This window comes from Cryptomeria japonica, chromosome 10 (genome assembly GCF_030272615.1).
Source record: "Cryptomeria japonica chromosome 10, Sugi_1.0, whole genome shotgun sequence".
NCBI lineage: Eukaryota > Viridiplantae > Streptophyta > Pinopsida > Cupressales > Cupressaceae > Cryptomeria > Cryptomeria japonica.
The window spans coordinates 619595003-619883360 of NC_081414.1; the positions used below are offsets into that span (position 1 = coordinate 619595003).

The 288358-nt window shown below is 38.5% G+C and overlaps 2 protein-coding genes across 3 annotated transcripts; both read right to left on the minus strand.

Moving 5' to 3' along the window:
• Positions 1 to 20438: 20438 nt before the first annotated feature.
• LOC131029981 (cysteine synthase, chloroplastic/chromoplastic) lies at positions 20439 to 240233 on the minus strand. Of its 2 annotated transcripts, XM_057960665.2 has the most exons (10): positions 239838 to 240233; positions 235815 to 235924; positions 235657 to 235714; positions 235156 to 235419; positions 234896 to 235033; positions 182453 to 182498; positions 182281 to 182330; positions 169645 to 169704; positions 103679 to 103759; positions 20439 to 20834 (listed from the first exon to the last, which is right to left on the minus strand). In XM_057960665.2, exons 1-10 carry the CDS (start codon positions 240111 to 240113, stop codon positions 20817 to 20819), a joined length of 1101 nt encoding a protein of 366 aa, XP_057816648.1. In that variant the 5' UTR covers positions 240114 to 240233; the 3' UTR covers positions 20439 to 20816. The 2 variants fall into 2 exon arrangements, with proteins under 2 accessions (XP_057816648.1, XP_059069303.1); XM_059213320.1 differs by lacking the exon at positions 235815 to 235924 and having other exon boundaries at positions 239838 to 240187.
• Positions 240234 to 281894: 41661 nt separating this feature from the next.
• Positions 281895 to 286787, minus strand: LOC131029969 (NADH--cytochrome b5 reductase 1). Its single transcript, XM_057960653.2, has 9 exons — positions 286493 to 286787; positions 284021 to 284162; positions 283806 to 283896; positions 283638 to 283715; positions 283279 to 283359; positions 282921 to 283010; positions 282585 to 282650; positions 282400 to 282486; positions 281895 to 282300 (listed from the first exon to the last, which is right to left on the minus strand). Exons 1-9 carry the CDS (start codon positions 286608 to 286610, stop codon positions 282208 to 282210), a joined length of 846 nt encoding a protein of 281 aa, XP_057816636.1. The 5' UTR covers positions 286611 to 286787; the 3' UTR covers positions 281895 to 282207.
• Positions 286788 to 288358: the final 1571 nt, after the last annotated feature.

The following is a 288358-nucleotide window of genomic DNA, read 5'->3' on the forward strand; positions in this document are numbered from 1 at the left end:
CTAATTTTCTCGACCTTAGGTCGACCAGGAAACATTATTTTCCAATTTGCAAACTTAAAGACCTGAAGCCCCAAAAGAGACCGGGCCCAAAATAGGGCCAGGGACCAGGGCGCTGGGCGCCACGGTCCTGATGGACCAGGGCGCTGGGCCCCATGGTTCCACCTCTAGGGGCAGTAGGGTGCAAGGAGGATCAGGCCAGGGTGCTGAAAAATGCAGTTTTTGGTGTCATAAACAAGTTTCGGGGTCTCCATTCAGGTTCTGTGTTGCATCGCCATCGTGAAGACCAAAATGCAGTCGAAATTGCAAGTGTCGTAATTTTAGGACGCTACAGTATGTATGTTGTAGAATAGTGGAAGATAGGTATGTATGTATGAAGATGAAGAACCTTGTTAATATGTCAGGTTGCAAATGTGTTATAGTTGTTGTAGAGATGTTGCAAATGTGTCTTTTGAAAGGGTGATGCTCTAGAAATGTGTGTTGTCTATACGTGGATATATTTTTCATGTTGACCAAGTTTTGAATTTGGTTATGGCAATTTATTTGGTGCTCCTGAAGTTATGCTCTAGAAGTGTATTTAGTGATGATGGTGTTTAGCAGTGTTTGCAGTGCTCCGTATTCCTCCCATTTTTTGTTTCTAATGATGATCTTTTGGTAGTACATTGTTCATTATCTTAATTTATTTATGTCAAGTTGGATCATGTTTTTGTGCTTTAGAAACATGCTTACGGAAGTTCAAGGATATGATCATTCTGGGTCTAGCCGACCTTATATGTTTTTCCATTTTTTCTTTGGTGCTCGTAGTGTGTGATCTGACTGTTGGAATATTCTTGAAAGAAAACATGTAGAAGACTTATTAAGAAGTATTCTTGAAGAATGCATTATTGAGGCTGACTTGGTGCATATACTGGTATTACATATGTGTGTGTGTGTTATGATTTGACAGTATGGCATGTAAGTGGAAGTATAAGTGTATGAAAGCGCAAGTATCAATGAGAGTGTTTGTGTGTTGAAGCAGAAAGGCAGAATTGGTGCAATAGTGGATTAGAGAAGGCAAATTATGGTAAAATTGTAGAGATTCTTGAACGGATCTATTGCAAGCAGTTGTTTAGATATCTGAGCTTATCAAGAACTAATCCCATGCATATGTAGATGAGATTTTCTTAGTTCATTTTTGTCTCTACTCCTCTAGTAGTGAGCCTTCCAACAATAAGTTGTTGTAATCCGGGTAGTGAGCCCTTCAACAATGAGCCTTGTAATCTCACATAACTAGTTATATTATTTTGAGAGTTAACCCTCTTCGCCATTTTTCCCATTTGTGTTTTCCATGTATAAAAATCTAGTGTTTCTCTTATGGTTTTGTATCTCTTACATTTTATTTATGTTGCATGCATTTCTTTTGGGCTGAGGTTAATTGATAATAAGCTAAATTTCAGAAGTTAAATTTTTAATTATAAAACGGGAATATTGATTCAGCCCCCCTCTCAATATTTTAGTTTGTTCAACAATTGGTATTAGAGATTGGTCCCTTATTGCTAGCTTAACTGCTTGAGGTAGGTCTTGGTTATTTGAACAAATGGCATCTATGGACATCGCAACATAATACTATTTCGATGAAGAGTTGAAGACAACACTTGAAGATCTTGAGAGTGTGGAATCTAGGAATGAGGAATTGAATGAGAATGTGAAGGTAGAAAATGAATGTGTCAAGAAAATGAAATATCAAATTTAAAATTTCAAAGCAAGGCATAGAGAATTTGACAAAGAGTTGAAAGAAGCAAATGTGATGCAATAGCACCAATCTAGTTCTTACCAGTTGGGCAGTTTTCAGTGGAATTGCTTGAGAGCGTGGCATTTCTTTTGGTTTGAGTGTTTAGCATTGTGGTTTTGGGTTTATTCCTTTTTGTTTGTAATCTTTGTCGTGTTCGAGTTTCATATCATTTGGCTTTGTTTCTGGTGAGATGTGGATTCCGGTTTTGGCCCAGCTGATATGTTCTTACCGACTAGTCTGGCAGTGTGTTGAGCGAAGTTGGATTGGGTTGTGGTTGATCTATGTGACTTGCAGATCATTGGAGATGTTTCTTTGGGCCTTGGACAACATTCCCGGAGGTCCACACATCATTTTATGTTTTGTGTTTGTTCCTAGTGATTTGAACCGACATGTTATCGTTGCATGTTTCATGAACCGGTTGATCTTTGGGCCGACTTGATTGAGTTGTAATTATTTGCGGACAGTATAAATGGAAGTTGGTGAATCATTTGAGAAGGAAGAAATCAGAAGATATAAAGACAGAGTTATGAGATTGAATGAAGATGTAGATCCAGTGGGATTCTAATCCGTTTGGACTGAGATAAGAAGGTTGAGGTCCAGATTAGGGTAGAACCGACAGACTGTTCCTGGAAGACAATATGATATGTGGATGATCTACAGATCTTGTAATTGTGTTGTAAACATTATGTGTATCCTGGACTGTGATCCAACATGTGGCATGTATAATTATTCAAATTGTAATAAGAATTGTTCACATTGTTTACCGGTTATGTATTATGTCTCCTTACCAACTATTCTTTCTACTGTTTTTGGCATCTTGTTACCGATTACCAACATATTTTGCATGATTTATGTGTTTAGATGCAAGGTTGGGTTGTCCTTCATTGGATCTCCCTTCCTTGACTGCGTCAAATGGTATCAGAGTTGGTTTGTGAACCTGTTGTTGGACAGAGTGTTGTTTGTGCACTACTTGGTTTGAGAGAAAATTGAGGCAACTTGTGGACTTATTCAGATCGTCGAATGCGAGGCTAAGCAAGATTTGCAGGTAGAGTGTCGATCCTAGAGCTTGATCATGAGGCACTTCGTGGGTGGAGACTTGAACAGATCATCATGGAGAGGCAACTCGAAGTTGTAGTCAGATTGTCGAACCCCCCTTAGGTAGTTGCAAGTACCTACTAATAGATCATCGAACCAGATCAAGTGATGGGACTCACTTTTCAATTAACCCTGAGAGTTTGATGCAGGAGCACCAGTCTAGTTCTTACCGATTGGGAATTTTTCAGTGGAATTTATTGAGAGCGTGGCATTTCTTTTGGTTTGAGTGTTTAGCATTGTGGTTTTTGGTTATTCCCTTCTATTCGTGATCTTTTTTCATGTTTGAGTTTCATAGCATTTGGATTTGTTTCCGATGAGATGTGGATTCTAGTTTTAGCCCAGTTGATATGTTCTTACCAGTTAGTCTGGCAGTGTGTTGAGCGAAGTTGGATCGGGTTGCGGTTGATCTCCGTGACTTGTGAATCATTGGAGATGCTTCTTTGGGCCTTGGTCGGTATTCCTTGAGGTACATGCATAGTTTTATGTTTTGTGTTTGTTCTTACTAATTTGAGTCAACATGTTACCGTTGCACATTTCATGAACCGGTTGGTCTTTGGTCTGACTTGATTGAGTTGTAATTATTTGTAGATGGTATAAATGGAGGCTGGTGAATCATTTTAGAAGGGAGAAATCAGAAGATAGAAAGACAGAGTTATGAGATCAAGCAAAGATGTAGATTCGGCGGGATTCTCATCCGGTTGGACTAAGGCCGGAAGGCTAAGGTCCGGATTAGGGTAGAACTGGTAGACTATTCCCGAAAGCTGATATGATATGTGGATGATCTGCGAATCTTTTTAATTGTGTTGTAATCATTATTTGTATCTTGGATTGCGATCCAACATGTGGCATGTGTAATTCTTCAAATTGTAATAAGAATTGTTCATATTGTTTACCGGTTATGTATTATGTCTCGTTACCGGTTGTTCTTTCTACTATTTTTGGCATCTTGTTACCGGTTACCGATATGTTTTGCATGATTCATGTGTTAAGATGCAAGGTTGGGATGTCCTTCATTGGATCTCCCTGCCTTGACTGCATCAAATGGTATCAGAGCTGGTTTGTGAACCTATTGTTGGACAGAGTGTTGTTTGTGCACCGGTTGGTTGGAGAGAAAATTGAGGCAACTTGTGGACTTATTCAGATCATTGAATGTGAGGCAGAGCAGGGTTTGTAGGTAGACCCTTGATCCTAGAGCTTGATCTTGAGGAAAATAGTGGGTGGAGACTTGAACAGATCCCTGATTGAGGCAGGTTGTAGTTTGGATCAGTAGATCATCGTGGAGAGGCAACTGGAAGTTGTAGTCAAATCGTCGAACCCCTTTGAGGCAGTTGCAAGTACCTATTGACAGATCGCCGAACCATATCAAGTGATGGGACTCACTTTTCAATTAACCCCGAGAGTCTGATGCAGGATCACCAATCTAGTTCTTACCAGTTTGGTAGTTTTCAGTGGAATTGCTTGAGAGCGTGTCATTTCTTCTGGTTTGAGTGTTTAGCATTGTGGTTTTGGGATTATTCCCTTGTGTTCGTAATATTTTTTTTCTTCGAGTTTCATAGCATTTGGCTTTGTTTCCGATGAGATGTGGATTCCAGTTTTGGCCCAGTTGATATGTTCTTACCAGTTAGTCTGGTAGTGTGTTGAGAGAAGTTGGATTGGGTTGGCGTTGATCTCTATGACTTGTGGATCATTGGAGATGTTTCTTTGGGCCTTGGTCGCTATTCTCATAGGTTTGCGCATCATTTTGTGTTTGTTCTTAGTGATTTGAGCCGACATGTTATCGCTACACGTTTCATGAACCGGTTGGTCTTTGGGCCGACTTTATTGAGTTGTAATTATTTGCAGATGGTATAAATAGAAGCTAGTGAATCATTTGAGAAGGGAGAAATCAGAAGATAGAAAGATAGAGTTATGAGATCGAGTGAAGATGTAGATCCGACGGGATTCTAATCCGGTTGGACTGAGGCCGGAAGGCTGAGGTTCGGATTAGGGTAGAACTGGTAGACTATTCTCGGAAGCTGATATGATATGTGGATGATCTGTGGATCTTGTAATTATGTTGTAAGCGTTATTTGTATCTTGGACTGTGATCCTGCATGTGGCATGTGTAATTCTTCTTATTGTAATAAGAATTGTTCATATTGTTTACCGCTTATGTATTTTGTCTTGTTAACAGTTGTTCTTTCTACTATTTTTGGCATCTTGTTACTTGTTACCGACATGTTTTGCATGATTATGTGTTAAGATGCAACGTTGGGTTGTCCTTCATCGGATCCCTCTGCCTTGACTGCTTCAAATGGTATCAGAGATGGTTTGTGAACCTTTTGTTGGACAAAGTGTTGTTTGTGCACCTGTTGGTTGGAGAGAAAATTGAGGCAACTTGTGAACTTGTTCTGATCGCCGAACGTGAGGCAAAGCAAGGTTTGAAGGTAGACTGTCGATCCTAGAGCTTGAGCTTGAGGAAGTTAGTGCATGGAGACCTAAACAAATCATCGATTGAGTAGGCCACGGTTTGTACCGGTAGATCGCCATGGAGAGGCAACCAGAAGTTGTAGTCATATCGTCGAACCCCCCTGAGGCAATTGCAAGTACTTATTGACAGAGCACGAAACCAGATCAAGTGATGGGACTCACTTTTCAATTAACCCCGAGTGTCTGATGCAGGAGCACCGGTCTAGTTCTTACTGGTTGGGCAGTTTTTAGTGGAATTGCTTGAGAGCGTGGCATTTCTTCTGGTTTGAGTGTTTAGCGTTGTGGTTTTGGGTTTATTCCCTTGCGTTCGTGATTTTTTTTGTGTTCGAGTTTCATAGCATTTGGCTTTGTTTTCAGTGATATGTGGATTCCAGTTTTGGCCCGGTTTATATGTTCGTACCGGTTAGTCTAACAGTGTGTTCAGCGAAGTTGGATCTGTTTGCGGTTGATCTTCATGACTTGCAAATCATTGGAGATGTTGCTTGGGATTTGGCCGGTATTCTCGGAGGTCTGTGCATCATTTTATGTTTTGTGTTTGTTCTTAGTGATTTGAGTCGACATGTTACCGTTGCACGTTTCATGAACCGGTTGGTCTTTGGGCCAACTTGATTGAGTTGTAATTATTTGTGGATGATATAAATGGAAGTTGGTGAATCATTTGAGAAGAGAGAAATCAAAAGATAGAAAGACAAAGTTATGAGATCGAGTGAAGATGTAGATTCGGCAGGATTCTGATCCGGTTGGATTGAGAAGATGGAGGTCCGGATTAGGGTAGAACCGGAAGCTGATATGATATGTGGATGATCTACGGATCTTGTAATTGTGTTGAAGCATTATTTGTATCCTGGACTGCGATCTAGCATGTGGCATGTGTAATTCTTCGGATTGTAATAAGATTTGTTCATATTGTTTACCGATTATGTATTATGTCTCGTTATCGGTTGTTCTTTCTACTATTTTCTGGCATCTTGTTACCAATTACCGACATGTTTTGCATGATTTATGTGTTAAGCTGCAAGGTTGGGTTGTCCTTCATTGGATCTCCCTACCTTGAATGCTTCAAAATGAGACCATTCTGAGTCTGAAGCTGCAAATTAAAGAGAGAAAGAAGGTGGAAGAAATTCGAAAGGATACAATCAATCAAAAGACAAAAGAATGTGGAAAGTTGGAAAAAGAAATTATGAAGCTGAAATTAGGAGAAAAAGTCATTGAAAGCAGTGCAATATTGGATAAACTATTGGCCATGCATAAATCTCATAAAGACAAAGAAGGATTAGGTTTTCAATCCAACGAATGCTTAAATAAAAATGACAAAGGCAAAATCAAAGAAGAGAAGGTGGAAGCTAAAAAGAAATTTGAAGATACAAACAAGGTTCAAAATCAAGTACCTACACCAAATAGACCACTGATCTGTCAACCAAATGCTCAAAGGTACCCATCATTCAATGGTTATCATTTTCATTGCAAATTTTTTGGACATAAGGCTATAGAATGCATGCATAAAGTAAATCAAAATACTCAATGCTTTAATTGAAATAGTTTTGGACACAAGGCTAATAACTACAGTAATCAAAGTATGACTAGAAGCTATAGACTTCTTGTGAATAAAATGAACATGATGAATAAGTCCTTTCATAGGTATTGTCATATATGTTATGGTTTTGGTCATAAAGCTAATCAATATAGATCTAGAACAACTTCAGTAAATTCAAGACAAAGGAATATCAAGAGTCACAATTGCAACAAGTTTGGACATTTTTGCTAATAAATGCAGGAATGTGATTGCTCTAGAAAAATCAAATGAATATAAGAAGAAGATTGTTATGGTATGGAGAAAGAAGGAAGAAAATGTATCTATTGTACCTGAGTCCGGTACTGATGCTTCATCCTCCAAAAATTGATTTGGTAGCTTTGTCGTAGGGGGAGTCTCAAAAAATATTTTTGCCCCTGTTTGAGAAGAGTTGCATGTTGTGGCATTGGCATTGGTGTTCATATTGAGTTTATTGTGTTTTTTGGTAGGTTGTGTATGAAGAGTGTAGTTGATGGCGTCATTGTGATAAGACAACTTTTAGCGAGAGAACCCTATGCATATGAAGTAAGTTTAATATCAAAATTTGTGATCATTTTGGCATTATGTATTGAAAAAACTGAAGAGGAAAAGAAGTTGAAGCGTGGAAGAAGAATCAAAGAAGAGTTAGCACAAAAAGAGGTATTTCTTTTACCCCTTCCTATGGAATCCAAAATGATAGCGACGAGAGAATATAGAAATGGAGATATTTGGAAGTTGGCAAAGGTACAATTAGATGAATTTGATCATAAGAGAAATCAGGAAGATGAAATTTATTTCACAGATGAAGAATCTTAAAGAATCGAAGAATTAGGGCTTAAAGGTTTGAATATTTGGAGTGAATTTTTCATGGTTTATTGATGAGGATTTAATCAAGTTTATTTTGAGTTGTGTTCAGGATGGTTTCATGATGTTGGAAAAATCCTATCAGATTTCAAAGGAAGATATATCAATGATTTTTGGTCTTTGTGGTGTTGGAACTATTCCGGTGAAGAGATCAATCAAGAATAAAGAAGTCGAAACCCTAACTAGCATTACAGGAGATCAAAGGGCATTGATAATTGATATAAGCAGTGACTCAGTGGTAAGGTATGTTTCTTATGGTATTTCTTACAATATTTATTTCCGAAACAAAGAAGGATATACTTCTTCTATAGTTGTGTATATTGCACATCAGATGGTGAGGGAAGTCAATGATTTCAATTTGTGTGAGTTATTATTGATGCAATTAATGAAGAATATCACTATGACAAAAGAGGATGGATATCCTTTCCATTTTGGTTCCTTAATCATGTGTTGAAGCAGAAAAGTGTGTGCAAAATCCTTCTATACTTGATTCCTTATCTAATGTTATTAATTTTTTAGTGGAGAATAACAGTTTGTGTGTAAACCTCAAAATGGTTGTGAACTCCTAGAAGACCTCTCTTCCATAACTTGAGATTGTATAAGAGAATTTTACAAGTGAAGTGCAATTGATTTTTTTTTTCTTTTTCAGAAATATAGTTTTGTGGTAACTTTTTGTTGTTACCCTTTGTCCTTGATGTCAAAGGGGGAGAAATAGAGACATTTTTCTAAGGGGGGAGATATGGAACATATGTGTAGATAATGCAGAAAATGGAGAATATATTTCTAAAGGGGAAAAAAGTGGTTATACGTGTTTTTTCATCAATGACAAAGGGGGAGATTGTTAGAAATATATGTTTGGTCGTCATTGATGTCAAACCAAGTGATCTGGATTGGTCTAGATATAGTAAGTTAGTGTACAAAGTAAAGATGTTGCAGAGTAGTGGCATGTATGTATGTTGCAGAGCAGTGATATATATCTATGTAGGTTGTAGAACAATGGAAGATAGGTATGTATGTATGAAGATGAAGAACCTTGGTGGTATGTCGAGTTGCAGATGTGTTAAAGTTGTTCTAGAGATGTTGCAAACGTGTTTTCTAGAAGGGTCTTGCTCCAAAAAATGTGTGTTGTTTGTACATGGATTATTTTTTAACATATTTACCAAGTTTCGAATTCGGTTGTGGCGATTGATTTGGTGCTCTGGGCATTTAGTGATGATGGTGTTCAATAGTGTTTGCAGTGCTCCGCATCCCTCCGCTTTTTTGTTTTTGATGATGTTCTTTTGGAAATATGTTGTTCATGATCTGAATTTCTTTATGTCAAGTTCGATCGTGTTTTCGTGCTTGCAAAAGTTCGAGGATATGATCATTCTAGGTCTAGCCAACCTTGAATGTCTTTCTATTTTTTCTTTGGTGCTTGGAGCGTGTGATCTTGTCATTGGAATATTCTTGAAATAAATCATGTAAAAGACTGATGAAGAAGTATTCTTGGGGAAAGTGTTATTGAGGTCAACTTGGTGCATATATCAGTAACTATATATATGTTATGATTTGATTGGTATGGTGTGTAAGTGGAAGTATGAGTGTGTGAAAGCGCAATTATGAGTGAGAATTTTTGTGTGTTGAAGGAGAATGGAAGAATTGGTGCAATAGTGGATTAGAGCAGGCAGATTATCATAGAGTTGCAGAGATTCTTGACTGGATCTGCTGCAAGAAGTTGTTTGGATATATGAGCTCATTAGGAACTAATCACATGCATATGTAGATGCAATTTTATAAGTTCATTTTTGTCTCTACCTCTTGGATTTGAGCCTTCTGGCAATAAGCTGTTGTAATGTGGGCAGTGAGCCCTCCAAGAAGTGAGCCTTGTAATCTCATATAACTAGTTATATTATCTTGAGAGTTAACCATCTTCATGGTTTTCCCCATTTGGGTTTTCCATGTATAAAAATATGGTTTCTCTCTTATGGTTGTGTATCTCTTACATTTCAATTATGTTGCATGCATTTCTTTTGGGCTGAGGTTAATTGATAATAAGCTAAATTTCAGAAGTTTGGTTTTTAATTATAAAGGGGGAATACTAATTCACCCCCTCTCAGTATTTTGATCTATTCAACAAAAGAAACATGCAATATTAAGATCTAAACAAAAAATGCAATGCAAGAAGGTCGGGTTCACCAAAAAAATTTGAGGTGAAAATGGAATTGGGTAGTATTAGGACCTAATCCCACTTTCATTCAAACATTGGAATACAAAAGCACCTAGAGGAATTGTCCTCTTTGACTAACTCTTGTTAAAGAGAGCCCAGGGATACTCCTATTGTTTATATTCCTTCGCTGTTATGAAAGGAAATATGTGAGATATGGGATGAGGTAAAACTATCACGGAGAATGCAAGAAAAAATGAATATAATAGTAAGAACAGCAAGCTGATTGATAAAAATACTAAGACAATAAGTAGAAATATGAGAATAAAGTTTTGTTGTGCACCTATGATAAAAAAAATAAGCTTGAATTGATAGGACCAAGATGAGCTATAAACAAGAAGTCCAATCCCTAAGACTATTTGAGCACTTACCTAGAAATATGGAGAAAAACAAGGAGGGTTTGGGCATGGAGCAACCTAGTCCTGGAGGACAAGGGAGTGGGGTGCCCTGGTCCTTGAAAACTAGGCCCTAATTCTAACAGAAGATTTGTACCTGTTTGCTGAGATCTTCTAGAAAATGTCTGCTCCAACAGAAACCTATAATTGTACCTACAATTTGAAAATTGGTAGCATTATGGCTATATAGGGGTTTGCCTTAGTCAACCCCCTTGTTCTGGTGAATTCCATCTCCACAAACAGTTGATATTGTAACTGAAAATATGTATGTGCTCTTGAATCTTATGTGTTTGTAAGATTGTTATGAGCTAAATGCAAACTAGAGTTGTACCCTATGTGTTTGAGAAAACCCTAAATTCTTGTAATGAGAATGCCTTAAATCACAATTGTAATGCAAATCTAAAGCAATAATGTAAACATGAAAACTAATGTGATGTAAATATGAAGCTCAATATAGAGACATGAAAACAACATGAAATCATACCAAATCCTAAGGAAGAGGTACAAGCTAATCAACAATTGGTGATTCCCTTATTATTCTTCAATATCTCCTAAAGCTTACATAATTGATGAAGATGTTTGAATGAAGACTTGATTGATGAATGAATTTGTAGATCTGAAACTTCACACAAAGCAATACTTTCAATTCACAAGAATCTCATTCCAAACTGCTAGATTAAGGATCCTCAAATGAGGGAAAGAATCACCATATATATGAAACCCTAACATTAAATTTGATAAAAGGCCAACTCAGAATTGATAAATTTTGACACCCACCAATATTTGAATAGGGTAAGACCACCTTCATGTTCTCCCAAAATTCGAGGAAAAAAGTGCGAGACTAGGTAGTACCTAGTCCCATCAACTTTTTTCTAATTTTCTAGGGATGCAAGATAGCATGATTCTAAAGCTAAATCCAGCTCAGTGGATCAAACTAAGATGTGTAGATATTTGAAATATATCTTGAAGATTGAAATTAGGGTAAGATTAAGATTAAATTACGATTAAATAAAAAGGGGTGCACATAGGATCAAGGGCCCAATTTTATGATATGTAAATTTATGAGAGAGGACTTAGGTTTAATTAAATTAATAATTAATGCCTAAAGATATACCTATAATGTATAATGCAATGGGACGCACTAAGGTGGGTACTAACCTAAGCGTGGAATTGGACAACCTAATTAAGGGTGTACTATTTACGACGCTACAGTAGTGTACCCCACTATTAAAAAATCTAGAAAATTTCCAAAAACTGAAAAGGAAAAGAAAATTAACAAAAAAAAAGTAAAGAAAAAATTCATCCAGTGGCGAAAATTTTGTAAACAGGTGCCTTGGACAAGTACATGTGGTGAAAACATGGTAAACAAATGCCATGTAGGAGGACCTTGTCATTATCTTTCAGGTCCTTGTTTCCCTTTCATCTCCATCGCCTCACATACATACCATTTGCATTTGCTTGCTCCATTGCTCCATTTCATCCACTATCCCATTGCACCATTTGCATCCATCCTTTCCCCATCCTACCATGATCATTATCTAGGTGTTTCATCATCGCAATGCATCATAACATCATCCTTCTATCCTAATTCCTAAGCTTTGTATATTCAATTGTACATGTTAGTCAATTCATTGGTCTTGTACATGACCTTAGTCATGCGTCCTCCTCTAGGCTCATTTGTACATATGTGTCCTTAGGTCCCATCCTTCTCCATTAAAACTATGTCCTTATCCAACTAGTGCTTCAACAATCATGTTTGGTCCCTTAGCAGTTCAAGTGTATCACATGTCTCTTGTCATAGGAATCCTAGTTTAGAATCTATTATCGATCTTCGTAGGATGTATCCTTCTTCATATCAGACCAATCATTCCCATCCATCAATCCTCTCTATAGAAAAAGGTACTCGAGATACTTGTTATATATTTGGTGTTTTTTGGATCTTTGTTTATCTTTATCTTAAGCGCCCTAACTTTAGCTCCTTATGGTCACCATGATTCTTTATATAATTGTGTCCTATGAATGGTGAAACTAGAGGCATGGTCTCTCCTTTTTGTTCATGTGTGTTTTCTTGATGTGTCCCATGTTGTTCCCTCAGGAGATCTCAATTGTCTCATGTTACATTGGGGCATATCTTCCTCTTGTGGTTCTTCTAGCATCATTTTCCTCAAAGTTCCTTTTAACTTTGTGAGATGTTAGACTAACTTTTTTGTTTGTTGTCTCAATCCTATGCATTGGCTATGAAATCATCTTGGTTCCTCATAACCTGGTGCCTCATATACAATACTAAATTAAAATAAGTGCTCACTACATGGCAACTCCTTTTTATGGTGCTCTTGCTCAAACTTCAAACCTCATCCCATTTGTGCCTCATCCCCCTTTTCGCGTCCTACTTGGCTTCTCCACGTCTCTAATCCTTGTGGTTAGGAATGTGCACATTTGTCTGATTCCTACCTCTACCCTAGTCTGGGTCATGTTGTCGGTGACTTGTCAAGTTAATTGCATTTCATTTTCATTTAGTCTTGCATTTAGTGTGAATTCATTTTATTCATTATCATTAATGTGCCTTGTATTTAAGTGTATTTCATTTCATTGCATTTAGGTTGCCTTTTCTTTCATTGTCATTAATGTACCTTTTATTTAGATGCATTTTATTTCATTTTCATTTAGTCTTGCATTTACTGTGCATTCATTTCATTTATTATCATTAATGTGCCTTTTATTTAGGTGTATTTCATTTCATTGCATTTAATCTTGCATTTAGGTTGCATTCATTACCATTAATGTGCCCTTTTGTTTAGGCGCATTTCATTCATTATTAGTAATGTTCCTTCTATTAGGTTCATTTATTATGCCTGATAAGTTTTGTTAATCTCATGCAATTATATTTAGGTACATTATCAACATAAAGCATCAACATATCTATATGCCATGCATAATCCATCATATCCATAAATCATCATGAGACATCATGTCATGCATAGTGCATAGCTTAATATCATAATTATCATACATATCAAAACATCACAAATACATATAATAAATCATCTCATCCTACACCACACGCACCTATAACATCATCATCGCATCGCATAATATAGACTCATATACCACATACATGTCATGAATCACCACATCCTACATCACAAAGCGTCAGCATAATAATGATATCATTATCACATATACCTATAAGCATCCATAATTGTAACATAAATCATATCACATCATGTAGGCCATCATCAGTGTCTATCATATATATAAATGTCTAGAAAATATACATTGTCCATGTGTCAAATACACCATGAGTACAATAAATAAATCATCATGCATGTACATAATGAGCTCAAAAAGTCACTAATTGTATGATCTTGTCTAGGGACTCTCCCTTGATCTCTCCTCTGCTCCCAACGGTACCTGTACTCTTAAGGCATACTCTACCTGTGTACCTGCCTATGGTGGTGCTTGTGTTGTCAAGGGATCATCTCCCTATATCATGTCTCCCCGTGTATCTCCTATATCTTGTCTTGTCCCCCTTCCTTGTGCCTCTTCCCATCCCACACAGGAACCCCCTCCAATCCTGCCAACCCAACAGACACTCCTCGCCGTGTATCAAACCTACTCTTTGTCAACACTTGGGGAGGCCTCATCACCAACTCAACCCTTCTATGAGAAGAGTTTCTCCTGTCTGATTGCATGTGTCCACTGTGGCTATATATGCCTTGAGGATCCATTGCTACTTTGTTGAGAGGAAGCCTCACTCCTCAAAGAGCTCCCACTTTGTGTCAACGACCCACTTCGTGATGTAGATTGTGATGAGGTACTAACGGTCCTCAGAGGTACATATGTATACCTTCTATATGTTGGTACTGCTGCCTCATATGCTATCCTGTAAAAAATGCCCTCCCTTATCATCCCTATGACCTGTTGTTGTAGTTGTTGGATTTGTGTGGCTTGTTGTTGTACCACAACTGCTAAGGCCGCCTCTCCCACTCCCCCTCCTCTCCTCACCTCGTCCATCTCCTAGTGAGACTCATCCCTCTCCCATCACAATTTCTTGATCATCTCGTAGCCCCTCTACTAGCAACCTCTAAAGCATTTGTTGCTGCCTATGTTGCCTCCCACTCCCTCTTGAGCCCATATCTCTCTATCATGGCCTAATCCAACTAAGACAAGAAGTTATCCCCCTCTATAGTCACTCAGGCTATCTCCCTCTTGGCACTATGCCTCTACTCAATCGCCAAGTCCCTCTCCACCACCATGCAATCATACAATCCTTGCATCTTGGTCAAGGTGGCATCTAACTCTTACTCCCTCGTCCTCTAGCTAAACCCTTGTGTTGAGCTCTCCACTTGCCTATGCGCTCTATGAAGCTGCTATGTCAACTACTCTATATGTCTCTATTAATTCTCAATGTCATGCGTGTGGCCCTCCACTTGCTCATCCACATCCACCCCCTGTCTCCTCCTCCATTGTCTCGATAGCACTACTACCAGCGTTACCACTACCTTCCCTCACCTCCATAGTCTCATCCACCTCCATCGCCTCTCCCTTAACCTCTTCCATCACTCCATCCCTCTCCTCCTCCTCCTCCTCTCCCTCCTCATCTCTCATCTCCACCTCCTCCTCGATGGCCTCTATCATCTCTCCTCTTCCCGCAACAATGGCTAATTTGTAAATTGTACACATTAATAAATAAGACAATATCTTAGAGATAATTAAAGAAAATTATAAATTTGTATATAATATAATTTCATTTCATTTTATTCAAGCTACTTGATAAGTTTGAATTCCAAAAGTACAATATCGTAAGACAGGTACCTATCTAGTTCACAAACAAATTTGCATTAAAAACTACACAATTTCTTAATAATATATCCATAAATTATTTGTATATTTTCATAGATATATTCATTAAGTTATAGTTCATATTTCATATATACATTCAATCTATAGATCTAGATTAGGAGTTAGTTATTCTAGACATGATTAAATTTTAAGATTATAAAATATCAACATATTTAACTTATATCTAGTTCGTAGGCATATCCAATGTATATAAATAAACTCATATATTTACCTCAAGAACCATTTCAATCAAACATAAACGTGTCCACAATCTAAGACACTATTTCTATAATCCAACATCATATTAAATTAGAATAAGTATATAGATGTGTACAAACTATACATAAATGTCTGAAAGCATGTGTGAACTTCCTAGGACATGTACAATAAACATAAATATGCATACATGTAGCACTATCTAAACATGTACATGATTTAAATCAAAACTCGCATGTCCATTGACACAAGTAGCATCAAGTCAATCATGCTTGTGTACATGCTCCATCCTCAAACTAGGAGTAAAATGAGCTAACTCTATCTACAATATATATAGATTTTATAAATGTACTTTAGGACTACAAATTTGTCATGTATATAACTTTTCTAAATTAGAAATTAATTTAACTTTATATCATGTGCATGCACATACATACATACCTATGTATCAAATGGTCCAGGATCCACTACAACGATGGTATCTGCAAATGCATTTGTATCTATCTCCCTAATTAGCTGCAATAATGATAAGTGCATGGACTATGCAAATGAGATGGTATCGACGATGAGTTTGAATGTAGAAGCATATCAACATAACCCAACATTCCTGTCATTTCCTCAAATGAATCTAGGCCCTAGGATGTATGATGTTCAACACTTCTAGAAGGATCGGTAGGTGGAGCCACTTGTGCAACAACCAAAAGATTTGTAGGTGAATTAGGTAGTGCAGTGTTGCCAAGGTGACGAGAATGTTGTCAAGGTCTTGCAGCCTATCTGGACCCTAAATCTAAACAAGTGCTACCCACATATGCACTAACCTCACGTAAAGGGATCCCACACTTTGATGCAGTGAAAGTGTATGCCTCCAAGAGGTCTTCAAACAAATAAGTCATTGTAGTCCAAAGCAGACCCTCTCTTGTAATACTATCTCTATCAACAGGTGAAGGGATCCTCATGGCAACATAGGGATCAATAAGTGTTGATAATTTAGATACATCAAATATCAACCCACACAATTCATAGATATCCTAGATGCCTTAACTGCAATATCAACACTATCAATTGCTTCCCTTTGGGAATCAATGACAACCTAGTCTGCAATAGGGTCCAAGACTAGGGGGATAGTAGGCGACCTCTCCCCAACCAAGGCCCTATAAGTTGGAGGCTCTCAATTTACTCAACTAAGACTCCCTATCAGAAACTTTACCACACCCCTAACCAAAATATGGTTGTAGATCATAGTATTTAACCTTGAGGCCTAAATGTACCTCTACATATAACCATTGTGCAAAATAAGATCCCTTAAAAATTTATGTGGATCTTACACCAAATAAGCCATGGATGTTCCTTTCAAAACAAGTCTTCCCAAAAGAAGGGAAAGATTATAAACCTAGCATGAGAGGCTAAAATATCCATATCTTTGGTAGTGAGAGCACACCACAAAGGCAGACTCAAGGTGAATATTCAAACATCCAACTTGCATTGTAATTTAATAGTGTTTGTTAAAAGCTTACCAATCTCAATAGAAACACAAAATTTGACAAAATTCAAATGTTTGACATCTTTCATGACCCTATCTATGGCTACGAAAAAACAAAGAGCATTAGAAATACCTCTAAATATTTCATGTCAGTATTCTAGAGAGCAAATTGGGAACCTTACCCATATAGGGACCCAATTGGATTTTTCCTTGGAAGTATCAAATCCAATAGTCCACTTTTTCCTAAAAGAGAGTAGATTTTCCAAAGAACCAAGGGCCACTAAGAAAAAAAACCAACTCCTCAAGAGAATGAAAGGAGGAAAAAGAAAAAGAAATCGTTAAACATAGAAGCCACCTAAAATTGACCAACAACATCCCATCTTTTTTAAGCCCACTATGAATAGAGTCTATATTCAAATAGAAGCCTAAGAACCTCCCAATGAGGGTGTTTTCCATAGAAGCAATAGCTTGGTCGACAAGAGCATTTGCAATCCAAACCAAGAGGCAAGAGCTAGCAGAAGCAATACCACCTTGATAAAAACAAACTCCAATTACACCAAGCAAGGACTCCACAAGAAGTAAGAAAAAACCATTTGTCTCAAGTTCAATCAAAGAAACCTTGCACAACCCATCTAATCATGATAAGGCTACCTCATCTTGTAGAAATGATTGGATAGAAGGGAAGTCGAGGGACATAATAGAAGACATCACGATCAAGGTGAAACCACCCCATTAGCAAGAAATGAAGCTTCCTCGCAAAGCGACCCAATAGAAATAAGGCCCCTAGCACACACAACCTCATTGCTCGTGAAGTCAATTTCTCCAAAAGTATGGATTGGATGATTTAGAACCTAAGAAAGAAAACCCTTTTAGAAGCCTAGCTCTAAAGTTTCCTTCTAGACACAGCATGAAACGGGGTCAAAACTCGTCAAATAATCAAGCTTCCAATAAAATGTCCGAAAGAAGCCCGTCCTCATTGATTCCTTGCCACCGTCAAAATATCCACGATCATCATTGTTGTCGTCTTTAGAACAGTTCTCGTTGGCAAAAGTTTCAAAGTCCACCTACTCCTGCTCACCATTAATCACGAACAAACAACAAGTGACAATCCTGCGATGAGCAATGACGCAACGACGAAGGATGAAACAACATTCAATGAAACAACAATGAGTGACATGCGAGCGATGAGTTAGGCACCAATGACAAGTGACGAACCTACGACAAGCGACAAACCAATGACTAATGGCGAACCTCTAACCAAACATGTCCCACAACTATCAAGTTTATATATTTTTTTGTCACTTTAAATAATATAATTAGACATCAATAAAAACCCCTTTATGATCATGAAGTGTCATTAGCACACTTCTTGATTCCATATCTAAGTTAAGGTATAGCAATCAAGGAAACTTCAGAAATATCAAAGGATCTAACTACAGTCAATTATCTTCTAAAGTTTAGATCATTGGGTAATTCCTTAAAGCCTAGTAACTTTTAAGTGTGCTGTTAGAACCTTCTAAATTATCACATAGTTATGCTATAGCAAGTGCTTAAGTCCTATCAAACATTAGTTCAAAGTAACTCTCAAAGAATCACAATTTAATGGCACACTCTTATCCACCATTAAGAGTTCACTTTTAGCTCATTACATTCAAAATATAATTCTTCAGCTTCATACCCCTTGGAATGAACACTAATTTTATCCTTAAAATTGTTCATATTTGCTTTCTACAATTTCGATAGACCAATTGAATGTCATTATCTATTGTAATTTATAAGTCTCCTAGATGGTGTCTCTAATTCTCTTTCCACTTCTTCTCTCTTTACCTTTACTTTGTTATCACAAATCCTTAAGATTTGTGTTCTATTAGCCTCTCATGTTGCCCCTCACAACTCTTCAATCAAAGTAGAAATGAGCAATTAATTTTGGGAGGCCAACACATTTTTCACAACCACCCCACACAAAAATGTAAACCACATCCATAGTTGAAAAACTCGAACATGGCAATAACTTGATAGGTTCAAAAAATTTGAAAACTCAGAACTTGACAAAAATCAAAAAAACTTGACAATTTTATCAAACATTTTTTATACATAAATGTTTAAACATATTCTCTAAAAACACACATTACTAAATTTGTTGAGCAAATTACTAATTTAATAACATATGTAAATCAAAATAAAAATTTAATACATACCATAAACCAAAAAATTAGTTCAACTCTAAATGTTATAAAGCCACATTCACTAGTAACGCCATACATAGAAATTGCCTATGGCAAGTTGTACAATATAATAACATCTAAGTAGGCTAGAAAACTGCTCCCTAAGAAGAGCCAAGCGAAAAAGAAACAACTTTCTGCATGTGGAGGAGTTTTTTGTCGATGTTGTGTAGTTAAGGGTTGGATAAGCCTAGTTAAGACTTTTGCTTATATTTTGTTGTTTATGGCCCTACGTGGCATATGAATTATACTCTGACTAGTAGTACTTTATCGCTGTTAAACTCTCGCAGTATGGTTTTTGTTTTTGATAGAGGTAAAAGGCTGTTTCTTTGCTGATTTTATGCAGACAATGGTTCTACCACTATTCTCTTAATTGTACCTATGGGTCAGCCCCCTCGTTTTTGGCTGCTTTTATTATCAAAAGCATCTAAGTAGGCACACTCAAGAGATATATCCCAATTCTCTATCAACTCCTCATTGTAATCAAGTTTTTTATTTGACAAATTTCAATAACTAATAGGAATTTGGGAGTAGAGACCTCAATGAGGTTGAGTTGTAGGGGGTTTGGGGGCAATGCCCCAAGGAGCAATGCACCTTATGGGAGTTTGGGGGCAATGCCCCAATAGGGTTGAGAGGCAACAATGAAAAATACATTTTTTTAATTGCAAGCAATGAAAAAACATAAATTATAAGAATTTGGACAAGTTTTTAATACAAAACTCAAGATTTTTTACATTTACTCGTGAGTTTTATAGGAAAAAATCACTGCAAGTTTTTCAAAACTTGTAGGTGAGTTTGTAGGCGTGTAACTGGCTTGACATTTTGACTTGGGAGAACTCGCAATTCATACAAATACTTGTCGAGTTTTTCATCTATGACCACATCTATGAGAGGAGCTTGTGTTTACATACTCCTCTTAACTAGTCCACTACGGCCGCTTCATAAACTAGACTCATAACATTTAATTGGCTTTACTTGTGTTAAACTCTCATCCCATTGTTTTTTACTTTGTATTTTTTATTTTTTATTTTTTACTTTTACATGTCACAAAAATTCAAGATAGTTGAAAAATCAAGCAATGGCACCAAGAATATAGCAGGAAATTCTTTATATGCACACATGATCATCCATATAACTGTTGAGATAGATATGTAGTGTAACAATTCAAATGTAACAAAGAAAAAGTGATCATAGCAGAACACACTACACAAATAAGCTACAAAGATCATCATTATATTGATTACCCTTAACGGTCTGTCTTATATCTTTCTATCATATGTAAAATAAAAACTACAAGACGTAAAAGTGTATTACTCCTCTTCATGACATGCCATACAACCATAAATAATTTCTATTAATCATCAAGACTATATGCAACCTTAGGAGTCCATACTACATTTCAAAAATGTAGACAAATGGGAACGGAGGAGGACGAATACTTATTGATTATATCGTCTCAACAAAATTGCCCATGAAAATGGAAATATACAATGACACGATCTACATGTTATAATTTCATGAGAAATCACCAAAAATTTGGTGCTTGATATATACTCTATTTTACATGGCCGACGTTTTATCTTTGGTCCTCTCTAACTATACCCGTACTTGGCTTTTTTAAGGGTACTCACAGTAAACAAAATTTTATGCAAAAAATGGAAGCGGATTTTCTGTGATTTCTGCCCAATAGAAAGAAAGTTTTGAAAAGTTTTCTCAATATGGAAACACAACCTGCAATAGCAAATCCACATAAGAAAATTAGTTTTCTACGAACAAAAAAAAATCTCATGCGCATACACAATCTTCCATATCGTCAAACAATCAATTTATTCCTACGCATTTGCCATTTTTGTCTCCATCTACAGTTCCTTTACTATTGAAAACAAACAAGATCGACAACATCAAGAAAAATTTGATATCCACAATGGTCAAGTAAAGCACAAATAACCAGTTAATTAGGAAAATAATAGAACTCAACCATTCATAATGGAAATATAACTTTGCTGTAACAAAAGTGTCTTGAAAGTTTACACCAGAATCGGAAGCCACAAGTGATACTGGTTGCTGAAAACATACAGCACAAAAAGAAACCTTTTTGCTTTTTGCACCAAGGAAAAAAATTAAAAAGTTTCTGCAACTGTGTTACAATCCAAGTTGGTCTGATTAGTCTATCAATTGTATACAGGTTTGTTCCTTGCTAGAGATGGTTGCTTCAAAGTTTAAGATTTAAGAGTATTGTATGACTTTACATTTGGTGCGCTGTGTGAAGATCAGTTATTAGAATTCTATCACAACTTCAAATTATCATGACACAGTTTTGAATTTCCTAGAGTTTGTCAGAAAATAATTTTACATTTTGTAATAAAGTCGCTTCACTGATTTAGTGATGTCAGCAACTAAAATGTTTAGTTAGTGTTGTGTTATGTTGTCAAAATGATTTGTGTAGTGTTTTGAGAAGACTTTTGAAAAGCCATATTATGATATATGAGTAATCATTTCCAATAAATTTATCATTATTATTTAATATTATTAGCTCTGCTATTATAGATTAATATCTTTCAACTTTTTATTCTTCTATTTTTCAACATGCTATCAAAGGAGGTAAAGGTAATGAAAGGAGAATGAACAAAATTTTGCTCCAAGATATTGTAATTGCTAATGCATGTGACTCCCTGTTTCAGATTGATATTTGATTTTGATCAAGAAGGTAGTGAATTGTGTCTACGTTAATTAATATTATAGTGCAGATCAAATAAGGATTATTTGCTGAAATACTCTCTAGTTCAGCTAGACATTGCAAACAGTCAAAACTAAGAACACTTCCACTGCAGCAAGCAATGAAGTGTACAGGATGTATCATCTATGGCAAATCATGTTAATGCATGCAGCTAGGTGTTTGAGGTGTCACGTCATCAAATTCAAATCTATTCATGCTATGAAATGATAAATAGTATTTGCTGCATAAAAGACAATCTCCTGCTTTTTTATTGTTGCTTTACTGCAAGTAACTTCGAACTTTCCATTCACTCATGCACGTGGGCAACATGATTGGACCCATGGTTGAAGAAAAATGTCAGGCTGTTAGCATTGGAGAACAATCCAACTAGAATCGGAGAATAGGAAACATTATAAAGAAATGAAGTTTTCACGCTTTATAAAGGGCTTGCAGGGTACTCGGGAAAAACCTTGCACAAGGGCATGAGAAACTTGGCCCAAAAAACTCAACAAATTTACTTTAAAAAAACGTAGAATAGGAAAAAAATAGTGAGTACTTAGCAACTCACGAAGTTTGCAAACCATGTTAATACATGCCTCTCCATCACTGCATACCTTAACTAATGACTAAACCTCCTGGTCCTGTTTTCTATGTCAAATTGCAAAACTTGGGGATTAAATATATGATTTAGTGTGTACGTTTATAGAAACATAATAAGTTGCATGTGTTGCGGTGTGCATTGTCCTTCCTTTATTTCTTTCTTCATTCTTGATCCATTACCAATTTTATAATATGTTGAGTCAATTTTAGCATGCTAAGTACTTTACAATGCTTTTTTTAGCGTTTAGGTGTAACCAGGCAGGAATCAAGAAACGATATTAAACACAAGACTAGGTTCATATGAGTTGCTCATACATCCTTTTGGTCTGAGTTACTGGGTCCAACATTTTCAGCCTATGTATTTGATAGGTTGAGTTCAAATTCAAATATGAGTTCAGGATGGCCCTATGATTGAGCCTAGGCACCCTAAGTCCCCTATGGGTGAAGAGCAAGGCAATGGTTATGGAAATGGTGCAGGTGAAGATGACAGCTACAGTACAGCATCAATGGCTACAGTAAAGGCACTAAATACACTATAGAAAACACCATCAACAGTGCAGGCTATGATGGACAATGTTTGGGCAATGGCAATGATTATGGCTAAAGTGACTGATACAATTTGAACAAAGGCCATGGCTATGGATAGGGTGCAAAATTTGCTTGTTGGAAATGTTGTCCTCATTGATGTCAAAGGGGAATTAATATCAAAGCGAATTGTCATTGATTTCAAAGATGTTGTAAAAAGTGGATCAATCTAGAAGTTTTATGCAAAGAAGAATTAAATAAAAATGGGATATATTTATTGTATGTAAAGTCAAAATTTTATCCTTACTAGGGCCGACAGATATTGCATCTTTTTAGCACCCAACTTATGGCATTCAAATTGGGTAATTCATCAAACTTTTATGTGGGCCGACCTTGCATGGAAGATCGCACTCCTTGGGTGAAATAAAATAAACTATCTCACATTTGGCCGACCTCTTTGGGAGTCACCTATTTTGCGCGGAGGGGGTATATTGGAAGGTATATATGCAAGATAAGCTCATGGCATAAGATGCATGCAATTAACAAAATAACTTTCAGATTTAGAGCATAAGTATATTCTCCATCAGCAGATTATAGCAGGCCTTTCAAGAAATTTCATACCAGACTTTTAGAGGTGATTTATAGCAGATTTGGAGCAAAGCTAAGAACAAATTTGGAGAAGACCTAAGAGCAGATTTGTAGCAGATTTATCGCAGATTTAATGAAGTAGAGTCTCATGCTTTGAAGAAGCAATATCAAGAAGACAAAAGCTTTGTTGTTTTAGAGGTTGGTGCCTCAATAAAAAAGAGTGGTGTCTCTTGTTGGGTTGGTGCTCGGAAGTTGGGATTGGTGTCTCCAATGGGTTGGTGCCTCCAAAGTTTGTAAGAGAATTTTATATAAGCAATTTTTTGCTGTGGTTTTCTCCCAAAAGGGTTTCCACGTAAAGATTGTGTTCTTAATTGTTGATGTTGTGTGATTGATATTATTGTGATTATTATTTGGAAAAGTTAAAGATTACCTTAGAAATTTTTGAGAAGTAAAATATTACCTTACACTGATTCAACCACCCATCCCCCCCCCGCTTCCCCCCCAACCTTAGTATAAGAGTGTGCTCATCAATTGGTATCAAAGCTGGTTACTCAAGTATAGCCTAATCGCTAAAAGATAGATCTCAAAGAGCACACATGGGCAGTCAAGAAGGATTCTCCTCAAACAAGGCTACATAGTTAGATGGAACAAACTATACCTTCTAGAGCATAAGGATGCACACTTACCTAATGGCTCTTGGATTTGAGATTTAGAAATCAATAGTGGATGGTTATATTGCTCTGAATCCTCCACCAAGGGATCAAGCTGGAAAGAGGGCTAGTGAAAATAATGCAAAAGCTATGAATGCAATTTTGTGTGGTCTATCAAAATCGCAATTTGTCGAAGTAATGCATTGTAACTCGGCCAAGGAAATTTGAGATAAACTAAAGTACATCTATGAAGGAGACAATAACGTGAAGAAAGCTAAGATTCAAACACATGGAAGACAATTTGAGAGTTTGAAAATGAAGGACGAAGAAATTATTGCTACCTATCTGCTTCACATGGATGAAATTGGTGAGACAGTTGAAGACAGAATGATTATGCAAAAAGTATTGATGTCTCTTCTTTAAGATTTGATGCTAAAGTTTCTACTATTGAAGAGATAAAGATTGACTCATTTTGTGAGGATGCTAAAGAAAGGATCTGGCAAGTATAAAGGTAAGTTGCCTTTTAAATGTTTTAATCGTAGAAAACTACGACATTTTGCTGCAAAATGTTCATATGAAAATAAAAGTAGTGATGATGAGGAAAAGCATAACATGAAAGATAGAAAACATCATAAGAATAAAAAACTACAAAAGGGGCAAAAATGAGAAAAAAAAGAGTTCTCACAAATACAAAAAAGCCTCTATTCAAAAGAGGAAAGTAGTTCATCCATAGAGAGTTTCTCAACTAGCAATAGAGAAGAGACTCTATTCATGAAAATAGAAACAAAAGATATCTTGAAAAATGAAGATGGAACTCATTAAGGGATGCAACGTCAAGATTCGTTCACATGAAGAGAGAAGACTTCAGAAGAATGCATAAGGAGTCACAATGAAGAGCATCATGGCACCAAGTTTATCAAACATGAAAAATGAACATCAGGACTTCAAGGCTAGGAGGGAGCTAGCATACGCACTACACTCTTCAAACATTGTAATACAAAGGGGAGACAAGTTCAAAGATCTTTAAGATGAGAGTTCAAAGAGGAAAAACATAAGACAATCTTAAATTCCCCCCAGAAACCCAAGAATCAAGGCTAGTACAACAATGTAGATACTTCCTACGTCATACACACGGATGATCAAGCATGAACAACATGGAGGACTTCAAGTCAAGAGTAGGAGAGTCAAAAGAAAGCATCATCAGGATGAAGTGCATCTCAAGGGGAAAATTCCCAAGTTATGAAAAGATTGAAATGTGAATGTGATCAAGATGAATGATAGTTTCAGAAGAGTTAATCAAAGTTAGAAAACTTGATCATATACAAATGATGCAATTTGGGAATATGCCCCAGAACCTTCATCACATTGAGCAACTAGATAATGTTGAGTATCAAGAGATATTGCTCAACCACAAACATTTCTTCAATATGATCTACAATGCAAGATGAGTTGGTGCCTAGTCATAATCAATTATTCAAGTAGTGCCACATCAAGACGTCCAAGTTCGTTGAACCTGATTCATCCAAGGAGGGAGCAAGTGACACATGGCACTACATCAGAAATTGTTTCATGTACCTAGCCTCAATTACTATTGGTGCACGCTTAAGGATGGACATGTGTCCAATTTATTGTAATTTTATCATTGGTTGAAGCAAGTTAATTAACTAACCCTAATTAGGGCTTTTTTGTGTAATCTCGACCGTTGATCTTGAATCAAACTGAACCATTCAAATGTAATGAGACCTCTATTTAAGGCTCAAATCTCTCATTAGTAAAGGTTAATAGGCAATAGTTAGTAGTTGATCAATAGATGATAGTTAGTAATTAGTAGCAGTATAGAAGGAAGAAACGAGATTGTTGCCAAAGCTTGTTGTAATAAACATACTTTCATCATTGAAGTTATGGTGGATTTTGCGTGCTATTCCAACATGTTGCATTGTCTCTACTTCTCATAGTTTAGATGTGTTAGATTAATCGATGTAATGTCCCCTCTAGGATTATTAGTCTTTATGACACAATTGCTCCAAATTCTTAAACTTGCTAAAGATTATAATATCAAATTATAGCATGAATTATATAATCAATAGTATGAATCAATGAATGTCACTTGCTTTTTCTATTATAATCAATATAATGAATGCTAAGTGAATAATATGTCTATAAACTTTCCCTTTCACCTATATTGATAAGGGATGCAGAATGAATGTCCAATATGGCAATATAACTATGCAATGAGATATAATGGTATTGCTTATAGCAATACGAATTGTTGTCTCCGGTATAACTCTTATCACATGCAATGTTTGATCCTTAATTATCGCTTATAGCGATATGGTTGCTGTTTCTAATGCAATCTTTCAATCCATGCAATCAATTTTTGCTTATTGCTTATAGCAATAATTGTTGTGACTGATATGCTGATATATATATATATATGCAATTCTGAAATGCTGCCATGTTTGATATGAATTTTTAAGCTTCTTATGTTTCCAAACTCTCATTTTCAAGCTTTAAAAATGAGGGTTTGGAAACACAAGCTTAAAAATGAGATTTTGGAGACACAATATACATGAAAATCTATTTTTTAGTCTTGTGTTTCCAAATTCTAATTTTTAAGCTTGTTATGTTTCCAAACTCTAATTTTTTAGATTTAAAAATGAGGATTTGGAAACACAAGCTTAAAAATGAGATTTTCGAAATACAATAAGCTTAAAAATCTCATTTTTTATGCTTACAACATAGGAGTTGTCTCCTGATATGAAACGATTTATCTGTGCTCCCGATAATGTGCCTACGGCATTAACTCTTTAAGAGCGATCCAAACTGGATTATAAACAAAATATAAAATTCCACTACACCTTTAATATGTGATGGAAGGTTGAGACGGTGAGGAGTTGTGCCCCAATGTCTGGAGATAATTTTTTTCCTAATTGTGTCCTCTTATAAATATCTAATCACATTCTTAGTAGTGATTGTTACCAAAATAATTGGGTTCCTTAATGGATTGCATGGTAAGGTATTATTCTCTGATGATAAGTGGTTGTCATCGTGTTTCATCTACTAAGCATGGTCACAGCAATCTTAGTTGTTAATGACTAGATACGAATCACAGGCAGATTATTATTTGTTTGTCACTGATCAAGGTGCTAAAGTTCTTCCGGATCTGACCATCATCCTAAGGATGTTGGTTTGAAGATCTCTTAATGACATACTGATGTGTATATACTATGCCGACAGACTTGTGATCTTGCATACATAGACCAGATGTACATAATTTTGGATTCATCTCTGATGCACATTTGTTACCACTGATAACATTTAATTGTTTTCTGGATCTGCTCAGCTACTTCATGGACAGCTATATGTTTACCTTCTAATGATGTGCATCATAGTTGTCTTGGTGATGGTTTTGGGGTAACTCCTTGCATGCATGGAATTATGCATCTATCATTGGTTAAGTTGATCATATGTGATCAAGGTAATCAATGGTAGGGTCACAGCCTCACATGGTGAGAGAATTGATAGTGAGATCATTATCACAAGAACCTAGGTGCTTGCAAGTCTTTATTCCTTGATGGTTGGATAATACGTTGAACTCTTATTTGTCTTTATCCCTTATTGAAACAAGATGATCTTTTTAATGTTTGCTTGATGATGAAGATGTAACCATAAGTTTTCTTGAAGATGATCATCATTTGGAATCAATCTCTTATTCCTCCTAAGGTAACTAGGAAACCATCTTATTTATAAAACCTCACTGTTTCCTAACATCTTATGCTTTCAGTCATGTATTCTAACTATTAATCTACTATATGACTACTCTTGCTAACTTCTAACTAATGGAAGTTACTATCAAGGCTGCCACCCTTAATCATTTTATTGTTACTATGACTAGGTTGTTGATCGGTACATCACAATGGAAGATATTATTGTTGATGAATGGTGAAACCTAATGTTCATACCATTTGGAGTTTGTTGATTGCAAATTGCAGTGTGTGGTTAGACTAAACTTGATTAAAAGCTTAGCTTCAATTGCTATATGCTCATTGTTCGTAATGTTGGTGTGTATAGGTGATATGATTCGCTTATCCCTAGGAGATTATACCATCTTTGTGTAGTTGTTTCCTCATGGCAAAGCAAAACTTGGTTTGGTTACACCAATTCAACAATCATTTCTTACATGGTTAGGAGTAGCATAGACTTTCTAAACCCTTACCTCCTTTTATCTTTATTTTCCAATTCAATTAAGTTAGTATAGAGTCCATGTTCCAGTGGTGTTCATAAACATAAGTCCCCTTGTGATTCCAGCAATATCACATCATACATCACTGAGTCTATCCCAAGCATTAAGTTGATTGTTTGCATTGTAACCCTTGGAGTTGCCTTATTTGATCACATCGTCTTAGCATATGAGCTTTCTTTGTTCAAGAGAGGATAGAATACTTAGTATTTTATTCTATGTTTGAGGTGTCCTAAAAAACACATCAACAGATACCATGGCAAAACAGAGGAAAATACAAAAGTATGGAAAAAGAAGCAGGATGTATTGTCCCACCCAGTTCTGCACTAAATTTTTTGCACTCTCTTTTGACATTTCTAAGTTCAGTTTTCAGACATGTTGTCAAACAATATGCATTCCATTGATATGTAACATTAACTAGTTGGACTGAAATCCCAGCTTGCTGTTAATTTGTTTGATTGTTTGTATATTTTATTTTACAACATGATATGATGCTCATGGAATTAAAGAACATAAAATTGCATAGGAATTACCACCAAGGAAAGCACCATAAATCATCAAAGAGAAAATTACAAGTAGATGATTTTCTAACCTCATATATTCAGCTGAAGATGAACAGTCAGAAACATTATACAACTGAGATCCTTCATTTGCTGATGCAAAATAATCATTTAATTGAACACAATGAATTACCAGTCAGACATATAGCATCATAATCTTGGCCCCAAACTCTCATCGTTCACATATCCAAAATCTGCAATATCTGCTCCAAACTTGAACAGCAAAGCAACCAGTACTGAAGCTAGATCAGACTTAGATATAAGCCCTCTGATCACCTCCATGATTTACACTAAACTTAATCACTGCTCTCGAGGTGAACGGCAATGCTGCAATATTCATTGCCACTTAATAGATGATATTCCTGCCCAAGGATGACACAGCTTGCACATATATTAGTTGGCATTTCAAATGCCAATCTTTAGTTCATAAGCTTTAGCTAATATCTCCACATCGCCTTGTTTCCTTCTGCAATTTGTCCTCTAACGTCTTTATCTCCAGTCAGTCAAGTGTACATGAAAAGATGATGCAGCTAGTTCAAATAAACCCAGTTTTGTATGCCAATAACATTCCCTTATTCTCCCAACTGCAACATTTTTCCAGCTCCACATATTGGTCTATTTTAGCATTCACCCAGCTGAAGAATTAAATGAAGTTCACACCCAACCAACAAATGGAAACTTCAAAAATTGATTACATGAGTATATTTAAAATTCCACAAATCTCCCCTTTATTTAAAAAGACCAACACACACCACCAACCTCCTAAATTGATTACATAGTATTTCAGTAATCTTCTTCTCAAGGTTTCATCCTTCATCCTCTTTGTCCCGTTCAAACTACCAACTGGTTACTCTTTGCAGATCCGGCTTCAAAGTTTTCTTTGTCCTTCTCATCCGATACTTACTGTACGGACTAGTTGTTTGCTTGGTCAGCAAGGTCTTCATTTACTTCATTGGGGAGTGGTAGTTGTCTAGCAATCTCCTCCCACTCACTCCATGACAACATGTTGTGCGTTCTTCACCAGATTCTTTTTGTCTCTCCCCACTATGACTTCTACTGACACTTCTACTTTTACTTCTTGCTCGACTTTGCGATTCCTCGACGATTCTCCACAACCACCGTTGTCATTCACTTTTCTCTTTAAGCTAGAGAAATCTTCTCACCAATCCCTCTCCCTTTTCTCGACTGCTTGCAGTACGTACTTTGTCCTTGTTTCGCCACAAGGCCATTAATTGTCGGAGGTACGACGTCTACCTATGTCGCGTTCTTCTTCCTCCCTGGCAGTTTTGTTGTTACCGTTATAGCAAATTTTGTGAAAAGATTACAATAGTTTGATGAAAAGAATGAGGGGTCGGTGCCTCTAGTGATTTGGTGCTCACGAATACAATGAGGGTTTGGCACCTCTAATGGGAAAGTTCTCATGAATTGAATGAGGGGTTGGTGCCTCTAGTAGGTTGAGCCTACAAACTTTATAGAAGAAGGTTTTATATAAAAACATTAATTTGTTGTGGTTTTCTCCCATTAGGGTTTCCATGTATATCTTGTGTTCTATGATAGTTAGATCTCACGTGAATGTTAATATGCTTTGACATTAAGTTATATGCTTATGATATTAAGTTGAAAAAGTAAAAGTCTGTCCCTTTACTAATTTAACAAAGTATTAGAGTATGGTTTGTCAGAATTAATAGAAGTATATTTTAAAGAAACATCCCCTCAAGAGATGCGATTTACAAATATATTCAAGGGATGCGATTTGTTAAACATTGCATAAGTCACAGGGTATCATTGGTGAAAACATAAGTGTCCCTAGGGAATCAACTCTCTTGGGAAAGATATATAAGAGAGGTTATTTTACTAGACAATGACTATATAGAGAGTGAAGTCTAGTCGACATAAAATGCCTATTAATTAATTGTATTGGGTTGTCACTCTCGAGTAGTTAGGTGTCGATTGGTTGACGGCAGTGTACCTCTCGGCAACTGTCGGGTCCTTTAAATATATTGTATATCGCCAAAGAAGAGAGTACGGTATAGTCAAGTCAATTGTAATCCTTGGCCTACCATCTCTAGTCTTCTTCTCTGTAATAATTGCATGTGCAAATAAAGATACATTTTACTAGCATGTTTCGTATGCATTGTCATGTACATTACTATTTCCTATATTTAATTTATCAGTTGTACCAGTAAACATTTTGGCGTCGTTGCCTTAAAAGAAATAGGGTCAGCCTTGAGTGATTCATGTCGTAGACCCCATTAAAGGTGAGAAGAGGCCATACGGTGGTCAAGACCAAGCGATTAGGTGATCCACCGACCCTCAATCGGAGGGAGCACAAGGACAAGTCAGAGCTTGGAAGTACCTGGAGTGTTGGGATGCTGGAGGTGGACGTGTAGAGGACGCGTGTGTGTCTGAGAGTGCAAGGAAATCACCAGAAGGTGGTGGTCGGAATAGTCCACCCAGGTCCAACACCCCTAGAAGTACTCGGAGTGTTGGGAACACTGAAGGTGGATGTGTAGATGATGTTGGCGTGGCCAAGAGTGCAAGGAAAGCATCGGAATGTAGCGGTCGAAATAGTCCACCTAGGTCCGACACACAAGGCGAATACATACGGTACCTTCCGAGTGAAAACAATGATGAACACTCAAGGGAAGCAGAAACTCCCGAAGTTCACAGGGGATGGATCAAAGGACCCCGGACGCCATTGCAAGACATGTATAACGATATGGGAGGAAAACGGCCAAGATGACAAGCAATACTGGCTAAAGGAATTTCCCACCACCCTTTGGGGGATTGCCATTGATTGGTACACAGACCTCGATGCTAAGAACAAGGCAAGATGGACTAATCTAAAGAAGGCGTTGGAGGAGTAGTTCAAACTATTGAGAGATGACAACGAGATTGTAGCAGAAATCTATAATACCAAGCAGGGCATAAATGAGAGTGTATGCACTTAAAATCGTAGGCTCGAAGAACTGTTGAACAAGATGGAGAACCAGCCAGCTGATAGGTTGAAGAAGAGGTGGTTCACCGAGGGATTGATTCCTTCGCTGCACAAGAAGATGAAAGTAGTGCCTCTGTCCTCGTACGTCGATGCCTACAATTGAGAAATGGACATCGAGAGTGAAAACGAAACATCCTCCCAAGGAAAGAGGAAGATCGATGACAAGAGCACCAAAGGTAGCAGTGATGAGGAATCCAAAACCGTACAGGCCCTTCGACGGGATATGTTGAGAATGATGAAAGAATTAAAGGCCGAGAAAGGAACCAGTAAAGAAAGTAATGAATTATGGTGTATGGAGTGTAAAATTGAGGGGCACACAAAAGGTAATTGTCCTAAAAAAGATGTTTTGTGAGATTTGTTAGGTGATGGGTCATTCAATAAAGGAGTGTCCATATAATTTGAAGACTAGAAATATGTAGGTACTCTTAAGACAAGGGGAGTCTAGCCCATCGAAACCACAAAATGTATCGCCAGGTGGTTATGGATATCAACAAGGGCGAAATCAAATAAAATACGACTCTAAAGGACGTCCTATCATACAGTGTCGGCAATGTAGTGAATGGGGAAACTTTGCGAGAGACTGCCAGAACAAGAAAGACAAAGTACAACTATTGTGCAAATGGTGTAGACCCGTGAATCATGAAGACATCAAGTGCCCAAAGCAGAAGGGTATTAATATGCTAGATGTGGCCGAACAAGGGGAGGCAATGCTAGCAATCACGAGAGCACAGACAAAGGGGATGTATTCGAACTCTTGTATGAAAGAAGAACGATTTTGAGAAGGTAGAGCCAAAGTAGAACAAGTGCTGGCAAAGGAACGAGTAACCTCCAATGGAACTGCAGGTACATCATTGCGAGAGTCAGAGAAGAACAAAGTCCGACAGATACTACAGACAACCATACCCATCAAGGTGGTAGACCATCTTTAAACTGTGCAGCAACTGAGAATGGCAATTGCCAACACAGTCAATACGACACAGCCATCCAGAAACAATGTAAGCCACACGAGGAACTGATGGGAAAACCACCACCCAAAGGGAATGAGTCCAAGGATCCAATGTTGCTGACAGTGAGCATAGGGAGGAAGTCGACAGTCGTCAAGATGGAAATAATGGGGAAGAAGTTAACAAACACCATTGTCGATGCAGGCTCGAGAGTAAACGTATTGCCAGAAGACACTTGGAAATGTCTGGGGAAGTCGACACTCTGGTCGCGAACCTTCCACTTGGTAGGTGCCGACCAGCATGGCATCGAACCGTTGGGAACATTGATGGCACGAAAAAGTAATGATTGGGACACAACAATTTTCCTTGGACTTTGTAGTCATGCGGTTACAGAAGAAGGCGTACAATGCACTCCTCGGGAGGGGATGGTTGATTACTACCAAGGCGAATCATAACTAGAAGCAGAACACACTCTCGATTGAGAGTGATGGGAGTAAGTATGTCATCGAACTAAGGAATCAGGCGGTGAGTAAAGAACTGGCATCCTCCGACTCAAAGTCTAAGGGTGGAGAGTTAGGTATGGTCGAAGGGAGGAAAGGCATGAAACCTAACGATGAAGGGGTGCTCAAACTAGAAGACTTCTCTGAAGATGAGACGAGTTCCCTAAATGGATTATTTCACTGGCAGATGGAGGACTACGAAGTCTTCCACCCCGAGTGCAACATGCTACAGATTGGCCAAATAAAGAAAGTGCAAAATCCGTACATGGGCCCTCATATGGGCTAAAGTAGTATTGGGGAACCCTACAGGGTTGAGGAAAGACCACACACGAGCTATGTACAAGAACTGTACAAAGGGGGGAAGTAAATTCGAAGGAACCGTACGAGTTGAATTGGAACGCCAAGACATCCAGACAGTAAGTTTGAACACACAAGACAAACTGCCTGGAGAGAGAAAGTGCCTACATGGAGAATGGCCAAAAGGTGGAAGTCTATATGATCAAGAGGTGGAAGTCTGTATGGACAACAATGTAGGAATTCGTACGACGTACGGAAGAAAGTCGAAGGGGTTGGAAATTCGTAGTGTAACCAAAATCCATACGGTGAACACAGTGAAGGGAGTCTGCAAAATTCGTACGGTGAAGGGAATCTCGAGCCGTACGAATCACGTCCGTACTCACGTCACAGGCCATACACCGTATGACAAAGGAGCATGAAGCAAGGCAAACCATATGGGTGAAAATCGTACGAGTGAATTAGCATACCGTACGGCGGGAGAAGCAAGTCGTATGATTTCTCACCCACATAGAGACCTGTTGACGTGTATTTTGTACACAATCATACACAGAATAAAATACCATTAGGCATCTTATCCTCTCTTGAGAAAATAGTCTCTAACTGCTGAAGATCTGCAAAAAGGATCAGTTAGGTGGACTCCAAGGTTCTTTTAGTGGGGTCTCCACGTGTGGACAAGCTTTTTTAGTGGTATGATGTGATTTGCTGTTTCCTTCAAGGCTTCTTACGGATTCAATAGTTCGAAGGTTTTACTAATCTAAAAGGAACTTTCAAAAAAAAAAAAAAAAAAGGAAAAAAGGACAGGGTTTGAGTAAATCTAATCTAGTCTAATCCTATGAACGACTTAGCATGAATGAGATTTGGCAAGACTCAACCAATTTCAATTTTGCCATAAGATAACAACTCAACTGAAATTAGTGCGATCTTCTAAGGTAATAATGGTGTTCAATGCATCAAAGACCAAGGACACTACTACGAAGGTACATATCCTAGATGCGAAAATGCTTGAAGATTAAGGACTCAAAACGTTTTCCAGTCGACCACGCAAGGCGTTCCTACAATCAGCAAGAAGCTAGTGGTTTGGATAGCGAATCCTACCAAATATCAAACCTCACACTTAGCCTTTCAAATTAACAAACTACTTTGATTGAGCGTGATTCAAGTACATCCAACAACCATGAAGATAACTCAAGAAACTTGCAACAAAACACCATAACTTCAATATTTTATTGATTTCCAAGTCATCATATACAACAATTGCTTGAACTTCTCTCTTCAAGACTCAATCTTGCTATAAAATAAAAATTGCTTACAACTCTAAATCTCTCAACTCTATTCTCTATTTTCTATTGACTATTCTATTTCTTCTCTGAACTTGTCCTTCAATGCCTCAAATGTGTCGGTGGCATCATCTAAAGTCTGCTCTGCTGTGGATGGTCCTAACTCAATAGTCTGTATATGATAGTCCTCCGCTAGGATTTCACCCTCATATTTGTCTGCTGCCGGGGTAGCTATCTGCAGTTTTCTAGATCCAGTCTCATCTCGAATCATCTTGGACATCTTTGTAGCCTTCTTCTTCTCTGTTGTCATATGTGAACGTCCAACAAGGCTCTCTAGATCGATTTCACTGTCCTCGTCCTCAATTACGATCACCTTAGTCAATCTTTCCTTCAACCAATCTGGGATATTTGATCTTGTCTCTTGAACTTGAATTTCTTTGTGTACTACTTCTTCTTGTCTGGGAGGAGATGTTACTTCATTATCATTATCTAAATCATAGTCTTGGAGAGATCCATCGGATGAAACATGCTGTGCCTGTTCTTCCCCCTGCCTGTCATTCTGTACCATCGATTCCATGGATTCTTCCACTCGAACTGTTCTATCTTCTGACCTGGAAGAAGTACCTGGTGTTTGATCTTTGTTAGCACCTTGCTTTTTCTTGGAAGGCTCTTTCTTTTCTGATCTTTCCTTTCTCTTTGAACCTCTCGAATGGAGATTGCCCTCACTGGCACATCGAAGGTTACCTTCACCTGAATTCCTAGGATTAGGATTGCCTTCACTAACACTGGCTCCACCTTCGGCTGGCTTTTCTTCCAAAGTAAAAGACATGGCTATGCCTTGTTCTCTCAACTTCTGATGTTGAATGTCTACCCATCTGCGAGTACAAGACAAGACTGGTGCCATCAATTCATCTAAATCCACGGCTTCGGGCTCATTCCAATTCAAACTTATTGTTTTGCTCTCTCTATCATATGAAGATTGGATGTGCCTGCCATTGTCCTGAGCTTGGTCGGCTACTCTGTAAATCTTACATTTCCTGATGAAATCCAAAGGCAATCTAGAATGTATCTTACGTTTCACTTCGAGATCATCTAGGAGATTCATCATAAAATCTTCAATCTGGTACTCATGTCTAAACCTTCTACCGACTGTCTCCTCTAAATGTCCATGAGGATCAAAACTATTCCTCCAAGCAAAAGATGAAAAAGGATACAAGGCTAACTCCCTCTCTGCATCATCCATGGCTGAGACATTGGGACATATCTCAACTGAATTACCCAAAATAATAGGTACCTGAACTCCATTCTGATGTCTGTGTCTGAATGCCTTCACATATGCTGCCAACTGCCTTGTTACTTCAAGTAACACAATCCTGTCTGTCGGGTATCTCGGCAACATGTATGGAGGTAAAGGACATCCATACACTCTAATGTAAGTGAACTTAGGAAACTGAATGAACCAAGCACCGTACCTCTTGATTAACTCCTGGGCATCTTGAGATAATCTGTTGTGAATCCCTCCTTGCAACGTCCTTGTGATGTTCATCGTGAAAGTATCATTGATCAACTTGTAATCCTTCCCTGGTGGATGATGCAAGTAGGTATAGGATTCACAAACTCTGACCTCGCCGGGTCCTCTTCCAATCACTCCTCTGTGAGGTAGTCCTGCGTACTCAACGCTCCTGATTAAGGCATAGATGACATATGAACTCATGTGGAAGGACTTAGTAGCCCTGAGTCTTCTCAACTGTACGTCTAAGCAATGGCTAATTATCCTAGCCCAATGTATTGTACCCTTCCCTTGAACAATCACCTGGATGAAATAAAACATCCATTTCTCAAAATAGAAGGCATGAGGTGCTCCTGTAACTCTGTTGAGCATGGTAATCAAATCTCTGTACTCCTCTTGGATATCGATCCGGTGTGGTGTGTTCGGTACTTTGCTCAGACGGGGACGACTCTTGAGTAGCCAGTTCTTGTTGATTATGCTTAGACAAGCATCTGGATCATCATCGTACACTGATCTGGCTCCTTCAATGCTCTTGTATATCATGTCCCTGTGCTCTGGAAGATGGAAGGCTTCACTTATGGCCTCCTCTGAAAGGTACGCCAAAATGTTTCCCTCATTGGACACAATTGTCCTGGACTGTGGATTGTAATGACGGGCACACTCGATCATCAACTCGTGACACTGAATGGCTGGAGGAAAACCGGCCGCCTTAATGATGCCACTTTCTATTATTCTCCGGGCGACAGGTGATGGCTTGCCGATGTAAGGGACCTCTCGGAACTTCTTCGTGCTAAAGTTCCCCAAGTTTGTATCTCCAATGTTGCTCCACTTGGACACGATCTTGGTCTCCACTTCCTCGGTCTTCTGATCTTCTTTCATGAGGGCCGAGCGGCTGGTGGATGCTCCCGCCTTTGGGGTTGCCATACCTACACAACATTTCATTATAAGAAATAGATTTTGCAATAAATAACGTAGATAAGAGAGATAGATTTTAGGAAACCTGATGATAAGTCCCTAGAGTTATCATTTCCTAAAATACAACGATTGAGCTAAGAGATTTAAAATCAAAATTTCAAAATTTGAAATACGACGATGAATGAATAAAGCAATAAAAATTAAATCGCCATACCTCGATAGAGAGCTAACTCTAGAATGCAAAAACAAAATTTGCCTAGGCAAAATTGAGGTATAAAGATAATCTTCAATATGATCCCCTCAAATTTGATTTCGCCACCTCTGGAGAGAATGTGATCTTCAATTTCGCATTAATAAATCACCAAGTCCTTAGCAAATTCGCCTTAGGCGTGGTCTTGGATGGATCTCCAAATTCGCTCTTGGTGTGGTCTTCAAATTCGCACCACCTTTGATCTTCAATGCAATTCGCACCTCTTTAAACACACCTCGCACGCCTCACACCACCTTGGGAATGTCTTCGCCACCTTTGGTTTGAAGTCACACCACCTTTGGAATGTCTAAGCGCGCCACCCTTGGTCTTCAATGCAATTCGCACTATATTCGCCTCTTGTCAACTCGCACAAAGGAAGGTAAAATAATGGTGTAGAAAATGACAATTCTACCCCCCTTATATAGCGCTTGCATCCTTTACCCCTTAGGCCGACTTAATAAAAATAAAACCTTTTTTAAATGATTTGCAATGACATAACAAGGCCGACCCCCATATATGAGCGCTCAAATCGATTTTTTTTTATTAATTAATTAATTAACTATTAATGCCTTGCGTTTTTAAATGAGAATTTTGATTTTTAATAAAGGCAAAAAAAATAATTAATAAAAGAGAACGCCGTATTAAATGCTAAATAAAAATGGATTTTCAATTTTTTAATCGATTTAGCATTTAAGGAAAATTTGAATTGTTTAATTTGGCGCCAAAACTGGAAAACAAAGGGACGTACCTCATCGCTCTGGTCCCTTGGAGAGGGACAGGAGCGATCCATTATTTTGTCTTGGTTTTGCATTTTTTCACGATCAACTTCTTCATCTCCACGTTAAAAATCGATCATCTTGATAGGTTCTTCGCATTTGATCCTCTTGCATGTGTGTTTAAGTGCCTTTTGAGTGTACATCGCCCTGGTCCTTGTCCAAAGGACAGGAGCGATCTTCTTGTTTCCATGTCCATCTTGCATCTTTTAACTTCGATCTTTTATTGTGGGCGAATAACATCCTTTGTTCGTGTCTTTTGCGCTTATTCCATTTGCTCGCATGAAGTTTTGAGCGTATTAAAGGGATCATCGCCCTTGTCCCTTGGAGAGGGACAGGAGCGATCCATGTCCTTTCCTTGACCTTGTCAACTTTGCACTTCGATCTTCATTGTAATGTCCTTCAAACGTCGTCCTTCACCTTACCTAACCTTGCTTCGCTTTGATCTTGAAGGAACGTGCGTGCTTTTGATGATATCGCCTTGGTCCTTGTCCAAAGGACAGGAGCGATGTGAGGCTTTTACATTATTTGGCGATGTTTGGACGTTCAAAACCCTTGCGAATTATCTTCAAACGATGCCTTGGACCATATGCTATCTTAAGACGTTTTGACTTAGCCTGATCTTGAAGCAAAACAAGGAATCCAAAGCAAATCGCCCTGGTCCCTTGGAAAGGGACAGGAGCGATCTAGTCTCCATGCTCAAAATAATGATCATTTCACGTTCAAAACTCTCATTTATCATCTTTTACCATACCATGGACCCTCTAAAACATTGCAATGTCTTGTCCTTACGTAAATTTTGCATGAAATGGCCAATGCATCTAACATCGCCCTGGTCCCTTCCTGAGGGACAGGAGCGATCTATGTTATAGGGTGTCAATTTCTTCATTTTAACGTCCTTTAAGTGTTTGCGCATGATGAAAGCGCCTTGAAATGTCCTCGCCACCTTTTGTCCTGGCTTGAATCGGCCTTGAACCTTGGAGGGACGACCTTGAACTTGAGAGGGACGTATCTTCACCATTGTATCGCCCTGGTCCCTTGGAGAGGGACAGGAGCGATCCTTCCCTTGTGGCCACTACCTCACTTTGCCAGGTTCCAAGTTTATATTCAATGGATTCGTCCCTCTTCACTCCATTCGTCCATGCCTCGACATCATCTGTAACCTTGCAAGAAAAGCAATTATATCAAAAATCGCTCTGGTCCCTTCCTAAGGGACAGGAGCGAACTAGGCATTTAGCATTGGTATGGACGTCCCAAAAATCTTCAATTTATATTCAATGCATTCATCTCATGTTCTCCTTCGTTTTTGAACGTAAACTTGCCTTGACCCTTGTCTGGATTTTGCAAAATGGAGGAAATCGCTCTGGTCCCTGGGAGAGGGACGAGAGCTACAAGGTACCTCGCCCTGGTCCCTTGGAGAGGGACAGGAGCGATTTAGTCAATATAGGTCATTTTCCTTCATTTTTTGCATCTCAAATTATATTCATTTGGCAAAGCATCTTCCCTTGGACGTCCTCAAATTGCTAAACTTTTCAAAATCTTGCAAGGACATGGCGAAATTTGAATTGTAGCTCCGGTCCTTCATTGAGGGACAGAGGCGATTTTCCTCCTGGAGGCATTTCTGTGATCATGAAAATCTTCAATTTATATTCAAATGAAAGATCTTGTCGTTCTCCATCACTTCAAACGTAAACTTTGTCTGGACTCTGCAAGGACAATAAGATATTTGAAATTGAGCTCCCGTCCTTCACTGAGGGACAGGAGCGATTTTGCTCCTACAGGCCAAAATAACAAGATTTTTCACATTTTAACACTTCACGAGGCGAAAACAAATCAATTCCAATGCCCAGGATCAAACTTCAAAAAAGTCAAAATTTGGTCAAAATATTCAATCAGACAAAAATTCACATTGACGGTCATCATTTAGACAAGTTTAAACTCTGCATGAACATTCCAATTGAAAATTAGACCATTTTGGCGAATTCATTGCATTTAAAATTTGCATTCTAGAAAAGAAGCTCAAAAAGCTCTCAAAAGTGACTGGATTTTGGCTTGAAAAGGCAATATTTAAAACCCTAAGGCTTGGCCCTAAATCCAGACAACTAACTAACTAACAAAACCCTAAAAACGAAAGCGAAAACGAGCAAAAAAAAAAAAAGACAAAAAGAGGGGGTCCCCATTTGCGATGGGGCGATGTGTGAAATGGTCACAACAAGACCCATATGAGGCACAAGGGAATCCGTAAGTGGTGAAGATTTGGCTGTATCTGGAAGCAGTAGGTTTGTACAGGTTGCACTCAGGTTCGTGCATGGTGAAGACTCAACACAGTGAAATGCATGAAGAGAAGTTTGCTAGGATACCATACGGGGAAGAGAGGAAGACACCATGCGAGCCTCACCATCCATATGTTGTAGGACCAAGAGAGGAAGCAAATCCGTACGCCCAAGAGGTTGCCAAGCCGTACGGAAATATACCGTACAAACAAAAACACCATATGAAAAAACAAGTTGAAGAGTTTGTACGCTCGAGGAGTCTAGTCGTACGACCTTTATTGTACGTGAGAAAGTGTTACATGTCATATATGGAGGTGCCACCAAGGCCATACGGGATAGACCCACCAAACAACACATGGTACCAATTTTTGGGTCGTACATTGTACATTCGTCACAATGCCATCCTTTCATTCGTCTTCAACATGTAGTGGACCGATGTGTCATCTTGGAATCTTATTGGAGTACAACTTGAGAATAATTTTGCTATGAAATGGCTATTTTTTGGCTTCATCAACAATGTTTTTGGCGTCTTAAAAAATCACGAAAATCATGTGCGCCATGGAGTTTCATGTGGTTTTTAAGGTTGTAATTTGCTGCCTTGGGACCCCGCGAGGGGTGCTGGTCCCAAACCCCCACTGTTGCCCCTTGACCCCATTGGGAGCATTGCCCCCAAACCCCCCATTTGATTTGGCAGGTACACTACAAGTCGGGGTTGTCTACCACAAGTCATTACCTACACTCTTATCATTAGTCTTTCTAGATATTACTTGATGTTTACTTGTCGTCTGGAAGATGACTTTTTTCTTGGGGGGGGAATGATGTAGTCGGCATAAAATGCCTACGGTTATAATATTTGTTATCTGACAATGTATTAATTAATTGTATTAAGTGGGTTGTCACTCTTGGGTAGTTAGGTGTCAATTGGTTGACAATTGTGTACCTCTTGGCAACCATTGGGTCCTTTAAATATATTGTGTATCGCCAAGAAAGGTAGTACGGTATAGTCAGGTCAATTATAATCCTTGGCCGACCATCTCTAATTTTCTTCTCTGTAATAATTGAATGTGCGAATAAAGATATATTTTACTATCGTGGCTGGTATGCATTGTCATGTACATTACTATTTCCTGTATTTAATTTATCAGTTGTACCAGTAAACATGAAGGCAGTGACTTGTGAGTGATAATGTTCCGAAGCATGATATCCTGTGAAAAGGTAGAAGCAATGGAGCATTAAGCAGATCATGAAGAATCAGATTTTATGACAAAAGGTGAAGAGTATTGTGAAGAAGAGCAAAGTTTAAAGAAGATCATTTGCTGATGTGATTGTTAGGAATTAAGACAGATTTGTTAAAGACATGACCATTCAAATTGGTGTATTCTTATGAAGAGTTATATATTTTCATGAAGGTATAAAGATATAAAAGAAAGTAAGATCTGTAGAAGAGAGAGTTGTGAATAAGGAAGAGAATCAAGCATACACAAGGTTGATGAGGAGCAATTAGTAAAAATAATTTCCAGATTTATAATCGGATTTATGAAAACTCCCTAAGCCCAATTGTAAAGACTTGGAAGAGGGTTTCATGCAAAAGTAAAGATAACTTAAGGACAAAGCTTAATTCGGATTGAAGCAAATACTATATACATACATACATATATATATATATATATATATGTGTATATATAATCATTATTAAATTGACATGATTCAAAGAATAATAAAGCGGGATAATCCTGATACTTATCGGGGTTGTTAGCAAGCCGAAACATTAACAAAACGGTGATCATTGGAAGGAAGGGTCATGTCCCCGTAGGGACATGACTCTACGTGGCGGGATAATCCTGATACTTATCGGGGTTGTTAGCAAGCCGAAACATTAACAAAATGGTGATCATTGGAAGGAAGGGTCATGTCCTCGTAGGGACATGACTCTACGTGGCATAAGCCACGTAGAAGTCATGCCCCTACGTGGACATTACTCTCCGTCAGTCTACATATATGACCATCGACACTTACTGGGAAAGAACCAATAACCGTGGCAGTTCAAAGACCAGCAACACTGTCAATATCACATTGAAGGTTAATTATTATATTTATATGCTCATCAGAATTAACACATATTCACTGCAGTAATTGTATTAAAGTCTGTCCTCACTGCATACTACCAGACTACTGTATTCTCTATCTATGATTTAAATTCCTTAACATGGTATCAGAGCCAAGTTGGTAGAGAAATAATAAAATAAAATAAAAAACAATAAAAGACAACTCTTTTCTGACTCGCATTCAGAATCAAAGGAAAGCAATCATGGTGAACAGCGTTAGAGTGGAGGATAGACTTGAAGGCGCATCCAACTTTGTCTCTTGGAGAATTCGAATAACAGCAATTCTTCAAGAACTCAAATTAGATGCATACATAGAAGAAGACACTAAGATGCCTGAAGACGAGCCAGAGAAAACAAACTGGAAAAGACACAACAACAAGGCTAAGAAAATCATAATTGATGTTGTTAAAGATCACATTCTTCCCACCATCTCAAAACTTACTACAACTTATGATATGTTCAAGACCATTTCAAACTCATTTGAAATAAATAATGCAAGCAGGTTGCTCACCTTAAAGCAGCAATTAATGCATATCTACATGAACAAAGAAGAATCAATTACATCCTATTTCATGAGGATTTCAAAGTCAAAAGATCAATTATCAACTATTGGAAATAATGTAGATGACTTGGAGCTATCTTTTATTCAAGGCATTGGTGCTTGTCCGACACTACCAAAATTCGATCAACTCAAGAATGATTGCACTCAAGAAGAATCTCGGCTAATCACAAGAGGATTGGGTCCAAACAAAGAGGGAGAAATTCAAGCACTACATGCTAACACAAGCAACAAAGGGAAGAAAAGGAAGTTCAAACGGAAGAGAGGAAATAACCACAAAAGCAGAGACTTCTCCAAGATTCAATGCTACAAGTGTGATAAATTTGGACACACTCACAGATTCTATCCAGAAAGAAAGAAAGCTCAAGCAACCATAGCTGAAGTCAAGGAAGTAGAGAATCCTCTATTTTTCCTAGCCTTATCAAGTGAACTAAACTCAAACAAGCATATGTGGATAATTGGCAGTGGAGCCTCTCAACACATAACCGGATTTCGAGATCAATTCGAAACCTTTGAAGGCCACTCAACTGAAGAAGTTACAATAGGAGACAATTCTACCTATCCAGTGAAAGGAATTGGGACTTGCTCCATTCAATTAAGAACAGGAGTTACCCTACAATTGAAAGATGTTCTTTTTGTACCAGGTATCAAAAGGAATTTGGTCTTCATTTCAGGACTAGCTGATCAAGGATATCGTATTACCTTCCATGAAGATAAAGTCCTACTCTGGCCTAAAAATTCTAATATAAACAATGCTATTCCTATAGGATCTAGAGATGGTAGTTTATACAAATTATGTAATATTAAAAAACAAGCACTAAATCTTGAAGTATCAAACTCTAATAAAATTTGGCATAGAAGATTAGTACATCTTCGATTTAGTGCCCTACCTTCTATAGGAAAGATTACCACAAGATTACCAAATCTAAAATCTGATCATGTTGGAACTTGTAAAGGATGTGCTCTAGGGAAGAACTCAAAAGCGTCATTTTCCTCAAGTGAGCACAAATCAAAAGTTGTACTAGAACTTGTCCACACTGATTTGTGTGGTCCAATGTCATTACCATCACTAGGGGGTTTCTTGTATTACGTGATATTTGTTGATGACAACTCTAGAAAAACTTGGATCTATTTCATAAAACTCAAGGAATCAAATGAAGTATTATCAAAATTCAAAGAATTTAAAGCCTTAGTGGAAAATTAAACTAGGAAGAAAATAAAGACTCTAAGATCAGATAATGGGGGTGAATACATCTCTGAAAATTTTAAGAAATTATGCATTTATGTTGGGATTAAGGGGGAGTGTACTGTACCTTATAATCCTCAACAGAATGGAGTCGCAGAAAGAAAAAACAGAACCATCATCAAAGCCACTGAAGCAATGATGCATGATCAAAATCTGCATATCTCATTTTGGGCAAAAGCCTCAAATATTGCTGTATATATTCAAAACAGATGCCCTCATTCAATCCTAGAGAATATAACACCTGAAGAAGCCTTTACAGGAAATAAACCAGATTTAAGCCATCTAAGAATCTTTGGTTGTCACTTGTATAATCACATTCCTAAAGAAAAGAGAACCAAACTAGAACCCCTTGGGAAGAAAGGCATATTTGTTGGCTATAGTGAAACCACTAAAGGATACAAAGTTTATATTCCGGGACAAAGATCTATTGAAATCAGTAGGGATGTCAAATTTGAAGATGCTGCTTATAAACTATCTGTAAGTGCAGAAGATGATCTAATCGCAGAATCAGATGAAAATTCTACAATTGAAAATCAAAGGGAGAATAGCATAGAAAATCATGAACTTCCAATCACCTAATTTTGAGAATGCTGGAAATCCTAACAACAAGAAAAGACCACTATGGGCAAGGAAGATGATTGAAGAAAATATTGTGGAACCCGATGAAATCTTCAAAGAGAATAAGAAAACAAGAAGTCAATCATGCTATGTTGCACTCATGACTGAACTCACAAAATCTGAACCATCAAATGTTGAAGAAGCCTTGACCTGTCAAGCTTGGAAAGATGCAATGATTGAAGAATACCAATCTATCTTAAAAATTGATGTCTAGGACATTGTACCTAGACTAAGAGACAAATCAGTTGTCTCATCAAGGTGGTTATTCAAAATCAAATATACACCAGATGGTAGTATTGAAAAACACAAAGCCAGATTCGTTGCCAAGGGGTTCTCTCAAAAAGATGGAATTGATTACGAAGAGACTTTTGCTCCAGTTGCCCGATATACTTCTGTAAGAACCATCATTGCCATTGCAGCTTCCAAAGGGTGGAAGATACACCAAATGGACGTGAAGACCGCTTTTTTAAATGGAGTTCTTGAGGAAGAAGTTCATATAGAACAACCTGAAGGCTTTGCTACACATGATAGAAATCTCTATATGTGTAGACTAGAAAAGGCTCTCTACGGCCTTAAGCAAGCTCCCAGGGCATGGTACGGAAAGATAGATAGTTATCTATCCAAACTAGGATATTCCAAAAATGAAGTAGACTCCAACATATACTTCAAAATATCGGATGGTGACATGTTAATACTTGTTCTTTATGTTGATGACTTATTGATAACAGGAGAAGATCACCTCATTGCAAAATGCAAACAAGATCTTGTGGCTGAATTCGATATGAAGGATCTAGGTCTACTACACTATTTTTTGGGCCTAGAAGTATGGCACAAAGAGAACTACATTTTCCTAAATCAAGGAAAATACACCACTGATATTCTGACAAGATTTGGTATGATAGATTGTAAGCCTCTATCTATCCCAATGGAAACAAATCTTCATAAGCTCAAAAGTGAAGCACTAGACTCAGAACCTACAGATCCTACATACTATAGGCAAATTATTGGATCTCTTATGTACTCAGTAAATACTCGCCCTGATATTTGTGACGCTACCAATGCGTTGAGTCAATTCATGTGTGAACCTAAGAAAATTCACCTAATGGCTGCTAAACATATTCTGAGATACTTGCGTGGCACTATTGGACTTGGCCTGAAGTATAAAAATGTTGAGCTACAACTCCAAGGGTATTCTGATTCCGACTGGGCAGGAAGTTCCATTGATCGTAAAAGTACAACAGGGTCTTGCTTTAGTCTTGGATCAGCTATGATATCCCGGTTTAGCCAAAAATAGTCAACAGTTGCTCAGAGTTCCACTGAAGTCGAATATATAGCTGCCTCCATGGGAGCACATGAGGCAGTATGGTTAAGGAAATTACTAGTTGGACTATTTGGGAAGCCCCTAAAACCCACTGTGATTCACTGTGATAATCAAAGTTGCATCAAACTTTCTGTAAATCCAGTTTTTCACAATCGATCAAAGCATATAGAAATCTCATATCATTACGTAAGAGATATGGTAGACAGAGATGTCATCAAATTGACCTACATCAACACTAAAGAGCAAAGTGTCGACATATTCACCAAACCTCTCGCAAAGTTGAAAGTAGAGTACTTTAGAGGTAAACTTCATATGACTAAATTATAATGGAAATTTCTAAAATTAATTTTAAATCATATGTAATTGATATATTCATGAATATCTTGAATGCAATATTGCATGTATGTGTTATGGAAGGTGACGATCTTCCATGTGATGTAAAGATCACTATTGTATGGTGACGACTTTCACAATAGCCCGATCTGTTATCAAGATTGACTACATTAAATTGCTGTCCCGGAATGTGCCGGAAATCTTGATACTAAATTTGTTCTGATGAGTTATTGAATTGTTATCATTAAATGATTATTTTGAAATATGTCATAAATTATGATAACATGATATTGAAATTATTTCACCTGTGATTTATGACAAATGTTACAATTGTCAATAGAATCAAGGTTGTAATCTAATAAGACTTCAAGTAGTTGTTGTCCCAGTGTGCTGGATATCAGATATCCCATATCTACTTGAGATATGAAGCATTTCACTAGTAAGTGTTACTAAGTGAATGATCATGTCAAACGAATATGTATATCTAGAAATTTTTGCTACATATACATATATATATAATCATTATTAAATTGACATGATTCAAAGAATAATAAAGCGGGATAATCCCGATACTTATCGGGGTTGTTAGCAAGCCGAAACATCATCATTGTTAACAAAACGGTGATCATTGGAACGAAGGGTCATGTCCCTGTATATGACCATCGACACTTGCTAGGAAAGAACCAATAACCGCAGCAGTTCAAAGACCAGCAACACTGTCGATATCACATTGAAGGTTAATTATTATATTTATATGCTCATCAGAATTAACACATATTCACTGCAGTAAATGTATTAAAGTTTGTTCTCATTGCATACTACTAGACTACTGTATTCTCTATCTATGATATAAATTCCTTAACAGTATTGTGACGTTTTCACACATCACCCCATTGCAAATGGGAACCCCCTACATTTTAGGTCCTCTTGGTCTTTGGGTTTTGTTTTTTTGGGTCCTTTCACAGCAGTCTCTTCGGTCTCCTCGGTTTGCAAGTGTTTTGGGTGACATTTGATCGTCTGCAAGTCGTTTGAGTAAATTTGGCTAAGTCTAAAACTCATTTAGTCCAGTTTAGGGTTTTTCCCTTCACACTTGGGTTTGAGGTCATTTCCTTAGGGTTTTGAAAGAACTAAACATTGCATTGGAATCAGGACCCTTCAAGGAAACTACCAATGAAATTTGAGCAAATTCTGAGCAACTTTCTATTTTTAGAAAGTTCCTATTTTTTAGGGAATTTCACTACCTCCCGAATTGTCTTTATTTTGCCAAAAATCAAACTTACTAATTTTTAGCAGTTTCTATTTTTAGTAAGTTTCTATTTTAAGTGTCGTCTCATCCTGATTTGCCCTAATTTTGACATTTTGAAGTACTTACTATTTTTAGTAAGTCTATTTTGACAGGTTCAACATAAGCAGGGTTCCCGACACTGAAGATTGAGTATTGTCTAAATCTGGAAAGTTTGAAAAGGTAGACAATTGATCAAGAAAGGGCTAAATGTGCAATTCATTCTATAAGTGGAAAGGCATCGAAAAATCTCAAAGGCATGAAAATCCACTTCAATCCAAAATGGCATCCCAATCTGGAAAGTTCAAAGAAATGGCTAAGTTTGGAGAAAAGGTCAAGTAGGAATCAATGCATCGAAAAATGCATATCAAAAGTGGTTGGGCACTAGATTGAGGTCATGGAGGAATTCTCCTCCATAACCAAAATTCCTTCACCGTGTCTTTTTCACGCCCAAGCATAGTATGGAGCGCTAGATTCAACTCATGGAGGAATTTTCCTCCATTACCAAAATTCATCAAGCACATGGAAATAGCGCCCAATCAAGAGATGGAGTGTTGGAAAGGGGTGATGAAGGATTCTTCCTTCCAACAACAAATTCCTGCAAAGGGTGGATTCAACGCCCATGTCAAGGTTGTTAAATTCTGTGCGAAGCAAGAATCAAGCCAAGATCTGATGTCGGTCATAGATCACATGCAACTCCAAGCAACGGATGATCAAAGATCAAAATAGCTGAATGAAGATAAATCTGATATGAGAGAATAATAGAGATAAAGAAGAGAATTTAGAGAAGACTCTCACCGAGCTATCACTTAACTTGTGAATGTGAGAGTATATTGCTTATTATATAGAAAAATAATAGCATATACAACCAAGAGGTGCATTAACTCCCACCTCCATAAAAAGTGGGAGGTTTTACCTACTACCCCATAAAAGGTGGGAGGTTTTTACCTACTTGGTAAATGTCAAAACATGTGGCATAACCTCCTTACATGAAAACAAAAAAGGAGTTATAAGAGGTGGCACATAAGGCCAAAAGAGGGTGAGAAACCCAACTACACCATAACCCACTTAGGAAATGACAAAATAGTGGTTATAAGAGGTGGCACAACAAGCCAAAAGAGGGTGTGTAACTCAACTACCCATGTGAGGTGGAGAGTTACACATGTAGCTAATGTATTCCGCCACGTGTCCTCATATTAACCACACCTAATAACCTAAGCAAGCTTAATAATATATGTGTAGGAAAAATAAATACCCCCTAACATAAGGAAAATAAAAAAACCTACACTAACACCCCTCCTTAAGCGTAGCTTAGGTGGGTGAAAAGATGGGTCCTGGCAAATGAGGCCATGTTAGGTACCCATGTACATAAATATCCCCCCCAAAAGAAGAAGCCCCCCCATAAGAGGAATAGACCCCCCTAAATAGAGAGAGAAAGAATGAAGGACTAAGAAGCCCCTCCTGAAGTAGACACCTTTTGCATCCCAAGCAAAGATTGCAAATGAAGGAACTTGCTTTCAGTGAAAGGTTTGGTGAAGATGTCCGCAGTTTGCTCCGATGTAGAACAATACTTAAGATCAATGATGCCTTCCTGAATGAGCTCCCAAATATAGTGCATATGTATCTCAATGTGTTTCGTCCTCTGATGATGAACTGGATTTCTTGAGATCTGTATAGCACTCTGATTATCACAAAAGATGATGGTAGGCTTTCTAACTGGAATACCGAACTCAGTAAGAATATTTTGAAGCCAAATACCCTCAGTGGTGGCATTGACTGCCCCTCGATACTCGGCCTCTGTCGATGAAAGAGCAATTGCAGACTGTTTCTTGCTCGACCAACAAACTGGACCAGAACCAAGTGAGAAGCAATACCCAGAAGTAGACTTGCGATCCTGAGAATCACCTGCCCAATCTGAATCCGTATATCCTACCAAGTCAATATCCACACGTGCTACATACTGAATTCCATAATTGTGAGTACCCTGAATGTAGTGGAGGATCCGCTTAGCTGCTTTCCAATGCAACTCATGTGGCTCCTGCATGAATCTAGAGACCATGCCCACAGCATAAGAAATGTCGGGTCTCGTATGAGTCAAATAAATGAGGCTTCCAACAAGCTGTCGATATAAAGTGCCATCAACCAAGGGTGAAGAGCACTTAGCCTCAAGTTTGACTCCTAACAAAAATGGAGTAGGTGCAGGCTTACAATCAGCCATGTGAAATCTGGAGAGCATATCAAGTGCATACTTGGGTTGTCCAAGGAAGATTCCTGAAGATGATTGAGTGATCTCAATTCCCAAGAAGTAATGCAGAAGACTCAAGTCTGACATCAAAAATCTATCATGTAGAGCAATTTTCACTGCTTTGATGGTGGATGAGTGACTCCCTGTGAGTAACAAGTCATCAACATAGAGAACTAGAAATGTGAGAGTTTCATCCTGTTGCAGAATGTATACGTTCGGATCAGAATGGCACCGAGTGAAACCAACTGTCAGAAGGAATGAGTCCATCTTGGCATACCAAGCTCGAGGAGCCTGTTTGAGGCCATAGACAGACTTTCGAAGTCGACACACAAGTGAAGGATCCTGAACAAACCCCTGTGGTTGCTCCATGTAGATTTCCTCCTGAAGGTCACCATGAAGAAATGCACTCTTCACATCCATCTGATGAACTTCCCAACGATGGGCTGCAGCTATAGCAAGAACAAGTCGGATGGAATTCATCTTAGCAACTGGAGCAAAAGTCTCAGAGTAATCAACCCCTGGAACTTGGGAAAAACCTTTTGCTACCAAGCGAGCCTTATACTTATCAACCGACCCATCCGCTGCAAATTTTGTTCGATAGATCCACTTGCATCGAACAAGTTTCCTTCCCTTAGGAAGAGGAACTAAATCCCATGTGTGATTCCTTTCCAAGGAATTGAACTCTTCTTGCATTGCAGCATCCCACTCAGGAACACCTGAAGTTTCTCGAAAGGACTGTGGATCAGAAGCTGAAGCAATGAAGAGATGTGGAGCTTGCTGAAATTGTGACCTTGTTCTTCTAGTATCTAATGGATCGCCAAGCCAATCTCCTGCTGACTCAAAAGTTTGTCGAGCCCAAAGAGGCATTGAGGCTGGAGAGTCTGGAGGAGAATCATCAGCCTCTGAATGATGACTATGAGAGGAATGTGAATCCTCATCATCACTGTCACCATCTGAAGTAGAGGAAGAAGACTCCTCATCAAGATTAGGAGGATTAAGACCCTCTGAAGAACTGTCATCATAATGCAATTTCTCCAATGTGATAGTCGATGGAGAGGTGGTATGAGAAGAACTAGAAGAACTCTCCTCAAAACGAACACTCCTCTCAATGAACAACTCATGAGTAGTGGGATGGAGAAGCCTATACCCTTTGACATCATCTAGATATCCAACAAATATGCAAGGCTTACTCTGCGGATCCATAGCCTTGCGTTTTTCAGCTGGAATGTGGGCCCATGCAAGAGAACCAAACACTCTAAAGTGTTTAACTGTGGGTTTTCGACCAGTCCAAGCTTGAAAGGGAGTTACCCTCTTCACAACTTTATGAGGAACTCGGTTCTGGATGTAACACGCACAGTTGATGGCCTCTGCCCAATACTGAGGTGCCAAAGACTTGGAGTGAATCATACAATTAGCCATCTCCTTTAATTTCCTTCCAAATGCAATAAAATCCTTCCCAAGGTCAAAATTCCGCCCAATCCAAGAGAGGAACACCAAATGGAGGTCAAGAAAGTAAAGTCAACAAAAGTCAAATTCCTCCATGACAATGAATTAGTGCCCAGTCAAATAATGGGGTGCCAAATGAAGGTAAGGAATTTTCCTTTCAAGAAGAAATTCCACCACCACATGAAATTAGCGCCCAAGTTGGAGATGAAGTGTTGGACAGGGGTAAGGAAGAAATTTCTTTCCGGATGAAGAATTCCTCCACAACATGAAATTGAAATTGGAAGAGAAGCATGGAAATCCCAGTCAAGGAAGAAATTTCAAAATTCTTTCTCAGAGAAGAAAAGTTTGCCCAAGATGAAGAAATTTCAAGTCACAGAAAAAATCGATCAAAGAGAGAATTTTCTCTCCTGGATTTCGGAGCTCAGAAATGAAAAAGTTCCTAAAAAATAGGAAAACTGACAAATTGATCAAAAACCTCCTTCAAGACAGGAAAATATTCCAAAATGTCTTTTGTGAGCCTGGAATAGAAAGATTCTTGCAAACGACAAGTTGGCAACATAGAAAGAGAATATTCCGTATTAATGTACTACTTGAAAATTATTGAAGCTCCTATAACGGCGGGGTCCACTTGCATGGCAAGAATCTATTGAATGCATGGCAACATGGTGGTGCAATCATTGCTAAAATGTTTCACCAAGTGGCGGCTGAGTCAATACATGGCAAGATAATGGAGTATTTATTGCATATGGCTGATTTTGGAGATGGTGGAGCATTCGGAGCATTATGGACAATTTATTGCATGATGGAGCATTTATTACACATTGGGTGAATTTGAAAGGGGTGATGCATTTAATGCATAATGGACACCATTTTGGCAGAAATGTAATTAATTGATAATGGACATGATGGGTTATTAATGTTTATTCCCACCTTGTTGCATCATGTGTGTGGAATCTTTTGGGTCAAACCCTAATTAGGGTTTGCATGTAATCAAGGTTGGAGGTCTATATAAGGGGGTGACCCCTTCATTTGTAAAGCAAGAAGATTTGTATGAAACTGTTGCAATAAGTTATTGAGATAATAACAGTGAAACATTGTTCTCTGATGGTGTCCACTGAAGTTACTTTTTCAAAACTTGCATGGTTTCACCTTCCTCACTTAGTGTAGAAGTAGAGTAGTTCTTTGATTTCAATGGAGAATGTAATGGTGTTTGATGAATTTCCATGATTCATACTTTTTATATCTTGTTGATTATAAGTTGTAGTGTAAAGTTAGCCTGAGCCACCAAATTTGTTCTAAATTCAATTGTGGATAGTCGTTTGCATTGCATCGTTTTGGGTATTCAAATGCACTTTCTTGATGTGAAAATCCTTTAACATCCTTGGAAGATTGCACCAGTTCTTGTCGAGTTGTAGTTAATCTTGGTGAAGAAGAACTTGCTTTATTTGGAATTCGTCCATTAGAGCACTATCCATTGATATCATTGTCCTTAAGAGTAGATTTAGATCCTTCTAACCTTTTCCCATTTAATTTCAGTTCATTCCAATTCAGTTCATTCGAAGCAGAAGCATCAAAGGAATTGCCAATTCTAATGATGAAGTCCCAGACACAAAAAAGAAGTGAAAGAATGATTCAACTGTAAGTCCCCTCGGAAAACCAGCATATCACATCAAACCAACTGAGTCACATCCATTGTATAAACGGAACCTTGAAGTCAATTGTTTGAACTTATTGCAATCTTAACATACAATTGAATTTTGATAAAGAGAGAGTAAAGTGACCATTGGAAAACTTTATTCTTTGTTGGTGTGGTCACAAAACGCACGTCAACAAGTAGTATTGTGTGAATTTTTTATGGCAGTTTTATAAGAAGATAGTCATTAGTTTTGAACTTTTTTGGTAGTTTTCTTGTTGCCATTATTGCAGTTTTTCTGAAAAGATTATAACAGTTTGAAGAAAAGAATGAGGAGTTGGTGCCTCTAGTAGGAAAGTGCTCACGAATTGAACGAGGGGTTGGTGCCTCTAGTAGGTTGAACCTACAAGCTTTTTAAAAGGTCTTATATAAAAGCATTAATTTGCCGTGGTTTTCTCCGATTAGGGTTTCCACATATATCTTGTAATCTATGATAGTTAGATCTCACATGAATGTTAATATGCTTTGAGATTAAGTTATAGGCTTATGATATTTAGTTGAAAAAGTAAAAGCTTGTCGTTATACTAATTTAACAAAGCATTAGAGTATGGTATGTATTTAGAACTATCTATCTATCTATATACATACATGTATATATATGGATGGATAGATAGATATCGACACATACATATCTATCTATCTAGCTATCTAGTAGGCATGCATCTATCTAAATATATCAATCAACACACAATTAGACTAGACCATCCCTTAGTGCAAAACATAAGATGATGAAATATCCATATGCAGTTGCAAAGCAGTTTTGACATATGGCAATGATGGTAGAATAAGAATTCGAAATGCTTTATAGGACCTGAACTAAATTGAAGTCTCCACCATCAGTTGCTTCAATGGCTCTAATTTGAAAACTTGTGTGTTGTGACGTTTTCACACATCGCCCCATTGCAAATGGGGACCACCACTTTTTTCGTCTTTCTAGATTAGTTGTCTTTGCTTAGTCATCTAGTGGTGTCTTTAGCCATTAATTTTTTACTTGTAAGAGGTGGGATGCCCAAGCTTGTCAGGAAGTAATCAAGTCATGTCTCTCTCTTTAAGTGAAATTGAGTTGGTTAGCTCTCAAAGCTCAGGGAATGAACGATGTGTAATGATCATATGATCATCATCAACATACGCCTTCACGGTTAGAGATGAAGAGTTAAGTCTAAGAAGTGGAGAACTGTTAGTCAAAGTGGAATGCTTGATAGGGTAGTCGAGGCATTAGAAATGATGTAGAGCCCTATAGAGTGGATGAAGTGAGTGCTGCAATTAAAATTGAACAAGTGAGCTTACTATCAGTGACCCCCATAAATCCCCACCTTGCTTCATCCTTACTGTCAGTGACCCTTGGAAACTCCGACCAGCTTACAAGCATTTCCACTTGGTGCTGAAATCTCCAACCAACTCACAAGTACTTTGAGTTGCTTGTCATTAGTCTGATGAGATTGAATAGGTCCTTATTTTTGTGAGGTTGGATGTTGATTGAGGTCAATGCTTATGGTATTGAAGTTGTTGTCTTATACTAGGCGGAGTTGCTAAGGGTGAGTGGAAAACACATTGAAATGATGTTGGAAGCTCACTTTCACTTGGAACTCAAAAGTCCGCCCTTATGGAAGGCATTTCCAGTTGGAGACTAAATCCACGCCCACTTCCAGTTCGAGGCCAAAACCATGACCTTCTTGCTTCCACTTCTAGTTCAAGGAAAAATCCCCAACCACTGTCAATGGGTGTTCAAAACCCCGACCAGGCTAGTGCACTTCCAGGTGACCTTGAAAAGTCTGGCCTAATGTGTAAAGAGAGAGAGAACAATTTTGAGGGTTGATCGAATGAATGATCAAGGATGAGGGACCAAAGAAGAAGATGGATGCAGATGACAGAGGATAGAAATTCTCACTTCCACATGAGGGTCAAAACCACAAACAAGCACTTTCAATGCCCCCTCAAAACCCCAACCCGCCTTTGCTTACACTTCCAGTGAGTGCCTAAAACTCCGACATGTCTTGGACCACTAACCCTTAACCATCAAGGCTAGAAAAGAATAATCACGACCTTCATTTTTGTGGAGATTAATGCTTGATGAAGTGGAAAACTTATTGTTTTGAATGAGGAAGAAGCTACTTCCACTTGCCACTGAAATCCAAAACAAGCTCATGATGACTTCCAATGAGAGGTCAAATCCATGACCTACCTGGGAGTCACTACCATTTGGTGTCCAAAAGTCCGACCTAAGGAATGAAGATCAATGATGAACGAAAGTATAACCGTCTCAATGCCTCAAGGGAGATAAGGTCGCCTTGATGAAAAAGGCATGAATGATTTAAAAGTCTAATCAAGCAAAGGACGAATGTGATGAAGAGATCAAAAGGTGATTGTAAAGTCCCGTTCTCATTAGTGCGCAGACATTCGTGGAGTTTGGCCTATTATTTGACCCCCGTAGGCCAACGAGTTGATGAAGGGGTCGTCTTTGCAATTACTTGTGGCTTCACATATTATTTTGCATGGTTTTATGGTGAGATAATGTGATGTCACGTGTGCACTTTATATTAAAGAAATATTTTAATATTTACTAAAGTGCAATTAAAAGATTATTTTAAGGGAGTCATTAAATATTATTTTATTAAAATGGAATCTTCTAGAAGGAGGTTGATTCATGTGTGGGAAAAGGATAAAAAGGTGATGAGCCTCATGGTTTGAGCATCGAATATTGGACATCTTGTGTTATGAACTTGTGGAACCAGGGGTTTCTACAGATCATTTAGTCATCAACAACCAAAACTCTCTTTGACTGGCATAACTGAGGTCGTGAAAGATCCTCAGAAAGGGTGCAATTGTGAGTGAAGGATACTTCAATCGTTCATACCTGAGTTTATTGTGGTTTGGCATTAGCATTCATGCTAGTCGATGTGGGAGAATACTTCAACTCATTAGTGAATTGACAACCATGCTTGCATCTATATATTGAGAAAGGAGAGGTGATTCCTTAGGGCATATTGGAGGTGAATTTTGAGGAGGTATCAGTCACATATCAGGTCTAAAACAAAGTTCAACCAGACCTACCAGTCCCCACGATTTTGCTCGTAACTCCATTTTAGTGCATTGATTTCATTCCTTGATTGGAGCGCCCAATTTGGAAGAGATCATCGTTCATATCTGATGCTTGGAAGGAGGTGTATAAGTAGATATTTATTTATTATTGTCCTTCATATCAGAACAGGGGCGATTTTGAAGAAGGGGTCGATTGGGCATAAGGAAAGCATAAGGAGATCGATATTGCTTGCTTCTTCATCCTCACACCTAGGCGTTTCATCCAAGTTCTTTTTGGCATTATTTTCATTGAGATTTCAGTCATGTATGCATCAATTAGTGGCTGCCACTAGTACTCAGAAAATTCTGAATAATATTTGCGTAAGCCAGGACTCTTGGCCATTTCTTAAGTATTTTGTAATCAGGACTGCATTGAATAAATAAGTCAGTTGTGAGTTCTATATGTGCTGTGATAAATTTGGTTTCCAATCGGAGGTTGCATGCTATATGTTTGACAAAATGTCAACTAGATAAAAATGATGTTTGTATGCATTATTAGTTGATAAATCTACTCTTAGATTCATTTCATTGCATTCATATGTTCCTACAAGCATAACTCGCAGAATTATACAAGCTGTCCAGTATCAATAACACACAGGGTTATTCAGTCTGAAAACTAGAACAGCAGATTGAAAGTTACCAAATAATTGGTTGTCAATATTCCGTTCACATTTCAGTCTTATAACAGCAAGGAATATTACAATGGTATCAAAGCTATCATCCTACCATCCAGTGTTTATGAGTGCAAGAGATATCAAGTATTATAACAAGGAACAAAAAAGACAGCAGTATCAAAATCCACAAGTGTCAGATGTAGACACATTTTCAGAAGCTTTAAGGGAAAGGGACACCAGCAAAACAGTTCAGACTATGGCTGAGGAAGACAAAGATGCAAGAATTGAAAAGAAATTTGACACCATGCTTGACATGATGTCGTGCTTATTAGGAAAGATGGAATAGAAAACAAATAATAATCTCCATCAACATCACACAGCTGAACATAGTGGGAATAATGGAAACTTTGAAGAGGAAAGAACTGTACACCGAACTGCTAATACTAGAGGATCAGTCTCTAGACACATCTTCCCTAAATTCACACCAAGAGAAGAACAACCACATGTTGCTGCAGCTGCTTCCTTCGATGACGAGGCAAGGCAGGCTTGCCTGGAATATAGCACTTTACCTCACGATTTGAGAGAGCAATGGTCTTTTGATCAATTCCTGAATCAAAGGAATAGGAGGAATGGTGGAAGGAATGATCATTATGCTCCACCAAGGATAGATTATCAGCAAGCTCTTGGTAAGATTACAATGTCATATTTTGATGGGAGTAATAAGTGTACAGCCAAGGCATGGGTGCAAAAACTTGATAACTATTTGTCATTGCAACCAATGCCTCAAGAGGACGCCATAATGTTAGCTACACTACATTTAGAGGGGACTGCTCATGAGTGGTGGTATCGCGGTTTGATTACTCTTGGTCACAATCTCATTACCACATATGATGAATTTACTAATAGGTTGATTGAAAGATTTGATGTCAAGGACCCTGAAGTAAGCTTCCATGAGTTGGTACAATTGAAGCAACACGGATCTCTTGAAGCATATGGTGCTGATTTTCAGCAATTATCAGTTATGGTTCCTAATATTACTGAAAGGAGATTGGTAGTGCTATTCATTGAAGGATTAATGGAACCATTGAAGGGCTGCTTGAAGGCCTTTAATCCACCATCACCACAGAAGGCAATGAAAAAAGCGCGGAGCATGGAGATTGCAACACCTTCCAGCAAATTCAAATCCAAAGGATCATCTTCCTTTCGTGACAACAAGAAATTTCCCAAAAAGGAGGATTAGACAAAAGGGAAATCATCTTTTCCGTTAGATCGTGAGATACTTAATGACTTAAGGAAAAAGAAATTGTCCTTCTATTGCAAAGGGCCTTATGATGCAAATCATGATTGTCCTATGAGACCTAAGGGGAAATCTAATCATGCAATGTGGGCTCTTTATGAAGATTCGAAATCTGATCAACAGACAAAAAATGATGATTTCGAGTCAAAAAAATCTGAGCATGATGAGGAAATAGAGGAGGAAGTAACGCTTAAGCAAGCACGTCTCACTAGCATTCAACGTGAAGCTTCTTTCAGGATGTGTGGGATCCTTGCTGGTCAAAAAATCATCAGTCTACTATGTATAGGTGCAACACATAATTTTATCAATGCTAGACTTGTTGAGAGATGTGGCATATGCACTGAGGACTTTGAGGGAATTCAGGTAAAGGTTGTTGATGTGTTTTTTATGCACAGGCGAACACAGAATAAAATACCCAAGAGTATCTTATCCTCTCTTGAACAAAATCTCGTAAATGTTGAAGATTAGCTTAAGGATCACTTGAGAAGACTTCAAGGTTCATGAATATAGGGTCACTACGTGTAGATAAGGCTAAGCTCGTTGGTTTGATGTGATTATGTTGGAATCACAAGGGTACTTAAGTTTGAATGCCTGAATGCTTGATTTGTTGGAACCTAGATCATCTGATGTTGCAATATGGTGATGCTTTTTGTCCTACACTAGCTTGATTTTGAAAAAATGGGCAAAAGGTAAAGGGTTGAGAAGGCCTATTCTAAGGCAAAGAATGTAAGAACATGGATGAATGACTATATGGAACCCTACCGAGCGAGGTTGTTGTCGGCATAAATTGCGTATTGCTATGTTTGATAATATTTGTTATCCGACAAGGTATTAATTAAATGTATTGAGTGGGTTGTCAGTCTTGGGTGGTTATGTCTTGGTTGGTTGACGGTTGTGTACCTCTCGGCAACTGTTGGGTCCTTTAAATATGTCGTGTACTGTCAAGGAAGTGGCATGGTATTGTCGGATCTATTGTAATCCTTGGCCGACCATCTTCGATGTCTTCTCTGTAATAATTGAATGTGCGAATAAAGATATATTTTACTGTCGTGTCTGGTATGCATTGTCATGTACATTATTATTTCCTGTATTTAATTTACCAGTTGTACCAGCAAACATTTTGGTGTGTTGCCTTATAAGAAATTGGGTCATCCTTGAGTGATTCATGTTCGTAGACCCCATCAAAGGTGAGAAGAGGCCATAGGGTGGTCAAGACCCAGCGATTAGGTAATCTGTCGACCCTCAGTCGAAGGGAGCATAGAGAAGAGTCGAAGCCTGGAAGTACTTGGAGTGTTGGGATGCTAGAGGTGGACGTTTAGAGGACGCGCGTGTCTGAGAGTGCAAGGAAAGCACCGGAACATGGCAGTCGGAACAGTTCACTCAAATTCGACACACGTGGAAGTACTCGAAGTGTTGGGGATGCTGAAGGTGGACATGTAGAGGACGCATGCGTGGCCGAGAGTGCAGGGAAAGCATAGGAACGTAGCGGTCGAAACAGTCCACCCAGGTCTGGCACACAAGGCGAATACACACGTACCTTCTGAGTGAAAACAATGTTGAACACCCAGGAGAAGCAGAAACTGCCAAAGTTCGCGAGAGACGGGTCGGAGGACCCAGCACGGCATTGCAAAACATGCATAACCATTTGTGAGGCAAATGGCCAAGATAACAGGGACTACTGGCTGAAGGCATTTACCGCCACCCTTCGGGGGATCGCCATTGACTGGTATACAAACCTCGACGCCCAGCACAAGACGAAATGGAGTGACCTGAAGAGGGCGTTCCACGAGGAATTCAAACTCTTGAGGGATGATAATGAGATCGTGGCCGAAATCTATAATACTAAGCAAGGGAAAAATGAGAGTGTACGCGCTTACAACCGTAGGCTCAAAGAACTGTTGAACAAGATGGAAAACTAGCCAGCCGACGGGTTGAAGAAGAGGAAGACCGATGATGATGAGAGCACCAAAGGTAGCAGTGACGAAGAATCCAAAACCGTACGAGCCCTTTGACGGGATATCTTGAGAATGATGAAAGAATTGAAGGTTGAGAAAGGAACCAGCAATGAAGGTAGTGAACTATGGTGTATTGAGTGCAAAAGGGAGGGGCACACGAAAGGTAATTGTCCTAGAAATATGTTTTGTGAAATTTGCCAAGTGCTGGGGCATTCAATCAAGGAGTGCTTGTACAATTTGAAGATGAGAAGTACACATGTACTCTTCACACACGGAGAGTCCAGCCCATCGAAATCACAGAATGTATCGCCAAGTGGTTATGGAAATCAACGAGGGTGAAATCAAATACAATACGACTCCAGAGGACGTCCTATCATACAGTGCCAGCAATGTAGTGAATGTGGACACTTTGCGAGAGACTGCCATAACAAGAAAGACAACATACAATTATTGTGCAAATGGTGTGGACCAAATGACCATGAAGACACCAACTGCCCGGATCAGAAGGGTATTAATATGTTGGACATGGAGGAACAAGAGGACATAGTTTTGGCAATCACAAGAGCACAAACAAAGAAGGCAATGTATTCAAACTTTGGTACGGAAAAGGAAGAAGTCGACGTAGAACAAGTGTTGGCGAAGGAACAAGTAACTTCCAATGGAACTGCAAGTATGTCATTGCGGCAGTCAGAGAAGAACATAGTCCGGCAGGTGCTACAAACAACCGTACCCATCAAGGTGGCAAACCTTCTTCAAACTATGCCACAACTGAGAATGGCAATTGCCAACACAGTTAGTGACGACACAGTCTTCTAGAAACAATGTAAGCCACACAAGGAGGAATTGACAGGAAAACCATCAGCTGAAGGGAATGAGTCTAGTGATCCAATGTTGTTGACAGTGCGCATCGGGAGGAAGCTGGTGGCCATTGAGATGGAAATAATGGGGAAGAAGTTGACAAACACCATTGTTGATGGAGGCTCGGGAGTAAATGTACTGCCAAAAGACACATGGAAATGTCTGGGGAAGCCGAAGCTTTGGCCGCCAACCTTTCACTTGGTAGGTGTCGACCAGCACGACATCCAGCCGTTGGGAACATTGATGGCACAAAAAGTAATGATTGGGACACAACAATTTTTCTTGGACTTTGTAGTTATCCGGTTATAGAAGAAGGCGTACGATGCACTCCTCAGGAGAGGATGGTTGGTTACTACCAAGGCGAATCATAACTGGAAGCGAAACACACTCTCGATCGACAGTGACGAGAGGAAGCACGTCGTTGACTTGAGGAACTAGGCGGTGAGTGAAAAACTGGCACCCTCGGACTCTGAATCTGAGGGTGGAGAGTTAGGTATGGACGAGGGGAGGAAAGGCATGAAACCCAACGATGAAGGGGTGCTCGAACTAGAAGATTGCTTTGAGGATGATACGAGTTCTCTTAATGGATTATTTCACTGGCAGATGGAGGATTATGAAGTCTTCCACCCCGACTGTAACATGCTACAAATTGGCCAAATTGAGGAAGTACAAAATCCGTCGTACGATATTCATTTGTACACATTCGGCGTTGGTGTGTCTGGGTTGTAGGAACTGTTGCCAAGTGAGCTTGTACCGTATGAACAAAGGCCGCCGAGTGGGAATGGGGAAGTATCTAAGGTGTACGAAGAAGATTCACAGGGCGTGGATCTGAAATTGGATGTTGTAGAGCCTGGTGGAGATGCCCCGAAGAAGTTAATACTATACGCTAAACGGTTCACATTAGCCAAAAGTAATTCAGCCGTCTGGTTCAAATCAGCCAAGAGCAAGTTGACCATACAACCCATAAGAGCCAAGAGTACATGGAGCGTATGGTCCACAGGATCCAAGAGTGAAGTTGTCGAAGGATTGTTACTGTACACCAAGAGTAAAGTTTTTGAAGAATTGTCATCATACGAGGAGAGTAAAGTTGCCAAACGATTGACTAAGTCCATACCGTACGTCGTACGGTTCAAAGCAGACAAGGGCAAGTTGGCTCTTGAGAGTCCAGGTTGCGTCGAGGTGATGAGGTTACCACACGAAGCTAAGAGCCCCACCTACACCGTACAAACTAGACAAGCCGAGTGCTGGAGATCCATACGGTCAAGGGAGAGCCAGGGAAGCAGACTTGACAGCAAGACAAAATCGAGAGAGGGAATCCAGCCACAGGAGAAGTCGAATCCGTATGGTGCAGGTGAAGAAGCAGAAATACCATACATTGTACGGTCAACATGTACGGTCAGCACACGGGCACAAAGCAAGGCGAGGAGTCGGTACGGTGTAGCTCACCCACCCATTCCGTACGGCGTAGTCCATTCATTCGACCCGTATGGCATATGACATAGACTACATAGAGAATAGGGTACAGTGAAACCGTACGGCAGATATCGCACAAGAGGCATCATACAACATATAGGGAAGCCGTAGGGATATCATACAGGAGGCATCGTACGGTATACAGGGAAGCAATCAAGGAGAGGTCGTTCGACCATGCTACAGGTACGACAACCAAGAGAAATCTGTACGGACTACAGGAGCAATATCGTACGGTCAAGGAAGCAGTATATAAAAAACTCGAAGGCATCAACCTTCAGTTGGATGAAGGGAGTCTCAAGCCACACGCGTATGTATCGTACAACCAAGAGAGAAGCACAAGCCTGTACGAACGAACAAGTCTATACGCAAGGAGGATAAGCCCATATGGAAGGAGAACAAGTCAGAAAACACGATACCCATATGGGAGAATGCACCTTCATCAGAATTTTGACTTCATTGGCCTCATTCCTGACGTCTTAAAAAAACAGAAAAAATTGATGCACGCCATGGACCCTACGAGGGGCCCTGCCTCTCGACCCTACAAGGGGCTCTGCCCCTTGACCCCGTTGGGGGCACTGCCCCCAGACCCCTGCAATGGGCGCTACCCTTTGACCCCATTGGGGGCGTTGCCCCAAACCACCATTTGATTTGGCAGGTACACTACAAGTTGGGGTTGTCCAATCGAAGTCATTGTTTGTCGTTAGTCTTCCCGAATATTACTTGATGTTTTCTTGTCGTCTAGAAGACGACTTTTTCTTTTGGGGGGGATGATGTTGTCGACATAAATTGCCTATTGTTATGTTTGATAATATTTGTTATCCGACAAGGTATTAATTAATTGTATTGAGTGGGTTGTCAGTCTCGGGTGGTTATGTGTGTTGGTTGACAGTTGTCTACCTCTCGGCAACCGTCGGGTCCTTTAAATATGTCGTGTACTGTCAAGGAAGTGGCATGGTATTGTCGGATCTATTGTAATCCTTGGCCGACCATCTTTGGTCTCTTCTCTATAATAATTGAATGTGCGAATAAAAATATATTTTATTGTCGTGTCTGGTATGCATTGTCATGTACATTATTATTTCTTGTATTTAATTTACCAGTTGTACCAGCAAACAGTGGTCTCACCATCAACTTGAACAATTTGACACAAGCTCGGTGTAATCTTCTAAGGACGTTTCAAAGATCTTCAAATCAGTACCATCAAACATTGATCACAATTCAAGTTAATGCATAAGCAATGAGTGTAGAACGATTCGAAATTAAGCTCATATCACTCCAATTGACCACGCAAGGCACACTTACAATCAACAAGAGGCTAGTGGTATGGACAAAACGAATTCCACACAAAGTCATTCAATAATTTCTTCCATTCAATCTAATTAACATGAAAATAAATTGAGAAGCAAAAACCATGCGAGTTGTTGAAATAACAAATCAAATTCACCATAACTTCAATGAAATCAATTGTTCTTTACAACAAGGATTTGACAACAATCTTTGCCTTCTCCTAATCTAACTTCTATTCTAATTGTTATTCTATTCTAATCACTATTAGCTAACTATTCGCTATTAGCTAACTATCAACCATTAACCTTTACAAATGAAGAGCTCGAGCCTTATATAGAGAGCTCATTTACAATGAATGGCTAGGATTGATTCTCCATCAATGGCCAAGATTTTAAAATGAAACCCTAATTAGGGTTTGTTACAACAAACTCTCCTTAGCCAATGAGAAAATTACATTCACAGAATGTAGACCAATAGATATTGAGGGTAGTTACATTGGAGTTTGTGCCTTCATATATGAGCTTGATTCATTGAACTTGGACATGCTGATGTGGACCTCTCTGATTGGTGGAGTAGCGACTGGGATGGCACCTCAATCTTGCACTTTGTAGACCTGATTTGATTCATCACCATGAAGGGATGTTGAGAGATATCTCTTGATACTCAACATTATCTAGCTTGCTCAAAGTAGTGGTGATGGGAATTATTGATGCAATTGAGTCCTTCCATCCTTGCTTGCTTGCCTTGGAGTGATTGTATGACTTCTCCTTAACACTCCTTTGATCTCTTCATCCCTCCAGGGTGTGGCGAGAATCGAGATTTCTCTGAAGTATTTTGTGCTTGTAGATGAAATGTTCCCTTTGCATGCTGGTGTAGATATCTTCCTTGCAACTTGATCTTGATGTTGACATTTTCTCTTTAGGACACTTATTTTGATCTTCCTCCAACGTGATCCCCTTCATTTCTTTCCTCATTTTCTGCAAAATAAATAAATAAGCATCAACACACATGATTTATAACCTTTTCATACTCTTATTTTGACTTGATCTCTCATTCTGATTTCATGTGATTTTTCACTAGATTTAATCAAAAGTTCATGCTATAGGTGCAATTAGGTCAAATTAGTAGGCACTGTACATATCTCCAAAGAATTTCGGTCTAAATCATAGGCAAGGTACATGGAAATTTTGCTTCAAATTAAGAGCAAAGGACATGATTTGGTGTATACTTATCATTCAACCTCTTACACTTGCCTTTACTTTACTCAAACCTTAAGTGTTTTAGTCGCTTTAATGCTGAATTAGCCTTCAAAAAGACCTTAGGAATAATTTGGCTCAATGTCCTTGACAAGGTACACTCCAAATTTCGCTCTAGACCATCAGCAAGGTACATACAAGACCTTAGCAAAAATTCGCTCTAGACCCTCTGGAAGGTACATGTTCCAAGTAAGAAATTCGCTCCATGTCCTTTGCAAGGTACATGACCTTAGGAAGAAATTCGCTCTATGTCCTTTGGAAGGACAAGGTCCAAGGTAAGAAATTCGCTCCATGTCCTCTGGAAGGACAGGGTCCAAGGTAAGAAATTCGCTCAATGTCCTTGGCAAGGACATAATTCAAAGTTCACTCTAGGACCTTAGCAAGGACAAGACTTGAAATGAAATTCCCTCTAGGACCTTGACAAGGTACATCACCTTGTGAAGATTTTCGCTCTAGAACCTCTAGAAGGTACATGGAAAAGTTTGCTCTAGGACCTTTGGAAGGACAAGGTCAAGGTGAAAAAGTTCTTCGACCGCCTTAGGACCTTTCCAAAGAATTTCGCTCTATGTCCTTAGGACGGACATGATCTTGATAAAATTTTCGCTCAATGTCCTTTGGAATAACATGATCTTGAAGATAAAAATTGCTCTTGGACGTTGGCAAGGACAACACTTGGAGGTGAAATTCACTCTATGTCCTTCGGAAGGACATGACCTTGTGAAGAAATTTGCTCTTGACCCTCGGTAAGGTATGGGAGCTAAATGCAAAAAATTCGCTCTAGAAGGTACGTGACTCCAAAATTATCTTTCCCTTGGTTGGTTTTGACCTTAAGTTTCCCAATCTTTCCACATGAAAGCATCATCAATTCGACCCTTAAGAACACCTATAGAGGAAATTCGCTCTGAGACCTTTGGAAGGTACATCACTTGGTGAAGAAATTTCGCTCTGCGACCTCAGCAAGGACGGGACATCAAAATTTTGCGCTAGGACCTTTGTGAGGTACACACCTTGATAAAAATTTCGCTCTAGGACCTCAACAAGGTACGGGAGTCTATGTCCTTAGCAAGGTACGGGATCAAGGTACTTGGGCAAATTTCGCTCCAGCGAGGGAGCAAGGTACGCATTCTTAGGAAAGACTCTTGACTTCGTCCTTTCACCTGACTTTGTTCAGTTTGTTCAATCCTCAAGTCTTTCACCCATAAATCATTCTTGCCACATGCTTGATGACTTATTTCACTCCACTCAGGAGACCAACCTGACATGATGACCCTCTAGATACTTGAGAAACTCTATCCCTCCAATGCAAAGACTAATAGAAAAGACTCTAAGACAACCTAGAAAGTAAAAACTGGGGGTCCCCATTTGCAATGGGGCGATGTGTGAATACCTCACAACATCTAAGGCCACCTCGAATAAATGTTCTTGAACATTTCAAAGATAGAGACTCAATCCATGCATAGAACCTCCGGAAAATCCAACCCAACTTGTCAAGCGACTAGACAATGCACTCAAAGTAGAAGAAGAATCCCAAACCGGATCAAGATACCTTGTTTTTGATTACCCATGTATGTGCAAGCGTGTTCATTCCCCTCAACAAGAACATTATGACTTCCAAGTTCGATCGTGATTAGCTATGTAGTTTGTCTAAACTTCATAAGCATCCTGGATAGAACCTCACTGCCAGTCGGACGTCTATAGCCCCGACAAGGTTATCGCTGTAATCTCACGAATATTGCTCCATTGCGAGTCGGGCGTCCATAGCCCCAATGGAGTTACTCGCTTGTTCCCATAGCCAATTTTGATATTTCATTTTCATTCATTTTTCTTTTTTTTTCTTGATTTTTCTCTTTTTCAACTTATCATTTTCTTTCTTTTGATATTGCTTTCTTTTCTTTTTCATATTTTGTCAATTCCTTTGGCTCGTAAGCAATGAATCTCACTTGGGTTTGACGATTAAAGTGGCACTGAAGTTAGACTTTGGATTTTTCACTAATCACAGCTTCACCTGAAAACCGTAATGACTCGGAGTTTATTAGTGTGTAAAGATATAGTAATCAAAAGATGTCGGTATCAAGACATAGAAAGTGATTCTCTTCCAAGTCAAGTACAAGTCCTAACCAAATGATAAAGCTAGAGAGGAATGTCCTTGAATTCAAAGCACTTCATTAATAGATACCTAAGCATGAACCAAACATAAGATCCAAAATTTTACTAGTGCGTGAGAAACAACACAAACACCTTTCTCACAATTGAAGGCTCCCACTTAGGACACCTAAGCTAAGCAAACCAACTGACTTGAAAGCAAACTAAAGCCCAAAGCCAACTAAGCTAAAGCACACAAAAGCAAACCAAACGAAGGCAAACCAAAAGCGAACGAACTAAAGAAAACAGATAACTAACTATTTGAGCCATCGAAGAATCATGAGTCAAATGACTCGAGGCAAATTAAGAAAAGGCTCAACAAAAGCAAACTAACCAAAACACACAAAAAGAAAACCTACTCTAAAGCTGTATACAAGACTCCTAGATTTGACATGACTTAAATAAACGACATAGGTACATGACTTTACATGATTTCTCAAATTGTGCAACTCGAGTGTAGCAAAAGTGATAGTTCGCAATCGAGCAAATTCATCCTTAAATACGGAAAAGCAAGCTCTCACCACACATCTCTCGTATTCAAGTAATTCCTTACGCAAGATAAGCAATTGAGGCAATTCGTCACGACCGTGATCAATCCAAATGCAAGTTGTTTTCCCAAAACCCTCGTAATCAAAATCATAATAACTTTCAAAATTGAGAGCAAGGAAAGAGACAACCTGACACGATTCAAGGTCGGATGGAAATTCTTGCATGTTCTCCACCTTCGTATCATGAGAAGAGAGATCATCAACTACTACAAGAGGTCGCCATTGGTGATGTACCATTCCACGAGCATTCACACCATGTTGACCCTCATTTACAAGCTCTTCTTGAAATAAGCTTAGCGCCCTTTCAAATAGCTCAGCTTTCTTTGCTTTCACCATGATGTCTCGTTCATTTCTATGCATAAACCATGCATCCTTGTGAAACTTTGTAAGCATATCATCGAAAATGAGAGTCTCCCTGAATGCTTGATCTTCAAAATTGTCCTGTAGTTGATCAAATACGATCCCTAGTGGTATTTCATCTTCAAACATCGTCTCGGGAGGCCGACGTTGATGATGAACTAAATCTCCCAAAATAACTTGGTTGTCTTGAAAAAATTTTGGTAGTGATTCCATTTGTACTTCTTCCATAAGATCTTTCAGCGCCCCCTCGAATAGCATGATGGTGATGATATCTTTAAGTGCCCCCTCAAATTGTTCTTCATACTTGCACTCACTCACGATGATCTGTAGCTCTTCATTCAACATGTCTATATGATTGTCTTCTTCAAGTGTGCTATTTGAAACTTCTTGTATCTCTTTCTCAAATATCTCCTTTTGTAGCATGAATGAAAGTTCTTCAAGGAATTCCTCTTCTTCCTTGATTGGTTGCTCAACACTTTGATCTCCCCTTATCACTACATCAGCATTCTCAATTGTTTCTTCAACTTTCGTTCCATGATATTCTTATTTAGGCACGAGGCATGCAGAGCTATCCATTGCAATACATTGGTCATCGGGTGAACTTGTGGCATCAATGTGCAACTGCCTCTTTTCACTGTCTGGTGGTGTAGCAATATCTTGTCCATATATTCTGCTGAATTCAGCTGCAAGGTGTGCACTCCAAGATGTATTCGCAATACACTCTTCGTCGGATAAGGTTGGCATTCCAAACAGATATCTGACTTGATTGATGACCATCTCACACAATGAACAAGTTCGTTCGAAGTGGGGTGCATAGACTAATAGCAATGACTCTAAGACAACCTAGAAAGCAAAAAGTGGGGCTCCCCATTTGCAATGGGGTGATGTGTGAATACCTCACAGTAGTTACACTCTCAAGTGTGACAAAATGATTTCAAATCTGCTCATGCACTTGAATAACTATGAGTTCAAGACAGATTTTTATGTAGTAAACATGGGAGACACATATATGATTTTGGGAATGACATGGTTACATGACTTATGAATATTCACTCTCAACCTTCGTGAGATGGAAATGAGATTTCAGATGGATGAGAAAACTCATATGTTAAAAGCACTCAGAGACACTAGTTGCAGGACTATTTCTTTCAAGAGGATGGAACGACTCATGCGCCATGACATGGTTGAGTGGGCAGCAGGTTGTGTTTTGATGCCAACACAGGAAGAGCAGCAAAAACCTATTTATCCTCCTGACATACAAGAATTGAGGATCAAGCATAATAAGGTCTTCAGCAAGATTCCACCCGGTAGACCTCTAGACAGAGGGATAGAGCACATCATTGAGTTGGAGGAGGGTCCTAATTCCGTGACAGTCACTCCCTACAGGCACCCCAAGCGGCTCAAAGGTGAGATAGGAAAAACTATTAAGGAGCTGCTAGCAATGGGACATATCCGACCTAGCAAGTCAGCATTTGCTTCACCTGTGGTTTTGTTCAAGAAAAAGGATGGTACTTTGCGGATGTGCATTGACTACAGGTTGCTAAATAAGAAGACTATCAAGAATAGCTACCCTATCCCTGGGATTGATGAATTGATTGATGAACTAGATGGTGACTAGTATTTCTCCAAATTACACATCTTGATATAGTTTTGGGTATTCTTGGCAAGTAATCTTTGTATGCCAAGGAATCCAAGTGTGACTTGGGCATGACAGACTTGTTGTACTTAGGCCACGTCATAAACGCAAAAGGGGTGCGTATGGATCCTGACAAGGTTAAGGCAACTGTCGAGCGGCCTACACCTGTAAATCTTACACAACTTAGAGGGTTTTTGGGCTTATGTGGTTTCTACCGCATATTTGTTAATGGATATTCGCGACACATAGCTCCACTTACAGATTTGACTAAGAAGGGGGCTTTTGTATGGACTCCTAAGGCACGGGAATGCTTTGAGATGTTCAAACATCTCATGACTACTTGTTTTGTCCTTGCATTGCTGGATTTCACGAAACCCTTTGAGCTGCAGTGTGATGCTTCAAGTGAGGGAATTGGAGTTGTCCTTATGCAGGACAAGCATCCGATTGCATTTGAGAGCAAGAAGTTGAGAGTTCCGGAGAGGAGCTATAGTATATATGATAAGGAAATGTTGGCCATCATGCATGCATAGGCCAAATTCAGGCAATATTTGGTGGGCAGTAAATTCATTGTAAAAATAGACCATAATAGCTTGAGACATTTCCTTGGGCAGCAAGATCTCAATGATCGACAACAGAAATGGGTGAGCAAGCTCCAATCATATGACTTTGACATTTCCTTCGTCAAAGGAACACAGAATGTAGTTGTTAATGCTTTATCTCGCCGTCCTCATTTGAGCTCCATGGCAGAGGTTTCGGATGATTTGATTGTGGCAGAATATGCTAAGGACTCTTGGGCTTCAAGCATTATTGAGGGGTCAGTACATAATGACAGATACTCTATTGTGAAAGATCTTATCATTTACAAGGGGAGGATATTTTTGACCCGAGGATCGGAGGTGAAGAACATGGTGATGAGGACCTTCCACGATACATCTATGGCAGGACATCCCGGCTACTTGAAGACATATTGACAGATACAGGAGAGGTTCACTTGGAAGGGGCTGAAATCAGATATTCTCCCTTATGTTAGAGAGTGTCTTGTTTGCCAGCAGAATAAATAGGAACACACATACCCTACAAGCTTGCTTCAGCCACTTCCGATTTCTGATAGGAATGGGTAATGCATTTCTATGGACTTCATTACAGAGTTGCCGAAAGCTCAGGGTAAGGATTGCATTTATGTACTGGTTGATCGATTGACCAAGTATGCCCACTTCTTTCCGATCACTAATACATTTTCAGCCATGCAGGTAGTAGAGTTATTCTTCCGTGAGGCATTCAAACTTCATGGGTTACTGTTATCACAAAAGCTTGCACCCTTGCTGAGCTATCAACTCGACAACCTTGTGAAACATGGAAACAACCCCGAAGTGTGGGACCTTGCGCAAGGGGTTGAATCTCCGGAGAAGGTCGGCTTCCTTCTCTATCTAGGTACAGGTGTTGAACCAACTCAACACTTCAAAGCTAATTCCTGAGCCTACCCTAACAACTTGCAGAGGAAAAGAGAAGAGAGAAATTGCTTGAAACAAGGGAGGTGATGCACCAAGAAGAGATAGTTCCTCTCCCTACCTAAATGACACAAGTAATTAACTGAAACACCCTGAAGATGCACAACTTTCACTTATATGAGTAACCCCAATGCATAGATGAAGGTTAGAATCCACTGAATGCCAAGAGGGGAGAAGGATTCCCACAAGTCACACTCAAAAAACCAATTAACACAGCATATATGAAGAGAGAGAGCCACAACACACATTTATGATGAAGGCAAGATTAGTGTTCTTCAATTAATCATAAGGCCAAACGCCAATCTTATAGTTGCAGAAATGCAAAGATTACAAGTCTTCAAGAGAAGAGGAGAGCATGAGAAAACTCCAGGCAACAGGAAGAGAACCCTTTACAATGAGGCTTAAAAGCCATTATATACAAAAATGGGTTACAATGGTGATCATGACCCCTGCAGGTCAGTCCCGAAGTGCAAGAAAGTGCATGCACTTGGCTTGTACATGCAAGCAACCTAGCCATACCCACAAAGGGCAATCCAGAGAAGGTGGATTGACTAACCTTCCAAAGTCAGGCATGACATATGTCACCAAGCATGGCCCCGTACCTCCCTTGATGGAAATCCTACCAAAAACATTAAATGCACCCCACTACAGCCGCTACATGTTATTATCTTGTAGATCTTCCACCCTATTAACAAATTCTGATATATCCACGTGCTCTATTTCCGTGTCTCTGATGCAATCCAAAGGAGAAGAAACCTAGGAAGGCGCAACCTCGTTCTGATATTTGTCATATTTGTACTTCATTTTCTTTAAAGCTGGAGATGCCGGCAAATCTGACATTGATTCTGAACCTGGAATACTTTCTTCAAACTGAAAATGCTTCTCCAAAAATGCAACAATCTTTGGAATGAAGAAGCCACACCAATAAATAGAGACAATCAAAGATGCCAAACCCTAGCCACGTTTTGGAAAAAACGTTTTATGTGGAAAAACGTGACAGCAAATGCAAATAAAATGGCATGGAAAACACTTAGAACATCCTTAACCCTCAACGCCTTGTCACTCTTAGCCAAAACGATTCATATTGTTGAAGATTCGTGGCATCCCAAAGGGTTAAAAACGTGATGGCTGTTATAAGCTAAAAACCAGCAAAAGCAACCTCTATGTGGCGTGAAAGGTGTCCAATCATGCATGAAAATAGAGAGCAATCCAAAATGCCTTCCTCCTCCAACAAATTTTCCACAAAATTTGCCTTGAAAAGTTCAACAAAAACGATTTTCTTGCAAATCGGGTTTTTGGGAGAAAGACAAGTTCGAAATGCATAAGCATGTAAAAATCGGGTTTTTTAGAACATATGACAAGTTCTAATTTTCACTTTTTCACTTGCAAAGCCAAATTAGGGTTTTTTTAGCCAAATAGCAAGTTTTATTTTTAACTTTTTCACTTACAAAGCAAATTCGGGTTTTTTGGAACAAACTGCAAGTTTAAAAAATGTCAAAAATGCACTTTATGTGCAAAATCAGGTTTTTTGGAGAGAAATGCAACTTTTACTTACTTGTAAAAGGGAAATAAAATCCCTACAAGAAGTTATACTTGCTTGCAAATATGTAATGGGGATTTAAAATCCCTATTACATGTAAAAAACCATTAAAGTAGGGTTTTTGGAGAGACCTACAAGTTTACTTGTAATTTAGCCAAAAAATCCCTATTTTAAATTAAAAAGACCAAAAAACAATAAAAATAATAAAAACAATAAAAGGAGAAATTTAAAACAAATTACAAGTAACATCTTTTAATAAAAGTGCACATTTAATAAGCTGAAAATTCCCCTACAAAGACCAGAACAATGAATATCATTAAAACTTGCAGTTTGAAAAAACAATTCCACCTGCAGTCGGGGTTTTAAAACCTGAAATTGAAGGAAAGACATAGCAAACGAACCCAGAATTTGACAAAATTCGAAACGTAGTTCAAGGATGGATTGAGGATTAAGCCAGTCCAAGGATTAGTCAAAATTATACCTCGGGAAGCATGCCACAGAGTAAAATTTTTCATTTTTTCACAAAATTTTCATGTAGTGGTCCTTCATTTTTGGAAACAAAAATGAGGACAACATTATTAAAATGGAATCTTCTAGGAGGAGGCTGATTCATATGTGGGACACAAATGTGATGAGCCTCATGGTTTGAGCATCAAATGTTGGACATCTTCTTGTGTTATGAACTTGTGGGGCCAATGGTTTTTGCAGATCACTCAGTCATTGAGAACGAGAACTCTATTTGATGGGCATAACTGAGGTGGTGAAAGATCCTCCGAAGTGTTGCAATTGTGAGTGAAGGATACTTCAGTCCTTCATACCTAAGTTTATTGTGGTTGGGCTTTAGCATTCATGGTAGTCGATTTGGGAGAATACTTCAACTCATTGGTGAATTCGCATCCATGCTTGCATCTATATATTGAGAAAGGATAGGCGATTCCTTAGGGCATATTAGAGGTGAAATTTGAGGAGATATCACTCACATATCAGGTCTGAAAAAAAGTTCGACCAGACCTACCAGTCCCCATGATTTTGCTCATGACTCCATTTTGGTGCATCGATTTCATTCCTTGATTGGACTGCCCACTTTGGAAGAGTTCATCGATGATATCTGATGCTTGAAAGGAGGCATATAAGTTGATATTAATTTATTATTGTCCTCCATATCAGACCAGGGGTGATTTTGAAGAAGGGGTTGATTTGGCATAAGGAAAGCATAAGGAGATCAATATTGCTTGCTTCTTCATCCTCACACCTAGGCATTTCATTAAGGTTCTTTTTGGCATTGTTTTCATTGAGATTTCAGTCATGTATGCATGAATTAGTGGCTGGCATTAGTACTCAGAAAATTCTGAATAATATGTGTAAGCCAAGAGTCTTGGCCATTTCTTAAGTATTTTGTAATCAGGACTGCATTGAATAAATAAGTCAGCTGTGAGTTCTATATGTGCTGTGATAAATTTGATTTCTAATCTAAGGTTGCATGCTATATGTTTGACAAAATGTCAACTAGATAAAAATGATGTTTGTATGCATTATTAGTTGAGAAATCTACTCTTAGATTCATTGGATTGCATTCATATGTTCCTACAAGCAAATCCAAGGAAAACTGCATAACACGCAGAATTATACAAGCTGTCCAGTATCAATAACACGCAGGGTTATTCAGTTTGAAAACTAGAACAGCAGATTGAAGGTTACCAGATAACTTTTTGTCAATATTCCACACACATTTCAGTCATATAACAGCAGGGGATATTACAGTGATTAAGATCATTAATGCTCAGCACTTCCACTTAACACCTAAATCTCTAACCTACTTGATGGCATTTCTAGTTGCTACTCAAAAGTCTGAACTACTTGTGACCACTTCTAGTTGGGGTGAAAACCCCAACCATTTTGTGGTCACTTTCAATGCCTATCCAAAAGTCCAGCCGGCTAGATGTTTACTTCTAGTTGACCCTTAAAAATTGGATCTACCTCGGGTGACTTCCACTTCATGCCAAGATCTCCGACCTGCTTTTGAACCACTGCCAGTTGGACCTCAAAACTCTGACCTCCCATTATCTTGTGCAGGTTTCAAAACCCCGATCTCCTTGCCTGTTGCCATTTCCAGTTGATGGTGAAAAGCCCGAACTTCTTGAAGATCACTGTCAGTTCTACCCAAAAATCCCGACCTCATTATGCAAGCATTTCTAGTGCTACCAAATCCACGGCTAAGAACAAGAGAATATAAATCAGATCAGAAAATGAAATAAAACCTTATGGACTAAAATCAGACACGGAAGGGGTGGAATCAGGCCTACAAATGTCCATTTGCAGACCTTAGAACTGATTACAAACAAGTTCCATGCCATTGAATGGTCATTTCCAAAATTGAAAATGTAAATTTAATATCGGGAGTAGTTAGTGAGAAGTGTAAAGTGTGAGGTATTAGTGTTTCCATTGTTCATTTCTTATGTTTGATTCAGGGATTCCTTGTTTTTCAGGATAGGATCAGTAAGAAGATGCGTGAAGATGGAGAAGGACTCACCAATAAGAAGGACAAAGTCTACAAATCAGCAATGAAGGCAACTTCAAATGAACGAAGGAATCCAGCATAAGGCTCTATAAGCAAACCATTGGAGGAGATCAGCATGACCTCATCACTATATTAATATCATGAAGGAGTGCTCAAGCACACCAAGGTTTGATGCAAGAAACAAGCACAATGAAGCATCAAAGGAACATACCACAAAGAATGAAAGAACAAGCATAAACATCACAAGGTCTACATCAAATGCAGCAGTAAGACAAAATTCCCGAGCAAGAAGATGAAGGGTGAAATGATGAAGAAAAGATATGCCTCATCACCTACAGCTTGTGATGACTTACAAGGAGCATGTAGCTGAGGTGATGCCCAGTCATTACCAACTCACCTTCCCACATCATTCCAATTCAAGACATTTAGATTCAATGCACTTGACTCATCCAACGAGGAGGATAACTACCAAATGTGGGCACAAAGTCCAATGTGTTGTCGGCTAATTATGTCATGTCGTAATTAGAATGTTTTAAGTGTGTTAGGGGTCGGTGGTTACCTGACAGTTGCCGGCAGTTGGCACCGGGCAATCGGGCAACCTGTACCGGCACCTATATATATGTGCTTGGATCTCTATTTCAGTGTGTGGATATTGCTTAAGGAAACTATGTTTTGAATGTACTGGCATTTTGGAATCAATGAATATAGACATATGAGTTCTTCTTACTTGCATCTTCATGCATTGTTACATTTCCCATATCTCTGTACTGTTATGCACTCAATGCAACCACACCCCTTGGCGGCAAAACATCTAGCACCGTTGCCAAGTTAAACCTAGGAATGACGGGAGTATACTACATGGAACGACGATAATGGAACAACCATTGAACAAGGGGACAAGTAGCAATCATAAGGAAGAACAGGAGGAGTTGTTTGAAGGCGAGAGAGCACTGACAAGGGACTTCGACTGCATCTTACAAACATCAATTGAAACTTACATACGAAGGGAAGCCACGGAGGACGACGTCCCTGAGAGCGTCGTGTGGAGTGCCCTTGGTGTAAGTCCGGTGGTGAATCGATTGATGAATAACCTGCCTAGCCTATTCGCACAAGCATTTCTTGCCCTACAAACTCGCCGAGAGGAAACCTACCGTGAGAACCGTTGGCATCAAATTTTACAACAATTCAAAGAGAGGAGTTGACAGGAGGAGGACGAACGTGACGAAGGCTGCTGAAGAACCTTCCACTCAACGGAATGCAAGAATTGATGCCCATGACAGTGAATAAAGACAGAAATTGTGTACTGAAGGGACAAGAGGAAGACGGGCATGAGGCAGCAGCAAGGGCACTAAGGTTGGAGCAACAAGTCGAACGAAGGAGACAGTTGAAAAAAATTGCCGAGGAAGGAAGTGGAGGGAATGGCAATGATGGCTCCACTAGCGAGGGCCAAGTTCCTGTATTGATAGAAACCACTAGAAAGTGGTTCGGGGACCTTTTCCTCATGTTGGAGGAGATTGGTGACGGGAGTACGGTAGAGCCATACACGCCATTTAGAGGTGACGAGACCAGGAGAGAAAAGGAGACTGAGACAGAGAACAAAGAAGTGGGAGATATCGGTGCAGCCGAAGGTATTGGGAGGACACAAGGGCACAGTAGTAGAAGCCAAAGTAACCTGGTGGGACCCAACGGACCAAATTCCAAAAGACCAGTTCCTGGAGGACTAGTTTCAGGAGGGCTAGTTCCTGGAGGGTGAAGTTCTGGAGGGCAAAGTGGGCCAAAGCCAAGGAGCATAATGGCGAACAAGCAGAAGTTGCCTAAATTCACTGGAGACGAGAAGGAAGATCATGTACGACACTGTCGTACATGTGAGATGATCTGGTCAGCCAATGGAGTGACCGACAAAGATGAATGTGTGGTACAGTTTCCCGCCACCCTACACGAGGTAGCCATCGATTGGTACTCTGATACAAATAGGACGAAGGTAAATACTTGGGACGAGTTAAAGAAAGTCTTCGAGACGGAGTTTCAACTCCTTCGAGACGGCAATGAAATCGTCGCGAGAAACCTTCTACACAAAGCAGGGGAAGAACAAGACAGTACGAGCATATAGCCGGCGACTCACAGAATTGCTCGGAAAGATGGATAACCAACCTGATAACGGATTGAAAAAGCGGTGGTTCGTGGAAGGACTAAGATCCTCCCTCGGAAAGAAGATGAAGATTGTCCCTCCCACCTCGTACGAGGACGCATACAATCGAGCCATGGACCTCGAGAGCGAAGGCAAGACCAAGAAGAAGGATAAATCATCGAGTGATGATGGCTCCTCTGAGAGCAGTAATGATGAGGAATCAAACAAGAAAGTTCACGCTCTACAAAAGGACATGCATAGAATGATGAGAGAATTCAAAGCAATGAAGGGGAGCAATAGTAAGAATGAAGGGGACTTGTGTTGTGCAGATTGCAAGGAGGAAGGTCACACTAAGGGTACGTGCCCGAAGAAAGCTTTCTATGACATTTGTCAAGTACTGGGACACTCCACCAAAGAGTGCCCGTACAATATGAAAACAAGAAATGCCCAAGTGCTTCTGACTCAGGAGCAACCTTCCACAACGGCGGCAGCTACTAACCCACAGCAATCAGCCAATACCACAGCATATTCCGGTGGATACAAAAGCAATAGATCAGGAGGAAAAAAATAACAACAATAGCAACCGCCGAGTGCAGTATGATGCAAAAGGCTACCTGATGATCGAGTGTCAAACCTGTAATGAGTGGGAACACTATGCACACAATTGTCCCAAGGGAGACACCCCTAAGCATATGTGTCGGTGGTGCGGAGCAGGAGATCACGACGATGGGAGTTGCCCAAAGTCTGGAATAAATTTGTTAACAATTGAAAAGTCCAATGAAAGGGAGACGCTTGCCATCACTCAAGCACAAACGAAGAAGGCTACTTATCCTGACCCCCGTATAGAGAAGGAACGAGTACAGGCAGCCAAGGCCGATATTGAGCGGGAAATGAGTAAGGAGCCCCGACAAACCCCGACAAGTACATCTGTTGAATCCGAACAGAACATCCTTCGACAAGTGTTGCAAACCAAGGTACCCATCAAACTCCAGGACCTCCTCGACACCATGCCCTGATTAAGAGAAGCCATCACTAATGCCATAGAAGTGTCGATCTATACAGCAACACTCCACACAGAGGTGTCAGTCAGCCCCTCAACTGACCCCATGCTATTGGCGGTGAACGGCAGGAGACACCTGGCAGTGGTGGAAATGGGGATATTGGGTATGATCCTCACCAACACCATCATAGACAGAGGGTCGAGGGTGGATGTACTTCCCGAAGAGACTTGGCAAAAATTGGGCAAGCCAACACTGTGGCGGCCGATCTTCAACCTGGTGGGTGCTGACCAACACAGTATCAAACCCATCGGGACACTCATGGCTCAACAGGTGACGATCGACACTCAACCCTTCGTTCTCAACTTTGTGGTGATCCCCTTGAAGAAAAACGGCTATGATGCAATCCTTGGAAGAGATTGGCTAATTAAAGCCAAAGTAAATCACAACTGGAAGCAGAACACGCTATCCATGGAGAGTGGGGGCCGGAAATTTATCATCGACCTCCAGACACAGATGGTGAGTGAAGAAATGGCCTCTTCTTCAGATTCGAACTCCAATGGGGATTCCAAGGTGGATAAGAATAAAAAGGAGCCAAATGACGAAGGTGTCCTGGAATTAGAAGACTGCTCTAAGGATGAGGTAGGCTCGTTAAATGGGCTATTCCACTGGCAGATGGAGGATTATGAAGTCTTCCATCCTGCGTGCCATATGCTTTAAATGGAAGACGAGCCAGGCAAGAAAGATGAATTTCTACCAGAATACAGGGAGTATAAGGAGGGCGACGCCAAAGTGAATGACGTTCCGACGTACGAGTTTGCAAAGGACAAACCATGGTACAAAGACCCCACCGTGAAGGAGACGAACTTAGGGGACGCTGCGACCCCTCGAAAAAACTGGGTGGGAGACAATTATAATCCCGTGCTGAAGGCGGCAAAATTTTCATGGAATACAAGGACGTGTTCACTTGGACCTACAAAGATTTGAAAGGAGTCTCGCCCGAACTATTTGTCCATCGGATACCGTTGTTCCCTGGAGCCCATGCGGTACGGAAAAGGCAGTATCGCAACAATAAAAACTATGCGGCTACAATGAATAAAGAAATCGAACGGATGCTGGAGGCCGGCATCATATTTCGAGTGGAGAAAAGTGAGTGGGTCCCGCTGATCGTGATTTCGCTGAAGGACGCCAACCAAATCTGCATCTACGTGGATTTTAGGTGCCTCAACGCTGTCACCATCAAGGATATGTTCCCTATACCTTTCACAGACAGCATCTTGGAGGTGGCTGGCCATGAAATGTACTCATTTCTGGACAGCTTCTTGGGATACAATCAAATTTCGTTAGCTGAGGAGGACAAGTTAAACACCACCTTTGTGGTGGACGATGGAGTATATGCGTACAACCGAATGCCCTTCAGTTTGTGCAATGCTCCGGCAACATTTCAGAGGATAGTTCTCCACATCTTCGACAAAATGTTTGTGGGAAACTTTAAGGCCTTCTTGGATGACTGGTCTATTTTTAGTAGCGAAGACAGCCACTTAGTGGCACTGCAACAATGCATGGAGAGATGTCAAAGGGCCAGACTGGCCTTGAATTCAAAGAAATGCAGATTTATGGTGCCACAAGCCAAGTTGTTGGGCCATATTGTTTGCAAGGCTAGATTAAAAACTGATCCGGATAAGGTACGGGTAATTGTGGAGATGGAGCCGCCCATTGACGTGACAGGAGTAAAGTCCTTCCTGGGACATATAGGATATTACCGGAAGTTCATTAAGAACATTGCTCAACTTTCATTCTCATTGGACAAGCTGACATGGAAGGGCGAACTGTACGTGTGGGGACTAGCACAGGGGGAAGTATTTGATGAACTCGAGGAGACTGATAGCCGCACCCATTCTGGCCTATCCAAATTGGGACCGAGAATTCCACGTACATGTGGATGCCTCAGACTATGCCATTGGGGCTACGCTAGTACAGGAAGGAGGACATGGGTTGGACCACCCCATATATTTTGCCAGTAGCTTGTTGTTGAAAGCCGAGAAGAATTATAGTACCACCGAGAGGGAAGCCCACAGAATGGTCTATGTTGTACAAAAATTTCAGCACTACTTGCTGGCAACACCTTTTACTTTTTATGTGGATCACCAGGCGTTGATGTACCTGGTGAGTAAACCCATTATTCAAGGCAGAATAAGCAAGTGGCTACTACTCCTTCAAGAGTTCACATTCACAATAATTGTACAGCCACGTAGGAGCCATGTGATCGCGGATCAATTGTCCCGAATTAAGTCGGGAGAGCCACCGAAGGGAGTCAATGATGACTTTCCCAACGCACGTTTGTTCCAAATTGCCGCACAACCTTCGTGGTATGCCAACATCAAGGAATATTTCTCCACTTCTCGGTTCCTAGCCGATATATTAATAGGCGAGAGACGGAAATTGGTCCTGAGAAGTAGGGCATTCTAGCTAATTAATGGGTTACTATACAAAATGGGACCCAACCAAGTCCTCAGAAGGAGTGTGATGGAAGAAGAGATTCCAGGAGTGCTACGAGAAGCACATGAAGGACCCGCAAGAAGCCACATGGGTCTAGACACCACCGCACATAAAGTATTGCTTGTCGGACTACGGTGGCCCACCCTGTATAATGATGCGCAGGAATGGGTGTTGGGTTGTGACACTTGCCAGAGGGCAGGAAAACCATTGATGCAGGACTTTATGCCCCTCAACCCATCCCATGCCCAAGAACTGTTCGAGAGATGGCGTCTAGATTTCATCGGACCATTGAAGGCAAGTCATGCACGACGATGTCAGTATATTGTGGTAGCCACTGAGTATTTGACAAAGTGGGTAGAGGCACGAGCACTGCCAGATAATTTCGCTTTGAGCACTGCAAGGTTCATTTATGAACGAATCATTACACGGTATGGCATTCCTATTCAAATGACAAGTGATAGAGGTGGGCACTTTGTGAACAACGTAGTTAAGTTACTCACGACAGAGTTCAAGATCTTTCATTCCCTGTCGAACCCGTAGTATCCCACAGCCAACGGTCAGGCAAAGACCACTAATAAAATACTGGTATCGATAATCTGTAAATCATGTGGGGTTGAACAAGAAGACTGGGAAGAAAAGCTACCATCTGTACGGTGGGTGTACAAGACTATGTACAAAGTGACAACAGGGCAGACACCCTTTCAGTTGATGTACGGACAAGAGGCCATTGTACCGGCAGAGTTCATGGTCCCGAGTCTAAGGATAGCAATTGAGAACCGGCTAGGAGACATGGAAAGCCTGCGGGAGCGACTCTACGCATTGGGCAAGTTAGATGAACGAAGGATGATGGCCCAATGGGCTACCAAAGCCGCCCAACAACGACAAAAATTTTGGCATGATAAGCATATCCGGCGAATGGAGTTTCGTCCAGGTTAGTGGGTGTTGAAGTACTGTTGTTGTTGGAAATAAGCCACACCCGGACCGACGATGGACTGGTCCAAGAGGGACCAGTAGATCAGTGGTAGAGCACTCCAACAGCGTATGGAAGGTCCGAGGTTCGAGTCATAGCTGGTCCATGTCTCAACACACGACAGGTGTGGCTTAAGGGGGGGTGTTGGTGTTGGAAATAAGCCAAACCCAGACCGACGATGGACTGGTCCAAGAGGGGCCAGTAGCTCAATGGTAGAGCACTCCAACAACGTATGGAAAGTCCTAGGTTCGAGTCCTAGCTGGTCCATGTCTCAACAAGTACAATGAGCGTAACGAGATCAAGCCTAGAAAATTCAAAGTCCGATAGCTGGGCCCATATAAAATTCGCAAAGTAGCTAAGAACGGAGCCATTAAGTTATCTACATTGGATGACCAACCAATAAAGGAGATAGTGAACGGGTCGAAATTAAAAGTCTACCAACGCAGGCAGCAGCGGAATGACCCAGTTCGTCCGGAGGCGAGGCCCAGCCGGCCAATTTGACAAGGTAATTATCTTAGTTTTAGTTAAAGAAATTAAAGAAAAAAAAAAGAATAAAGGAGAACTCACCATACGGTTTTGTCATTAAAACCATATGGATTCAATAAAAACATGAGAACGGCACATGACGAAATCCGTACGACACAAGCGCAGATAGTACGGTTCTCGAGATTTTCATACGGCCAAGTAAATAAAATTTCGTACGGTGGTAAAAGAGAGCCAATCGAAATCCGTATGGCTACAGGAGGAGAGAAGCATACCGTACGGCCACATGAGAAGCATCGTACGTACAGGCCTCAAAGGAAGTCGGAGCCAAATCCGTACGGTAGGCAAGCTTTACACGCTAAACCAGAACCGTCTCTACGCCAAGCATATAAGCAGACAGTATAAGCTGCCATACAAGTGAAGGTATACAATGATTCTGTATAGTGAGGGCGAGATTCATTACAAGGAAATCGTCGGGGTCAATGCAAAATCGTACGATCGTGATTGTGGTGCCTCTCGGAAATCACAGTTTGTACAAACCAAGCAATGCATAATTGGAATCTGTACACGTGGTTCCTACAGTTGGGTGAGGGTTCTGTACACAACCGGCTCTAGCATGTTATTTTGTGGACACGAAGTCGTACAACATTTGTCGTACAAGGTAATGTGTGAAGAACCAAATTTCATAGATCGTACAAGGGCCTAGGGAAGTAACAGAATTTGAAAAATATTATGTGTTGTCTTGGAAATTAAAAGAGTCAATTAAATGGAGTTAAGAAAACCAAGACTGGGGAAGCTGGATTGGCGAAAACAATTGCAGCAATTAGAGAAACCGTCTAAGTCAGGAAAGATGGCGGAAGCAAGCATGACAGGCATTGACAAGGGAAAGAGAGTATTGCAATCTGGAGTAAAAGTTGCAGGGCCAACAGACACAGCAAAGGGCAAAGAGACGACAATGTCGGTAAAGATTACATCCGCCACCATTACATTTGAAGGACTAAGTGGCACTGTATGCAGAACCTGATGGCTAGAGACCCCAGATAATAATTTGATTAAGCAGTCTCTCAGGAAAGCATGGGTGCACTGGGCAATTCAAATGCCCATCTTTGTGATTAGGGATTTTGAGCCTTGTCTACGAATGATAGTGGCCACATACGACAGTGCAACAAGGGCATCGACATTGTCTTATCAGCAAAGCACTGTGACAGTATCATTTGTACCCGAGGATTTTGCCAGGGTCTTTGGCATACTAGATGATGGGAAGAAAGTAGACAAGAATGCCACTAAGATGCCGCCAGAGAGGAAGGAGCAACTGCTACAACTGATATGTCGAAGTGATCTCTCAAAATAGGAATGGGGCAGCGATTACGGCACCTAAGGGCAAAGGATTGAAAAAATCATACATCGTTCCAAGAGAATGGCAGTGCCTGCTAGATGTCAAGGAAAGGAAACTTACTGGAGCCAGCAAGGCATCAGACATGGCGGTACGCATGATTGCACTCATGAATGGACTGAGGATTGTGACGGTGTACAACTAGGCTGCAGTCTTGTCCGACAGAGTTAATAAATTTTTGACCTTACGGCACAAAGCTTTTTATATGTCGTTCCATGCCATTGGGTTATTCCTTGATGTTGTACGCACACAAGTCTCTCCGAAGAGGCATGTCTGGAAACCTCGGGAGATGTTGGAATCTTCGCAGCCAGCTATATTCTATTAGACCCACCTGGATACTGTCACAAGCAATGGCGAAGCCCATTCCAACAAGAAGCGAAGGAGACCACCACAAGTGGTAGTGTCAAAAAATAAGTAGGAGATAGAGATAGTCGAAGAAGATGTAGAGGAAGAGGGTGAAGAAGAGGCTGATAATAGTGTAGAGGAAGGGAAAGATTCCGATGATACTTCTTCTAGGAGCAGTCGGAGTAACAACGCATTTCACCTTGCTAGTCGAGTAGAAGTAGAGAAAACCCACGGTACAAAGGAGAGGTTGGAGAGTAGTGGCCACGTGTTGCTTTTTGGGCACGTAACGAGAGGTATCCGTGGATTACCAGCGAGTGGAGTGTGACCTACGTGATTGGGCCGACTAGTGTTTGCGCCAGCAGTATTGACTTCGAATGGAGGATTGACACCCCTCCCGGCTTCGGGGGTGACAGTGGGAGCAATACCAGTCGTGCCCATTCCAGGATTTGGGTAGTTGAGACCCCGACCTCCATTGCCGACACCCTCTAGTGTCGCCACAGCAATACCGGCGAGAGACATACCAATGGTTCAAGCACAAAATGTGGTAAAGGGAGCTCCAGCAGTATCATTGATTCACAGCGAACCTCTAGCGAAGGGCACGGTGACTGGAATGGACACAAGTGATGATGCCACCATGCATGAGTGGTTGGGTCGCTATGAGATGCCTCCTATGCCACCAATGGGACGCTCGCCTACGTCACCCCAGCCACGTCCTTTTCCTGAGATTGTGGACCTAGATGAGTGTAGTTCTCATCAGGAGGAGGGGCGGCAGGAGTTGGCGATAGACTTCCTGCAGGACACTTTTGGATTTGGGGAGGAGACGAGAGAGATGCAGCAGCAGATGAGGGCCACTACAGAGAGCCAGCCAGGGATCATCGAGATGTTTCTGGAAGAGATGGGAGCCAGTATGCAGAGAATGAAAGCGGAGGTAGAGGCCAATGCACAAAGATTGGCAGCCTCTATTCAAAAGCAGGCTCTCGGGCAGCCGACAGTTGAGGGTCTATTCACCTTTGCCTCAGGAGTGTGTGCTGAGGAGTTTGGGAGATGTTTTGAGGCCAAGGGTTGGCCTGCTATGGAGAGTCCGGAAGATGTTGGAGGAATGCAGGTAAGAGGAGACAACTGGTGCTAGTGGAGTACACTTGCTACTACAGAGGGTAGAGAAAGCCTTTTGAGACGGGTACTACCAACTTCGGCGTACCCAAAATAGTGCATCTGCAGCAGAGACAGAGCGGGTGGCGGCCATCACAGCTCGAGAGGAGCTAGTCACTCACCTGCACATGATGGAGATGGAGTTGGCACAGCAGAGGGCCCGAGCGACCAGTCTGGAGGAGTTGACTCGTGCCAAGGCAAACTTGGCCCAGAAGACGGTGAGCCAACCACAGGAGGTGGCAAAGTCGACAGCCCTTGAGATCCATCTCACATCTACCCTAGAGGAGTTGGACGGACAGCAGAAGGAGCTCATGGAAGCGGCTTTTACGATGAAGAAATCCAGAGAGAGGCAGTTGGTGGCTGAGCGAGATCTGAGGCATAGGACACAGCAGGTCCACCAGCTGAGGGAGCAATTGGCAACAGCAACACCGTCGGCCCCTTCTTCATCAGGGACGCCCTCTGTAGCCCCTCATCTTTGATTTTTCTTGTTGTCTTGGTGTCATTCCTGATTTTGTTTGTACGTCGTCCGCAAACGACCTCCTTTTTTGGGGGGGATGATGTGTCGGGTAATTATGTCATGTCGTAATTAGAATGTTAAGTGTGTTAGGGGTCGGTGGTTACCTAATGGTTGCCGGCAGTTGGCACCAAGCAACAATTACCGGCACCTATATATATGTACTTGGGTCTCTATTTCAGTGTGTGGATATTGCTTAAGGAAACTATGTTTTGAATGTACTGGCATTTTGGAATCAATGAATATAGGCATATGAGTTCTTACTTGCATCTTCGTGTACTGTTACATTTCCTATATCTCTGTACTGTTATGCACTGAATGCACACACACCCCTCAGGGGCAAAACATGATGCACCTACCCTCATCATCCATTGGTCAATAATTCAAGCACATGTATCCTATTTTTTGTAAATTTATCATTGCTCAAGCATTAAATACTATGTAATAGGTGTCACAAACTCTAATTAAGGTTTTCAACTTTCAATCTCAGCCATCGATGTCGATTTGATCCTGGCCATTCAATTGTAATGAGAGCACTGTAAAAGGCTCAAATCTCCTCATTTGTAAAGGTTAATAGTGCATAGTTAGTAGAAAGTAGCAGATAGCTAGAGTAGAGTAGGAGAAAAAAAGATTGTTGTCAAGACATTGTTGCAAGAAGCATATTAATTTCATTGAAGATATGGTGAGCTTCATGTGTTAATTCAATATTTTTCATGGTCTCTACTTAGTTGTTTTCATGTTGGTTCGATGGGGCGGAAGATATTATGGATGACTAATGGTGAAATTCTTATGTTCACACTACTAGTATTTCATTGATTGTGAAGTATCTTTTGTAGTCAACTAACTCATTTTAGCCAAGCTTAACTTCAATTGCTACTTCTTCATTAGCATTATCTTGACGGTGTCAATGTTAGTGGTGGTGATTTCAATATCATAAGCTATCCTTAGAAGATCGCACTAAACTTTGTGGCGTTGTTACTTTGCATGGCAAAGCAAAGTCTAGTTGAATTTCACCAAATTATTCATGGTTTCTTACATTCTTAGGATTAGATTAACTTTCTCAACCCTATATCCTTCCGCTATTTTTTTCAAGTCGAGTAACTTTCATATTCTAGCAACATCCAAACATTCAAGTATCAACGCAAGTCCCCCTTGTGATTCCAGCAAATCAAATCATACACACTAAGTCAATACAAGAGCAAGTCAAGACTTAACATTTGGAACCTTGGAGTCATCCCATTTAATCACACAGTTTAGCACTTGGGAGGATTTTGTTCAAGAGAGGATACAATACTTAGTATTTTATTGTGTTACATAGTGCACAAAAACACTTCAACAATGTGTAGATCTCCTAATTTCCCAATGATTTCTACTACATAAAATGGCTCTCTATATACTACATCATTGTCACACCTTGTAGCAAATTCTTGAATATTGGCAAGTACACTGAGAAGTCTAAAGCGGAGGGAAAATTTAGGAATCAATTTTAACTTACTATTTTTACATTGGAACAGACGAATCCTGAGGAATATAATGGTTTAGATACTCAAGTTACTATCAGATTCATATTTGTTATGTAAAAGTTAAAAGGAACAATAGAGTAGTCTGTTATGATTGGTAGAGGTGTAATGTAATTTTGATTAGTTATCACTAGCAGTTTTTTGGAGAATTCCCTAGCCATCATGCCCTTATCATCTTCATATAATCAGACAACTAGTCAAGGAATTTTCCCTACTTGTCAAGTTGTCTGCATTCTAGAAAAATCGCATTGCACCAGGCATGTTTATATGAATAAAGTGCCAATTTTAATCTTTTGTTTATGTATTTTTTTGTTTGGATGTGAATATTTAATAGTTATATTATAAGTTTAAATCAATCTCCTTAGTTGAACCAATCCCACAAGAAGAAAAAAAAATTCTTGTACAATTAAATTCAAATTCCAAAAGACTAATTTAGCCATACTCCTACAAGCCTCGTAAAAGAGTTCATTTCTACAGAAAATTATTTCACATGATTATATTTAGATATTTAAAAAAGACATTTTTTCATTTCAATTTTTTTACCATGACTTATGTTGTCACAAAATTTTGCAGCCTTGTTGAACTATCAACTCAACAACCTTGTGAAACATGGAAACAACCTCAAAGTGTGGGACCTAGCGCAATGGCGTCGAATCTCCGGAGAAGGACGGCTTCCTTCTCAATCCAAGTGAAGGTCTTGAACCAACTCAACACTCCAAATTCTACTTCTAAAGCTATCCTAACTGCTTGTAGAGGAAAAGGGAGGAAAGAAATGCTAAAATGAAAGGAGGTGATGCAGCAAGATAAGAGATGTTTCTCTCCCCACCCAGAAATGACACAAAGAATCAATTGAAATACCCAGGATGCACAAACTTCAGTTGCATGAATGACCCCAAACGCATCTATGGAGGTTAGAATTTGTTGAATGTCAAAACGAGAGAAGGTTTCGCACAAGTCACACCAAGAAACAAGTTAACACAGCATATACATGAGACAAAGCCACGAAACATACACTTACAATGAACGTAAGAAAACATACACAACAGGCATAAGTTAAAAAGGCGAAAGTGATAATTTCAATTAATTCTCAGGCCAATGGCCAAACTTACAAATGCAGAAATGCAAGAAAATATACAAATCTTCAAGACAAGTGAAAGAGCAAAGAGCAGCTAAAGCCAACAAAGAGAGAACCCTTTACAATGAGGCTTAACAACCTATATATAGTAAACTGGTTGCAAAGGAGAGACCAATGGTCAAGGAGGGGAAGCCTTGACCCTGGCATGCACAAAGGAATGTCAGTCAAGGAAGGCAAGGTGGTGCACATACTTGACATGGTGTGTATGCAAGCAATCTAGCCATACACTGACAAGGCAATCCCAAGAAGAAAAGTACTTCTAGAACATGGATTGCCTAACATTCAAAAGTCAGAGCATGCAGTTCAGACATGAAGGCCATCAAGTAACCATAAATAAGCATGGCCTTGGACTGGACTTGATGGCAACCCTGCAAAAACATTAAATGCAGCCCTGTAGCTCCATGAATGAAGGTAGACAACTCACAAGGGTTGGTGGACCATTAAGAGCCTTGAGTGTTGATCACGTCATCTCGAAGTGTCGCAAGTCATTGGAAGTCGGACGTCGAGTCCTACTACAAGGGGGGAGGAGTCTTGGAACCTGGGGGTTCTGGGATTCCGGGGTCATGAGGAAAACGCTTGGAACCTAAGGGTTCCGAGATTCCTAGGTCATGAGGAGAAGGCCTGGAACCTAAAGGTTTCAGGATTTCAGGATCATGAGGAAAAGGCTCGAAACCTAGGGGTTCTGGGATTTCAAGGCCATGATGAAAAGGCTTGGAACCTGGGGGTTCTTGGATTCCGAGGTCACGAGGAAAAGGCTTGGAACCTGGCAGTTCCGAAATTCCGAGGTCATGAGGAAAAGGATTGAAACCTTGCTCCTGACAAGACAACACTTAAAACGTCATCATCATTGGCTTTGTCCTTGATCAACTAGGGCAGCGCTGGTCCATGAACATATCTCTAATCAGCTCTGATTGATGGACCAAGGATGTCATAAAATGACAACATTTTGGCGACCTTTGTCGGATGCTTGCTTGCTAACCATGAAAACCACAAGCCTTATGCACCCGTTGGGCACTGAGTCACTAGAAGGACCCAAAACATGTGTGTGCCAACACTTGGAGGGAAGCTGCAAACTAGAGTATACATTCTCTGAAGGAGAATGCAGAAGGTGCAAAAGCACTTATGAAAGAAAAACAACCTCTGATCTAATATTTACATTGCCATCAAGACCCTCTTTAGAAGCAAGGCTTCAGATGAATCCCATTCACTGAGATTGGAAGAACTTCACCATCCAACCTAGAGAGATGAAAAGCATTGGCCTCCTTGCAACTAGTGATGACATATGGACCACTCTAGATAGCATCAAATTTGGAGTGTTGCCCGGCTTTGGCTCTGTCTACATCCCACTAGAGGACTAGATCTCCCTCTTTGAAGACCCTATTGGTTGCCTTTTTGTCAAAACTTCTTTTGACCTGTTCCTGATGAGCCTCAAGCGTATGCATAGCCTGACTTCTAGACTCTTCCAGCTCCATTAGCTCAAGAAACCTTGTTGTCATGGCATCATTCTTTGTCAATTCTAGTTGACGTGCTAGTTCAAGACACGGTAACTCCAGGGAAGATGGGATCCTTGCTTCCTTCCAATATACCAACATGAAAGGCGAGTTGCCAACCGTGCTCTTGGGTGTGATCATGTTTGCCCATAAGGTTGTCCTCAACCTAGTATTCCAAGACCTCTAATTGTCTTCAATTGTCCTTTCAATTATCCTGATGAGGTTTTTGTTGGAAGATTCGACTAAGCCATCACCCTAAGGGTAATAATTGGATGATGACTTTAAGTATATACCATGCTTAACTTCCCAAGAAGTGATTTGGGTTCCAACAAATGCCTGCCTTGGCATTATCGAATATGATAGTGGAGGGTGCACCGAATTTATTTAATTTCTTCAAAACCAGCCCTCCCTTCCTTGGTGCAACTGAAAGCCAATTTTTTCTTCAGCATGGAGGTGAAGGGTTTTACCATGGTGACAAGGTTGGGAATGAACCTCCTCACAAAGTTGATCCTACAAAGGAAACTCTGTAATCTTTTCTTGTGACTAGGGAGTGGAAGAGAAAGAACAACCTCGAGTCGGTCTGGATCAATGACTAAACCTTCTTTAGATACAATGTGTCCTAACAATCTTCCTTGATCAGCAGCAAATACACATTTGCTTAGGTTCAAAGACACCATATTCCATACATATCATGAACACCTGCTCAAGATGACCAAAATGGTCAACTCCATGCTTCGAATAAACAGTTATATCATCAAGGTATATAAGCACAAACTTTGCTAATATACCCTTGAAAGCCATGTCCATTGCTCTTTGAAATGTGGCACCTGCATTGGTTAGCCCAAAAGGAATCTTACAATAAGCATAGGTACCCCACTTAGTAGTAAACATCGTCTTCTATTGGTCTAACTCTTGGACCAAAATCTGGTTGTAGCCTAAATACCCGTCCAAAAATGAAAATCTTTTTAAGCCACTGACCCTTTGTAGAATTTGTTCCATGGAAGGAAGGGGATAATGATTCTTAAGGGAAGCTCTGTTGAGGTCCGTATGTTAGGATTCCCACAGATACTGAGAGGGGGGGTGAATCAGTATCTAACCGGTATATAGATTTTCTTAACTTAAAACATGCAGAACATATTATAACAGTGTACCGGTATGCAAGAAATAATGCAATAAACAGAATTAAAAACATCCACATGAAAAGCACACCATGACACAAGGATTTAACGAGGAAACCTGATGTGGGAAAAACCTCGGTGGGATTTGTGACCCACAATATCCACTTACTGGCCAATAAGAGAATATTACTCACAAGAGGGGCCTGCACATGCAGGAAGGCCAATTGCCTAGAGCTCACTGCTCAATGGGAAGTTTCACTAACTTAAAATGTAGATTGTACAAATCCAATATGTTGTACTGCTTTACAATAGCATCTATAATGCCTTATCCAGTACCGATTGCTGCTCTGCTTCTTACATAAACCCTTTAACCTATATTTCGCATAATAGGTCTACCTTAGTATTTCGCTTTTATCACTTACATAACTTTCTTTTCAAAATGTCTACAATTATCTCTTTTATATATGAGTCATTTTACAACATGCCAAGTCGGCTTACAAAGTTTTTACAATAATAAACAAAATATAATATAACAAAATCTTGTCGGCCTTTGCGTCAGATATACTTTCTTTCTTTGTGTCGGTGCCGATGTCCTGAGTACCGGTGTAGAGTGTGATCGTTGATGCCGGTGAACTATCTTGTCAGTATAATGCCTTGCCGGTATGATGCCTTGCCGGTGCCATAGGATTGTAAGGTTGCCATCAATGACAAAACCTTCAATCACCTACAATGTCTCATTGGAGTGTGCATATGCCAACAATCTCCCCCTTGGGCATTGATGGCAACACTCATGAGAAATTTCAAAAAGTGTATAAAAAAATGTGAAGTCTAAAAAAGTTACCAAAAATGTGTGCTCCCCCTGAGCATATGATTCCTGTGATATTTGAATTTTCTCATCCCACTACTCCCCCTTTGGCATCAATGACAAAGGTTGTCAAGATGTCAGTAGAGTTTGTAGTTTCAACCTTGTAACTGAGTAGTTACAATTTGAAATAGATCCACCAAAATCAAGTTTATACTCTCCATAAACTTTTTACTGTCTCTTATTGCTGTCTCTATTCTTTTAACTATACCAGTCAGATGCTGCAAATGCTCTGTCGGTGTTTTCTGTCCCTGTATCAGTGCCTCAGATATTTCCTTCCGTAATGATGCTAGATAGTCCAATCTTGGACTCAGTTTTAATCTTAGATGCTTTGCCTTATTCACTATTCTCTCTTTTTCTCTTTCTAATTTAAGTAATTCTTCTTCAAAATTTGTTATCTTCTGTTCAAAAACTGATAATGTATCAAGTGAGTTAACAAAATTATCTACAAGTTTATTGATTTCATCCCGTGCCTTGCTCATCTTCTTATCTATATCTATAGTCAAAAAGTTTGTCTTACAGGTGTCTTTGTACAGAGTTTTGTTTTCTTTCAATAAATTACACAGTTTCGGTAGAAGTGTGTCAAAATCTCTAGTACACTTCTTTATCTGCTCATCAAAGAATTTTTGCTTTTCAATTTCCAATTTGTCCTTCAATGTCTCTTCCTTTATTTTCTCAATGTTCTCTATGATATATTTACACAAGGTATCAAGTTGTCCTAAAGAATCTTTATTGTCTATATTACAGTTAAGAGCAATTACCTTCAAAATTGGTATTGTGTCATCTATTGCCTTATAAGCTTGTGAGCTGCAATCTGTTATCTTTTTAATTGAATCCAATAGTACTTCAGTCACATTAGTTGATTTGTAGCTTGATGATGAACCTATATTCTGAGTACCACCAGTGGAAGTAACCAAGCTTGTATTGACCTCTCGTAGGTCTATTTCTGTTTGTATTTCCTTAAGCAATGGTTTTTCTACTTCTCCAGTTGCCGGTGGCACTGTTTCCTTATGAACCTGTTCCTGTTTCTGTTGCTATTCCTGTTCCGAAGCTTTTTTCTCTGTTTGTTGCATTGTCTCAAAAAGAGTCTGAGTTTCTACTTGTTGCTCTTTGTCATCTACCGGTTTCTCCTGTGTGTTATCAGTTTGCTCAGCTACCAGAGGCTCACTAGTCATGTCGATCTTATCAACTGTATCTTTGTCTACCACAATGTTGATCTTTTGAGTATCAACATCCACTGTATATAAGACTTCAGGATTAGGATTGACATCCTCTACATCCATACTTTCAACTTCTCATCTCTAACCGAGGGAATAATAGCACATGTGTCATTAGATTGCCAAACCCTCAAGGAAACTTTCTTCAATTAGATGAAGAACTTCCTGCCAGTGGAGCACTGCTCTGTCCTGTCGGTGGAGCACTGCTCTGTCCTGCAGGTGAAGCATTGACTGGTTCTACCGATGGAGGAGTATTCCCAATATTTAGATCAGCTTTTCTAATCCATTGTTTTGAGAATTCTTGCTTAACCTCTTCAACTTTTTCTTTACCCTTCAAGCTAGAACTTTTGTTGTCTACCGGTGATCCTTTACTTCTACAAAATTTTGCAATATGTCCAATCTTGTTACATGCATAACAAGTTACATTATTCTTCTGAATAGCTTTCCCATAACCTATGCCGGTTTGTGTTCTGCATTGATTAGATAAATGTCCAAATCTTCCACAAACATAACATTTCACATTCAGTCTGCAATTTTTCAGAGTTGTGACCAACTTTGTTACATTTTGAACACTGACCGGTGGGTGTGTTGATATTCTGATAATTTCTGGATCTACATTCATTTGCTCTATGACCATACTTATTACAGTTAAAGCATTTTCCATTGAATTTATAAGCATTAGGTTGTCTTACCGGTTTGCTGTGATCCTGAGTATTTGCAGTACCGGAGCTTTCACCAACTTCAAAGCCAATTCCAGAAGTGTCACCTTTAGGTTTTTGATTCTTCAACAAGGTGCCAAGTTCCTCTGAGCTTTTCTTGAATTTTTCTTTATGTTGATTTGCAGTTTCTAGTTCTCTTTTCTTATTTCTTGCAACAGTAAGATTCTCTTGAAGTGCATGAATGATATCCTGAGCTGCCTTTAAATCATCTTCTAGTTTGATATTTTTCAAGTTTTATATATTAGTCTGAGAGAGCTCCTTCAAGTTGCTTCATTAGATTTTCCATCTTTACCGGTGTCAAGATCTTCCTCAAGCTGTTAGGCTTCTGAAAATAGAGGACCAAGCTCTGATACCAATTGTTAGGATTCCCACAGATACTGAGAGGGGGGGGGTGAATCAGTATCTAACCGGTATATAGATTTTCTTAACTTAAAACATGCAGAACATATTATAACAGTGTACCGGTATGCAAGAAATAATGCAATAAACAGAATTAAAAACATCCACATGAAAAGCACACCATGACACAAGGATTTAACGAGGAAACCCGATGTGGGAAAAATCTCGGTGGGATTTGTGACCCACAATATCCACTTACTGGCCAATAAGAGAATATTACTTACAAGAGGGGCATGCACATGCAGGAAAGCCAACTGCATAGAGCTCACTGCTCAATGGGAAGTCTCACTAACTTACAATGTGGATTGTACAAATCCAATATCTTGTACTACTTTACATAAGCATCTATAATGCCTTATCCAGTACCGGTTGCTGCTCTGCTTCTTACATAAACCCTTTAACCTATATTTCGCATAATAGGTCTGCCTTAGTATTTCGCTTTTATCACTTACAGAACTTTCTTTTCAAAATGTCTACAATGATCTCTTTTTTATATAAGAGTCATTTTACAACATGCCAAGTCGGCTTACAAAGTTTTTACAATAATAAACAAAATATAATATAACAAAATCCTGTCGGCCTCTATGCCGGTATACTTTCTTTCTTTGTGCCAATGTCAGTGTCCTGAATGCCGGTGTAGAGTGTGATCGTTGATGCTGGTGAACTATCTTGCCGGTATAATGCCTTGCCGGTGCCATAGGATTGTAAGGTTGCCATCAATGACAAAACCTTCAATCACCTAAAGTTTACACATAGTCTGATTTCCCCATGCTTCTTCCTTACAAGGACAAGGTTACCCACCCAAGAGGAGTCTTTGATAGGGAAGATGATATTGGCTTCTATGAGTTTGGTTAACTCTGAAGAGCACATGGTTATACTGAGGGGGTGGGGGGAGGGGGGCGAGTGAATCAGTATAACAACCAATTTAAACTTTCTCAACTTCAATCACAAGCATATAACTTATCTCATTAACATAATCATTGCATACCAACATTCATATGTGATCTAACTAATATGAACACAAGTAGAACACAAGATATATACGTGGAAACCCTTACGGGAGAAAACCACGGCAATAAATGTTTTTATATAAATATCTCCTTTTACAATGTTCGTAGGCACCAACCCCTACGTTTGTTTGTGAACACCAACTCCCACTTCAGAATTCGTGACCACCAACCCACTTCACATAAATCTGATTTTCCACCTTGACAATGTTGCTATAACAACGGATGATGGATATTACTCTTATATCACTTCATGAATCTGATCTAACACATTCTATAAATCTGCACCAACACTCTTTACAAATCTGATCTAATACTGCTTGATGACTGCTCAATGACTGATCCAAAACCTGCTACAAATAGGGCACAAAATCTGTTCCAAAATCTGATCCAATTTTTGCTTGAATCCGACATAAAGTCTGCTCCAAATCTGATCCAACTTCTGTAGAAGATCTGCTCATAAGGCCTTCATAAAATCTACATAAATCTTATATAAAGTTCTCATGTACTGCACACACTTACATCTCAAGGATTTTCTTTGTATTCCATACTCTACACACATCAATCTGATTTCATTCCCCTTATATATCCTTTACGTAACCACTTATGAGAGGTTACATCTCTTTGAAACTAATTACACTTCTTCATGACAAGTTACCTTTGGTTACGTAATCGCAATTTTAGATATAATATATTCCTTTACAAAGTTACTTAATTTCCATCACAGCTTACTGATATTAATATTTGCTCTTTTGAGATGTTAACATGACAAATGTCTGCACACTAACCATCACTCTTCAATCACCGCATTCTGTTAAAGAACTGTAATCATCGATCAGTGGGAATACAAATCAAAGCAACTGAAGTTGAGTCGCTGCATTTGTATTTGTCTTTACACTTAATTTGAACATTGCCGACGCCTTTAATAAACACTGGTTAAAGATTTCTTCTAATAATACTCATATAATCGTTGATTTACCTGATCGTACTTTCTCTTCATACAGGACTTGATTCTCAAACACCATGCTTTCTGTCTTATATTTTAGAGAATCGCGGCTTGTCAAATCTCGTTAGGATTGGGTTTGTGTAAACTAAACAAACACGGGATTTGCTTCCGTTAGAAACTTAAGATATATGCATTAAGTGCTTCTTTTGTTGATTTATCCCTCTATAATAAAGTCACTATTCCTTGTTAAAGACAAAACTCATAATTTATTATTATCTGCATCTCTTTTAGTCACTTATTGTTCTTTACTAAGCAAAGTCGATGTCTTTATATAATCGTTGCTCATAAGATTTCGGGAAATCGATGAATTGCTACATACGTTTATTTATCTTTGTTTTCTTAACACTTGATATATATATTTCTGAGTTTTGCATATTGCTGAATCCCCAGAATCCACTGAAGTGACAGATTATAATGTTCCTGTTCTAAGCTTATAATGGTAGGGATTGCAAAGAGAGAATGGTCTTCCCCTTGCAACCAGTGTCACTTCAACACTATTTCTACTATCAGAAATACAACTGTGACAGTATTTCCTTGTCGTTGCAAAACAATCTCCTATTGTTCAACCTCTCCATAACTCACGTTTGTTATACTTCATCGCTGTCTTTGTATGTTCATGCTCGCTGCCACTATAGGATGTAGTAGTCGCTTTTTCTTTGCTACTCATTAACCTTTTGTTATAACCACTGCCTTTAGAGAGGTAACTAAATGTCTTAATTTAATGTTTGTTAATAAGCATTTTAGTTGGTCACCAAAACAGAATCGCATCTTCTTTATCTGTGGTCTGCCCTCAATATTTGTTAACCTATTCACTGATATCTAGTGATAACAACATTATCTCTGTAAGACATAATCGCTGCATACTTCTATCGAGCTTTCTCCTTAATATGAATTGTTGTGATGCTATATGCTTCTACTGATGTCTTTGATGATGTGAAGGACAGCTTCGCATCTTGATTTCACAAGAATCTTCATATGCACCAGAATAGCACCTTTCTCCCTGCTATGAATCAAACCTTTAGTGCTGACTTGTCTGAACCAATATTAATATTCACCGGTTCTTTGTCTTCCTTCATAAAAGTCACTTGGTGTGATCATTGCTGTTGTATTGATACTCTACTCGCTGTTCATGACACGATCATGATCACTAACAGTTGTTTTACAAACATTCATTGCTATCATTAACAAGCTAGTTGCTGCATTATAAAACATGAACTGCTTATCCTTTATAGACTTTAACTGCTTTGACTTTTATCGTCTTCACACATATTACCTAGTGCTTTATGGCCCAATCAGATCAGCTACCTTAATATTGATTTTGCTGTTGATATTCTTCATCATAGTCTTACACATAGTAACATATTAACATAAAAGATATAATTCACTATCAAACCAATTGCATCAACTTCCATAATGCAAGGGCTTTCTCAAGGCATCAATAAAACTATATCATATCACTGTATAACAATATTTTCATGCTTGACATCAATGACAACCTTTCCAAGAAACTCCTTCCTCATTAGTGGCTCAATTTTGGGGTTTATTGGCCTTTCCTTTTGTCTAACTAGTTTTGCATCTAAGTTTAGTTCTATAGTATGCTAGGCTAGGCTAGGGTCAAAACCCTTCAAATCTTCATAAGTCCAAGCAACAATGTCATCATATCCTTGACAAAGCTTAACAAAGCCTTCTTGTTCGATTAAGGAACATACCTTTCCCAAATTTAGTGACTTACCCTCGGCAACAACAACTGGTTTATAATCACCCATCTTCGCAGCCAAGTTCATCTTCTTCTTCAATTAATCATCCGAGTTGAACATGCCTTCCAAGGTAACTAGACCTTAAGGCAACTTGTTGGAGTTGAGTTGCATGATTTGATCTCCATATTGGTCTTGAAGCATAGGCTGCTTTTTAGTAGAAAATTCTGCTTCATTTTGTAAGAAATTGACAATCTACTGATCACTTTCGAATACTTGCCAATTTGCTTGATTGTCTAGGACAGTAGACCTCACAACAAGCCTGATGTGTTGTTCCTTCTTTCTTGCAACATGCGCTAGTATGTCAAACCGAACACCAATTGTTGCAAACCAATCAGCATGCTTATTCTGACTCCTAGGAACGCTCTAGATGTTGAAGGCCTCAAATCCTTCAATCAAATCCCAAACCATGTGTTTGTATGATTTGTGTAAGTTGTTCTTTTTTATGCTTTGAGCTATGATATAATTAACAACTAACTCACTATACCCAAATACTTGCAAACATCTGATCTTTCTTTTTTGTGCAAGTTGGAGACCTTGGACTAGGACTTCATACTCAGCCACATTGTTGGTGCAACCAAAATGAAGCCTATAAGAGAAGAAATATTTCTCCTACTCGGGACAAACAAGCATCACACCAGCGCCTGCACCATTCCTATTTCTTCAACCATCAAAAAGACATGCTCCATAACCCTTCGGAACCTTATTGTGTCTTGATGAGGTTAGGAATAGGAGTATCCTCCTCATGAATACAATAGGTACCAAGCCTAGTCTCCTCACTCTCAGCTAATGGATCAAATTGGAAAGCGTTGCCCCACTCATCTAGCAAGCAATCAAGAACCTCTTCTAGAAGAATAGCAGGCTCACAGATAATACACTTCTCCCCCTCTTCACGCAAGGTGCAATTCATGTTTCTAGGGTTGGGGATGGAGGGCTCAATGTGGTTTTGTGCAATGGGTTCTGCCTTTATGGTAACCTCGGTACCGTACTTTGTTCAAAATAGCATGTGGGCCCAATCAGAAGATAGGTATCTTGGCGGTGAAGTCTCTAGACAGACAGAAGGTCAATGACTGATATGTCTTGTAAGACAATGCAACCAAGGCATATGTGCAAAGTTAACTTCAAATTTTTAACGACCCCTGCTGTCTTAATAGAAGTGCCATCCAATTGGACAACTCCCTTAGTCACTGGTTCATATTCTATACCAAGAAGGTTAGCTACCTTCTTAGGCATCACTAAGTTGATAGCTCCTAAATCTATCATGCAATTGTGGACTAAGTTATCTCCTATAATTAAAGAGAGATAGAAAGGTAGAGGCCTACTAATTTTGCTTGAATCTCCTTCCTCCCCAAGCTATACCAAACTAGTTGAAAATGTCAAACTGTTGACTGTTGCCTCATCAATTGATTGGTTGATGTCCCTCAATGCCTCATTAAGCAAATCCCTTGAGATGGGATGGAAAGGGCCTCCCACATCGTGACATTGAATTTGGCCTTCTTCATTTGGCCAACTATATTGAAAGGAACACGAACTGATTTTGAAGGCCCCTTTGAAGCTACAAGTTCTATCTTTGTTCTTTAGGCGACCTGGGCCTCCTCTTGCCCCCTGCTCCCTTAAATGGTATTTTGACTTGTATCCTGGACAACTACATTGGGTGCTCAAACTTGGGCTAATGTTTAAGGTGAGGCACCTTCTACCGCTATCCTTTTTGACCCTGTGTATTGTAGCATAGTATCACCATTCGTCTGGTTTATACCACAAAATTCTGCCTCTTGCCAATTGACGAAAGTAGAATCTCCTTGTATGTGAGCCTGATTGCTAACACTAGGCTGATTTCGATCATATTGCTGGTCGGAGGTGGTCGGCTCATTCTGCACTACTAGAGCTTGGACAAACTCTCCATTTTGGCATGCACCTTGGTTGTGTGGCTGATTGCATGGTTGCACCAATCTTGAACCTGGGTGAGATTGTTCTGCATTGGACCTATTGGCTTTGAGTTATTTGCAGTTGTAGGATTCAAAACTATTCAAGGGCCTGGCATTACTCCATTGGTTTTTGCCTTGAAAAGGTGGCCTATTCTACTGGTAATTCTGATTTTGTGCTTCATAAGGCCTGCTATGATGAGCCTGCTGCCTCTTTATAGTCACCAACTCATTGCCAATGCTCTGCAAAAGAGTCTTGACCTCGTGGAGCTCATTTGAGGATGAAGTGGATGTGGATGGATGGCTTGTCGACGCCATGGATAGCAGCCAAGGTGCGTTGTTGAGTAGGAGTTTCTAGGAATAGAGGTATTAGCGGCCTTGGAGCTATCCTCTCAGCATATATCAAACAATTTTTTGCCATTATGGCTATGTCATATGCATATAGTAGAGAAGTTTTGCCCATTGATTGTATCATAACAGCTACATCACTATAAAGAGCTCTTAGATAATACAAGAAGGCATGATTGGGAGATGCTTTCACTAGAGTAGGGATTTTATCCCATGTCTTTTGGAAACTGAAATTGAAATATCCCATGAATCATGAGGCGCCCTCTTGATTGTAGTTAGTTGTTCAACCAAGGATAGGTAATCACTTTTGTCTTCAAAATGGTCACATAATTTTTCCCCTAATTCATCCCAATTATGAATGGAGTTAGGCGGTAACCCTCTATACCACTGCAAAGCTTTTCCTTTCAAGGAAAGTGGCCAAGAGCCTAACAACAACATCATCCTTAATGACATTATGGACAAAGCAGATGTTTGCAATGTCTTCAATGTGCCCTATCGGACTAGTAGTTGTTTCACCAGTGAAATAGGGTATACTCTTTAATGCAACCATTGGTATATCATTTCTTTGGGCTAAAATGAGAGGACTTCCCCTATTCAAAGTAATAAAAACCAGATGTCTAGCCATTTAAAGTAATGGTTTATTGATATGGGTGGTGGGAGCCCTGGAGTGTAATGGTCTTGTAAATGGAGGGGTCAAACAAGACCTAGGTGATGGAGTTCTTACAACAATAACACCCCTAACTAGTGACAACCAAGGTCTACCTCTCCGTCTTCTAGAACTTAAAAATGAGAGTTCTGAAAATTTGAAATTACCTCTAGAAGATGCCCTTGTATAAATTCAAGGCATGAAATCGGTAATAGGTCATGAACAACAAACTGGATCTGTGAGCAAAGTCACTAAGTGCTTGAATGATGACTGCCTCCAAAGGCTGAGATATTAAGAACATCACTGAATACTTAGCATGAATGTCAAAAGTTTGTCCCACCAGGCATGCCAAAAACTATTGTCACAAAGTTTACACCCTTGCTAAGCTATCAACTTAGCAACCTTGTGAAACATGGAAACAACCCCAAAATGTGTGACCTTGCGCAATGGGGTTGAATCTCCGAAGCAGGTTGGCTTCCTTCTCAATCCAAGTGCAGGTGTTGAACCAACTCAACACTCCAAATTCTACTTCTCAACCTATCCTCACAACTTGTAGAGGAAAAGGGAAGAAAGAAATACTAAAATGAAAGGAGGTGATGCACTAAGAAAAGAGATGTTTCTCTCCCCTCCCAGAAATGACACAAATAATTAATCGAAATACCCACAAGATGCACAAACTTTAGTTGCTTGAATGACCCCAAACGCATGCATGGAGGTTAGAATTTGCTAAATGTCAAAAGAGGAGAAGGTTTCGCACAAGTCACACCCAGAAACAAGTTAACAAAGCATATACGTGAGAGAAAGCCACAAAACATACAATGAAGGTAAGAAAACATACACAACATGCATAAGTTGAAGGCAAGAATGATAATTTCAATTCATTCTCATGCCAATGGCCAAACTTACAGTTACAAAAAAGCAAGAATATATACAAATCTTCAAGCGAAGTGAAAGAGCAAAGAGTAGCTCAAGTCATCAGGGAGAGAACCCTTTACAATGAGGCTTAACAACCTATATATAGCAAACCAGTCGCAGAGGAGAGACCAATGGTCAAGGAGAGGAAGATTTGACCCTAGCGTGCACAGACGAACATAAGTCAAGGAAGGCAGGGTGGTGCACAGACCTGACATGGTGTGTATGCAAGCAACTTGGCCATACCCTAACAAGGCAATCCAAAGAAGAAAACTACTTCTAGAATGTGGATTGTCTAACATTCCAAAGTCAAAGAATGCAATTCTGACATGAAGGCCATCAAGTAACCATAAATAAGCATGGCTCTAGACTCCACTTGATGGCAACCCAACAAAAATATTACATGCGGCCCTGTAGCTCCATGAATGAGAGTAGACAACTCGTAGGGGTTGGTGGAACATTAAGAGCCTTGATTGTTGATCACGTCATCTGGAAGTGTCGCAAGTCATCGGTAGTCGAACGTCGGGTCCTACCGCAAGGGGAGAGGAGTCTTGGAACCTGGGGGTTCCAAGATTCTAGGGTCATGAGGAAAATGCTTGGAACCTAGGGATTTCGGGATTCCGGGGTCATGAGAAAAAAACCTGGAACTTGGGGGTTCCGAGAATCTGGGGTCATGAGGAAAGGGCTCGAAACCTAGGGATTTCGGGATTCCAGGGGCATGAGGAAAAGTCTTGGAACCTAGTTCCTGACAAGACAACACTTAATACCTCATGACCATTGGCTTTGTCCTTCATCAACTGGGGCAGCGCTGGTCCATGGAACATATCTCTAATCGGTTCTCACTGATGGACCAAGGATGCCATTAACTGACAACTTCCATTATTTGTATTACACCCCTTTTTCACATTAGTCTACCTGACCCACACAACTGATACTCAAATTTATACAAAAAAGTTAAAAATTGACATGTGAACTAATTTATTTCTGTCATTTACCATATTTTTAGTACATTATATTCTTTATGCATTTGCATGGCCTACATACTGCCTCATTTTCACTTTCCCTTGTCCTGTCCTAGATATTTGTATTATTCTATGAATTCATTGTATTTAGTCACAATCTACAATTAGAAGAATAAGTCTAAAACACATGTTATGTTACCAGCTTCTTGATGTTTCTTCATAAGCTATGCATTATATCCGTTACGACGCACAGATTGCAAATGGAAAGATACAGACCATAAAGCTTCTTGTTGTTGTAAATTTTTGTTTCCTTGCTAGCATTAAAAAATAAACCCAAGACAAATAACCACCAATGCTACAAACACAGTTCTGAAATAGTAATTATCAGTTCTAAGGTATGTTTCATTTAAAACAACAACATCTAAAATAATATTCTAAAGTCCACAAACATTAATGCAGATTACCTGTGATTAGCTTTAGTTTTTAAACTTTTTAGTTTGTCAACTGGCATCAAAACTTATAGAATAACTTCAGTGAAAACTTACTGCGAGTAATTTGCCTGTGTTTTCTTTCCTTTTTGCTACTTTGATTGCAGCAGCAGCTGCAGCACCTGATGGGTTCCCAACCTGAAGAGACATAAAAAATCATGGCTTATTATACTCCGAAAAAAAAAGCAAGGTGTAATGTTTGGATTGTATAAAAACTTATCAGCTAAACCCTTGACTTTTCAAGAATGATGAATCGTGCATCAGACATTTGATTTGACTGCAGACACTATTTTGTCTTCTCTTGTGTGAATCTTTGCTGGATCAGTAATCAGGAATTTCTAAAACACTTCATGACAGATGAAGGAAAAAGATGAAGAAGTTATTAAGGCTTGGTTGATTGGCTGCAAGGAAGAGAGTGAAAGGGATTAAAACTTGTATAGGTGCACTACCGTGTATACATCCAGGAATTTCAAAGTTCAAAACATACTGGCCTGTGTTGCATGAAGCCTACAGATAGTATGTGGATTTTCAATTATAAAAGAACCAACACCCATACTTCAGTCACATACCAACATAAAGGAGGAGAATTTTCAAGACAAAATTTGCTATTAAGGTATCTTGGTAAGCACCTCAGAAGGGCAAAACACAATTTCTAAAAATAAAATTCTGCACTTTGATATCTCAGTGTGTGCCTATGAATGAGCAGAGCAGGGTTTGCAATTCAAAATTCTACATTCTGATGGGAACTTGGGAGGCATACTTTGATGTTGTAAAAATTTCATGACCAGGCACACACCTGGAGCAGAGGCAGGAATTCAACTCACAAAAACATACATATATATATATATATATATAGGAGCATTTTGATTCAGCATGGCCAACCAGAAAATATAAAAAAGCAGTCTTGATATAAATAATGAATGGCATCGCCGACTAGAGTTACAAGAACAGTTTTCTATTTATGGAGAAGTGTGCCTGTTTATAACTTTATGCATTTTCAAACATATGATGAGACTGCCATGGGCGTTGAGCAATTAGCAAAACTCGGCGAGATTATAATTAGCATAAAGTGTCATCAATAATGGAAGGGACAAATGAGCTTTCATACCCTTATTCCATATTGTTAGCACTCATTTTTTTCAATTTTGATACAGCTGAAAACAGAACTGTGCATATAGTGGAAACATGCTTCGAATGATAAGCAGGAACTCCCTGAGAACCAACTAAACATAGACTAAAACTATAGACAGATGAAAATTGGTATTCACCAATTCCCAGCATTTTTGAAGTAAAAAATCCTCAAAATGGGTGAGGCTGTCGTTCTTAGAAACCAAAACTAAAATGGTTCAAACACACAAAAAGATATATACAATAAACCATCTTTACAATTTGAGCAAATTTGTTTGTGGGTAGGGTTTTAACATACTGAAAACTAAAGAAGAGAAATGTTTGAAAAAACATCATTATATACATATATATATATATCACAAAGTTTCCTGTTAGCAAATAGATTATCTCGTTCTCAGCGATCAGCATGATATTACCTCTATCACCGCCTAAGGCAGATTAATTAATTAATGTCAAGTAAACGATAGCGATTATAATGACTTTGCAAAGGCAGTGATTAATCTTTATAAACCGATTTGTATAAGTCATAAAGAGGTGAGATTAAGGAAGGGACGTGTCTATTCCCACCAATGAATGCAACTATCCCATAACAATAAGACACATAATGAGAATCAATCCCATTCTCAAGGCATCAAGGGATTTTGTCTTTGAAGGATAAATCAGATATAAGCATTCACGAACAGGGATCAGACTACCTAGATTGTGATAGACAGCAATAAAGAAGTGATTATTATTAAACAAAGAAGCAATTAAAAGACTTAAAAACACATTCACTAAGACAGAACCATATGCAATCATTTGAAGACTCATAAGCCCATTTAAGGAAGGGCGATAACTAGTTATTTTAGGATAGACAGTGATAACTAGTTATCGATAATTTGTCAAACCTATGATTAGATGACAGCATTTTCATACTACAAGCACTGGTAATTGTTGTGACGTTTTCACAAATTGCCCCATTGCAAATGGGGACCCCCACTTTTTTCTGCTTTCTAGGACAGTTGTAGTGTCTTTTTCAATTAGCCTTTCAATCGAAGAGGTCTAGTATCTTAGGTGGCCAAGTCAAGCCTTAAACAATCATGGCATAAGGCAAGGTACTTGCATGAGCAAATTGAACATCTTACGGTCATTTCCTTTGCCTGGTCAAAGCTGCGATCTGGCTTGGATGCATTTCTTTTGACCCCTCAAAGCTGCAATCTTTTACCATGCCACTTCCTTTGCGCACCCCCCCCCCCCCGCCTCACCACCAAATCAGACTTGCAAGAATCAGACTTTAGAGATGAAAATCTGAGATCAAACAAAGGGAAATCATTTACACATTTAAAGAATAACTTTGTTCTCTTCTATATCTTGATCAGGGTGTGTTTTCTTTTTAGGTTGTGAGGGCAAGGAAGAAAGAACTTCATCACTTGAGGGAGACAAGGATATGCAAGAGATCAGTTCATGGTGTCTAACCCAAAGAAGTAGATATTAAGAAGACAGCCGGGTGAAGATGAACAGCATTCACACCTCAACATACTTAGGCAAGCTCGAGAAAGAGATTCAGGCTATGGAAGAACTTAGTAGCAAGCGATGAGGATCAGCTCCAAGATGAAGCCTCATCAACTCACCTTCAATATCAAGATCACACCATTCAAGACTTCAGCATATGGAGGAGCATCTAGACCATCGCAACATTCTAAGTCTCAAGCTCGTACAAGGCAGCTTATGCGATCATCATCACAAAGTCCAAGCAATATCAACGAAGTAGATCAAGCACTCAAGGAAGAAATTTCGCACAATTTTGAATCCAAGAATCATTGTTAGCATAGCAAGATGGAACTTCAGGGTGAAGATGATCAAGACAGGAGATAGTTTCAGAAGAGTTAATTAAAGTTAGAGGATCGACTTGAGAAAAGTCATCATCGCTGCAGGCACCAGGAAATGTTGAGCATCAAGAGATATGCCTCATTCATTTACAACTTGTGATGAGTTGCAATGACCTAGCTAAGGTGGCATCCAGTCATCACTTATCCAATTACATCATTCTAAGATAACGCATCCATATTCAATGTACCCGACTCATCCATCAAAGAGTATGACTCCCACATGTGAGCACAAAGTTTGATGCACCTACCCTCATCGTCCATTGGTCGAATATTCAAGGAAGGACATGTGTCCTACAAGATTTAATTTTATCGTTGGTCAAGCATTAAATGCTTTGTAATGGGTTTAACAAACCCTAAATTATGGTTTCTATCTTTCGATCTTGGCCATTGAGTATGGACCAATCTGAGCCACTCATTGTAATGAGAACACTATATAAGGCTCTACTTCTTCATTTGTAAAGGTTAATAGTGGAAGGATAGTGAATAGTTTAGTAGCAGATTATTAGCAGCTAGAATAGAGTAGGAAGAGAAGGCAAAGATTGTTGCCAAGACTTTGTTGTAAGAAGCATGTAAACTTCATTGAAGATATGGTGAAATTCATATGTTGATTTAGCAATTTGCATTGTCTCTACTTCTCGTTTAATTTTCATGTTGTTTAGATGAATGGAATAATTTTGTGCATGATCAATGGTGAAATTCGTAGATCCGTACTACTAACACCTTGCTGATTGTAAAGTGTCTTGCGAAGTCCATTGGATCCATCTTAGCCAAGCTTAACTTCTATTGCTATTCCATCATTGATATGCTTCATCTTGAAGGTGTTTATGCTTGTAGTGGTGATTTCAAAATTATTAGCTATCTCGAGAAGAACGCACTAACCTTGTGGAGATATTTGTTGCATGTCAAAGCAAAGCTAAGTTGAGTTTCACCAAAGATTGTCCATTGCTCTTACATTCCTAGACTTAGATTAGCTTTCTAAACCCTTCATCCTTTTTCCCTTTTTTAAGTTCAATGAAATTCCAAGTTCCAGCAATATTCAAGCATTCAAGATTCAACGTAAGTCCCTTTGTGATTCCAGCAATATTACATCAAACACACTGAGTCTATCCAAGAGCACATCAAGACCTGACATTCAGAACCTTGGAGTCATCCCATTTGATCACGCAGTTTAGCACTTGCGAAAAAGAGCATAGGCAATCTTTGATGACGACCATGACAAACGCTTGGGCATCATCAACAAGTACCGGATGTTAAAAGCTAGGACCGACATCTTCAAGATACCCTTCAAGCTTCACCGGATTGACTCCAAGGAGGAGCATGGTGACTTGATCACCTTGCTCAAACGAATCATGGGAAGTTGTCAAGCCTCTCAATTAGAAAATTGGATGTTTTACTACATGGAGGCAGTGACAGCAAGTGGAGAAAAGATCAATTGGGCAAGAATCAGAAACAATAACATCGATCTACAGTTGAAGAGACTCGAGGGCACTAAACAATGCTACATGAGTTCCTACATCTACTCACTCGCAAGAGCTTATGAATATAAGGGACTGAAATATAGAGGCCCAATTGGAAACAAAGTAGGAGAGATGAGGGCATATCAATGCTACACACAGTTGCATTTCCATAGCAGGGCACACTTCAAGAGGGTGAATGATGCTTTCTCCATGCACATAACGAGAACATTGCAAGGAGGCATCGATCAAAGGCTATCCCCACAAGATAAAGAGTTAGTGAAGAAGTACGGTGCTTGGTTCATTCGATACAACAAGTTCACCTATATAAGAGATCAGGGATGTTTTTGTCCACCATACATGCTTCCACGTTACCCTACAGACAAGATGATACTATTGGAGCTTGTAAGGCAGTTAGTCACCTATGACAAGATTCAGAAGAACAGGCATAAGACCGGGATCTCTTTTCCCATCTCACTTGGACAGTCAATGTAAGGGTGTCCATCTCTACAAGGAGCTGAGAAGTCAGAAGAGAAGATGAAATTCTATCCCCTTATTCATTATTCTTCCAAAGACAACTTTGATGCATATGGCAATATAAGCACGATTAACGAAAGCAGACATAGGCAACAACCAAATATAGAAGACTATTGGATGAATGCCAAGGATGATTTTGAGATTACAAAGAAAATGTTCTCGAGGCTGCCAATTGACATCGTCAAGAGTTATAGAGTATTCCCCCTTCCTAATCAAAGCACAAGATGATGGAAAGTGCCTCAAGCACACTTATGAACAAGAGAAGGACAAAGAGATAGAAGTCAACTGGATTGATATTAAGATCACTGAGTTCAGAGACCTAATGAAGCCTGTCGTGGCCTACACACGAAGATGGGTAGATTTTCAAACCAACCAATTGAAGAACCAAAATGCACATTTAACATTTGATATGATGGGAGATCCAGATTCATTCGATGAGAAACCAAAAAGCATAAGCATAAGTGAGAATGCCACTCAATCAGCTCAGTCCAAAGGTTCTAAAACGAACGGAAGTCATACAGAAGGATCAAGACACAAAAGTCATAAACCGAGTTCAAGCCATCTTTCCACTAGCACCTCATCCATACATGAAGTTGCAATGAACCAGGCAATCACCAATGAAAGTAAAGCACCCAAGGGAAGTACTGCCGACGTATGAATGAATTCATGGAATCAACAATACAAGACAATCGAGGTGAGAGGGCAAACAAAGGAAAGCAACTTCAAGTACAGGATATTCCAGCAGTAAAGAGCAAGCAAATAACAAAGCAACAAAAAAAGAGTATGTCGAGATTATAGAAAAAGATGACAATGATGAGACAACTTGTCCACCTTGGGTAGATCAACAACTCAAGGAAGTGCAAGTAGAGAAAGAACAATCTACTATCCCAGCATGGCTTAAGGAGAGAATGGCTAAGGAAGTAGTAGTGGCAGAAGAACAGCTAATAGATGATTTGTACAACTTCTTCAATAGAATTGGCAAGACAGTTGAGAAGAAGAAAGCTAACAAGCTCTCTAAAATTACAAGAGATAGTACAAGCTACAAGATCATATAAATAGCTACCCCGAGAGTAGACAAGCCGGAAGATGAAATTATTTGTAGATTTTTATAGACTTGGCGAAATTTGCAAAAATTGGCTAGAGGTCCGAAATTGCAAAAAGTTGCAAAAATGCCCATAAGGTCCGAAATTCACTTAAGTTGCAAAAAGTGCCAAAAGGTCCGAAATTGCAAAAAGTTGCAAAAAGTGCCAAAAGGTCCGAAAATTGCAAAAACGCCCATAAGGTCCGAAATTCACATAAGTTGCAAAAAGTGCCAAAAGGTCCAAAAATTGCAAGAGTTGCAAAAATGCCCATAAGGTCCGAAATTCACTTAAGTTGCAAAAAGTGCCAAAAGGTCCAAAATTGCAAAAAGTGCCAAAAGGTCCGAAAATTGCAAAAAGTTGCAAAAATGCCCATAAGGTCCGAAATTCACTTAAGTTGCAAAAAGTGCCAAAGGGTCTGAAATTGCAAAAAGTGCCAAAAGGTCTGAAAATTGCAAAAAGTTGCAAAAAGTGCCATAAGGTCCGAAATTCACTTAACTTGCAAAAAGTGCCCAAAGGGCCGAATTTGGGCCTTTAAGTGAAAATTTGAAAAGTGAAAAAGTTGCAAAAAGTGCCCAAAGGGCCGAATTTGGGCCTTTAAGTGAAAATTTGAAAAGTGAAAAAGTTGCAAAAAGTGCCCAATGGGCTGAATTTGGGCCTTAAGTGAAAATTTGAAAAGTGAAAAAGTTGCAAAAAGTGAAAAGTGAAAAAGTTGCAAAAAGTGCCCAATGGGCTGAATTTGGGCCTTAAGTGAAAATTTGAAAAGTGAAAAAGTTGCAAAAAGTGAAAAGTGAAAAAGTTGCAAAAAGTGCCCAATGGGCCGAATTTGGGCCTTAAGTGAAAATTTGAAAAGTGAAAAAGTTGCAAAAAGTGCCCAAAGGGCCGAATTTGGGCCTTCAAGTGAAAATCTGAAAAGTGAAAAGTTGGCAAAAATACCCCAAATGGCCAAATTCGGACCTTTTAGCCAAAATGTTAAAAAGTGAAAGTTGGCAAAACACTCCAAAATCCCAAAGTTTGCAAAAGTGCCCAAAATCCCGAAATTCACCATTAAGGGGTGAAATGTCAAAGTTTTTAAAACTTTTCGAACGCCCCTCTTGCCCGAAATTGCCAGGAACAACTAAACTTGCGGAAGGAGTAAAAGCGTTAAAACTTACGAAGTTTTCAAATGACCCTCCAGGCGTTAAATTTTAATATTTGTTAAATTAAATTAATTAATTTTCAAATTGATTTATTGAAATGAAATTGATCGTTTCCAGGTCACAGGACGTCATTAAAGAACCAGGAGAAAGACCTGAAACGCAAATCGAAGAAGGATCGCAATCAAGGCCAGGCACTGAAAACTGGAAAAGAAAAAAGATGCAAGAGCGTGAGAACAACCGAGCATTGGGAAGCGTGCCACCAGACCACAAAGTTGAAGTCCACCACCGAGACCAAAGACCAAAGAACACTCTGAATGCTCCAACTCTATGCATTCTCAAGAAAGTGCACAGCTAGATTTAAGTCCAGAAATTCAGTTTTAAAACTGAAACTGCTTTATTGTAAACTGCCTATGGGTCTCGCACAAGATATTTTTGTGGATAACTATTCCCAACCACCAAGAAGATTGGACAGACCTGAATTAAAGCCAAATAGTGGCAGGTAGTTGAGATAGTTGCTGGTTGGATAACTAAGAATTAATTCGGCATGGGTTAAAGCTGCCAACTTCTGGAAGGCTGATCAGGACCCTTGGATGCAGCCCATCCTAGCCTTCGATTCAAAATTGTAATATCTATAAAAGGCAGAGGCCTTTCTTTTGTAAAGGGTTAGATGGTTAGGTAGTTAGAGATTGTTAGATAGTTAGATTTAAGAGTTAGAATAGGTTAGATCTTAGCAGTGGCATAGAGATGTTGCAGAAATTGTTGTAATAGGCAGCTGAAATCAATATATAGACATTGAATTGGTGTTTATTGTCTTGTTTTCATCCTGTTTGCATGGTTTCTCACAGAATTTTTGATAGATCTTTCTATTTTGGGTGTGCAGGTATTTGATAGATTCTGGCTCATACAATTGAGGATATACTGATTGTGTATCCTTTTGTATGGTTAACCGGAGCCTTTAATTGTGCTTAGTTCAATTGCAGGTGTCCATCTGAGCTGCGCCAGAATTGGGTGCTTAGTCATGTGTCTCTAGTCTGAAAATCTTCCAAGTCCCTTTGAAGATTGCACCATTCCTGCAAGGTTGTGAGCTATTCTAGCCAAGCAGGAATTGGTTATGTTGAATCCGTCTACCCGCATACCCGTGTTGTTAGTTTTAGATCTCCTAACCCTTTCCTTTTGCTCTTTATTATGTAATTCGAGAATCACAGCAAACCAGTTTGTTGCAAATCGTAAGTCCCCTTGTGTTTCCAGCAAAAACACATCAAACCACGGAGTAGTCCCGCAGTCAAGACTTGACAAACAAAACCTTGAGCTCGTCCCCTTTGATCAAACCAAAAACAGCATTAGGGACTTCCTTATCTCAAGAGAGGATAGGATACTCAGCTAGTTATTCTATTCTGCGTTGGTCGTATGGAGTTTGTAGCAATGCGATTTCAAACACGTCAACATGTTGAAGTCGGGAATTAGCATGCGGAGGGAACAACAGAAGATAGTTGAGACAAGATTCTATCCAAAATCCAAGATGTCACCAAATGGAAGGAGATTACAAACACGAACATTCATTTCCTGAACATGGGCTAGATGTGGCAACGGATGTTTGGAATTGGAAGCTAGTTTCCATCCCCAAATTATGTAAACATTATGAAGAGTGGTATTTATCAAGCTGCTGGATTTTCGCAGTCCACAGAGTGTAACGAGCTAATCTAGGAGTGTGCACAATGTTATGATCCTCACTCCCAAATGATCAAAACTCCTAAGGGTGCCATCATTGCCTACCTTACTGAGGATGCGATTGTTGAAGTGTTTGGAATTCCACGTGAAGCAAACATGAAAGATAGAACCAAGGATGAATATGAAGAAAGATATAAAAAGAAGATGGATGTGTGCAAGACCGTAGTGAACAAGGAGTGGACAATTAATCCTACGACTCATCATTCCAAGGCTCCCAAGACACTCATGTGCACAGACTTCAAAGATGAATATAGTGATTTAGTATTCCTGCTTAACCGAGTGATGGAGATACCGCAGGGTGCAATATATGATCCATGGATGTTCTCTTTCATCCAGGATTGTCTGAAAGGAACGTTGATTAATTGGTCGAAAATCATAAGTGACAATCTGGATTTTTAACTGAGGAATGTGAAGAGGTCCAAGTCATTTGCCATGACTTCCTATTTGGTGTAACTGCTTGCACAATTTATTACCTACAGAGGATTGATATGCAGAGGTGAAGTTGGAAATGGACAGGGACAGTTCAGGAGTTATGAATGTTATCCACAGTTGAAAATGTATGAAATTGAAGATTATAAGAGGGTGAATGATGCATTCACTATGTACCTAATTTGCATGTTCCAAGGCAGGATTCACAGGAGGTTCTCCAAGGAGGCAACAGAGCTGATAGAGAAATATGGATCATGGTACATAGAGTTTCCCACTTCCGCATACCTAAGGATTCATGGATTTCAATCTGAACCTTACAGGCTTCCTAGGTATCCTACAGACAGAATGATATTACTTGAGGTGGTGAAACAACTTCTGGAATTTGATTCTATCCAAAAGGATAAACATAGAACAGGCATGTCATTTCCTATTGCTGTAGGTAAGGCATTGGAAATTTGCCAATCCGTCACAGCAGTTAGCACAACATTTGAAGAACTTGCATTCTATCGATTTGCAACATACAAGAAAACAAAAAGATTTGTTCTGGATAAGAAAGTTGGAAGGATCAAGGGAGATAAGTTCATCCACAAGGTAGACATAGAAGATTATTGGGCCAACCTGATGGACTAGCAGGCAATGAAAAGAAGAATGTGGTCAAGAATGTCTGTGGATTTCATGAGGAAGTGTAGACTTTTCCTCGTTCCTGATCAAATATTAGATGACAAGGACCATATGTATCCACTATATGAGAATGAAATGAAGTAGGCGATTCTATTGCCTCATAGGTCAGAACAAGAAGTAATAGATTTGAATGTATTGATGAGAGAGGTATTGAGTTTCTCCCAAGGATGGGTAAACCATCAGATGAACAAGTTAGTTGACATGGGTGTTACCTTCACTTATGAAAGATTGAAACCAAAGGAATTCACTTCTGCGGATGATCAAAGGACTATCAGTGATATCGGGATTCATGCAGATGAGGAGAGTCAAGCTCCCAAACGAAGGAAGAACACACCAAGAAAAGTCAAGGCTAGAGGGAGGAAGATTGAAGAGGTTAAGAAGAAGAAACAAAAGACTCATTCCGTCACCTATCATTCCTTCACCTCCCCTCAGTGTCTCATCAATCAAGGAAGTTGAAGTGCCAGAATAGAACAAAGCGTTTGAGCAATGTTCCAGCATAGTGATATTAGCAGAGAATGTTCAGGATTTACATGCCAAAACTACATCTACTCCACCTAATCAGGATGATGATCAGTCGAGATCCCCTATTGTCCTCTTGGAGGTTAGTTTGGGAAAGAATGCATATGATTTGACCAGGGATAATCCTAATCATGATGATGATGTTATCTCAGCATTGAGAGAGCTTGATCGAGAGATATGTCTCGATGATGGTATGGAGATGGCCGCTATTCCTGATTGGCTGATGAGGAGTATGGACAAAAGTAAGAAAATGGTAGAGGCACGGCCTATTGATGACATTGATGACTACTTAGCTAGGAGCAACAAGGAGAAAGAACCTAAGAAAGTTGAGATTTTGTCACACATAGCTAGAGATAAGACAAGAATGTAGATTCCATGGGTGGATGTTCCTATTACAGATGTGACAACGAACATTGCTACTCCTATTGATTTCCAGATTAATTCAGTTGCCCTTGGTCGTACTACAAAAGAGCAGAAATTTCAGGAGGTTGGTGACACCCTCAAGGCAATTAGTCTGAGATTGGACCAAGAGATTGAAAAGAGAGAGAAGCACGAAGAAGAGAATATCAAACTTAGAGAGTACATTGTAGGGATAAGGCGTGAGAATCCCACCCTTATTTCCCCTATTGCAGTTCATAGTGGACTACATACATATTACGAGGCAACGAGAGATAAACTCTCGGAAGTGGAGAAATGGATTGAAGATACAAAGAGACAGGCGGATGATTTCCTTACTCCCTTTGTCCAGGCTTTTGACAGGACAACAAGGCTCATATTAAGGGTATAGTATTTGGAGGGAGTTTGGGAAAAATTCCGACCTATTCAAGAGAAGACTATTCCACGCCTCAGAGCTTTGAAGAAAGTTCATACGTCCACATTGATCAGGGAGAATATTATGCATAATGGAGATAGATACGATTTCTATGGCTGATATTGTTCATTAGCCATGAAGAAATCAACTTATGAGAGCGCACAAAAGAATTGTGCAATAATGGAAGGATCAATTCATGATATTCAGTCGAAGATCCTTGCTTCAATTGAGGAATTATTGGGATTTGATGTCAGTGAAACCAATGGTTTACACTTAGCAGAATTGAGAGACAAAATGCAGTTCATGTACTTCAATCAGTTGGGCTCTTTGAAGAAGGGTCAGATTGATGACTTGGTCTCTTTGTTGATTCATGTTCACAATTCATAGAAGCTCATGCCAGATTGCGAGAACACCTTGGATGCTTGCTCGGATGCGTTGGATGTGATTGATTTACAGCAAGATACCTTACCCAGCATTTCCATGGAGGAGTTAGATTTTGTATTGGCTAGATTCTTGGATTATGTTGTGAGAGAAAGAGATGTAGGACGGAATCTTATAGAAGATTCCTTATTTGATGACTAGGTATCTTTCTATAGGGCCATATGTTGGCGGCTCCACTTTTTATGTAAACCCTAATTAGGGCAACTCTAGGGCTTTGTTGGTATGATCTTGGCCTTTGATTTGATTTAATCTTAGCCATCCATTTTGTATGACTCTATATATACCTCATTGCCTCTCATTTGTAAGAGAGATTTTTGAGAATTGTTGGTAGATGCTGCAGATTTGAATATAAATCATTGTTTGACTTGATGGTGATTTTTGTTTAAGTGTTGTCTTGCATTCAAGGTTTTCAATTCCTGCAAGTTAGATTAGAATTTGCTTTCAATGTTTGTTAGATTGAATGAGAGAATTTGTTGAATGTATTTGTGTGTAATCCATTAATCTATACCACTAGCCTCTTGCAGATTGTAAGTGTGCCTTGCATGGTCAATTGGAAATTTATGCAAACTTAACTTCGATTACTATACGTCCATTGTTATGCATCAACTTGGGTGATATCAATGGTTGATGGTCGTAATTTGAAAATCTATGACATATACCTTAGATGATTGCACTAAGCTCGTGTCAAAATCTGTTCGACTTGATGGTGAGACCTTCCCTAGTTTGATTCCATTGAATTTGTTCTTCATTTCTTGCATTCTAGGCTTTAGAATAGAATTCCTATCCCTATTCCTTTTCCCCTTTTTTTTTAGAAAGCATTGTTAGAATTAAATATAGAACTACATTGCCAAATCCTAAGTTATCAGCACACTCATTCCACATTCATGATAAGTGAAGTTGATTTGAACAATTGTGTAAGTCCCCAAGTGAAAACAGCAATTCACATTGACCATTCAGTTACCCACTCCTCAAGACCTGATTGTAGAAACCGTGGAATCATTTTAGTTGATACATGTTGTGCTGATTGCACACACACCCCTGTATCAAGGGACTCCCGCAGTTTTTGAAGTTTGCCCGCATGAGAGGGGAGAGATAGAGGCATTTAAGAAAAAACAAATCACACTCCTGTTCTTCCAAACCCGAAGCTCCCTGTGCTAGACCCCGAGTCTCACAGTGTGAAAACAGTAATAAAAACGCAAGTAAAACAAGAAAGGTGAAGCCAAAACAACATCACTCATTAACCCCCCCCCCCCCCGAAATTGCGACTTTCGCAGGAAGAGAGTCTGAATCATACGCAAATCGCACGTCTAAGTTAACAGGGCCGAGTACTGCATCAGGGTGAAAGGGCGTTACAGGAAAATCGCTCAAAATGATCTAAATGGCCGAAAGAGGGCGGATAAACAAATTCGCACTGTTTTTGTTCCAACCTGTTGACGTGTCTGAAATCGCATTGCTGCAAACTCCATAAGGCCAACGCAAAATAGAATAACCAGCTGAGTATCCTATCCTCTCTTGAGATAAGGAAGTCCCTAATGCTATTTTTTATATTTGATCAAAGGGGACAACCTCAAGGTTTCTTTTGTCAGGTCTTGACTGCGGGATCTCTCAGTGGCTTGATGTGTTTTTGCTGGAAACACAAGGGGACTTACGATTTGCAACAAGCTAGTCTGCTGTGATTCTCGAATTACGCAATAAAATCAAAAGGGAAGGGTTCAGGAAGCCTAAGGACAAGGATGATAACAGCTGATGCAATGGGTAGACAGATTTCGATAAACCAGTTCTTGTTTCGCCAAAGATACCCTCACAACTGGACAAAAAATGGTGCAAGCTCCAAGGGATGAAGGATTTTCAGACTGGAGACACCCGTTTTAGGCACCAATTCTGGCGCAGACTAAGACGAACACCCGCAGTTGAACTAAGCACAGCTTGGGTTCAGACTAACCATGCACGGTGACCTACAATCAGCAGACCCCCAATGGTATGAACCAGAAATGCATCAAATACCCCTCCACACTTCACCATTAAAATCCCTACACTCTAAAATTAACTAGCTGAAAGAAACCATGCAAACAGACCAAAACAAAGACAACAAACACCATATTTCAATGTTCATATATTTGCTTCAGCTGCCATTACAACAATTTTTGCAGCATCTCTATGCTATGCCTAAAATCTAACCTATTCTAACTCTCAAATCTAACTATCTAGCTGAAATCTCTAACCCTCTAACAATCTTCAATTACCTAACTGTCTCCCCCTTTACAAAAGAAAGGCCTCTGCCTTTTATAGATTTTACAATAATGAATCGAAGGCTAGGATGGACTGCATCCAAGGGCCCTAATCTACCTTTTAGAAGCTGGCAGCTTTAACCCATGCCCAATTAATTCTTAGTTATCCAACCAACAAATATCTCAACTACCTGCCACTATTTGGCTTTAATTCATGTCTATCCAATCTTCTTGGTGGTTGGGAATAGTTATTCACAAAAATATCTTGCACGGGACCCATAGGCAGTTTACAATAAAGCCTTTTCAGTTTTAAAACTGAATTTCTGGACTTAAATCCAGCTGTGTGCTTTTTCTCGAGAAGGCATAAATTTTGCAACATTGAGAGTGTTCTTTGGTCTTTGGTCCTGGGGGTGGACTTCATCTTTGTTCAGCGGCACGGTTCCCAATGCTCGGTTGTTCTCACGCTCTTGCATCTTTTCTTTTCCAGTCTCCAGCACCTGGCCTTGATTGCGATCCTTCTTCGATTTGCGTTTGAGGCTTTCTCCTGGTTCGTCGATGACGTCCTGCGATCAATCAACCGATTTCATTTTATTAAATTAATTTGAAAAATTAAATAATTTAATTTAACAAACATTAAATTTAATTACGACGTCTGGCTTGAGAAGCTTTTTGTGAGATGTATCTTGAAAATGCTTCTCCTTACTGTTCGAATGTGAAATCTGATCCTTGGTCGATTTACTTCTGCGTGATTTTACCTTTGGAGTCTTGGGCGTTTTGAATGGATTTATGGCACGATTCTAGAGGTTTGAAGAGCTTCTTCAAATTTTAAAACTCTAACTCTCATGCCTTTTCTAGTGAATTTCGGAGAATGGAGGGCACTTTTGCAAGCTTTAAACTTTACGTCTCCATCTTCCAAATTATGAACTCTGCATTTTCGCGTTTTGTCTAATAAACTTTCTACGTTGTGTTCTTCGGATGAATGGGGATCTATCAATTTCGCATTCCTTATATTTGGGCCTATGCGTCGCGATTCTGGGCACTAAGGCAAATTACGGATCTTGGAGGGGTTTTGGCGATTTGCCCAGAATTTCAGACCATAAGGCGTTTTTGGAATTTGCCCAAAATTTCGGACCATTCAGCATTTTTATAAATTTCGAAGCTAAACGCGTTTTTTGTAACCTGTAGAAATTTCGGACCTAAATGCCCTTTGTAAAACTTTGGATCTATAAACGCGTTTGCAAATTTCGGAGGTTTGAAGGCGTTTTTGAAAATCGAAGAAAACTTCGAACCATATGGCTATTTTTGCAAATTTCACGAATTTCGGATCCTTAGGCGTTTCTGGAATTTCGGAGTTTTCAAGCGTTTTGGGCAAACTGGGAATATTTTCGGACCTAAACCACCTTTTGGCAAGTTTTTTACTGTTTCAACTTTTTGCCCCATGGTCCGAAATTGGGGATTTTAAGTGATTTTCAAACCTCTGGGGTCTTTTTGCAATTTTCTTACAAACTTTCAAATTTCGGAGCCAGGGACCGAAATTGGGCGTTTAAGTGAAATTCAGACCTAAAAAACACTTTTGGCAAGTTAAGTGAATTTCGGACCTCCAGCCAGTTTTGTCAACTTTTTCACTTTTTGGCCCAGGGTCCGAAATTGGACAACTTAAATGAAATTCGCACCTCTGTGGCATTTTCGCAACTTTATAACATTTAAGTATAAGAAAGAAGAAGGATATAATTCCATATATACTTTCAGGATGTTTGAGAGTGGTTTCAAACCTCCAGGAGTTATATTGCAAATTCTAGTTTTTGGAGGTTTCTTCAGCTTTCCAACTACCTGATTGACCAGATTAATGTCAAATAGTGGTCTGTAGTTGCGAATGTGGTTGGGAGGATAACTGAGGATTAAATAGGCATGGGTTAAAGTTGCTCAGGGCCCTTGGATGCAATCAATCCTAGCTTGTGGTTCAATTTGCAAAATCTCTAAAAGGCAGGATGCCTCTCATTGTAAAGGGTTAGAATTTTTGTAGAAGGAGATTCCAGTTAGATTGTTAGAAGGTTAGAATTTAGTAGTTAGGAATAGAGTAGAACTGCTGCAGAAATTGTTGTAATGACAGCCAAAATCAATATATGAACATTGAAGTATGGTGTTTGTTATCTTGGTTTTCTTTTGTTTGCTAGTTTCCTTCAACAAGTTTAGATAGATCCTTTCTGGTGTGCAGGTATTTGATGGATTTGGGTTCATACCATTGGGGATATGCTGATTGTGTATCCCTGTGTATGGTTAGTCTAAGCCTTCAAAATCGTTCTTAGTTCAATTGCAGGTGTCCGTCTAAGCTGCGGGAGAATTGGTTGCTTAGGCATGCACCTGCAGTCTGAAAATCTTCTAAGTCTCCCTTGAAGATTGCACCGTTCTTGTGAAGTTGTGAGTTATTCTGGCTGAGCAGGGATTGGTTATGTCAAATCTGTCTACTCACACACCAGTCTTGTGAATTTTAGGTCTCTTAACCCTATCCTTTTGCATTTATTTTCCCGCAGCATCTTAGGATGCAGACCAGCTTGTTGTAAACATAAGGCCCCTTGTGTTTCCAGCAAAACACATCAAACAACTAAGTTATCCTACAAACATGAACTGGCAATTGGAACCTTGAGGTCGTCTCTGTTGATCAATTAAAAAACAGCATTAGGGATCCCTTATTTCAAGAGAGGATAGAATACTCAACAAAATAATTATATTCTGTGTTGGCCGGATATTGTAGCGATACGATTTTAGCCACGTCAACGAAACTGGTGCTAGGAGGGCCCTGTTAGGTTCCTTCCACCAAGTTGAGTATATTGAGCCCTTTTAAATGTTATATTTGCGATATGCAAGGTCCCTGTTAAACCAGAAAAACCAAAAAATCAAAAAATCTGAAAAATACCAAAAAGATTCTGAGTCAAGATGTGGGAGCAGCCACTTCCTAGAGATTGTCCTCAGTCCAACATTTCCCAAATCCAACAAAGTTTAGGTGTGCAATTGTACCCCAAGAGGCTATCTGAATTCGCATCTACAGGTCACTGCAGAATCCACAACACAACAGAGCACGAAGAATCGAACTTCTTGACATTTCTATCAAAAGTCGAGCTATAATTGTAGGGTCAGATATTTTTTTGGGTTATCCCCAAACCAGAATAGCTCATCCAGCCGAATATCTCCAATCCTTTGTCAAGCATTGATGAGTTTACACGATTCAAGGACCGGATTGAAAACCAGTTTGGTCTCGATGAAGAACTATGCTTGGACAGCGTGTTGTCACCTTAGTGGTGCAGAATTCATCACACCCCACACTCAGAATTCACCTACTCATTATGCATGGAGGCAGTTAATCAAGTCAAAGCCCAATACGGACTGTCGGAAGAGTCAGAGGAGCCCATCACCAGCAAAGTGTGGAGTGTGTACCTCGCTGCAGATGAATATAGAAGATCGCAAGATCGTCGCAACACCACACTTTTTGAGTATCAAAGCATAGAATTGTCAAGTGCTGACCAAGACGAATCTGCCAATCAAACACTGGCAGCAAATGAATTTGTTATCCCTATGCTTGAAGAAGGAAGTGGCAGGGCTGAAGAAGACGAAGATCAAGTGCACCCCATGGATCAGCCACAAGCAGCAGTCCCACCAATGGAGGATACAATCCAGGAGCCCGTTGAAGACATTTTTGAGGACCAAGCTATCGAAGAGTCCCTTCTATTTGAAGACATGCTGACAGAGGTGCATAAGGCTACATGGTTCATGCAACCCGAAGATGCACCAGTAGATGATGATTCCCACATTCCTGAGTTCGAATTTGATACTGGTTTTCGGCAAATGCAACCCGATGAAGAATCTGATGTTGATTTACACACGCCAGACGCGAGTGAGATGTTGCACCACGAACTGCGACCTCTTGATGCTGTTGGAGCTTTTCCCCCGCATGACTCAAAAACGCGTCAAGTTGTTTCTTTCCCTCCTACTGTTAATTTTGAAAAATTTCAGTTTAATTTTGAATATTTTGGGAAAACAATGGATTAACCACTGACCTAATGAACTCCTTCAACTGATAATTTTGCCAGATGTCTAGATTAAATCTGAGTGGCCAACTGAAAATTTTATTTTCAGAATTCAAAGGCAAACTAGCCAAACTTAGAACTATCCCCACTGCCCTGTTACTGTTGCACGTGTTAAGAAACCATCTTGGGGCGGGAACACAAGCATAGAGTCCACATCTTGTACAGTCGGTTTCTTCTTGTATATAATTAGTTTAGGTTTTGTTTTTTGTTTTAGAGTAATTTGTTTTCTGTTTTTAGTTTAGTTTTCCTGTTTTCCACGTTAGTTTAGTTTTCCTGTTTTCTGCTTTAGTTTAGTTTGCTTTCTGTAGTGTAGGTGTCCTTTCCGAAGGGGTTGTCTCCTTGTCGTTTTTGTAAGGGGTATGTTTGCTTTTCCCAGCATTGGTGTGCAAAGTCGGGATATTTGCCAGTCTGTCTCTTGGATGTCGACTTTGGTAGAGCACCTAGTTGACGGTTGCCCCATAGTCAATCCATTTGGTTTAAGACTTAGTTGTTTTAAAAATTTAGTTGCTTACTGCGTCTCGTCACCGAAACTACAATCACAGCCCATTTAACACTTAAAATCGGTTAAGCCTGTTGTTTTATCAAAGGGAAGTCATTGCAAGTGAGAATTTTGAAGCTTTGCTTCAACGACCACTGTAATGCTCAATCCCACGTGGGCCTCATTGCTTACCAGCCAATGTGAAAAAGTGAAAATAAAAGAAAAATCAAAAAAAAAAAAATTGAAAAGCAAAGAAATATCAAATCGATTGGCTTTGGGGTTGAAAACGGATCCAGACGAGGTAGGAGTAATTGTCAACATGGAAAGCCCGGTGGATGTAACAGGTGTGAAATCATTCCTTGGCCATGTCGGATATTACTGAAAGTTCATCAAAACTTTTGCACAAGTCTCCTGCCCTCTGGACAAACTAACAAGCGGGAACCGTTCGAGTGGGGAGCAAAGCAAGAGGAAGCATTCAAGGAGTTGAAATCCCGGAAGGCAATTGCACCAATTTTAGCATACCCTAACTAGGACAAAGAATTCCATGTTCACATGGACGCTTCCAACTATGCCATCGGTGCCACCTTGTCACAAGGAGGGATACATGGGTTGGACCATCCCATCGTCTTCGCTAGCCGACTACTCTCTAAGGCTGAACGGAACTACAGTACGATGAAAAGGCAGGCACTCAAGATGGTGTACTCTGTACAGAAGTTTCGTCACTATTTGTTGGCAACACCGTACACCTTTTATGTGGACTATCGGGCCCTAATGTATTTGGTCAATAAACCAATAATTCAAGGCCGAGTAAGTCAATGGTTGTTTATCTAGGAATTCACCTTCACGATGATCGTACGGCCGGGGAACAGCCATGTCATTGCCAATCAACTGTTGAGGATCAAGTCCAAGGAACCACCCAAAGGAGTAAACGAAGACTTCCCGAACGCACATTTGTTTCAAATAGCGGTGTTGCCCTCGTACGAAAAATATTGGCCAATACTTGTCTACTTCGACATTTCCACAGGACATGCCACTAGGGGAACGTCGTAAATTGGCACTAAAAAGAAAAACATTCCAACTAATCAATGGCTTGTTGTACAAGATGGGGCTCGACTAAATCATTCAGGGATGCGTCATTGAAGAAGAAATTCATAGAAACTGAAGGAGGCACATGATGGGCTTGCTGGAGGTCACAAGAGACTTGATGCCACGGCACGAAAGATACTACTCGCAGCGCTATGGTGGCCAACCCTGCACACTGATGCGCGTGAGTGGGTTGTTACGTGTGACACGTAAATGTGCGAGAAAGCCCCTCAAATGAGACTTTATGCCCCTATTCACTTCCCAGCCACAGGAGTTGTTCGAACGATGGGGGTTGGACTTTTTGGGAGCCCTAAAAGTGAGTAACATGCATAGATGCGGATACATAGTGGTTGCCATGGAGTACTTGACCAAGTGGGTAGAAGCCAGAGCTCTCCTGGACAACACTGCAATCAGTACGGCAAAGTTCTTGTACAAGCAGATCGTGACTAGGATCGAGATTCCTATCCAAATTACAAGTGACTAGGGGGTTCACTTTGTGTAATATCCCTTGCCCAAACTGACTGATTTTGGCTCAAGGAATATTGTCAAACACTTTGTATGCTGTCTTTCTCCATTCTGATTTTTGTATTTCGGATTGTTTGATACACTTTGAAAGTTGCCAAGAAATTTAGGAAGTTCACCAATGATGTTGACAATACCTCTTACAATGAACTAGTATGCGAGTGCAGTTCTTTTTGGTATTTTCAATGCATTTACATGAAAATTAGATATGGATTGCATACCTTCAGCCAACTGACATTTCGACAAACAACTGGCATGCAACTATTATGCTGATCATATATGCTATTAAAAGGACATTTCGTCAAACAAATGGTATGCAACATATATCTTCTTTATTGAATTCATTCCTAAGTACAATGCTGCTATGGATTTGCCAAGACTAATTGGCTTACAAAAAAGACTACATCAATGCCAAATCTGATTCTAAGTTATCACTTACAACAGCAAAATTATATGCCTAATATTTCAATACTAGCTACTAATAGTTGCAAGAGGAACCTGATAATAGTGATGCTTAATGATGGAGACGAAAGTCGCAATCGGAATCAAGCAAAATACTGTAGCGCAGCACTGTTCACGCGCACTGTTCATGCGCACTGTTCACGTGTACTGTTCATGCGCATTGTTCACGCGCACTGTTCATGCGCACTGTAGCAGCAAGAACAAACTTGCAATCTGCTCTTAAAACCCTGAATAATTTGTTGATAATCTCTCCCAACAAGAATGATATAACTCCATGTGCCAAAGAAGGATGATTCACAACCAATTATAAATGTTCTCCAACAATAAACTTCAAACCCTTGTAGAAAACTTCACCAATTTGCACAAATGAAAGAACTGAAGTATTCTTTCCCACAACTGCAATAATTTAGGTGTTATTTCACACCTTCAAAATTGCTCTTAATAGGAAGTTTTCGTTTCCTATGATCAAAGAAGAAAATTGCGAAAGCCCTAGGCTCCACAATAAAAATCAATCAAAATACTATTCATCAACTGGATGCCGAGAATGAACTCTTGCCTTTCCTTTTATTCTTTCCTTAAGAGAGCTCAAACACCTTCCTGGCCAATGTGGGATAAAAGATTTATTCCCACATTAAATTATTCACTTAACGCACTTTATTATATTAAAGTGACTTTATTATTATAAAGTTACTTTAGAACTTTATAATAATATTAAAATATTAAATAAATCACTTAAGTCACTTAAGCTTTAATATCTCTTGATGTACTTGTTTGATTGCTAAAACGTCTGAGCCAGGAGTCGACTCTCCCTGTTCTCCATGTGATTGGATGCCTGTCTAAAAATAGAAACCCTGAATAGTGACTTACTATAAATAGTAAGTATGTGGAACTGAGTCTAGAAATAGCTGCAAAGGCCCAATCAAGGTTGACACTGCCAATAAGCTCTGCTCAAGTGTCTTTCTATTAATCGGAACCCTAACTCTCCCAAAATAGTAACTTACTATAAATAGTAAGTGTGCCAATCTGAGTCAAAAAACCTGTGCAAAGGCCAAAACCTGAATCCAGCTGAAGAGTAATGTCTCTAATGACCAAGTAACTGCCACACGAGGCCCTCTATCAATAATTGTTAGCCTACGAGGGTCAAATGATAGGCTAATTCTTACAAACTCTGATGCTCGCAAAATGGGGACATTACACTTTGTCAATCAAATGATCCGAACGATGACAGTAGAACTCAAAAAATTTCACAACCTCTCAAGCCCGTACTACCCTCGAGCGAATGGTCAAGCAAAGGCGACAAACAAAGTGCTAGTGTTTATTATTTACAAATCATGTGGAGTGGAACAGGAGGATTGGGAGGAACGACTGTCGACGGTACCATGGGTGTACCGTACAACATACAAGGTAACCACAAGACACACTCCATTCTAGCTCATGTATGGCCAAGAGGTCGTGGTACGCACACTGTACTAAGCCTACAAATTGCCGTGGATAACCAACTCGAGGACGAGGAGAGTCTAAGTGCCCATCTCATGAACTTCACCAAATTAGATGAACGTCGAATGATGGCACAGTGGGCAACAAAAGTGGCCCAACGCCGGTAGAAGTACTGCCACGACAAACACCTTTGAAGAACAAACTTTCATCTTGGACAGTTAGTTCTGAAATATAATGGTCGCAACAAACCTCAACCTAGGAAGTTCAAAGTTCGTTGGTTGGGGTCCTATAAAATCAGAGAAGTGGGGAAGAATGAAGCAGTGAAACTTTCTACCTTGGATGACAACCCAATACGCGGCCCTGTGAATGGCTCAAATTTGAAACTATATCAGGAACGTGATAAACCAATTGTGTCAGTCAACATGTTGGGATATGCCAAGAAGGGAGACTGGACTATCGGACGAAGCAAGGAAGTGGAAGAAGACCATGTGGTCGTGGCAAAACCCTATCGACACAACAAGGATTAGGCCAAGCCACTCGCATTCATTGAAGAAAGACTCACGCCCAAACAAAACGAAGACATTGCAGTACCTAGAATTCACAAGCACCCTACAAATGCCTATTTCAATGATCCAGCCATATGGATAAGGATCGCAGGGCATTGGAGGAGAGAGCTCCATACGAAGGATTCCATGAAGGCTATATTGCGTACGACATTGATGAAGAAGTAGAGCCTAAAAGGAAGGCGGAACTTGCCGAGAAGAAAGAGGAGCCAATCGACTTGGAAGAAGAGATAGATTTGGAGGAGTATGGTGCAACCTTAGGACCGTGTTTGAAAATGGTACTAAAAGTTGAAGACTTGTTTGTGATAGCATCACGACCTGGAAAGCTGGAAGCAGGCCCCAATGCACTTTACCGGGTGATCCCTAACCCTGTGGGCCCACCGTAGGTCGATGGCAAGAAAGTGACATGGTACCAACAATATGGAGGTAAGTACGCAGATGGAAGCTATAAAGGAGTGGGACCGGCACGATTGGTGGACAAAATGGGACCTCGAATATGTGGGCATGTGTTGCCCCAAGGAGTGTTACAGGAGACTACCACACGTATGTGCATGGTTGCATGCCTCGGAGATCAAAGTAAGACCTCGGGAAGATCCCATTGGGGTTAACAGGAAAATGGAGAATGGGGATGATGTTGAAGAAGGAACAAGTAAAAAGTGGAAGAAAGAAGAAGTGGACAACAAGGTAAAACCAAGGAGAAGAGTGAAACGTCGTACACACAAGGTAAAGCTGTGTAAACAAAGGAAGACCAGAAGAGCAAAAAATGAAGGGGTGATACACGCCATGGCCAAAAGCACTAAAACAAGTACCCGGGTAAACCGAGTCTGCGGGTACCACAACAAATTAAAGGTATGGAGGTTGAAATTTAAGTATTCTCGCCAAGTGAAAAAATTAAAGGGATATTTTGAAAGGAAAATACTAGAAATAGAAAAAGCAAGACAAATAATAAAAATTAAAGAGGAAAGGTCAAAAGTGATTGAAAGATTAAAAGAAATGAAAGAAATATTAATGTTGAGAAAAGAAATATTGACTAAGGCAAAAAAAAGGATATTTTATAAAAAATTAATAAAGTACATGATTATAACCCTAACCCTAAAAAGGAAGCAATCTTATAAAATTCCTTTTAAGGCCATCCATATCAAAGCAAGGCGAACACGAAGGCGAAGGGAAGTGAAGGAAAGCAAGGAATCCGCACAGGTGATACAAACACCACCGTACAACCTTGTACGGATGGTGAACAGGCACAGCAAGGAGGTCGGATTCTCGGCGAAGGAAGGATTGCCTTATGATTTCATACAAAGTGCACAATAGAAGAGCAGAAGACAGGTGTATGGACCCAAACAAACCAAAGATTGGAAAGACTTGCAAAAATAGTACGACCTCGTACAAAGAACAGATTGGTCGAGGATAAAACGGTACATGTACGGACCCATACTGAAGGCAGACATCAAACAGGGAAGGCAAAGCTCGTACGGACCCGTACAACAAATCTGGCCACGAAGAAGGAATTTGTACGAGCCAGGAAGGAGTTCATACAAGCTTGTATGACCAGCGTGGTTAGACAAGGGGAGCTTGTACGGCTCGGTACGGTTCAAATACACAACAAACCAAGTAACGCATGGCTCTGTATGGTCTAGACAGGTGGGTAAGGGACCTGTACGGTCAAAACAAGAAGGCTCAAAAGCGGTGTACAGATCTGTGTGGATAAGGAAAAAAAGATCAGATAGTCCATACGGAGAAGCAGGAGTGGGCGTAATCAGTATGGTACGCACAAGTTGAAGCAACCCCAACCGCGCAAGAGCTTCGGACCGTTATAATAACGGTCAAGGGTAAGAACCCCAGACAGACAGCAGTGATGGCGACAAGTACAGGAGAGCCTAGTAGCAGCAGTAAGAAGGCCAAAGTAAGGCTAGAAATTCAACGTGACCAGTAGGAGAAAGTGACAATGGACACTTTAACATTTGAAAGTGTCACAGGAATTGAATACCACAGCTAGTGGGACGATACCCCTCCAAACTACGCATTCAAGAAGTCTCTTAGGAAGGCCGAAGTAGACCACACCATTCAAATGCCGACCTTCAAAATAAAGGAGTTTGAACCGATTCTTTGAACCATAGTGGTTGGATATGAGCCCCGCAGACAGAAATCCATTATAGAGTAACAGGGTTGCACTATCACGGTCTCCTTCAAGCCCCATGACTTCCAGAGGGTATTTGAAATTCAAGACAGAGGAGAGTCCACGACAAAACCAACCACCAAAATGATGAAGGAAAGGAAATATATTTTGTTGAGGTTGGTGTGTCATGGCGATTTGACTCCTGTGGAATGGAAGAGCTTGTGGGCAAGCAGCAACAACACAAGGCTAAAACGCTCCTTCATTGCCAATGGTGACTGGCGGTGTCTAATGGACCTGGTGAAGAACAGGTTGACAGGAGCGAGTAGGGCTTCGGATATTGCTATTTGGATGATAAGCCTTGTGAATGGACTCAGCTTGGGTAGGGTGTATAATTGGTCGCAACTGCTCTCGGATAGAATCAATGACTTTCTTTCCCTGGAACATAAAACATTCTACATGTGCCACCATGCCATCAGACTATTCCTGGAAGTTGTTTGCATGTCGATACCCTCGGAAAACTAGGGGAAATTTCAACCGCAGGGAAGAGTAGAGCCAAATAAACCGGCCATGTACTACTGGATCCACTGAGACACCTTTGTGCTGACGCCATCCAGCCGGCCAGGAAGAAGAGGAAGAAAAACGTAGAGAGGGAGGAAAGTTCGGACGAGGATACGGAAGTGGAAGAGGAAGAGACTGGAGATTTGGAGAGTCGGAGTGGTGAGGAAGGGTTCCGAATGGCACCGCACAGTGTGGATTCGGATGAAGTTGAAGAAGGGGAAGGGATGGAAGTGCAGCCAGAAGGAGTGGAAGAGGTAGAGCGGCCCACGGTCGAAGGGGTAGTAGAGCGGCCCACGGCTGAAGGAGGACTACAAGCGCAAGAAAAAAATTTAGCACGGGTGAAATTTGCAGCCCCGAAGTTACCCCCTTCAACTCACCTGGTACCCTCGCAGGCATTAACAGTGGCCACGGCGCTAGGAGAAGCCACCCTAGTCGGTGTGTTATTTTAGAGAGTTCCCGAAGGATCCCAAAAGTCCGAGTGTCCTTGCCCCAAGTTGCGCTGGCCATCGGAGGGGTAGTACAGCCTAGGGACAAAGCCACACAGACACCTACAACAGGCGCGGTACAGTCATCTGAGGGAGTCGTACGCACACCTCCGGCGGCAACACGAGGGACCGCGGTGGGGGACGTACGCACAACAGGGGCGACCGAAGGTGTTCATCGTACAGATGAAAAAGCCGTCCGGATGGCAGCACCTTCGGGAGATGTACCGATGGCAAAACCTTCGAGCAGAGATGTACGAGTGACTGTGGCCGAAGGAGTAAAACAGAGTGTGGACGGAATGGTGCATACAAATAAAGAGCCAATACAAGATGCACTGACCGTACTGGATACTCTCATGGAAGAGGAGATAGATCAAGAGCAAGACGTGGATACATCCCTAGACAATTGGTTGGGGAAGTTTTCTCTTACACCCCACGCACCACCTCCTCCTTCACCACACACAATGGCAGTTGGCCAAGATCATATTCAGGATGAAGGGATCAGAGACGTAGGGCAGACCCGACGAAGGGGGAGAGCGAACAAGAGAATACACATAGTGTCATCAATTTGGAGGATGAGAGCTTCCAATCCAGGAGCAACAGGATGATAGACACAGAGTCACCACCAGGGAAGGATCCATCCAGGGGTCTTCGCATTTCACAACCAAATTCACAAGACCCAGTGGGATCCATTCGGCGGTTCATGGGAAAGTTGCAAGGCTTTAGACAGGTAGCATGAGGCATTGCCGACCTGGCCTTACGAGTAGATGCAGGAGCACTACCAAGCGGAGAAGCTTCTGGCATTTATGACCTCCAAATGTCAGTAGGAGTTCACACAGCAATTCGTCCAATATGGTTGGCCAACAGTCGAGACAACTAAGATGGTGGCAAGCTAGTGGGGCACACACATCATGCACGGCCAAGGGGCACTTAACCCCACCTTGCACGGTATGCAGAGCTCCTACAGGGAGCTATATTTCCAAATGCAATGAGCTCAAATCGAGCACCAAGCTACTAAGGAAGTGGTTGTTGGACTCCGGGAGGAGTTGGATAAACGTATAGAACTTGCTACTGTGGAAAAGCGGGTAAGAATTGAGCTAGAGGAGGCAATTGCACTCCAAAAGACCCGTCTTGTAGAACAGAGTTTTCAAATGAAGACATTGGAGGGGAGAGTATCCATCTCGACAGGTCAAGTGGAGCAGAAGGACAAAGATCTGATGGAGGCAGCTCTCATGGTGAAGAAAGCTAGTGAATGCCACTTGGTTGCCGAGATGAATCTATGGATCCGTATAGAGCAACTTCAGCAGTCTCGGCAGTAGGGTCCAGCTTCTACCACCCCAGTGACGTCTTCTCATCCCTCTCAATCTTAGTTTTTAGTTTTGACCAGCTCCCATTTTGTCTTAGTCGTCTGGAAGACGACTACTTTTGGGGGGGTTGATGTTAGGCGGCAATTAGGATAATGCTTATAATTTTGCTAGTTATGTTTTAGTAATACTTTGGTTGTGTAATAATTCAGCTGTTGCATTCCCGTAGGGGTTAGTCGGCAATTGTGATGGTTGGCATCTCCACCAACCGTCGGGTCCTATATAGTGCAATGTAAGGGAACCACAACAATAGTGATGATGTACTAGTTTTTGGAATGCAATAAAGGAAACATCTTTCTGCCATATTGTTGTGATTGTGACTATTAATTTATGTTTTGAATATAATTGAAGTTGCTGATTATATGTTTTGTGTGTACTTCCTCTTTATTCCGTGAACTTGAACAACTCACCGTAGGGAGTAAATAGTGACTTAATCTGTTTGGAGTATTTGCATGCTTCTTCATCCTTTTAAAAGAGAAAAAAAAAAAAACCTAGAATAGATTTACTTAAGTGTCTTATATGAATGGAAGATCTTTGTGCATGATTGATGGTGAAATTCGCATGTTCATACTAGTATTTTGCTGATTGTGAATTACTTTGCATAGTCAACTGAACTCCTTTGTCCCAACTTAACTTTGACTACTACTTGCCCATTGATATGCATCCCCTTGATGGTGTCTCTGTCGTTGGTGGTGATTTGAATATCATATGCTTACCTTAGAAGATCGCATTGGCTTTGTGGAGTTGTTCCTTGTATGTCAAAGCAAAGCTTAGTTGAATTTCACTAGAAATCGTCTGTCGCCCTTGCATTACTAGCATTAGTTTAGCATTCCTTAACCATTAATCCTTTTGCACTTTTTTTCAATTAATCATTAGCAATAGCAAGTAAGAAGCCTGATTGCATATCATTTGAAAGACTAGAATCATAGAGCATTCCTTGAGATCAAGAGATTCATCTCCTAAGAACAATTATGCAAGTCCCTTTGGAAAAACAGCAATCACATCAACCATTGAAGCTATCCACACATCAAAAACTAACATATATAAACCTTCGAGTCTTCTCAAGTGATCCTTCCATTCAGCATTTGAGAAGATTTTGTTCAAGAGAGGATAGAATATTCAATACTTTATTCTGTAATAGAAGTGTCATAAAATGCACATCAACCGTATGAAACGCAAGCTAAAATATATGAATAAAATACTATCTCTTTGGACCGAAGCCCCACCAAAATAAATTAGATTTGATGTTTCTTATCATGTTAATTCAATTGAAATATCCTTGTGACATGCACATTGAAATTTTATATAATAGATCATTCATCTATTTTTATGCCTTGGTAGAACTTCATGTAAATATTATTTATATTGCATGAAGTTATGGAATGTATTTGCAACAATGTTACAACACAAAATTGCCAACCTCCAACTCGTGCATCGCCTCCCGACTCCTTGCAAGTTTGCAATTAATTGCACCTTCCATGCACGTACTAGCTCCCATTTGTAGTCATGCCCTAAAAATGTCGTGCAATTGTGTTTTTCATAAAATATTTCACCATTTGGCAGGTTTCATAGGTTGGGAACAGATTGATTGAGCTTTTCGGCACAATTTAAACATGATTTAACCCAATTTAACACATAAAATTGTTGAAAACCATATTCATTGATTCTTTTAAAAGACGATATTTTTGGGGGGGTGGGAATCACTCACAAGATCAATTTGCAAAAAAAAAATCGGTATAATCGAGAATTTTTCGAATTTTTCACTTCTATGGTCTCAACAACTTATTCAAAAATAATTAAAATTTAAAAACAAACTTTAAAGAAGACTTAGAATACACAATCAAATTATGAAAATGTAAACTTTTATACTATTTCACTTACCTTCAATAGCTCTAATTTTGAAAATGATCTAAAAATGCCTTGTAACATGTGGTAGTTGGTAATGACCAATTGGATGTCCTCAACCCCTACAAACAACTCTTTGATCCAATCAATTTTATTTCCAATCTTTTGTAGCAAAAGATTGTGAGAATGGACCAAACAAGGTGTCCAAATGATATGTGAATAGAGTTCCTCAACTAACAATCCAACAACTCTACAATTCTTTGCATTGTCTGTTGTGACTTGAGCAACATCACGAGGTCCCAATTCCTTAATGGATATAATGATAATATCAACAATAAATTGGCCATCTTTGATTTGCCCTTCACTATAATGTCCCCACCTTTTTAGCATCTCAGTGGAGTTCTTAGCCTTTACATTCTCCAAAGGCTAAGTGGAGAAATAAGGAGAAATTGATTAAATTAATTTCTTATTAAGTCATTAAATAAAATAAAATAAAAAAAGGTGACTTTATATTTAATTAATTTAATTAAAAGTGACTTAAGTGATTTATTTAAATATTTTAATGTTATTATAAAGTTATAAAGTAACTTTATAATAATAAAGTCACTTTAATATTATAATGTGTGAATATGTTTTTAATCCCACATTGGCCAAGAAAGTGTTCGAGCTCTCATAAGAAAGAATAAAAAGGGACTTAAGAGCTCATTTTATATCATCCATCCAGAGAATTGATATTTGTTTGTTATGAACTTGGGAAAAGAAGCCAAGGGTTTCTGATTCAGTCAGCCATTGGAGAGCGACAATTCTTCCGTGTTGCAACCATTTGAGGTGGTGAAATATCCACTGAATTTGGCATTTCAGGAGAGCTTCATTCTGGAGTTCTATTTGGGCTTTAAAAAGAAGGGAAGACATCTAGGGTATGCAGATTTTCGAATATATATCAATTGCAGACCTACAGTTTCATTTGGCAGCCATTAAAAATCAGAATTGAAGCAATCATTTCAAGATACAATTGCTGCTACAGTACCCGCGCTACAGTAGATGCTACAGTACTCGCGCTACAGTAATCCGTGAATAGTGAAATGCTACAGTGGCGTGAATAGTGACGTGCTATAGTACTAAGAAATCAGGCATTTAATTGGCAAATTATTCGTAGCTACAGCAGGAACGTGTTTAATTGGCAGTCCATTGAAGAGTGGAGACCATCATTTGCAGCAAGCATTTTACATATCAGGTTCTCTAATTTTGCTGTCATAAGTTTTGGAAATTACATGTTATACCTTTGTAACTATTTGGTGTGAGAATAACTAATAAAAACTTCATTATGCTGCTGCCACATAATTTCTAGTTTGCATGCCAAGTGTTTGATGATTTGTCAAGCAGTTGTAGTTGTTATTTTTAGTTACTTATATACATCAAAATCAATTGGCATATCATTTCTATGACATTGTTAGTCAATCTTTCATGGTTAGAGGCATTCAAAACATTAATTGCAGTGTACAAGACCCAAACAATACAAACAGAAAACTCATAACAGCAAGTACAGACTTTGCAAGACGAGTGTTTGACAAAATTCCCAAGGGTAGAAATCAATGATTTAAGGGCAAAGTTAGTAAGGGTTCTTACATTCACAATCAATGACTCTCATCCATTTAGGGGTCATTGCTATAAAATTGATCAAGGGTCGATTTTTTGCATTTTTCTACCCATCGAAAACAATGGACATACCTATCTCAACTCACGAATCTTGTATGGGCTTTAATGAATCTTCTACAAGCTTGACCTTTTCATCAAATAAGGTGGCCCACATAATCTAGGGCCTTGCACCCTTTTGAAACCTCATTAATTAAAAACAAATTCTCTCCATCTCTTGCCAATATGGTCAGCGAAAAAAATTAAAAGCCAACCCATTGCATAGATATATCTTGTTATGTGTTGATCAACACTATCACAACACTCATTTTGAAATACAACTTCCAAAGACTCCTTTGGTCTTTCGTTTTCTAGTGGGTTCTTTACTTTTAATAAGGTACCCCACATATTCTCATTATCTAGGTCTTGCACCCTTTTCAAGCCTCATAAATTTAAAAAAAATTCTCACCATCTCTTGCCAATATGGTGAGCAAACAAAATTAAAAGCCAATCCATTTGCATAGGATGTATCTTGCTATGTGTTGATCAGCACGTCAAAACACTCATTTTGAAATAAAACTTCCAAAGATTCCTTTGGTCTTTCGTTTTGTAGTAGGTTCTTCACTTTTAGGAGTGACAAAAAATGCATGGCTCTCTACCACAACTCTAGCATTAGATGAGAATACTAGCGACTTCATTTCCTTTGATCTTTTTATTAAGAGGTGATTTAATTTACGACATGCCAGTTCATCCACTTGTTTTTGCTCCATTATATATCCTACCACTTTCTACATTGGCATAGGTACACTATCATTTCCAAGGAAAGTTTTGATGCCTTCCCAAGTATTCAACACAAATGGGCTTTCGCCCAGCTATATCAACTAGAATATCTAACATTACATATATGGTAAATCCAAATATAACAGCCACAACCTAGAACCGGTTGTATCATGTAATGTCCGCATTTTGAGAAAAAATGATTTGTGAACATTGAGCTCAGTTTTCAAGTTTTCTCGTCTGCTTCTCAATGAGTTAGGGAGAACTCCAAACTTCTTGAAGTGCTCAAGGTTGGTTAGCATTGACTTCAATTCTTGGCAATGAGCTTAATTGATAGTGTGGATCATCATGCTGCTTTTGGAAGTGATTTTTGACTTATGGGAGTTCTCCAAAGTTCTTGGAGAATCAATCTATGTTTAGTAAGTCACCTAGTTGCCTCCAATCATCATCCCAAGTCTTTAAAATCATGATGGTGATCAGTGCTTCATTTCGATGTCATTTCAATGCATTCCCCAACTCAAGTGAAACAATTTTAATATTCACCTAAGTTTCTAATGTTATATTATTAAAGTGATGATTCAAGTGTGATATCTTTTTAAAAAGGTGACAATGTACTTCTAATGTGGACACCTTGGGGGAAAAGGGCGTTTGCACATGAAAAGATATTATTGTATTTTTTAAAAGCCATTTTTCAAAGAAAAAGAACTATTATAATTTTAAATTAGATATTCCCTCCAAAAAGCTATATTAGGAGGATGTGGGCTCATTTAAGGAGATTGACATGAGAATGGTATTGCTATATTTCTGCAATGAACCCAAGAGATAGCTAAGCAATTTCATACAAAGATCATCATTGTGCTTCAATCAAAATTTCAAACTTTGGGTTGCTAAGATGAATGTTTTTATACTGTTTTGAATTGCAAATTAATGATGCAAACGCTTTCAGTTTTTGTAGTTTAATCTGTGTCTAAGGGGAATTTGAAGAGAAGATTTGATTGGCCATAACCTTCAAACCAGGTCATACAAAATATTTCAAGTTTACAGATGATTTGAAATGATTTTAATTTAGTTTTTGCAGGCCTTTGAATACTCTTACAAGTCATGCATTTGTAAAGAAAACATTCATTTGAAATAGGGGCATCATTCGGACTCCCCAGCAATGTTTCTCCAATTTCCAAAATTCTCACTAACTCAAATAGAGGCAAGCTAACTTTCATCTTCTTGAATTCTTTTAACACATAGGAGCTTAGCCTTTTGAATTCATCCCTAGGAGAATTTGTTTTCAATGCAGTTGGTTGACCTCTTTCATTTTGCGAGACAGTCTGTTATTGATACTCTGGTGAATCCCTTGGAAGGTTTGGAACATTCCTTACATTCGGATTCAAAGGAGTTGAGAAATTATTGGGAGGAATTGATGTGGTCAATGGATCATGATTTCGACAATTCCTCTCATATGCCTTTGGATTTGCACTTCCAAATGATTGACGAAATGCTTGAACCTTACTTGTTGCTCCTATGAGGATGCTATTATAGAGTGGAGCAAAGATATAACCATCTTTTTCAAGTGACTCATTGGGTAATATGGACAGGACTTGATATCCTGGTGCCTCCACGGGACTATTAGTTGATGCTGTCGAGAACCTTTGATTGGTCTATGGTGGCGTGTAGTCTTAGAAATCAGCAAGAAATGTGAAATCTTCAAAGATCAACGCTTCATCATATCTAAGTGTAGGGACTAATTCATATCCTGATGTTGCAGGGTTTTTTGGAGCTTTAGTATTCTTCATTTCCCTCCTGAAGATATCAATGGCCACATGGAATTCATGGCATTGTAACTCAGAATGTTGATCTATATTGTGTACCCTACACCATCCTCACAGATCTACTTCTACTAGATAAACTTTATCCACAGGTCGGTTCTCTGAAGCCGATAGATTATCTAAGGGTGAAGGCATGCCTCCATTATTTGGTGTCTTATTCCATGATTTTTTTTGGAATCCTTGATTGTTGCTTTGAAATTTATGGCTATTTCCTTGGTTTCCCTAATTGTGCCCTTGGCGATTCTCTTGATGTCTCTGAGGATTGCTCTAATATCCTCAATTAGCACACTGATGTGCTTGATAATTCCTCTGCATACATTGGATCTGGCTGTTCTAGTTTCTAAGGTACGTAACATTAGTTGATAGCTTCTTGACTTGTTCGATAAGCTCTCTCATCTCATCCTTTTCTTCTTGAGTCTGGATTAAAGATGTTGTATTCTAAAGATAAACCGGTTGTGGTGGCAACACTTGCAACATAGGAGCTCCTAGATGTGGCACCAGTGGGTTCGTGGGAGCAGGAACAGGGTTAATAGCAGAGGCATAATTTGTCATGGCATTATCCGTTCCTTGATTTACCATGCTAGTTTGTCCAAATTAACTGGGTGTCCCTGTAACAGTTGTTGGTGATTGTAGACAGACTGAGACAACTTCCACAAAGGCTTCTTTCAAATTAGTCGGAGTTGAATGAGCTTTCTGAACAAACATAGAAGTGAAGCAATTCTAAGTTGCATAATAGATTTGTTGTTTGCCTCATCATTTATATTATACAAGGTATGCAACCTTCAATATGCCCTTTGGAATCTATTGTTGAAGGCACCAATTGGTTCACATTCTTGCCTCCTTACTTCTATGAATTGTCTGTATATTTCCATTGGAAAATTTGGCAATCTCAATTTTCCCAAGAATTTATCTTTCAGTTGCTACCAGGTTGAAATTGAATCAGTGGGCAGATTAATATACCAATAAAATACCTCTTCGCCCAGTGAGTATGGAAATAGCCTGCAAGCAACTTCATTTTGGAAGTTTCTATTCTGGAGAGTCTTCCAATATATTGATGTTCTTATCTAAAGTATAGTTAACATCATTGACATGAAACTTAGAACAAAAATGTTCAAGATTCTTAGGCATGTCCTGATAGGCAATAAATGTTGTGAGAGGAGATGCGTATTGTGGTCGCCAATTCGCCATTGCTTAGACTGGTTGTTGCTGGATGACTGTCGGTGCGACTACTTGAACTGGTCCTTGTTGGTTTCTTACTCGATCAGCTCCCTGAAATTGGCATTAAGGTGGTGGAGATTGGAACAAGCAGGCAATATCTTCCACACTTGTTGTAGCTTCCCTCTTGTCACGCCTTGGCTTTGGAGCAAATTTTAGTTCCTGTAACTCTTTTGTTCTCAGAGTGCATCTTAGACCTCTTCGATGCCTCTCAGGTGAGAATGAATTGATACAATCCACTATGTAGCCATCGAATTCAGTCCTTCAGGTCTATTGAGGACGTGCAACGAATAGTAGGAATCGTTGGTCGAGGAGTGCTCTTTCAATTGCTACATTGATTCGTTAGGCTTTCTCTTCTTCTTCTTCCAACACAAAAAGCTTACTCGCATGTACTCAGTTGCACTCCTCTTCACTTTCCAAGCAAGATTTTCAATCCAAAAATGATGGCTTCTTGATCGTCTTCAAATCTCAAATTTGGTTACAGGACTAGGAATATATCTCTATGCAGCAACACCATCTTGGTTCATGATAGATTGTTTCCTTGAATAGTGATTTCTCCTTGCATGAAATTTTACTCTGAATTAATAGGAAAGATGGGCTCTCCTAGTGCCAATTCAGTTGATGGGTGTTTTGTGACCATGCCAACACAAAATAAAGTTTCCAAAGGACACTCTATATTCTCTTCAGCAAAATCCCATGCATGCTAAGACTGCAAAAGATCATACAAGTGATTCCTAGGTTCCAATTGTGAACATGCGACTTTGTGGTGGATATGAGCTCATTTGGCTTGATGTATGCCGGTAATCCAAGGGGGACTTACACGAAGTGTATGTATCTTCTAAGGAGACTTGAGCAAATTTGGATACAAGGAAATATGGCAAATAATTTGGTAATGACAAGTATTTTTTGAAACATTTTCAATGGAATATGCTAAATGTGAATGAGAATAAAGGGTCGAGAAACTCTATTCTAATCCTAAAGAACTTAAGAGACAATGACTATTTTAGGTGAAGTCAACAACACTTTGTTTCACCAACCTCAACAACTACGTGTTGAAGTGTCTAAAGTTGCATCGCTGCAAACTCCTTCCGGCCAACGCAGAATAGAATGTACTCGTTGAGTATCCTATCCTCTCTTGAGATAAGGAAATCCCTAATGCTGTTTCTTTGATCAAAGGGGACGACCTCAAGGTTGTGATTGTCAGGTCTTGACTGCGGGATTACTCAATGGTTTGATGTGTTTTGTTGGAAACACAAAGGGGACTTATGGCGAGATGGACAATTATCGGATGAGTTCCCTAAACTTCTAACAGTCTCGTTATCGGTTGATTTCAGTTGGATTGATACTAATTCAACTGGACTGTGGATTCTTCTTGGTAAAAAAAAAGGAAAAAAGAGGGATAGGGAAAAGAGATACAGAAAATCTAACTAATTAACTACGATAGCATGTTCAAGAAAACAGACAGACACCTCCAAATAACCAGATTAAACACTATCAGCTATTTAAGCACAACGTTTGTAAGAATCTAGTGCGATCTTCAAGGAAAAATAAATTTTCATGCTATTAAACATAACTTCAGAACTTTAACATTCATTCACTAAGTGTTTAATAGCCAAACTAAGCATATGAGAAGTTTCAGATTAACCATGCAAAGGGAATGACAATCAGTTTGTCCATAACGGTATGAACAACGAGTATTCTATCAGATGTTTATCTAGAAAATGCTATAGAAAAATGAAAGACATAACAGAATAATTTAAATGGTGAAGAAGGAGACCATGCACTCACAAATGAAATGAAAACAGCCTTAATTTTCCATTAATCCTGTGTAAATTTCACCAGAGCTTCAACAATAATCCTTGAACTTCTTACAAAAATGAGGGAAAACCAATCCCTTTAAATAGATTTCCAAAAATAGACGAATGGCCGAGATTTAAACTAAACAAGTGGCCCAGATTCTTCTTTACAAAAGGTACCCATACCCATAAATGGAAGGTAAATATCAGCAACCACCCAAAGGGGAGCAATAACTACCTAAAAAAGGTAATTAAAATTATCCATAACAACTCAAAAAGTGCACATGCACAAAGTTTAAAGTTTACAGCTGACTTGACAAATATATGAACTTTTGGCCAAAAAGTGTTTTTTCAAATTTAAAAGAAAAACGCATTTTAAGAAAGCACTTTTTCTTTTCCAGCTTCATATCCCTTTGCTAAAAATTGATCCTTGCCATACAAATATTCTTTCCAAATGTCCCAACCTGCTGCACGCTCTTCGCGAACATACTCTTGGAATCTGATACACAACCGGAACAACATCGTGAACTGAGGCATAGGGGGATGACGTATGTTATACTGCATGCCCTCTATATAACAATCTACGTGCTTCAAACCACCCTGCCAGCTGGACCAATGAGCCTCAAAACACAAAATGTCTGAATGTAGTTTGCCGGCAAAATCCAGATCCTCAGTGGAGTAGGCGATCCTATTCGCTCTCAATCTTTTCTCCCAGTCTAGTTGCACTATGTCATCGAACAGATCATTTTTCCACCCTCGAACCATTGATCGGAGGATTTGTCTTGCCAAGTTCCTGCATGTTCTTCAGAATTCCCTCGCATGCATCTTGCTCTTTGTCAATGATTTCTCTTGTCTCGCTTTTCATGGTGATGGTCCAGTACCGTTCCTTAAAAACGTTGATATCATGGGGGTCCAGGATGGCGGAGAAAGTAGGGATCTGTGCTTGGGTCCAGAAAAGAGCTCTTACAAGAGGAAGAGTTGTAGAAGCTACCTCATGGACTTTGAGGCATTCCTGTTTTACCTCGATCAGCTTGACCAGAATGGTCTCTCAATAGTGGGCCATTTCTTTTACCTCTTCAATGATTTGCTCTCCCCTCTCTTTAAGGCCTTGCCTCCATTCCTTGACGGCCTTGGCAGTATCTCATACTCCTTCAAATTCTGTGGTGGTCCTTTGTGCCAATGCTGTCGGGGGAATGTGGGATTCGGAGGCATTATGCAATGGTCTCAAGAGTTGATCAATGTACCCCTCGGCTTGCTCAGCACGAAATCGATACATGTCTTTTTCAGCAGTTATCTCTTCAAGTTGCCTGAGCATGTTTTGCACGAAGTCTTTGAATTCCTCCCTTTCCTGTTCCTAGGTGGCTCGTCCGATTGGGACGGTTGTGATGCTATATTCAGCTAGTGTCACTTGATCTGCTGGCTTATCGACAGGCGGAGTGGCAATATGAAGGGTATGGTTCCTTTGTTAATCTTTGGTTATCCGAGAATATGCTTTAGGCTTTTTCTTCCCCTTGGACTTGGTTTCGCCTATGCGCGAGAAAATGTCCTCCAAGTCGATGGGTGGCTTGGTGGCTGCCTTGCCCTGAGCTCGAGCAACTAACCAATCTTGAGGTATGGTCTGGGTTGATGCTATAGTTAAATTTGCACTCTGCTCTTTAATGTTTTCAGCCGGCTCATTACATATTTGCAGCTGCTCCATTACAGGAGGAGTGGACGAAGTGTCAAGTCCTTTGCTCGCAGCTGAGTTCTCTCCTACTTCACTGAACAACTATCTGGTATCTTCATGTGATGGTTGTTTTTCAGTCCTTTCAAGCTCGTGGGTCTCATCTGTCCTTTTCTCTCCTTCAACAGTGGAGTCATCCTTGGCAGTACTATGCAGTTGCAATTCATGGCGACTCCCCTAGGTGGGTTCATGCACCTCAACCCCCTAAGTAGACGGAATTTCTCCTTCCCCCACCTGATTCTCAGGTTCAACAGCCTCAATGACCCTCACCTCTGTATTTAGCATGTCGGGTGCACGATGATCATCAGCTCTGAATGCGTCAACATCGCTCTGGGAAGGCGGAGCAAGTATATAATCTAGTTCTATTACATCATCAGATGAACTAGGGTCTTTTGATGATTAAGTGACCTCTAGTCTCGTAATAGGGATCTTCTCCCTTCTTGTTCTTTTAGATGTCCGAGTCCCTCTGCTGGCTTTAGCCTTCTTCCTTTTTTTGGACTTTTCAACCTCTTCCTTTAGTGCACTCGAAGTTCCCTCATCTTCAGAGGACTGAGAATCAAGGCTACCCATCATGTGGTAGGTGAACTGGACTCCCTCATGAACTAGCCGTTCAATTTGTTGGTGCAACCATTGATCAGTGTACCTTCCTGGAGCTGCCATAACCGCCTCAAAATCAGTGATTGGATCTTGTGACCAATCGATGCCTGGCAAGAGATGTCTTACTGCCTCAAATTTCCAGACTTGTAGGCAATTTCCAGAATCCGTTAGCTGATCCGGGACCCAACGGTATTCATAGAGTCGCATTTGCTGCACACTTAGCCTTGAATATTCACGTCGTCGGACTTCATAGTCATCAAAGCAGTTTTTCCAATAATATTCAACTGACTCCTTAGCTCTGTAGCGCTTGCCGTAGGCTCTTTTTGCCAGATTGTCGTGATCAAAACATTTCCTTGGGAAATGTTCTTGAAGGCCACAGGAGGCTAGTTCTACAAGGGATTCTTCGGCATGAGCTGGACTTTTCAGATGGACATCGAGGTTACCTATGATCATAGGGAAGGCAAATCCGAATTGCTTCTTGTCTTTGAGTAAACTGTTCACCGGACATGACTGCCTTGCGACTTCCAAAAGAACTATTTTGTCGGTCGGGTATCACGGAAGTTGGAAAGGAGCGCCTTCAAAGCCATCTATTCGGATGTCGGAGAATCTTGGGAACTGGATGAACCAGGCACCATACCTTTGTACAAGAATAGTAGCTTGCACTGAGAGCCTTATGTGTAGTCCTCCTTGCATCAGTCTGACCAGGCGCATTGTGAAAGCGTCATTGACACGCTCATACTGACCAATTGCATAGGCAGGGTTGTTCTTTTCCCTCTGAGCTATGTCTTGCTAATGTAATTGTGGGTAGCAATCATATACCTTCACCTGATTGGGCCCATTCCCAATTTCACCCTTCATGATTAAACATAGTAGTGGCTGGTTTCTGGTGAACATGTAGACTAGATAGAAAGTCATAGTAAAGTACTTTTTCGCCTCAAGTTCGATCAACTGGGTATGGATGTTGTCACTTATTATCTGGGCCCAGTTGAACTTGGATTTCCCAGCGAAGACGTGTTCTGTAAAGTAGAACATCCACTCTTCAAAGTAGTTAGATTGGGGGAGTCCCATAACCCTGCTAAGAAATGTGACCATGTCTCCATGCTCATTGTGAAAGTCGCTTCTGGGGGTCTTTTTCCCAATCCTAATGCTTGGAGGTCTTCTCTCCTTGTACCACTCCTCATTTATCAGTGTTCTGCATTTGGCAAGGTTCATATCATACGCCACTTGTGCTTCATTTATAGTTGAAGCTATGGGGTTGTTTGGGAAGGGAATATCAAATGCATCGCCAATGGCTTCAGGAGTGAAGTCAACGAGGACCATATTCTCAAGGAGCACGAATCTAGTGTTTGGTTGGTAATGTCAGGCAGCCTCTACTACCAGCTCATAATGTTGCACTGACGGGGGAAATCCTACTGCCTAGGCGATGCCACTCTCCATCATCCGCCTAGGCCTACCATAGGCATTAGGGGAGAAAACTTTGTCTCTGAAATCTTGAATATCAATGTGGCCCAGGTCAGTATCACCTACATTTTCCCATACACACTGAACTTTTGATTCCCTCAGTCCTCCCCTCTGATACTGATATTTCATCTTTTCGACTCTGCGAGGGATGTCTGACTTGGATGCTTGGGACGTTTTGGCTGCACCAGGTGTTTTTGAGGACTCCACCACAGATTTAGGCATCTATCCTGCACAACCGAACACGGATTACGAGACGACATGAAGGAAACAAAGTGAGTTAGATAAAGGGATACGTTAGCATAAAAGGATTAAATTTGAAAACCGAATTTGAAGAAAGCATGATACTTCGGCTAAAGAGCTTGATTGATTTAGACATGAACATTATGAAGCTCTTCGATTACGAATTTACTTATTCAGCTGCGGTTCAAGGACTTAGGCGATTTCGACTGCTAAATTTACACTTAGACATTTAAGACCAATTTTCAAAATGGACGAGGTTTAAATATTCCCTAAGTCTGAAAATGCATTTCCTGGTTGACTCCTAGGAATAGATTCTAATTTCAATTGCTTTGCCTGATGACTTTTAAACAGGAAAAGATGCAGTTTAAAGATTTAATCATTTTAATCAATTTTACACAAACACATCTATCCAATTTTACATATATTTTAAACGATTTTAAGTGAGACAAAGCAAACTTACCTGGCGAAATGAATGGCGTGAATCCGCACACCCTGGCTTGCAGGAATTGATTTCCTTCGGATTTTGAAAAAATGCCTGTCTTATGCCCTATGTTTGAAAAGGCAGACTCGCAATTTGCAAATTTGGAATTGGGAGAGTTCTGCAATTTCAAATTTTAATGGTTAACTCCCTATTCCTAATTTTCGCGCCTAAATGTGGAGAGAAAAACGCAGTTTAGAAACTTAGACTTAGCGATTTTTACCTTGGTGATTTTGCCTCCTGCACGATTTTTTGCCTTAGGCGTTTTGGGTGTTCAAAAACCTCCTAAACCTTCACACTTTTGTGATTACCTTCGGCATTTTCTACAAACTACGAATTTCGCGATTTTAACCTTTAGCAAATTTCAGCAAATGGGGCGGTTTTGAAAATAATTTACTGCGCGATTTACCTTCCAGTCGTGTCAAAGATGGGCGTTTTGGAAAATCCTCTAAACCTCTGCGTGTTTTCTTCAACAAATTACTTAAACTTCCACACTCCTCCGTGATTGTTATGCGTTTAAGGCGTTTCAAAAGGGTTTAGAGAGCTTTGAAAACCTCGCGACTTCCAACACTTGCCAAAAAAAATCACGGTATTACCTCAAATGGCAAATTTCGGGAAAATAAGACATTTTGCAAGTTTGTAGCTTTTTAAAAAACTTTTATACTTTATCGCGATTTTTTCCCTATAATGCGAACTTCGAGCTTTTAGTTGTTTTTGCAAGTTCACTTTTATCGCTTATCCCTTAGATCGCGATTTTCGGTGAATGGGAGGAGTTTTGAAAACTTTCACTTTTATCACTTATCCCTTATAATGCGAATTTCGGGTTTTTGACTAGCTTTTCAAATTTTTAACTTTTTCATTTACCCGCGATTTTCGGGATTTGAAGGAGTTTTGCAAAGTTCGGAGTTTTGAGGGGGTTTGCAAACTTTCTTATTTCGCATTTTTACCTTATAACGCGATTTCGGCATTTTTTTCATTTACCCACGATTTTCGGCATTTTCAAGCACTTTGCAAGCTTTCTGATTTTCGCACTTTTACCTCATGGTACGATTTTCGGGAAATGGAGAGAGTTTGCCAAGTTTTACTTCTTGCATTTTATTCAATACTGGCTTATTTTGGGGATTTCACCCATTTTCCAAATTTCCCAAAAACCTTTGCCATTTTCCCTTTTAGTGCGAATTTCGGGATTTTGAGAGGTTTTGTCAACTTTTGACACTTTGCATTTTTTTAATCTCCTCTATATCCTTTGGCGAAAATCGGCACTTTGGGTCCTTATGTGACCTTCTGACGCTTTATCTTTTACTTGGGGAATTTTGCAAGCTTCTACCATTCCTCGCCTATCTCGATCAATTTTTACAAGTTTAAACGATCTCTTGGAATTTTAATGCCTTAAGGTTCAACTCACCCTGCGAATTCACAGGCTTTCGCTCATTACATCATCATCTCATGGACTGATTACGAGCACGCTCAAAAGGACGCAAGACACCCTGCACAAAACTCAACAAGGCGAAGGCAAAAAGACCAAAAAAGAGGGGGGACCCTGTCGGCGACAGGGAGCGTGTGCAAGGCACAACACTACGCTAAGAAGATGCAATCTTCAAAGGTTGTGCTAAGAATTTTCATACCATCAATAAACACCATCAAGAAGAACAATGCACATTCGATGATCGAAGTTAAACATCCACATAAAAAGGCTAAGACCAACCTTACACTGGAAATAGAAATCATTTATTTGCAAAAGGTATTCGCAAATGATTTCACCACAAAACAATATTATCCATTTCATTCATCTACTTGCTTGAAAACAAATCTAATCTACTTGAGGAAGGGAAACCGTGCAAACTTCAAAACAACACAAGTAATCACTAAAATTCTATGAGTTACTCTTATTATCTTGATAGTTTATAGGAACAATATCATACAAATTTTCCCCCTATTACAAATGAAGTGGAGAATCTCTTTTATAGACCCCAAAAATGAAATGGATGACCAAGATCAAACAGGAATCAAGGGCCAGGATCTCTCCATGCAAACCCTAACTAGGGTTTGACTGAGAATGACCCATGTGGCGCTAGGTAGTGGGTCTGGTAATTAATAAGGCATCACGCACACAATGTATTTAATAGCCCATCAATTAAAATAGGGAGCCCACTATGCATTTAGTAGCCTATCACTCCACTATGCACTTCATAGCTCATTGCCCAAATAGGGCACCCACTATCCCTCTCTCTGACGGCAAATGCAATGAATTGAGTCATGACGATTTCAAATTCGCCCACAAACACACTTGGCAGAGTCTCAAGCCTATACTCCAAAATAGCTATGTACTTTTCACACTTTCTATAAAATCTTCTCCCATCCTACCATTGCCTCATGACTTGTGTGCATGACGGCTGAGAATATGGAAACATTCTCCAAGTCGTCCTCGGAGAAGCATTCCATCAAAAGGAATTCTTCCAGCTTGCTTCTCAAATTTTCCACTGCCATCTCCTCATCAATCAGTCTCCTTGCGAACAATGCTTCAACTATACACATTAGGCATTAGGCATACCCACACATTAGGACGCATTAGGCATTAGGCATACCCACACAAAGCATTGTTCTCACTTTTCAATTTCTTGTATGTCTCTTCCATCTTCATTTGTTCTTTCAATGCCTGAGACAAATCATCAAAATCCTCGATCACCTATTCCCTGCTAGCACGTCCCAGATCAATTGTCGTTACATCATACTTTCTATAGTGATCTCAGTCCTGGCCTTGTCAATCCTCGACACTGACACATGTAGAGTCCTCAACCCTAATGCGTTCCTAGCGACCTTGGAGAATTTCTTTGCCGCCTTCTTTTCTACTAGCTTATTTATTTGGCTTAAAAATTCATCCAGCTCTGCTGCAAGATCAATTTCTTCTTTTGGATTCTTTCTCATCATTTCTCTTAACCATTCGAGAGTAGCTGATTGTTGATCATGCACTTCTAGTTGTTTCTGCTCCTATGTTATTTCTTCCTGGAATCCCAAGTCTCCAATTGCCACTGTCTTGAAACATTCCTGGCTATGCAATTCTGTATCCGGGGAGATTCTTGTTCTTCATTTTTCTATTAAACAGACTCCCTGGAAGCATTGGCACTTTGTGTATCTTGTGCCTTTGAAGTTATTTGACCCTCATCGTAGGATTCAGTCCTTGTATTGAAAACGATCATTTATCCTATGAGGAGATCAACTTCTTGCACACTTGAAGAATTGCGAGGAGATGACTGCACTTCCTCTAATCTTTCTCTCTTTTGCTGCAATTCTTCTCTTGGGACATCTTGGCTTTTCTTTGACTACGGATGTCGAGCGATGCTCTTCTCTTTTCCACATCTTGATTTTCCTTGAGGATTTGTTCCTTCTTCGCCTTGAACTCTTGATGATTCCTCAGTAGCTTGATCTTGTGATTCCAAGCCTCCCATCAAATCATAAGTCTCGTGAATTTTGTAACTGGCCCGCTTAGTGTGTCAAGACCAACAATCTTTGGTTCTGACCGATTAGGCGCTTGGATTGGCTTGTTTTTTTCTTTCTCAAAATCAAGGTGAATATTGTTCACATCCTCTTCCACCTAGTTTGGCACTGGGAGGATTTCACATATCCTTATCATCCTGAGGGGCAAACTAGAAAACATTATTTTCCTAACCTCATAATCATCCTTGGCATTAGCCCAATAATCTTTGAGTTGTATCTTATGCATGTGCCTCACACCAACCACCATTTTGATCTTATCATATGGATCAAAATCTGATCTTCCAATGTGGAATGTGAGGTGATAGAACTGCAATTCCTCTACTGACTTTTCTGTTGTAGAGAATGACGGGCACACTTCAAATGAATCTCCCATGATGATTGGGAACACAATTCCACCTTTCTTCCTCTTTTTCTCGATCTTGCCATAGGTTGTCAATTGTCTTGTTACCTCGAGCAATACCATCTTATTAGTTGGGTACCTCAGGAGACTATTGGGATAGGAGGAGAACCCTTGAAGCCAGATGTAGGTGAATCTTGGAAACTGGATGAATCATGCTCCATACTTTTTTATCAATTTCCTTGCTTCCTGTGACAACCTCATGTCAATGCCTCCCTATAGGTATCGGACAATATGCATGGTGAAGCCATCGTTGGCTCTCTTGAAATAGGAGATGCTATACAGGTGCAACGGAGGGTAGCACTCGTATACTTTGAATTGTTCTAGACCACAACACATCAGCACTTTGCTCAATAATCCATTGAATTGGCCATCCTTACCAACATATAAGCAATGTATGAGACCATGCAAACGAATCGTGAGTGCATTAAATTCTTCGATTGCCCAATCTATGACCTCAATTGCATCCATCACCTCTTTTATGAAGTAGAACATCCATGGCTCGAAGATGAATGCCTACGGATATCCCATGACTCGACTTATCAGCATCATGACGTCACTTTACACTTGCATTTAGTCCATCTGGTAAGCTACTTAGGCATTTAGAAATATCAAAACAGGTCATAGAAGTATCAATATCAGACACAGGTACATATGAAGGATCTTCCGAAAAGATATTCAACAAATTTTCCTGAGGATGACCCTGAGATGGTTCTGCTTCCTCTTTGCCAGCACACCTTAGATATATTCCCTCATGATTCCTGCGATACAGGATGGATCCTTGAAGCATATAATGCTGACATTTTATCCTTGATGCTCTTTTCTAAGTGGGTGTCATGCGAGCAGGGCATTTGTTGTTGAGCAAGTAAGTCACAATTTCCTTGTACCATTCATCTAGGGTGACATCATCCGGGGCCGTCGATTGCCAGTGTCTGAGCTAAAGCTTGCCCTCGAACAAGTTTCATAGGCTGGATTTCAATATCAAATTCTTGAATGATGGCGACCCACTTGCCTCTTCTCTCTCCTAGTTCATTATGTGAGTAGGGTTTTTACAGCTGCATCTGGTACAATTGCATAGATTTTGACCCTTGAGAGGTAGTGTCTAAACTTTTTAATGGCTTTGACCAATGCATATGCCTATTTTTCAATATTGGGATATCTGAGTTCCGCATCTTTCAAGGGGGTACTCATGAATGCAATTGGGTTCTCGTCCTTCTCTTCACTCCTCTGGGTGAGAATAGCTGCACAAGTGTATTCAAAGGCGAAGGAATACAGGTAGAAGGGCTTCATGTAATCAGGACTGATCAATACTGGTGCTTCTGCGATTGTTGACTTTATCTCCTCGAATGCTCTCTTGGCCTGTGTCGACCATTCAATTTTCGCGTCTTTCTTCAACATCTCATTCAAGGGACTGACTATCTCGGCAAACCCGGTGATGAATTTTCTGACAAAGTTGATCTTGCCGAAGAATGATTTGAGTTCCTTCTTACTGGCTAGCAAGTTGATGGTTTATATAGCCTTCACTCTTTCAGGATCAATAGAGATTCCCCTTTCTGAAATGACATGTCCTAAAAGCTTTCCTTCCGTTACCCCAAATATGCATTTCTTTGGATTGAGAGAAACACCATATCTTTTGCACCTTTGGAAGACTTTTCTTAAATCATCCACATGATCTTCCTTTTTTCTGGAGAAAACTGTGATATCGTCCATGTATATGATAATGCATTTCCCAATTAGGTCTCTGAAGGCGATATCCATGGCTCTTTGAAATGTGGCCCCGGCATTGATAAGCCCAAAAGGCATCCTTTTGTACGCAAATGTTCCCCACTTGGTAGTGAAAGCAGTCTTCAATCGATCTTTGGGTTCAACCAATACTTGATTATAACCTGAATATCCATCCAAAAAAGACATCATTTGTGACCCGTTGACAGTTTGCAATACTTCATCCAGCGATGGCAGTGGATAATTGTCCTTTTTTGAAGCTCAGTTGAGGTTTTTGAAATCGACACACAATCTGATCTCTCCATTCTTTTTCCTGACGGGAACCAGGTTGGCGACCCACGTTGAATGTCTTACTGGAAAGATGATTTTGGCTGAGAGCAGCTTCTTAACCTCTTGATATATTAAAGGTTCCAGTAAAGGATTGACTGGCCTTTGTCTTTGTCTAAACGGTTTGCTTCCTAGCTTCAAAGGGATTGTATGAGTGATGATTGTAGTATCATAAGTTTTGAGATCCTCATAGCTCCAAGCGATGACATCTGGGAAATCTCTTACATTTTTTAAGATACCATTTCTTTCCAGCGAGGTGCAAGCTTTCCCAATTAATACATTCTTAACTTGACTGCCATCACCGACATTAATCGTGTCACAAGCATCTCCTCCCATGCTATGGCTTTTCATCCCTCTCAATTTGTCGGGATCAAAGATTCTTTCTAACTCCACCATTCCTTTGGGAATAGTGTTTGTTTTCAAATTTAGAACTCCTTCCGCATCCAATTCTGCTCCCTCTACTTCATCTTCATCAATGATTTGGCCTAAGAAGACATCTGTGTTGGTCAAGAAATCTAAGATGTGCTTGTCGTCTTCAAAGACTTGAAAGTTGGTGATGTTATCTGGGACTGAAGGGACTGAGGTCAATTCTTCTGTGAACTTTTTTAATCCCTCCATAGCTAATGGTACCAAAGAGCTAGCGGCTTGTGCAAGGGAATTAGCCACTTGGTTCTGATGTCTGTATATGGACTTGATATTGAAGGCCTCAAAACTTTCAATGAGATCCCAAACTCGATTCCGGTATCTAGTCAGCCTTTTGTCATGGCACACATACTGCCTTCTAATATGCTTTATTACTATTTCTGAATCTCCATATACCTGCAGTATTTTATCTTTCTTTCTGATAGCCAGCAATAATCCATGAATCAATGATTCATATTCAGCCACATTGTTAGTGCAAGGGAACTGTAGCCTATGGGCGGCAAGGTAAGTTTCTCCTGTTGGACTGATTAATTCGAAGCCAGCTCCAGATCCTTGCTTGGATTTAGATCCATCGAACCTTAATGTCCACATTGAATTCTCTTGGCCCTCTGACTCTTGGACCTCTTGGCTTTCCACTAATGTGTCGGATAGAGTTTCATCTTCTGAAGAACTTTCAACTTCTGGGTCTTCAATTTCTTCTACAATCAATGTTTGTGGGACCCTCTTGTATACTTGTTCTAATGCAGTCTGGCACATAGTACAGGATAATTCTGAATGGATGGCATTATGTATCCTACACCAGTTAGGGAGGAGCAAGTCTCGGACAGACGCTAAGTTGCCAAGTTGTACACTTTGCTGTACATTCCTGTGGACAAATTTTCTAAAGTTTTCCAACATTCCATCATCATCCTAATCGGATCCTTGGTCACTTTCCACGACAATTTCTGTGGATTCCATCACCCCTTGTTGACTGTCTTTGCCTTGCAGGTTCTGTATCATCAAGACTTCTATTTTAGGTTTGTATGTCCCTAAATCAGTCTCTAAGAATAGGACTTCATTATCTTCTCCATACTCGGTTATCATAAGTCTCAATCTTGGAGTACTGTCGATTTTGATTTGGTTTGGAACTCCTCTCCAGGGTAGCCACATATGTGCAAAGTCCGTCGACACATATCCATTCAACTTTCGTGACCAATCTCTACTCAGAAGCATCCCATATGTGTCAGGTATATCCACGACTGATATATCTATGAAATTTTGAACTCTCGGGTCTACAGCTAATTGCATGTGGATATTGTTCAGTTCTCCCATGACCGGAACTTCTGTCTTGTCTAATTGAGTAACTTTCCTCCTGGTAGGTGTAGGAGTTATTCCCAGCTTCTGATAGACAGCCAAAGGCATCACGTTACTAGAAGCTCCTGAATCATATAGACAGTTGTGCAATAATTTCCCAAAGATTCTAACTGACAGCAGGAACGAGGCTGGCTCATCTTTCCCTTGGTAAAGGATTGAGGAATCCTCATTGCGTTCTTGATTCTTCACTTCATTGATCTTTGAATTGTCACTCTTTTCTAATGTTTCCTCTTTTGAATTATCTGTATTCTTTAGAGGCTTTCCTTTCTTGATCGCATCTTTCTTAGCCGCAACCCCTTTTTTGGGAAGAATCTGACTTGTAGTGAGGCTTTCTTTGACGGTGGGTTGAGTTTTCTTAACCTCGCCTCTTTTGAGTAACACCTTTCCTTCTAACATATCTTCCTTTTCGGCTGGGAAGGGTACGGTCTAGACCATACATTCGTCTTGTTCAGATTGTTGCTTGCTACTAGTTTCATCTTCGATTACATTGACAGAGGCCTGAACATTGCTGGCCACTTCTTTGGACGTATTCTGAACATTTGGCCTTATTGTGTTTGAATCACTCAGACTGTGAATCACAGTGTCTTTAATTTTTGATACCTTCAGTAATTCATACAGCGGCAGGCTAACTTTAACCTTCTTGAGCTCTTCCAATACCAACATAGCCAGCCTTTTCATCTCATCTCTTGGCGGAGGAGGCACATTCCTTTGACTATAGTCTCGTGTATCTTGTGGATACTCCGGATTATTACTAGCTTGGGGATCTCGAGGAGTAGAGAAATTGTTTGGAGGGATCGATGTTGTCAGAGGTTCTTGATTTCTCTGATTCCTTTGGTATACCCTCGGGCCTACACCTCCTGAGGACTGGTGGAATACTTCTTTTATCCCCTCAACTAAGACGCTGTTATTCAAAGGTAGGAAATAATACTCTGAGTCTTCAACAGGTTCATTTGCTGATGCAGGTAGAAACTGGGAACCAGGAGGTACCATTGGTCCATTAGCCGATTCCGGTGGAAATCATCCATTCTGAGCTTGGTTATTTTCTCCTCTTGGTAAATGTTTGTAGCTTTCTACAACCATGGCTTGATCATACCAGGTGGTCGGGACCATTTCATATCCTGTTGTAGGAGGATTTTCAAGTGGATCATTGCTTCGCATCTCCTACTGGAATATGTCGACTGCAATTTTGAATTCAGGACACTACAACTCAGAATGTTGGTTTGTATTGTGGAGTCTACACCAGCTGGACAAGGCTGCCTCTGCTAGAAACACTTTACTGGTAGGATGATTTTCTTGATTCTGCAAAGTTGATGGGTTGTCTAATGGTGTCACCACATTTTGATTATTAGGGGTTGTATTCCATGTTCTCCTTTGAAAGCCTTGATTATTGTTCCCTTGGTAGTTATTCCTGAAACCTTGGTTATTATTTCCTTGGAAATTTTGATTGTTTGCTAGTTGGCCCTGGTTGATCCTTTGCATACTTTGAAGTTGATTATTCTGGTTTCTCAAATGAGTTACCTCAATTGACAGCTTCTTGACTTGTTCAATCAACTCCTTCATTGCGTCTTTTTCCTCCTGTGTTCTTGAAGTATTTGTTGCATTTTGCAGGTACACAGGTTGTGCTGGTGGGGCTTGTGAAAGTGCAACTCCGGGATGAAGCACCAACTGGTTTGTCGGCTGCATGTTAGGATATGTTGCTTGTGGAATAGGATTCATGACTGGAGTCTGGTTGGTTAATGCCATACTAACTGCTTGTATTTGGTTCGGTGCTACAGTAGGTCCCATATGAAGTAGCGGCCCAGTAATATTCTGTCCCATGTGCTTACTGACCTCAATAGCTTTTGCATATGCTGCGTTTAGATCATTCGGGATAGGATGTGTCCTTACGAACATGGTAGTAAGATGATATAAGGCTCCACAATAGATCTCCCTTGGGTCAGCAATGAGATATGGATGTCATAACATAGTGTAAGCCCTGTGGAACCTGTTATTAAAAGAAGTGATCGGCTCATGTTCTCTCCTTCGAATCTCAACAAATTGTCTATACAGCTCAGCTGGTGTGGTTGGGATACCAAACTTTGCAATAAATGTATCTTTCATTGCATCCCAAGTCCTGATTAACCCTATTGGTAAGTGAATGAACCTGAAGTATGCCTCTTCTCCTAATGAGTAGGGAAAAAGCCTACATGCTACATCTCCATATTCAACTCGCCTGTTACGAAGAAGATCTTCGAACATCTTGATGTGGTCCTCCGTTGTACGATTGAAATCGCTGACATTGAATTTAGGACAGAAATTCTCAGGATTCTTTGGCATATCATGATAAATTGCGAATTCTAATGGTGATGGATTATTGATCATCCATGTAGAGCCGTTGAGTGCATGAACAGGAGGAGGAGGAGGAGGAGCATTGTGATCCATCGTGCTTCCCGAAGGTTGGAAACTTGATTGAGAACTTGATGACCCGACATGGCTTGTTGTTTGAGCGATTGCTTGGATACTTGTGTGAATTGCTGCTTGTACTAGTTCTTAAAGAGATGGAGCTTGTGATGACTCAGGAGTGCCCTCTAATCTCGGTTCAGACTCTCTTGGGCTCTCTTCTCTCTTAGCCCGCTTCGATCTTGAAGTAAACTGAAGTTCAGTTAGATTCTTGGTGCCTGGCGTAGACCTCAATATTCTTTGGTGTTTTTCAGGCGAGAAAGAACCAATACGATCCAGCGTGATGATCTGCTTTACGGAGACTAATGCAGGTTCCTTTGATTGCGAAGTTCTCTGGCGACGGCTCTTTGGCGTTCTTCAGCTCTGTCTGCTTCTTGTTCCAAGATAATTCTAACTCTGGTATACTCAGCTTCACTTCTCCTTAAGTTCCACGCAAGGTCATTCAATCCCGAAATAATGTCTTCTTCAACGTTGCCTATTTCCAAATTAGGTTGCACTACCTCATTCAATCCTTCATGTGGCAACACCATCGTGATATTGCTCATGTTGAAAAAAAAAAATTTTGAATTTTCTAGACAATATTGTTCCTTTTGATAATCAAACTTTCGTACAAGGGCCCTCCTTCTAGCGCCAGTTTTGTTGATGTGTATTTTGTACACAACCAAACACAGAATAAAATACCTAGAGGTATCTTATCCTCTCTTGAATAAAGCCTCCAAATGCTGAAGATGTCGCGAAAAGGATCAATCGGGATGACTTCAGGGTTCTTCGTTGTAGGATCTCTACGTGTGGATAAGCACCAGTGGTCGTTGTATATGATGTTTCTTCAAGGGGCCTTACGTACTTTCAGAGAAAGCTTGTTCATATTACTCTCTTTTCGATTGCAGGAACAGGATTTTCCTAACACTAACAGATTTTCAAAAAATGTCAAAAGGATAAGGGTTTCAAAGAAGGAATGCTAATCTAATCCTAAGAATGACTCAATGAAGGCTAGACTTGGTAAGATTCTACCAATTTCAGTATTGCCAAGAAATTACAAATCTATTGGAATTGATGCGATCTTCTAAGGTGATTCAGTACTTTCAAATCATCAAGGATATAGATACTATCATAGAGATACATATCAATACTTCCAAAAATGATTGAATTTTTAAGCAATTTCAATATTTCCAGTTGACCACACAAGGTGTCCTTACAATCAGTAAGAAGCTAGTGGTTTGGAACGTGAATCTCACCAAAGATCAAGCACAACACTTAGTCCTTCAAACTTAAACTTAAATACTACTTCAACTGAGAGTGATTCAAGAAAATAAACAATCATGAAGATAGCCACAAGTATTGCAATAAAACACCATAACTTCAATATTTTATTGATCTCAAAGCCAAATGGACAACAATTGTTCAAAATTCTTTCTTCACTACTCAAGCTTGCTACACAATTACTTTCTTCTCTCTAAGCTCTCTCCTTTTTTTTTTAACTTCTAACTATCAAAATGAAAATGAGTGAGGGTATATATAGCATCCTCAAATACAATGAATGCCCAGATCGAAAGAAGATCAACGGCTGAGATTTTGACACCTAAACCCTAATCAGGGTTTCTTACAAAAAGGTCCCCATTTAGATAAACATCATTAAATGCAAAGCCAATAATTAATTGGCACAAATATCGAGAAAACATAGACCAATAGGAATTAAGCTGCCACATCATCCTATAACAACTTTTCATATAGAATTTTGTTCCCTTTCCTATGCTCTTTTCTAGCATATTCAATGAATCTGGACACAATTCCCTCAATCTCAGCAATGGGAATCTCAGGAAGATTCTTCATTTGTTCTTCCAAGTGAAGGACTTGATCAAAAGCAGTGAGAAGAGTTGTCTCCCATCCAGGTTCAAGTTCTTTGGTCTTCTCAATCAGGAACATAGTAGTGTACATCTGATCTCGTTGCTTATCTGTGATGATGTTCTCCTCTTTGCAAAAGATAACCTTGACTCTCTCCTCCAACTCTTGGATGTCCACATCTGTCTCAATCTCGATCCGTCTAACAAGAATGGTACACAACACCTCAAACACCTTATCTTGAATTGGATGAATGATACCTTCAACTTGACTGCATCTGGTGTTGATGTCTTCAAAAAGGACCTCTTTCATCTGGAGCAGAGCTGACCACAGTAGGAGATTATGGGTTCCTCCATCCATTATCTTTTCTTGTGCCAAAATCCGTCTTGGTGTTTGTCTTATCACTTGTAAGACAGGAATGATAACATCTCTACTGTGAGTGAATGCAGCTAAGGTTATCATTAGATTATGGATAATCTCAAGGACCTGGATAGCTCGATGAACTGTCTTCATCATTCTTGTTGCAAATTCAACGGCTACCGTGTGGGATTTATCAATCTAAGAGATCATAAGCTGAACCAAGCTCTTTACTCTTTCTGCCTCACCCACTGATTCAAGAGGGAGTGCTTGTAAAGGAGATACTGCTGGATCTTGAGGTCTCAAGGGCTGATTAAGGTGACTAAAATAGTTCCTCCAAGCACTGACCTCCCTCTCAAGCTTCTTATTCTTTTCCATTTCTTCTTTAAGTTTGTCTTTAAGTGCTTCAAATGAATCGGTTGTTTCTTCCATTGCTTGCTCGGAGGTAAGTGGACCAAGATCAAATGTTTCTAAGCCATACTCATCTGCAAGAATCTCACCCTCATATTTGTTCACCACTGGTGTAGCTATTTCCAATTTCCTGGATCCTGTCTCATCTCTAATTACCTTGGACATCTTTGTGGCCTTCTTCTTTTCCATTACCTCTTGAGAATTTCCTATAAGGCTTTCTAAATCAAATACATCTTCTTCCTCTTCAACCACAACTACCCTTGTCAGTCTCTCTTTTAACCAATCTGGAATGGCGGATCTTGTTTCCCTTACTTGTATTTCTTTAAGCAGTGGTCTATCCTCTTGGAAAGGAGATGTCGCTTCATCATCATTCTTCTCCTTGACTGGACTTCTTTTCATGTCGAGAAGATGTGCTTGGTGGGTGATCAGGATTGGTTTTCTGCTTCTTCCTGGAGGGTTCCCTTTTCTCAGGTTTTTCTTTCCTCTTTCAACCTTTGGAATGAGAAGTATTCTCACTCACGCTTGCTTCTCCTTCTTCTGGTCTTGCCTCCAAAGTGAATGTCATTGATACATTCTGCTCTTTCAACTTCTAATGTTGTACATCCACCCATCTGTGAGTGCAGGATAAAACGGGGGCCATCAAGGCTCTCAAGTCTAAAACCTCGGGCTCATTCCAATCTATTTTCACTTCCTTGTCCTCCTTCTCATAACATGACTGGAGGTATCTACCATTATCTTGGGCTTGATCGGCTACTCTATAAACTTTGCATTTCCTGATGAGATCTAAGGGTAGCCGAGAATGCATCTTTCTTTTGACCTCCAAATCACCTGGGAGATTCATCCAAAAGTCCTCCACTTGAAACTCATGCTTGTATTTCTTGCCGACTGTCTCTTCCATGTAACCATGAGGATCAAAATTCTCCCGCAAGGCAAAATATGAGAATGAGTATAAAGATAATTCCTTCTCTGCATCTTCCGAGGCTTGAGTGTTAGGACACGCCTCAACTGAATTCCCTAGTATGATGGGCATGGGAATTCCATTTCCATGCTTGTGTCTGGATGCCTTCGCATAAGCTACCAGCTGTCTAGTCACCTCAAGTAGTACTATCCTGTCTGTTGGATATCTTGGCAACATGTAAGGTGGTGAAGGACACCCGTGAACTCTGATGTATGTGAACTTTTGAAACTGGATGAACCATGCGCCATACTTCTTCACAAGCTCCTGTGCATCCAAAGATAGTCGATTGTGAATCGCACCTTGCAATATCCTGGTAATGTTCATCGTGAAGGTGTCATTGACTAACTTGTAGTCACTTCTAGGCGGATGATGCAGATGAACATAAGAATCACAAACTCTCATTTCTCGGGGTCCTCTTCCGATCACTCCTCTGTGAGGTAGCCCTGCATACTCGAAACTCCTAATTAAGGCATATATAACATATCAGCTCATGTGGAATGATTTGGTGGGTCTTAGCCTTCTCAACTGCACGTCCAGACAATTGCTAATGATTCTAGCCCAATGAAGCATTCCCTTTCCTTGGACTATCATTTGAATGAAGAAGAACATCCACTTTTCGAAGAAGGAGGCTTGAGGAGCCCCTATAACTCAATTGAGCAAAGTTATCAAATCTCTGTATTCCTCCTGGAAGTCGATCCTATGCGGTGTATTGGGAATCTTGTTCAGGGGAGGCCGACTTTTGAGCAACCAATTCTTATTGATGAGATTCAGACAAGTCTCAGGATCATCTTCATAGATCGACCTCGCTCCTTCTAAGCTTTTGTAAATCATATCTTTATGGTCTGGAAGATGAAGAGCTTCGCTTATAGCTTCCTCTGAAAGGTAAGCTAAGATGTTCCCGTCTTTGGTTACGATCGTCCTTGATTGTGAGTCATAGTGGTGAGCACACTCGATCATCAGCTCATGACACTTGACTGCGGGAGGGAAACCTGCCGCCTTGATGATGCCACTCTCGATTATCTTCCTTGCAATAGGTGATGGCTTGCCAATGTAGGGGACCTCTCGAAACTTCTTCACATTGAAGTTTCCTAAGTTGGTGTCTCCGATATTACTCCACTTGGACACGATCCTGGTCTCCAACTTGTCACCCCTCTGATCTTCTTTGATGAGAGCCTACCGACTAGTAGATCCTCCGGCTTTGGGGGTCGCCATTTGATGCCTACACAAAAATTTCAAAATTAGTCTTTAAGCATCATACCTTAAAGTGTAAAAATTAAGACTCTTCAAACGGAAGATTCAAGATATTAATGATAAATCTAGAATTCCTCATTTCTCAATTAATTATGAATGGAATCAAACTTTCAAGACTTAGACCTTTTTCTAAAAAATTGCTATGAAATTAAAACAAGCCTTGAAAAATGATTCCTCATACCTTCCCTTTAGTGCTTAACTATAAAACCTTGGAAAATGATGAAAGAAGACCGGATTTTGCAGGACAAGGGTTAAATTATAGTCTTCCTTTGGATGAATTACGCCTCCATTAGCCTTCAAAAGAGCTTCATCTTCTTTAGCCTCCAACACTTAGCAAAAATTCTCCTCCAATCTGCTGGATTTCGCTCCTCAATTTGCTCCTCAAAATCGCACCTAGAAGGAATGAATGAATGATTTGAAATTTGAAGCAACACTCCCCCTTTATAGAGCGCGCTCACCCTAATCCCTTCAAGGCCGACTTGGCAAATAAGGGGTAAAAATAAATAAAAATTCCTTGAAAAGGTGGCCGACTTGCCTATAAAGGCATAATAATGATTTTTGAGCGCTCATTTTGTATTTTTAATTTTAAAAATTAATTTTAATGCCTCCAAGGTGAATTTTTTAATTATTTTAAGGCCCAAAAATTAATTTATTAAATTGCCAATGCCTTAGTGCGAAATTAATTCAACCTCCCAAATGTCTTGAATTTAAGTAATTTAGTGCAAATTAGGGAATATCAACGTTTGGTCAATGCTTAATGAAACTTCCTAATGATCTCGCCCTGGACCCTCTGGAAGGGTCAAGAGCGATTTTCTCAATTTAGTCCCGAATATCTCATTCCTTGACTCCAAAATCTCCTAGGAGGTGAATTTATACCTAATTAAAGTCTTGCATTTCAGCTTTTGGTATTTCACATGAGGAAATTAGGTGAAAATGTGGATTTCACCCTGGGCCCTCTGGAAGGGTCAGTTGAGATTTTTTTATTCTAGGCCATAATCCACCTTAGCTTGATCATTGAACTCTTCCAAGGCAATCTCCAGGGTCCATTTCCTTGTATCACTGAGTTGGCTCATCAAAATTTTGAAGGAAATAGTGCATTTAAGGGAATTTCGCTCTGGACCCTCTAGAAGGGTCAGGAGCGAAATTCATAATTGGGCTCAAAATTTTCATTTTCTAAAGTTCCAAAACCTCTTCAAGGCATTTCAAATAGGCTCTTTCACTGAACTCCAGGCTTAGTTTCATTCAAATTAGGAGGAAAAAGTGATTTTAGGGTTTTGAAGCAAACAATTACTCATTAATGGTCTTAAAGGTCATTTCTACCTTAGTGCATCCTTGCCTTAGCAAAAACTTAAAAGGAATATGTTGATTTTATAATTTTCGCCCAGGGCCCTCTGGAAGGGTCAGGAGCGAATTTTGAGTTTTAGGCATATTCCTTCATGCTTTTAACTTCAAATCACTTCTAAGGCAAAGAACATCATGCCTCTCTCCCATCCAAATCATCAATAGCAAGATCTTGTCTTAATTTTGCAAGAAAAGAGGAGAACTTGGAAACTTCGCTCTAGACCCTTTGGAAGGGTCAGGAGCGAATTTCCTTCTTGGCTTCAAAATTGTCACTTTTAACAATCCCACTTCACTTCAAGGCAATCCAAACATCGTTTTAAATTTAAACCCATGCCTAGGCTTGGCTTTGCTCAAACTTTGGAGGAAAAGACAGGTTTTAGGATTTTCGCCCTGGACCCTCTAGAAGGGTCAGGAGCGAATTTCCTTTTCTAGGCTTGGTTGCTCCTTCTTGACTATCCCAATTATCTTCAAAGGACAAAAGATACTTCCTCGAATTCATTCAAACCATAAAAAACCAAAAATTGTTTTGACCTTGCAAGAAAAAGGTGATTTTAGGAATTTCGCTCTGGACCCTTTGGAAGGGTCCGGAGCGAAATTCACAATTGGGCTCAATTCTTCCACCTTTTGATAATTTCCTCCAACCTTAACATATTCTCAGGGGCAATTCCTTCTACGTTTCATCTTATCCCTCACTTGGTTTAGCCAAGTTTGATAGCAAAAAGGTGTTTTTTTGAGAAAATTCACTCTGGGCCCTCTGGAAGGGTCAGGAGCGATTTTCACTATTTTGACCCAAAATCCTTCATTTTTTCACCTTGAAGCCTCTTTGCTAAGTATGATTTCACCCTCCACTGTGCTAGGAATAAAGTCTCATGTCCAAGGAAGGCCAAAAAATGTGATTATGAGGAATTTCGCTCTGGACCCTCTGGAAGGGTCAGGAGCGAAATAGCCTTTCCTGGGCAGAATCCTTCATTTTCTTCATCTCCAAACATACCTAAAGGTTTCAACATGCTCTTTCCACCTTTCACCATGCCTTTTATATTCCAATTTGACCAAACTAAGCAAGAAATGTCTCCCATAAAGATTTTCGCCCTAGACCCTCTGGAAGGGTGAGGAGCGAAAATTAGGTTTTAGGCAAAATCCTTCATTCTTTTATGTTGAAACTTCCTCAAGAGGCAAAAGGGAGTTGTCCTTGCTTCATTCATGCCCAAAACTTGACCTTTTTCCTTGCAAGATGAGAGCTATTCAAAATTTCACTCAGGACCCTCTGGAAGGGTCAGGAGCGAATTTGCCTTCCTTGTCCAAAACTCATCATTTTGCATGCTTCCAAATCCTCAAATGTATCAAATGACATCCAATCTTTCCTCCAAGATGCCCTGCACATCACAATTTAGCCAAAGTCAGTGAAAAATAAGCTTAAATAATATTTTCACCCAGGACCCTCTGGAAGGGTCAGGAGCGAATTCCCTCATTCCAGGCTAAATTGCTCAGTTTTTAAGTTTCAAACCATTTCACAAGGCAAGGTCAGATCATTCTCAAGGCCAGGAACCGGATTGCAAGTCAACTCAAGGCAAGAAATTGTGTTTAGAATGAAATTCGCCATGGACCATCTAGAAGGGTCAGGAGCGAAAATCCGCTTTCAAGCATCATCTTGCTCTCCAAAATCAATCAAATCCCTCTCTAGGTAAGAACACATAAATTCATCTTCAAACATGTCAAAACTTAACCAAAATTGTGAAGGAAATCCAGTCTACAAAGATTTTCGCTCTGGACCCTTTGGAAGGGTCAAGGGCGAATTTGACATTTTCAGGCCCTTGATTCATTTCATTCTCCATTTAACCAAATCAACTCCCTTTCTTCACTGACCATGCTTAGCTGACTCAGACTCAGAAACAAAAAGGACCTTACCAAAAAAAAAACTTCCTTCAATCTATACCTGACCTAAGACCTATTCATCCTGCTCCTGACCTAACCAATTTGACACTCCTGAAAGTTTCTGGCAATCTTGAATCTTCAGGCAGACGATTAACAATCTTCCAAAATTTGACTAGACTTTAGCTTGAAAGAAACCCAAAACGAGCTTCCAAGGTTTAGCCCTAATCCAACCAGCCCATACAGACCACTCACTCACTCAAAAAACCTAAAAGCAGAGAGAAAGCAAAAACAAAAAGAAAAAGAGGGGTTCCCCATTCTAATGGGGTGATGTGTGAAATGGTCACAACAGTACCTCAATAGGAAGTGAAGAAAGAGAATTATGTGGGGACTCTGTAGAAAGCGACTGAGGAGCATTATCAGATTGAGTTTCTTCCTCTGAAGCTTCAGGATCAATCACATGAATTTCCAACTATGGCTTCTCCTTGCCTTGAACTATTATTTCCTCCGGAGGAAGCACCATTGCACGGCTGACTCGTAGTTTAATCCTCGTACTAGAAGAGGATGCACCTTCTTTGTTCTCTAGTTGAATTTCAGACTTCCGCCCAAGAGGACTTGTAGAATCATCTTCTTTCCTAGCCTTAATCTTAATGAGCTTGACACCATCATTCTTAAGCCAAATATTGGTATTGGCAAGAACTGACTGAAATCTATCCAAGATAGAAGTGCCTTCCTTATGGGACCAGTGGATAGAAGGAAGTGGAGCCTCATCAACATTCTGATTGACAAACTCAGGATCAAGAACGTTGCCATCATCAATCATACCCTATGGGACGTTCACGAGGTTTACATCCACAATCTGTTCTACAGTGAGTCGGCAGTAATCCATCTTGCGAATCTCCTTTTCGGTACAGAGATCAACCCAAATATCTTCTATCCGATGTACATGGACGAAGGTATTCTTGATCTTCTCCTTCATGCCTCGGTAATCGAAATCAGCTCTACGTTTGAATCTTTTGAGTCTAATTTCCTGCAACTCAGTCTCCATAGCCCTAGCCTTGATTGAAGTCATTAGAGAATATTGACCAATCTTCAATGGGTTGGTGGAAGAAATACCCATGCCAACCTTGTGCTTAACTGACTGATGTGTATGCACAGCCATGATCTGTCTTCCCAATTCCATGAGAATAATCTTATCTGTTGGGTATCGTGGGAGCATGTAAGGCTGCCCGCCATAGCATCCAACTCTTATGTAGGTAAAAGTTGGAAATTGGAGAAACAAACAACCATATTCTTTCACCTTTTGCCATGCTTCATCTAAGACTCTTTTGTTCTTCAAGTTCTTGTCAAATTGACACAAATAATGACCAAAGAAAGCGTCCTGAACCCTTCTGAAATGAGACCTACTTGATCTTAAAGGCAACTGATCATAGTATTCCCAAACCGGTACAAGCATGCAGACACCCTTGGTGGAAAGACCTGGGAAATGTCTAAATGACGCAGCAATATACACAAGATATGAATTCATGTAGAAGGTGAAAGTAGTAGAGACGACTGCAAGTTGTTCATACAAAGCATCGCTGATGATCTCACCCCAACAGATGTGCTGAGACTGCCTTATTAACATAATAAATTGGTACATCCAAGGTTCAAAAACATTGGAATGCTCCAATCCCATCATACGGCTTAGAAGAGTAATAGTATCACCGATCTCATTCTTGAAATCAGATCGGTATAACTTTGCCCATCTGGTAAGCGCAGTGCGAGGTTCATGAATCCATTTGTTGATATGACGCTTACAGTCTTTCTCCATTTTGGCAAAGTATCCAGCTGCACTTTGCTTGGAGATCTCTATATAAATGGTTTCAGAAGGTATTTTGAAAACCCTCTCTATAGCTTCTGCATCCAGGCGAATGATCACTTCTCCATCGTCATTTTTAATAACTCGTGTCTCTTTCTCAAAATGATGAGCACATGCTAGAATAAATTCCGGTTCTAGGGCAGCAACTGGAAAGGATGCAACATGATGGATATGGCTGTCCAGCAACCATTGCATATCCCCCTCCTTCGGATCTTCAATCCTTTGTATGAATTCGGACATGTCAACATGCCCTATCTCAGTATCCTTGATATGATCAAGGGAGGAGGAAACCTGTGACTGCGGAACTTCATTTTGGTATTTATCATACCTATATTTCATCTTTTTTGGAGTGGGAGATGATGAAGATGATAAGTACGGATAAGGGAATTGGAAGCGGATAGGTAAAAACGAATTTCAGGAAGATCACTTCAAACTTTGTCATGCCAAAATGGGAAGAACTTTCAACCTGCAATCTGGATTTCAAAACCCGAAATTGGGAAGAACTTGATTTTTTCGTCATTGAAACTTGATTTTTGGACTAAAGAAGGTTAAGTCTTTGTCCAAAAAAGGGAAGAACACATTTTGAGGTAGAACTTTTCACACTTGCAAATTTCTTTGCAAATTAGGAAGATTGCAAATTGGGAAGAACACATTGGGAAGAACACATCTTTCTTGTTTTGAAACTTGATCTTTTGGATCAAAGAAGGTTAAGTCTTTGTCCAAAAAGGGAAGAACACAAATTTTCCTCTTACTTGCAATCAGGTTTTTAAAACCCGAATGCAAGTAAAGAAGGAGAATTGCAAAGGGGAAGAACAACTTTACTTTACAAATTTCTTTGTAAAATGGGGAATTTCCTCTCATAAACCCAATATGAACATGAACAAAACTAAAACTAAACAAGAAAATGCAAGGAAAGAAATAAGAAAGAAATACAAAAAATAAAAATTACCTTGCAAGGTTGAGAAGAAATCCAAACTTGGAGAATCAACCCAACATGGAAGATGATGCCCTTTAAATAGAATTTACACAAAGGAAGAAACTTAGCCACGCATGGTGACCAAAGAAAAACCGATTTGCTATAAAAATGCCATGAAAAATGCCAAGGAAGTAGTTCGAAACTGATTTGATTCATCATTAAGTACAAGACGAAGCAAAAACGATTTAGGATTGAAAGCATACCTTAAATGAGAAAGGTGCGAAATCTTGCAAAAAAAGTGACTGGTTTTTACGGCCTTTTTGGCAAATCCGAAACCAAAAATGCGCATAAAATAGCTTGAATGAAGTTTAGAATCCAGCGTTTCTATTGAAGAGCCAAAAACGCCTTAAAAAAAGGTGGATTCCAACCCTTAAACCATAACCAAACGCATAAATGCGTGACTCAAACAAAAACGCTTCAAGAGGACAAATGGCGAAGAACGAATTGGATAAATGCGTAGAAAAAGGGTTTGAATCCTTCAAAGTTGCAGCAAATCTACACTTGGAAGGAATCCCTATATTTCCTCCAAAAACTTCAAACCCAAATCAGCTTGCAAAGGCATGGAAGAAATTTCGGGTTTTAGGAACAAAACAACAAGTTTTCAAAATGTTCATATTTTTGCCTCCAAGGCAAATTTCGGGTTTTAGAAAAGGAATTACAAGTAAAATTACTTGTAATAGGGAAACAGAATTCCCTTTACAAGTGATTTCACTTAAAACATGTAAAGGGGTTTTAAAATCCCATTTACAAGTTTTATTTTAACTTTATAAAAATAACTTTAAGTTACAAAGACATGCAAAGGGGTTTTAAAATCCCATTTACAAGTTTTATTTTAACTTAAAGTCAAACTACTTGTAATGGGGGTTTTAAAACCCCCATTACAAGTTTTTATAAAAACTTGTGCTTAGAGAAAAATTCCCCTACAAGCCTAAAAGCTTCAAGGGGGTTTTGAAAAACAAATTACCAGTTACTAGTAATCATTGAAAAATTCCCCTACATTGAAGCAAAAACATAGCAAACGGACTTGAAACGCGACGAAATTCGAAACGTAGCTTGGGGATGGGTCAACGATCAATCCAGTCCAAGGATGAGGCGAATTTATGCCTCGGGAAGCGTTCCATAGAGTAAAATTTTTCATTTTTTAACAAAAATTTCTATGTGATAGTCCAATTTTTGAAATCAAAATTGACGACAACAGTTTCTTTGCGTAGTTCCTCGGAACTCCAGAACCCCAAGGTTCTTAAGTTCCCTTCCCTTGCCTTTCCCAAAACCCCAAGGTTCTGAGCTTCCCTCCTCCCCCTTCTTCCTTCTTCTCTTCGGAACTCCGAAACCCCGCAGTTCTGAAGTTCTTCCCTTGTCTTCCTCACTTTGGGAGTCCGAGCTTCCGAAGTGTCCTAGCGACACTTCTGGATGGCGTGATCGACACTCAAGGCTTTTAATGCTACGACAACTTGGTGACTTGTACACTTTCTTTTGTGGAGTTACAAGCATGCATTAAGTGTTTTTGGCAGGATTTCCATCAAGGAAGGTACGGGGCCATGCTTGGTGACTTATGTCATGACTGACTTTGGAAGGTTAGTCAATCCACCTTCCTTAGAATTGCCTTTTGAGGTATGGCTAGGTTGCTTGCACGTACAAGCCAAGTGCATGCACTTCCCTACACTTCCAAACTGACATGCAGGGGTCATGATCACCATTGTAACCCATTTCTCTATATAAGGTTGTTAAGCCTCATTGTAAAGGGTTCTCTCCTTCCTGGCTTGAGCTTTCTTATGCTCTTCTCTTCTCTTGAAGACTTGTAATATTTTTTGCTTTTCTGCAACTGTAAGTTTGGCCTTTGGCCTTTGAATAAATTGAAGCTACCATTCTTGCCTTACTTTAACTTATGCATGTTGCGTATGAGTTCTTACCTCCATTATAAGTGTATGTTTGTGGTTTTCTTTCACATGTATGTTGTGTTAGCTTGTTTTCTGAGTGTGACTTGTGGGAATCCTTCTCCCCTCTTGACACTTAGCAAATTCTAACCTCCACACACGTATTGGGATCATTCAAACAATTGAAGTTTGTGCATCTCTTGGGCAGTTCAATTGATTCCTTGTGTCATTTCGGATGGGGAGAGGAACAATCTCTTCTTGGTGCATCACCTCCTTCTATTTCCAGCATTCTCTCTTCCCTTTAACTGTGCAAGTTGTTTAGGTGGGCTTAGGAATTAGTTTTAGAGTGTTGAGTTGGTTCAACACCTGCACCTATTTGAAGAAGGAAGCCGGCCTTCTCCGGAGATTCAACCCCTTGCGCAAGGACCCACACTTTGGGGTTGTTTCCATGTTTCACAAGGTTGTTGAGTTGATGGCTTAGCAGGGGTGCAAGCTTTTGTGATAACAGTTTCCATGACATCCTGAGACTTGGGTGCATATGGTGCTTGGATGAGGAATTTTAAACACAAGGATGAATCCTCCTTACCTTGGGATTTGCACCAAATCCCAAGGTAGCCTTCCTGGCGTATTTGGAGGGGGAAGGAGGAATTTTAGGTTTGAGGATGGTTCCTCCTTGTCTTAGGATTTGCGCCCAAAGAGACATTCCTAGTGCATCTAGATTTGGAGGAGGATTTTTTAGTTGAGAATAATTCCTCCTTGTCTCGGGATTTGCACCCAAGGAGACATTCCGAGCGCATCAAGGGGTTGGAGGACGATATTTTAGTTGAGGATAATTACTCCTCTTGGGATTTGCGCCCAAGGAGACATTCCTAGCACATCTACGGGTTGGAGGAGGATTTTTCAGTTGATAATTCCTCCTTGTCTTGGGATTTGTGCACAAGGAAAGTTCTTTGATCTGCTCAGGCCTTGAAGGAAGATTTCCAAACTTAGCCAAAATTCGATCATCTACTGCTTCATTTGTTTTTCCAGATTTGGAACTGGATGCCTTGGTTCTTTCTACAATCAGTGCTCCCATGTTGCCAAGGATAGACTTTCCAAAAATAGACTTATAAAAATACTAAGTTCTTCCAAACACAAAATTATGGCAAACATGGGCACAGTAAAACTTACTAAAAATAGTAAAATTTGTACAAACTCAAAATTAGGCCAATCGGGGCCATAGTAAAACTTACTAAAAATAGTAAGTTCAAGAAAAACACTCAAATTTCACTATGCTCAAGATCATTGACTTCCTTTCTAAGTCTACAGAATAGAAACCCTAAAATAGACAATGCTCACTTCCAGACCTAGCACAAAATCATCAACACTTACCCAAACACTAGAAACTTGAGGAAATTATTGCCAGACTACCCAAAAAACTCACAAACAAAAGACCAAGACGACAAAAATGTAGGGGGTCCCCATTTGGAATGGGGTTGTGTGAAAAGGTCACAACACTTAACTTCTACATAAGTGGTATCATTGTAATCACTCACCATTGAATAAGTGGAAGAATTGTTAATGTTTACTTTTATTAACAAGCTTTCTTTCATTTTCAGTATTGTATAAGCTTTCCCACAAAATAAGTGCAAGTATCTTTGTAATTCCCATTGAATAAGTGAAAGTGTCAATAATTCTCAGGAAATAAATAAATGGTTACTTCTTTCAATTTTTGCATATGCACCCTACTAAATAAGTGATTTTGGTTGGCTTGTCACCTCGTACTTTCCTTTCAGTTGTTGCATTTCAGTTAATTGTAATCATGAACACCATACGCTCTCACCTTGACCACACAGTGATCTAGGTGATCAGAAAGTGGAAGGAAAGTTGATTTCTATCTCATTTCTAATTGCAATAATTTCAAAAAAAATATAGGGTGATTATTACAGTGGTATTAGAGTTGGCGATCTTGCCAACCTGTTCATTATGCTTTCTAGAGTTGATAAACTTAAGAAATGCTACACAATTGAATTATAGTGGTTTCCAACCCTTTGATTATGCTTTTTAGAGTCGATAAACTTAAAAAATGCTCACACAATTGAATTATAGTGGTAGTTGTAACTTGGAAGGAGACCACTAAAAATGCATCTAAGAAAAACAAAAACACTTTCGAAGTCTAAAGTTGATGCTTTATCACTACAAGCATCTGGACACCAAAATAGCTGAGTATGAAACTCTTTTCTCCTTCAGACAACTAAAGAGAATAAACCCTTTTGCACTATTGTTGATTACAACAACTAAACATGCAAACTAATTGTATAACTATAAGGAAAACAAAATCCACCACTTGAATATAAGCAAACAATCATTGTTCTTACCAATAAACCTTCCTTGAGTAGCAACTGCTTTGCCATGTCCACAGCTTCATCAGCAGAAACCTGCATGCAATGCAACAGTACAATTAAATTCTATGAATTCAAGACCTTTTTCCTTTCAATTGGCATTTACAGTAGCATTTTCTCAGTCACCTGTGGACGGGAATGTCATACATATAATGCATGCATGCACACATATAAAAGGGAATTAAATAAATATATCTGCAGCATGATTTAAACTGGAGAATTTCTCTAAATGAGAACACAAACGCACTATAAAAAGAGCACTTCATCTATCTAGAGAGACCCTTACATCACACATTCCAATGGAATAAACTCACTTTCCAAAACACAAGCTTTTCTTTTCAACTGAAAAAGACAAGGAATATACTCACTCTTCATTCTCTGCCATCTCCTGCCTCTTCCTCCCTAAAATTGACATTGACCTTATTGATATTGATTTGATTTCTTTAGGGATGATCATATTTCAAAAAGAAAACATGTAGCAGCTGGGTTTAGTAAGACATACAATAAATATCACCACCAAATACAAACTGCTCTAGAAAATGGATCACCACTGCCTTGAAATGTGCAGAGCAGGAGCAATCTGAGATTCTTAAAAATCTTCATATGTCAAAGACATTGAAAATGCGCAGAATCATGCTTCAATAACAACTACATACCCAGGCATCTTTGTAGCACTTCTCCAGCGTAGCCACTCCTTGCCTAACCATTGTTTGCACAATAACTTCTTACCCAGCAACTGCAGAAGTGTAATCTCCCTTTTTCCATCATTCTTGGGGAGCATCGGTATTATCAAAACAATTTCCTGACAAAGGCTAAATGTTCTATGATTCAAGATAAATACAATGGATTTTTCTTAGTACAGATCCAACTTTTAGGAACCAACTTTCCTACGACCTTGGCATGTTGGATAGAAGTAATTAAACAAATAATTTGAGTTGTCTTAAGGTGACTGTATATTATAAAGGCGTCTTACATTTATTTATTTATTTATTTAAAAGAAAGGTGGCCTAGGTCATGAAATGTTTCTAAAAGAGGGCCTAAAAGTATTAGCATTAGGCAAGGGTTACAAGTGACTTAAAGGTTATTATTTAAAAGTGACATTGAAAACGAGAATTCAATTGATAGTTTTCGAAAAAGTCACCTTATTTTATTAAGGGAGTGTTGTTTCCAGATAGCAATATTTTCGGGAAAAAAAAAAAATGCAAAAAAGTGCTGTTTTGAAAAAGTTAACAACTAAGCGCTTTTTCAAAAAAGTTGAAAAAAAACTAGTATTTTTTCATAAAAAGGAAAAAAATGCTTTATTCAGAAAAGCAACAATTTTTTTTTTCCTAAAATAGCTCTAAAAAGGTTATAAAAGGAGGTTGGATTTTGAGAAGAAGGCTTACTAAATTATTTGACATTTTCATTTTCTCTGAGAAAGAACTTGAGTTCATATGTCTTGATGATGCTAACCCTCTTGGAATACCAATTTTAGGTCTGAAAACCCTTCTAATTGGATATGGTGATTTCACCTTGAGATCACATTGATGTTGCAAGCTGAGTTTTCTCTATATGTCTAGTAAAATGGACGTATTTCATGTTTCTTGAGGAAGTTATGATTCCTAAATGTTACTACTGCAATTTTGATGAAGATTATAACATGTTCTAGGAGGATGTTGAAGTTTTCCTGGACTGTAGCTGTTGTACAAGCAGCATTATCTCTGTTGCAGACCTACAGAAGTATATCATGTGTTATTAGTCTGATCTACATCGATTCTGTGGAGGATAACAATTTTTTCAACAGTATTCCGGTTTGGTTGTGTTGGTGTGCACCCGGGTAGTGGTTGCCGTTGTGTGGTTGGCATCTCTAGTGTGTTATCAAACTATTTTAGCCTGATTTTTGTGACAGCAGTGTTCTGATTGGCATATATTATTCAGCATAACATAGTTCCATCAACTATTGTGAGCTTATATTCCCTTGTTATATGGTTTATGAACAAATTTATTGTGTTGCAGTAGTGTTTATTTATGATCAGACCTGATCTTATAGTTGATTACAACAGTTTCTTATCTTTGTCATATGCATTTCCTAACTACTTTATAGACTTTAGATCGTAATGCCACGAAAGGGTTATCATTTGCATACATTTCAGTTAGTAAGATTGGTTGCCTTACCACCAATATTATAGCATTGTCATATAGCCCATTTTGGCACTGAACAAAATGGCATTTACCAAACATTTTGGTCTGAGCCAAGCTTAGGCATTCCTCTAATGGTTTGCATGGCATTCACGAAATCTATTTAGGAGGTGTTGATTAGGCTGACTCAACCGCCTATGTATTCTAGTCGACTTTCTGCCATTCATCGTTTTGCATACATCATATATAGTGTGTGGTTGAAGCACTATATTCTCTCACCTTGCCCACTCCAAGATGTGGGTGATTAGAATGTGTGGAGGCATTGCATATGAATTTCTATATTGTAAAAAAAAATTATGAAAAGAAAAGTAGGCCAGGTTGTTACATATAGTTGTTTTAAGTACCAAGACAAGTTTTCTGACCAGATTTTTTGCCATTCATTTTTCATGTTGATCTACGAAAGGCTGGTTTTCAGACAACTTTTTTCCTTGAACTACCAAGGATTGCTTTTCAAAGAAATTTTTTTGTTGCCTTGATCTACAAGAGATTGGTTTTCAAACGATTTTTTTTTTCTCGCCTTAATCTCCCAGATACTACTTTCCAACACAATTTCTTTTTCTTTTCAAAAAAATTTAAATATATGCTAAGCTATTTTGAACTTGATGAAGGCAAAGTGATACCTTTAATTAATTTGACATCCGTATAGTTGTGTAGCGACATACCAATATTCTTCTATAACAATGGTTTATGATACAATTTCAAATAATGACACTTTACCATAACTGAAAATCTAGCATCACCAACAATACACAACTTGACTGAACCATTATCAATCATGATTTCAATCTCGCAAGATCCTAGCCACTTGGTTAGAAGCTTGTCCTTGAAATATTTATACTGTGAGTGTGAATCATATAATATGGCCCAAGCATCCTGCTTGAACATAAATGGGTCATGCAATACTATTTTTCGCTTTTGAATAATCTTTGTGTGAAAAAGACCTTGCTAGAAGATCTCATCCAACAACAATATGATCTATCTCATAAGAAGCCACGAGCTCAAGTTAATGTGGTAGTCAAGATGGAGCAAGACTCCAACAAAAAATATACTTTTATTTTATTCTCCGCAAAGATTCTGGGGTAGGATCAATAGGGGACAGCGAGACATGTTCCCAGTACCAGGAGTTTTCTCTCCATTTTTTTCAGGACGACAAGAGATGGCTATTAAAAAATAAGGAATTTTTTTAATATAAGAAAATTTCAAATATTCATTGGATAACATTTATAAAGCATTCATCATAGATATCATAGAACCTTTGTGAGCATCAGGAATTGAATAGGAATTATGATGTTCTTTATATATATACATATGAGCATGAGCTTTCCAATATAGTTTTTCAATAGAGTTATGTGTGCTATCAAATCTTGTGAAAGTTTGCACAACCCTTTCTTGAGTGATCATCAATTGGTTCTTCAATGCTTGTAATTCTCTAGGCCTTTGATCAAAATCAACATCACACAACAAATCTTCTGATTTGTCTGCCAAAGAATGATTTTCAAAATCAGTTACCTCTATAACATTCCCTCTGTTAATTTTGTGGGTTGAAGTTAGGACAGAACTATGCTCAAGCAAATCATCATCAATTGCTTGCTAATCTTTGAATTTTGGTCACATAACACCTGGATCCCATGGTCTTACAAATTGACCCTTTTGATCTGAAAATATAGGTTCATTATGCTCTTCATCAATGGCTAATTTCTTCAACATATCACTTTCAAAATGTTTTAAATCAAACAAACTTGAGCTGCAACAAAATCAGCTCCTTCATCAAGAACAGTTCTCCCCATTGATACTATTTGGAAATCAATCTGTTACACATCTAGCATAGGAGATTTCCACTCAATTTTTGAAGTTTCATCATTGAAGAGATGTATGTGCTCATTGCTAATTGCTGATTTGAAAGTAACAACATCCTCAAAATCAGCATACTCTTCTACTGAAACTTTTGAAAGGACAATCTGCCAATCTTCTTGTTTAGGAACATTCTCCTCATCATCAAAGGAGTTCATCACCATCATCACCAATAGTGTACTTTTCCGTGAGAAATCAGAAGTTGATGATTCAAAGTTGTCTTGGTTAGATAACTCAAGTGGAGCACATGAGAAAATCAAAAAGATTAGAATTACATCAACTCAGCCAAGAGAAAAACAAGGAGTGTCGTCAATCTACTGTTGCACAAAGACAAAACTACATGAATGGGAGGAGCAACTTCTAGTAGACAGACATACAAGTTCTAACTAAGTTCGACAACATGAAAAGGCTCATTGAAGACCTATTCTAAATTATGGTAAGGCCCAAATGAGAAATGAAGTAAATGTTGTTGAGGATAAACATACACTCACTCTCGCAGACCTATAAGTAATGAATAATACCTTGGAACAAATGAAATTAAAAAATTTGCAGTTGATTAAAGACCAAGATATGGTGATCAGAATTACAAAGATGGCCCTTAATGTATTGAAGGAAAAGAAGGAAACAGTTGATGAACTCACCTCTAAGTTTGAGGCAACCAAGGACACCTTAGAAAAGATCCAGAGAGCACTCCTGGAGTTAGAAGAACTGCAATGGTCTGACATGATTCTCTTCACCAAAAATTTCGCTCTTCCCCAGTATTTGATGCATTTTATCAAACACTTTGTATGCACTCTATTGTGAAGTTTTCTGATTTCCAATGGCTTTGGTAACTGTCTAGCGGGTTTGATTCATATTCGCATTATCAGAGAATTTATAAAAACTTGAAGAATTCAACCATGCATTCACTATTTGTTCACACAAACTTGCAACTAACAATTGAAGAATTTAACTGGATGTCTACAAATTACAGAGTTACAAAATTTGACCTTTTTGACTGCAGATTTACATTTAATAATTCTTTGTTTGTGTAGACTTGACCATCAATGATTTAGAGCTGCCTGGAGACTTCAGCGTGAAAGCATTAACACCTGAACAACTCTTCGTAATGCCTGCATCTCACACCTTTATCCATTGGAGGTGCTGGCCACCAACTTTACTGTGAATGTCATCCCTATTGTCATCTCAGAGGCCAAACTTTTCTGTTTCTGTGGGTATCAACCAGCTAGAGCAAGTTTCAAGCCTCACAAGAAGAGAATGGTATGCGCTTAGCACAACACAAATCTGCATGCCCAGCAAAGGACTAAAGTCAAGCCCATCATTGGATAAATCCAGTCGCCCAATATAGGTTATTATTAACACCTAGCAGCCAAACTTTACTCTATGTCATGCAACTCATTTCCTAGCATTCGCTTTGATATATCCTTGAAATGACAAACCTTTATCCATAAATCAGAGAAAACAATAACTTTTTGTTTGCCTGCAAACCTCCAAAAAATTAACAAACCAACTGTTAAACACCTGCGTGAAACCTGTATGATTCCACTTGCAAATCAGTTAGGGCAGATATGTCACTATCGAAACCAATTCCCTTAGGGTTTTTGTTTTTCAGTTAAAGACATCTCTTGAACCAGCACTTCTTGATGACCATCCACTCATGAAAGGAGAGGTGATTAAGATCTATGAATGCATCACACAAAGGCATGAGAAAAAGACTGATTTCCTGATTTGCAACAGCAGTCTCTTACCTATGCAGAATCATGAGTTGGCAGCTCTTACACATGAAGATGATAATGTTATGGAGTTTTCCAATGTTGACACTCGAGATTTGAGAGTCAAACATGAGGCATTTGTTATGGAACCAAGCCATAAGAGGTCTGAATTTGTATATTATAGCAGGGAAGATGTAAAGAAGACAGAAAGTAGCTGTCTCATTAAGCTGGAGGAGGTGATCTCTATCCAAAAGTAGGTGTAGGAAATTTGATTTCATCACAATCAAAGTTTCGTTGAGTACCTATAAGTCTGCAAGAGATAATTCTCCTTCAAGGTCTTTGTGTCTCCCTTGAGCCTTCCAAAAATAATCTGCCATCACCTTATAAGTAACATCAGTGTGATTTAGAGTTGCATTAATCGTGTCTTTGTTTAACCTCAATTGACCTTCCAAGTGATGTGACTCTTGAGGTCTAACATCTTCAAACAAATATTCTACTTTGTCTTCATAATCATGCCATTCAAAAACAGCTCCCTTCACAACATCTATCCCACAAAGCTCATGTTTTGAAGTTAGGCCAACATCATGCTCAATCAAAGGATTACCACTATAACAGTGAGTAGAATTATTTACCTTGTGCTCTTCTTCAACATCTAATGCACAATCAAACTGTGAGCAATCTGAATTTCTCTCTTTCATGTCCTAATTATCAATCCAATCTTGATTGTCCTCAATGCAAGGCTTATGTGATGACAACGGACTGCTGGTCAAACTCAGAAAATCAGAATCATGTTCATGCCTCTTCAAGGTGTCTTCGTCGTCCTTTATTGCATCTTCTTCCAAGGTAGGTTGCTTCCTCATAAGTGCTGGTCTACAAGGTGTGCCCAGCTGAAAGTCACATATTCTCCTAGCTGCCTTAGCTGTCAGTGTCATTAAACTAATCCAAACCCACACCTCATTAGTTGTTATAGTTTTTTGCCTCCAACCAACTCCATGGTCAAGTATCCATGACAAACCAAACATTCTCAAATTGTTTGACCTTTTTGTTGGGCGATTTCTTAGTCTCCACAATCAACTCTATAAGACAAAATGCCTCATAGGATCTTAACAAGTATTCTTCCAATGTAATCATGTATACAGAACAAGGTAAATCAATCTCACTATGGGCTGTCATACCTTGAATGTAGCTGGAGTCTGAAAATTGGGTTGACTCTTGCTTGTCTATATCCTCATAAGGCGGAGGTGAACATGTGAACATGAACTCATCCTCCTCGGGGCTTCCACATATTCAGCTAGGAGTCCAAACTTCTAGGCATGTTGACTGATTTCTGTCTTTTCCATGATCATTTGAAGGCTGAAATCCCAAGCAAGCGATTCCACTTTCTTTTCAATCCTTTCTTCAATAGTAATTTCTGAGTTTTCTTCTTCTTGGTATATTTCTTCTTCCAGCTCTTCACTCTTACTCATTTCTATTTCTCCATCCAACTTGTCTCTATAAGAATACTCTGATTCATCACACTTAGAACCTGTCTCTTTCGTAAACTCCTCAAGCCTTTTAACTACTCCGTCTACATAAGCATCAACTCCCTCTTTGTAAATGATTGTTCAATTTACAATTCAATATGCAAGATGTATTCTTAATGTATTCTCTATATCTATGAAATTTTCTATCTCTATTATGAATCTGACTATCTTCTTTATTTGACAGGTGAGAGGAGTATTTTCAATTTCAATGTCCTCTTCACAAATATCAAATGATACATATATGCAAGAGGGAGGATCAAGCAGTGCCTTGACCAGTCATGTCTTATGGACATGACCGATCAAGACACTACTTGATCGCACCCCTTGGCATGTATCATCAACCGGTGTTTAACTTATTACCAGCCCGATACTAATTGGGGTTCACGTAACATTGTGTATATGTTAACGGTATTTACGATGGGGTTGGTGTGGTATATTAACCGATGGGAATCGGTGTCTATGTTAATTGACACCGATCACTAACGAACGGTTATACATCCCAATCGATGCATACTTTGCCACCCAAAAGCACTTGATAATCATTTGTTTATTTCAAGGAACATATCCGATGTAAATCGGAATACATAGTTAACCCAAATAACCATTAGAGATCATCGATATTGATTTACTAAGTAGATTCGATATAGATAGTTATGATTATCAGACGAATAATAGCTTGATGTTTTTCTTGATGGTTTATCGATATGATAAATGATTGAATGAGAGACTTCATTTATCGCACATTCAATCATTTATCTTACCGAAGCTATCATGCATTAACACTCTTGACTAGACACAGTTTGCCTATTATTGATTCAGATGGAGATCCCAATTCAAAATCCATTTTCCCTTTCCTTTTTCTTATGTAGTACCTATCAAAAGATTCAGTGGCTTTGACATCCTCAGGTTCACAAGAGTACTCATCAAAAACTCTAATAATCTCCTCATTTACAAGTATAATGTTTCCTGACAAACTTAGATATTCTTGAAATGTTAGTAGAGTCTTAAACTTTTGATACTTGTTATACCATCCAACAATTTTAGAAGGTCAAATTTCATTATCCCTTTCTTCCATTTATGTAATAAACCTTAGCATCCCACAGCTTGGCAAGATTTTCGCTATGATACCACTGAAATATCCCTTATGTACAACATACATATAACTTGGAGATTAAATAATTTAATTCAAACAAGCTCATTAGTGTTTCTATTCCAATAACAATCTGTTATAGCCTATGTTACCCTGAGTTTCCGGGACGGGGACAGCAGGACGACTTTCCGGGACGGCAAATTTTTTTGCCAATTTTGGGGACGGTGGGGGGACGGCAAAGGGGACAGCTATATAAAATATAGGGAAAATTTAAAAATATATAGTGAAATTTTAAATGTTCATATGAAAAATAGATAAAGCATGTATATAGTAATAGCCATCGCCGAAAAAGTATTGACTGGAGCACCCCTTCCCCCATAGAATTGTAGGGCGTAGTCCTACACATCTGACCAAGTGGGAGATCGTGTCCAGTTGTTATGGCCGATACTACCCCTTTAAAATAGTAGGGCTATCGAGTCGAATGATCCACCCTTTGATCCCTACCTCCCCGATCCTAGCATGGAAACCGATTCAATGATTCGGGCCCACCTACCTACACCGCGGATGATTCCCCTCCTGAGGATTGGGATCCACCAACCACCAACTATCAAGTGGAGGGAGGCATCAGTCGAAACCCACCCGCTCCAGTCGAGTCAGACCTTCCTACCAGTCCACTGCTGGTCGTACTACTGCTGACTATACCGTTGTTGCTGATGGAAGAAAATTTAAAATATACAGTGAAATTTTAAATGTTCATATGAAAAATAGATAAAGCGTGTATATATACATTATACTCATATGAAAACGTGGATAAAGCAAGTATATGTACATTATAGAACCTTAACATACCACATTTGTGCTCAGAATTCATTGTCAATACATTGTCAATATGCCAACACTTGTTTGCATGTAGTTCATTGTTTATTTCTAGTTGAAGGATATTTTGATAGTCTTCCATTTCTATTATGACCTACAACCGCTTCTTTATGCACTACAAAGTTTTGGATGTTTGTGAAATTCTATACCAAGCTGTTATTCATATTTCTGAGTGCTTTTGGCTATGATTCAGACCTGTTTACCTTTCATAATTGTGAAAAGTCCAATATTCAAGACCTACAACTACTTTTTTACGCACTACCGCGTTCTAAGTGTTTGTGAAATTTATTACCAGGCTGCTGCTCATTATTTCTAAGTGCTTTTGGAAGTGATTCAGACATGTTTACCCATCATATTAATGAAAAGCCAATTTTATAGACCTATAATAAAATAAAATTGAGCATTTGAGTCTTTTTTTGTTTTTTAAATGTGCTGGGAAAAGGGGGACGGCTGGCCGTCCCCAGGATGGTTAGGGGGCGGGCGGACGTCCCCTTTGAGAGTCACTGTCGTCCCCAAGTTTCCAGGACGTTTCCCACAAATTTTGCAATTTTGGGGACGGCAGGGGGACGTCCCCTAGCCGTTCCCAAGTCCCCGAAAAGTCCCTGAAACGTCCACGGTACGGGGACGGGGGATTTTAACCCGGGGACGCGTCCCCAAGTTACGTAGGTTATAGCCTTCTATCATTATTTTGCTAGAAAACTGATTACAGAATAGCGATATGAAATCATCTTATTGCCCAAGCTTGTAGTGCATGCAATTCATTAATTCATCACTACAACCATCTACTATTAATGACAATTTTTGTAGGTGAAGAACAGAACTCTGATTTGTTATCTCTACCTTCAATTCACACCTAGATCATGTTAGCTTTGATTTGTTGTTGTTGAAGACCAATAGTGACTGGAGAGGAACTGGCTTTATGAAGTAATCTTTCCCCCTTAGGATATGTGCTTTAGAATGATACAGTCCCAACAATTAGGATACTATTACAATGATTAGGCACCTTGTGGAGTGGCGCTGACTTGAAGCTCTTGACTCCACCTGTTCCACAATTGAGTTTCCTTGCTTTGTTTGACTGAAGTGAATGATTTTGCCTCAAAGTTTCCCCAGGTTTCCTCTTCAAATTATCGCCGAGGCCATTCACAAAAAAGGCTTCGACAGCAATATATTTTCCTTGCTCTGACTATAGTTTCTCCTAAGCAGCAGATATTAATATTCACGACTCTGAAAATAGCCTCTATAATAGCGTGCACAAAACCTTCTTTGTTAACAATAATCTTTTCCCACACAAATATTTCACTTCAATGTGAACTTATATGAAATCCTTTATTGAATCGGCCAAAATAATGATATCGGCAATTTCAATCAAAGCCAAGATTTTATAATAAAATTGCAAAATTAAACACACCAATGCTCCTTAATGCTAACTCAACTTCTTAATTAATTCCAACCCATATTAATCAAACCACGGCTCTATTGAATCTTTATTTATTCCGTAGAAAATATATCCAATACATATATTCCAATATCTCACCGACATATAAAGTCCAAATTAAAATATCCTTATTTTTCAAATAGATAAGAAATACCTGACACCTACGGATACTCTTATTATTGCAAATTTGTCTCCACAAGAGACTTCACAAATTTGGGTCTGATCTAGACTCTATCACGAATCCACACTTTTGGAAAAACCAAGTTTTCGTCTAGCCCTCCTATCAAACTCCTGAAGGTTTTCATCCCCAAAAAGCATAAATCATCATATCAAATTCAAGCATGCCTTTGCCACAACCCCAGGACCTCCTTATAAAGCCCTCTAAGAAACGTCTACAAGATTAGGCCGATTCAAGATCTTTATTTAATAAAGTGACCATATAAAAATATTTTATTATTATTTAATTAAATTAATAAATATTAAGTCATCATTTGAATATTTTATTTATTTTTGATAACTTAATAAAAATCAATTTAATTAATTGTCACTTAAAAAATTGGGGACATTACATATTGCATAGGTCTCTTAAAGCTCTACAATTTAAAAAAAAAGAGAGGGCCCAATTGACCTCCCAAATCAAAAGTTATAGCCTCTTGAAGTTTGCATACAAAATATAAAAAACATGATGGACACATAAAATAGTTGCAAGTAGGAGTCACACTGGTTAACCAACTGATGATGCATGTTATTGACACATCATAAGGCATCATTGATTGGAGATAATGGCACGCCGAATTTGGTGAGATGATTATAACTAAATTATGATATGTGAAAGGAATATGCTAATTTTAACATACGAACTCATCTTAAGATTTGGGGTTTGCGCACCACTTTTTTTGTCATTTGAGCTAATTGTTTTATAAATGACCATTTAATGATTGCATGTATTGTATGTTGTCTAAAGGGTTATTTGTCAAATTCTTCCAAAACTTTGGTTAGTGATACTCCTATGAAGATTTGATCTGCAAGTGTATTCTAATTATGTTGTTTACTAAATACTACATTGGGTTGCTTTGTAGTGTGGAGCTTTTCTCCTAAAAATGTTTTTCCCATATACACTTGTGTTATGATATATTATTTTTTTTATGTTTATATTCATTTCTTTTTTCTATAATTATTAAAAAATTGAAACTTGCACCCACTACTATGAATTTTAGTGTAGGAAGTCTTTGCACATATCTTGTTTCCTTTCAATAACATTATCTCAGGTTCATGTGTTTCAGGTGTAGTAGAACTATTCATTTTAATAGTTTCTGTGAGAAAGCATCATATGAATGCATTCATTCAACCTTCAAACCTTTTTGTAATGAAGCACATAGCAGTTGAGTCCATAAAATTAAGTGCACCAAAGGATACGTGATGGCATAAGACAAGGCCACCAATATTTTTATACATGCTCAACAAGGATCTATGTACTTCATTCAAAATTACTCAGTCTGCATTCCATTGCAACAATATATAAAACTTTTTAAATTGTATGCTACGAGAAAACCCTGAACAATAATTTATTTAAATGATGCATAAATTAAGAAAAAGCATCCAAAATCAAATCATTCAAAGACTATTTTAATAAAATCACTAAAATTGGAATGATTCCAACAAATTTGAAACGTGTTTCCCTAGGTAGTAAGCACTAGGAAAGAAATTGAGCTACAGAAGAAAACAAGCATCTCAACATGTTGAAAATTTTGATGCAGCCAATTATTTGTTTAACTATGTGTGATAAAGTTGTATACAGTCCAAGTATTAGAACTGATATTTATTGGATGATGTGTGGTCAGAAGATTAAACAAATCCAAAATAGGTGAGATGTAAGAAAGCAGAAAAAACATCTCTTCAAACTATCGGTTTTTGAAATAGAAGAGTTGATGAAAGAAAAAGCTGAACCTGCAGCATTTCATCCAGTATCCCAACATCCAAAATTTTAGGAATAAACCCTGCACCAATGCCTTGTATTTGTGAGAGGCCTGCTGACTTGCAAAAGCATATAGACATCCTAAATTGCTAGTGAAAGTCATTTTAGCACATAACTGATTGATAAAAGAGGAAGATTGAATACCTGGTCCTAACATAATATTTCTCCCAGTTTGTTCCACTCCGATAATCTGCTTAATAGAAATGGATACACAAATTAGAGACCTGCCTTCGGTGTCATTAAAAAATCCACTAGATATTAAGAAGATATTTCTCCACATTTGAAATGAATAATGTACTTACAAAACTTGAATACAACATTCTTAAAGTATTCACTCAAATTTCCCCAAATGTCATCATAAATTACTTAATAGAAAAGCCATGTTTAAAATCAAGTATGCCTATTATAAGTTAATTTCAAGATAATCTAATCTTGATAGTTTGTTTTGTCAGCTTAACCCAACATGGACTATATGAAAATTCAAGATAAAATAGATGATCAACAAGTGAGGAGCAAGATAAAGAAAAGAAAGCACTAGAATGGGTGATATCCAAAGTGAACAGGATTAGGAAAATTATACCCTATTATAAAATTAATGTTAACACAATAGTACACGGAGTTTTCTGACAAGGGGTGATGTCCGAAGTGAACCGGATGAGGAAATTTACATCCTACTATATAATTAACTTAAACACAATGTTCCACAGAGTTTCCTGACAGGGGACGGGGAGACGAGGGGACCAAGGGCCTATGTTTGGGGACGGCAGGGGGGCGACAGAAGGGTGGCACAAATACATATAGTACTTGAAAAATTAGTTAGAAAAAATGTGTAAGGAATAACTATAAGAACTGTAAATGAAACATTGCCATGCTATGTAAAGTTCACACTAATAAACATTAAAAACATATATATATATACCACATGTAACATGCCAATTCCTATTCACTTAAGAAAGTACAAGTAATTTACTTTTAACATGGTAAGAAAAACAACAATAAAGATTATTTCATGGAAAAATTTCAACCTTTAAATAAATATTTCTATAACATGATTGTATACATACACAACATATGAGACATCAATAACGAAATAAAATCTTTTCTTCTCTCATTGAACTCAAAAGATTATAGAGCATAGAAAGGAAATACTAGTGTTACCCACATTCAGATTTCGTAACTGCCTCGCAAGCCTCGACTAGTCAACTACAAGAGGGAGAGCATCATCCAAGTGCTTTTCCTCCAACCACAGACCGATTGTCCCCCGCAAACCTTCCTAATAGAAGTGGCCCTACCCTTCACGAAGAGTATATACAACAGGAATGTAATGTACCCTTCTAGGATAACTTGGAATTCTGGAACAATAACATGAACGCCTTCTAATTATTATGAAGACAAATTAATGCAAATTGACACTTCTAGTGTCACTTGTTGTTTCTGACTTCTATAATTAAGAGAATGCTTCAGTGAATTGAACTGATATCCTTATTGTTTCTAATATAGCAATTTACACCTCCAGCAAGATATATGATATTTATTGTCTGTGGCAGTACTAAAGGTGTTGTCTGATTATATTATTGCTTGAGGCAAAGGTTGCCGCTTGTGATATGACTAGAATTTCTTGCAATGTTCATACAGTCTGCAACCTCTGATATTGACAGCGAAAACCCCCAGAATAAGCGTAGTTTCGGATGTTCTTCTAATTGATGTATGCACCCGATGATGGGTTTTGGGCCTCTCTCCCTTCAGCTCTTCCCAACTGAAGTTAAACGATATATATATATATATATATATAAACGTCCACAAGGTTGGGGAGTCGGCTATCTAATCTGCGACACCTACACTTCCCTAGATTCAATTTTTGGAAACGCCTTTGCTTGCGCCATGATAAGGGTAGTTCGGTTTTGACAGCATATGTTGGGAGAGGATTTAAAATTTATCGATTCTTCCTCCTATCTAATGCATTTGTAACGAATGATGGAAATTATCCTTGGTCTGCAATGATTATATTTATATCCAAATGCCTTGGATAATAAAGTCAATATGAATATCTCCTTATTATGAATGCGATCTTCACTGTGAAAGTATGTTATATATCGACTGTAGTTCCTGATATTATTTTTACGTATATGCACATGGAATTTGCTACTGACTGAGAGTATATAATATTCCCTATATAATCTTTTAAAGTATATGCAAGTTTTACTATTGCTGACCGACTGGATCGGATCACTTATTTAATACAAGGCTTGTAATGGTGAGGATCTAGTGATTGCCGGTAATAGGCTATCACTGTTTCACATCTTACTTGGGTGGTTCTTGCAATTAGTGGATATTGTCTCTGCCTATCAACTCTCTCTTACATGTGTAGAAGATCATGTTGATTGCTGCTCTCCAAGAGAAAATCTGAAAATGGTTGAAGATCTAAAATATAAACAACATTATCCTGAATCGAGTCTGAAAGAATGCATTAATATACCTTGTATTCAGACATGAAAGGCTCGGTTCCCAATTGATGTCTATTCTTTACTACCTATCTCTTCTGGAGATCGCATCTCTTCACAAGAGTTCATAACTGGTATGCAATAGTAATTAATTGATGATGGTTAAAAGGTCTTAATCGCATACCTTAACATTTGTTATGACTAATTCAATTCACTATCGATGATTATTATGTTATCATTGCATTATTTTATTGATATTAAACTCATACCCGATAACCATCGTGTGGGTAGATAGTCAATGATAATCGGTTTTCTAATGATTGGCCATCTGACTACTTCGTTGTATTCTTTTATTGTCATCTCATATAATTATATTAATTTATTTGATTTGAATATTTCAAAAATATTATTATTATTTAAATAAATAGTAGATAAATAATAATATTTAATAAATAAATAAATCGCTAATAATTTCAAATAATCATTTTTTGATAAATATAGTAATTAATAATAGTAATTGTTTCATTTAGGATATAAATAATGATCAAGGACGGAACATGACAAGGAACCTATATTAAGCCATCTGAGTCTTGGTATCGTGTTCCACATAACCCATCCGACCATACTACCATAGACAGACTTCTAACAAAGTATGATCATATTGGAGGAATTATGAACTGGAAACACATGTGAACCGACTTGATGCATGCAATGATTTATGCATCACTTTGGCCAAAGGTTTTTAATACAAAATAGTCGAGTGTTCACACACCTCTGACTCAACTTAGAAACTAAAAACTGTTATGCGCTGCATAACACACCCCAACTTTTCGCTTCCTAAGCTGGGGGCCCCCCTTTTTCTTTCCTTCGATTTCATTTGTTTTCCTTTTGTTTCTCCTTTTTATCGTTGTCTTTTGTTTGTTTACCTTCGGTTTTCCTTGTGTTTCGAAATCCCGAAATTATGGATTCCCAAGTTTGTAAACTCGGAACCTCGAGATCTCAAGTTCCTAGGTTTGTTGTTTATTCTTCCGTGTCCTTTCTTGTTCTCTTTTCCTTGCTTTCTTCGGAATTCCGAACACCCAAAGTTCTGGGTTTCGAAGCGTTCTTTCATTTCCTGGAACTCCGGAATCTCGAGTTCTCCTGTTCTTCTATGTGGATGTCATTTCAGAATTCCAGACTTTCGAGTTTCCAAGCTTGTGGTGGCCTCGGCTTCCTCACTCCCCTAGACCTCGGGTTCCTAGAAACTCGATTTTTTGTCTTTCTTTGCTGCTTTCGGGATTTCGGGATTTCGGAACCTCGAGAACCTCAAGAAGTTAGTTCCTCAAGTTCCCAGTCCCACGAACCACGAAGTACCGCAATTTCGTTTGTTTGTTGCTCATCTCCAGTTGTCATGCGTGCGTTTTGGTTTTCATGTCGTCGTTGCGTGTGCATCTTCTTGTTGGTCGTTGTCGTTCTATCGTTGCTTGTTTGCATTTTCCCTTGTTGTCACCTCGTCATTGTTTGCCTAGTTATTTTAGGTTAGCATAGGTCGGAAAACGCCAAAAATCCATTAAAAATCGTAAAATGTTAAAATCCAAAAAATTGAAAAATAAATAAAAAATTGAAAAATAACAAAAAAATCAAATATTTGGGAAAATACGAAAACAATTAAAAAAAATAGATAATCACAAAAAAACTAAGTATTTGTGAAAAACAAAATTTAAAGTTTATTTTAATTAAGATTAAATACTAAAATTAATTTAAATCTACATTAATTTCAATTATTTTAAAATTCAAAATTAATTTTAATTTTAATTATGTTAAAATTCGAATTAATTTAAGTTTTAAAATGTATTGAAATTAATATAAGTTTAATTTAAATTTTAATATTTAAAGTTAACTTTAGTAAATTTTAAATGAACTTTAACATTAATGTTAATTTTAAATGAAATTTTATTTTATTTAAATTTTAATCATTTGATAGTCCAAATTTTATTCAAATTTTAAAGATTTGAATTTAATTTGAATTCAGAAAGGTTTAAAATTTTAGTAAAATTTAATTTGAACTTTAAATTTAAAGTTAATATTTCTTCTAAGGAATAAAGAAGTCCTCCGAAGGATAGTTCAAAATTCAAAGGTCCGAAACCCCTAACTCTAAAAGCTCTCACTCCCAAAGTCCGACGTAGAAAGAAAACAATGCGGTACCTCAGAGTTCCGGAGTGCAGACTCTAGCATACCTTAGATCCCGAAACTTCGGAGCATTTGTGTTCTGGAAGTGTGAAGTGCAAAAAAAAGTAAAAGGCAAACTCCAGAATCCCAGACCCCCAAGATCGAGAGGACCCAAATCCTAACAATGCTTCGTCCCACGGGAGTCTGAAACCCCGAAGTCCACAATGTATATGGAGGCCTGTAAGGTTAAAATGCTACTAAGTGCAGCATCTCAGTTCTCACAAAGAGCCCTAAACTTTCAATTGCAAGGTTTCCGTAAAACCAGAGGTCACACCATGAAAAGAAACAATGGCATTGGAGGCATGAGAAATGCCAATCTTGTAACAATAAGCAAAATAATACATAGAATCAATGAGGATGGAAAATCAAATTCACTAAGTCGCAGCAATATGAGAAAAGCATTTTTGTAATATGGAGGAACCCATGTTTTCAATTTGACTTTAGAATGAAAATGCAAATGAATATGGAACCGAAGAAGAGCCAGATTTAGGGCATTGATGGAATTTGCAGACCAATCTATTGTTTCGAACCATGGATGAAAAGAAATAGATAAAGCATTTTAGATGCTGCAGATTCCATTTAGGATTCATAAGCGATGAAAGCATGGAGGCACCCTGGAGTTTCGAACCCCTGGGGTATGCAGGAATCAATATTCCAAAGTTCGGAACTCTGGAGACAAAATGAGCAACACATCAAAACGCAGGCTATAAGGGAGGATGGTTCCATTGAGGGAAGAAAACAAATTAGGGCATCATCAATAACAGCAAATAAATCCATATAAGAAAGTGGAGGCAATACGTAATGTTAGGTCACATCGTGCTAGAGAGCATGAATCAGTGGTCTCCTTCATAATGTTACATAATAAACTCACTTTGAAGAGCGTTTGAAGTATTGCGGATAACATAATAACCTTGTTTTGGGTGAAAAATGTGAAGTACACAAAAGCTACAACTTATTATCCCTCGTATAAATCGAACCAGCAAGAAGTAAAAAAAAAAAAAGAAAGTAGCACCTCAAAGGCCAAACAAAAAGAAAATCACGAAGAAAAGGTAGAATGATGCCGGAATTTCCAATGATAATAATTTGTTTCCCGAACAACAGATTTGGACATTCTTAATGCTGAAAGAGAAGCCGCTGCTAAAGGATTATATGGAAATGACATTGAAACAGGATCAATCCAAGAGCAAGTAGAATGAAGCAAGCAGATCTCCTGGATAAAAGTCGTAGCTCAATGCGTTAAATAAATCATTTACCATGATGATTGTGAGAAGCCAAGCAAAAAAAAAGATCGATCAAACGGGGAATTATTGACAGAATTCGATTTTGTTTCAAAACATAATGTTACTCTCTTCACTGATTAGAGCAACGTAGGAAAAAGGTAGGACCAAACAATTCACAGGTGAGTGAATTAAAAATAAATACCATGAGGATGTGAGTTAAGCTTTTCATAAGCACATGATTTCTTTTCATTTATTTATTTTGAAATGCTTTCAGAAAATTAGTTTCTTAAATGCTTTTACTGTTTAATATGGGATATGGTTATGGTTTAAATTCCATTTAGATCATAACAATTATTTTACTATTTTTAAAGTATTTAAAGTGATCATTGAGTATAATCAATTAATTTATAAAATTATTGAAAATTGATAGCTTACTTTTGTCTTGCAGGAGAAATGCCCTGGGAGGAAAACCTTGGGAGTATAAAAGGAGTAAATTTATTAAATTTTGATTAAAAATTTAGTAAATTTAAAATCATTCTTGTTTCAAATAATTTAATTATCGAATTTTTAATTTATTTCAAAAGTTTAATAAAATGTAAAAGGAAATTGTTTTATTTTTAAAAAATTCATAATAAAACAAAATTTAATTTATTCTAAATTATGGATTTAAAAGATTTAAAATAAATACATCTTACACATTAAAATCAATTGAATTGATTAATGTTTTATAGTTTTTAATGTGTAGATTTGAACCGGAACGAGAGTTGAGTCAAAGCAAACTGGAGATAAAGTTGGAAACTTGCCAAGTGGGGAGTTTCAGTCAACTTGAGCTCAAAATTAGAGAATTGCTGTTTTGGGGAGCTTACTCGCATAATTAACTGCAGACTTAACTAAAGCTAAATTCAGTGTTAAGATGGAAAGTTTTAGTTTCAGAGAATTATCTATAATATATATTGTCAATTGGAGCTAATTTTGAGTAGCGAAAGAGGATATTCCTTTTTCTTGAGTGCTTGCATGCACAATTTTGGGGATTAATTTGTTGTTTACAAAAAAGGGGATTTTGGGAAGATTTCTATAAAATGGAGAAAAAAGCTCATTGCAAGGGGTTGGCCATTCTAGATTTAGACTTTTCAAGCTTAGAATTAGAAATAGCTTAGGAGCTAGAGAACTTCTAGAACTTGGTTGAGGGTCATTCTAGATCTTTCTCCTTTGCATTTTCAAATTAATGTAGTTGGAAACAATCTGATACAAAAAGAAATCAGATATTCAGTGTGACAAATCTATTGAATAACTATCCTCATTCGAAGGCGAATATATGAATTTATTTCTTTGTTTATTTCAATTGTTTTCCATAATATGATGTATGTTTGGTATTCATTTTATTCAATTTAACTTCCTAAATCTAGAAAGAATCGTGTTTGCATTGCTTCAATCTGCGCATGTTCATGGTGGTTGATGCTAATACTAATACGGTTTAATGCTTCCTTCCATTGAATCTAGCTTCGTTGGTATGTCAAATTGCTGATTTGAATGTTGATGTATAAATGTTCTAATTTCCTCCAGATTTAGTCAATATTATTGGATTGAATGTATGTTGAAAATCCATCATCTTCTTGCATTCCCTTTCTCTTTTGTTATTTATTTCTCATTGGTTATGTTAGCACATATTTTTACAAAATAATTTGTGCTATATATAGATGTCCTTTTTTCTTATCATTCAAGCATTTATTGTGGGTGTTTTATATGCAGGAGCATACTGAAGAAAATGGAGTTGTCCAAAGATTAACTGGCATCGCCAAGACTCCCAAACCTGCACATATAGAATGGTGGAAAAGGCTTTGGAAACTTTCAAGTGTTTTGCGCTAGCAGAGGGAAAGCCTTTATCCCACATTGTTTGTGGGATAAGCTTGTTTAACATTTAAACCCGAGGCCATTCGAATTATAACTGTCGAAAGACAAAAGGCTTTTGGCGTGAAGAAGGCTGAAACCGGTGGACCCCATGCACGCACGTATCCTGAGGAAACCAAAGTTTTACAATAGACTGGCGAGGATGGACGCTAAAGATCAAGCAAGTTTGACTGATCGGACGGCGATTGCAGAGGATCTGACGGTCGTCGCTATGTCGCAAGATAGAGATGCACGATGGTTTAAACCCGCGACTCGGCGACTAAGCACGTGCGGAAAAGGGGAGGTCAACGAGCACGCAAGTTCAAAGTGGATCAACGGTCATCACTATACCCCAAGATGGAGTTGCACAACCTATATCCCCGTGACATAGCGACTGCCAAGGTGGCAGATGATGTGTCGTCCCGGTAGATATGCAAGCGAATCGGTATGTGCCACGTGGTGGAGCGCGGAAGAAGAACCCAGGTCCAGTGCCGAATGAAATGGCAAGACAGATAGGGTCCAATGGCAGTCAAGGTGGATCCGCGGGTGAACCAAAAAGTGAAACGCGGCACAGACAAACAAAGAGAAGAGAAAGCCGCTCTGGCAAAATTAAAGCCCGAGCAGATAAGGAAGATCGGATGGTCAGATGGATCAATCCAATGGTGGTCGCTATACCACGATCGGAAGGTGCTCGATGTGTATTCATCGCGACTTGGCGACTAACTGCTAGCGACAGGTGGTAGAATGAGGCGGTTAAGGGAAACGGTTGAAGTGAAACAGTCCGACGGTGCTGGGCTTATCGAACAAACTTAGGTTGCGATGGATTTCAAAACAAACTCACCGAAAGCGGCAGTTTCATCGACATGAGGTTCATCGAAGAAATCAGCAGCAGTCCCATCGAAAATAAAAGGTGTCGATGAAACTGAAGAATCCATAAGACCTATGAACAGCTCGCCGATGAAGAAGTTTGGCCGAAAGATAAAGGGTGATCCGCTAGTGAACCAGAAGAAGATACGTAGCACGAATGGATGCCCATCAAAGGAAAAAATTAAAGTTAATGTATAGCTCGGACTATAAGGGGGAAATACGACCGAAATACCGATTCCTGAAAATAATAAAAGGAAAGTATATTACCTGCTTTACGTTATTAATTGATTACGCATTAAAGATAAAATTTATTTATAGTTGAATGAATGCCTTGAATATACATCTTAGGGTAAAGTATTATTTTTTATAAATGGGTGTTATATTCGCAGAATTATTTTCTTAAAATATAAATACTTTGGTTTTTATTGGACTATTTTAAACAAGTATTTATACAAAGATAATTGACTTTTCAAAATCTAAGGTGGAGTATATTTAATTTTCAAAATTAAGGAATTTGATTGGCTTATCTTGTGTGCAGGAAATAATGAGAGGATGATGAATATTTGCTGAAGAATTTTGTTGAGACAGAGAATAGAAGACACTATTAAAGCATCATTTAGTATTTTTAGGGATCTCATTTGTAATTATTTATTAAACCAAAGGGTGTGTCCTTTGGAGGGAAACTGTCTGTAACTCCCTTTTGTGTATGAAAGGGTGTGTCCTTTCATATAGGCCTTTTGATTCACATACTTATAGGGAGTCATTTTTTATGTAAAAAAAAAGGGTTCATAAGAACAACACAAGGCTGTAGGGATTGAATATCATTTTGTATCAGAGAAGTCTATAGGAAGAAGAAGTATCATTTTATGCAAGCAATTTGTAATGAAGTATTTACAAGTGCAGCTTATGTATGCAATCATTTCCTAAAGATCAATATACAAGGTTCACTGTTTCTTTTTCCAAATATTGTGTACACTTGTGTTGATGAGTTATCTTTGTCCTCTTGATAAATCTATTTATAGATTTGCCATGATGTGAATCACATGCCATTGCATTAAGTTAAAGATTGAGTTCTTATTGTTTGTGTAACGCATACTGAACCTTCATAGTTGATGAGAAATTGTCTCTTGAGTTGATAAGATATTTAGTCCACAGAGTATCATATATATCCCCGAATAGAGGCACTGGTCTGTGTTGATGTGTTTTTTATGCACATAACAATACAGAATAAATTACCAAAGTAATTTACCCTCTCTTGATGTAATATCCCCTTTTTAGCGCAAACATGATATGGGGTGTCGTTAGCCTATTCTGACACGGTCCCGAAGGCTAACAAGGACATTGGTGGGATCCTAAGGTGTTTTGGCCTAGGTGTTTTCAGTTTCAGGCCAATCGGTGCTGCTCTGACAGGGTTTCTAGACACTTACTATTATAGTAAGTTAGTCTCCAAGCAGTGACTTGAAATTTTTAGTGTTTCCCTGGTTGGCATAATTATCAATAAAAAATATTTGAAGGCGACAATGATTTAAAGGGATTATCAATTTATCAACAATATTTTAATATTTAACGATAAAATGTAAAGTTAAATTAAATATTTAACTTTATCGTTATATTATAAGGTTGGGAATATAAAGTAATGTTTAAAATATTAAAAGTTCCCTTTAATGTGTACATTGTGGGAAATAATATTTTATTCTAAAATGTATTATCCCACATTGAGGAAATGAAGTGTTTGCATCTAGGAAGAAGATATAAATTGAGGTTGCGAGCTCTCTTTTGGGGTATGCCGGGATAAGATTAATGTTATGCGGTTGGATTTCGTAGAGATCTAATTATTGGGCTTGGAGGACGGAATCCCTCTTTGCTAGCATTCTCTTCGCTGTTGAAAGACACAGTCAAGAGGATTAATGGTGTTTTCATTCAGGAAACACATTGGGCTTCATCTAGTACTCTCGCATGAAATTTTTACGGGGGTTTGAAAGTGCAGATTTGAAGATAGTGATTTTGCTACAGTACCGCGTGAATAGTGTTTTTGCTACATTACCGCGTGAATAGTGTTTTTGCTACAGTGCCACGTGAATAGTGTTTTGCTACAGTACCATGTGAATAGTGTTTTGCTACAGTGCCGCGTGAATAGTAAAAATGCTACAGTACCATGAATAGTGCTGCTATAGTGCATGAACAATGTTGGTATGAAGTTTACTTGTTTTTCCTACTGATTAGAAGTTTGGAAGGCTACCATTACATCTACAGACCACTACAACATTCAATTCCAGGTTTTTTCTATCATATTTTCATAACTAAGTATTGTAATTGTTGAATACAATCCAGAATCATTGTCGCAGCCCATAAGGCAGTTGAATGTGCACATTGATATTGCAAATCAGTATTTAACAACAAATAAGAAGTTTCAGGTTTGCATATATTGTTGTATGTTTGTCAAGTGTTTGATAAAATGCCATGTTGATTATTAAGCAATTTAATTGATATCACATAGTAGTTTGCAAGTCTCTTTCAAAATGAAAATAGGGGTGGTCTTTACACTTGAACAAAATCACCTCAAATGCTAAGAATGAGATCAACTAAAATGATTCCAAGGTTTCTATATGTCAGGTCTTGACAAGTGGGTAAGTTCAGTGGTTGATGTGAATTGTTGTGTTTCACTTGGGGACTTACGCAAATGTTTGGATTATCATGAATGATGCAGAATAGGTGTGCTAACAACTTAAGATTTATCAATGTGGCTCTGGATTTACTTCTTACTAAAAAAAGGACAAAAGGAATAGGGTTCAGGAAATTTATTCTAAGCCTAGGAATGTAGGGAATGATGAATGGATCTGGTGGAATCAAACCAGGCAAGGTCTCACAATCAGGTATTGACACAAGCTTAGTGCAATCGTCTAAGATATACTTAAAGATTTTCAGGCTATCACCATCAAACGTAGACACCATCCAAGTTGATGCTTGTCAACGGACGCGTAATAGTTGAAGTTATGCTTACTCAAATTCCAGTTGACCACACAAGGCACACTTACCAGCGGCAAGAAGCTAGTGGTATGGATTAAGGATTCCACACAAATATACTCAACAAATCTTCCACTCAATCTAACATACATGAAAATAAATTCTAATCTAAATTCTAATCTAACTTGGAGGAAATGAGAACCATGAATGCAAATACAACACTTGAAGAGCAAAATCACCAACAATTGAACAATGATTAGGATTCAAATAGCTACAGCATATACCAACAATTCTACAAAAACTCTTACAAATGAGAGACAAGGAGGCATATATAGAGTCTCTTACAAAATGGATGGCCCAGATTGATCTAAGATCAACGGCCGAGATCATGCCAACAAAACCCTAGAATTGCCATAATTAGGGTTACATCAAAAATGGCGCCACCAACATATGGCCCAATGAAAAGATACGTAGTCATCATATAGGGAATCTTCTAGAAGATTCCTCCTTGCATCTCTCTCTCCTAGCATACTCCAAGAATCTAGCCAATACTGAATCTAACTCCTCCATGGAAATGCTAGGCAAGGTATCCTGCTGTAAATCAATCACATCCAATGAATCCGAGCAAGCATTCAAAGTGTTCTCCCATTCTAGTATGAGCTTCTCCAAACTATGAACATGAATCAACAAAGAGACCAAGTCACCTATCTGACTCTTCTTCAAAGAGTCCAACTGGCAAAAATACATTAATTTTAACTTGTCTCTTAATTCGGCTAAGTGTAAACCAGTAGCATCACTAACATCAATACCCAATAATTCCTCAATCGAGGCAAGGATCTTCATCTGAATGTCCTGAATTAATCCTTCCATCTCCATACAACTCGATTGGGCGTTCTCATAAGCTGATTTCTTCAAGGCTAATGCACAATACCAGCCATGGAAATCATATATGTCTCCACTGTGCACAATGTTCTTGCTGACCAAGGTGGAATTAGGAACCTTCTTCAATGCCAGGAGGCGTGGAATAGTCTTGTCCTGAATAGGCCGGAACTCTTCCTAAACTCCCTCCAAATACTGGATTCTGAATGCGAGCGTTGTTGTCTTATCATATGCATGGACAAATTGAGTAAGGAAATCATCTGCCTGCTTTTTTGTGCTTTCAATCGACTTTTCCACCTCTGAGTGTGTACCTCTCGCTACCTCGCAGTGTGAATATATTCCATGGTTAACTGCAATAGGGGAAATAAGGGTGGGATCTCCACGCCTTGTCCCTGCAATATACTCTCTGAGTCTAATATTTTCTTCTTTGTACCTTTCATTCTCCGCAACCGCTATGTCTAACCTTGCATTAATTGCCTGGAGGTTGTCACCAATCTCCTGCAATTCCTGCTCTGTGGATGTACGACCAAGGGCGACTGAAGTGATCTGGAAATCCATAGGAGTAGCAATGTTCGTTGTCACGCCTGCAATAGGAACATCAATCTGCGCAATCCGCATTCCTCTCTCATCTCTAGCTATGTGAGACAAAATCTCTGCTCTCTTGGGCTCCTTCTTATTAGCACTCCTAGCTAGGTAGTCATCAATATCATCAATAGGTTGTACCTCTATCATTTATTTACTTTTCTCCATACTTCTTCTAAGCCATTCAGGAATAGCGGCCATCTCCATACCATCATCAAGACATGTTTCTTGATCAAGTCCTTTCAATGCCGAGATAACATCCTCATTGTCATTAGGATTATCCCTAGTCCAATCATATACTTCATTTCCCAAGCTAACTTCCAAAAGGACAGTAGGGGATTCCGGCTGATCATTATTCTCATCAGGTGCAGATGTCGTTGTGGCATGGAATTCCTGAATATTCTCTGGTAGTATCACTATGTTGGAACACTGTTGAGTCTCCTTATTCTATTCTGTTACTTCAATCACTTCGATTGATGAGACACTGGGAGGGGGTGAAGGAATGATAAGTGGAGTGATAGTCTTTTGTTTCTTCTTCACATCCTCAATCTTCTTCCCTCTGTCCTTAACTTCTCCTGGCGTATTCTTCCTTCTCTTGGGAGCTTGACTCTCCTCGTCTGCATGAATCCTGACATCACTGACAGTCCTCTGATCATCCTCGGAAGTAGGCTCTTCCAACTTCATCCTTTCATAAGTGAAGGGAACACCCATGTCAACTAACTTATTCATCTGTATATCCACCCATAGGCGAGAGAAATTCAAGACCTCTGTCATCAATATATTCAGGTCAATCTCCTCTGACTCTGACCAATTTGGCAATAGGATTGCCTTCTTCATTTCACTCTCATACTGTGGATGTGTATGATCACTATCATCTAATACCTGATCAAGAATGAGGAAGAGTCCACACTTCCTCATGAAATCCACTGACATTCTGGACCACATTCTTCTCTTCATTGCTTGCTCGTCCATCAGGTTAGCCCAATAATCTTCTATGTCAATCTTATGAGTGAACTTCTCTCCTCTGATCCTTCCAACCTTCTTGTCTGCATCGAATCTTTCTCTCTTCTTATATGTAGCAAATCGATAGAATGCAAGCTCCTCACTCGCAGTGTTGGCGGCTATGGCGAATTGGCAAACCTCTGACGTCTTCCCAACTAAAATAGGGAACGTCATTCATGTCCTGTGCTTCTCTCTCTGGATAACATCGAACTCTAGAAGTTGTCTCACCACTTCCAACAATATTATTTTGTTGGTTGGATACCTAGGAAGTCTGTATTGTTTAGATTGAAACCCATGAATCCGGAGGTATGTGAAAGTGGGAAACTGTATATACCACGATCCATATTTTTCTATTAACTCTGTTGCCTCCTTGGACAATCTTCTGTGGATTCCGCCTTGCAGCATCCATGTGATGTACATAGTGAATGCATCATTCACTCTCTTATAGTCCTCAATTCTATGCATGCTCAGCTGGGGGTAGCATTCATAACTCTTAAATTGTCCTTGCCCATTCCCGACTTCACCTTTGCATATTAATCCTCTGTATGAAACAAATCGTGCAAGCAGGTACACTAGGTAAGAAGTCATAGCGAATGACTTGGACCGCTCTACATTCCTCAGCTGAAAATCCAGATTATCACTTATAATCTTGGACCAATTCACTAGTGTTCCTCTAAGACAATCCTGGATGAAGTAGAACATCCATCCATCAAATATTGCTCCCTGCGGCATCCCCATCACTCTGTTGAGTAGGAATATCAAATCACTATATTCCTCATTAAAATCTATGCACGTGAGTGTCTTTGGAGCCTTGGAATGATGAGACCTAGGCTCAATCATCCACTCTTTGTTAATTAAATTCTTGCATACACCCATCTTCTTCGTGTATCTTTCTGCACAATCCTCCTTGGTCACATCCTTCATGTTTGTTCCGCGTGGAATTCCGAACACCTCAGCAATGGCATCCTCAGTAAGGTAGGCGATGACAACACCCTTAGGAGTTTTGATCATTCTTGTGAGCGGATCATAACATCGTGCACATTCCAGGATAAGCTCATTGCACTGTATGGACTGCAGAAATCCAACGGCATGGAAAATGCCACTATTCATAATATTCGCATATGCTGGGGAAGGAACTTGATCTCTGACTCCGAACATCCGACGCTGCATCTGGTCGAAGTCCAGGAAATGCATGTTTGTATTAGCGATCTCCTTCCATCTGGATGAAATCTTAAACTTTGGATAAAATTTAGTCTTCAGCAGTTCTTTTCTTTCATTGTATTCCGACTTTGACATCGCACCTGTACGAAGCTCGAAGTTAAACTTAGAAAAATATTCGTAATAAAACTCCTGACTTTCTAAAGATTTAGCTAATTTAGAGCATGGAGTCAGGAAAATAATCCATACACTTGGTAAATTTCAGCAATTAAGTTCAAAGTGTGACAACACTAAGGCATGGAAGCCTTCCATAAAATTCATTCAAATACCTCCTTATGCTTAGAGAATATGCAAGCTAAAATGCAAAGGAGTATACCGGATTGATGATGACTAAGGAAAGGTGTGAAAGGTTGTGTTTTCACACAATGAATGTCTGAAGACACCTTCCGTTGTCAACAATGGAGGTCAACAATTTTGAAGACAACCTAAAAATCAGACTTTTAAAACATGTTGTAATCTTCAAAATGTGCATAAAATCAATAAAAATCAGTTTTATTGGTGAAAATAATCATTTTCTGGAATGTAAGTATGGCTGGTAAAATTTAGTTTTCTCAGGACAAGTCTGAAAATCGGATACTTCAGACTTACTAGCACCTTGCAAAGTGGTTTAACTCCCTGTAAATGATAAAAAGTTGCTAAGGAAACGGCCCCAAGCAAATTCGCCAAAATTGGTTAGGTAGCTGGAAATGAAAAATTTCTGAGGACAACTGCCTAACAATGGAGTTTCAGACCTGCAACAATGACAAAATGGTCTAAAAAATGCACAGAAAACTCCATAAAACACCTCCAAATGCTAAATGTTTTAAGTTGGAATTGGCTGGGCAATAAAAACTTAAGTCTGAAAATTAATGGTAGCCATTAATGGAGGTCAAAATCTGAAGCAAACCTCAGATCTGAAGCGAATCAGAAGGCTGGAAATGATGGCAGCCAACAAGAATGCACAAAAATCAAAAAAAATATGGCACCAAATCACCTCCTTAGCAAAATCAAATTTTCCCAACTATGGCACCAAACTGAAATCTGAAGATTGATGTCAATGGCAGCCTTGATCTGCAGTAGTAAGGATGGCAAAAATCTGAAAAATCGCCCAAGTTGGGATTGGATACCCCAAACACAAAAAATTGACTTCCTTAGCAAAGATCGAAATTTTCAGAATTCTAAAAAATGTTGTTAATGGCAACAATCTGGAGCAATGAAGGTCTAAACAGCAAACAAAAATGGTGGAGGAAAAATCACCCAAGTCTCCAAACATGAAATTGCCAATTTTCACCAAAAAATGCTAAAGTTTGAAAAAATCGCCAAACGTATCAAAATCAAAATTCTGAAAATGGTCTTTAATGGCAGCCAAGAGGAATAGATCAGCAAGCTAGAAAAAAATGGAGGAAAATAAATCCTCAATCCCACACTTCACAAAAACGCCTCACTAAAAAATTCGCCCAACTTAGAGAAAAATCGCTTTCATAGAGACACCTGGCAGATTTAATAATAAAATAATGCTAAGTCTCCTCTCATATACTTGCTTTAACCTCTCTCTTTCACCACACAAGCAATGTGGGATAAAACACTTGTATAAATACTTGCTTGGTGAAAACCTAACTCACTTCTAGAGGTTCAAATATTAAATAATTATTGCAAGTTATTAAATTTGCTTTTAAATTTTAAATAATCATTAATAATTATTTAAAAGCAATTAAATGGGGCCTATTTATTAAAATATTGCAAATTAAATCCAAAATAAGCCTCTAGGGGAAAATCGATATAGGTTGGGATTGAAAAATCCCTTCAAAAATCATTAAAATGTCAAAATTCACCCCATAAGGGAAATTCGACCCATGCTTGGATAAAAATCCATGCATAACTTCATCAAAATGCACACAAAAAACCTCCCAAGGGAAAATCGATATGAGTTTGGACAAAAATCCAGACAAAAATCCACTCTAGTTTGCAAAAAATCACCCCCCAGAGGAAATTCAATATTAGTCTGGACAAAAATCCACACTCAAAACTCACTTAACTTGGAAAAAACCTCCCTGGTGGAATTTCGACCTCAGTCTGGATGAAAATCTGGACTCAAAACTCCTCAAAATATTCCCAATGGAAAATCGATCCCTATCTGGATGAAAATCCGGACAAAAATCCTTACAAATGCTCTCAGGGGAAATTCGACCTCTGTCTAGATAAAAATCGGGACAAAAATCCTCACTTAGTTGTCACAAAAATCCTGGTGGAAAATCGACCCAGGCATGGAATTATCCTTGCACTCCAGTCCGCACTCCCGGTGGAAAATCAATGGCAGTCTGGATAAATCCTGACACTTAGCCAAATTTTAACACTTCCAAGGGAAATTCAACCCAGGTATGGATACACAGTGGGGGAAAATAGTAGCCAGTATGGATTTCAGGGGAAACCCATGTGTAATATGGATTTTGAGGGGGGGAATGGGTTGGGTAGTCTAGAATGTGAGGGGAAAAGCACCTCTAGCATGGAATATGACCCTTTAACCCTTGGAATATGAATTTCCCTTAGGATTTTATCATTTTAACCACTCAAAATCACTTAGAAAAATATAAATTGGACTTAGGCTAATTTTCCAAAATATGAGCGAAATGCTAGGAAAATATTGGAATAAAGTGCGAAACCAACTTAAATAATACCTTAGGAGAGAGAAAACAACTCCAAAAAGTCTGTGAATATCTTGGCACTTTAAAGTCACTGATGCGCGTGTTTAAAAACACATTAACGCTCAATAGGTCTACACTTAGACAAAACTTAGGATCATTAAAATATCAACTTTTGCAACTTGATCCTATAACTTCAAAAACCCTAGACGACACTAGGCATGATCAAAACTTCGAGACTCGGGCACGGGAAACGCAAAATTGCCCACTAAGCAGCCAAAACCCTAACCTAGCAATGCAGAAAGCTGGCAAAGAGGGGGTCCCCGTTAGCAATGGGGCGATGTGTGAAAAGGTCACAACAGTTAGTTATTGATCTTTTAAGGTTTTGATCTGTATGCATTCAAGGTCCTTGATAGAGAAACGTTCTTCCCAAATCCTATATGAACTGATCTATGCAGATTTTATTCAAGTCCTGAAAGCAATCTCATTTTCAATATACATTCACAATCATTTCTTTTCAAAGAATTCAGTTAAAGCACATAATAAAGCATAGTTGCAGGACAATAATTTGTCAGTTGTGTAAACTTGTTAAAAGGTTTAAATCCACTATAAATAACCTCTTTTGTGCTTGAGAGGAAGAGGCACACCCACCTTGGTTCAGTGGAGCCTAAAGTGCAGAGGGATTTGGTCTTCGACCATCCCTGTTCGTTGGCCAAGGCTGATTGGACTACTTGAAGATTTGGCAAGTCTTTTGGTTTTCCAATCTGTGGTTTTGGACACCAACAGGTTAGTTTAGTTTTAATTTAGTTTTCTAACTTATGTAGATAAATCAGAAATACCTAAATCAACAGGCCCCTTAACAAGTACAACTACATCAAGCCACTGAGTTACCTATTGTGACCTTTTCACACATCACCCCATTGCTAACGAGGACCCCCTCTTTTCTTGCTTTCTGCGTTGTTAGGTTAGGGTTTTGGCTGCTTAGTGAGCAATTTTGTGTTTTTCGTTCCCGAGTCTCGAAGTTTTGATCATGCCTTGTCATGTCCCCTTTCTAGAGTGGACATCAAAGACGGAGGAGTTGGCCTATCATTGGAGTCTCGTAGGCTAGCAGAGGTTGATTGGGACTCATTCAATGCATATAGTGACTAGATTTTGGCTTTATAGGCAGTTTGGAGCAGTTCCTAGATTTTAGGGGATATCCCTAAATTTTAGGAGGTCGTAACAATTGCCAGTCATGAGGTTATTCATGACCTTTCAGATGGTTTCAGTTTCAGGACGATAGGGTGTGTTCCCTAGTTTCTAGGAGCATCCCTAGATTTTAGGGAAGGGACTGCTAGTTGACCCATCTTGTCTGGTATCAGTCATAGACTGGTGACATGGTCAGTTGCATGATTATTTGGTTGATTTGGGCTTTCAGAAGCATAAAGGGAAATATTTTAATATTTCCTAAGTTAGTAATTAAATAAAATATAATAAGGCGATTTATATAGCCATTTCGGAGTAATAAGGGGATAACTGAATAATTTGGGCGTGTATGCCTATGTGTGATAGCTCATTGGAAAGGTCTCGAATTATTATAAACTATTTTCACTATCCGGAGGCTTTTTGGTGTTATGAGTTATGACATTTTAATAAAGTAGTGTTTTTCCTATAGTCTGGACGCCTTTAATTGGGAAAATGTTATTTTATTATATCTTGTTTAAAGTGCAAAGTGTAATTCCCCTTTAGGGTTCGATTTGCACTTGGAAGGGGATATAAGGAGATGGAGACCTAATTTCTCATTATCTTTTGACATTTGAAACTTGTGCAACTTGAAATTGCTCTGGTGGAGCAATTTAGTGGCTTGGGACGAAACCCTCAAGTCTGGATTGTTGGGACGCAAACCTCAACAAGCAATTGGTGATTGAAGTTGTTCTTTCTTGCACTCAGATTGATAGAGGAAGAGGCCGAACTTGTACTGGAATGCACATATTGGCAGTATTGAGGAGTTTCAGTAGGGGCGGCTACCTATTTCAGCTTTTGCGTTCTCTCTGGGAAGCTCATGTGAGGTTATTGGAGGCGTTTTCCTCTTGCTTTGGACGCCATTGTGTTCAGACTGGTATTGGAGGGTTTGAGGTAGAGTTTTTCTCAGGTTCTTGACTCACACCAAGCATTCTCCTATAGCTGGTGTTATTTCATTATTGTAAGACGGCACTGAATCTTTGCATTAATTCCATTCTGAAATAAAAATCAGTTTGTTAGCTTATTCCGGGTATGTACTGTTTCAGATTACAGTATTGATTGATTTCTTGTTATGTATTTACCTTTCATAGTTGGAATCTATTTGCTATCTTTTATGCAATTATTTATATTCCCAAAAATCCAAAAAAATTGAGAAAAGGCAAAAAAAATAAGGAAAAAAAATCAGATTTCTAGAAATTCCATTCAGAGCTTTAAACCGTTGGTCAAAGATTCAATTGAAACAAAAACAGTATTGTCTTGGTATCCGGGATTGGGGATCTTTCATGCCTAGTGTCGTTTAGGGTTTTGAAGTTATAGGATCAAGCATATAAAGTTGAGATTTTCATGATCCTAGTTTTGTTGAAGTGTTGACCTCTTTGGAGAGTTAACGTGTTTTTGAATGTCCTCATCGGTGATTTTAAGTGCTAAGGTGTTTCAAGACCTTCTAGAGTTGTTTTCTCGCTCCTAGGGAGTTATTCAAGTTGATTTCGCACTTTATCCCGATAGTTTTCCTTGTGTTACGCTCCAATTTTCGATGAATTTGCCCAAGTCCAGTTGAATTTTATTGAGTTTCGAAGTTTCAAAGTGATCTTAAGTGGAAAAAATCATCATTTTCCGGATGAAAATCCATATCCTAAGGGTTAAAAGGTCAAAATTCCATACTAGAAGTGCTTTTCCCCTCATATTCCTAACTACCCATGGTTTCCCCTCTCAGAATCCAAACTGGACATGGTTTCCCTTAGAATCCAGGCTTGCTTCATTTTTCCACCACTGTAAATCCATACTAGGGTTATTTTTCCCCTGGATGCATTAAATTTTGACTAAGTGTCAAGATTTGTCCTAACTACCCACGTTTTCCCACTAGGGAAGTATGGATGGAATTGCGGATGACATTCCACACCTAGGTCGATTTTCCACCAGGTCTTTCGTGACGAGTTTTGAGGATTTTTGTGCAAACTCTCAGTCCAGACTAAAGGCGATTTTCCACTGAGGGCAATTTTAATGATTTTTTGTCCGGATTTTCATCCAAACTGAGGTCAATTTTCCACCAAGGGGTAGTTTGAGTGAATAAAGTGATTTTTGAGTCCGGATTTTCATCCAGACTAAGGTCGATTTTCCCCTAGCCCCATTTTGTGTGCATTTTGATGGATTTTGTTGGGAAATGTTGTCCATACTAAGATCGATTTTCCCTTATGGGGAATATTTTGACGCTTTAAATGATTTTGATGGAATTTTTTAATCCCTACTTGGATCGATTTTCCCAAGTGGCTCAAATTTTGATTTAAATTGCAATATTTTAATAAAGTGAGCCTTGTTTTAATTGTTTTTTAATAAAGCAACGATTATTTAATAAATTTAAAAAACAATTAAATGATTTACAATAAGCATTTAATGTTTTCAACCTTCTAGAATCAAATCGGTTTCACCAAAGCAAGTATAAGAACAAGTGTCTAATCCCACATTACTTGTGTGGTGAGATTTGATGATGAAAGTGAATTCAAATAGAGAGAAGTCCAGCATTATTTTATTGCTAAGTTTGCCAAGTGTCTCCATGCAAGGGCAATTTTCTCTCTCATTGGCGATTTTTGATAAAGTGTTTTGGAGTGGTTGATTAAAGACTTCTATTTTATTCCTCCATTTTGCCAGCTTGGCAATTCACTCCATTGCTGCCATTTAAGTTCCTTGACTTCATTGTTTCAGATTTTCGATTTTTTGGGAATTAGCGATTTTTCCTAGTTTGGCAACTTTAATGATTTTAGAGGACTCTTACCTCTAAGTTGGCGATTTTCCTTGGGGCTGCCATTTTTGCTGTTGTTATCAGACTGGTTTGCTGCCATTGAAGACCCTTCATGCCACGATTTTTTGTCAAAGTTCACCATTTTTTGTTGAAATCCACGATTTTGGTGAAGGAGCGATTTTTTTTTTATGTTTGGAGTTTCTTCCTCCAACTTTGGTGATTTTCCTTGATGCGGCCATCCTCACTGTACTCAGACCATTATTGGCAGATTTTATGCAGATTGAAGACATGTTCCAAATTTGAAGGTGATGCCATAGTTGGGAAAATTCGATTTTTATTTGGCAAGTGTTTTGGGGGCATATTTTGATGAATTCCATGCATGCTTGATACTCCCATTGCTCCTTACTTGATGACATTTGTCAGATCTGAACTTTGATGCCATTGTTGCAGCAGGGGTGACCTCCATTGTTGACTGTTCATCTATTTTCAGACTTAAACTTTCATTGCCAGCCAACTCTAAACTTAACGATTTACCTTTGGGAGAGTTTTCAAGTCATTTTCAGTCAATCACTCGACCATTTGAGGGCTAATACTGGTCTGCAACTTCGCCATGGCTGCTTGTCCTCAAAAAATTTACCTCTTACTGGCCATACCTATTTTTTCCCAGATTTGATTTGCTTTCATTATCCAAGTTGTTTTCCATCAAATTTATGCACATTTAGGTGATTGCAACTTGTTTTGAAAGGTTAACTTGTACAGTTGCAGGTTGTCTTTAGACTTTGTTGACCTCCATTGATGACTTCGGAAGGTGTCCTCAGACATGATTTTGTGTAAAAACACAATCTTTCACGCCTTTCCTTAGTCACTCTTGATCCTGTATACTCCTTTGCACTATAATTTGCACGAAATTTCTAAGTATAAGAAGGTGTTGATTTCATGAGGGTTTCGTACCCTAATCTTGTCACATTTTGTATTTAAAATGTTAAAATCTAACTAGAGTGTGGACTATTTTCCTAATTTCCATACCCTAATTGATCTAAATCATTAAGAAGTCAAGAATTTTATTAAGAATATTGTATTTTTTCCTAAGTTCTAACTTCAAGCTTCGTACAGGTGCGATGTCGAAGTCTGGTTTTAAGGAAAGAAGAGAACAACAGAGAATTGTGGAAACTGGATTCTATCCAGAATCCAAGATGTCATCCAGATGGAAGGAGATTACAGAAACTAACATGCATTTCCTGAGCTTGAACATAATGCGGCAGCGGATGTTCGGAGTTGGAAATCAGATTCCTTCCCCAGCGTATGTAAACATTATGAAGACTTGTATTTTTCACGTCGTTGGATTCCCACAGTCCATACAATGCAGTGAGCTTATCCTGGAGTGTGCACAATGTTATGATCCTCACTCGCAAATGATCAAGACTCCTAAGGGTGTTGTCATTGCCTACCTTGTTGAAGATGCAATTGCTGAGGTGTTTGGAATTCCATGTGGAGCAGATATGAAGAATGTAACTAAGGATGAATATGAAGATCAATACACGAAGAAGATGGATGCGTGTAAAAATGTAGTGAATATAGAGTGGATGATCAAGCCTAGGCTTCATCATTCCAAGGCTCCCAAGACACTCATGTGCACAGACTTCAAAGAGGAATATAGTGACTTAGCATTCCTGCTTAACCGAGTGATGGAGATGCCGTAGGGTGCAATATACGATGGATGGATGTTCTACTTCATCCAGGATTGTCTTAGAGGGACGTTGATAAATTGGTCTAGAATCATAAGTGACAATTTGGACTTTCAACTGAGGAATGTAGAACGGTCCAAGTCATTCGCATTGACTTCCTACTTGGTGTATTTGCTTTCACGGTTTGTTACATACAAAGGTTTGATATGCAAAGGTGAAGTCCAGAATGGGCAAGGACAATTCAGGAGCTATGAGTGTCATCCCCAGCTGAGCATGTATAGAGTTGAAAATTATAAGAGAGTGAATGATGTATTCACAATGTACATCACACGGATGCTACAAGGCGGAATCCACAGAAGGTTGTCTAAGGAGGCAACAGAGCTAATAGAAAAATATGGATCGTGGTATATACAGTTTCCTACTTTCACGTACCTTAGGATTCATAGGTTCCAATCCGAACCCTACAGGCTTCCTAGGGATCCTTGAGACAAAATGATCTTGTTGGAGGTGGTGAGACAACTTCTAGAGTTTGATTCCATTCAGAAAGAGAAGCATAGAACAGGCATGACATTCCTTATTTCATTTGGGAAGACGTTGGAGGTTTGTCAATCTGCCTTAGCCGCCAGCACTGCGAGTGAGGAGCTTGCATTCTATCAATTTGCGACCTTCAAGAAAAGGGAAAGATTTGATCCAAATAAGAAAGTTGGAAGGACCAGGGGAGAGAAGTTCATCCACAAGGGTAGACATAGAAGATTATTGGGCCAACCTTATGGACGAGCAAGCAGTGAAGAGACGAATGTGGTCCAGAATGTCAATAGATTTCATGAGGAAGTGTGGACTTTTCCTCATTCCTGATCAAGTGTTAGATGACAGGGATCATACGCATCCACAGTATGAAAATGAAATGAAGGCAATCTTATTGCCTAATTAGTCAGAATCAGAAGAGATAGATTTAAAGATATTGATGAGAGAGGTCTTGAGTTTCTCCAGTACATGGGTAGATATTAAGATGAATAAGTTAGTTGATATAGGCGTTTCCTTCACTTATGAAAAGATGAAGCTAGAAGAATCTACTTCCGAAGATGATCAGAGGACTATCAGTGATGTCAAGATTCATGCAGATGAAGAGAGTCAAGCTCCCAAGAGAAGGAAAAACACGCCAGAAGGAGTCAAGGCCAGAGGGAAGAAGATTGAGGAGGTTAAGAAGAAGAAACAAAAGACTATCATTCCTTCACCTATCATTCCTTCACCCCCTCTTAGTGTCTCATCAATTAAGGAAGTTGAAATAACATAACAGAATAAGGAGACCCAGCAATGTTCCAACACAGTGATACTACCAAAGAGTATTCAGGATTTACATGCCACATCGACGTCTGCTCCACCAAATGAGAATGATGATCAGTCGGGATCCCCTACCGTCCTTTTGGAGGTTAGTTTGGGAAAAGGGATATATGATTTGACTAGGAGTAATCCTGATGATGATGATGATGTTATCTCGGCATTGAGAGGGCTTGATCGAGATATGTGTCTCGATGATGGTATGGAGATATCCGCTATTCCTGATTGGCTGATGAAAAGTATGGAAAAGAGTAAGAAAATGATAGAGGTACAGCCTATTGACAACATTGATGACTACCTAGCTAGGAGCAATAAGGAGAAAGAACCTAAGAGAGCTGAAATTTTGTCGCACATAGCTAGAGATGAGACAGGAATGCAGATTGCGCGGGTGGTTGTTCCTATTGGAGGTGTGACGGCGGACATTGCTACTCCTATGGATTTCTAGATTACTTCAATTGCCTTTGGTCATACTAAAAGAGAGCAAGAGTTTCAGGAGGTTGATGATAACCTTAGGGCGATCAGTGCAACATTGGATAGAGAAATTGAAGAGAAGGAGAAGTACAGAGAAGAGAATATCAGACTTAGAGTATATTGCGAGGATAAGTCATGAGAATCCCACCCTTATTTCCCCTCTTGCGGTTGATCATGGACTACATTCACACTATGAGGCAGCGAGAGATACACTCTCGGAGGTGGAGAAGTGGATTGAAAGGGCAAGAAAATAGGCGGATGATTTCCTTACTCAGTTTTTACAGGCATATGATAGGACAACAGGGCTCATGTTTAGAATCCAGTATTTGGAGGCAGTTTGGAAAGAATTTCAGCCTATCCAGGAGAAAAATATTACACGCCTCAAAGCTTTGAAGAAGATTCCCAAGTCCACGTTGACCGGCGAAAGCATTGTGCACAGTGGAGACAGATACGATTTCCATGGCTGGTATTGTTCATTGGCCGTGAAGAAATCAACTTATGAGAACGCCCAGCTAAGTTGTACAAAGATGGAAGTATTGATTCAAGACATTCAATTGAGGATCCTTGCCTCAATTGAGGAAACTTGGAAGGCTTTGAATATGCTAAGACATATTGTCTTGTATTGTCTCGGATCTGATCTTGGAGGAACTTTTGGTCAATCATGTTTAGGTGAATATTTATCCATCACGTCTTGGTGAGCTTGGACAATCATGCATCTCTTTTGTCTTGGACTATTTTTCTTATAATTAGTGAATTTTGGAAGTTGTTGTGCTTGCTGTCCATGGTGAATTTCAAGATGGATCAGACAGTTTGTCTTTCTGTCATATCTCTTTGGCAAAATTTACTTTGTCTTCATGTGATGCTCTATTTGTCCAACTCTAGGCGGATTTGGATCAAGTCTTGCCACGTTTTGTGAGACAAATTTCAACTTCGAATGTCTTCTCCTTGGCAGAATTTACAGGCTTTGGACAGGTTTGTATCATACTTGGAAGATCATCACATGTGTATCAATCAATCTTTCTCTTCCAAGGCGGGTTTGGACATGATTAAAAATTTCCTTGCTGATCATGATAGCAGTAGTTGGACAATGTGAATTTTCTTCTTGATAGGGCGGAGTTTATTCTTCCTTAGACAAGTTCACTTTCAATTTTGCTGTCTTGGATGATCTTGGATAAGTTTTTGATATGTATCTTCCTCCAATTTGTCTTGTTTTCTCATCAAAGGCAGATTTGATAATCTTTTGGTCAAGGTGAAGTGCAGATTTGGAAGATTTTTAAGAAGTCCATGTGCAGATTTCATTGATCTTTCTCTTCTTAAGCAGATCCAAGGATGAACAATGGTGAATCTTTCTGAATATGATAAGATATAAAGAGCTTTATTGTCTTATCATCAAACCTTCAACCTGTTGATAATGGCGAATTTGGAGGATATGCGACACTTCTTGAATGCCTCTTTCAAACCCTTGGTCGAATTTTGGGGAGTATCAAGGTGAAATTTACACCTTCAAACTGTTGTCAATGGCGAACTTGAAGAGACTATCAAATTTATTTCCTTCCAACCCTTGAATCTATTTCTTTTCTCATCTCCTTGGCGAACTCTTCTAAAAATCTGATAATCCAATCAAATTTTGGAACTGTTTCAAATTCCCAAAACCTTTGAATTTGTTTTACTTCTGCAACTCCAAACTGATAATATGGCATGAATCTGATAATCTTTCCTTCCTAAGAGCTGCTTACTTTGATCTCCCTTAGCAATTTTGAGAGAAATTCAAACTTGATTAGCAAAGAGAGGTGATAATGGGATAAAACTTTCTTTATAACCTCCTAAGTGGCTTCTAGAAGCTTTATTCCTCCTCCTAGAAATTCGAACTCTACTACTTGGCACTCAAGAAAGTGGTTTTAATCAAACTCTTCATTGCTTTCTTCTAGAAGGGAATTTGCAAATTTAGAAAGTTTAATGCTTTATTCCATCCTCTAAGAAGTTCAAATTTCTCCTTAAAAGCTTCCATCATAATTTAGAAAGTTTTCTTTGTTTTAAATCTCCTTCTAGAAGTTCGAACTTGACATGGAGGCTTCCATTATTTTTTGAAAGTTTTATTTTCTTTAAAATCTTCTTCTAGAAATTCGAACTTGACATGTCACATATTTTATTGACTTTGATTGCCAAGTCATCAGCTTTGCCATGTCATCTTCAACTTCGCCTAAGTGGGCCCTTCATTGCCATTCTTTCTCAAGCTTTGGCGAATTTTGTTCAACTTCCTTGTGCCATGGTCAAATTGCCTAGGAGTACTTTGGATTTTTCTTTCCACACTTCCTAAGGCGGACTTGGATGAATCTAGGACGTCTTCTTGGGCCAACTTTTATTCCTTGCAATAATTTTAAGGCGGACTTTGAAAGTGTTGTACATAATTGCATATACTTAACCATTTTTACAGCTTGGTTTCCTGTTTGCTTAACCTTGAGAAGGAGTTTGTTAACTACCGCCATGAGTTAGTTGACCTTCGGTAGGAGTTTGCCATTTGTCGGACAATTTGAGCTTGGACATAAGGTGCACTTTGAAAACTGTCGGACATTTTTGGGTCTGAATAAGCTAACCTTAGGCAGGAGTTTAGTAACCCTTGCCATGGATTAGTTAACCCTCGGTAGGAGTTTAACATTTGTCAGACAATTTTACCTGGACAATTCTCCAATGCCTTGGCAAACATTGATTTTGCTAAAACATCTTCCATGCTTGACATTCTTGGACGATTTTGACTGATCATCTGCCATTCCTCTTGCTTAACCTTGAGTCTTGTCGAATTTGTCTGCCATTTTTATTTCTTCAACCAAGGCAAAATTTTCAATGTGCCATTTTACTTGCCTTCTTTTCACTTGGTCAACAGTGTTCATGCCATGTTCATACCTTGCTGGTTCATCTGAACAAAAACCCTAATCAAGATTTCCATTTTGCTTTTTGCACTTGGAGACCTTATTTTTGAAATATGAGAACATGGGTACTGATGAAATGGTTGATCTTCTTGAACAAGAACCTAATTAGGGTTTGCATTCTACTTTATACCCTTAAAGACAAGTTTCAAAATCAAAGAACATGGGTAGGAATATTTTGGCATGGGAATTGCTATCACAAAAGCTTGCACCCTTGTTGAGCTATCAACTCAGCAACCTCATGGAACATGGAAACAACCCCAAAGTGTGGGACCTTACGCAAGGGGGGAGTCTCCAACGAAGGTCGGCTTCCTTCTCAACTAGGCGCAGGTGTTGAACCAACTCAACACTTCAAAACTTACTCCTAAGCCTATCCTAACAACTTGTAGAGGAAAAGGGAAGAGGGAAATGCTAAAAATAAGAGGAGGTGATGCACCAAGACGAGATTGTTTCTCTCCCTACTCGAAATGACACAAAGAATCAACTGAAATACCCAGGAGATGCAGAAACTTCAGTTGTATGAATGACCCCAATGCATGTATGGAGGTTAGAATTCGATGAATGTCAAGAGGGGAGAAGGCTTCCCACAAGTCACACCCAGAAATAGGTTAACACAACATATATGTGAAAGAAAGCCACAAACATACACTTATAATGAAGGTAACAACAAATACACAACATCCATAAGTTGAAGTAAGGCAAGAATGATAATTTCAATTCATTCAAAGGCCAATGGCCAATGGACATCCAGCCTGGAATGGGAAGCATACATCACAGTTCACATTCACATTTGTATATTCCCTCCTTGTGTGTAAGAAGTTGTAGGTCATGATCTCGATGATCACTATGTCTGAACTTCACGGGAACCACCATGCACAACGGGTGAAGCCTCATACAAGACCTAGACTGGAACACAAAGCCTCGAAGTATCTTTCCATAGGTGACTCAACTATGTCGAAAATGAGTCTTGCGCCGAAAATAAATGGATGCTCTAGAAGCAATCAAATCGATATATTCTTGTTGCCTTGATTTCCACAGCTTGCACCACCTCACACTCTACCCACGTAGATCCTCAAGTCTCACAAATTCTTGACCTTTAGCTGCTCCCGTGTAACATTTGCAATAGAAGAATCAATACAAACAATGGTCACAATCTCCTAGCCATCACTTCCATTTCAATGTCACTAAGTGCACAACGACTTTATCTTCAAGAACATAGTGACCGTTGCATCGAGCAAGATGAACAAGTGCACTAAATAATTGACGTATCGTTTCCATGTTTGGCTCTCTTCAAGTATGTTCCTAAACGTCTTGTATGCACAGATTGAGAATGTTTGAGAAATATTTTCAATTCTAAAGTCTCTAACCAAACATTGAATCTACAAGAAGCCATAATAGGAAAGATTTGAACAAAATCAAAGAAGAATAAAAAAAAACCATAGCGAGCCCTTTCACAATAAATTCGAAGGCAACAGCAACTCAAATAGAATTGCTTGGTGTGCTCTAGCCTCCTCAACTGTTGAACAATGTCATTGCTTATGATCCTCACCCAATTCACCATCTCTTCATCTGTTGTGATTGCTTCTACATAGTAAATCATTCAAGTCTCAAAATAAGAGGCTTCAGGACTCCCCATGATTCCGTTGAGCAATGCGATCAAGTCGTCGTACTCCTTGAATTCCACTCGGTGGAACTTATCACGCATCTTGGAGGGATGAGACCTGGCCTTTGATAGCCATTTCTCTGGGTCGTCATCATACGTCATCTTTGCTCCTTCCTTATTCTTGTAATCATGTTGTTGTGATTAGGTATGTTGAATGCTTCACTCATGGTGGCCTCTAATTGGTATGTTAGGACCTTGTCGTCAAGTGCCACTATATTTCTTGTATCAAGACTGTAATGCTTGGCACATTCCACTCTTAGCTCATTGCATTGGATAGCTGGAGCAAAACCAACTGCTTGCACAATTCCAACCTCGAGCATCTTCTTTGATACTTTGGAGGGTTTACTCTTGTAGAGAGGTCCTTGGAACTTCTTCGTGTTGAACTTGCCTATGTTGGTATCTCCAACATTAGCCCATAGTGATACAATCCTCGACTCTGGTAGTACTCCTTTCCAGTCTTCCCTGATGAGATTTTGCCTGGAAACTCCTCTTGTCTTTGGGGCTGTCATCTTTCACCAATGTGAGTTGTCTAAGTTAGGGTAATGAAATAGATATTAAGATGCAAAGGCTTGAAATTCATTAGCAAAGATAACTATTCAGTCTTGGAAAGCTTGGAAAATCAACATAAAATCTGATGAATTGCTATAACTTCAGCTTCAATTCAAATCCTAACCCTCTATTAGACTCAAATTTACTCTAAAAAAAGATAATGTAAATGCAACAACAGTCAGTTAAGGACAGAATTCATGAATTAAGGGCTTAGATATGGATGATATTGAAAGAATTCTACCATCTAAAACCCTTTATAACTCTGATTTGGACATGCGCCTACCTAGAGTTAGGCCTGATTTTTAATAAAATGCTTCAAAAAAATCATAGAAATCAGACCTAGTATGAGCCCTAGTTGATAATCAAATAATGTTGGTGCACAAAATATTGTCTTCAACGCTGATAGAATTCGCTTGAATATTGATTGTTGAAATCAGTTCGCTGAATCCTCTTTGTGATGTTGATCAAAAATCTCTGCTAAAATATGGAATTCGCCCTCTCTTTAATACTTCAGGCCTGCTGATTGCTGGTTGAAGGATTCGTCTTGCTTGGAGAAGATCACTTGCATTGACGAAGGAAATTGCTAAAGAAGAAAAGAAAAATTTTAGCGGTCAAAAGAGTCTCGTCCAAAAATGGACGACCATTATCTCATTCATTAATGGCGAACACAATGAATCTAGCAATGACGGCTTCCGATTCTCCTACGGAGACACTTGGCACATTCTCCAATTCTAGAAAGGAAATATCTTCTTCGCACTTGGAAAAAAACTTCTCCCAATCTGCTGCTGCCTCTTGAGCCCTTCGCATCATGCTGGAGAACAAGGAAACAATTTCCAGATGTCCTTTGGAAAAAGATTCCACAAAGAAGAACTCGTGCAACCTATCCTTCAGGAAGTCAACTGCATTATGGATTTCTTCCTAAATTTTGCTAACTGATTCTTTCAATGATGAAGACTCTTTACTGAATCCTTCAAAGGATTCCTTTCCAATGCAGACAGCATAAGCCTCTATGGCAAGTCATAAATTTTATTCTCTTGGACAACTTTCCCATCAATCAAAGTCTGCCTAGAAATTCTCATTAATCCTCTAAGTCGTGGAATAGTCAAATCCTAATAAATATGGACATCTTCCAATGAACCATCCGCAATCTCCAGCCTATTCAGGATAGCAAGAATTCTCCAATGGAAGTGAGTCAAGTCTTCAATGAATTTTCTGGCTGAAGCGAAGACATCTTCTACCCATTCCTTAGAATATTGAACTCTTCTCCTTATTTCTTCAATTGCATTAATGGATTCCCTAGGAAGAGAAGAGGGAGGAACAAAGGATGGATCTTCCTCTCTGAGTGGATGCTTTAGGCTCCGCACATATTCACACAAGGCCCTATTTTCGCTTTTCAGCCTCTTATTCTTTTCCTTCATCTTTTTCATTTGCTATTTCAGTGCTAAGGAAGATTCATCAAAATTTTCCATCACTTGTGTCGTCGAAGCACGCCCCAAATTGACTTCTCTGATCTCATATTCATCGAGCAGGATTTCACTTCTCTCCTTTTCCACCCTGGGCACAGCTAAATGCAATGTCCTAGATCTTGTCTCATCTCTTGTAATCTTGGAAAACTTCCTAGATGCCTTCTTTTCTACTGGTTTATCTATTTCACTCACAAGTTCTTCCAATTCTTGTGCGGGATCCATATCTTCCTCTAGCTCCTTTCTCATTCTTTCCTTCAGCCAATCTGGAGCGAATGTCAATTGACCTATACTTCCATCTGCCCCTGCTCCTGCAAAACCTCCTCAAAAGTGCCTAAGTCACCCAAAATTGTTTCTATGAAACCATTCTAATCCTGTTGTTCTGGATTGGGAGGAAGTTCTTGTCTTTGATTACCCTGCTAAAGGTCTATGAGAAGCACTGATGTTGAGCATATCTTGCACTTGTGCATTGTCAAGAACATTTTCCTACGGATGACTCCCTGCAACTTCCTATTTGAACATCTCAACCTCCTACACACTAGAAGAACTAGCCAGTGATTGTGCTTCCTCTATCCTTGGCCTTTTTTGTGGCGGCTCCTCCGGCTGGATTTCTTTTCTCTTCTTTGTTTGTGACTTCCTACGAACATTTTTCTCTTTCCTTTGTTTCATTGCTTCCTGCAGAATTCCCTCTTCTCCAGCCTAGGCAGTTGATGATCCTTTCGTTGCTTCACTATGGGAGTCTAGGTCTCCCATCAATTGGTAAGTCAGGCGAGCGTTACTTGCCTTTAACTTTGTGATGTGTTGTTCAACCCAAAGCCTAATGAATTTTAGGACTGGTCTACTTAAAACATTCAGATCATCAAATTTTGGCTCTAACCAATCCAGGGCCTGAATAGGCTTTAGATTTTTGTACTCTGGTTGAACCACATTTTCATCTTCCTTAACTTGATCTAGCACTTGAATAACTTCACAAAGTCTTAAAATGTCAAGGGACAATCTAGAGAGCATCATTTTATTTCAAGATCATCCCTAGCATTAGCCCAGTAATCCTCTAGCTGGATTTTATGCTTGTGCTTCACTTCAGCAACCATCCTGATCTTGTTGTACAGATCGAAGTAGGATCTAGCCATATGGGATGTCAAGTGTGTTGATGTGTTTTTTAGGCACATGCAAACACAAAATAAAATACCCAAAAGTCTCTTATCCTCTCTTGAATAAAATCTCTCAAATGCTGAAGATTAGCTTAAGGATCACTTGAGAAGACTCCAAGGTTCATGAATGTAGGGTCACTACGTGTGGATAAGCTCTGTTGGTTGATGTGATTATGGTGGAATCACAAGGGGACTTACATTGAATTGTCGAATGCTTGAATTGCTGGAACTTGATCATCTGATGTTGCAATACGGTGATGTTTTTGTCCTCGAGTAGCTCGAATTTGAAAAAAATGGCAAAAGGAAAGGGTTGAGAAGGTCTATTCTGAGGCCTAGAATGTAAGAAGATGGATGAATGATTAGATGGAATCCTACTAAGCATGGTCTCACCATCAACTTGAACAATTTGACACAAGCTCAGTGCAATCTTCTAAGGACATTTCAAAGATGTTCAAATAATTACCATCGAACATTGATCACCATTCAAGTTAATCCATAAACAATGGATGTGTAACAATTCAAAGTTAAGCTCATATCATTCCAGTTGACCACACAAGGCGCACTTACAATCAGCAAGAGGCCAGTGGTGTGGACTAAACGAATTCCATACAAATACATTCAACAAATCCTTGCATTCAATCTAATTAACATGAAAATAAATAGAGAAGTAGAACCATGAGGCTTGTTGAAATAACAAATTTCACCACAACTTCAATGAAAAGATTATTTCATTTACAAGTCATATCAACAATTCTTCCTTCTCCTAATCTACTTTTCTATCCTCTATTTTATTCTTCCTCTACTAGTAACTATTAACTATTAACCTTTACAAATGAGAGACTTGAGCCTTTTATAGTGCTCTCAATACAATTCAAAGGCTCAGATCCATTTGAAGTCAATGGCCAAGATTTTACAATGAAAACCCTAATTAGGGTTTGTTACAACGAATTCACATCTGGCCAATGAAATAATTACAACATTTTGGCATGACTAATAAATAACAAGGACAGGTGCCTTGGAGTTTGTGCCATCACGAGTGAGTCAGGTACATTGAATCAAGACGTGCTGATGTGGAACTTCTTCGATTGGCGAGTGGTGACTGGGACAATGACTAGGATTCCACCTTTATCTTGCACTTGTAGGCTTGATAGATCAACATGAAGGAATATTTCTTGATACTCGACATTATCCAGCTTCAGCGATGATGACGATGATCTTCTAACTTTGATTAACTCTTCTGAAATTGTCCTCTCGAATGCCTTGATCATGGAAGTGCAAGGTATAAATCTTAGTTTTGAAGTATTAATGTGCCTTGGAACAAACTCTTGATGTCACCACTGCCTTTCTCCTTCGGAATTCCTTCTCTTGTGACTCCCTTCATGTCGTTGATGTTGTAGATCATGTCTTTGTGTAAATGAATGCATCTTGTGTAATCAACTTCTTGTATTTGTCTATGAAGTTCCCTTGAGGATATCTTCCTTGTATCTTAATCTTGATGTTAAAATTTGATCCTCGAGCAACTTGCTTCATTCCTTCTCCAATACGATCTCCTTGATTTCTTTCTCCATCTCCTACGAAACAAACAAGCAAGTGTTAAATACACTTGATATATAGGTTTAATAAGAGCATATAAAGAGAATTCGCCCTCATGAAGGGACACTTGAAGTTGTTCTTTTTCGCTCTTGGAGAAGAGCTCTTGGAGTTTACTCCACCCTTGATGATCATTAAGTTGCCCTTGTCTTTTGAACTTGCTCTCCTCCATTTTCTTGAACTTCACTCATACCCTTGGATTCTTGAACTTCGTTGATGTATCTCATTTCCTAAAGTTGCCTATGTGCATTGATTTTTGAAGTTGCCTCTTCATGCTCTAATCTTGAAGTCGCTCGTATACCTTGACTTTTGAAGTCCTTCACCTTACTGAGATTATGAAGTCGCTAATGTAGATCAAATCATGATGTTCGCTTGTGTGGGTGAGTTCATGAAGTTCGCTCTTATACACCATTTGTGAAGTTCATTCGTCCTCAAAATGTAAAACTCGCTCATATACCTTGAGTTATGAAATTGAAATTCGTTCTTGAAGCTCTCTACATGAAGTTTGCTCATTTCATTAAGTTCATGAAGTTCGCTCATGTGCCTCCAAACATGAAGTTGAAATTCGCTCATGTATGTTTGAAGATGAAGATCGCTCTAAATGGTGTGCACATTAAGTTTGTACCTTGCTTATTAAGTTCGCTTGTCTTTCTCAACTCATGAAGTTCGCTCCAAATCTTGAACTCCTGAAGTTCGCTTGTGTTGTTGAATTCGTGAAGTTCATTTCAAATTCCCAGTTCATGAAGTTCGCTCCAAATGTTCAACTCATGAAGTTCGCTCCAAATGTTCAACTCATGAAGTTCGCTCCAAATCTTGAACTCATGAAGTTCGCTCCAAATTGAATCCATTCAAGGTAAGTGCTATCAAACATCCTTCGCTCCTCAACTTTCAATTTCACTCATGTAGGCTTGAAGGGTGTAGTTCGCTCATGTGTGCTCATTGATAAAGTTCACTCCACTATCCCAAGTCATGAAGTTCGCTCCAAATCGCCAAGTCATGAAGTTCGCTCCAAAAGCTCAACTCATGAAGTTCGCTCCAATTTCCCAGTTCATGAAGTTCACTCCAAATTGCCAAGTCATGAAGTTCGCTCCAAAAGCTCAACTCATGAAGTTCGCTCCAATTTCCAATTCATGAAGTTCGCTCCAAATGTGCAGTTCGTGAAGTTAATGTCAAACTAAAACGAACTTTTCTCTCAATCACTTCATTGCAACATCAATTCAATCCTTAGGTTTTTTAGGTCTTCATTCACAAAACCATGTCAAATTTTCCTCATGAATGCAAAATTCGCTCCTATCATGGAGCTCATGAAGTTTGCTTTGCTCTCAAGAAGAGGTGATCTGAAATCAAAACCATGCTCACTATCTTCATTCAATCACTCCAAGGCTTTTCAAAGGAATTCGCTCCAAAAGTGATGATAATGAAGTATGCTCTTGAGGTCATGCTCCTAAAGTGAAAGCCCTGACTCGCCTTTGCTTTCTTTCAACATCGTGCAATGCTCATCATGTAGTCTTAGGATGAATTTTCGCTCTATAGGAGAGGTATAAGAAGTTCGCTCTACAAGGGATGCACGTGAATTGAAGTTCACTCCTCAAGAAGAGTAATTGAAGTGACCCTCTAACTAGCAATCTTTCTTCACTCGTGGTTGAACTCATCATATCTAGACTTTGTAAACTTACTCACTTCACACTCATGCAAGAACACACATCTGACTCTTGACTTCTTGACGACCTGTACCCCTCTAATGCAAAGGCTAATCATGATATCTAGATTCTAGACTTTGCAAACTTACTTTCTGTGAGATTTTGCCAAGATCAAGAGGCAATGGAAAGCACAAATAAGAGAGACAAAATATATGATAGAAATAAACTGTATTCTATCAAGATGAAAATACTGATCAACTGGATCATCAATCGCTACATACAATGAATATGGGCCTGCTTATATAGGCAAGGCTATATGGATATGTGAGCACACAAACATGACATGTGGCTCAATAAGAAACAAGGGTAGGTAGGAAATAGGTGTGGGTAGGTAGGAGAAACAATATAATATTCCACATGAGGTGGATCACCCATTGAATGTGGAGTGTAACAACAAGATCACACCATAAAAGGTGAAAATTCTCCTACACACACTATCCCAATGTGGCACAAACACCCAAGTGTCTCATACCCAAACTACTATGAAATGCATGTACCTAAGTAAACTTAAGTAAAGTGTAATAATATCCATGATGAATAATTATTTACACCAACACCCCCCCTTAAGTGCAACTTAGGGGAATGCACTTAAGTTTACAATGCAACTAAGCAATGCAAGATGGGTCCCGACTACGAGGCCATGTTAGGTACCCATGTACAAATGCAAATGCATGCAAACCAATGCAATGAAATCTCTCACAAAGCAGGGAAAGAGAGAAAAACCCAATGGGAAAAAACCCTCACCCAAAAGAGAGATGAAAAACTAGATACAAAGAACTCTCATAGAAGTATGTGAAGGACAAAACCCCATGTGAGGAAAAAGTCCCCCCCATATGAGAGAAGAAGAGAAGCTAGGAAGCCCCCCCTCAATGTGGAATCTACACCAATGATAGAAGCTCGAAGATGAATGAAGAAACTGCTCCATGAACGTCGAACAACATTCCTCCCCTTAGGAAGAAACAAAACCAAAGGTGTATCCATGAAGTCTCCCCAACCATGAAGGAAAGATGAAGCAAAAATACTCACGATGAAAGGAATCTCTGAAAATTGCTCAAGTGTCCCCATGTCGATGCTGAAAGGTACCCCCTCCAAAGGTGGTAAATTGTGCCACACTGCTGAAAAAAGCACTCCAAGATCTAGTGGAGATGAATGTAGAACAATATCCAAAGACTCATATGTCTCCTCAAAAGATAAAGAGACCTCCTCCAAGTGTTGTACAAAATTATCCACAATCATGTCAACCTCTAAAGATTGATCATGTAGAGAATGCACGAGAGGGTCAGAGTTATCCCTCGCAACAATCAAAGAAGGATCATCTTCATCAAAGAGAAGATGAATGTCATGAATGGTGTCTCCCAAATCTGCAATGTAGGAGTCCACAAACAAACCTGCAATGTCTGTCAAGTAGGCATCCCAATCAATTGAAGCTGGAAGACATGAAATATCCTGCTGCACTGAATCATAAAAAGGCAAAACTATCGCACTAGCTGCATCATCAGGTGCAATAGGTGGTGTGATATCAATAGAAGGAGATGAAATGCAAGGCTCAAGAATGGGGTCACATGTGAGAATCCCCAAGTTCAAATGCCCAAAGTTCTCCTCAAAATCTGAATCATCAACATAGGAAGAATCAACCTCATCAATAGGACCAAAATCAAAAAAAGAGTACAACCGAGATGCATGATCAACCACTCCAGTCGCAATGATAGCTCCACTCTCCAAGTCTCTAATGATAACTGAATCAGGTGTGAACTCCATAGTTTTCCTAGTTGCCCCATGTGTGATTTGATAGATGGAAAGAAGATTATTTGTCAAGTGGGGTACACACAACACATCATTGAAGGAGTTATCCCCAATGGCAATAGATCCTTTCCCAATCACATCCATGTATGTATGATTGCCCATCAAAATCTGCGACATGTGGCAAGGCTCAAATGTAGAAAACATAGACTGCGAAGATGCCATATGATGAGAAGCCCCTGAATCTAGAAGCCATCACCCTGAATCATGACTTGTAGTAGCACAAAGAGCTTGTCCCTTTCCTTTATCTGTCCCAAAAGAGTGATCCTTTCCTTTATCCTTGGAAGAAGAAGCCCATGTAGACATTCTAGAAGGTAGGTTGATTCTATTCTTCTCAAGAAGATTCTTCAACTCATCAATATCCTTCTTATAACAATGATGTTCATCATGTCCTGACTTCTTGCAATATCCACAAAAAAGATTGTCCTTATATGATTTCCTCTTAGGTGAGAATGGTGAATCGCCTTGTTGTGGAGAGGAAGATTGTGCTCCATCTTGTTGTGGTTTAGACTTAGGTTGCTTTTGATTCTTACCTTTTCCTTGATTACTTTGATTCCCTTTGTTAGCCACCAAAGCTCGTGACTTTGAAGATTTGAGAATCCCCATTGTGGTCAACTTAGATTGCTCAAGTATCAACATCTCCGTGAATGAATCAAATGAGGGAGAAGTGTATGAGGAACCTTGAGCTAACCTATGGGTGTGAAAGCTAGATACAAAGGCTGCATACTCTGAAGGAAGCTTGTCCAACAAGTTATAAACCAATTGAGCATCCTTTTTGTCAATTCCACAATTCTTTAGCTTTGCTCTTAACTCCGTTGCTTTTGTGACATAATCTTGGATTGTATCAAAATCCTTGGGATCCAAAGTTGTGAGTTCACTATCAAGCTTGTAGCCCTTAATCTCATCAACTTGACCATACAATTTCTTAAAAATATCCCAAGCCTCTTTAATTGTTGTACACTTATCAATGTGAAAAATGAGGTCATCTAATACATACTTTCTAAGAGTTCCAAGTGCCATAGCATTATTAGTAAGCCATTCAATTTGAGCATTAGGATCAGCCTTAGGATCAAGTGGTGCTGTAATAGTTTCATTTACATAATGAATGAGTCCTTTTTCCATTAGTTTACTCCATGCCTTAATTTTCCATGATGCATAATTATGAGGAGTTAAAAGTGGAAATTTAGGAGAACCCATAGCACCAAATGAAAAAGCACAAGATAGAGAGAGGCACAATCATACGACACCCCCCCCCAAAATACTCAATCAAGAAATCCCCCCAAAATGGTGATTTTGGCACTTTATACTTAGTGTGTATACAATGGGCCACTTGCAAAACAGGGCAAAATGGACTTCTGATTTCAATTTACAACTTCTCAAAATGAGATCTAAGAGACTTCAACAAATACTACTACTGATCTAAACTGAGATCCAAGCAAAATGCAAGTACCAAATATGCCAAAAATGGCCAAATACTGAAAGTACAATTTCTACTTAAAATCACTACAAACAGATGGCAGATTATGAAAGTAGATGAAAAAATATGCACTTTCAAAAAAACAGCACCTAAAAAGGAGTCCATATGAGCCCAAACGAAGCCTCCAAAATTGTAAAAATTGGGATTTCATGATTTCCGAAAAACCTGTATCCAAAAATCAGAAAACTCCTGCACCACTGTACAGATCACGAAATTCTACCCCAAAACAAAAAAAATTGCTCGAAAAAACGAGTCCGGATGAGTGAGATATCGGTATTTGAAAATTGCCTGCAAAATTATAATTTCTGGAAAATTTCCGCCACAACGTCAAACTTCAAATGCCTCTAGATTTGGCCTTCGAAGTCCGATTTTGATGAAACAAAAGGCAAAACTGACTTTTTTGGACCTCCTCAATCCAATGGTGACCTCAGATTTGATCCATCAAGCTTCAATAATAACCTGCAATAGAAAGCTCCAAAATGCAAACCCCAAATAGCATCAAATTTCTCTCAATTGGCAAACCAATGACACTCTAATGGCTCTGATACCATGTGAGATTTTGCCAAGATCAAGAGGCAATGGAAAGCACAAATAAGAAAGACAAAATATATGATAGAAATAAACCGTATTCTATCAAGATGAAAATATTGATCAACTGGATCATCAATCGTTACATACAATGAATATGAGCCTGCTTATATAGGCAAGGCTATATGGATATGTGAGCACACAAACATGACATGTGGCTCAATAAGAAACAAGGGTAGGTAGGAAATAGGTGTGGGTAGGTAGGAGAAACAATATAATATTCCACATGAGGTGGATCACCCACTGAATGTGGAGTGTAACAACAAGATCACACCATAAAAGGTGGAAATTCTCCTACACACACTATCCCAATGTGGCACAAACACCCAAGTGTCTCATACCCAAACTACTATGAAATGCATGTACCTAAGTAAACTTAAGTAAAGTGTAATTATATCCATGATGAATAATTATTTACACCAACACTTACTTCGCAGTCATGCAAGACCACACATTTGACTCTTGACTTCTTGACGACCTATACCCCTCTAATGCAAAGGCTAATAGCTAAAGACATCAAACACTACCTAGAAAGCAGGAAAAAAGTGGGGGTCCCCATTTGCGATGGGGCGATGTGTGAATACCTCACAACAAGGTGATAAAATAACAATTCATCCACGAACTTTTCAACTCTTGCCAATGTTAGACACATTTTTGCATAATCACCTAGGACAATTAGAAATTCAATTAACAGCTTCTTCTTCTTTTAGATTTTGTCATAGGCGGTTAACTACCCAATAAGCTCCAATAGCACCATCTTGTTCGTTGGATACCTTGGTAGCTTATGCGGCTGAAAAGAAAACCCTTGGACTCAGATGTAGGTAAACTTTGGAAATTGAATGTACCAGGCTCCGAACTTTTGTATCAACTTTCCGGCTTCTTGCGACAACCTTGTATGGAGTCCACCTTGTAACAACCTGGTTATGTGCATTGTAAAGGTGTTGCTGACTAACTTGTAAGAAGTAGTATATACAAGTGCAATTGTGGATAGCACGCATGGACTTTCAACTGTCCTGGTCCATATCCCATGGATCCCTTTCCTGGCAAGCCATCGAATTTTCCCATTCTTGCCAGTGAGTAGATGACATATGAACTCATGTAAAAGGATTGGGTTTACTTCTCCTTCAAATTTTTCAACTACTAATGCAAGTAGTGGTTGATCAATCTTGCCCAATCTACTATTCCATTGCCTTCCATTACTTCATTGATGAAGAAAAACATCCAAGTTTAGAATATGAAGGCATGTGGACATCCCATAATTCTACTTAACATCAACACAAGGTCGGCATACTCTTGCTTGAAGTCAAAACTTGTGATCTTCTTGGGCATCTTGGAAATATGCAATTTTGGCTTTTGCATCCAGACCTTGTTAATTATTCCAGCACATCTTTTGATGCCAGCATCATAGATCATCGCTGCTCTCTCTTTGGTTCTGTAAGTCATGGATTGGTATGCCGGAATTCCAAATATCTCCAATTTATTCAGCTATCAGTTTGGCCAAAAGCTTCCCATCCGATGCCAAAATTACTCCTCTTGGCATTATTGTGTTTTGCACATTCCATAATCGGCTCCGAGCATTGGACGACTGGAGGGAAACCAGCAGCCACAACAGTCTCACTTTTGACAATCTTAGTAGCAATGGCTGATGGAGCACGTACTGTCATTCCAAAAACACTGTTTTGAAATTCTCCAAGCTGGAAAGTTCCTAAGTTGGTGTCACTGACTTCCTTAGACTTTGAAATAATCTTTTATTCTGGAAGGAATCCTTTTAGTTCATTCTTGATCTGCGCCTATCGGGAAGTCTTTGCAACCTTGCTAGATTCCGCCATTCCTACAAAACAAAATAAATAACATTAAAATCATCATAAAGAATTTAATAAAACAATGGAAAAGGAATTCTAGCCTGTAAATTCCAAACTTGGAATAAAATAAAACCTTTGATAACAAGAACTTTTAGAAAAATAATAAATTCTTCCCTTCTGACTTTTCTCCACCTCTCTCTAACTTCGAATTTCTCCAATAAGCGTTGTGAGAAATGAATTCTAATTCGTTGTTTAAATAGAAATCTCTTACCAAGTTGCTAAGTTGGCGAAAGGTTAAAATTGACAATTGCATTTAAAATGCATCATGTTTCCTTTGACAACTCGCCAGGCAAACGGGTCCCGCCATCAATGTGGAGTTCAAAAATGGAAATTTCTAAAAAAAATCGAGTTGCGTCATAAATGCAGAATATTCCCTTTGCATGTGGCCAACTCGTTAATTGGGAAAATCTTTCCATTCTGGATGCATAAAGATATTTTAAAGATTTTACTTCCTCAAAAATTTTGACAATTTTATCTACTTCGGCAAGAATCCCGTTCATCTAGAATTTTAGGAGAGAGAAAATGCAGAGAGAATTTTTATCCTGAAGGAATTTTCTCGTGTTCTTGTGCACATCTTGTCTTGAAGGAGATATTTTGATCAATCAATCACTTTTTCAATTTTTAAGGAATTTTTTCCATCTTGAGCTATGGAATTTAGGAGAGAGAAAATTCTCTTAGTCAAATTTTTCTCGTACCTTGGAATTTCTTCATCTTGGGCGTAATTTTCTCCTTGGGAAGAAATTTTGGATTTTTTCTCTGACCATGAATTCTTTTCCCAATTTTGTCCTTGGTGAAGGAATTTCATATTTGGAAGAAAATTCCTCCCTGACCTTGTTTGGGTGCTATAACCTCTTTCTTGGGCGCTATTTATCCTCAATGAAGGAGTTTGCAAAAAACTTGGAATTCCTCAACTTCTTCTTTTTGGTGCCCCATCACCTGTTTGGGCATTGATTCCGCATGCAGGAGGAATTTGCTTTGAAGGAGTAAATTCCTCCACGACCCTCATTTGACGCCCTCTTCCAGTCTTGGACAGAAATTTCACTTGGTGCAAGATTTTGTTCTTTGGAGGGAAATTCCTCCCTATCCTCTATTTGGCATCCATATCTCAACTTGGGCGGAATTTGGATATGATGGAGGAATTTTGACTTTTCCTCCACCATGCCCTTTTGGCACCCCCTCTTCATCTTGGGCGCTAATTCCACTAAGAGGATGATTTTTGGATGCTTCAAGAAATTCCTCCTTGACCTCTTTCCAACGCCCATATCTAGTCTAGAGCACTAATTTCACCTTGTGGAGGAATTTTCAACTTAGAGGAAAATTCCTCCTCTACCTTGTTTTGGTGCCCTATCTCATACTTGGGCAAATTTGGCAAGGATGAAGGATTTTTGTGAAGTTTAGGAAATTTCCTTGCCCTAGACAGTTTTGCTCACCACCTGAATTTGGATGCCACTTTTGGAATGAAGTGAATTTTTCTTTCCTTAGAAGATTTTCATGCTTTTTCCACTTCAAGAAAGAATTTCATACTTAGCCATTTTTTTTAATCAATTGCCTGCTTTTTCAACTTTTTGGATTTAGACTTGGATTTTCAGGAATGCTCTACTTTCAGTGTCCTGGCCACTACCTGAAATGGAGCTGCCAAAAATAGACTTACTAAAAATAGTAAGTGCTTTCAAACATCATATTAGGGCAAACCGGGGCAAGGTGACACTTACTAAAAATAGTAAGTTTGATTTTTGGCAAAATTAGGCCAATCTGGGACGTAGTGAAACTTACTAAAAATAGTAAGTACTCAAATTTCACTAGAAGCTTCCTTGAAGGGTCCTGACTTCATTGCCATGTTCAAATTTTCCAAAACCCTAAGGAAATGACCTCAAATCTAAGTTTGAAGGGCAAAACCCTAAAATAGATAAAATGTGTTCTAGACTTGGTCAAATTTGCTCAAAACACTTGCGCACCTAATCAGAATTCATCAAAAACACTTGCAAACCGGGGAGACCAAAGGGATTGCTATGAAAAGACCCAAAGAACCAAAACCAAAAGACCAAGAGGACCTAAAAAGTAGGGGGTCCTGTTGGTGTCTGTTTTATCATCTACCAAACATTAGGATAGGATACCCAAAGGTATTCTATCCTCTCCTGAAAAATCACTACTGATTCCAAGATCTATATGTGCAAACAAGCGACTTTAGTGGAATAGCTTCTTGGGTAGTGTATGCTGAAAATCTCAAGGGGGACTTACGTTTAACAAGTATCTTGAACTGCTGGATTTAGATGGATTTAGCAATTTTAGGCTCTTCTTTTTTTTGGATTTTCTAGGATTTAGACTTTCAAAAGGAAGGGAAAAAGGGATAGGGTTTGAGAAGGCTAATCTAATCCTACGAATTCTGGAGACGGTATCAACTGGGTACTCTCGAGAAACCAAACCTTGCTTCGCCACACTAGGGACAACTACACAAAGTCGGTGTGATCTTCGATGGGTTGTGCTTATGATCGAGATGTTGGGATGCACAGAGGACGGGCTCAGACTAACTTTGCACGATAAGATGGAAATCATCCATTTACCAAAAGTATGAGCAGAGATACACCATCAATTGACACTTATCAAATCCTTCATTCAAATTAACAACAATGAAAGCAAATCTAAATTAATTCTAAATAAGTGTTGAGGAAATTGAAACCATGCAAATCATTCAAACAATAGGGATTACAAAGCAGCGCACATGCAATATATTATCTGGAAATGACCTTAAGCAACAATACATCAAAAAGCCTCACACTCTCCAAATGAGAGGAGGTAGCCTTATATAGTTTCTCAAAAATAAATGAATGGCCGAGATCAAACAATGATCAAGGGCCCATATTGAAAGCTACAAACCCTAATTAGGGTTTCCCAAAACTAATGACCCTCGACCAATGAGAAAATTATATTTGGGACACTTGTCTTTCTTGCTAAATATGAACCATCAATGAAAATAGAAGGTTGTTGCATTGTGAAGTGTGCCCTTCTAGAAGCTTCTGGATAAGTCAAGTTCATTGAACCTGGACATGCTGACTTGGAGCAATCTAATTGGTTGGAAGATGACGAGGTGCCACCTCAGTGTGTTGGATGACTTCCTTGAATTCTCCAATTTGTGTCAAGAAATCGTCTAAGTATGGAAATTTGATTCCTTCTTGTTGCCATTTGATTCTACTTGGGAGCTTGTCTTTTTTTTATTTCTTCAGGAGATGAAATCCTTCAATAAGTCGGAAATTTATTTAACTTTTCCATATTTTCACCAAGTTTGAGAACTTTTCTTTCTTGATGCCTTGAGATTCTTTCAAGTGCCTCGAATTTGGAGAAGAAATCCCTTCATGAAGTATTTCTCATACTTAGCCAAATTTTGGCCCTCTCTATGCTTGGACGAACCTTGCTCGTGGTCCTGTCTTCAATTCTGAATTTGTCTTGAAACTTCATTTGTGTTTTCTATGATGATCCTGCCTTCAGCTGCCAATTTATGTTGCGTGGGAGGAGGGTAAAAGCTCTAGATAACTCCTTGCAAATATGAAATGATGGGATCAAGTTGTTCAGGCATTCGTTGTGATCATGCCCTCCCTCTCAATACCCAGACATCATAATATTGAGGAAATTGGAATTTTCTCATAATTAGTCAAATTTTGGGTATCTCCACGCTCAGATGAACTTTGCTCGTGAACTTGTCCTCAATCCTCTGATTGGCTTGTAATTCCAGCTGCGATCTCTATGATGATCCCGCTTCTATTTCCTCTTGCGACCTATAAAACCAAAGGAAAATAAGTTAAAAAAAATCTATCTTAGATTAAAGAAAATTGAGGCTATGAATGGCTAAGTGTTCGGAGATTTTATTTCATTTTCATACTTAGCCATGAGAATGGGATTTTCACATGTAAATTCTCCAACCTTCAAGATAACTGTGATCACAATCCAACACCAAGTGTTATAACTCCGAAAATTTCTTATACTTACCCAAAAAAAATGATTTTCCTCCCTTAGAAATTCGAACAAATTCACTAAAAATCATTTCTCAAACTCTGGAAAAACTCAGAAAATACATAAATCTGCATCATGAATTTAATTTCACCTTCAAAAATACTCAAAAATTCAGGAGAGATTCAATAATTCTTCCTTATATTGGTTGTCGTTCTCCAAAAATCTGTGAAACTTTTGTCAAAAAAGAGTTTATCCAACTTCTAGCACTATCCAAAACTTTCTCCAGATGATCTTCAAACTGAAAATATTTTACTATGCTCTCCTTAATATTTTTGAACTTCTTGGTGTAGAAATGAAGTTTACAACGAAGTATTTGTAAATAAAGTTAAATCCTCAATCAGAAACCCTTAAAATCTTCCAACTCCTGTTTCCAATTTTAACTTCATTTTTTAGGAAAGTGTTGTCATGTTTCCAAATTCGAAGAAAATATCTTCCAAAAGTTTCCAATTTGGCTATAAGCTCGAAATATTTATTAATCTTCCAATATTCTCTTTAAAAAAACTTTCCATTTTGGATTTCAGTTCGAAATCCTTATCAATCTTCCAATATTCTCATTTTGAAAACTTTCTATTTTGGATTTAAGTTCAAAACCCTTATCAATCTTCCAATATTCTCCTTTTGAAAACTTTCTATTTTGGATTTAAGTTCGAAATCTTGAAGGATTTTCATGACATCACTTGTATTTTCGTTGATTTTGTTTGACTTTTATGTGTAGGCGGACTTTTGGAGGCTAACCTTCATCTTCCTCAAACTTGGGTGGACTTTCCTTACCTCTCCAAGGCATGGCGAAGTTTAGGAAGGCCTCCATACAGCGGACTTTGATGCTACCTCCACCAAGGCGGACCTTCCCTTTCCCTCTTCAAGGCGGACTTTGGGAGGATGACTACTAGGGCGGAGTTTGAAGGTCTAGCAACTTGCTTGGAGGGCAGAGTTCTTGAACCTCTCTCACAATCTTTTCAAGGCCTAGGACGGAGTTTTCATAAGGCTCTTCAACATTATGCTTAGCACCAAGGGCTACTAAGGCATAGGGTGGACTTTCTTGATGTGACCCCAAGTCAAAGGGCAGGGTTTGAAAGCTTCCCTTCATGGCCTCCCCAACTTAACCTTTACATGGCAGACTTTGGGCTCTACCCTAAGGTATGGCTGAGTTTAGAGGATGCCATGACTATCAAGTTTTGGGTGGACTTTGGTGTTACCTCCACCAAGAGTGGACTTCTAACTTAACCTCTACATGGCGGACTTTTGGAGGGTCTCATGCATAGTTGGGAGTTTTGACAAGGCTCCTACATCTTCTTTTCTCACTCCACAAGGCATAGGGCAGAGTTTAAGAGGCATGACCACCACTTGACATGCTTGGGCGGAGTTTTGATGTCCTTACCATCTTCACCAACAAGTTTAGGCGGACTTTGGAGAGTCCACAAGACATGGCGGAGTTTTGAACATATCACCAAGGGCGGAGTTTGAGATGACCTTTCCAAGGCGGACTTTAGGCATCTCTCAACATAGGGCGGAGTTTGGACAGACCTCAACCAAGGCGGAGTTTAGAGCTCTCTCTTCAAGGCGGACTTTTGAAGGCTCTCAAGAGGGCGGACAATATATGAAATATAACATTTAAGTATAAGTGTATACTTTAAGTTATATTTCATATATATTGTCAAGATGTTTGAGAGTGGTTTCAGACCTCCAGGAGTTTTAATGCAGAATCTAGTTTTTGGAGGATTCTTCAATTTTCCAGACTTAGTCAAATTTCAGGATCAGGATGACATTCCAGACTTAGCCAAATTTCAGGACATTTGAGGATGACATTCCAAAATTAGATGATTTTTCGAGCTGGTTATCCTTTGAATGTGCCATGACCCCCTAAAATATAGGAACTTAGCTTTTTGGGTCAAAATTTGAAAATTTTCAATCACGATCGAAGCAGGCCAGTGGTATCAGTGCAAACCCTAGATTCCCATCCCGAAAAAGCAAAAAGCCTAAAATCTAGGGATTTAGCTTTTTAGGTCAAAACTTGGAATTTTTGAGTCCCGGTCAAAGCTGGTCAGTGGTGTAAGTGCAAACCCTAGATTCCCATCCCGAAAAAGCAAAAAGCAGGCATCCCTGAAAAATAGGAAAAACTTTCTAAAAATAGCCATACCGAGGACCGGGCTGAAAGTGCCAAAAACAAAACTTCCTAAAAAATAGGAAAAAGCAAAAAAGCAAACTTTCTAAATAGAAAGTTGTCCAAATTCGTCCAAATCTATTGCGATCTTCGTCCTCTGGCCTTTCTAAGCATTCTGACGGTATCCTGACTCTAGAATCACTTGGTTTGCAAAAAATAACTTTCAATCCTTAGGACTTGAATTGTTCAAAACTGAGCAAGGCTTGACAAAACTAAAGCAGAAGGCCACGGGACACTAACAAAAACCCTAGAAAGAAGGAAAAGAGAGGGTCCCCATTTGCAATGGGGCGATGTGTGAAAAAGGTCACAACAAGTCCCCATTTGGAATGGGGTGATGTGTGATTAGGTCACAAAACACCCATCAACAAGTTCCTTCACTTAATATCTGAAAGTGCTTTCTAATGGCATATCCATGTGGAAGAAGATTAGCCAACACAATTATTCCCACCTCTCCATCACAAGTGCTTGGTGACTTTATGAGATCATCCAATAGAATAACTGTATCTCTTGGAACAACTCAAAGGGGTCATTGACCACAACAATTGAGCAAGATTTCAGTTCCATCTTACTTTCCAACCTCACGTTCATAAGGACTATCGTTCGAGCATATATAACTGCCAATAAATTCAATGACTCAACTATTCCCATCCTTCATTGTAGCCTCCATTTTAGAACCCTGAAGTCCCAAGAGGCATCTCTTTATATCATGAAAAAAATATTCTGAAAAAGAAATACCTTCAGCAGATTTGTAATTATATGTTTCCCATACACCCAGTTCTTGATTGATGAGGGCTTATACACATTTAAGTTCTTCCAAAAAAATTGCCGCTGTTAGTCTCCACCCACAAGGGTAGAAGAGTGCTATGATACCACAAGAGCTATATGTGTGCTGGATTGGGCCAAGAAAAGTCCTACCACAGAGCTTTGCTCAAACATATTCCAGTCCAAAAGTACAAAATTTTATTTAAAGCTTTGAGGCCATAAATGGCTCCCACCAATGACAACCTTAATGTAACTGACTATAAAAAAAATTTGCCACATGAATGGTTAGTTTGCTGCAACTGATATATACTTACTAGATGGAGAAATGATTATAATAATTAGCTGTGGAACTTATGTCAAAATAATGAATAGTTGATTTGTTCCACAAAAAATGGCACATAAGTGCTGGCTGTATATTTCTGGAAGCAGAACCCATGTGTAACTAATGTATTAATTTATACCCACATAATTGACAGAAAAATGTTGTTGTACAATTGACAAATCCCTAAATGACTAATTTATTTCTTTATAACTGATTTATTCCAGCCCAGATGATATTAGAATTCTAATATTTAACACAACGGTGCTTTCTTTAGGTATTTTAACAGAGACAGACACCTAACCATATCATCAAGCAAGTTTGTCAGTGCTACTGCTATCGTGCCTTCTCATTGCTGAGCTGAGTGAAATCTATGCCCAGGTCGGGTGGAGAGGTTGTTTCTGTGACTCCTATGCACACTGGAGCATAAGATGGATAGGAGACTCCCCAGCTTTAGAGAAACTGCCACTATGAGGAATCTTACGTCAAAGGATGATCCTCCTCCGCCTAGTGTAGCTAATGCTTTTGCATGGTCAAAGGCACATTTTATTTAATGTTAATTTATTTGTTCTGCCCTTGGAGCTAACAGACCCTTTGGATATGGAGCTTATATATTTTTCACCTTCACACTTTTGTATCTTTAATGTGATTATTTATATGGGCCGGCTTGTCATGGTAGCATTGATATGCATTACTCTTTACTATTCTCAGGCTGCATATATCTGCTGGCCTTTCTATTATAAAATCCATCTAATACACTTAAAATGAAACTACTTTTGTGCATGTTATGATGTTTTTTGTAGTTTTAAAAATATTTATACATATGAGATCATATTTAATCTGATATATATATTTGAATATATGACTCACCTTATCATTCATCTCTAAAATCAAATATTAGAGATAATTGCAATTGAAATAATCTTTAGTTCTTTTAGTCTCTTTCACTCGCATGTTTCATAAAGATATAAGACTCGAGAATTTGGAAATATTAAATAAATTTATACATTAGCATCAAAACAGTAAATCCTTCGATTGGGACCACCTTCAGAGCTCATAGTCAACCATACTACAGATGGTTCAGTGATGTGAAGAAGTATGAGGATGCTAAGACTTTGACTTGATCCTTACAGCACGTATCAAATTTGTCTATAACAGAGATCACAGGTTCAAATCTGGAGAGTAATGTTGTACACATCATTGAACACTACAAGGTAAATGGATAAACAATTTCCTTGGGAAATGCTTGCGTAAGGGGAATCCCATACACCTAATTGATGTCTCGCTTAGTAATGGCCTAAAAGCCTACCTTTACTTAAAATAACTTTTATAAACACATAACGAATCTAAGAAGTTGCATCATACTTTAAAAAGTTTTAGTTTAGAATGTTCTGCTTATAAAAATGCTATAAACCATTTAATTATGTTTTAAACATTAACCACAAATACAACGGATTAGTACAAAAGTGTGTATTATATGTGTTTTAAATAAGGAATCCAAATAGAGCTTGAAAAGATTTCAACATGTTTGAAAAGCAAATATGATGAAGAAAACAGGTTTAAGGAGCAAAATCTTCGCATTCATGTTTGAAGCTTTGATCCATATTAATCTTGTGGAGATGGATTTTGCCTAGGACTGGGATAAACGGCCACATTGAGAGGTCTAATGTGGCATCTTCCTTTCGGATTGTAATCAGTTTTGAATGTTATTATTTCAAGCCTCAGTATTAGTTCTAACCCGAGCTATGCTCCCACAAGTTTTAGGGACAGGGATGGCAAGGGACAGTGGCACGTGTTTCTGGTATGGAGTACTTTTTGGCCATTTTTTAGAGGACAGCAAGGGACAGCTATTAAAAAATAAGATTTTTTTTTAAAATTACACCATTACATTGATAAAGAATTCATCATAGACATTATAGAAGCTTAATACATGACATTAGACTTCAATTGAGATTTCACATAAGAATAAACAAACAAATCAACATAATTTAAATGCTTTCATTGTCAATGTACATATATATTATATCAGAATTATAACAAAATGCCCAAATGCTGCAAATTTCAACTATAAAATGACAAAACATAGAAAATATATGGCTGTCCTTAATCAACAAATGCAAACTGTTCGGTTCGTATCAAAATCAGAGCTCTAGTCTGAGTCACTACCAATGTAAGGGGCTATCTCAGGCAATGGAACCCCAACCAATCCCTCTCATGTCAACACCTCATCAATCAGTATAGCATATTTGGGATCAACATCCCAATGTAAGGCTAGAGTCTGACGATATGCAGGAGTTTGTGGATCCTATAGCTGCAAGGCACTATGTACAACCACCAACTTCTTCGATCGTCTAGAGGTAAGGTTGTTCCTCTTGACTGATTGGATGAAGCTATACGTGGACCAATTCCTCTCTGCAATATACGAACAATTGGAACTTACCTCTGATGTAGTGGATTTAATGATCTAATCTTCTCTTTCAACTGCTGTTCTCTCCTCTTTCAACTACTGCTCTTCTCTTGCTGCTCTTCAACACAAATTTGCAAATGTTAAAATGAGAGGCTTTTTATTTTTTCTTGTTTTGATAGGTGAATTAGGTTTGGTTATTGTTTAAAGGCGTAGGGGGTCCCTGTGGGCCCGCACATCCTTTTTTTTTAATTATAAAAAAAATGCATTTTTTTAAACTAAACTTAAAATGTGTTGGGCCATAGGGGACAGCTGGCTGCTCCCGGGACAGTCAAGGGACTCTTGGACTTCCCCTAGCCATCTCAAGAACGGCTAGCCAATCCCTAACATCCCCTGCACATTCAGGGGTGTTTCGGAAACATTTTCTATTTTTTGCATGGAAATGGGATGGGGAAGGAACGTGGACGTTTCCTAGGTGTCCTTGCATCCCCAAAAAATCTACTGTAGGAAAGGGGGTTTCTAGGGAAAGGGACGCGTCCTCAGGGAGCACTAAACTCAAGTTTTGATGGTGGATAACAAATTTTACTAGCAAACAAATGCTTGTAATCTGAAAGGCAACCTGTGTGTACATACACTATAGAAGCTACTTCGATTACAAATTGAGAGGAATCCTTTTCACAGCAAATGAAAACATGAACACAAACAACTCCCTTCTTGCACTCATAAATATTGTTCAAGTAGAATTTCTTTGTAAAACCTATATTCAATTGAATATTTTGCATCAAAAAAATGGAATCCAATAGTCAAGATCATTCATATTGTTGGTCATACCTTGATGTCTGGATTTTTACTTTTCAAATAACGGCCAACCCCAGTGATAGTACCACCAGTTCCAATTCCTACAACCAATATATCTATCTTACCCCTAGTATCCTCCCAAATTTCTGGACCTGTTGTCTCAAAATGGATCTACATTAAAGCAAAAAATAGATCAGTATAGAGTATCAACTAAGAATACCAGGAATACATCAGTGGCACAGCTAGAATTTTTTTAATATCAATCAGGACTCAGTTTATCCAGAAGCTAGTACCTCAGGATTTGCAGGGTTCTCAAATTGTTGAAGCATGCATGCATTTGGTGTTTTAGCCAGGATTTTCTCAGCCTTCTCAATTGCTCCAATCATTCCCTTAGCTGGATCTGTAAGAATGATCTCTGCTCCCAAATCACGTAATACAATTTGTCGCTCCAGACTTGTGGATGAAGGCATTGTTAAAATGAGTTTATACCCCTTTGCAGCAGCAATAAATGCAAGACCCATTCCTGTATCACCAGTAGTTGGCTCTACAAGAATAGTCTGCAACGTAACTATATCAGTCCTCTTGTACAAATTCTAAACAAAGACGAAAAATAGTAATTTACTAATTTCCAAAGCAAAAAGTCTAAAACTTAAGACATCAAAGCTGCACAGAATTTAAAAGCCACTCATTTCAAGTAAAGGTCCAGCAAAAATCACCTCTGTGATGCCAGTAAGCTATCTATACAAAAGAAATGCAAATGCATTCCAAAACAAGACCTTACAAAAGAAACTCACCTTTCTAGAAGCAATCACTCCCTTCAGTTCAGCATCAGATATCATACCATGGGCAGTTCTGCAGGAATAGAAGGTTGCTAGTTAAGTTCGCTCTTTATTCTATACTTTAATCAACCAAATCCAAATACAAGCCACCAAATACAAATAAAAGCATTCACCTGGCCTTTGCACTAAAGCAAGGCTCCATGAATTCAAGCTTTGCAGCAATATTTGCTACACATCCCTTAACAACAGTGTTCAGATAAACCATGGGTGTCTTTCCAATCAGCTGACCAAATATTAAGATATAAGTAACAGAGCATATACGGCTTACAAGCATTTTATGATTATGATGATTAATATAATAATATTGTATATTGAATTGGAAATACAAGGTTCAGAATGTCATATCAACCAGCGACCTCCCTATCGTCAAAATCTAAACCTAATACTATATTATCTGTTCCATTATTATGGAATATAGGTCCATTACTCCTGTTAAAAACAATTCTCAGGGCATACATACATTAATTTATGAAACAATAAAATTAATTTCCTAACTGAAACAAAGATCAAATGACTAGATATATGTCAGGTGATATCTCGATGTTGTTACTAACAATCAATTTATTTCCAAGTCCTGCCTTCATACCCAGAATAAATTTCATCGACTAACAACAGTCAATCTCATACAGTAAGAATATTGTAAGAACACAAATTTTCCAGGTTTATAAATGTTTCTGAAAAGACACTAATGTTTTAAATGCCTTCATATGACTACGAAAACATTGTCTGGCCCTAAAATTTTCCCTCAACCAAGTTGCATAGCATAAATTTATTTTTTCCCAGATAATCTACCATAAATCCCTGCCTTTCTTGCTTAGTAGACCATCCGAAATTAATCTGTTTTGATTTATTCCTTATAATTTTCTCTTCCCACAAACATTATTTGAAAAACTGATTCTTTGAAACTTTTCTCCTTGGGGTATATATCAATTTTAAATCCATAGAATTTATCAACTAATATATGTCATTCGATGAATGTGAGAGAATGGATACTCCTCAGTCCTTGGCACTAAGCTGAAAGAGCTCGATATATATATATATAAGGTCAAAAATAACGAAGACCTAGTGTTGGAAAAAATATAATAATAAAATTAAGAAAATCAATACGCCATGAAGGTCCATGTGGCCTCGAAGACATTAATTTGGGCTTTGTGTTAAGGTCTTTGCCCCTTGACCCTACGTATCATGATAGGGAATGCACTAGGGGCATTAACCCTTGACCCCACAAGGATCTCTGCCCCCCAAACCCCTCTCTAGTTTTTATTCTATATATGTATGTAAAATTTACATTGTCAAACACCATCTCCAAAATTGGGTCAATAATCCTCCCATTTCCTATCCCTAAAACTTCATGGAAAAATGGACATAAGCCTTTCCCTTCATGAACACACGATAAGTCTCTTTGATATTCATCAAAGATGAATTTTGCAATTATTCATGTGGAGAGTACCCAAAATAAAAGCACAACACGCAACTTTCTTTCAACTATATCATTCAATGTTTCAATAAAAAAAGTAATGTACCATGTTTAGATTTTCCTCTTTCAGTCATCTAAGTCGCTGCATTGAGTTCATAGCTACTACTCTTCCACTAGCTTCTAGGAAATCAGGTTCTTAATACTACTAGAATTTATGACTGGCTGCACAAGCTTATCCATAATTTGGTAGTTGTGTGTGAATAAAGTCACTTTATTGCTTGTATAATCATCATTGGCCATGAAAACTAGATGCGGATTTGAAAATCTGGGATATTACTACCTCAAATATCTTAATAGAGATATTTGTTAAACACCAAGAGGTATCAATTTCAAAGCATAAAAATCTGGGATATTAGTAACTCAAATATCTTAAATGGAGATAGATCTTAAACACCAAGAGGTATCAATTTCAGAGCAAATATCTTAAAAAGTGGGAAAAGAATTTATGAGCAATGTAAGAGAATGTTTTTTAGATGAAATTTTGAGGTAAACATTTCCACAATGTAATCATGATTCGCTTTAATTTTTAGTTTTGAAGAAAACTCCAAATAAAAACCGAGAGCTGGTCATCTTTTGCTGTTCCTATTTTAATTTTCTTAATTTTGTGACTGTCGGTTTATAATTTACTCACATGCTGAGAACATAAATGTATGTTTACACGCTAAGGCAAACTGAAAAAAGTTTATGGCAAGTACTTAAAAACTATTATTTTACAGCACACCTCTATCTTTCTTTCATTTACAGAAATGTTCATCTGGCTTTTCATAGATTATTTTAAATCAAATGTTTACCTTTCTATATATTGGTTTACCTTTCATTTATTATCTTACAGCATACAAGCCGAGTAAATTTGAATTAAATTAATCAGTTTATAAATGTATATCTATTTTAGTTTCTCGGCCTCTTTCAAATGTAAATCTACTTTTTGTTTCATTGTGGCATAGATTTGAACATCCTTGATATGTTTGTAAATGTAAATTTACTTTTTATTTACTCTAGCCTTTTTAAATTGTGTAAAACTATATTTTTATTTTTAGTTTTTCTGTATTATCCAAAGATACGTGTAAGTATAGCTTATACAACACCCCTTGTTCAACGTAATCTAAACTAATTAAACCTGAAGCTAAATGTGGTATGAATGCGATATTTAGTTTTTTGTTTTACTTTCATGAGGTGAATAAATGCTTATTGACCTTGCAGAATGACACCCTTACAGCCTGCCCTCATCCCCTGACTTAAATTGTAGAACACCTCTCAACATGGTAAATTCTAAGTCAATTTTTGTTCCTTCAATCTTCTATTTTTTCCACAATAGAAATACTCTGTCTTTTTTACTTGCAGTAATTACAAATAGTTGAATGGAGAGGCAATGCTAAAGAGATGGGGTAAACAAACAGGTAAAGATCTAAATAAAGGTTTTCACTAAAATAGGGAACAAATCCTATGTGAAGTAAATGTCCTAAGGATAAGATGATCAACCTAGAGTAAAATAGAAAATGCAGATTTAGGGTATAGATAAGTATAGATCCCAACCAAGTACAGTTTCTACTACCAACGCTACTTACAGGTAAATGAAAGTAAGAGCACACAGCAATAACACGGATACCAATCGCCCTAATCTTACACACTAACTAATATTTTTACAAAGACTTTTTGATTCCATCGTCTATGAAAACAGAAATTATTCAAACATCTAATGCATCTCCATGTTATAAAATAAACTATATGTGTGGTTGTGCATGTGAACATGTTTTTGATACTATATTGTTTATGGCTTATTATATCTCAGAATTGAAAGTTAAAGCTAAATGAACATTTATTTTAACTGGCAAGTCGTCTTACCTATGTCCCACCAAAAAGCAGAAAAGAGTACTTGGTAACTTCGGAAATGTGAACATTATAAGTGGTGAAAGCAAACTCGGCTTACAGTATAAACTTTGGAATAGGCTTCCTAAGGAAATGAAGGGAAACAAGAAACCAGCAGGAAATGTCTGAGAGTAGTGAAAACTTCTTAAAAGTCTTGAAAACATTATCATATTTTTTGGGATACTCCAAGAAACAGGATTGGATATTTGAAATTTTGGGGAATTCTGTACAAGCCTGAACTAACCCGTCTAATATTTCTGGAAACTGCGTAAGAACTGCAGGGAACCTTTCCAAGTTTGCCACAAAAGTTTCCAGAAGTTCCACCATTCCGTGTACTGACTTAAACTAAACGGGCATTGTATAATTCCTTAAAAAATTTCAATTGGTTGTTCTGTTTCAAGTTTGAAAAAAACGTGGATGCCAAAATATGACAAACAAATGCCCTAAATGGCTATAAGCTGAATGCAAGCTTCGTTACTTAAGCAGTAGGCGATGGAACCTTACCAGGTCGCATGTATTGATCAAGCAAGCCAAATTTGGATATGCAAGTGAACATTGTATATTTCAATTTTTATTAACCATATAGGACCGGCCCAAGGTGATAAAAGCACCTCCACTTTTCATAACAAAGCTCAAGGTTCAAATGCCAGGAGACATTCTAAAATTTTGAAATCGAACTAGGTCCCGGAGATGCCAAAGCAACTAAACAGAAGGTTACCCAAAAACACAAGGGAATTTACCAACAAAAAGAGTTCTACATGTGTAGTTTACATGGACGAACGAGAATGCATACCTGTGTGGCATCTTCAGCAATATTGACTCCATTAACTTGAGCATGTAAATCCAAGGAAGCCACCTTGGTTGGGCCTGTACGTCTGCTAGCTGATACCTTAATCTTATTTTCCTTACTGTTAAATAAGATAAGGAGGCGTCCTCTAAATTTGATAAGAGAGCGGGAAACGAGAAGGTGGGAGCCCGTGAATTTACTATATGAAGGCAGAAGAGAGAAGTCTGTCATACCCCCCACACTTAGTGGGAATTGAACCTGAGCCTGCAAGGCCGCAGCCATGCCAGCTTGAATTCGATTTCTGTACTGTAACGTGCTTTGTTGGGAGAGAACTGTATCGGTCGATAATTTGAAACGAAGGAAGGTTATCTCTTTTTCGGATTTATTACTTTACGGCTTTTAGATTCCCTCTATTTGTTATTTGGGAAATATTTATGTACGTTTGCTTGCCCTTTTAAGACATTAAATAAACAAATTATTTTCGGAAGGGAAAATAAAATCTTTAGACACATTTAGGATAAATAGTCTAAATAATAGGAGCTTTGGGATCTTTTCATAGAGGATTTGGAATTTGTTGTATTTTCTATGGTCCTTAACAAAAGTTTAAGGATTGATGGATTTTCTATTGAATTTTATCAAATTAGTGTGGATTTAATTAAGGATGATTTTTATTTTGTTCATTTAGAATCTTTGAGGCAAGGATTATTAAGTCTTCGTATTAATAAAGGCTTAATTAAGCTTCTTCTTAACGATAAAAATGAGGACTCTTACAAGATAGTGTTCTATCGTATTGCTAGATATGTCTTATAAAATCATTCTTAAGGCCTTAGCTTCAAGAATTGAACATGTGGCCAAGGGAATAGTTAGACTTGAACAAACTAGGTTCTTAGGCAGATCCTTCATTTCATTCTTGATAACTTAATTCTTGTCTAGGAAACTTGTGAGTGGATGCAACAATCAAGGTAGAATGCTTTGCTTGTGAACCTTGAATTTGATAAGGCTTATGATCGAATGAGGTGCAGATTTATTATCTAAATGCTTCAATGGTTGAGCTTTGGTCCAAAATCTATTAAAATGTTCGTATGTTGTTCCAGGATGTAAATGCTCAACTTGTTATCAATGGCTCTCTCACTAATTCATTTACTCTACAACAGTCTATCAGACAGGATTGTCCTCTTTCACCCTTTCTTTATGTGCTTGTTGCATATGCTCTTTGGTATTTGCTATAGAAATTTAATCAAAAGAATCTAATTAGAGGCATTGACATTCTTAATAATGGAGTGGTGCTTAACTCCTATTTTATTGATGACAGCTTGTTGGTTATTAAAAATTCTAAATCTAAAATTAATAATGTTTTGGAAGTTCTTGATCTATACCATACCTTGTTTCTAGTTTCAAACTTGTGCACCATAAAATAGAATCTTGCATGATTAAATTGGATCTTGTTCTTTGTTGGATCCCCAAAGAATGGAAGCAAATTAGACATGGACAAATTACTAGATACTTGGGTAACCCCTTTCGTTTGGGGGTCTCTTTAACTGATATGTGGAATTGGTTTATAACTAAACTAAAAAAATAAGGTCTTTAATTAGAAATAAATATCTTTCACTTACCAGCAAAATTCAAGTTGTTAACAAAAAAAAATTGGCTTCTCATGTTTATTACTCTTCCTGTTGGATGTCTTCCAAAAGAAGCTATGATGAGCTAAACAAAATTGTTCAGCAATTCTTATGGACAAATTGGGATGGAAAATATAACTTTCAAGCTTTATCTTGGTTACACTACATACAAGCTAGGACTAAGGGTGGGTTGGGATTATTGTATCTTGGGACTCAAGTGACTTGTTTATCAACTAAATGGATCATAAGAGTGGTGGGGGTGATGAACCTTGAAAAGTCTTGGTTCATCATCATATTTCTCTTGGGGCTAAAAATAACAAGTGACAAAGGGTGGGTGGTTTGATAAGATTTTGATGGCTCCATTCTTCCTATAAGAGCTTCTTTTCCTTTAAAATCAATTTGAAGGCCTAGCAACAAGTCTAAAAAATTTTAATTGGAAAGAATCTCTTCAACATGGATTTAGTTTTGCAACCATGTTCAATTGCTTGCGATTATTTTTCCTGATCAATCTCATTATTTTTTCAAGAAAGGAGTGCATTAGTTCATTGATCTATTTGAGATTTTAATTCACTCAACTACGCTGAGTGGCAAAGCTCAATGAGCTCTTTCAATTTTAATAATGAATCCAAAGGTTTTATAATATTTGTGAAATCATTGGTGCCTATGGAACTTCTTATGAAAATATGCACAACTCTTCATTGCAATATCTTCAGTGACTAGCTTTAGTTAGGGAAAATTCCAAATAAAGATAGACATTTGCATTACAAGGGGAACAAGTCTACATCATCCAAAAGAAAACACTTGAATTTAAAAGGTGCAATCCTTATGACTCAAGAATATCAAAAAATATTTAGGGTTGTTCTCAAAAGGCTTTTTATGGAATATGAGAATAATTCAGCTTATATGGAAAACCACCCTACAAACAATAATATGTTGATTCCCCCAATGCACATGGATTTATATGTGTGTAAGAGGGCTAGATCCAAGAGAGGAACAAAAAAAATAAAATTTAACAAATTATTGGTTCGATGATGAGTACAAGATAGCAAAAAGAAAGGTACATGATGAGGGAATGGTCAAAGAGAGTAAGAAAGAATATGAAAAGATGTAATGGTGTAAAAAAGATAAGTATATGAACACGTGAACAGAGGAGTTGATTAACCTTGGAAATCATGACTCTAAAAGATTTTGGAAGGAGCTACAACAAAAGTGAAAACAAATAAAAAATAATCTCACGAGTTAATAATGACTTGAATATGTGAAGTTACTATATGAGTGTGACAATGATAAACATAGACCCGGGCTAGTAATCAAAGAGACAATTGATATTTTCACCATTCAATATATAAATTAAGGTATAAAAGTTTGGGAGGAGGGAAGGCATGGGATATTGATGGGCTACAAGAAAAAAAATTAAAGTGGGTTACTAAAGTCCTTGCACATTGCATCAACTGTATCTTCAATAGTGTATTCAAGAGGGCTTCCTAAAAGATTATATGACTAGTGTTGTCATACCTTTATGCAAAAATAGTGATGCCAATAACCCATCAAATTACCAAACTATTATGGTTAATCCTCTCCTTGGAAAACTATTTGGAAGTACATGGTTGAATGTAGAATAAGAAATTGGGTTCAAAAAGAGGGGGAAAGAGCTAAAGGATGGGTTGGTTTTACTAAAGCTTTCCACTATTGACCATAATTGTGCATTCTTCTCTGTGACAAAAGTTTGAGGTTCCAGCCCTTGTTCCACCCTCTGTGACTAGGTATGGTGGATCCACCCTCTGCGAGCAGGTATGGTGGATGTCATGTGAGAGACTCCATGACTTAGCATTTGTGTGTATTCACCCTCTGGGAGTAGCCATGGTGGTTGTGTTCATTTGTATTAAGAAGGATTCCTCCCTAGCTAAGAGGGAGTGTTGATGATGTAGCGTCAGAAGTAATCCTTCAAGGCCAATTAGTAGATACCAAGTATGTGAATGTCTTATCAGCCTTACATATTTGGTAATCCAATTTACTTATGCATTGATATCGAATATATTGCATCATCGGGTTTTGATGATTAATTATTGAAGTTGTTTATCGGGTTTGTTAGATAAACATTGGACAATCAAATTACATAATTGATTGTGTTTAAGTTATTAATGAATCGGTTTGTGTATAATCAATGATGTTTATTGGAAGTCGACTTAGGTTGTTATGAAGAGACACATCTTCTATTGAAAAGACATCGGATTTGATATATATTGATAATGTGTCTCCCTCTTGGAGTTTTAGACATATACACTATATACTCAGATCGGAAGAATACAACGAGTTCAACCTCATTGTACATACGAGGCAAATTGAAGATATAATCAATAGATATATGCCTACAGCAGATCGAATACATATGTGACTTATACAGTTAGAATCTCGCATTCATATGTCTAATTGGATATTTATATATATCACCTTGTATGGTAAATTGTTGTATCCATAGAGCTTTCAGAAGTGAATCCATTTTGTAAATCATACTCATACCTGATTAATATAACTGAGAATTTTGTGGTTGGGTTTTTCACCTTCATAAGGAAGGTTTTCCTAGGGTATCTTGATGTTCATACTGTTCATTGTGGTGAATTTTGTTTCTGCTATAATCTAATCACTTAAATTTAACAAAAGGAAATTCTAATGCACCACTTTCAAATTTGGATCAAGAAAAAGCATGAGATCTAGTGTGATATGGATACAAGCTCTATCATATAAATCTTGGACAAATAATTTGAAAGATTTACAATCGGCAATATAATGAGAATAGTTGTGATGAAAGAGGCAATACAAACTACCATATTTGTTCTTATAATTATTGATATATCTTACAAAAGGAAAGGTAATGCTTTTATCATATTTGAGTCTCCAAAAGATTGTTTTTGCTATCTATTCTTGATTATCAACATGGATAGGTCTTGTCCCTTGAGGGATAGAAGGACAAGGTTTTGGTAAAAGAACTACTAAAGGAGGAGGAGCATTTTTGTTATGGACTTCTTTGTAATTTTTTGTGTAAGGACATGTTGAATGGCCAAAGGGATAATAGATGAGGAATGAAGAACCATTGTAGAAATATTCTCATTCCTATCACCATTATTCATATCCACTTTGTTAGGTGGGGAAGAAATATTCTCATCATCTAAAGCTTCAACTTTTCTCAATGTTATATTAGGAGGTAGGTTATGAGTAAAGTGCATAACATCATCTTGTCTTGAAATATGTTGGAATTAAGATAAGCTCTAGGAGAATAATGAGGATCTAGTGACTGATGTACTAAAATTGACATGTTTACCTTGTCCCTCTTGCACTAAAGTACCTTTGTGAGAAGAGGATGGTTCAATGTCACTCTTTAATGTTGCATCTCCATTGGAGAGATCATTGATAGGAGTATTGATTCTTTTTTTATAAATAAAATATACTCTAGAAGAGGCACACGTATGATTCATTTCAATATCATCTCTAATATTAGAAAGGGTTCCATTTGAAACATCTACCAAAGCTTTTATGAAATTCAAATATTCCATTAATTTCTTTTAAAATATCATCATATAGCACCATGAAATATGATTGAAAGCTTTGAGGAATGAAGCAAATGTAGGAAATATCTTTCAAACCCTCATAATACAAAACAATATTAAAGTTATATAAATAAAAGATAGCAACATGAAGTGAAAGAAGCTACTATCCAACACATGATTTTGATAAAAATATCTAATGAGCAATGTAATCACATGTGAAATATAAAACCAATCAAATTTTGTGAATTACATTATGAAAAATCAGATTTGAAAACACCCAATTAGAAAAATGCAAGATGTTAAAAGCATCGGGTTCACCATTATGGGGGGGAGGAGTATTGTACTATTTGTGTTAATGCTCCCTTGGTTTCACTCTGAGTGAGTTGAGACACCCTTGCATTCCTATTTTTTGGAGCCAACCTTCTTAGTTGATCATGTCTCTTTATACTATTGCACATGTATTTCCAACATGAATTGGTTGAGTAGTGATGATGAGATCACTCATGCAACTTGCATTAGTTGAGTAGTATTATTGAGGTCACTTGTTCAGATTCATGTGTCATTTATATTTTCGATTGGCGGATGCTTTTTCGAAGTTGTTTCCATCAAATCATTGTTTGAGTAGTGTCATTTGGGTCACTTATGAATATCATTGTTCATGATCATCATCTTGTTCCAGAGGAGATTTATTCAGTTATAGCACCATATCAGTCATTGTTTGCCAATTGTCTACAACTTCCTTGTGTTTCTCTAATGTTCTTCATGTTTCTATGTTTTGGACATTGCTTTAGAGGCTTCTTAGTCCTTCATTTTCTCACATTTGGAGAAGAATTTTCTCTCATGAGGTTTTTCTCCTTTTCTCCATTTGCGAGAGATTTTCATTGTAGTTGTACATGGGTACCTAATATGGCGATGAGTTCAGGACCCATAATACATCTCATATTGCATAGTTTTACTCCCTAAGTTGCACTTAAGGGTGGGTGTTGGAGTATTTTTTTATTTATTCTTGCTTATGTTCTACTTATGTTGCCTTTTTGTATTTCCTAAGTGTATTGGTAGTTGTAACTAGGTTGTTGAGTGGTTATACCTACCCTCTACCCACTCTCACACCTCATTGGTGCTCCCACTCTTGCCTTTACTTTATAAGCAAGGCTCTTGTACATTTATACTCACCTCAATACATTTGTTTATTGGTGAAATAATATTCTATCAAGTTGCTTCTCTCATGTATGAAGGATGGTTTACATATTGGTTCTTGGGTAAGGTGGAAACACCTACTCTAACATTCACTAGTCTAGCTATGTAAACAAGGAATAAGTCTATTCCCACCACTCAATTGCATTAAAGAGAGAAGAATTCAATAGATTCACTCCCAAAGGATGAAAGTTGATTGACTTATGGTGGTCCCTTTGTTTGAGTTGAAAATGAGCTATGGAAAAATGTAAATTGAATGCTATATCTTGGGTTAAAGGTGTAAAATGACATAAATCAACATGAATAGGTAGTTTCAGGTGTAGACACAAGTATAGATCTAGAATAAGGAATCTGAGAAGAACTTGTGTTTGGAATTTGAGTTTGAAAGTGAGGGAAAAGGATGCTTCGAGTGACCTTGTCCTTTGAATGTCAAATGTGAACAACATATATCTTTATGAGATAAAAATAAAATCCAAAATGACCTTCCAAAGATTGCCAAAAATTCATCAGACATAGGTGTGTAGTGTAACCTTATCCTCCGCTTTTCGCTCTTGCAAAAGCTGGATCTGATTATCTCTATCTACTCTGCCTGATTCTACAAATGTAGCTTTTGAACTCGTTGCCTACACACAGAAGGAGAGGATTTTCCTAGGTCAAACCCCAGGTTTGGAATTAACCCTTGAATTGAATTGAAATGATAAAGTAAAATTTTGAATGTTATACCTGAGAATTTTTATAGATGATGAAGGTTGATGATACAATTCTCTTTGAATATGATCACAAGTGTTGATGTAATAACATGACATGACTTCACAAAACATAAACGAATCAATAATAAAAATATGCTTGCATGAAGATTGATGTAATTTATTGCTTCGTGGTACTTAGATCTGAAAAATGATTTAAGGATATGGTGGGCTGAAATATCACCTTCATGCTTGCAAATGATGTGAGTGGATTGATAAGAAAAGTGGATGGGTGTGGATGTGAAAATGAATTAGAAGAATGATCTTATATAGGGTTCTCAAGGTATTTCACAAATTAGGCTGAACTCTAATTTTCAAATTGAGGCATTGCAATCAAGAGCCGACTAGTGAGAAGTGAGCACCGACACATTCAAATTTGGGTGCAGATTTGAGGGACAAGGACATCTCGAGACAAGGGTGCCCCAAACATCCTTGTCAACCCAAAATGATGCGATCAAACCAAGAATTGGGTGCACTCAACTTGAGACAGAGGTTTAGATCACCATGTAGATAAATGACATCAATGTCAAGATAAAAATGCCCAAAATAGGCTTGGATGAGAGCTAAAATGGGACACACTAAGGTAGGGGCACAAAAAGTGGTATAAATTGTACATGGTTACAATTTACGATGTTATAACTTCTTACAATCTCTTAGGCACCAACTCATTGGAGACAATCTAAGTCTCAACTAGAGCCATGCACCAAGTCTCACAAGATATTCCTAATCTTTGAGTACAAGAGGATTACATCAAATAGTCATCAAAGATAAGATGCAAAGAGGTTTGGCACTTTATGATAGTGTGAGTACAACATTCTCATGCAAGGGCATGCAAAAATGGAAACATGAAGATGATGCCACCAAATAATCCCTGTAGAATATTGCAGATGAAGATGCCTCCGATTGGGACGTTTGTTAGGATTCCCAAAGATAATGAGAGGGGGGGTGGGGGGTTGGGGGTGAATCAGTATCTAACCGGTTCAAAAATTTACTTGACATAAAACATGAAAAACATATTAAAATTGTGTACCAGTAAACTAGAAATAATGTAGTAAATAAGAATAACAACAACCACATGAGAAGCACCATAACACGGTATTTTAATGAGGAAACCTGGTGTGGGAAAAACCTCAGTGGAATTTGTGACCCACAATATTCACTTACTGGCCAATAAGGGAATATTACTCTTACAATAGGGGCCTGCACATGCAGGAAGGCCAAGTGCCTAGAGCTCACTGCTCAATTACAAAAGAAGTCACACTGACTTACAAAATGGATTATATTAATCCAATGTCTTGTACTGCTTCAGATTAGCATCTGCTATGCCAGATCCAGTACCGGTTTAAGCTCTGCTACATACATAAACCCTTAACCTATAATTAGCATATTAGGTCTGCTTATCTCGCATCCTATCACATTCATTTCTTATTACAAAATGATCTCATACATATATGAGTCATATTACAACTCGCCATGTCAACTTACAATGATTTTTCAATTAATTACAAAATACATTTCAAACAAAATTGAGGTCGGCTAAGGTGTCGGTGTCCTTCCTTTCACTGCCGGTATTTTGTGTGCCGATGTAGAGTTTGTCGTTGTTGGTGTCGGTATCCTGTCTTGCTGGTATCATAAGATTGCAAGGTTGCCATCAATGACAAAACCTTCAATCACCTACAATTTCTCATTGGAGTGTGCATTTGCCAACAATCTCCCCCTTTGGCATCGATGACAACACTCATGAGAAAAATCAAAAAGTGTCCAAAATGATATCCAAAAAAAAGTCTGCCAAAATTGTCTTACCAAAACTGTATGCTCCCCCTGAGCAGATGAAATCCCTTCCTCCTGACCATTTTTCTCATCCCACTACCCCCCCTTTGACATCAATGACAAAGGTTGTCATTTAATGTCAGTGGAGTCCTGCCTAGATTCTTGTAACCGGTGAGTTACAATCTGAAAGATATATGTCAAAACTAAATTTATGCCATTGCTGAATACTTTGCAGTCTTTTATTGCCTCTTGTGTTCTCTGCACTGTACCGGTGAGTATGTGCATTTGCTCTTTCGGTGTCTTTAGTTCAGGAACTAGAGCCTCAGATATTTCTTTTCTCAAAGAAATAAGATACTCTAGTCTTGGACTAAGTCCGTATTTTAAGTCCTTTGCCTTATCCTTTATTCCCTGTTTGTCTTTCTCCAATTCCTTGATTTTCTCTTCCTGTTCTGCAATTTTCTTTTCTAATTCCAAAAATGAATTTGATGTTCCAATCAAATTGTCAGCAATATTATTTATCTTCTCTTGAGCTTTGATGATCTCTTTGTCAAGATCCTCTATTAAGACATTTGTTTTGCAAGTGTCCCTGTACAGTTTCTTGAAGTCATAGATTATTTCTCCAAGTTTCGGTAAAAGGGCGTCCATTTCTTCCTTGTTTTTCTTTACAATATCCTCAAAGAATTTCTCTTTTTCTTTTATCATTCTCTCCTTAAATGTATCCTCATTTATTTGATCAATAGTTACTAGGTTGCTGGTGATAAACTAAGACAATGTGTCTAGTTGACCTAAAGAATCTTTATTCTCAACACTGCACTTTGGTGCTATCAATTTAAGAATTGGTATAGTATCATCAATAGACTTATAGGCTTGTGCATTGCATTCCGTGATCTTCTTTATTGAATCTAATAAGACCTCAGTTACATTAGTAGGTCTGAATTCTGTACCAGATTTTTGTCCAACAGTTTTTACAATAGCTATGCTACCAGTTGTGGTTATTTCCTTGCTTTTTTCGACCTCTGGTAGGTCTATCTATGTTTGCATTTCTACAAACAAAGGTTTAGGCATTTCAGTTTGGCCAGGTGGCACTGTCTCTGTCTATACCTGTGCTTCAACCTGTACCAGTTTGGATTTCTCCAATTGTGTCTCAGACGGTTTCTTTGAGCTTTCAGTTGTCGGTTCTTTAGTTTGTGCCTCTGAACTTTGCTTAGTCAGTTCTTCAGATGGTTTATCTGTTGTATCTACTGGTTTCTCAGTGGTATCCTTTGCCGGTTGCTCTACTTGTGTAGGTTTTTCTGTGTTTAACTCAACTTCTGTAGCCGGTGACTCAGTAGTCACATCTTTCTCCTTATCCTTAGTGGTCTCTCTGTCAACCACGACATTAACTTCCTGAGTATCTACATTTACTGTATAGAGAATTTCTGATTCAGGGTTTGTATCTTCTACCGGAGTCTCCATACTCTCAGTGGCCGATTGATTTTCAGTAGTGTCTACCGGTGGAGTATCTGAAGGAGGTGGGGGCATATTGTCAGTTATTTTTAAACTTGGTGGTCCACCTACCTTGCCTTTACCCTTGTCTCTGTCATTTTGATATACTTTGATAGTTTTAGGTATGAGTAATTCTTCCTCTTTTTCTTTCTCCAAAAAGAAAATATCCCATCCATCAGCAGTTTCCTCAGAAACTTCCTTTACTCTGCCTGCCATTAATGCTACATGTCGGTGAGCAGTAGAAAACACTGTCTGGTTGGCCTCATTGATTAATTTGTCTATTTCATCAGGTTAGTTAACTGGATGCACTGCCAATAATTTTTCAATCTTAATCTTTTTATCTAGTTCAACAATAGATAATCTTCTAGCTTCTAATCTCCTATACAAGTCATTTGGAATTTCATCAACAATTTGCATCAAAAATTTCTTGTATATATCTAAGTGCAAAATTACACGGTTCTCTATACTTTCCTTATCATCAGCTGATTGTGTATTGCATAATTTATTGATATTCTTCAGCTTACCATCCTCTGTAATTTCGCTAAGAAGTTTGTCAATGGGGGCAATAGTTTGTTTCACCTTCTTCTTAGGAGTCATCTTCTTTGTCGGAGGCCTTACTGTCTATTGCTTTTGTGTTGTCCTTTTAGTTGTAGGAGAAGGTACCAGTGAAGGTTTTCTTTTCCTCTCAACTCTCTTGAATACATCAGGTATGTCACTTTCTGAAGAAGTCCCAACCGGTGAAAGGTGAGTTTCTGGTTGAAGTGCTTCCAACTCACTTTCAGTTATACCAGTTTTTTTTAGCACATCTTCCTTGATTGTCTTTGCATGTCAGGTTCCTTTTCTAACAGTTGCTTCTACCTTCTTAACTCTTTTCCTTGATTGTATAGTGCTCTCAATTGTTTCTGCATTACCAAATACTTTCTCTTCCGGTTCCTTAGGAGCTTTAAGAAGGGATTTTGCATAAGTTTCTATGATGTTATCATCTGTCTCATAGCCCATTTCAATTACCCAGATGGTTCTGGGGATAACTGCCTCCATCCAAATTTCATCTTTCTTGATCACAAAACATATTTCCTTTTGATACTTATCCACAATAGCTTGTGATAGTCTTACTCTGGTCTTCATTCACACCTTCAATGCTTGAAAATGCTCATTTATGTTTTTCTTCCTTTTCTCTCCCATATTGTTCAATAGATTTGATAGTTGTTTTCCTACCAATATATCAAATCCAAAATCTCTAGCACCAATACCGGGTACTTGTTTGGTTATGAATAGCATCAGACAAACAAGTAGGTTTCCAAATCTGAAAGTCCCCTTTTTGTCTCTTTTGATCTTTCCCAAATTGTCTATCAACTCATCTTTTAGCCATTCACATATGTCTATCCTTGCATTATCATTGACCATATCATAGGAATTCTTAATACATAGGCTAGAAACCGAGTTTAACCTATTTGCATGTGTAGCCTTATAACCTAAAATCGTACTGATAAATCTGATATTTGTATCCTTCACATCATTTACCCTTAGAGATCTCTTATCAAATGTTGCACCAGTTAGGTTTGTCACTATGTCATTTGAGACCTTCTTAGTTTTGTCTGGTCTGTTACCGGTGGAGGGTAATCTTGTTACAACTTTTACTGCTTCTTTTGTGATTTTATGAATAGTCTAACCAGAAAAATTCACCATGTACTCTGCTTAACACAATCCTTATGATATCCTTGGGGAAATCAAGGATACTAAGAATTTCAATGAAACCTAGGGTTTCTACTATCTTATGTTCAGGTTTGACATTTCCGGATTCATCACAAATTACAGTCTTATACATATCTTTAATTTCATCATCACCTAGCTCATCAATATGACAATGTGTATACATTCTAGGGTCTTCAACATATACTACTCCTTTAGGGATTTGAGAGAATGCACCTATGCTATCATGTTTCTTAGCAATTTTGGGAACTAGCTAAAAAACAGGTCTAGGTCACTTAACAACTTCAATAACAGTAGGGTTTGCAATAAATTCAGGAGTGGATGAAGATGCCATAGCTATAAATACCTCAATCTGCCTTAGGGATGAATGCTTTGATGGATTGCTTCAGTTCTTTGCTTGGAGTACCTTCGCTCGGGAATTTTCGTGCTCTTGAAGATTTGAATGCTCGGTGAATAAAAAAGGAGCCAAAACACTTGCTTTATAATGTTAATTTTTGCCAACTACCACATTTAATGCTTGCCAATTAAGTCACAACTTAAGTCATCTGCCGATATAGAAATAATTTCAACTTCTCACCATCAACCGAGGGAATAATAGCATGTTTTCCATTTTGTTGCTAAACCCCCAAAAGAATTTTCTTCAAGTAGATGAAGAGTCTCCTGCCAGTGGAGTGTTACTCTGTTCTGCCAGTGGAGGAGTAATCACATCAACATTCTGATCCGACTTTCTGATCCATTGTTTTGAGAATTCTTGCTTTACCTCTTCAACTTTTTCTTTACCTTTCAAACTAGGACTTTTGTTATTTGTCGGCGAGGACTTGCTTCTACAAAATTTAGCAATATGTCCAATCTTTTTATAGGCATATCAACTCACATTGTTCTTTTGAATAGCTTTCCCATATCCTATGCCGATATGTGTTCTGCATTGATTAGATAAGTGTCCAAATCTTCCACAAACATAACATCTCACATTCATTCTGCAATTTTCTGAATTATGACCAACTTTGTTGCATTTAGAACATTGACCGGTGGGTGTATTAGTGTTCTGATAATTTCTAGATCTACACTAATTTGCTCTATGACCATACTTGTTACAGTTAAAGCATTTGCCATTAAATTTGTAAGCATTAGGTTGTCTTACCGGTTTGTTATGATCATGATTGTTTGCAGTACTAGAGCTTTCACCAACTTCAAAGCCAAGGCCATTTGTATCACCATTAGGTTTCTGATTCTTCAGCATGTCACCAAGTTCTTCTGAACTTTTCTTGAATTTCTCCTTGTGATGATTTGTAGCAGTTAGTTCACTTTCCAAGATTCCTTTCTATCTTATGAGTTCAGTTCTGTCATTTTGTGTGTGCATTAGATCTGTCTTCAACATATCATTTTCATGACTGAGTCTTGTGTTTTCATTTCCAACATCATTTAGTCTTCTAACCAAGTCTTCTTCATTCTTCTTTCTATCTTCAATTTCTTTACAAAATCTCATAGTCATATCCTGCATCTCGTTCTGTGTTGTATTGATCTCTTGTCTTAGCTTGTTTACCAGATCATTAAGAGTTTCCTTTTCATCATTCTCATTCTGCATCTTTTCACAAAGTTCTCTTCTCCTGTTCCTTGCAATAGTAAAATTCTCTTGAAGTGCTTGAATAATATCCTGAGTAGCTTTTAGATCATCTTCAAGTTTGATATTCTTCACCTTTTCTGCATCATAGTCTGAAAGAGTTGTTTCCAATTGTTTTCTCAAGTTTTCCATCTCTACCAGTGACAAGATCTTCCTCAAGTTGTTAGGCTTCCGAAAATAGAGGACCAGGCTTTGATACCAATTGTTAGGATTCCCAAAGATACTGAGAGGAAGGGGGGCGGGGGGGCGGGGGGTGAATCAGTATCTAATCGGTTTAAGAATTTACTTGACTTAAAACATGAAAAACATATTAAAACTATGTACCGGTAAACCAAAAATAATGTAGTAAACAAGAATAACAACAACCACATGAGAAGCATACCATAACACAACATTTTAACAAGGAAACCCGGTGTGGGAAAAACCTCGGTGGGATTTGTGACCCACAATATTCGCTTACTGGCCAATAAGGGAATATTACTCTTACAATAGGGGCATGCACATGCAGGAAGGCCAAGTGCCTAGAGCTCACTGCTCAATTACAAAAGAAGTCACACTGACTTATAAAATAAATTATATTAATCCAATGTCTTATACTGCTTCAGATTAGCATCTGCTATGCCAGATCCAATACCAGTTTAAGCTCTGCTACATACATAAACCCTTAACCTATAATTCACATATTAGGTCTTCTTATCTCGCATCCTATCACATTCATTTCTTATTACAAAATGATCTCATACATATATGAGTCATATTACAACTTGCCATGTCGGCTTACAATGATTTTTCAATTAATTACAAAATACATTTCAAACAAAATTGAGGTCGGCCAAGGTGTCGGTGTCCTTCCTTTCACTATCGGTGTTCTGTGTGCCAGTGTAGAGTTTGTCGTTGTCGGTGTTGGTATCCTGTCTTGCCGGTATCATAAGATTGCAAGGTTGCCATCAATGACAAAACCTTCAATCACCTACAATTTCTCATTGGAGTGTGCATTTTCCAACAATGTTGTCAAGCAAAATATAGGAGCAATAGCCCCCCCCCCCACCTTGGTTGTCAGTTGGAAGCATTGCACCAAGATCAAGAGCTCAATGAAAAGTACAAAATAGAGAGACAAAACATAGGATAAGAATAAACTGTATTCTCATCAATAGATAAATGATCAAAATGTTCAATAGTTGTTGTTGTTACATACAATGTAGAAAAACCTACTTATAAAGGTAAGGCTAAGAGAAAAGAGAGCACACAATGATGACATGTGGCTCAATGAGATGCAAGGGTAGGTAGGGGTAGGTAGGAGAAATAGTATAATGTTCCACATGAGGTGGATCACCCATCGAAGGTGGAATTATCACTCCACAATAAGTGGATATGATAGAGTAATAACAAGATCACACAATAGAAGGTGGAAATTCTCCTATATACACACTCCCAAAGTAGCACATCTCCCTAAATGTCTCATATGAAAACTACAATGTAATGCATGTACCTAAGTAAACTTAAGTAAAGTGTAATTATATCCAAGATGAATAAATAATTACACCAACAAGCCTTTTAAACTCTTGGGCCTCCAATTTCCTTTTTGACATTAAGCTTTTGTTGATGAAATTGTGGGAAGCCCCACTATCAATCAAGGCAATTACTTCCTGCCCTTTAAGAGTACCTTTAAGTCTAAGAGGTTTATGCTCGGAATATTGTGGGATGACAACTAAAGTTTGAATTTCTTCCTCATCGTACTTCATCTTTTTCATAGGATTCTCGTGAATGTCCTCATCGAAAGTTGCCTCTATTTTGTGCACTCTCCCTTCCTTGCATTGGTGGTCTCACCCCCATGGTTCTTTGCATTTAAAACACAAGTTCTTCCTTCACAATTCATCCCTTTGTTTTTGAGAATCTTTCACTTGACACTTATGTCTAATGCTCCATATTTCCTTGCAAAAGTAGCATGACCTTTCTCTATCATCTTTCTTGTGTCCTTCCTCCTTACAAGGATATTTAGTGTGAGATTTGGATGGAAAATTTTTGGACTTTTCTCTTGAATAGTTGGTTTTGAATTTCATATCCCTTTGAATTACTTCTTCTAAGTAGGGAGGATCTAAGGCACTTACTATATTCTTAATTGATTCTTGAAGTCCTTCCACAAATAGGTATGTAAGTCTCCTTGGATAGATTTTTGGCACCATCATAGCTAATTTTTGGAATTCAATAGCATAGTCCTCTACTGTCCCATGTTGCCTTAGCTGGGTGAGGTCTTTGAAATACCACTCGGGGTGCTTTTGATCAAACCTAGTAATGAGCCTTTGAGTGAATTCCTTGTAGGTTGTTATTTGTTGGTGGCCTTGGGTGATAAGGCCATGGTGCAACCAATCATGCGCTATCCCTACTAAATCTAGGACAACAAACTTGATAGAATTTTCTTCGGTCACGGGGCTAAGTGATAGATAGGTGTCTAGTTTTTTGACCCATGATCAGGCTGTGTATTTTCTAGATCCATCAAAATTTGGAAGGGTCATTTTACTTACCCTTGCTTTTAGATCTTTGTCATGGTGTCCTCTTCTCCTATTTGGGGCTATTCTAGTTTTAGCCTCACAATAATCTCTAAAGGATATACTTCTTTGGATTTTAGGGTCCAACCTATAGTAAATTGCAGCAAGATCCTCTACATTGTCTATAACTAGATCTCCTTCTTCTAATACGGGTTCCTCCCTAGGTAGGAAAGGAGGCATGGTTGTTCTAGGTGTGGACGGTCTTGTGGAATGATCATTTACGAAATGATTTTAATTAGTGTCCCTCTTTGAATTTTGGTTTAGTCTAGCATTGTTGTTACTCGTGCCTTGGATAGCTTGTAGGAGTAGTAGATTTGTTCTTTCAAAAAAATTATTAGTTTGTTCCATGAAAGTTCTTAGTTCATTGGCCAATTGTTCAACCATACTTGATCTTCTTGGAATCAATGAACACTGAGAGGGGTGGGTGAATCAATGTTCTACAATTTACAAACTTTTAAAATTGATTCTTAAACCACCAGATGCACAAGAATGAAAGTAAAGTGCAGAAACGTAAATCAATCAACCACACCACAAAAACATAATACCAGAATTTTTACGTGGAAACCCGGAAAGGGAAAAACACGATGGGATTTGAACCCACAATATTTTTATACTATGGCCAGGAGTATGATAATATTACATAAGGGGAATGCACTTGCATTTAGGCACACTACCTAGAGCTCACTACTGAAATAGAAAAGAGGGCTATAACCTGGAGGAACGCTCACTGCCTTACAAATGAATAGAAATGATTACAATAATGAATGAACTGAAGAACAACATCTACATATTCCAAAAAGAAATTCTGGTTAGGGCTCAATTTGAATTTTGCAACTCTTTTGTCTCTTTTCTCCGTTTTCTTGCTCTATCATATACCAAAGCACCAAAATCTTCAATCACATTCACCAAACCTTGCACATTCGCTCATACAGACTTCTCACACTCACAACATCACCCAATAAGATCAAACAAATCTATCTTATATATTTGTATCAACAAAACAAATCAATTCCCATGTTGGCTTCCAAAAACCGCATAAAATGCAACATGAAACGTGTAACCAATGAGTCGCCCACAAATCCATATGCAGACCTAAACAAGATGATAACAAGCTTCACACATGTCGGCCCAATCTCCTCGAACTCTAAACCAATCACCAAAATCATCCCAAGGATTTTGGATCACATGTTACATCAAAATAGCTCTATTCTTCATGAATTACTAGATACTGATCCTTCAATCTCGCTCATGAATCAACACCGGATACCAGGATTACAGAACAAGCTGCCTCGAACCGCGAATCATTTTCCTCTATCACCACAACTAAAATTACACAACAAAAATCAAGGTATGCACATTGAACTCATGCTCTACTAGTTATTGTATTCCACCTTCCAGACTTATGCCTCATGATAATATGACTTCCGGTAAATCAAATCTCCATGCACCGGATATGATTTCTGAACTGAGTTGCCATCAATGACAACTCCTAAGCATCTTGTATGCACCAACTTTCACTGGAACAATGTCTCTTGCCAACAATACCCCCCTTTGGCATTGATGGCAACACTGTTAAAAATGAATTGTACACTCAAGGCTGCAAAACTTAAAAACTTCAAACTCTCCCAAAAATCTCCAAGACTCTACAAGCTCCCCCTAAGAATTTGCACCATTTTTCACTTCACTCTCTCCCCCTTTGACAACAATGCAAAAGATAGGAATCTGCCAAAATCTATATACATGGATATATACAATTGCTTAAATAAACTTGAAAATATCCGTAAAAAATATTTTTAGGGACAAAAAATGGTTATCCCAAACCTTCTTCAGACTCTCCAAAATAATGATCATCCTACTGAAAAGATATGCGTGCATCTATGCTTCTCTTTTATCTATTGGAACACTCTTATTTAGAGCATCCTTTGCATCTTGCATACTTCTCATAAGTGAATCTATTTGGAGAGTGATAAGACTTCTCACTTCTCCCACTCTGCCCAAAATTTCGTCCTTCTCTTGAATTAAACTCTTAATCTTATCTAATATATCCATAACTTGTGGTTCAAAATTGCTAAATTGACATGTATAAGACTGAGATATGCTAGCTAATTGGCCTTCACATTCCTTTATTTTCTTGTCAATGTCAATGGTAAACTTAGGCAAAATAGACATGACTTGTATATGTGGCCGCCTTCATCTAATGCATCGTGTACACTCTTCATAACAATTATTAAACTTACCCTATCTCTCTCGATCATCTTCAAAAATATTTTTTGTCTCATAGTATTAAACTGATTCAAAACTCCAGTGTCTTCTGCCTTCTCCAAAGACACAAAATGAGATTCTACAACATTTAACATACTTCTAAGCTTATCGGAGGGAGTATAAGTTATATATGGTTTGAAAGATGGCATAATTTTCTCCAATACATCTGCCGCCAATGTTATCAACTCTTTATATGCAGTGTGGGACTTGAGTAAGTCCTCACTGGCTTTTGCTTGTGCAAGAGTTGCTAGCTTTAATGCTTGAATATGAGATAATGAGCTTAGATCAATAGGCCCTTGAGCAAAATCATCTGAATCAGTGACAACCTATTTACCCTTGTCAGCTACAGTGTCTCTTACCACTGTCACCGAAGCCTGATCATCCTTCTATTCTCCTTTCTTCTTCTCTATCACCTCTGCACTTGCATCCTTTTCACTCTTCTCAACTTTTCCAATCTCCTCAGTTGCTTTCACTGAATCAACATCTATTACCAGAGAGTCTTGTTTAGCTTCACTTGAGTTATCAACCTTCTGATCAATATCATCAACTATTACATGTACATTGGTCTGCTCTGCCGAAATGGCTTTCTCAGTTGTTTGACCCTTCTGCACATCAAGAATAGTTGCATGCACTTTCGGAATAGATGTATCTTGTGACTTCTCTTCCTGTTGAGTGTCATCATGTGCCAGATTAAATGCATACTTGTGCTCTTTCAAAAGTTATCTCAAAATTGCTCCGGTTTCTTTGGTCACTTCATCTATTTTGTCGAGCATGATTTTATTGACTCTCTTCTTGCTTCTGAATCTTTCCTTAGCAATCTTTAACAATCTATCAACTTTAGTTTTAGAGATTATAGAACTCAAATTAACTAATACATATTGCTTTATCCTTTCATCTTCCAAACTAGCTATATGCCTCCTGGCATCCAAAATATCATATAATCCCTTCAGAATCATAGATGACAACTGTATCAAGGTTTTTCTCTAAAAAATCATATGTTGTATAACTGCTTCCTCTATTGCCCTCTTATCATTATCATCATAAATTTCATAATATACAAGAACATTCTTTAAGTTACCTTAAGCGTTTCATCAATTATTTCATTTAAATTCATTGGAGGCACAACATCATAAGTACCTTCAACCATCCCGAACTTCAGAGCTTCATCCAATTCAAACTTTTGTTTCTTGCTTGCTCTGGTTGTATCAGACGGCTCAACTTTTGTTCTTGGCTTCTTGGTTGGTTGGGCTCCACCGGATTGAGACTTCCTTACTACCCTGACATAGGTAGATGTCTTCTTCACCTCTTTCACTGCTTCATCAGATTTTGTTTCTACATCCTCAATAGCAGCTGCAACATATTCTCTTTGAGGTTTCTCCTGCTTCCTTTTCTCAACTCCACCAGTTGACTTGGATTGTGACTTGGGTGGAGGGATAGGCTTCTGAGCACTGGACATAGGCGCAGACTGGTCTTGCCTTGGCTTGGATTGCTTGGGAGGGATGGAGACCGATTTTGTCTTCTTAGGCATAACCATGTCCTCCTTCAGTATATTTTGTTCCCTAGCCCTTTGAACGTTTTCTTTGGATATTCCCATCTGTTCTGCAAGCTCTTCAAACTCTTTTCTAACCTTTCTCTTCCTTGCAGGATCAGTGAATTTCTTATGCAGGTCAAGATCCTTCTCCTTGTAGGTACCAAACCTCTCTTCCTTCTTATCAACTGGTTTACTCAATAGGTGTTGAGCATAGGCATCAAGAGTGTCCCCATGGGCATGATCCAAACGGTTCTAGGTTCAACTGCCTCCATGTGACATTGGGCTTTGTCTACCATGAAGCAAATTGTATTCTCATATTTTTCAACAATGTCCTTTGGGATCCTTTCTCTGCTTTGAATCATTACCTGAAATAATTTGAAATAACCCCACAAAGCAAATTTCTGAGCTACTATATCACCCAATCCCTGCAAACCTTCCTTAATCTGGACTGCCATGGTTTATCATAAGCCCATTGTACTTTTCCTATACCAGGGATTTCATTCAAGAAGTAAAGTGCTAAACAGACAATCAGAGAACCGAACTTAAAAAACATGTTTCTTATCTTGTTTTATCTTCTTCAAGTTGCTCATTAACTCACTAAGAAGCACTCCACATAGATCATATCTTTTTTCCTCCTTAAGCATTTGATAGGCTGCATATATTGCAGTACCGGATACTAAATTTTGTCTGCTGGACTAGTACACCTTGTATCATGTCACCATTGAAGCAAATCTTACATCATGTTCAATAATATCACTTATTGTCATCGACCGATTGTCATGCTGGGATCCGGTAACCGCGTTCACTGTTGTGTTCTTGACATTTCTCAGACCGGGAATCTCACCGGTTGCACTCAAATAGGTTATCGCTTGAATGGCTTGCTTTGTGATCTTGTGAGGTCTATCCAGCCACATAAATTCATCATGAATTCTAGTCAAGACATACCAGAGCCATTCGGGTTCATCGAACACCAGAAAGTGAACAAATTGGATAAAACCCTTATCTTGCAATGATTTAAATTTGGGATTTAGATTCCCCATACCATCCATCATATGCTTGGTGTACAATGATAGGATGTCTGCATTCACAAGCTCTTTGATATTACAATGAATATATGCCCTTATATCTTCATTGTGCAACACACCATATGACACAAAGGAAAATGCTCCTTCCAGATCATCTTCAACCGATTTGAACGGATGTCTCTTAAACACTAGCCTTACCCTTTTAGTGATTTCAACCACCAATGAAGTTGCTACACTAGATGATGATGCCATTTCGAAATTAGAGTACGAAAAACAACTTGAACACAGATAAATACCTTTTCAAATTCAACCAGATGTTAGGAATCACTGTTGGATCGCTTCAAGCTCTGTTTTTATTGCTTAGTCTCATTCACCTTGCTATCCTTCTCTTTCTCTTTGTCCGCAATGTGAAGAATGAATAATAGAGTGCCTTTTTATCCATCAAAAACCTAACTTTAAGTTGTAATAAATGCACAACCCTAAAGGTTTTCTGGATACCCTCTTTCTTCAAGGATTCATCACCAGATACTTAGATAGGCATGAAATCTTTTGGATATCAATTGCACAACTAATCTCCATCATCTACAACCTTCCTCTGTTGATTACAGATCTCTGAAAGGGGGTTTTAAGGATCTGCATGAAAAACTTCCCCCTAAGGCTAAAGTGCCTTAGTTACCAGATGAGGTTCCAACACCGGAATCGGGTGTGGAGCCATTTGAACATTTGAATCTTCCTTCTTAACCCACATCTTCTTATACTGCTCTATGATTTCTTCAACATTTTCTTTGGCTTTCTCATTTGATATGTTCTTCTCTATCAGAGCATTCTTGCTCACATTCTTGCTTCTGCAATACTTTGCAATGTGACCAGATTTGTTGTATGCATAGCAAACAACATTTCCTTGCATAGGCCTGAAGTTCATCTGATTTAGTCTCATCTTGCATTGGTTAGAAATGTGTCCAAACATTACACAAGCATAACATCTCTTATTTTTAAAATTATTCATCACGGCTCTGCACATGTTTGACTTATGACCAAAGTTGTTGCATTTGGAACATTTACCGATAAAGATAGGACCATTATTCATCATCCTATTTCTACATTGACTTGTCATATGATCGAATTTATTGAAAACAAAACATTTATTATTGAATTTATAAGCATTAGGCTATCTTACCAGAGGTCTCTTGTTCTTCTAATGATTACTTTGTTCAAAACCGAAGGATTCTCCTTTTTCATATCCAAGTCCTCGCATGCCTTTTCCACTTCTCTGACTTTCTAGCATCTCATCTAGCCTGGTTGAGCTAGCTTTGAATTTTTCTTTCTACTCATTAGCAGTGGAACATTCATCTCTCGATATTATGATCTGCCTTTCAAGTTCTTGTCCATCATTCTTGGATTGCACCAATTCAAGTTTCAACTTATCATTCTCATAGTTCAATCTGCAACATTCATCAAATCTATCCTTCAATGATTGAGTCAAATTTTCCCAATTCTTCTTCCTATCTTCAATCTCCTTTGTCAACTTCATCACAATGGATTGCATCTCATTCTTCAAGACTGCATTCTCTCTATCAAACTTCTCACATTCATATGTCTTGTCTTGTAGGGTTTGATTGTCAATACTTTGTTCTTCTTTCTCCTTGATTTTATCCATCAATTCCTTTCTCATTTCTCTTGATGTGCTCACTTTTTCTTTCAGAGATTCAATGAAATTTTCAGCTGTTTCCAGACTTCTCCTCAGGCTACTTTTCTCTTTCATAGCTACATCAAGATCTTCAAGTGCCACACTAAGTTGCTTTTGCAAACTGGAGTCCATTGATTCAATCTTCAAGATCTTCCTCAAGTTGTTAGCCTTCTTCCGACGAACTAGGCTCTGATACCAATTGTTGGAATCAATGAACACTGAGATGGGGGGTGAATCAATGTTCTACAATTTACAAACTTATTAAATTGATTCTTAAACCACCAGATGCACAAGAATGAAATTAAAGTGCAGAAATATAAACCAATCAACCACAAAACCATAACACCAAAATTTTTACATGGAAACCCGAAAAGGGAAAAAAACGGTGGGATTTGAACCCACATTATTATTATACTATGACCAGGAGTATGATAATATTAGATAAGGGGAATGCTCTTGCATTCAGGCACATTGCCCTAGAGCTCACTACTCAAATACAAAAGAGGGATACAACACGGAGGAAGGCTCATTGCCTTACAAATGAATAAACTGAAGAATAGCATCTACATATGCCAAAAAGTAGTTCCGATTAGGCTCAAATTGACTTTTGCATCTGTTTTGTCTCTCTGCTTTGTTTTCCTACTCTATCATATATCGAAGCACCAAAACCTTCAATCACATTCACCAAACTTCGCACATCTCACACTCATGACATCACCCAAAATGCTCAGACAAATCGATCTTATATATCCGCATCAACAAAACAAATCAATTCCCATGTTGGCTTCCAAAAATCGCATAACACGCAACATGAAATGTGTAACCAATGAGTCGCTCACAAATCCATATGTGAACCTAAACAAGATGATAACAAGCTTCACACATGTTGGCCCAATCTCCTCAAAATCGAAACCAATCATCAAAATCATCCCAAGGATTCTGGATCACATGTTACATCAAAATAGCTCTGTTCTTCTTGAATTACCGGATATCGAACCTTCAATCTCGCTCATGAATCGACATCGGATATCGGGATCAAAGAATAAGCTATCTCGAACATCGAATCATCTGCCTCTATCACCGCAACCAAAATTACACAACAAAATCAAGATATGCACACTGAACTCATGCTCTATCGGTTACTGTATTCCATTTTCCAGACTTATGCCTCATGATAATATGAATTCTGGTAAATCAAATCTCCATGCACCGTATATGATTTCTAAACTGAGTTGCCATCAATGTCAACTCCTAAGCATCTTTCATGCACCAACTTTCACCGAAACAATGTCTCTTGCCAACAGATTTGCCTCGTCTACATGGGTTTGCTTGCATTCACTATTCCTCACAGGGTGGCAAGATTGTGCTCTAATACCACTTGCAATGTCCCTTCCTAAATTTTGGAATACAAATCAGAAAAAAAAAAAAAAATTAAGTTAGAGAATATACCTAGTCAATTGGAAAACATGATTAAACATAATTTCGTGCATAAAATCATGAAACCTGATGCAAATAGATACGTTCTTTTGTTAATAAACGTGTAGGTTCAACATTATGATATAAATTCCAAATTATACACAAACATGTTGTTGGAGGGAGGATACTATGGGGTCTGCTTGGAGCCTCTCTACCCAAGCCCAAGAGAGGTTGTTTCAAACTTCTTGCTCTACTTGGTGACTTTGACTGACCTCCCATAATCAACCTCTCTTCATGGATTTCTTTCCTTGTGAGTTTGGGATGAGGCTATAACCAGGTTGCCATACTCCTGAAGGTAAGTGCTCTCAAGGTCCTAGAAGCCTTTAGGGTCATTCTAGAACAACCATCTTACGAGTCTCCCTTAACCTCTCGAGTACACCTCAATTCCCTCCCTCACAAGTGCATGCTATCAGTCTGATTATAGTTATTAATATTCTTATCAACATATTCTTTTTAGTTAGATTGTTAATTTCTATCCATGATTTATTATATAATTTTACATATTGAGTGTGTATACCTTATATTCAATGTATCGTGTTATTATTATGTTTACATGAGATAATATTTATCTACTCTATGATGCTTCCATCAGATTGGATAAACAGTAACTATTTCATTAATCCCCTTTGTTACTTGTGATGTTATTTAACATTGTCATTTATGATTGTAATTCTGATTTATGTGCTTAATAGTTTAGCAGTATGATTTGATCATTCATGATTCCTTAATAGTTCTTTGTGTTATACGGCTGGCTTCTATTATGAGCAATTAGCCATCAAATAAAAAATTAATCTAATACCATCATAATTACCATTCATCTGTATATTACTAAATTTAATAATATTTAATCCTTATGAATCTAATATTGTGATTGTGAGACTTAACAGTGTGCATACACAAATTTGATCAATATTTTAGGAAAGATGTTACTGTGCTTATTATGCAAAAATACTGTTTGTTGATGACGTGTTTCTCTGCCTTGTGTGAATCCTTCTCTCTTTATGTTCCTCCTTAGCCCTTGATGGCCCTTCTTAAACTTATCATGCATTGTCTCTTTGTTGTGAAGAGACATATCTACAAGGAGGGGCGTCTCTCTCTTAACTGCACTTCTCAAAGATTCATAACCCTTGGGTCAACATACCCGCTAACTATTTTGTTAAGTTAGAAATTAAGATTAATCATTTTACCAATAATAGACGCAATGAAACATTATTATTGTATTCATTGTATAAAGGATAAATGGTGGGTTGAGTCATTACACAACTGATTTCGAATATGATACAAATATATTAGGAAAGGGACATGACAACTCCCAATTTCTTCAAATGATAAATAAGGGTACTTGCTTTGAGATGTATAGAGCATACCTCTAATCCACATGGCTACACATAGACCATCATTGTCTTCAAAACTTCAATACTGCTTAAACTTATCTCTAGTTTAGGGGAAAGGACCTAATAGTTGAGCGCATTGCAATTTTGTGATAGAAGTTGTTGATTTAATACCCCCATACTTGCTGATTTAATGTCCAATTTTTGTACAACATTGCACCAATAGTTGTGGCTTTAAAGTTGTTATTTCTATGATGAGTACCAATAATTGATTGAAATATACCATTTGTTGTAAAAATCAACCAATCATGTGATGTCACTCAGATGCATAAGTATTGGGGCCCCTTTTGCATGCTTATTGGTCTGACCTTTTTTGGGGGTTGTTTTGGATACTTTGGCAAAAAGCATGTTGATGTGGCATCATATTTGATGATGTGGCCCTAAAACCTTAGTTATAACCAGGGGACTTGCCAAGTAAGTTGTTGTAAAAAATTGGGAGTGATTTGAAATTTCCATGTAGGATTTTGAGAAGTGCAAAGTTAGGGTGCACAACTACTAGGTCCTCTCCCCTAGTGATGGTGTCATCTACTTTAGGGTGTACTAGATCCCAACTACCTTGCAGCTTAAGGGCTTCTCTTTCAAAACTAAGAGTTGCTCCCACTAGCTTCACATTGAAACAAACCACCATACTCCTCAAGAGCATCATATTCGCTAATTATGTTTCTTAAGACCGAAGACCAAGGAACATTTTGACTCAAACGTTCTCTTTATTATGAGATTAGAGAATGATCTTTTTGTCTCTTTGAAATAACATTTCATTCTTTATAGGCTTTGATGGCTTAGGAAAGCTAGAGATGTCTTTCTTCATAAAAGAGATTTGAAATTCACCAACTTTCTACAAGAATTATCTACCAAGGGGCTCAAACTTTGATTGATTATTTCCTATGTCAATCCCTCTTAGTTCAATAGGAAAAGGCCCCTCACCAAAATCCAAGTTCATATTGTAAATATGCAAGGCATCACAAACTTATTGACCCCATAGCCTCATTGCCCATAACACACAGTTTTGCATCCTTAAATGTCCAAAACGTTATCTAAGACCTCCAAGGATAGTCTACAAAACATGTTTTTTTTTTGTTGCATTGTTCTCTTTACCTTTTGTATCTTTTCTTGGGCTTTTAATTTTTCTTCTCATACTATTGTCATTTAAATGCTTTCCTTTTACATTGCATTGCAAATGACAATTGTGTTCTACCTTTCATTGGCATCCATTTAGGCTAACAAGGGTCTTGCCTAGGGAATGAAATTAATCTAGTAACAAACTGCAAAACTATAATAGTTGAGAAGATTGAAGCTATTACGCCTGAAGATCTAGTTGTCTATTGGTGGTGCATCTGTCAAAGATGAAAGTAAACTCGATCGAACAAATTTTTAATACATTAGGGGTGTGCACCCAATATGGCAAAACATTTCTATAATATACAAGTTGAATCCTTTACTCAAAGAATTAGAAACCAGTATAATGGTTGCAAGCAAGAAGCAGTTCAAGAAGATGGTACTTTTGGGGATATTTTTATAATATGAAAACCTTCCATGGTTCAGATTGAGAGGGTTAAATTAGACAAAAATTGGTTATTGGTTTCGGTTAAATTCCTCCCCTCCAATTTTTCTTCTTTTTAATTAATGTTTATGGTTCGATATCTTTGGTGTCAAAACGGATCTTTTGGTTAGATTTAGATGGAGTTCTATCCATGATTCCAAATGAGAATTTATTCATTGGAGGGGATTTCAATGCCATTATAAGTTTGAAAGACAAAAGAGGAGGATTAATTAGGCTTAGAAAATCTCAACAAGAATTTAATGATTGGATCGAAAGGAATGGCCTCGTTGAGTGGGAATTAGGGGAAAACATTTTCACTTGGAATAATAAGAAATCTGGATTCAACAATATTGTGGAAAAAATAGATAGATTTTTTCTGGTTGGGGGACTTTTCCTCTTTTCCTTTCTCTTTGGAGTGTAAAGTTCTTCCTTGCTCTGGCTCAGATCTGTTGGCAAATTGGAGGAATTGATTATGTGTTGCGTTGATGTTTTGTCATTTATGGTAACACTGGTTGTTTTGGTTGTTTACTGGTTTCTGGTAGGTTCTGGTAGAGCGGTTTGATTATGATATTGAACCAGTATGCTTCGGTATGCTTTGGTTTGTGGAATTGGTTTGTATCTGTCATTCATGCTATTCAGATGCGTATCACGATTAGTTGGTTCAGGATTTGATGACTCAGAAGCTATCATTTGTTCTAGTAAGTCTTTTGGTCACTGGTAAGGATTTTACCGGCAGAGCTTTGGTGAAGATCTTTTGATGCACTTGATAAGTAGTGTTGGTGCGGCTTCTAGATGGCTTTCGGGATGTTGTTGGTTATCTTGTTCGTGTTCTTGTTGATTGGTGGTGTTGCATTTAGGACCAAACCTAATGCTATCTTATTCTGCTAGGTTATGGACCGGTTTATGTAACATGTTGGGTGGATGATCCTGATGCATTACCGGTTGGATCTATTGATTGAATTAGGTTGTTTCGGTCTTAGGCCGACTTGGTTGATCAAGGGATTGTGGGTTTATGTTATGAATTTATTGTATTATCTTTTAGGTGGTCAACCTAATTGTTTAGGTCCAGGGTTGGTATAAATATGATGTAAGATCTCTTTATAGATCATGGTTATGGTTATGAGTTTATGGTTTTAGGGGTTATGCAATTATCTGTGTGCGAATAAGGTTGTAATCATATGCAGAGGTTTTGGTCGATCATAAATGAAAGAGGTTTAAGACCTCTCGTACTGAGTTTAACCAGAACTGTACTCAGGCATAGGAGATGTTATTCTTGCAGTTCACACTTCATTTCAGATTGTAGTCAGGATTTATTTTGTAGTCAGTGAGACTCCTTTTGTGATGAGCAGTGCGCTCTAGGTTGTTGGCCTTCTTGCATGTGCATACCCCTCCTTTTGTAATCACATACTTACTGCAGAAGTATTATCTGACTGTGGGTAGGCTTCCCACCGTGGTTTTTCCCTTTACCAGGTTTTCCACGTACAAATCTTGGTGTTATCTTTTGTGGATGGTTGGTAAATGTTTTGTGGTTTATATTTGTGCTTAACTGTTATATCTGATATTTCGGTATTTGGTTTATGCATTTCGGTAATAAGGTTTTAATGTTTAAAGTTCTATAATCTGTTGACAACTGATTCACCCCCCCCCTCTCTCAGTTGTCCATTGGTTATCTGAGTTGTCTAATAATTGGTATCAAAGCTTGGTCCTCTCTATAGAAGCTTAACCGCTTGAGGAAGATCCTATGGCATCTAATAGTTCAAGTTCATCAAGTTCATCTGCAATTGTTTTTCAGAGAGAAATTCCTAGGCTTGATGGAACAAATTATAGAGTATGGAAGATTTAGATGGAGACTCATCTGAGATGTCTTGGTAAGGAGATTTGAGAGATCACTGAGAAAGGATATACACCTCATAATCCGACATATGACAATCCTCCTTCGACGGGCTTGGATAAGGGCATTGAAAATGATTGTTGAGCTAGAGAAGCTTTTTTGTGTGCAATTTTTTATCAGCAAGTTATGAGACTAACCGACAAATCAACTGCAAAGGCTATATGGGATAAATTGGAGACTCTGAATGGTGACCCTACTGTCAAAATTGCTAAACTTGATGGTTACCAGGTGAGATATGAGACCCTAAAGATGGAAGAAGATGAAAGGATTATTGTTTTTATGTAGAGAGTTAATGAAATTGTTCTGGAAATTTACTCTTGTGGTGGATCTTTGAGTGAAGATGAAATAGTTTCTAAAGTATTGAGAGTTTTTCCACCGGCTTACAAGATGAAGGCTACTGCAATTAATGAGTTGATAACAATGGCAAACACCTCTGTTAATAGGGATACCTTGGTTGGGAAGTTATTTGCTTTTGAGCTCGAGGAATTTGGTCCTTCTAGAGTTGCAAATTTTGAACCTACTTTTCATGAATCTACATCGTCTACCAACAAGAGTGATTGGAAATTTTTATATGCTAAGGAACTAGAGGAAATGAAGAAAGAAGATGAAGAGTTTGAGAAACTTGAAGCCCTATTTGCTAGAAGAGTACCTAAAGGTCCAACAGGAAGTAAGTATGAAAGAAAATCACCTTTTAAATGTTTTGCATGTAATAAGATAGGTCTTTTTGCATCTAGATGTCCTGAAAGGAATTCAAGATTTGAGGAAAGAGCTAGAATATCTTTTAGGCCTAACCATGGTTATCAGAATAAGCATAAATATAGGAGGAACAAAGACAAATAATGCTACTATGCGGATGAGGAAGGTGTGTCTGATTTTGATAATGAACCGACACAAGATTCAGCTAGTGGATCTGGCAATGGAAATAAATGGGTATTCTTGGCTATCAAGGAAGATGATCTGGTGCCTGAAGAAAAGACCCTTGCTGCTAAAGTTGAAGATAAGGATGAATGGGTGATAGACAGTGGATGTTCATATCATATGACTGGAGATAAAATGAAGTTTTTCTTTCCAAGAATTTGATGGCGGTCTGGTTAGATTTGGAAATGACAAAGCATGGATGATCAAGGGAAGAGGAACTATATCATTGGATGGTAAGCATAAAACTGATAATGTTTATTATGTTGAAGGTTTAAGGAATAATCTTTTGAGTGTAGGACAGCTAGTGGATAAGGGATTTCAGTTACAGTTCAAGGATGAAAAATGCAAGATTTCAACAAATATGGATTGGAGATTGCAACCGGTACTTAGACTAAAGGTGACATCTTTCATTTGAACTCCGATGAGAAGACATGTTTGATTACACAAATTGATGAGAGTTGGCTATGACATAAAAGGTTGTGTCATGTGAATTTTGATTTCATTGTAAATATCAGTTCTACTAAGGCAGTTAGAGATATATTTAAGATTGTGAAGCCCTATAATCCGGTATGTAAGAAATGTCAAATGGGAAAGCAAGTCAGAACTTCTTTTCAGAGTATACAAGACAAATCTAATGATGTTCTTGATCTTATTCATACTGATTTGTGTGGTCTTGCTAAAATCAAAAGTTTTCAGGATGATAGATATTTTATGCTAGTCATTGATGACTATTCTAGAATGATGTAGGTTACTTTTCTAAGGGAGAAATCTGAATCATTTGAAAAGTTTAATATCTTTAAAGATAAAGTTGAGACAGAGACATGATTGAAGATTAAATGCATAAGGTCTGATCAGGGTGGAGAATTCACATCCGGTGAATTTAACAATTATTGTGAAAAGAATGGGATAAGGAGATAGTTATCTGCACCCCAGACACCTCATCAGAATGGAGTTGTGGAAAGGACGAACAAAACTATCTTGGATGCAGCTAGAACTATGATGATGGAAGCTAATCTGCCTCATATCTACTGGAGAGAAGTTGTGAGCACGACGGTATACACATTCAACAGAGTTCATATCAAAGGAGACACTGGCAAGACACCTTATGAGTTATGGTTTGGTCATACACCTACAGTTAAGTATTTCAGAATCTTTGGTAGTAAATGCTATATCAAAAGAGATGATTCCATTGGAAAGTTTGATCCTAAATGTGATGAAGGGATATTTCTTGGTTATTCTAATGAAAGCAAAGTGTATAGATGTTAGAACAAAAGATTGTAGATAATTGTGGAGAGCACTAATGTCAAAGTGGATGAGCAGAACATAAGTCAAATCAGAACTTATGAGAGAACCAACAATGGAAATGATCATAACTGAATCGGTAGCACCTACATCGGAACAAAATGTTGAACAAGTTACTCCGACAGTATCAGAAAATTCAACAATAAATGAAGATTAGAGCAGAGGAACAGAAAGTCAGAAGACTCCTAAGTATGTTAGGTTAAATCATTCAAAAGATCTAATCATTGGAGACAATAATAAAGGAGTAATGATAAGGAGGTTGGCAGCTAATGAGGTAAGTTTAATTTCTCAAATTGAACCGGTATCAGTAATTGAAGCATGTAAAGATGAATGTTGGATGAAAACTATGAAAGAGGAATTAGATCAAATAGAAAATAATAATATATGGACTTTAGTTCCTCGACCTAAAAATAAGAATGCTATTAGAACTAAATGAATTTTTAGGAATAAATTGAATGAAGATGGACAAGTTGTGAGGAATAAGGCTAGATTGGTTTGTAAAGGATATCCTCAGAAGGAAGGAATTGATTATGATGAGACTTTTGCTCTGGTAGCTAGGATTGAAGCTGTGAGATTATTTTCTTGCTTATGTTTCCCATAAGAACTACAAGGTTTATCAAATGGATGTTAAGTGTGCATTTTTTAATGGATATCTTGAAGATGAAGTTTATATCGAGCAGTTTGATGAATTTTCACTTTCAGATGACAAAAACATGGTTTGCAGGTTAAGGAAAACTTTATATGGATTGAAACAAGCCCCTAGAGCTTGGTATGCAAGATTGGATAAATATATTTTGAAGTTTGGACTCACTAAAGGTAATGCTGACAGTAATTTATATTATAAGATCACTGATGATGACATATTGATTGTTGAAGTCTTTGTTGATGATATAATTTTTGGAGGTGAGGATAAGTTATGCATGAAATTTTTTGATAATATGAATAATGAATTTGAGATGTCTAAGATTGGGGGGATGAATTTTTTCTTAGGTTTGCAAATTACTCAGACTGATTAAGGTATTTTCATCTATCAAACTAAGTATGATAGGGAATTGTTGAAGAAATTTGGTATGAAAAATTCTAAACCGGATGATACTCCTATGGTTACTGTATGCGGGAAAATGTGGTGATAAAAACGAATAAACCGAATCTAAAAGACCCACACACCAATGCAACTCTTGATGCAAGTATATGAACTAATTCAATTAGTTCAATTTGCCAAGGGGTGTCTCATTGTTTTCTATCTCACAGGATCCCTAAAGTCAATGTTTTTCTCTCAGATCATTGAGCAAATGACTTAGGAATGACAACTCCAAGAACGAGTGATATTTGATTTATATGCAAGAATGCATTCTAAGATATATATGTTGTGTTAAAACTATGATGATTAAGCTAGTATCAAGATAATGATATGATAAATATATTGCTAAATTATCCTAATCATGATATGCTAGCATGGATATACTATTGATATGAAAATGAAATTCTTTTAAATGTTTATGATGATGTTTTAACAAATAGAGGCTAAAATGTTTAGTAAATTAGACTATAATGTAGATGCATAAAAACTTGGGTGATTTGGAAATGAAGAATGGGAGCTCTATTTATAGGGAAAATAGAGCAATTGATGGTTAAGATTGAATAATCTTAACAAGGGCTAGGATTGAAAGTTAATCAATCCATGTTTACAATTTTCACCAATGAAATGGTGACAATTATCAACAAGAGGTTGCTTGAGAGGAGATACAAGAAGCATTAAATGTTTGAGAAGACATGAAGGTTACCCTGTGAGGTAAGGGTTAAGGTTATCCAATGGATAAATCTTTTACCCAAGGGGTAAACTCTTGTGCAAGGGTTAATAGGATAACCAAGGTTAAAGCCATGAATGTTTGATGAGACCTTTGAGTCAAAAGGATGGTTAAGTAAGAGGAAAGTCTCTAACCAAAAGTCAAAGATGAGTTAACCATAAATGGTTATGTAAGAGCTTGTAATGGTTTGGAAGACTTTAGAGGTTAACCATTTGAAGATACAAAGCCTTTAATGGTTATTGAAGACTTTGGAGGCTTTGAGAAGTGACTTCTCTTTGTTTAGGAATGTGACAATAATTAAGAGATGAATTAGGCTAAATTGGAAGTGATTAGAAGAATCTAGAAGGGGTTTAGGAGGCAAGTCGGCGATGTAGGAAAATGCAAGTGGGGGAAAAAGATTTTAATTAAAATAAAATTTACTTTATTTCAATTAAAATAGATGCAACTTGCATAAATACAAGTGGGGGGATTTAATAAATATATTAGATTTATTTATTTGCAAAGATTAATTTAATTAAAAGGGGAGAAAAGAGAATTAATTAAATAAAGTGATTTATTTAATTAAAAGCTAGAAAAGGTTTAGGTGAATTTAATTAAATAAATTGAGTAATTCATTTAATCAAATAGATGAAAAACGAAGAAATCAATTAAATATAATTTAATTAATAGGAGGAATGGGGTTAAAATAAATATTAATATTTATTTAAAAAAATGGTCAGATTTATACGTCTATAGTTACAAGTGAGAAATTGACTAAGAAAGATGCATCAGCACCGGTAAATCCTACAAGGTACAAGTCTATGATTGAAGGTTTGTTATATCTGACTTAGAGCAGACCGGATATGATGAATGCAGTTTGTATTGCATCAAGCTATCAGAGTGATTCTAGAGAGAATCATGAGAGTGCGGTGAATAGGAATTTCAGGTATTTGCAAGGAACAACTGAATATGGTTTGTGGTATCCTAAATATGATGGTTTTACATTATGTGCATATACAAATGCAAATTGGGCTGGAGATGTTGATGACCGAAAGAGCGCATCCGATTGAGTTTTTTTTCTTGGAAAGAAACTTGTTTCATGGATCAACAAAAAACAATCATGTACCTCTTTATCTACTGTTGAAGTTGAGTATGTTGTTGCTGCTACTAATAACTGTATACAGGTTCTATGGATGAAACAAATGTTGAAGGATATAAGGGTGGATTGTAATGAACCAGTAGTTATTCACTGTGATAACTCTGCTATTATTGACATATCAAAGAATTTGGTATTTCATTCTAAGACAAAACACATATCTATAAGTACAACCTTTTGAAGGAGAAGGTGGAAGCAAATGAAGTCGGACTGGTTTATGTGAACACTAAAGAGTAGATTGCAGATATTTTCACTAAACCGTTGCCTAAGGAATCATTTGAGTACTTTAGAGACAGATTGGGGGTTTCTATTCCTCTGGTAGAGACTTGAGTGTTGCTGATTGGCATCAGTCCGATATGCATTTGCAAAGCTACTATTCATTCCAGATTGATGTGTTGGTGGTACTACTCAGGGGGAGTAGTCAACTATGTGGTTCAGTGGATTTATTATTTTTCTTTGATGTTTATGTCAGATATTTGGCATTGATGTCAAAGGGGGGGAGATATATCTGAAAAACAGAGCTTAACAAAATATTAGTCAAAGGGAGAGATCAAAGCTTAACATGAATACCATTCTCAGGGGGAGTTTGTTAACTTCATTGTAATATCATCTTATGGGAGATTGTTGGTTGTCTTCCTTTAGGGGAGACTTGTTTGACATTTCTTGGCACTTTGATGTTTTTCACATCTAGTGTTGCCATCAATGCCAAAGGGGGAGATTGTTGGCAAATTGGACGAATTGATTATGTGTTGCATTGTTGGCAACACAGGTTGTTTTGGTTGTTTACCAATTTCTGGTAGATTCTGGTAGAGCGGTTGGATTATGATATTGATTCGGTATGCTTCGGTATGCTCCGGTATGCTTCGGTATGCTCCGGTATGCTTTGGTTTGTGGAATTGGTTTGGATTTGTCATTCATGCTATTCATATGTGTATCATGATCAGTTGGTTCAGGATTTGATGACTCAGAAGCTATCATTTGTTCTAGAAATTTTTTTGGTCACCGGTAAGGGTTTTATCAGCAGAGCTTTGTTGAAGATCTTTTGATGCACTTGATAAGTGGTATTGGTGCGGCTTCTAGATGGCTTTTGGGATGTTGTTGGTTATATTGTTTGTGTTCGTGTTGATCAATGGTGTTGTATTTAGGACCAAACCTAATGCTATCTTATTCTGCTAGGTTATGGACCGGTTTATGTAACGTGTTGGTGGATGATTCTGATGCATTACCGGTTGGATCTATTGATTGGATTATGTTGTTTCAGTTTTAGGCTGACTTGGTTGATCATTGGATTGCGAGTTTATGTTATGAATTTATTGTATTATCTTTTAGGTGGCCAACCTAATTGTTTAAGTCCCGGGTTGATATAAATATGATGCAAGATCTCTTTGTAGATCATGGTTCTGGTTATGGGTTTATGGTTTTAGGGGTTATGCAATTATATGTGTGTGAATAGGGTTGTAATCATATGCAAAGGATTTTGTCGATCATAGGTGATCGAATTGGATTGGTGAAAGAGGTTTAAGACCTCTGGTACTGAGTTTAACCGAAACTACACTCAGGCATAGGAGATACTATTCTTGCAGTTCACTCTTGTTTCCGGATTGTAGTCTGGATTTATTTTGTAGTCAATGAGGCTCCTTTTGTGATGAGCAGTGCGCTCTAGGCTATTGGCCTTCCTGCATGTGCAGGCCCCTCCTTTTGTAATCACATACTTACTACAGAAGTATTATCTGACTGTGGGTAGGCCTCCCATCGTGGTTTTTCCCTTTACCAGGTTTTCCACGTACAAATCTTGGTGTTATCTTTTGTGGGTGGTTGGTAAATGTTTTGTGGTTTATATTTGTGCTTAACTGTTATATCTGTTATTCCGATATTTGGTTTATGTATTACGGTAATAAGGTTTTAATATTTAAAGTTCTATAACCAGTTGACAACTGATTCACCCCCGTCCCCCTCTCAATTGTCCACCGGTTATCTGAGCTTTCTAACAAGATCACTATTTGCTCCAGGTAAATTTCCAAGGTACACCTTTCAAATTTGAGAACACGTGGATGAAGGATCATAATTTCTCGCCTCTTGTAGAGCAATGGTGGAAAGAAGCTGCTTTTGAGGGACCTAAAATTTACTGCTTTGTTTCAAAACTGAAGTATATCAAAATGAAATTATTAGTATGGAATGTTCAGCACTTCAGAAATATTTTTGAGTCTAAGAGAGTTGGAATCTCAGCTGAAGGATGAAAAAATAATTATGGAATGGCTCAAGCAGAATACATTAAAGAAAGGGAGCTTTTATCAGAATATGAAGATATCCTATCTAAAGAGGAATTATTCTAGAAGCAAAAGTCAAGGGAAAGTTGGCTTCAAGCAAGGGATAAAAATACAAAAAAAATTCATAATGTCACTAAGCAAAGGAGATCTATAAATAGAATTACCAGAATAGAAGACCAAACCAATCAAATTTTAGAGGATCCAAAGGCCATTCGGTCTGAAATCATAAAGTTTTTCTCCAATCTTCTAAATAATGGTGATGGATTAGACTTAAGGGATCAAAATAGACTCCTTTCTCTTATCCCTAAAATCATAACCAAGGAAAAAAATTGAAGTTAAATGAAAGCTTCTCAATGGAGGAAGTTTTTTTTGGCTCTTAGTCAACTTCCTTCTGATAAAGCTCGTGGCCCTGATGGGTTTCCTACTGGCTTTTTCAAAAAAATGTTGGCATAGTCTACGAAAGGACTTGGTGGAAGCTCTAGAGTTTTCAAGAAAATCAGGAAACATCCTGAAAGAGATCAATGATACTTTTATTGCTCTTATTCCAAAGAAGGAGAAGACCATTAGATTGGGGGATTTCAAACCAATATCTCTTTGCAATTCTATCTATAAAATTTTCTCCAAAGTTATCATGAATAGACTTAAACCTCTTCTGGACATCAGTATCTCAGAAGAGCAAGCATGATTTGTGCCAGGTAGATCAATTCTAGATGGTGTGATAGTTGCCCAAGAAGCCATTCACTCTCTCTAAAATACTAATAAGGTTGGTATGATTATTAAGCTGGATATTTCGAAGGCATATGACATTGTTGATTGACGTTTCTTATGCAAGATTATGCAAGCTTTTGGATTCAATAATCAATGGGTTAATTGGATATTTGAAAGCATCTCAACCCCGAAATTTTCAATTCTCATTATTGGGAATCCTGAAGGATATTTCTCATCCTCCAAGGGCATAAGACAAGGTGGCCCATTGTCTCCATTTCTTTACATCATTATGGCAGAAGCTTTCAATAGATCTGTTAAAGAAATGCAAAATAGAGGCTTCATAGAGGGCATCAAGATTTCCAGAAACTTTATGGCAACACATCAACAGTTCGCAGATGACAATCTTCTATTGGGAGCAGCAAAATACATTGAGGATGGAGATTCAAACTATTTTATGAGAATTAGCAATCCCCCCAAAGGTTCTAGGATTTGGAACTTTATGCTAAAATGTAGATCTTTAATGGTTGATTATATTTCTTGGGATGCCCATGATGGAACCACATGTTTATTTTGGGAAGATTCTTGGGGAGGTTACTCGAGTCTGGATAGTTTGTTATCAATTCAATTATCAAGAGAGTGGCTTAACCAAAATTGGGGCAGCTACATAAGGGATTATGTAGTTTTCTTTGAAGAGGGCTCCCATTTAGAATGGTCTTGGAAAAGATTTGAAGCACTTCCTCTTCCTCATAATGAAATTGGCCAGTTATTAGACATTATTAACAATAGGACACTTTTTTTTAGAAATGACCAAGACTCTCTCATTTGGACTCCTAAATCAGGCTCGTATAATGCCAAAGAGGACTATAATCTCCTTGTTAATCAACATGACAATAATGATCTTGGAATTCCGCAAAAGTTGTTCTGGAGGAGAAATTATATTCCTAAAGCGGGGGTTTTTGTCTGGTTGGCAACTAGAAAAAAAAATTCTAGCTGTAGAGAAATTCAAAAAGATGGGTTATGAGGGTCCTTCGAGATGTATTCTTTGCAAGGCACAAGAGGAAACAGTGGAGCATCTCCTTCTTAACTACCCTTTTTTCTGCCAAGTGCTGAAGATGGCTTTGTGCTAAATTAGGTTGGATAACAACCCTTTCAAATGACATTGTATCCTTATTCCAATGCTGGCCAATTAGACCAAATGCTGATCTTCTTAGCCCCCTATGCGAAATTTGTTTGTCTAGTCTTATTTGGGAGATTTGGAAAGAATGTAATAGAAGGATTTTTTATAATAAAGCAAGAAAGGTAGAATCGGTCCTTAATTCTATAGAGGCTTCAATTGTGGAGAACATTAATTGTAAGCTTGCACTCTACTCCCCTTCCAACAAAGACTTTACAGACTGGGTTGGTAGGATCATTTAGATGGAATGGCATAAGAATTTCTCCACTATTAGGAAAGAAGCATTGCAAAAGAACATCAGTTGTTTGGATGCCACCGATACTAGGTTGGTTGAAATTGAACTTTGATGGGGCATCAAAAGGTAATTCAGGTCCATCTGGAGCTGGCTGTGTCATTAGGGACCATAATGGAATTTTCAAAGGTAAACTTGTCATGCCCCTTTCCCCGGACACCAATAATGTTGCTAAATTTAGTGCTCTTCTACTGGGCCTCACTAAATGTTCAAAAAGAAGTATTAGACATATTGAAATAGAAGGGGACTCGGCTATCGTTATCAATGCAATAGGGGCTACAAAAACTCCCAATTGGCAGCTTAAAGCTTTACTGGAAAAAAAAAATTATGGATTTTGGACCGATTTGAGAGTTTCTCATGCAAGCATATTTTTAGGGAATCAAACTCAAAGGCAGATTCACTCTCAAAATTAGCGGCAGAAGGGGTTCATTTTAGTTGGTGGGTAGATGAATACTCGCCTTAACAAAATTTCCTTATTCTTCATTTCAAGACTAACAAATTTTCCTCTTTATTTGAAGGTTATTCTAGTTATCTTCTTGTCAACAGTAACAATCTCAATAAGTAGGTTTCCCACCATTAAAGTTGAATCCATATACCTAACGGTTGCAAATGGAATTTGAAGAGTGGTACTTTGTCCAGTCTCAACCGCTGCCTATGAATCCCACTTATTATGCCAGCTCACCGAATATCGTCTAATTATGGAAGCTTGCCTTGCGTTTTGATGAGTTGGCAGAAGACTCCTCAATTGGCTATAAAATCATAATCTATTTTGTTAGAGATTTTGGGCGACTCAAGATCTTCATATCGGCTAATTATGACATATTGACGCTTCTATCTGATTAGCGAGAGTGGAGGAGTTTTTTTATCTCACCTTTTCTTCTTACACATGCAACATTGATGATAAGTATGAGCAATATCTATCTAGTCTGCCAAAATTTCTAACAAACCGAGAAAGCGCCCCTATAATAGCAGAGATTTTTAAGCCTTCCTCTCTAGTCATGGTCATTGATTATTTGGCGGACAATTATTCCATTTTCTTTTCTTCCCTTTTCTCAAGACAATATGCATTTAATGTGGTAGGTCTTATTGCGGATGGCAGATTGCTTTTAATGCGAATTACCAAATCATGTCCGATCCCATCTTGGAAGTTGCTCACATTTTCTTCTCCCGTCTTGGCTGAGTCTATTCTTCAATAGTTTGTTTGCCTACGAGAGAGCAGATATTCACCTGCTTTTAACAAGTGAGAATGGTTCCTTCTACAAAATTTATAGTAAGGACGCATCCAGATCCTATCTCATGTTTTGGAGTGGATACCCCGGTATCCCTATCAAGTCTAAATAGATAGGCATCCTTCAAAGAATTTTCTGATCAAAGATTGAAGAGAATTTAACATTCCACGGATGAATTTGTTATCTTGGCGGTCAAAACGGTTGTGGGTAAGGGCCATACTGAAAGAAGTGAATATTATAGGGACAACACACAAATCTCTTCAACATTTGTGGCATCTTTGTTGGACATTCAAGTGCCCAAGGTTGAAGTCAGAGACTTGGCTAACCTCCTCTTTGGTCCCAAGCTCTTGGTTGGTCTAGGCAAAGTGTTGGGTTATGCCATACTTGGAGTTGGTCTTCCACGGCCCAGAGGCCTTGCTGCAGTCACAGACTTGAAGGAAGCTTTAACCTTTTATCCTTTCCTTCCTAACATGAAGGGTCCGGCTCTAATGAGACATAGAGCTTTTTCTGCTATGGCATACTCTTTTCTAAAATGCAAATTTCTCACTGATCAGTTAGACGACCCGGACAAGGAAGAAGAACTAAGGGATTTTGCTATCCTGAATGGCCTTCTCTCGAAGGAAGAGGATAATGTTCCCAACAGTAATGCAAATAATTGAGCCCTTTTGCAGGATGCTCAAGGTAGTGTTTGAGGGCAGGGATCTCAAGGGTGGCGGTTGTGGTCGCGGACATGGGAGAGGTCGGTCTAGAGTGAAAGGTAGTGGTCGCAGAGGTCGTGGCAGCAATGCTGCAGAACAAACTAGCTCTCTCCTTGGCTCTTCATCCCAAGGACTTCCTCCAGCTTGAAAGAGAGATGAATTTGCAGACTTTTTTGATAAATCTTTCTGAATTTCTTTAAACTAGGTGAAATGTTAATATCATAAGTTTCTTTTTGATGCCCTTGATGAACTCTTAGAGCCTTTGTTGCTTGACATTAAACATACTCTGGAAATCTTTCTTGGCTAAGATAGATTTAACTGCTTATTCAGACTGATAATTTTTGTATTTCTATATATATATCTTTAATATAAAATTTCTGACCTTGGCCTTTTGCTGATCAAAAAAAGAAGTATATGCCTTGTACAATTAAGCCTCCATTGCCTAAAACATTTAGAGACTCTCATCAATCTGTAAAACAGTATAACGAGGACAGTTTGTAAAAGACCAGTCCTAAGTATACTAATCTATAGCTTATCGTTTACGATGGATGCAGTCAACCAATGAAAAACAAGTTTGTTTCTATTGCACTATGTGAAATTTCCTTACGATTGAAGATAAACAATTTTTTTAACTCTTGAAATAGGAAATGAAATGGCTGCAAAGAAAACTGGACCCAACATAGTAATGCCCCCCATCCTTGCAGATGTCATTCTTGCTGCGAGACTTGGTTGTTTTAACCTGATTCGTAATTATTTTTTATATGCTTCTCCCATTGAAGATCTTTGGCACCTCATGCAAACATACTTCAACTTGAGGAAGTATTTTTCAGCTTTTGTTGGATGTCGTTTCAATTAAATGTTTAATTTGCCTCCATGAAAAATTTGGGGAACAAGCTTGTTAGTTTATGGTTGTTTGATGTATTTCCTAATTAAATAAGAAGTACCTCTCTTTGAAGAACATCTGACAAACAAAGATATACAGGGAACTTTTCCAAGTTTCATAGGTCAAAAAGGAGTTCTGTTCGAGGCACAGCCAATAAGTTTTAAAAAGAAATTTCATTTATACAAAAAGTGCTAAAGTTGTTTTAAGTAACAACATTGTATGGGTGCTAAAAAAGATCAAAAGGATACTTGAATCAATCATCTCTCATTCTATACCATAATTCATGTTCTACAATTAATCCTTTGATATACTGATATGTAATAATATGTATGTTATAATGAATTAGTACTCCTTCTCAATTAAATATTTCATTTTTTACTTCATACAATGATTTATTAATAATAAAGGATGAATTGTGAAATATACATCATTTTACATTGAATCAACTTTTCTTTTTCGAAATTAAAAGATAGAAAATTTGCAGCAGGAGATGCAACAATCACCAACATTGTAGCAATCAGATAAGAAATCTAGAAAAGAGTTCTATATTCTTGAGGAATAAATTCCCATTACTTTGACTACATATGACTACCATTATTGCTGACCTCGATAAAATTAAGAGATTCAGAAAAAAAAAATTATTGAAAACTTGAGTTTGTAACTGATCTGATGATCACACTTGACATGTTATCACCAGTCAATGAGAATCAAAATTATGAACAATTTTGATTCATAGATTGCCTCACAATGTCATACTTCAAATTAAGTTCACAAGCCAGAAATTCCATACTTCCATTGCCTCATAATGAAAATTGCATGAGTATTGAATTGTATGCTCTACTGTAACAGTTAAACCAGCCATAAATGAAAGCTTAAAGAACATTGAAGCATGCAAAATTTCATGACGTCTTAATCTATAAAACTTAAAATTGGAACTGCATTTCCTTAGTGTACCCAAGCGCATCCAGATGACTTGCCATTGCTTTATTCATTGGTGGTGGACCACATCTCAAAATCTGCAGCAGAAAAGTATTTTCAAACCCTTTCTATACACTACCTATAACATAAATGCACACAGTTGAAATAATGAGCATATCATTGCAATATTAAATTACCTGGATGTCAGAGGCAGGTGCAGGACAATGAGCTTGGATCATCTCCTTGGATACAAAGCCAACTCCACCTGTCCATCCTTCAGGTGGCTGCAATAATTTACGTACAACAGCCAAGATATACAAAATAATTGTTAGCTGAAAAACACATACAACTGATTAATAAGCGTATGAAACTAGTTTATTACCTGGTTAAGAACATGATAAACTTTGAATCGGTCAGGGTAATTCTTCTCAAGGCTATCAAGCTCATCCTGCAATGGTAAAACCCATAATTCTAAGGAGCTCTTCATTTTAGGACTAAACAAAAAAGCCTATGTGCTTCTATCATATTGAATAGAAACCAGAGATATGCATCAATCAGGTTCAACTAACCCATTAAACAAATTGGACAACAATCATATTGATGATCTTTTTTAAATCACATTCTGTGAAGGACCAAGAATAGAACAAGAAAGTTTGGTTTGCTTCTACAACAGCACTAATAAATGAAAAGGCAGGAAGAACAATGAGGCATATCTTACCTTAAGAAGAATGTCCTCATAAGTAACATTCCCATAAATGAGGTATATTTTGGTATGGTCATTTGTGTTTTCCAGTATGGCTCTCGTTACCTATAATTGCATGACTCTGTTAGTAGTAATACAAAAAGTTTATAACTGATTATTGAAAAGATCAACGAAACAGAATATGTTATCTATAAATATCCTTTTAATCTTCATAAGCAACTGTTTTACAGTGATCAAGGTACATTATTTACTATTACCATCATTCAATTAAGGTTCTAGTTTTATTGATGGCCAGTTCTAGATTCTGAATTTAGTTTCCTCGAAAATGAAGTTGACGCATTTTTTTGCTTTGGAGCAATCAAATTATAAATACCTGAAACATTGGAGTAATACCAGAGCCTCCTGCAAGCATTCCAAATGCCCTTACTTGATTTGGCTGGTACTTGAAGCGTCCCTGAAAAAACACATAAATGATTTAGGAGATGTAATTTAGAATACATATTTTCAAATAGAACAAAAAAATTACTTCAGAATATTTTTGGAAATGCTTACTGCAAGGTTGACTTCCTCTCGTCAAAAAGGGTTAATATTTCTTGTCAAAGCAACAAAAAGATCTAAAAAGGAAAGATGAACATAAAATTGCAGAAGTATCAAAACCATATTGGTATTGAAGAATTCACCAAGCACAGAGAGCACGGTTAAAATGGGAGAATTACAGGGACAAATGTGCACCTTAGGGCCTTTTACAGCCATGTATTCACCCTCCTGTAACTCACGGAAATGATGAGACATTCTCCCCACTGGATACATCTACATTGTCATTACTCTGCATTAATATAAGCATTCTTCCAGAACATGCTTTCCTCGTGCAAAACCCTATTTCATCATGTAATCCCTCACCTTAATCACCAGCTCGAAGTAGCCAACATCAGAGTCCAGGGTAGTAGGAGTATAGGGTTTGATAACTTCCTGACCTTCGGCATCCTTTCCTCTGATACCCATATGGTGGATAATAAAAAAAATGTAGTAGTCAGCAATGATAATTGCATAATTTCAAAGTAACATCATGTTGCCAACAAAACAAGAATAAGGGGACGCAAAACAAGGTATATTACTGGCAGCTGATGTGCTGTCCGATTGGAAGTCCCAACACAGATGTTGGAGTTGGAAGTGCAAATCGAAAACTGGCAACATTGTGGCTCAATTGTGTGCGCTTGACCAATTTAAATGACTTCCAATTCTCTGGATCCAAGCATGCTGTTCAAAATATATATATATGATAAATAACAGTTCTAACTTCTCACATAAAAAATCCCAGTTTGCTAGTGATTGATACAAGTAAAGGGAAAATTCATAGAATGGTCGAACTCATAAATAATCAATGACAAATAATTTCACAAAGAATGTATATGAAAAAGTAAAACAGGGGCATACTTCTGGACTCATTTTAACTTCTGAGGGCCTGGATTTTGGTGGAACCAAAAGGTGAACAAAATATGGTTATAGAGAAATTCAAAGCATTAACCAAGCTGCAAATCACTAAGTTTGTACTCAGCAAGTCCTTAAAGGGTCCAATTTGACTAATACGGGTTTATTCAAATATTAGTGCATAAGTCCTTAATACCTATCTGTTGCAGATAATAAAGAGATTCACCAACCTGTAAAATAGCATTCATGATTGTGAGCCAGTGAGATTAAGGACTCAAATCCTCGCCCATACTTATTAGAAATCCTGAGTCTAAAGCTTACTGCAGAGAAATTTTCCCATCAGGTGATATCCACAAGTTGATGGTGGCAGACAGACTTGATGACCCATGGATTGTATCTAAGCCTAAGGAATCAACCCAACCCTGTGAATGATAAAATCCTAGAGGTCTTAATTCTGTGCACCCAAAGAGGTTTTACTGTCCTATTATATATCTTTTGTGGTTTTGAAACAGTAAGGATTAGGACTCAAATGGTAACCCACAATAATGAGGAGTCCTGAGTCCAAAGCTTGGCTATGGACAAATTCTCCATTTGAACCAGTAAAACTCACGGCTCAAATGCTAACCGGACTTACTCATTGAGAAATTCTTGATTAGGTGGTATGCACCAGCGATTGGAGGCAAATGGACTTGATGACCCACGGATTAAATATAGGCAAATGATTTAAGCCCAATACTATTGTGCACTCAGCAAGAGGGAAATGGATAACCCAGAACCTTTTGATTTAAGCTAATTCAGAAAAAAGATATTTTTATTATAAACGCTGATCATCAAGTAATTATAAAAGAATGGACTCGGACAACATGAGCTCAACTAATCAGGTTGGTCACACACACAGATAATTCCCAGTATTTACAGAGCCAAAAAACGTGCAGGTAAACAACCCTTCAGTCCTCTGAGCCTCTCTGAAACTATATTTTATTCATTACAATGTCGTTATAGGCAGGGTACAAACAATCCTTCAGTCCTCTCTGAAAATAGATTTCTTCATGGACAATGTGAGAGAACTAACAATATTATAATCTTCAATAATAAAAAAATGAGACGCACAAAACTATATTAGATTTCATCAATGGTAGGTCACTTTTCAATTACTTGAACCTTGCCTTCAACCAAAGTCACTCAAACTGAAAGCATCTCCCATGAACAACCATGACTTACTGATCATCTCAGTGACTGACAAGTTAACAAATAACGACATAATTGACAAAATCTAGGACCTAAATTACTGAAACAAAATTGGGTACGAAAAAAATTTATATGGCATCACCCTGAAATGTATATAAAGTGAAAGTAAGGATCTCAAACACTTTATAGTTTAAAACAGACCTAGAAGAATTTTGAGGTTACAAAGATCCTGAACTTATCATAGCAAGATGCATTTTCCATCCTTATGTATACCATGAACTATTTAAATGTTAATTACAATGAAGGTAGTTTTTAAGGGCACAATCAAGCCTTAAACCAAATATGAAAACTTTGTACAAATTCTACAGAGCGATATCTATATCATTTAACTTATATAATGTTAACTACACAACCTAATGGGCATAACACGAATCCACATAAACCATGCAATGAATTGGCAAGTACCAACCCCTAAAAGGGAACCTGGAAACAGAGACTCTGTAAGGAGTACATACCATTTCTTTTTAAACTATGCCAGGAGACACAGTTAAACATGTATGATGTTTAACACCTTGAAATATTATGAGAATCAAATGAAAAATGGAGTTGTTTTAATACTAGAAACCCTTTCTAACAATTTTCCGAACAAACAAATAATCTTTGATAGCTCTGGCACGCCCATTTAACCAGTAGATAGATTCTTCTCATGACATCTTTTATCTCATCATATATTATAGGAACCCAATGGTGAATAAATGCGTTGAAATAGCCCCAGTCTTCTGTTATGCTAACAATGGGTGACAGCCGAGTATTTGATATCTACTGCAAATGGGTGATGCCCAGTGACTGTTCATATGGTGGGTGTGGACAGAAAACTAAGATGATTGCAATTTCAATGAGAATCTACAGATACTGCAAACAGTTAGATCGGAAAACACGGAAACCATAACAACGGGATAGAAGACACATACCCTTAGGCTTTTTGGTAGAAAGGAAATAAACAGTGGCCACAGCAACAGCCACAACAGCCAATACAACACCCACTAAGGGAGCCTTGCCCAAATGCAGCATTTCTTCCATGGCCACCATCTGCTCTGCAACTATACTCCTGCCTCTGGTTAATTAGTCATCCAATTGTAACTTATAACCTTTGCTGACCGTGCGATTTTAATATTATTAGTTGCAAATGTATAGTTTCAAGGGAATCGATTAGTTTGACCTTATTGCGAGAGGAAGGTGAGCGTGTTAGAAAGGCTCTCCAAACCTTGGTGGTGGGATCTCTCCATCCGATTGTCTTTACCCTCCCTTCTATTATATTCTACCTACCCACCCAACTAACCCATTTGGGGAGAATGACATATTCCTTATGTTGTTAATTATGAAACTAAGACTTGTATTAAAATTAGGTGTGTAGATTTAAACTTATTATTTTTTAGTTAGATGTATGCTTTTTATCTTGTAATTCTATATTTCATGGTGTTGGAAAATAAAATGTGATATAAATTGTTTTTTCTTTTTGATGTTAAATATGAAATAATTGAAATTGCTAAGAAAATTTATGTTTCTATAGGTTAATTAAATAAATATGTCTAATAAAACATAAATCGATTTAGATTAGTTAACTTTCAATTGTGAGAGTGATAATTAAATATTGCATTAAAAAATTATAGAGAAGGGATTGAGGTATTGAGCTCTAGAACAATAGAAAAGGAATAACTCTAATGTTGTATGAAATTTTACATGTCTTAGGATTGAAAATGGTTCCTCCCTATCTATCCTTTGTGTCAAAATCAAAATAATTTGCTAACTCTGTTGTTGGTTGTGTATATGGTGAAAATGGATAACAATAATAACAATGTTGAAAGGCTAAATGAATTCAACCACAAAAGCCTAGCCTAACAACAACAAAGATCCACCATAACATATGAAGATTACCTAAGACAATGCAAATCAAATGAAATCACAAAGATTATACCATCACATGTCCAATAGGGTTTGGATCTCCATTCTTCCTATCTCCATTGATCTTGCTTGATATATTTGCTCTCAGATTTTATGTGCACAAGAGTTCAATAAAGAACGGAATGTGGTTGCAAGTAGGATCGTAGTGTAGTCAATTGATCAAGTAGTTAGGGTTTGATAATGAAGGAAGCATCTTCTTATATAGAAGACACTATATGAAATGGAGGGATAAGATTGAGAGGTGTAAAAGGAGGTCGGCTATGATTAGAGGGTAGGTAGAGGAAATAATAAAATAATGAAAGGGGTAGGTAGTGTATGAATTAAGAGATGAATGACATGTGTCATGGGTAGAAAAGGCTAATGAATTAATTAAATAAATAAAAATTTATTTAATTAATAGAAGAAGTGGAATCAATTAAATAAATAAGATATTATTTAATTTAGGAAAAGGATAATTTAAATAAATAAATGTATTTATTTAAATGAAAAATAAGGCTAGAAGAGGATAAATGAATTAATTAAATAAATAAAAATTTATTTAATTAATAGAAGAATTAAGCTTAGATAATTAAATATTTATTCAATTAGACATGACAATTTTAGGTGTCTACATTTTACCCCTCTTTGAGACAATGCGGCTTGTCGCATTGTTTCAAAGAAGATAAGATGAACTGATACAGAGTCGCCCCAAGATGGGAATGATATGCCCCCTCGAGAGATTGGATGAAAATGTCTGAAAAGATTGTAGACAATCTCTCGATAAGAAAGAGAGGCTAGAATGGACTGACTGGATAAAGTGACAGAGTCACGGGATTATGAAGACTGACTCGAGAAACGAGGGCTAGGGTAGTCTATAAGATAGACCACGAGGGAAA

Excerpts from the sequence above, each read along its gene's own strand:
- LOC131029981 (XM_057960665.2), bottom strand. The coding sequence starts at position 240,113 with ATGGCTGCGGCCTTGCAGGCTCAGGTTCAATTCCCACTAAGTGTGGGG. Across the intron at positions 235,715-235,814 it reads TGCTTTAGTGCAAAGGCCAG|AACTGCCCATGGTATGATAT; the intron begins GTGAATGCTTTT and ends CTATTCCTGCAG. Across the intron at positions 182,331-182,452 it reads AAATATTATGTTAGGACCAG|GGTTTATTCCTAAAATTTTG; the intron begins GTATTCAATCTT and ends GCATTGGTGCAG.
- LOC131029969 (XM_057960653.2), bottom strand. The coding sequence starts at position 286,610 with ATGGTGGCCATGGAAGAAATGCTGCATTTGGGCAAGGCTCCCTTAGTG. Across the intron at positions 283,897-284,020 it reads GGACAGCACATCAGCTGCCA|AGGAAAGGATGCCGAAGGTC; the intron begins GTAATATACCTT and ends TATGGGTATCAG. Across the intron at positions 282,651-282,920 it reads ATGAGGACATTCTTCTTAAG|GATGAGCTTGATAGCCTTGA; the intron begins GTAAGATATGCC and ends TTACCATTGCAG.